The sequence below is a fragment of the Haliotis rufescens genome, unplaced genomic scaffold (assembly GCF_023055435.1).
Source record: "Haliotis rufescens isolate VD_foot unplaced genomic scaffold, xgHalRufe1.0.p SCAF_11, whole genome shotgun sequence".
NCBI lineage: Eukaryota > Metazoa > Mollusca > Gastropoda > Lepetellida > Haliotidae > Haliotis > Haliotis rufescens.
Window position 1 is genome coordinate 15,015,377 of NW_025963791.1, and position 230,845 is coordinate 15,246,221.

The window sequence follows — 230,845 nt, forward strand, 5'->3', positions numbered from 1 at the left end:
TGATATATAGAATAAAACAAAATGTGATAATAGTAATTGTAGATCTACATATGCACACAACTGAACACTAAATGATATGAAAACATCAGTGGTGACAATGGCAGGTCATTGTAAAATATCACAGTAGTTTCAGATCCTTGGACTCTCAGGAAATCCTGACATGACATGACATGACATACTTTGAGTCATTCACCACACAGTAGTCATGCAATGATGCAGCATGACAATACAATGCAGACTGATGACAACACTAGACTGATGTAGCATGACACAATACTAGACTGATGCAGCATGACAACACTAAACTTATGTGGCATGACACAATACTAGACTTATACAGCATGGCACAACAGTAGACTGATGTCGCAACACGGGTCATGACACAACTCCAGAGTTTAATATGACATTACCAGCGTCAGGACACAACATTAGTGTCATGACAACACATGATTTGTTTGTTTGTTGTTTAATACTGCACTCAGCAATATTCCAGCTATATGATGGTGGTCTGTAAATAATCAAGTCTGGACCAGACAATCAATCCAGGGATTGACATCATGAGCATAGATCCACGCAATTGGGATACGATGACATGCATCAACCAAGTCAGCGAGTCTGACCACCTGATCCCGTGATCTCTTACGACAAGCATAGTCGTCTTTACGGCAAGCATGGGTTGCTGAAGATCTCTTCTACCCCATATCTTAACGGCATTACAAGAGTCACGACAAAAGCATAATGATTACAGTATTGGACTCAAGACATACCACAAGGGTTGTGACAGTTTGTACACTGACCACCTTATCTCATTCAACAGCAGCACTAACAAAAAATCACAAATAATTGATATGTAACTCAAAACTTTCACAAGTACCATAACATTAACAAGATGTATCTCACATAAATCAATCAATATGAATGGTAACTTTGTTACACTGAAACAGTACAAAACAATGGATTCTTAGGCAATGAAAATATTGGTGGACGGCTTATTTTTCTTTAGTGTTATAAAGTGTGTTACTGCTGATATAATATTTCAAATATATTTTTTTGCTATGACTTTAATGTGGGGGTGTACTACTGAAACAGTCTGTGACAAATGATCAAAGATATATTTCTTGTTTTGTATTAAATAAATACTTTTGTAATAGTAAAAAACATTCAAACATAAAATACTATTTACATACAAGCTCTGAAGCTTGTAATAAGTAATAACAAAAACATACACATCAGGACTTCATGGGCGCTTACTACCAAACATATAAATAGTACAACAATGTAACTGAAGCACTTAGATGTGAGTGATAAATACACAGAGTACCAGAGGTACAGAAGCTCACCTTTATTAAATGACATAAAACCTCCGCAGAGATAATGTGAGTAGCATGATGTCGAGTAATGAGGTTCCAGTTTAGCAATACGATTTTAGCTGTAGGTTTGTTTTTTAAAAATCCTGTAAAAATAGCCATGTAATACTTATCAAGTTTGGCATTGTACTAGGATTATTCAGATGATCTGAAAAGGTTTCCTGGTCTATAGGAACATAAAAAATATCATGACAATTGGTCCAGTTTGAATGACATAATGCTCTTTAAAAAGTTAGACATCCGACCATTCATTGTTTGATAGATTTCTAACTATTTGCCACTGATTATAATTCCGCTTAAAGTTCTTAAAGTTCAGTGAACATGTGGTAGATATAATTTGATGTTCAACTTATTCTACACACCTTATTTTTTACAAATGCTATGACTCGTTTTGAATTAATAAATCTTAAACCTTATTTCATTGTCAGGAAGAATCTAATGAACATCCCCTGAAGACTGGAGTATCTCCAATGGTTACTGAGGAGATAAACATCCCTCATGTAATCTTGAACATTTAGAACATATGATGCAAAAAGCATATTTACATGTTAGCTGATAAGGAGAAGAAACTATTTCAAGTCCAGTGCTAAATACAGAATGGTGGATGGACAACAGACAAAGACCCATAAAAAGTGCCCACTTTGATGGTGTCAAGGTGAGATAAAACTAGCCATACTGTGATGTCTACGCATGAGGACATTGATGCCTTGAGGGTACTATGTAGCTTTCTTCCCCAGGAGCTGTTTCCGCTGTTGGTTGAGGAGCCCCTCGAGGTGGTCTGCACGTTTGGTGGCAGCCTGGTACTGCTGCCGCAGCTGGTTCACCACCTCCTCTTTCTTCACGATGGCCTGCTTCACCCTGACAACACAAACATCATCCATTACAGCACCCTGACACCACAACCATCAACCACTACAGCACCCTGACACCACAACCATCAACCATTACAGCACCCTGACAACACACACATCAACCATTACAGCACCCTGACAACACAACCATCAACCACTACACCACCCTGACAACACAACCATCAACCATAACAGCACCCTGACAACACAACCATAAACCTATACAGCACCCTGACAACACAAACATCAACCACTACAGCACCCTGATAACACAAACATCAACCATTACAGCACCCTGACAACACAACCATCAACCATTACAGCACCATGACAACACAACCATAAACCACTACAGCACCCTGACACCACAACCATCAACAATTACAGCACCCTGACAACACAACCATCAACCACTACAGCACTCTCACAACACAACCATCAACTATTATAACACCTTGACAACAAAACCATCAATCATTACAGAACCCTGACAACACAAACATCAACCATTACAGCACCCTGACAACTCAACCATCAACCATTACAACACCTTGACAACACAACTATCAGCCACTACAGCACCCTGACAACACAACCATCAACCATTACAGCACCCTGACAACACAATATCAACCATTACAGCACTCTGACAACACAAACATCAACCATTACAGCACCCTGACAACACAATATCAACCATTACAGCACTCTGACAACACAAACATCAACCATTACAGCACCCTGACAACACAAACATCAACCATTACAGCACCCTGACAACAAAACCATCAATCATTACAGAACCCTGACAACACAAACATCAACCATTACAGCACCCTGACAACTCAACCATCAACCATTACAACACCTTGACAACACAACCATCAGCCACTACAGCACCCTGACACCACAACCATCAACCACTACAGCACCCTGACAACACAAACATCAACCATTACAGTACCCTGACAACAAAACCATCAATTACAACAGCACCCTGACAACACAATATCAACCATTACAGCACTCTGACAACACAAACATCAACCATTACAGCACCCTGACAACACAATATCAACCATTACAGCACCCTGACAACACAAACATCAACCATTACAGCACCCTGACAACAAAACCATCAATCATAACAGCACTCTGACAACACAATATCAACCATTACAGCACTCTGACAACACAAACATCAACCATTACAGCACTCTGACAACACAATATCAACCATTACAGCACCCTGACAACACAAACATCAACCATTACAGCACCCTGACAACAAAACCATCATTCATAACAGCACTCTGACAACACAATATCAACCATTACAGCACTCTGACAACACAAACATCAACCATTACAGAACCCTGACAACACAAACATCAAACATTACAGCATCATCAATAATGTAAATTTACAACCACACAGATAATGGTTTTTATCAAAGTGGTAACCTCTACAATCTATGTCACTTTTGGCTTTGCTCACAAATATGCTGGCATGCATTGATAATACACATATACATTCTTGCCCCTTAATGACCCGATGAAATACTGAGACCTTGGAACATGGTGTACAACAATTAAGTATTTGAAATTAAAAATCATATCTTCTTCCTCAATGAACTTCAGACTACCGGTAACTACCATTAGTGTATTATACCGTTGTAGGCCTGGGACGGGTAACTTGTGTACTGGGGTCGGGTGGGTCCTAAACAGGACCTGGGTACCCACAGGACTACCCAGACCCATGGTTAGTTATGTAATATGTTGTTTAAATACAATAATAATAAAAGTCACTTATGTTTGCATTTCTTTCTGCCTATGCACACATTCTTTCCGACTTTTACATGTTTGAGTAAAGATATAGCTTCAGTCGACTTCAGTGTATGCATGATCTGATCATTTTATACATGTATCTAAATAGCATTTGCCAGGGCTGTGGTAAAACAATTCCCAATCGGACATTAAGTACCCAACTCTTGAGACCTACAGTAGGGACCCGGGTAGGGTCGGGTAATAGGGGGTCAAGTACCTGGGTCGTAAATTTGGACTCGTCCCTGCTCAATACCATTGTACTGTTGATTACATGAATATGCATAATCAGAGATTCTATACCTCTTGTGTACCTCCTCCATCTCATCATCTTTTTGTCTTTTGATTTCTTCGATGTCAGTCTTGCCCCTCTCGATTTCAATTCGGTGTTTTGCTCTCAATTCTGACATTTCATTTTTCAATCTTTTGTTTTCCTCCTCTGTGGTAACAATGCGGTCAGCAAACTCCTGGCGAATGATATCTGATACATGGCTGCGTTCCTCATGAAGCCGGTCTGTCAGCTGCAACACACAGCATCATAGAATAAAGAATATGTTTGCCAGGCATTGCTTCAAAGTATTTGGAGGGACAGTTCTCATGCAAGATATATTGCAGATAAATGTTAGGTAAAGTAAATAACGTACAAATACGAGACCTGGGTAAACAAATATTATGAGATGGGTAAAGTATGACACAGGTTTCCTTGCTTTACCTTCTTTATATCCAGGACTTCCTGATCCTTCTGTCTAACAATGACCTTCAACCTTTCACATTCACCTTCGATCTCCGTCAGCTGAGCCTACAACACAGAAACACAATCCTCATCTCTGTTAGATGAATCTTCTATTCTTGGCACTAAAATAGACATAAAATAGTGCCTGGGAAGTGTAGCTCACCTGGATATGTAGAAAATAGAGAAAATGTCAACAAAGACAGACACTTAACAAAATTTGTCAGCATTCATATTCAAATAATTACTCAGGACTACAAACTAATTTCAGATAGGAAGTCTATTTGGCCTCATGTTTTAAGAAAATGATAAAAACACAAAGGTCAAGACAAGGTCAAAATATACATTATAGCAAAATGTGGAACAGATATATTAAGTCCCACTACAAGTTAAACACATACATTTTGGACATGGCTGAGTAATAGTCTTATAAGTTCATTAAAATGGCTGTAGTGGCCATGTAGAAAAATCACATTTGAACCTCAGTTCAGGCGTTATCAGTGGTGGAAACAAGCTGTGACGTTTCAGCTTCATTGGTCCAGTGGTTTCTGAGGAGATGTTGGTTACAGTGAAAAGAAATGACCTTGCACAGAATGTGAGTCAAAACAAGGTCCAAAGTTTAAATTTTGAAAAAAGGGAACATGTGTTCAGCCCTATCTATTACTAACTAGACATATATCAAATTTCACTTTAGTTTTACCATAAATAGGATTTTCACTAAGGCTGCTGTGGCAGCCATGTTGTATATCTGATTTGCATCTCTTGAACAAAAGGGTACATATTTAAAATTGGATTCAAATTTCATGAACAAATTAGGGAGGCATCATTAGTTGGAACAAGTATACAAAGTTTCAGCTTCATTGGTACATTGGTATCTGTGGAGATGATGCTAATGCCAGATGCCCACGACACATGAAGGATGCTACACAAACAGGTCAGGACATAAAATGGTAAAATATGGTTTTCAAATGCATGCTTTTACTTAACCTGTGAATAGACATGCTTTGGTAATATACTCTTAGTTGTTTCTATGCACTGCTGTGTTGCCAGTAATTCTTAAATATTTTCTTTTACTTAAACATGAAATGTATGTCTCTTGCATATCCACGTCTCTTGTCCTTTGTCCCTTCATGACAAACTAGCATGTCCTTTGTTGAATGTCAGTGACTGATTCAGTGTTAGTGAGTGAGTGAGTGAGTGAGTGAGTGAGTGAGTGAGTGAGTTGGGTTTAACGCCACTTTTAACATTATTCCAGTTATATCACGGCGTGTCAGCTTAATGAGGGAGGAAAGCCCGAAGTGATGCAGGTTTAAGACGTTTACCACTTCGGTGAAACCCACGAGCACGGGTATGGTGCTGACAAACCTAGAAACATAATTGGGGCGAACCGGGATTCGAACCCACAATCATAGGTTTCTGGTGTGCCCAAGGGACGCAACTCTGCACAGCGAATCGCAGGGCCTTAGACGACTGGGCTACCCGTGCCCCCTGATTCAGTGTTAACATAACGTACTGTTGTGACACCTTGCGGCATCATGCGCATCTTACCTTCATCTCATTGTACTTCTGTACTGCATGCCTCTCGGAACTCTCGAGCTCCTTCATTTCATTATTGAACTTGTCCCGCATTCGTCTACAGGAAACAGAAAGCGATGTAACTGCATCACCAACAAAGTGTACACAAAACTCAGTGACTTCAGGGACGTTTGTAAAGTAGTACATATATATGAAATGTAAAACAAAACACAATACTGAGTACTTTCTATGACATGTTTCATTGGTATCATCAGGGAGAATGAAGTTACACTGATTATGACATCATTACCAGCCATTGTGATGTCATGCAACAGTTATGTTCATCATGAATAGTGGGAGTCGGCACTGGTGTACTGTGCATTTATGTGGCAACAAAACTGTTCTTTTGATGAAATATTTATGTTCTATTTAAAGCAGGATTGAATTTATCATTAAAATATTGTTCTTTTTAGAGTTCTTTTTAGCATAATCAATGTACAGTGAATAAACTATAACATATTTAGTGAAAACTAAATAAACTAGAAACTAGAAAAATTGACAGAAAGAGGAACTAAGATGTTTATTCTTGATGTCTGTAGGTGACAACGTCAATCTTCACCATGATAGAAAGTAGCAATCACTTACTTGATTCTGTTTTCTGCAGCTCGCTCACACTCGTCCCTAGACCGTGTGGCATCCTCTTCCAGCCGCTGTATAACCAGCTCTATCTCCTTGTCCCGGTCTCTCCGCACGTGGGACTTGAGTTCCCGCTCCTTCTGAGTCAGCCACGTCTCCTGTTTCTTCATGTAGTTCTCCTCCCATGCCTCTTTCTCAACACGCAAACGTTCATTCAGCTCACGGACCTCAATCTGCAGAAGGAATAATATTTATCAACACTACTATCTCTTGTACTTGTATGGAGTTCAGTTATATCGTAGCTACAACCACGTGGCCTGGTTCAGGAGAGCCATTCAATGGTGTATGATGCCATTGCGCTGAGATGGTCCTACTTTGTCTTCATTTGGTGAAGTACTATCCATTAATTTGAAGTACTATCCATTAATTTGAGGTATTATCCATTAATTTGAAGTACTATCCATTTATTTGAGGTATTATTCATTAATTTGAAGTACTATCCATTAATTTGAAGTACTATCTATTAATTTGAGGTACTATCCATTAATTTGAAGTACTATCCATTAATTTGAAGAACTATCCATTAATTTGGCCTCATGGTAATGGGGACCCGTGATACAAATGTAATTTGACAAGGAGATAAATTCATGATTGATTGTTATTTAATGAAGCACCATATTCCAGCATATTAGTGATTGCCTCTATCAGCATTGATCCACGCAATTGGGATACGCAGGTGCCAGGGACACTTCCATGGGTTATATATGGTATTTTGTGTGAGACGTTAGGTCAGGTAGTAACCTTATTTCATGTGTATGAGTTATGTTGCAAAAGGATTAAATATGTAAATGAGACAATTCTAAAAGAGCTGTCAGTCATAGATAGATAAATAGATAGTAATCATAAATAATAGAAATCATTTTGCATAGCAATCAATTCTGGCAACAATAGAGAGCAGGGTGCCATTGTACAACACAACCTTAGCACTACGATTGTCGTAAGTCTATGTTAAAGGTATGGGAGTTACGATCACCTAAGCGCTAGGATTGTTTTATACAATCACACCCTGGAGAGCTTAAAACTCCATGAAATTTATGTTGAGAGTCATGACCTATTCTACATGTTCTGAGTAGAATAGACAGGTTATAATGAAAATGTACGTTAGCTACACCATTTTTGAGTAACATTTACAAGTTGGTGTGATGAGAAAAACAACTTCTTTGTGACCTTTGAGGCAATGTTAAGGTGAATAATATTTGAAGGTCTTTATCAAGCAAGTGATGTACATTAAGGTGAAGTATGGTTTTGATGGTTGATCATACTTCACTTTGCTGTATTAATGAACTTGTTTACCCATAGACAGTTGTCCTTGTATTGCTCTAGATAGAATGCCTTGCTAGTAGTGTTACTTACAGCATGTCGCCTGTCCTGTTCTTCTCGAGCCTTTTCAAACTCTGACTTCATGGCATCAAGCGCCATCTTGTGGCTGTCCTCCAGCTGTCTCTGCAGCTTGTCCACTTCAGTGCGTTGCCGGGAGGCATGTTGGGACAGCCTCTCCTTCTCCTCCTGTACCTCGGCATGGAGCCGTCGCCGTTGCTGCTGGTACGACTCCTCCTCCTGCTGCAACTGCTTCTCATACCTACACACATAAATGTCTACACATGACATAGATGCCTACACGTGGATGCCTACACATGATATAGATACCTACACGACATGGATGCCTACATGTGGATGCCTACACATGACATAGATACCTACACGACACAGATGCCTACATGTGGATACCTACACATGACATAGATACCTACACGACATGGATGCCTACATGTGGATGCCTACACATGACAGATACCTACACGAGATGGATGCCTACACATGACATAGAAGCCTACAAATGACATTGATGCCTACACATGACATTGATTCCTACACATGACATAGATGCATACACATGACATAGATGCCTACACATGACATAGATGCATACACAGATGCCTATGCATACACATAGATGCCTACACATGACATAGATGCATACACGTAGGTGCCTACACATGACAGAGATGCCTACACATAGATGCCTACACATGCCATAGATGCATACACATAGATGCCTACACATGACATAGATACATACACGTAGATGCCTACACATGACAGAGATGCCTACACATAGATGCCTACACATGCCATAGATGCATACACATAGATGCCTACACATGCCATAGATGCATACACATAGATGCCTACACATGTCATAGATGCATACACGTAGATGCCTACACATGACATAGATGCCTACACAGATGCCTACACATGCCATAGATGCATACACATAGATGCCTACACATCCCATAGATGCATACACGTAGATGCCTACACATGACAGAGATGCCTACACAGAGATGCCTACACATGCCATAGATGCATACACGTAGATGCCTACACATGACATAGATGCATACACATAGATGCCTACACATGACAGAGATGCCTACACATGACATAGATGCATACACATAGATGCCTACACATGACAGAGATGCCTACACATAGATGCCTACACATGCCATAGATGCATACACATAGATGCCTACACATGCCATAGATGCATACACGTAGATGCCTACACATGACAGAGATGCCTACACATAGATGCCTATACATGACATAGATGCATACACATAGATGCCTACACATGACAGAGATGCCTACACATAGATGCCTACACATGACATAGATGCCTACACATGACATAGATGCCTACACATGACATTGATGCAGACACGTAGATGCCTACACATGACATAGATGCATACACATAGATGCCTACACATGACAGAGATGCCTACACATAGATGCCTACACATGACATAGATGCATACACATAGATGCCTACACATGACAGAGATGCCTACACATAGATGCCTACACATGACATAGATGCCTACACATGACATAGATGCCTACACATGACATTGATGCAGACACGTAGATGCCTACACATGACATAGATGCATACACGTAAATGCCTACACATGACATAGATGCATACACATAGATGCCTACACATGACAAAGATGCATACACATAGATACCTACACATGACATAGATGCATACACGTAGCAGAGATGCATACACATAGATGCCTACACATGACAGAGATGCCTACACATGCCATATATACCTACACATGCCATATATGTCTACACATATGCCTAAGGTGCCTACACATGACACAGATGCCTACACATGACATAGAAGCCTCCACATGCCATAGGTACCTACACATGACATAGATACCTACACAACATAGATTCCTACACAGGATATGGATGCCTACACATGACATAGATGCTTACACATGGCAGATGCCTACACATGATATAAATGCCTACACATGACATATATACCTACACATGACTCAGATGCCTACACAGGACATACAGATGCCTACACATGACATTATCCCTTTTCAAAGCATTTTCAAGACAGAATCTAGTTTCATGGAGTCTTCATGTCTTTATGAACAAATAAAAGGATAACAAAAGTGAAGCTGAGTGAAAAAATACTACCACTTCTATACATGGCTATGTTTGACTCCAGGTTTGATGTGTTGATGTAACTAAGTGTACCTCTCCTTGGCCATCTGCCTCTCCCTGTTGCATGCTGCTTCCTTCTCCTGCTCCAGCTGTTCACGCAGTTCCTCCATCATCTTCACATAGCGATGTGAAGCCCGCTCGTCAGATTCAAGGATGTCACCCTCCTGGAGCTGTTTTATCTTCTTTATTTCTGCTTTGTGTTTGGCGATGAGACGTTGGATCTCTGGCTCCAAACCCTTCACTGTCATCTCCTAGAGTACACATGACTTCCTGGTTAGTCTACATCACTCTCAAAACATTAATAAACTCTTACACGTGTAGTCATTTACTCAAGTGTTCAATCTGTGCAAAAAGTCAACACAGAAAAAAGATTTACCTTTAAAAGAACAAAATGTCTAAGGATTCACCAAAACTTTCTGTGAAAATACCTTTTTCTGGTCAATTGAATACCATCTTCCCAAGGCAAGTGAGTTAACTGACTTTATAAACCTATTCATTGGGATCTCTATTAAGTAAGAGAGTTCTTTCTATAGGTATTAAAACCTATTGTGAGGTTTTACTTTCAAAGTAAAACCTATTATGAGGTGTTTTTTTTGTTCTGGAGGTTTTACTTTGAATGTAAAACCTCAAATCCCAGGTTTAACCAAGTAACTGAAAAAATGACTACAAGTAGCAATTCAAAATTTTAATTCAATTAAAATTTAATGTCATGTGTACAGTGAATGAAGACTGGGTAACAAAATGAAAGTCGTCGTCACTCATCTTTCCACTTCAGAGTCTCTGGTGAAAGGACAGCGAGGTTTCAAAACACATGCTTTTAAACAAGTGCTTATCAATGCTGCACAACCTGCACGTTAAGTAACTGCTAGCCGTTACGTCACAACTACCTCTGTGTAACAGTTGGATTATTTAAAGTCGTAAATCTTGTAAAGCAAAAGACACCTTTTAAATTTGCGAATTTTCGTTTTGAAAAGTTTAAAAGAAGTGGAATATTGCAACACAAACATTTAGAGACCGAAGATTTCACTTTCATTTAAAAGTAAGTATTTTAGTTGTGTTTTGTTGTTGACACATCCAAGTGCTCTTGACGCCTGGCAAGTCAGCGAATTTCATGTGCAAGTTATGATATCACGTCTTCAAGGAAGCCCTATAATGAAGCGCCTCATTTATAGATGCTCGTTATAACATTTAATCAATTTAGACGGTTTATAAGTATGGAAAAACACTTTCCCTCGGTTTTGGTAGACAGAGCATGCCCTGGGGGTCAGGAAAAACCGCCCCCTTGGTTTTTCCCACTCCCCAGGGCATGCTCTGTCTACCAAAACATCGTGAGCCTGTTTTCTCCAATCCTTAAAAGTCCAGTTTCAACCCTTGCCGAACAAGGCTCGAATTCCTGTGCTCGATCATAGCGCTACCAGTGGTTATTACGAGTTATGTCCCTTCTAAGCTTCTCCTATGGACCAATCAGATTCCACCTCTCGTTTCACTTGCATTTGTTTCAAACAAAATGGTGGCGCGCAGTCAAGACGATCTGATCAATAATCAAGATCCATATTGTGATAAAACGGGTCTTACATTGCAAAGTGGTTCAAATCACGTGAGCACCTTAATCAAAAACATGAAAAGACTTGGAAAATATCTGTTGACAACAAACTGACGGTACACATGCTTTGCAAATCATGCAATCGACCGAAATCTGCATGACAGTTTATTAACTGGATTTCGATTTTGGTGCGCGACTTTGATTGGACTTTGCATAGACTCATTAGTCCAGCCAAAATGTAACTCCATAATACCAGCCTAGTTCAGAAAGGGTGGAAAGTGGACTTTTATAGTCAGTTTTCTCTCTTGCCTCGGGAAGATGATTGAATACAAGCATTTGAAAGGTTAATATTTTGAATGGAAACTTCACAGGGTATATTCACATTGGTACAATGTGTGAACCCATTGCTGGTGTCCTCCGCTGTGTCATTGCTGGAATATTGCCAAAAAGCGGTGTAAATTCCAACTCACTCACAGGGTTGATTGCCTAGTAGCTACCACAACACTTAACAGAGTTGTATATCTATCTGTACCTTGATCTTCTTGGTCTTCTCCTCAATCCACTTCTCTCTCCTCAACTTCTCAGCAGCAGCATGGATGTCCTTCAGCTTCTGCATCTCACGGCCATGGCTGCACATACAACATACCAGATTTATAGAGGATGTGCAACATCTCATGGCCATGGCTGCACATACAACATACCAGATTTAAGAGGATGTGCAACATCTCATGGCCATGGCTGCACATACAACATATAGATTTATAGAGGATGTGCAACATCTCATGGCCATGGCTGCACATACAACATACCAGATTTAAGAGGATGTGCAACATCTCATGGCCATGGCTGCAAATACAACATACCAGATTTATAGAGGATGTGCAACATCTCATGGCCATGGCTGCACATACAACATACCAGATTTAAGAGGATGTGCAACATCTCATGGCCATGGCTACAAATACAACATACCAGATTTATAGAGAATGTGCAACATCTCATGGCCATGGCTGCACATACAACATACCAGATTTAAGAGGATGTGCAACATCTCATGGCCATGGCTGCACATACAACATACCAGATTTATAGAGGATGTGCAACATCTCATGGCCATGGCTGCACATACAACATACCAGATTTATAGAGGATGTGCAACATCTCATGGCCATGGCTGCAAATACAACATACCAGATTTATAGAGGATGTGCAACATCTCATGGCCATGGCTGCACATACAACATACCAGATTTAAGAGGATGTGCAACATCTCATGGCCATGGCTACAAATACAACATACCAGATTTATAGAGAATGTGCAACATCTCATGGCCATGGCTGCACATACAACATACCAGATTTAAGAGGATGTGCAACATCTCATGGCCATGGCTGCACATACAACATACCAGATTTAAGAGGATGTGCAACATGTCATGGCCATGGCTGCAAATACAACATACCAGATTTATAGAGGATTTGCAACATCTCATGGCCATGGCTGCACATACAACATACCAGATAAAAGAGGATGTTGCTTACTTGCGGCTGTGGCTACACAGAGAACATGACAGACTAGAGAGGATGTGCAACTCCTTGTGGCTGCGCAAAGAACTTAACAGACTAGAGGATGTGCAACACCCCACCACCTTCTTCTATACTATCAGCAAAATCAAAAACACTTCAAATCAAAATCTTCAGGGCACTGGAACAATCGGTCAATTTCCTGAAAAACCCTGCATGATGAAAGACTCCATGCAAAAAACATGACCAACCTGTCATCCATGGACTTTATCTTATCCTGGTATTTCTTGTCAATGACTTTCAGTTCCTTCACCACTTGTTCACATCTCTCACTGAGTGTCTTCTTGTCATCAATCAGCTGCAACACAAGGTAACACTACCAGAACACATACAGACACAGAAACCCCAACCAAGGTGTCCAAACAAATACAGACACATAAACCCCCTGCCATGACCCAACCAAGGTGTCAGAACACATACAGACACAGAACCCCGACATGACCCAACCAAGGTGTCAGAACACATACAGACACAGAAACCCCAAATTGGCCAACCAAGGTGTCCGAACACATACAGACAATGAAAAAACCCAGACATGACCCAACACAGGTGTACTAACACCTACAGACACAGAAACCCCGACATGACCCAACCAAGCTGTCCGAACACATACAGACACAGAAACCCCTGACATGACCCAACACAGGTGTACTAACACATACAGACACAACACAGAAACCCCGACATGACCCAAACAAGGTGTCAGAACACATAGACACAACACAGAAACCCTGACATGACCCAACCAAGGTGTCAGAACACATAGAGACACAGAAACCCCTGACATGACCCACCCAAGGTGTCAGAACACATAGAGACACAGAAACCCCCCTTACATGACCCAACACAGGTGTACTAACACATACAGAAACCACAGAAACCCCGACATGACCCAAACAAGGTGTCAGAACACATAGACACAACACAGAAACCCTGACATGACCCAACCAAGGTGTCAGAACACATACAGACACAGAAACCCCGACATGACCCAACCAAGGTGTCAGAACGCATACAGACACAGAAATCCTGCCATGACCAAACCAAGGTGTCCGAGCACATACAGACGCAGAAACCCCCTGACATGACCCAACCAGTGTCAGAACACATACAGACACAGAACCCCCTGACATGACCCAACACAGGTGTACGAACACATACAAACACAGAAACCTTGCCATGACCCAACCAAGGTGTCAGAACACATACAGACACAGAAACACCAACATGACCCAACCAAGGTGTCAGAACACATAGAGACACAGAAACCCTGACATGACCCAACACAGGTGCCAGAACACATACAAACACAGAAACCCTGACATGACCCAACCAAGGTGTCAGAACACATACAGGCACAGAACCCCCTGACATGACCCAACACAGGTGTACGAACACATACAAACACAGAAACCTTGCCATGACCCAACCAAGGTGTCAGAACACATACAGACACAGAAACACCAACATGGCCCAACCAAGGTGTCCGAACACATACAGACACAACACAGAAACCCTGAGACATGACCCAACACAGGTGTACTAACACATACAAACACAGAAACCCCTGACATGACCCAACCAAGGTGTCAGAACACATGCAGACACAGAACCCCCTGACATGACCCAACACAGGTGTACGAACACTTACAAACACAGAAACACCAACATGGCCCAACCAAGGTGTCAGAACACATAGAGACACAGAAACCCTGACATGACCCAACACAGGTGTCAGAACACATACAGACACAGAAACCCCCAGACATGAGCCAACCAAGGTGTCCGAACACATACAGACACAGAAACCCCGACATGACCAAACCAAGGTGTAAAGAACACATACAGACACAGAAACTCCGAGACATGACCCAACCAAGGTGTCAGAACACATACAGACACAGAAACCCCGACATGACCCAACCAAGGTGTCAGAACACATACAGACACAGAAACCCCCTGACATGACCCAACCAAGGTGTCAGAACACATACAGACACGGACCACCTGACATAACCAAACACAGGTGTACGAACACCTACAAACACAGAATCACCCTGACATGACCCAACCAAGGTGTCAGAACACATACAGACACAACACAGAAACCCTTACCCTAGCCTTCTCTGCAGAATGCACACTGTTCAAAGATGGTGAACATACATTAGTAAACAAAGGGCAGTATGTCAGTAGAAAAGTACCTGATCAATGAAGCCAAGGTGTCTCTTGACGGTTTCCTCGTACTCTTCCTTCTGGTGGTCCAGCCTCTTCTTCATCTCCTTCTCAGTCTCCCTGGCATGCCGCACTGTCAGCTCCCTCTGCTGGTTCTGTCAACATAGGTGGTATCTAACACTGCTGTCTACACCAGGCAGTCAGTGGTATCTAACACTGCTGTCAACACAGGTCAGTCAGTGGTATCTAACACGCTGTCTACACCAGTCAGTCAGTGGTATCTAACACTGCTGTCTACACCAGGCAGTCAGTGGTATCTAACACTGCTGTCAACACAGGTCAGTCAGTGGTATCTAACACGCTGTCTACACCAGTCAGTCAGTGGTATCTAACACTGCTGTCAACACAGGTCAGTCAGTGGTATCTAACACGCTGTCTACACCAGTCAGTCAGTGGTATCTAACACGCTGTCTACACCAGTCAGTCAGTGGTATCTAACACTGCTGTCTACACCAGTCAGTCAGTGGTATCTAACACGCTGTCTACACCAGTCAGTCAGTGGTATCTAACACGCTGTCTACACCAGTCAGTCAGTGATATCTAACACGCTGTCTACACCAGTCAGTCAGTGGTATCTAACACTGCTGTCTACACCAGGCAGTCAGTGGTATCTAACACTGCTGTCAACACAGGTCAGTCAGTGGAATCTAACACGCTGTCTACACCAGGCAGTCAGTGGTATCTAACACTGCTGTCAACACAGGTCAGTCAGTGGTATCTAACACTGATGTCTACACCAGGCAGTCAGTGGTATCTAACACTGCTGTTAACACAGGTCAGTCAGTGGTATCTAACACTGATGTCTACACCAGTCAGTCAGTGGTATCTAACACTGCTGTCTACACCAGGCAGTCAGTGGTATCTAACACTGCTGTCAACACAGGTCAGTCAGTGGAATCTAACACACTGTCTACACCAGGCAGTCAGTGGTATCTAACACTGCTGTCAACACAGGTCAGTCAGTGGTATCTAACACTGCTGTCAACACAGGTCAGTCAGTGGTATCTAACACTGCTGTCTACACCAGGCAGTCAGTGGTATCTAACACTGCTGTCTACACCAGGCAGTCAGTGGTATCTAACACTGCTGTCAACACAGGTCAGTCAGTGGAATCTAACACGCTGTCTACACCAGGCAGTCAGTGGTATACAACACTGCTGTCAACACAGGTCAGTCAGTGGAATCTAACACTGATGTCAACACAGGTCAGTCAGTGGTATCTAACACTGCTGTCAACACAGGTCAGTCAGTCAGTGGTATCTAACACTGATGTCTACACCAGTCAGTCAGTGGTATCTAACACTGCTGTTAACACAGGTCAGTCAGTGGTATCTAACACTGCTGTTAACACAGGTCAGTCAGTGGTATCTTGTACTGCTGTCTACAGCAGGCAGTCAGTGGTGTCAGTCAGTGGTATCTATGTAACTTGTAACCAGGAAAGTTAATGTTAATGAACATTTGGACAAACTTATATTAAAAAGCTAAACTGAAATTATAGGAATTATTAAATCCTTTAGAATAAACAAGCATGAAATACCCACATCCCCCGCCAATATGACATGTCGGGTGTGTGCAATGCATTAGCTCCTGTGAACTATGTTCACTGGGCCTTTTTGTAAATGGCCTAATTGCAGCACTTAAAAAAGTTATTACTGGTGTTGTTTTTCCATCTGCAGTTTATGATAGAATATGTTACTGAATTTGTAATGAGTAAGGATGAGACATATGGACAAACAACTTCTTTATTACAATTAGGAGCGATGGTTTCGGTGTAGGTTCTAACACCATTATCAAGCAAGTGAAGTACAGAGTATGGTTGACAAGAATATATATTGTTTATACAGTTGAGTAGGTTTAAGATCAGTTACACTGTTGTATTTGTAATGAGTTGTGTTTCTGTATAAAGTTAGTCAGTGAATGCAACAACTGTGTCCATGACACTTTTGGAGGAGTGAGTGAGTGAGTATGGTTTTACGCCGCTTTTAGCAATATTTCAGCAATATCACGGCGGTGTACACCAGAAATGGGCTTCACACATTGTACCCATGTCGGGAATCGAACCCGGGTCTTCGGCGTGACGAGCCAACGCTTTAACCACTAGGCTACCAGACCGCCCCCACTTTTGGAGGAACATACACTCAAGCAACGCAGAACTTACCAACAAGAAAGGAAATGTATTCAATACTGTGAGATGACATTATGTGCCAAGTTTGGTGAAGAAATATAGTACCGTTTTCAAGATCTGCTCCGGAAACGAGGACAACCGCCATTTTCAGTCTAAATCAAAGTCGTTGCCATGGAAACTCGAATTTTTTTATTATTAAAAATCCCAAACTATCAAAAGGCACCAGTTCACCACAGTCACAGTCCAAATCAAAGTCGTTGCCATGGAAACTCGAATATTTTTTTATTAAAAATCCCAAACTATCAAAAGGCACCAGTTCACCACTAGACCTATCTATGTGCCAAGTCTGGTGAAGAAATATGGTATGGTTTTCAAGATCTGCTCCAGAAACGAGGACTACCGCCATTTTCAGTCTAAGTCAAAAGTCGTTACCATGGAAACTCGAAAAATAACTTTTTTTAAAATCCCAAACTATCAAAAGGCACCAGTTCACCACTAGACCTATCTATGTGCCAAGTTTGGGGAAGAAATATGGTACGGTTTTCAAGATCTGCTCTGGAAACGAAATGTGACGGACGGACGGACGGAAGGACGGCACCCATTCCTATATCCCCCTTCCACTTCGTGGCGGGGGATAATAACAAGGTCTATTGAAATGTCCACCACATGGCGTACCAGGGCTTTCTGTAGCATAGTAACAGTCCTGCGTTTCTCATCCAGCTCGAGGCGCTGTGACAGGACTGTGCTAGTCACCTCACTGGCCACAGCCTGGGCCTGCTCCAGCTGGGCCAACTCCTCCCCCGACGGCACCAACAGCGCTGGCTTCTCCAGCTCCTCATTCATCTTGTTGATCTCCTGCCACACAACAATGCTGTACAGTCCCAACATCCCTCACCCTCACTCAACACTGACCAGACTTCACATACTGTAAATCACTGTGTCAACAAATTAATTCAAGTGTCGAACCCCTAGCTTAAATAAATCACTCAATTAATTCAAGATGCTCTTGATGCTCAAGATAACACAAACATTTTGTCATTAATTAACAAATGACAAGAGCATGAATTTAGATTAGAATACCATTATATAGAATGATTTAATAGTGTATTCTTTGTTAGCGAGTTAACTTCTTCGGCTTGACATGTGATCTAATGTGAAATCAGTTAAAAGTGATGATGTTGGAGACTTAACCAACTTTTGAAATAAGTAGCAGGAATTGCCAAATATGGCATATTAAAATGAGATGGATCTGAGAGACTTACGGTGTCAATCTCACTAAGACGATCACTGACTTGCACCTCATCCAAAAACGTCATAATACTCTTCAGCTTTCCATCAGTCAGGAAACCACTTTGTTTCAGGCCATGTTTTGAATTGAGTTTCTCCAAGTTCTCTGCGGTCAGATTAGATTCAATGCAGTCTTCCTTTTCTTTCCTCTTTTCCAATTCTGTCACTGTTCAAAACACAACACACACTTAATCCAATAAGAACAAATACTGGACATATTCAGACAATACATGATCTCAAAACAATGTCAAATATTCAAACAATCACTTCAGGGAGTTCTTGTTCTTATTCCATACTGTTTTTAGCAAAATTTTAAACCAGAAAACAACCTGTATCATCCAATATACAAGTGTATAACTTCAAACATTAAAAAAACAAACCAGTTTCTGCATATTGCCAGATTTTCATACTTGACTTCCTTATCCACATAACAATATATCATGGTCAGAGATTCATCAAAGTTCAATGAGAAAAAACTAATCTGAACCCTGCCACGTAAATTACATTTAGTTTTAGCCAGTGAATATGTGGATGACCGAAGACAAGCTCATTACAAGTAATCATGCTTGTCAACTTACACCATGATGTTCTTTTCTCTGCTCGAGGAGTGACAAAGTTCTCCTCTTCCTCAAGTTTCTTGAGTGTGTCAAACAGGTCATTGAGCGTTGACCTGGTGGCAGCCTGACTGGGACTGGGCAGACGAGGAGAGGGGTCGGCACCTGCACCCTCCGCCTCCTCGCGATGTGATGACGGCATCTGAGGACATGATTATATAGTACTTATATTTACTGACTGAAGGAAACAATATTTCAGCCACATTATGACTAGAAAAAGTGTAATTGTTCTTGCATGCCTCACCAAATAGTGGCACAGACATAATTCTTACTGAGCATCATAATTTTAGCTCCAAGCTGATTGGTTAATTGTTCAATTGTCTGCAAAGAGTTCCATAGCAATATGATGTCATATGAACACACTGTCACAAATAAATGACAACGATGTCATCCATTGTTTATGACACCACTATTGATTTTATGTGAGGTCATTCCAACAAAAGATTCATAGAGCAGATATTTTTCAACTGCAGATCAGTGGACCCCTATTTTTTCTCTTTTTCTAAGAAAAAGACTCTGGGTAATGTAAAGAATAACCTACTCACACCTTGAGGCTCCAAACTTCTCTATTTGGGTATGTAGTCAGTTACTATGCATTTATTCCAAAGGCCTACTTGCATAAAGCTGTCCTAGCACTACAACTATTGTGAATCTATGCGAGTGTGTGAGTTAGTTGGGTTTAACAGCGCTTTCAATAGTTTTCCAGTGATATCACGGCATGTAAGACTGATGGAAAGCCTCAGGAAAGCTTGATATGATGCAGGGCTTGGACGTTTACCATTTTGTTGAATCCCATGAGCATGGGCATGGTGCTGATGACACAATATAATCGTGGCGATCTGGGATTCGAACCCATGTGTGAATCTATAGATTAAGGTAATGTGAAAACCATCCAAATATGATCTGTGCATACTGTTTGTTACAGGTTGGCTAAAGGTGAAGTTAAGGTTATGTTGAAAACAATTCCACTCTGAGCTCTCACAGGATCACAACCACATTGCATCTAATTATCTTTTTTACTCGTTTCAAAAAGTACTTGGCACATGAAGTCAGCTGTCACATAAAGCACTTAAGAAACTTTAACTCCCGATTGCCGCGTTCTTACCTGGAACATGTCCTCCACGTTGCCAGGTGCAGCGCTGCCATTCTGCCCCCCATCTCTGGGTGTGGATTGTGAAGCATTGTCCTGACCCTCTCTGGGACTAGAAGCCCCCCTCTTGGACCCATTTCTGGAACCCCCCTTTTTCTTGGCTAAAGATGACCTGGAGGGACTCTTTGTGATCTTACCACTTGCCTGGAGGTAGGCCACCTCTTCCTCTGCCTTCTTTTTCACTTCCTCTCTCTTCTCAGATCTCTTCTTCTGCAGCTCCTATGTCAGAAACAGAAAGTGTGAGATGGCTTAATGCTGCTTTGAAAAGTATCTCAGCTATATTGCAGTGCGTCAGAATGATGTGGGAGTAAAGCCTGAAGTGATGCAACCACAATCTTGGGTATGGTGCTGACAAACCTAGAAACATAATCAGGGCAGATCCAAACTCAAACTCACAATCAAGGTTCATAATTTGACACAGCAAACTGCAGCACCTTAGACGAATGGGTCACCTGTGCCACCAGGTGTGTAATGACAGTCAGTGACAATCGAACATATGAAACTGACATGGACATGACAGTTGGAAATGAATGTAGAGTGATATGCCAGGCCTATAAGCTGTTACATTATTTGAATTTTAGTAAACAGTACATTGCAAGAATAGACTTATGTCACAGTGTCAGCTAAAAGTGGAAGAAACGCCTGAAGTCTTGGTGCCCTAGATCACTTAGCAACCTATGCCCTCAACAGAATTAGGAACAATTCAGGATTCCAGGACATCAACTTTCAAAAGAGAAGCAAACAATGCCATAATCAGTGTTGACATGGAACCATAAGATTCAATTCCTTTTCTGGAAAATCTTGTCAAGATTGCTACTCAAGCTTCATATACTTCAACTGAGACTCCCTGAACACACTGTATACAAATTTGGTCAAAAGTACCTGAATGGCCTGTAGCCGGGCTTGCCGGGCCTTTTCCTCTCGCTGCTTCTTTCTCTCATCAGCACGCTGCTCGTCCACTTCTTGTGTAGACATGGCAAGCTCCTGCTGTCTCAGTTCAGCATGCTCCTGTCGTTTCTGGTCAAACAATCGTCTCATCGCAGCCTCGCTCACCATCTTCCGTTTGTGATGGCGACGAAACCACCGCTGTATCTTTAAAGCAGCAGTATTCAATGTTTGAATATAATCTTCAGCTACATTCATACCGACTTGATTAGATGCAGCTTTACGAACTTGATTCACGGGAGCTTTCGGTTTGATATTCTGATAAGAGTTTTCCATTGAAGACAAAGAGGGTCTTGTTTTTGTAGAATGCCCTTGGGCGGTCATATTATTAACAATACTATTCATGTTTTTCCTCGAGGTGGATCTGTTGGAACGTTGACTGTTAAGGACTTCTGGGTCATCCGTAGAGGATGAATTGTTCTTGTTGGCCTCAGACAACTGATTTTGAAGACTCTGCAGTCTATTTAGGGAGCGAGAAAGGGTGTCCTCTATTTGATCCAAGTCATCAGAACTACTGTCTGCTGTGTCAGGCTGGAATATATTGTGTGGCTCAGTCCTGTCTGTGTCCACTGCCTCCGACCGGGCAGAGGCTGTACGACCACTCGGGACAGCAGGCTTACTGGGCTGGAAACATTTACCACATTAAACAGGAAATATATTGGGGCAAAAACACAACCTTGAATCATGATGCACTAATGGTTACTTTTGATTTAGAAACTTACATTTTATGCAATATACTTCCAATCATTTCCACCATGAGGAATCAGCGTTAGAATAGGTACCCAGAAACCCTATGCTTGTCAATGTGAATACCAGGTCTAAGGAAATGTACTAGGACAGCACTATGTGAGTACCCAGTCTAAAGGCATATCCTACAACAAATCAGGTCTAAGGACATACCCCATGACACTGCTATGTGAATACCAGTTCTACAGACATATCCTACAACACTGCTATGTGAATACTAGGTCTAAAGACATATCCTGCAACATTGCTATGTGAATACTAGGTCTAAAGACATATCCTGCAGCACTGCTATGTGATTACTAGGTCTAAAGACATATCTGCAACATTGCTATGTGAACACTAGGTCTAAAGACATATCCTGCAACACTGCTATGTGAATACTAGGTCTAAAGACATATCCTGCAACACTGCTATGTGAATACTAGGTTTAAAGACATATCCTGCAACATTGCTATGTAAATGTCATGAGGACATATTCTCAGTCTTTCTGAAGCCTACAATTATGTCTGTACCAGTTAGCTTAGCTAATAATAGTCCACATATTAACACAAAAAAACTCTGCTGAAAATCATGCCAAGAGGCAAGTTTGTGAAAGTAGACTGAAACATATTTGGCACAGGCCGTATTCTCGTACACAGCTACATTAGAACGAGGGTAAATATACCAGCACCAAAGTGTGACAATAAGCAGCTGTCCGATGATGCAGATGGGTGTGGTATAACCCAGGTATGTATGATGCCAGTACAGGGCACAGACATAGATGTCATGACAGCCCGGTATTCTCACCTGCTGTTCCCATGCTGTCTTGACTGAGCTGGCCCCAGGCTTCTTGACCTTGGATGGTGTGCTGCCGGGCCTCTTGATCTTCGGCTGATGGGAGGACTCAAACAGGGCAAGGAAATCATCCTTCCTAAAATATACAATTAAACCAACAATCAGATTACATTTTAGAAAGAAATATGCTTGGTTCTGTAACCCTTCCTCATCAGAAAAATACCTTCACATTATTACTGCGTTCAGGCATAAACTGACAAATCAAGCCCACACCAATTATTTAAAAGTCACCCATGTTATTTCAATAGCTGACACAAATAATCGATAGACTACTTGTGACGGTATACTTACCTGACAAACCAAGTTCAATCATGTATAGTTAAACCTACATGAGTAATTTGTCTACAAGACAACTAACATGCTATACCATATGCACAAAGTTTGTCATATATCAAAGAATTTCTTTTCTCTGTTCTGCTGATGCAATGTAAGGGTGGGAAGGGTCTTACAGTGCTTGTAGCAAAATAAGCACAAAATATGACAAAGGTAGACAACAAGGTGGGTTTCACACACTGGGCCCTATATGGAATAAGCCTCAAGTTTCCTGTGCCGTGAAACACCACATCATCACTATGTTACTTATGAACATGTGAAAGAATGGAGACTCACACATTGGGCTCTTTAGCAGACGAATCCTTCTTGCGACCGGAGATCCTGCTTGAGGCCACTCCACTGACATCACTGCCCCGCCCACTGACAGGTGCTGGTGGTCCTGAAAGTACATACCAATGACAGCTACCCAAGTCCGCCACATCCACAACATACCAATGACAGCTACCCGAGTCTGCCACATCCACAACTTACCAATTACAGCTACCCAAGTCTGCCACATCCACAACATACCAATGACAGCTACCCAAGTCTGCCACATCCACAACATACCAATGACAGCTACCCAAGTCTGCCACATCCACAACATACCAATGACAGCTACCTAAGTTTGCCACATCCACAACATACCAATGAGAGCTACCCAAGTCTGCCACATCCACAACATACCAATGACAGCTACCCAAGTCTGCCACATCCACAACATACCAATGACAGCTACCCAAGTCTGCCACATCCACAACATACCAATGACAGCTACCTAAGTTTGCCACATCCACAACATACCAATGACAGCTACCCAAGTCTGTCATATACACAACATACAATGACAGCTTCCTACCTCTGCCACATCCACAACATAACAATGACAGCTACCCAAGTCTGCCACATCCACAACATACCAATGTCAGCTACCTTCGTCTGCCACATCCACAACATACCAGTCACAGCTACCTACGTCTGCCACATCCACAACATACCAATGACAGCTACCCAAGTCTGCCACATCCACAACATACCAATGGCAGCTACCCAAGTCTGTCATATACACAACATACCAATGACAGCTGCCCAAGTCTGCCACATCCACAACATACAATGTCAGCTACCTACGTCTGCCACATACACAACATACAATGACAGCTACCCAAGTCTGCCACATACACAACATACCAATGACAGCTACCCAAGTCTGCCACATACTCAACATACAATGAGAGCTACCCAAGTCTGTCATATACACAACATACAATGACAGCTACGCAAGTCTGTCATATACACAACATACCAATGACAGCTACCCAAGTCTGTCATATACACAACATACCAATGACAGCTACCCAAGTCTGACACACACAACATACAATGAAACAGCATGTAGAAATTGGCACTCATCCTGTAGTCCTTGCCAATCTGCCCAATTGTTAAGATATCAGAAGGACCAGTAGAAAGCTGCCATTTTTTAGGGTTTTACTATATCTTATCATTATTAGGACTAGTGGGGTTAGTTTCTACCACTGTGACAGCTACCTAAGTCTGTCATACACAAATTAGTAAAATCTAAATATTTTTTACATTTGTATACTTATCCTGCATTACTCCGTATTGCATTTACTGCTGTCTTTGACAGAGAGACGAACTGTGTGAGATCCAGCTGCTGAAGAAAGTTGTCCCAACCAGCTCAGGAGGCAGCGCCCTCTCACAGTCGGCACGTGACCCGGAAGTCATGACGTCACACCAAAACACATAACTGCTTTAAACATAACATCTGAAACTTCGTGGGGAGGTAGCATAGCGAAAGGGAGGGCACTTAGACTTCGTAATGCAGGATAAGTATACAAATGTAAAAAATATTTAGATTTTACTAAATTTTTTAACTTATCCTGCATTACTCCGTATTGCATCTTTATCAGACGGCATGGCCGGTGGGCATACCTGCAGATGTGAACCATAATAAACCCTCGTCAAGGTCTGATGAATCCGCACCGCATACAAGTGATGACCGGAACATCTACGACCATTCCTGTCTTCAGGAAACAAGAGTCGATGCAAAAACGAAACGCCCGAGTAGGTAACCGAAATACAATGAGGCGTGTAGCCAAAATATAGAACTTACCGAAGAGTGAAAGCGAAACGCAGTAGAGCCCTCTAATCTGAGGTGATAAACACCAGAGAGTTCGACGGGCACCGCTCGGGGGATCGAAGAATCAGCGGCGTCGGCGGCAAAATCTACGACCAATCCCAAGAGCGAATGCGAAACGCAGGAGAGCCCTCTAGGCTGGAGGCAAGGAACGCCGGTGAGGTCGACGGGCACCGCTCAGGTATCAGAGAAGCAGCGGCGTTGGCGTTGGCGCCGCTGTCCACATCTACTACCATTCCTGTCGTCAGGAAACGAGAGTTGATGCAAAAAGTAAAACCCGGGTAGGCGACAGAAATAGAATGAGTCGGGTAACCCAAAACTAAAACTGACCTAAGAGCGAATGCGGAACGCAAGAGAGCCGTCTCGTCTGGTGTGATAAACACCAGAGAGGTCGACAGGCCCCGCTCAGGGTATCGGAGAATCAGTGGCGTCGGTGATAGATGACCTGTTGGGTTACAACTAGGGACCAAAACTGTGAACGCCGGCGACAACTTTCAAGGCTACATCACGGAAGTAGTGGTTGGTGAAGGCGGTGTCCGATCGCCAAGAACAGGCTTCCCTGAACGACTGGATGGAACAGTATACGGTGAAGAACCAGTGTAAATACGATCGCCCTGATCTCGTGTCAGGTGATAGCCTTTGGGGGGAGGGTCCAATCCGGCGGCTCCATAAGCTTTAAGGATGACCGCCCGGAGCCACAGGGAAAAGTATTCCGGCTGACCAACGACTGCGACGAAGGGGAGACCGGCAGAAAAAGGTGTTTCCTAGACTTGCGGCAGGCTTTAGATCGTCGTAGAATAACCTTCAGTGCCCTTACTGGGCATAATGACGCTCTTCCTCATCCTCGGCACCCACAATGGACGAGGGGGGAGGGGACAAAGAATGATCTATCAGGCTGTCCTGGGAGTTGAGTCTTTACGCTGAAGTCCCAGTACGGTCCATGATGAACGGCGCCCTGGGTACCGCATTCGAACCGGGCACGGGAGACGTCGAGGGCGTGCTGTACATGGACTCGAGCGGCAGTAACCAAAACCAGTAGAAACACCCGTCTTCTTCTTTAGGTCGTAGAAGGAAGACGAGGGGAGTGGTTCGAAGGGCGTTGAAGACCACATTCAGATCCAACGCAGGCGGTCTGAACTTGGCCTTCAGGTCTTCAAGACTGAACGAGCGCAGCCAGGCCCGTAGATCGGGAATTTTCGTCGTTCTCCGATTGTCCGGGATGGCCAGAACGGAGTAGATGGCGACCAGGTATGTGGGGGTGGTAAAGCCCTTCAACCGACGGGTGCTGCGCAAGTACAGAAGGAACTGATCCAGGATCTGCGGTGACGCTGTCATCGGATCCTGGTGTTTGTCAGAACAAAATGCCTGGAACGAGCATCATTTATCAGCATACAGTCCCCCTGTAGATGGACGGTGGTCTGAAGCAATAGCCTTGGTCGCTCTAGCCAAAAAACCCTTAGCTTTCTGCAGTTGTGTCAGGCGTGCAGACGATAACATGCGAGTATTAGGGTGTGGCAACAGACCGTGTGGATGGAGCAGAAGGTTGGACCACACCGGAAGTTCCAGGGGTTGTCTCTGGCTATGTTTCGGAGGTCGATAACCCAACTTCTGGCTGGCCAATAAGGCAAGACCAAAGTCAATGGCAGGGGTCGAGTGGCCTGGATCTCTGAAGAACTGTGGGAGGGAGAACCGGAGTCGGAAAAGCGTACGCGCGTAATCCTTCTCAGGAACGACGGAAGGCTTCGACTGCCACAGCGGTCGTATCCGGCACTGGTGGAATGGAAGACGACAGCTGGCAACATTCAGATATGAGGCAAACAGATCTAGGGTTGGGGTGTCGACCGTTTGACATAGTCTGGCCAGAGGCGCCGGAGAGCGTGAGGCGTCGAAAGAGCTTGAGGCGCCTGGAACGCCGGAGATCGTGATTCTCGGGGGCGCCGGTCGAGTTTGTAGCGCCGGGAGAGGGGCGAGTACCCTGGGTCCTCAAACACCACACTACGGTGACGTCGTCATAAGGATAAGGATAAGCCTTTATCTCGAGGCTGTTGCTGTGGCAATGGTGTTGATCTCCGGATCACAGGTGGTCACAATGTGGGCTGGTGTGGGCCACTAGCCACTGACAAGGTGGCAGTGGAAGAGCGGGAAGTCAAGGTAAATGAGGTCGTCTATAAGATTGCAAAATGGAGAAATCAGCAACAGGGGTCTGCGATTGCGTACCGTCGGTACGATTCGGAAAAAGGTGTGATCGCCTGCGGACCAACCTCATGTAGACGAAGTAAACCAGCTTCACAATCGACCGCCGGGGCATCGACGTAACCGGGTAGTATGAAGTCGAGGCAATATGTCCATTGCACAAAGTAATGAGATCGTTATCATCCCTGAAGCGGCGTATAAGTACTCCTGTTCTTATATCGAGGTGACGATGGAGGACTACAACACGATACGAGGCAGGTATGCAACAGGGGTCAGTGGGACGGCCAATCGACACTGTGTCCGGTAGTCAAGGCGGAAGATAGGAAGGTGTCGTAGTCTAAAAGATCAAACCGGACGAAGGAAGGCGATCTTTTCCATCCCTTGAACGCCTATAGGCGCTATCGTTCTTATAGCGAAGGGTTGATGAAACAAGGTTCCTCGTGACAGCTGTGTTGGTAGAGGAGGTCTATTGTTTCCAACATCTGTGCATGGATGGACTGCGACAGGCGCCTGGTTGAGTGGTTGCACCAAGCGTACAGGTAAACATGGAAACCAATCTGTAGAAATACATGGCAGACCTTGCCATGGTAAGTTGACCTAATTCCGGTCGGAGTTGTTGACAGTTCGAGTACTTGACACGTGACATGTAAATCACTCTGCGCAGTAGCCGAGAAAGCCGCATTGGAGTCGGAACTGAGGTGCAAACTCCACAAACAGACAATCCTCAATGAACTGTGTGAGAGACGAACAAGTGGTGTACCCGAGTTTTGCGATAAAACGCGGAACCCCCATGGGCGTGGTGGAAAACCCGGGGAGCGCCGAGGAAGAGTCTCTTTCAGGAACGCTGGTGCTAGGGTAGGGTATCACAGTGGGGTGATGTCGACGAAGTAGACTCTTTATAAGTGGATGTCATCGTCGAATCTGATACAGACGCTGTTCACATGACGCTCTATTTCGATGGAAACCCGCAGGTCATCTCTCTGGAACCATAGCTCTTTAAACGACGGGATTAAGGATAACATCTCAGTGGGCAAGTTTAATCAGACCAACTGTCTATTGGTTGAAAAGATTCCACCCAGGAAGTAGAACGATAGTCACGGTCACGAAGACCGACGGGAGAGTATCGACAGGAGCGGCGACAGTTGTGCCACCATGCTTCTCCGTGTGACCAGCTATGAGACGTCAGCAAGAGAAGAAGAGGGCAGTGGCACCGGGGAGGCGATTGCCGATGGTGCCCCTTAAGCCGAAGCAGAAGATCGGATGAGATACTCGGCTCGTTGATCTGAGCTTGATAAAGCTTGTTGATCTCGGCGCCGGAGGTCATCTTAGGCGCCGGATACATCATAGGCGCCAGAACTCTGGAGGCGCCGGGAGCGCCGTAACTCTTGAGGTGCCGGAGTAGTCAGAGGCACCAGAGACATTAGAGGCGTCGAAGATCTTGAGATCAGAGATCTCAGAGGCGCCGGAGACATCAGAGGCGCTGTGAGCGCCGGGAGCGCTGGAGACATCAGCGTTGTCGACGAAGATGGTGTAGGAGACCATGAACGGTCGTATGTCGTGCCATGGGAGGCAGACTCTGGGAGGCGGGAGCGCCGGGAGCGCCAAAGACATCAGAGGCGCCGGGAGCGCCGGAGACATCAGAGGCGCCAGAGGCCCCGGAGACATCAGAGGCGCGGGGAGCGCCAGAGACATCAGAGGCGCCGGAGACCTCAGAGGATGCGGGCGCCGGTATCGCCAAAGGCGCCGGGAGCGCCGGGGACATCAGAGGCGCTGGGAGCGCTGGAGACATCAGCGTTGTCAACGAAGATGGTGTAGGAGACCGTGAACGGTCGTATGTCGTGCCATGGGAGGCAGACTCTACGTTGGGAGCGCCGGAGCCGCCGGTGGTGTTTGGAGCACTGCGCAGCTCCGCTGAGCGCTGCTGCCGTCAACGTAGATGGGGGTCGACGAGCACGTTGAGCGAGGTGTGTCCTGGATACTCGCATGAGCTGAAGGATCACAGCGACGAATGACTGCAACCTCGGCACTGCCTTGTGAAAGTACAGGGCGTCGTACAATCACGGCAGAAAGGGGCGGCCCCGACCAGATTTGTTCCCGCGGCAACAAGTGCAGCGAGGCAGAAAATCTGGAATTTAAGCAAAACATAACTATGTGGCAAAACCACAAAGTGCGGGAAGCATAATGTGACTCAGAAACTTTGTATTTCAATGAAGTTTATGAGATCAAACAATGACGCCAAAAGGTAGCGGAAAAGCATAGCTTTAAGCAAACACATAACCATGTGGCCGAATCACAAAGTATGGGAAGCATAAAGTAATTTAAAAACATTATATTTTATTGAAGTTTATGAGATCAAACAATTACGCTAAAAGGTAGCGAAAAGGCATAGCCTTAAGCAAACACGTAACCATGTGGCAAAACCACAGAGTACGGGAAGCATAAAGTAATTTAAAAACATTATATTTTATTGAAGTTTATGAGATCAGGAAACAATTACGCTGAAAGGTAGCGAAAAGGCAAGGCTTTAAGCACACCAAAACAACATACATAGATGCAATGTATTACCCAAGCCAAAGAGAGAATTCAAAACGCAGAACACGAAATTACGTGGCCACGTGGTGAATGGCCAAAATGGCGGGAAAGAAAACAAAATGGCGGTAACAACATTGCGCCTGTAAATTACTGTGACGTGAGCAACAAACGAGCGATAAACGTTACAATTTATGAATGGGAAGACCCTAAGGTCACGGCCCATAACAGGTAACAATGTAGCAGCATATAATGAATGTAGAAACACGCAAAATATAAAAAACAAACAATAAGCTTTAATTTCCACAAGGGATACAAGGGATGTATTTTGGTGTGACGTCATGACTTCCGGGTCACGTGCCGACTGTGAGAGGGCGCTGCCTCCTGAGCTGGTTGGGACAACTTTCTTCAGCAGCTGGATCTCACACAGTTCGTCTCTCTGTCAAAGACAGCAGTAAATGCAATACTGAGTAATGCAGGATAAGTTAAAAAATATATCAATACAATATAACACATAATTAATTGAGAGTGGACACTGAGTCTCCTGTTTTTTTACCTCTTGGTGATTTCCTCTTGTCCCTATCGGAGAGGAACACATCATTGCTGCTGGATGTCTGTAACAGAGAACACAAATCAGAGCTGTAACAACTCCCTGGAGTATACGTGCATTATGTCGCGATATAAGTATAAATTGTATGGTGAGCTCATGTATCCACACAAAATGATACCAGTATATATATGAGGTATGTGATGGTTATAAAAAGATGGCAAAAGTAATACTTAAGATGGTACAAGAGGACTCTAACTATTGCTCGTTTACTTAAAGATTTCATCAAATATGTTGTTTTTTTGTTCTGATGTCATTCCCTTTGATGTTTTGGAAACAGTTCTTAGCATAACAAGATTTGATGAGGTTTTGCACATTGTATCATATACTACCAAAAAAAGGGAACTGATGAAATAATCATGAGGACAGTGAAGGTAAGATAAACTACAGGCATGTAGAGCAATATCTGGTGTATCAATCATGTTGGCTGATACACCAGCCACACAATAATTCCTAAACCACTATGACAATACACAACACAATCAAACTAACATTCTATACTTTCAACTGTAAACTTCACCGATACGATTCATGCACTTTCATAACACACATACACTTCCTTAATGAGAGTTATCTCCCTTGCATCATTCCTCCTCCTCAGACCACACCCTTTCATAAAAGACATTCATATAACCACATGTTAAATAAGATAATAAATACATCCAATAGTATTTCTATAAATGTCATCAACAGATGCACCCCTTTACAATTTACTTATACATTAAATATATTTACAAAATTTATACGATATTTACATGTATAACATTGTCTCTCTTATAAAATTTGAATCAATATCCATACACCAAATAGTCAATTTGCCACTTAGCTCTCCTTGTTCATACAGAGTGTATAACACTTGTATGATTAGTGATGATACCATGATAATTTAGAGCCCACGATAGCATAGAGTCATACTATATATATAGTCAAACACTGTTGTGTCAAAGCTGATGGGAAAGAGAAAATATTTTCAGTTATTTAGTTTGACACAACCAAAAATGATGAAGAAAAACGCAGGGACCAAGCATATACTTCGAGACAACCATAAGTTTGACTGTATATTGTCATGCGATCTTACTATCAATATCATCATATTATCCATCATCAGTTGGAAATGTTGGAAATTAAGCAGGGTCCTTGGTTCCTTGAAGTTTGCCCATTGGTATTTGAATTGAGGAAACTGTTAAATTTTCAAACGTTTAACATTATGGTTATGACAAGTAGCCCATAATTTTTAGAATGTGATCATGAAAAGTGTCACAATAGCCCTATACAAATACTCCTAAATTTATCACACCACTAAATTATTGTGAATGTCGACCCCATACGTAAAATGAAAGTAGACATCCCATTGAAACAATATCTCATCAATCAAAAAGCAAAAGACAACACTAAGACAGGTAATTCTCACTGCATGGATGAGAAGTGTCTGAGGAGAAAGATATGGGTTTGCCGATTTTTATAACCAATTAAACAAGTGTAACAAAAAAACATGACCAGACAGGAAACACTTAAGTCTAGCACTAAGGTACAACATTCACTGAGTGCTTGCTATGCATTTATGTTTTATGGTAGGTATGTGCAGGAACACGATTTGAAATAAACTGAAGCATGTTCAGATAATAAAGGCCCATACTCAATTTGTTGTGATATGGTGTAACATGAATGACCATGGCATAAATCAAGTCAGCCATTTTCTTTCACATATATTGTACATACCTTTGCAGTCCTGATATCCACCAAGGAATTGGGTCTCTTTAACTGTCTCCCAGATCCAGGTCTTCGCCCTGAACTTGATATCTGAGACCCTGTCAGACTCAGGTCAAGGTCATCCCCGTTAACACTTCTTCTGGACATCGCACTTCATCTGGAGAAATTATATTAACATAAACACTGAAAGACAGCACAGTTTAAATACAGTTGTTTTTCCAAGATGGTTGTGTATCAAGTAATCATTACTTGAAACAAATGTACTCAAAATATTTCTTCAAAAGTATCCAAATAATGAACATGAAGGACTGAGATCCATTGTGCATTAAAACAATTTTTGCAGGTCTTACTCAGTGTTCAAAATTATGGTGGGTCCTTCAGGTTTGATGCTATCATGGATACAGTCTTTGAATCAAGGGATCTCCTTACTTTTTAACTTTAAACATGAGGGCTATGACAAGGAACACATTATTTTAAGGTGTAATTTGTTGTCTGCCAACGAACGCAACTTAAGATAAAAAACCAAACCTACACATGCTTATCCATAACACAATTTACAACAGATTTGACTTTATATTAAGGACATGAATATTTGAAAAAAAGTGCTCACTTCAGTTGTTAAATTCTATTTTGGGGAAGAAATAATGGACAGAATGTAGGCAGTGACTCTACCAAATGAGCATCGCCTTATTGTTGCATTTTTCTTAGTCACATGACATCCCCGCTCGTCTTCTCTAATTATTTATTTGAGCAAGGTGCTTTTCTGATGTATTCTTAATAACAAAAGTCAATTAGGCATATGACTGGTCCTTTGCAATAACAGGTCACCAGCTAGTACAGTTTACCAGGCATGGCAGTTATAGCTCTAATTTTTACAAACCTGTAGAGGTTATGAATTCTCTGATGAAATCCTCCTTGGAGCACTTATTGCATTTTCCTTGCTCAAGAAAATCTACATGACATAGTTGTAACCATTTTCCTTAATAAAAATGTTACCACACAAAAAACTTCATTTTTGTATGATATACGACCACCCTTACGGGGCCTCACCCTCCACGGCGCGTTACGCCAGGGGGAGCAACTCTCACCCAAATCACTTTCCATATGTCTAATGCTGACGGAATGTGGAGAGGTAGGTGGCCGTGCCCCAAGGAGGATTTCATCAGAGAATTCATAACCTCTACAGGTTTGTAAAATTCTCTTTCAGATTAAATCCTCCTTGGGGCCCTTATTGCATCAAGATAGACTCCTAAAGATAATCTAGGAAGTGGCATCCGTCAGCAACAAGCCTAAATAAATACACCATATTTTGATTATTTCAATGAAGAAAAAGAGTTCAATAAATGGAACCAACCTTATCGTGAGGCACCACCCTCGAAAGGCGGGGGCTAGAGACAGGGCGTGGTCGACCATATACAATTAAAGAGCCATTATTTGTGGCTTATCATATTCGAGAACTCGAAACCCCTCCCCCCCCCACACACACACTTTTTGGAACAAGTGATATAGGGGCGTAGATCACGAGGGACTATAACCCGCGCTGAGCTAGGCCAGAGGATCCCCGTGGATCGAAGGAGTGCGTGTGCAAATACGAGTATTATCGAGTAGTAAGGACTGGTATTTATCGACTGCAGAAGATAGAATCCGTACCGTTACTGAGCAGTATAAACGAAGGGCGGTCTAAAATCTCGAAGGCTCAATCGGCTAGAGATGTAGAACTTTGCCCAGTTCGGAGAACTGACTGACCAAACGGAGCACGCTTGCTTACGTGCTTGTCGAGTTGGTAATGTTTGATGAACGTGCTCGGCTGGCTCCAAATAGCCGTGGAGCAGATCTCCTCAATGGGCAGAGCTGCGGCGTATGCTTGTGACGTAGCCACTGCTCTAACCGAATAAGCCTTCAACCTGGTAGGGGGGTCCCTGCCTTGAAGCGTGTACGCAGTACAAATAGTTGACACTATCCACCTCGAGATTGTTTGTTTGCTCGCAGGTGAGCCAGCGTTCCTACCGCCATAACAGCAAAATAGTTGGTTATCCTTACGGATACCCTTAGTTCTGCAGATAAAGGCCTTGAGGGTCCTGCGGACATCCAAGACATGAGCATGTCTTGCAGTGGTCCCCGACGAGGAAGGCTGTGAAAGAGCAGGTAGCTCAATAGGAGCCGTCACGTGGAAGGCGTGTGAGACCTTAGGACGGTAAGAGTCTGGCAGCCGAATACTGACCCTGTCCAGGTGGAAGACAGTTAGTTCGGGATCGGCTGACATTGCATGAATGATTCACCCCAGACGCAAACAGATCCACCTGGAACGACCCGTATAACTGGGAGATAATCCTGAATATCCCCGGGTCGAGCCTCCACTTGTGAGGAGTGAGAAGCGAGGATCCGGCACGACAGAGCGTCCGCACGGACATTGTCCACCCCCGGGAGATACCATAGGCCATAGGCCATAGGCAGTGTGATCGTTCAGAACGCCTCCCCAGCCAGAGAGTGACGCGTCTGTTTGAACTGTGAGAGACGGAACAGGAGTGTCGAGGGGGAGCCCCCGGGACAGATTCCCGACTTCTGTCCACCACTGAAGGTGTGTAATGAGCCACTGCGGAATCTCGAGCACAGTCTCGAGATCTTCCGAGTTCGCCCAAAGTCGACAGAGTGCTTGTTGAATGGGTCTCATTCTCAAGCACGCCCGCCAGACCACATCCACTGTCCAGTAACTGGAGCCATGTACGAGCAGTGTGACTTGTGGACAGAAGGAACTGGGAAGTAACACTTCTGACCTTGGCAATGCGATCTTGTGACAGAGATACAAGTCTGCTCACCGTGTTGAAATTCACCCTTAAGAAGACTAGATTCTGAGTAGGGCTCTGATCTGGGCTTGAGATTGACTATCCACCCTAGAGTGATCAGAATGTCTTTCACTTCTTGTGTGGCTATCTGATTCAGGGATTGCGATAGAGCTCTTAGTAACCATTCGTCGAGGTACGGATGGCAGAACCGACCTTTCGACCTGGCCACTTGGGCTGGAATTAACATCAGCTCGATGAACACCCTCGGGGCCGTGGAGATCCCGAATGGTAGAACCCTGAACTGATAACACCTCCCGTCGAAAGAAAACCTCAAGTATTTCTTGAACTCTGGGTGTATGGGTATGTGGAGATAGGCGTATTTTAGGTCTATTGACGTTAGCCATTCTCCTGTCTCGACAGCTGAGATCACTGAGCTCAGTGTCTCCATCCTGAAGGATGGTACCTCTATAAGTTTGTTCAGCCTTCTCAGATTGAGTATAGGCCTGAACCCTCCGTCTTTTTTGGTGACTAGGAAATATGTCGAGTAGAAGCCCTCGCTTTCCTGTCCCACGGGAACCGGTTCGATAGCAGCTTTCATAAGAAGTGCGTCGACCTCGGCATGGAGGAATTCCGCCTTCTCTCGGGAAGCGGGCACCAGAGTGTGCTTTATCCCGGAGAAGGGGGGCGGATGATGTTTCCACCGAGGCAAATGGCCATCCCTTAGAGTGGACAGGGTCCAGGGATTGGATGTAAATGTCTCCCATTCCTTCAGGAATAGAGCCACTCGGCCGCCTACGGGGACATCCGGCTTGAGGCAGTGGACCCCGACTGTCGGCAGTTCGTGAACTTGCGACTGTGGGTCCACCCGGGGCTCTTCGGGCGCTAATGGGAACCCATCGGGTTCCCCGGCCCCGCGAAAAACTGCTGGCCTCAACCAGCTGCCTTGCCCCGGCCCCTGCCTCTCTTGCCCCTCCTGGCGCCCTTACCTGAAGGAAGCGGCGGCTTCAAAGCAGGTGTGGACTTCTGACACGGCGCGTCAGCATAGGAGGAGTCAAGCGGAAAGGTCCGCTTACGCGGTTTAACGCTTGGTACCTCCAACAAGGCCTTAGAGTCCTTGATGGAAGCATACAATCGCGCAGCCTCTCGGACCAACTGCTGAGCCCCAGGGAAGAGGGTGGCACCCATCTTATATGGCAAAGCAAGGAGGTCTTGGAGTGTGGAAGTCGAGTACTTAGATACCGACATCCACAGCCTGCACATGCCCATAACTGTGCACATCATCTGCAAAGCGTCCCGCGCAAGATGACTGTGAACTTCCGTAAGTTGCGCGGCCAACTTCGAAGAGTCGGCCGGCCCCTCCCCCGCTAACTCCCTCTGTACAGCCGACAGATATACGGAGTGTACGGACACACGGAGCTGTTGGCATGCATTGCGATATTGCTCTTCGAAGCATATGTAAGCAGACTTCAACTCCGCACCGCACGCAGGAAAGGGGGGGCAATCTCGAGCCCTGCTTGACCTTAGTCAAGTTGGGGGTCGAAGACCACCCCCCCCAGGGTAACGGAAGTCCAAACGCATTCATCCACCACAGGTACCTCAAAGTCACCATTCTCTGCAAGCGGCTACCGCTTAATAAGTTCAGGCAGGTCGAAATTCCTGCGGGCACCCGACAACAGAGGGTTGATGACTTCATGCACCAGGGAGGATAGAACACGGAGCCGCACCTGGGGCGCCTTGCTAGGAGCAAAAGTGTTCCCTGGAAGGCGGAACTCAGGCTGATCCGACTCTGGCATAGGCGCAGCCACCTGAGGCAGTACTTGGCAATCTTGTCCCGCACTTGCCTCAACGAGGAAGCGAAGGAAAACGTTCCTGAGGTCTCCGAGTCGTCACCCCCTCCTCCATCCACTCCTCCTCTCTCAATTCCGAGCCAAAGTTAATCGACTCTTCCCCGAGAGATGAAGCAGACAAGTCTGAAGGGGACGCCCGAAGGCCTGGGCCCTCGCATTCCCGGGCTGCACCCGAAGCCGAGTCCCGGTCCCGAAATGCCGGGGGTTCAAGGGACCCACCTGGCTCTGGGCTAGGTATCCACTAGAGGAAGCCTCGGCCTCAGAAGAGGTGTCTGGCTCCGCTAGGGAAAACTGTGCATTGGTAGTGCACGGGCCAGCACCCGCCACCCCTCCGCTGGGGAGCAACCTCGAGCCATAGCCGAGACCAAGTGGCCTGCCCCGGCCGACGCCGGGCATATCACGAGGTCTCGAAGCCGCGTCCGGCGCTGAAAACGGGGAAGGCTTCACCTCCTCCATCATCGACGCCATGTGCGACTGCAGTAAGGCAGAGATGTCTGCCAAAGATGGTGCAGGAGAGTGTGCAGTGTTTACTACGGGGACCCTCGAGCCTTCTCCCCCGGCCCCCCGGGAGGGAGCGGAGGAGACAGTCTCGGCAGCTTTTTTACCCTTTTTAGATGGGGGGGGATGGTCTTAGCCGATCCTTTAAGAGACCTTTAGAGTGCATTAAATCTACTTGTCTCTTCTTTTAGGCCCGGGGGGTGAAGGCAATGCAGATCGGGCATGACCCATCGTCATGCCTGTCCTCAGCCAGACATTTCAGGCAGCATTCATGCCGGTCTTGGGGGGGGGGGGAATGGATGCAGAACACCCCGTACACAGTTTGAAGGTCTGTAAAAAAGACCGTAATTTCTGAGGTGGGCGGAAGGGTATTAAAGTGTATCAGTGTGATATAAAGATCGGAAAGATACGTGCATAAATTGTGAAACTAGAAGCAAAGGCGTAATGTAGAATGTGATTTGTAACGCGATACTAATAGCCAATGTCGTAGTATAATTATAACACCAAAGGGGGCGTGTTACGCGCGAAGGTGTAAAAACCTGTAAAAAAGGTAAGTGTAGTTTATAAATTAACACACCACCTCGGGTTTATGAAAAGGAAAAAATTGTAGACCAATGGTGTATGATATAACAAAACCCCAAGCCGTTTCTAATGGCCTTGGTGTTACATGTATCAGACCGTGGAACTACAATATGGATGCCATTACGGCCATTTGAATTCAAAGTTAAGGTACTGTACACGTGGCGTATAATTACAACTCTATAACTTTACAATGCGAAGTATTACGCCTTTGCAATGAAAGAAATGTACCTTACATACAGTTTGGTCAGCCATGGTTCTAGTCGAACGATAATCTGATACTCTTTTTGTCTCTTGAAAAAAACCCAGCCACGCCTTTGGGTGAGAGTTGCTCCCCCTGACGTGACGCGCCGTGGAGGGTGAGGCCCCGTAAGGGTGGTCGTATATCATACAAAAATGAAGTTTTTTGTGTGGTAACATTTTTATTAAGGAAAATGGTTACAACTATGTCATGTAGATTTTCTTGAGCAAGGAAAATGCAATAAGTGCCCCAAGGAGGATTTAATCTGAAAGAGAATGATACCTGCTGTGGCCCTCGCTTCAATGACCTCATAGCAGTGTTTCCAAATTAAGTGGGGTCCTGAGGGTTTCCTCCTACAGCATTTGAATATATAGGGACCTCGAAATCTTGAACTTTTAGCATTAGGGTCATAACAAGGACCCCACGATGTACATGCTTAGTTTCAAACACTGATCACATTAGCTGTGTTGGGTAGATATACCCCAACTCTATCCTTCAACCGTAGTTCCCTTTCTGATTAAGCTCATGTTTACTATCATTAAGCTTAGGCACCCCTTTCCGATCAAACATCCCTTCACAATTCTTAGGGATATCTATCCCTTTCCGATCCTTAGTTGTTAGTTAGGGTTAAGATCAAACATCTCACCTCTTCTAAGGAATTATTCCCATGTATTTTAAGAAATAATACTAACATGACTAAGTACCATTCTCACCATATTGTGTAGACATCGCTACTGAGATTATACACAAATGTAAACATCATGGTCCTACCTTTAGAGTTCAGTACCACACTCATTACAAACATGTCACAATACCCTATGATATTATTTATTGAATTTTGTTGCCATGCAACATACACATGTGAAACAACAGGTTTGTTGGGGTCATCAGGTGTGTATAAATTCCTCTCAGTCATGAATCATCCCTACATGCAATGTCACTGAATAAGCCTAACGATGGGGAGAGTTTTCAGTATTATTTATAGATAAATATAGCATGCAACAGTGCATTTTATAGCAAGCCTAAGTTTATGAAAGCATTTATAATTTCAAATTTTTTTACGCATTTGTTTTCATTATTATACACAGGAATGCAGTTTGTTAGGAATAAATATATTGCCTGCACACATCCACAAGCAACTAGCAAGAACATGATCAAACTACCGTGGTACATCTTTTGCAATGAATCAATGATGATGCTACAATAGGGTAAGGATTTGTACCCCCTTCAAGCATGGGAGTTGAAGCATGCAAACATAGCCACTTGTCATCCTTGTTCACCTTGTTGTTTTCTGATACATTCATAAAAAACATGAAAAGGTTGGTGTCATGGAAGTATTGGAACTTCTAAGTCTCTTTCACCTGTTACATTTGCTCAGATAAGAAGATGAAGCTGACTCACCATCATGGCATCAGAAGCAATGCCAAAGCCTTCCTAGGTCCTTAATATGATCAATGCTAACCTTACACTGTTCCCCCTCCACTTTTCTGCACAAAAGCACCCAATAAATTAATAAATACCGGTCATTCATGCATACTCATGAATTTCAACGTCTGACACCTGGGGCTGTTAGAGACTGCATAATATCGGCACATTCCTTACCACCTAGAATCTTGTAGAATACGGAACTGTGAAAGTGAGCCAAAAGGCATTGTGACCACTTGTAAGTTTCAATAGACTGCAACACTATGGCCAACCTTCATAAATGTCAGTCCCCATTTCATTTAGGCAAGACTAGGTAAAAAATCGGTGAGCTTTGGGGCTAACAATCCACAGGTTGCTTGTTGCAGTTCTACAGATTCTCACAAAAAATGGTGACATCTGACCTACAGTAGAGATTGTCCTCACGAGACGTTGTGGTGCTGAATTCTAAAGGTGCTCGATAAGATGCTGTTTTCGCCTCGAAATGGTAGCCGTTTTCGCATGACCGAGGTTGCATTTTCACAAATTTGTGCTGTTTTCTCTCTGTGACATTTTGCTGAGATGGTCGTTTTAGCCATAACCCATATAGGCCCTACTCTGAAGACCCAATTGAGTCCACAGAAATTAGTCTCCCCTCATATATCTTGGAACAAATTACCAACAGTTCTACTTATTGCCATCATTGATCATTTATGCATATATTTATCTTTTCTTTTTTTTTATGTGTAGGTGCCATAAGGCAAAAACTTAACAAAATTGGGTACTGTCCAGCGTTAGAAATTAGCACCAGTCCTGTAGTCCTTGTCAAACTGCCCAATAGTAAAGGCATCGTAAGGAATAGTAGAATTTTGCCATTTAATGGTGGTTTTGCTGTATGTTATCATTATAAGGACTAGTGGACTAAACATGTTAGTTTCTACCACTGCTGTCTGTCTCTAAAGGCTTGTCAGGCAAAGCTGTTGTTGAAATCATCATGGTGTTTCCATAATCAAAATGCACCCAAAATCGGAGCAGATAAGTATTTGTCAGTTACAGAAAATTATCATTGGTGTGGTTAATAACGAAAAAACACGTGTTTTAATAACACGACACGAACGATTCCATTTCGATTGAAGCATTTCTGTTTTTCATGAAGACATAAGAATCTGTCACTGACAGTGCACTCACTTGGAACTTGGCCTCCTGTGTTTACATTGCTTCACCTCTTAACGATTAAGAATGACAAGCATTCAGACTTTCCATTCCAGTCACTTTCGTTCTCTTAGAAAAAATGTCTGATAAAGTTACCGATAACACGGCATAACTTGAGTGAAATTAGTTTGTAACTTGTCCTCTCACATGTAAACACTAAAGCCGAATGTCTGGTAACGCATGCGCATAAACTTAGCTTCGGCCATTCCGGTGCAAGAAAATATCGTGGACCATATTCGTTATTTTCACCTAAAAATTGGCCTTGTGTGATTTCAATTTTGACTACAATTAAAATGACTATATAAATGACTAAAAAATAAGTCAATTTGAAGCATTTCATTTTTCATACCCAGGAATGAAAATATCACTCGGACCTACTTCTCATCCGAAGTCGCGCAAGCACTTTTCTATATGTGATTTGCCTGCGAGTGAATAGCAGCCATATTGGTTTATCTTAGGAGTCTTTTGACAGAGGATTTCCCACTTTTTGTCTGTCTTTCATGTCAATTTGGGATATTTTGCAGCAGTCGTAGCATGCCCACATTACTGTTCTATTGGTATTCGTAGCTATGGCTGACAGGCGAAAGCTTCAAGGTGAGGAGAGATCTTATAACAGCAAACACTTTCCACACTCTGGTTTCGTTATAATGAAAGAAGATTTTGTGTTGCAGAAATCTAATCAGCTGCAGAAATAACATTGCTGTAATTTATCTGCATACTCGATTGAGATGAAATTAGAGAGTTAATACACATGTTTCAGCGAGATCCTGACTAAGTGATGCACATATGGAAACGTGTTGAATGTTCTGTAGATGCACCAGGGAAAACAAAACATTTCCTGTCTGAAACCTTCAAATATTGTTGTGTGCATCTGCCATATACAGCGTACTCAGGATAGAATAAATCTGGTCAGGATTTCACTATTTGAATTTCACCTCAATTTTGATATCAAAAGTATTGGATATAATTAAGTAACTGAATTGTCACCCTCTAAATCTGATGCTCAGATTTGTAAATGTGGTCTCTTTCTCCCACATTGTCAATGCAGAAAGGCTTATGATTTAATATGTCTTTCGATTGCAATAGGCTACTATACATCATCATTTGACAAATTATATTTTTCATTATTGCAACTAGATCAGCTACATGTCATTTTGACAGTCCTGTTGATTCGACCAAGTTATGATTAACAGGGCACAACTTAATATGCTGAGCACAAAAGAAGAGTTTTAATTTGGTACAAGTTAATGAAATCAGTAGTTTTGAAATCTATCTTAAATTTGTTAGCGTTAAGTAGATGCATTAATGAACATTGTCATAATTCTATCCTCAGCACTTGCGTGGCCTCAAACTCAGCAGTCCACTCTGTATATTCACAGAAATTTGAGGAAGATAAACAGTGATTATTTTTCCATCATTAAATGTACTGTTATTGCAATAGAAACATACATCATTGGGATCATGTACATAGAATGAAGATTTCACTAATGATCATGAAGATATTTAAAACCGTAGACCAATTTATTGTCGACCATGTATGGGTTAACCATGGAAAGCAGTTAATGGGACAAAATCACCTGTTTCAGAATTAATTTGATCTTTGAATTAAATCAGGGTTATTTCCAAGTTTTGTATATTTGTTTACTACTTTTTGACAAGTTTGAGGACAAGCCATTCTGGATGCATTGCTTTACATAGTACATGGATATACATGAAAATAATAACCAATCATGCATATTCACACTTATAAATTATAGGATTATGATCGCAACATTCTTAAAATCAAAAGCAGACTTACACAAAAAATTTACATTATTTAAAAATATATATTTGAATTTAAAGACCATCCTTTTTTTATCATGTTTGTCAAATAAGTATGGCATGCATTGGAAAACTGCCTACCGGTAACTACCCTTATTCATATCTTGTATGAAACATACACAGCCGATGGATGATCTATGGTATTCCCTCAAGCTATGCTAGATAGGTCCATATGTACAAATGTTGTTCATGGGCTAATAGAAGCTTTCATGGCAGTTTTTTCTCTTTATTAGTCTAACTGCTAACTACACAGACTACATTCCTGAAAAAGTTTCAAAAGATCCCACACATCTGAACTTCTTATGTATGTCAATATGGTATACTTAGTTACAAAAAAGTTGTGAATTTGTGAAATACATAATTCATTCAGTATTGATGTGTTATTAAGATTTAGAATCGATGGCTCATAAACACCAAGTTAGTGGCATTTACTGATGTCAGTTATGATTTATGTGCACTAGAGCATAATATCGGGGAATTCAATCCACAAGTGATCCCTGAGGTGTTGGTGATAAGGACGTAGAAGGGGATGTTCATATGACAGGGATGCAAAATTAATTTTAATTTAATGCAAACTGCATTAATATTGTGGAACAGCATCGGAATGTGATCCCTGATCTTCGTTCAGGTGACAGTTATGCAACATTATTTTGTGTGTATGATCCAGATTGGCTCCTTAGAGTTGCCTCCAACCATTAGATTTGAATACTAAAAGGGGTGTCATGGGTGTCAATCAACAGATTTGTGGTCTGTCAGGAATTGAAAAGTTTGCATTTTTGTTACTTGTTACTAGACAACACAAAATATTTTTTCTTCTTTTCAGGTGAAATTGACAGATGCCTTAAGAAAGTTAGTGAAGGTGTTGAAGTATTTGAAGACATATGGAAAAAGGTATACACTCACATCATGTCCTGGACATTGTTTGCATATTTTCTTTGTGAATCCTTTCACTCAACATGTACTAAATATGATAGAACCAGTCCCTACAGTATATGTATTAAACATAGGATTGTAGTGTACAGCAATTTGTCAGATTATCAATTTACAAACTGTTTAGTATGTTTAGAGATCCAAAGCATAATTATTTCATATGTCCTACTTAATATTTTGTGGTAAACTGTCTTATTTCATTTGTCTCTGTTGTATGTTTTATTGATTGTACATGTTAGCATGGATGGAATGATATATTGCAATGTACAAAACAAAACCAAAGAAACTAGATCTATAAACATGATAAATATGATCCATACTACACCCAAACATTTGTGTTTATGTTTGAACCACAAACCTTCACTTATGTGTTCAATACATTCAGCAATCATGGCAATGACATGGCCTGGTTCATCAGGTCTATAGATTTGTTTTATATCTGTTAAGTCTTCTAATGTAATGTATTACAGTGTAGGCAGAGCATTGAAAAGTTTTGTTTCTGTATTCACTGTACTCATTTATCATTATGATCGGACATGTTGGATAAACTTCTGTGCTCATCAATTCATCTAACATTATGTATTAGGTTGCATTTTTCCATGATCTTTGATTGCACTTGGTGCCTGTTTTATAGAGCTAAGTCATTGACAGTTCCCTGAGAATGATATTCTCAGAATACCCTGGATTGACAATCCTTGAATTTCACTGTCACATATATGGTCATCCTTGATGATCCAGTGTCAGTGAATGAATATTGATTATAATCCAAAGGAATAATTAATGTAATGCAGATATGCTAGGTACTGAGGCAGCAGTTAGTTGGATTGTGTGATAAATTTCCAGGAAGTTCTCGCAGCTGTGTACTATATAGCATTCCACTGTATTTTGTTTAGGCACATATTATCTGGATTATTGGTTGTCTTCTTGTTTGCTTTTTACACCTTCTATTTGTTTGTGCGTTGTGTTGGTAAACAGGCATAGATTTTTATATGTGAACTTGATGAAGTGTATTAAATACATGTTTATTGACCATCAGTCAAAGACCCTGATACATTTGATGGGAAGCAGAAATATATTTGAACGATGACCAGCATCAGTCTGAATCACTTTTCTGTTATGTTTGTTGAACACTTCACTCAGCAATATTCAAGCTATATGACTTAAAAAAATAATTGAGTCCCGGCGTGGCAATCCTGTGATTGACATCATGTGCGTCAAACAACATAATGGGATACACTGATATGCATCAACCAAGTCAGTGATCCTGATCCCATTAGTCACCTCTTACAGCAAGCATAGGATACTGAAGACCAATCCTATCCCAGTTCTTCACAGAGACTTGTCTCGGTAGTTAGTAGGATTGATCAATGACTGGAAACACTGAAACAGGGTTAGAGTAAACTTTTATTTTCACTTGTCTGCGAAATTGATCTACCTTATGGTAAAGGTGGTAGTCCACACTGAAGTGTCACTGGTTGTTCCTGAATTGTACAAGTCAGCAGTAGAAATTGGCACTAGTCCCTGTTAAGGTATCATGAGGACTAGAAGAATTTTTGCCGTTTATTACAGTTTTGCTGTATGATATTATGAGTACTAGTGAACTACAAATGTTAGTTTCTATTGGTGCAAGTCATGCCTAATGGATTTATGTTAAATTCCAACCGTGTGGAAGGGCTACTAGTCGTATGCTGTTGTAGCTATAGTGACTGCATAGTATGAATGGATTGACACTTAACTTTTCTGATTTTCAGGTTGGAAATTACTAGTGCTGCCATGCCCATGGCATACATAACACAGGAAATGTCATGCTTGAATTTTATGTACAGTGCCTCGTAGGGCTGGCCATCGATAATAGCTGAGTAAATATCGATGAATTATAGAATAATATTGGAGACGTAACTATTAAGCAAATATGCAAGAAAGTCTGGAATGGGACTATGCTTGTATAGCATATAGACTGTTGTTGATTTTGAGGTTTGTAAAGTTGTTTTTCTCTTTAAAAGGTACAACAAGCAACTAATAGCAACCAGAAGGAGAAATATGAAACTGATCTGAAAAGAGAAATCAAGAAGTTACAGGTATTTTCATCTCTTTTCATGTGTTGACGTTATGTGCACTACACTACATATGCAGAAACTGTGAAATTTGCAGTCTATACAAAACACTGTTTATCAGCTAAGCCTCCTTGAAGAGAATTCTTTTTGTGGGTTTTATCGTCGGAATCATAGCTAAGCATGTTTAAGTTTGATGCCATTCAGAAATTTCTGGTACTTAGTTTTGTAATGTTATGTTTCTCAGGTAGGCTCTACTTTATGCTACACATTTTCAGTCAGAATAAAGATAAAACATTTCTCATTTTACAGCGATTGCGTGATCAGATCAAATCATGGGTTGCCAACAGCGACATCAAAGACAAGTCCACTCTGTTGGACCACAGAAAACTCATAGAGACGGTGAGTAACTGACATTATACTTCCTCTTGAACTTGTGTACCAGTACAATGATATTGACAGTAAGTAACTGACATACTTCCTCTTGGACCATTTGTATCCAATACAGCAAATGTTTCCATGAATTTATTGTCAGAATGTCAAGATATCTTGTCAAGGAATATTGCCTTAATAGTTCATATCAAGTTCAGTCAAATATAATTATTTCTTGCAATGTAGTATAAATAAGTCTGTTGTCTTAGCAATGGTGATATTAAGCATGATATTCTTGTTTACAGCAAATGGAAAGATTCAAGGTGGTTGAGCGAGAAACAAAGACGAAAGCTTATTCAAAGGAGGGTCTTGGGGCTGCTGCAAAGCTTGACCCACAAACAAAAGAGAAAGGAGAAATCACAAACTGGTTATCGGTTCGTACCTTCACATATCATTTAGTCTGTATCTAGCGATACAAATAGGTCTTTGCAGAGTAATGCAATTACGAATACCACAGTTGCTATATTAAGCACCCCATTCCCAATAAACTCTTCTGACCAAATCTGCTTGTCATCTTTATAAGTGCCCTGTACTAAGCCCAAACTATTACTTTACCAATATTGTGTTATTTTAGATGTTGCTTTTACTGTATATGTTTAAATATATAATAACCAGAAGCGTACCACTAAGCTATATTGCCGAATTTATTTTTATGCGGCATTGCCCAGGGGCACGGGTGGCCCAGTCGTCTAAGGTGCCGCGATTCGCTGTGTAGAGTTGCGTCCTTTGGGCATGCCAGAAACCTATGATTGTTGGTTTGAATCCCGGTTCGCCCGGATTATGTTTCTAGGTTTGTCAGCACCATACCCGTGGTCGTGGGTTTCACAGAAGTGGTAAACGTCTGAGACCTGCATCACTTCGGGCTTTCCTCCCACATTCAGCTGACACGCCGTGATATAACTGAAATACTGTTAAAAGCGGCGTTAAACTCAACTCACTCACTATTTATATGCCCGGGCATATAATGCGGGGAGATTTAGTTGACACCTCATCTGTCTCCATCTGTAATCATTTCGTATCGGGAGCGTAACTTGAAAAACGTTCAATATTTCTCAACAAAAATTGGCAGATATATCTAACAAATCCTGAAGTGTTGCCCTTTCCTATTTACTGATTTTTGGCATTTTTCTTTTTCTAAATTTCCATGGAAACAATTTGGACTTGGGAGTAGGGTAGGTGTCGTTTCCAGAGCACAACACTAAAACTGTGAAAGTCAGTTCATCCAACCCTGGTACATGTATTAACAAGGGCTGAAGTGGTGCCTTTTGCTATTTAGGAAAATTTCAAAATTTGATTTTTCCCTGTTTCCGTGGTAACACGTTAGACTTAGCTGAAACAGAGGTAGGTGAGGTTTCTGGATCCAAACTAAAACACTATTCAACATTTTTCATCCAAACATGGTACATGTATTAACCAAAGGCTAAAGTGATGCCTTTTGCTACTTATGGGTGTTTAGAATTTATTTATTTTCGTTTCCATGGAACAAGTTTGACTTGGACTCTGTTCATAGTAGTGTTTTCGGACCATATCTTTAAAACTAATAATTATTCTCTTGAAACTGTGCACACACAAGGACCAGCAGAGGTCCAGATAAGCTTTTGGTGTTGTGGGTATTTTACCCATGCATTTTAAAATCATTGGGTATCAGTAATTCTATCTGCGTATTCAAATTTCTGTTACCCACTAGTTTTTACACATGTGGGTAACAGAAATTAAATATTTAAAAACACTCTTCATCAAGTCCCTGCAAACTGGTGTCGTGTGGGTTCGAGAGCTTTATAGGACTCAAAAATACCACGATACTTCCACAAGAAAGTGTGATGGCAAATGATCATGATGTTACTGTCATCGTGGAATTTGGCAAGGTTGACGGAATGCCCGTTTATAATTTCAAAATAAGTTGCTGATTTGCTAATCGAATACGCAGGGTTACTTCACAATATTTTGATGATACGCACACGTTTTATTTTTGTACCGTATCTGTAATGTTCATTGCGTATTTGATACGCTTTGATTATATTTTACTGTGTATTTCTGCATTTCTGATGCGTATTTCACGCAGATACGCAGCTTACCTGGAGCTCTAGGACCAGATTGTCAACTTGCATCTTTTGCTATTTAGGGATTTAAAAAAAAATTCTTTTTCCATGGTAACAAGTTTGACTTTGATTCTGTTCATAGTGGTATGTACCATACCTGACAGAAATATGAAGTCCCGAATCCCAATTCCATGGTATCGTTTTGATAGCTCAATAACTACTCTTGTACACGGACACACACATTGGATAGAAATTCTCCCATCAAGATCAAGGACTTAAAGTGACAGTCAGAAGATTTGTTCTTTCGAATTTGTGGGGGACGGGGGGATTTGTCATCTTCTGATGACTTGTTATGTCTCTCATTCCAGATTGTGTCTGGGCATCTAACTAAATATTTTCAAGGATTGGTACAAGGTTGTTTTAGAGCTGACAGTTTTGAAAAATGTCTTGGTTACCTTATTTAATGATTGTAGTGACTGAATATATGTATTATACTTAAGGTCATGAACTTAAAGATAGTCAATAGTATATGTAGGTACCGTATTTTCTTGAGTATAGTGCACACTTTTTCCCCAAAAAACACAGCTGTGTAGAAGATGGTGCGCATTATACACGAATTATGAGCTTGGATGTTTTTTTCCCCCATGGACAGACATTACCGTAAGCATGAAACAATGGAAATACCATGTCAACAAATCCATACTGAAGTACGCAAATTAATCATGTAATTACACAGTCTGGCTATAAAAAGTGTTCTTTGTATATCTGGACTTATGTTTGTAACTTATTTCATCAATTTTATTCAAAATTCCTTTTAATATTGTTTTTATTAATTTCGGCGAAATCGTGTGTGAAGCGATCGGAAGATCGCACAACTCACCGTTATTAACAGCAACCACGGTCAGAAAACCGCTATTGACGCCTTGAAACAAACTTTAGTTGACAGAGAATGGATACACATATCATAAATGCCATACTTTGACTCATTAAAAGTCATATTTGTTTTTGTTTGATGATTCTATGTCAACATGAAATTCTCGCGATCACGTGAGCCTTGACAGTGACTGGTCAGACTGGTTCCATGTAAAAAATAATACCCGGGAATAGCGATCAGCTATTTCGCTTAGGGTTATTATTATTTTAAATATGTTTAGTAAATAAACAAGATATTGGAATATATTCTTCCTGATAAAAAAAAAAAGTTTCAGATACAATTTTTGCCGATCCTTGCATTTAAAATCCTGTTAAGTTATATCATAGGATGTGTCTTGACAGAATCACCGGTAGATTCCAAGAAAACGTGTGTACAGCTGATTGCTGTTTCCGGATTAGTTTACGAGAAAATACACAAGGTAATCATAATCCCTGGATATAAAACAATGCCTAGCAGAACAATAAATACTATTTAAACAGGAAATCAACATGTCTGGTGATTTTTTTTATCTCAAATTCACCCTTTCGTTTGCCGGACTTCGCTGAAGGGGTACAGTGTAATTTTTTTCTGCGCTTGGTATTTTGAATTTATTTTTTCCAAAATACTGAACCCGCTAGAGGGGGGTGCGCATTATACATGGGTGCGCATTATACATGGGCGCGCACTATACTCAAGAAAATACGGTATCTAGGTGAGGGTGCCAAATACAGGAATGGAGGTGATATAAATGCTTTTATAGTATAAGAACTGTTTCATGTTTTGCAGCACATGATTGATAATCTCAATGTCCAGCTTGATCAGTTTGAAAGTGAACTGGAGACATTAACGTGCACATCCAAGAGAAAGAAAACTGAGGTATGCAAGTTGCTTATAGTAGTGAAAGTACAATTTGATAGTATGTATGTTGTACCAAATATGATAGTATGTATGTTGTACCAAATATAACATTTACAATGACAATATAAGAGGAAGAAATTTTACCCATGCCTTTTGTGCAATTAGGTTGTTACCATGATGGAAGAATTGAGTAACAGTTAAGTTTTTAGTAGGTGACAGTTCAGTTTCAGTTCGAAATCAGTTGCAACACTACTAGCCACTACATTAATGAATGTTGACTTTTCATGGCTTATCCAAGGTTTACTCTCGTCTCAAACACTCCAATGTCAACTATTAAGTAAAATGTAAATTAATAATTTCTTGATACCTTAATGAATATTGAATTTGTCTGAAGCATGAGAAACTGGATGAGTTGAAGAGCTGGCAAGACAGACACAAAGTCCACATTCAAAAGCTGGAGATGGTCATGAGGATGGTGGATAATGATGCCATAACACCAGACCAGGTTAGAGAACTATAGTGTCTCATCATTGCTAATATCGCATTGTCTCTCAATCAAACATGATGTTTCTAACAAAGGCAGCATTTAATTTACTTTTGTAAGTTGTTAACATGTTTAATGACAGAGAAATGCCTCCATTTTTCAGATAAAGAAGATCAAAGACGATGTTGAGTATTATGTAGAATCCAACCAAGAACCAGACTTTGAAGAAAATATGTTTGTGTATGATGACCTAGATCTGGAGGAGATAGGTGAGAATGGTAAAGTTTTTGTTTGGAGGCCGAAGCTGGAAACCTGCCCACAGCATGCCTATTTGTTTATCAATCTTGAATCAGTGTAAACATAAGGCTAAGACAAATAATAGTCTTGGTTCTCAGGCACTGCCTGCATCATTATAAAGTTTGCTGCACTTTTCGGTTTTTTTTTAAATTGTTAAATATTCCATGTCCAATACTCTATTCCAATATTTTAGTCATTAAGGAATACATTTATGTAAGGAGACCCTTTCCAAGGTTGAGTGTACACAGTTGTTTATTTGGTTACACAGCTGTTATTTGGTTATATTCTAGTTTTAACAACCTAATAAAAACAAAATGACACCGCCCACCCGCACTATATTTTAAAAAAACATTGCCTGAGAACCAATTCTTTTATTTTTTTAAGCCTAAAGCAATGTAACTTGTTCTGTCATTTACCTGAATGTTCCTCATCAACCTCAGGCTCGTCCTGCCAAGACTCAATTTGTTACAGGCTGACTTTGGTCAGTCCCACTCACCCGGCAGACTGAAGGGGATTAGGGATAATGTATCAGTGTTTAGCCGGCTACAGTCTGTCTGACATGTTGTGTTATCAAAGATCAGATATTTTATTTACTATGATACATTTATGGGACCAGGGTGCAACCTAGTTTTTCCTGTTGCAACTAGATTTTCATGTCAATATGCACATGGTGCAAGTTAAATCAAGTTCCTTAAGTCGAGCCCTGCTGTGAGTCTGGTGTATTATCTCACCTTGTGAATTTATTTCACCAAATTTATCCAACTCCTAAATACAATTAAATGTAACAAGTGAAAACATTTAATATATTAATTCATATGTTTTTCAGATTTATGAAAGGTTATTCAGTTTGATTAAATGGCATGTCGGATACCTGCAGCTTTAACTAAACCCTTTCAGCATCTTTACTGACTATGAGCTTGCTGCCCATAATGCCCTTAGAAGAATCGCTCACTAATCCAACCACACAATGGCCTGTCTGTGTGGAAGTATATTCAGAAATACCCTGGCCATATACAAGAGACTATTAGAGAATGAACAGAAATGTGCTGTCGAGTACCTGTGTGCAGCATCACACCTGAAAATTGTGTAAAAAGTTACTGTATCTATGATGTATTTCAAATTGCTTTTGCATTGAAAACTAGTATACAGACTATTGTCAGACACTCTTTAAAGTTGATGGGTGAAACAACATATGAAACGGTGCCGGGCGAGTGGGACAACGCCCATTCCACCAGACATGATAAAGATTGGATATGGATTACTGTGACATGGTGTTCTGCATGTGGAATTTCCATGATTCCTTTGTATTTCAGGTGCACTACAGCCATCATCACCCCCTGAAAACGAGGATGCAGAGAAACTGATGACAATGGCAATGAGCACGCCGACATCAACAAACTCAAGTTCCCCTTCACCTAGTCCAAGTGTCAACCATTCCACAGGGAGTGCGCAATCAGAGGTAAGCATTTATGACAAGCTAAAGTAATGATGAACAAACTCCGATATCTTCTTGTATAATTTTACTTGTAATATAGACCAGTTGTTTACCAAAATGTAGGTGTGTGTTTTTCAGGACAAGTCTGAAGAAGTTGAGAGGAAGAGGCATAAATCACAGCCAGATGAGGTAGGGGTCTGAAGTGTCAACTATTAATTCTTAAAATTCTACCATGAATTTGGAAAATACTCAATTCTGATTGATCGATCAGGTTTCAAATCACAATCATCCCTGACTGAAATAACTGATTTTGATGACTGCGTCACCTCGGAAGCTAACAATATTGACAGAAATGTGCTTGTTTCTTAATCTTGGTCATTAATAGGCATTTTGAAGTGATTACATGTAAAAAACATCCCTACAATATTCAGAATTATATTTTTATCCCCTGCAACATGTTTTGTGGGGGGTATTAAAGCGGACATCGTTTCAGGAGCAGATCTTGAAAACTGTACAATATTTCTTCCCCAAACTTGGTACATAGATTGGTCTAGTGGTGAACTGGTGCCTTTTGATAGTTTGGGATTTCTTTAAAAAAATAATTTGGAGTTTTTCAATGGCAACATCTGTGACTTAAGCTGGAAATGGCGATAGTGCTTTTTGCGGGGCAGATCTGAAAAAAACGTAAATGTTTTTTTATACAAATTTGGTACATTCAATATTTGGCCTAGTTGTGAACTGGTGGTTTGGGATTTTTGAAAACCTTATTTTGTTTTAGTTACCTTGGCAACAACTTTGACCATGTTGACTTAAGCTGAAAATGTTGGTGGTGCTCGTTTCCGAACAGATCTTGTAAACATAAGATTAATATTTCTTCACCAAACTTGGCACATACATGTAGATGGTTCTGGTTGTTATATGGTGCCTTTTGATGGTTTGGTATTTTTTGAATAAGTATGTTTTTGAGTTTCCGTGGCAACAAGTTTCTTCACGTCAAGTATTTACCAATGTGGTGGATATTGATGACTCTGCCTTCCTGTTTCCATGATGCTTTAGGGGCGGTTGGGTAACCTAGTGGTTAAAGCATTCGCACGCCACGCCGAAGACCCGACATGGGTACAATGTGTGAAGCCCATTTCTGGTGTCCCAGAAATATTGCTGGAATATTGCTAAAAGCAGCGTAAAACCATGCTCACTCACTCCATGATGCTTTACCCATTAAGCAGCATCATGTAAGGTTTTGACTGAATTTGACTGCTGCCACTGTTTTTGAAACCATGCGGTGCTTGGACGTCTCAGAGATGTCATACCATGTGCATCCCCTTGATAGCCCTGGAAAATCTATTGGCCACATTGATCAGTCATGTTATAGGTCAAGGTCATCTTCAAAATCATGGCCTAAACATTTGTTACCATCAAACTTAGGGGGATTAACTGTAGGTGAATGAAACCTAGACATGCCATCCTTAGGATGGGGACATAAAGTGAAAAGGTTCTGAGTGACCTATGTTTAAGGTCAAGGTCGCAGTGAAGTAAGTTTCATGTAATTCTTTTCTGTGGTGACTCATTGCATTGGACTTCTTAAATTCTTTCCTTGTGTCAGGCCTGTATTAATAGTGATATTAATAAAAGGATAAAGGAAACAACACAGTGACATCCTCATCTGACCTTCTTCCAGTGTCACAGTGAAGTTAATTTGTAAACTGTGTTTATCAGCTTTGCCTGGAATGCCTCTATCAGCAGATATTTTGTTAGTTTTAGATGTTATTCGCCGATCATGACGACCTTTCGATGAATAGCATATGCCGTGTTTCTGTTGACTTCCACCAACGACATATGTTTGGTTTATATGCTGTATTTACTTTTGGAATGTTACACTCTCAAAGCCATACACTTGAATATGTTTTGTTCATAATAACACAGGAAGTATTTGCTGCACAGCATGTTTCAAATTCAAGTAACATATCTCACAGAAAAAAAACGTATGTTTATCTTTTCAACATTTTATTTGCATGATGCTTAATTGGTAAATGACTGCTCCATGGTCTAGTTGTAGAGCGCCTGCCTGGAGAGTGGAAGGTTAGGGGTTCGATCCCCGCCCATGTCATACCAAAAGACTTTTGGTACTTGTTGTTATCCTGCCTGGTGTTGGCATTAAGAGGCTAAAATAAAGACTGGTCGGCTCGGAGTCAGTTAACTGTTTCTGAGTTGGTCATTCATGTTAAACTACAGCGGTATGTCGGTGGGCTATCACTACAAAATCTGCATTAGTCTGAACTAGTACAAGCAGCCACACATGTGTGCGTCGCAATATAAGTACAATAAGCTTGGATGTCGCGTAAAATGGTATTAGTATGATTATTTCTATTTAATATTTATAGTGTGTGAAACATAAATTTTATGACTTCCAGAAGCTGCGAAGCAATCAGTCATTGACACCAACAATAACAATGAGTAACAAACAGACCACGCCTTCAAAACAGACAACTCAAAGGTGAGTGGTGGAAACTTCAGCCTAAAGGAGTGTTACATCTGCCTTTCACAGAAAAGTTATCTCCCCTGCTTCTAGTTTAGCACAGAGATTGTGATCAAACTATTTTGTCCCAAAGGGTCCAATTTTTGTTTTACTCTGGAAGGCCTGTGTTGCATCCCTTAAGCATGACAGAAACATATGATAGTGTGTTCGATTCCTGGGTTCACCCTGATTATGTTTCTAGTTATTTAAGAACTGCATCACTTCGAGCGATCCTCCCATATGAACTTGATTTGTAATTTGACATCACAAATTTGATGGTTTTTCGTGTGCTGTCAAATAACTGATTGCAAAGAGCGCCATTGGCCATAAATGGCCCAATGGGAGTTTAAATTGATGCCAGTAGCCTATGTTTGTTGTCTTGGCTGATTGTCATTTGAGCTCAGTGGCATGGCTTGTGAACCTATGCTTATGTTCACTGATGTCTGTCTGATGGAAATGGAATGATTACTTACTGTGTCATTAAACTAAATTCACTCATCATATGTAAGGGATGCTTTTATTGTCTTTTCTCTAATAGTATCAAACTTTATTCTATATGATGTATCTTTTTTATCTCCCCTGTCTCTGTCTGTCTGTAATCACTTCGTTTCAAGAGTGTAACTAAAAACCATTCAATATCTTTCAACAAAACTTGGCAGACGTATCAAACAAATCCTGAAGTGTTTTTTTGCTATTACAGATTTTTGGCATTTTTCTTTTTCTTTTTCTTGATTTCCATGGGAACAATTTGAACTTAGTTTCAAAAGGGACCAGGTAGGTGTCATTTCCCGAGCATAACTTAAAAACTGTGAAAGTCTTTTCATCCAAACCTGGTACATGTATGAACCAAGGGCTGAAGTGGTGCCTTTTGCAACTTAGGAATTTTTCCAAAATATATTTTCCCTGTTTCCATGGTAACAAGTTAGATTTGGCTGAAATAGAGGTTGGTGAGGTTTCCGGATCAGAACTTAAAACACTATTCAACATTTTTCATCCAAACTTGGTACATGTATGAACCAAGGGCTGAAATGGTGCCTTTTGCTACTTATCGATGTTTAGAATTTATGTTTTTTCCGTTTCCATGGAACAAGTTTGACTTAGGCTGTTCATAGTGGTGTGTATCTGACATAGAAATACAAAGTTCCAAATCCCAATTCCATGGTATTGTTTTGATAGTTCACTAACTACTCTTTTATTCAGACACAGATTAGATAGAAATCAAGTTGGACTAAACAGTTAGATGATTTTGTTCTTTTGAATTTGTTGGGGCCAGGGGGATTTGTCATCTTCTGATGACTCTTGTTTACATTTATTGTCAGTAAGCATATTATATTTCTATTTCAGCAACCCCCATTCTCAAAATTCTGACAGTAGTTCTAGCAATCACCATCCCACGACTCCAACCCCTCCTCTCACAGCATACGCAGCGGCTGCCAGCAGTCAGAACAGTGCACCGGGTAAGAACTCTCACACAGTTTCAGCACCGTTTTGGTTTTCTCACATAGTTCAGCTTAACGCAGGTTTGATTTTGTGTTCACATTCTTCCTTTGAGAAAAGGTTTTTGAAAACTTTATGAAAGAAATGTTTAACCTCCTGTTCTGAGGTATAAAAGCAATGAAATACTTTTTGTTATATTATAGAAAGAATACATCAGCCACTTTAGGTGATTCAAAAGCAAGGAAGTGCAACACACTTTTCAAATCTGTACTACTCAATCTGCAAATGCTGATTCTTCTTTTGAAAGGAGATTGAAAATGTTCTGTTTATTGTTTCCCATATTTGTGTGAGATGTAACCGATGGTGGCAGCTTAACACTGTTGTCTGAGCAGTCTGTCAGTATGCATGATGAAAACCCTCTTCTACTGCTCCAGGTAACATGGTGATGGGAAATAATTCTTGTGGTTCCAGTTGATTATTCAAAAGGATGAAATCTTCAGTGAAAATTGCTGGTATTTGATTGCATACATTTATGCACTTCATACCTTAGAACTGATTTAGAGGAAAAAAATATTACTTTAGTATATAAACATTGTAATGATTTTGACAAAGGCAGTTTGTGCTATTCTTACTTTATCTAAGATTATTCTTGATTACCAGAGAAAGGTAAATGAATTTCTAAAATTTTAATTGTCGGGGATATTGAAGTGTATTATGAGTGTAGGGGATTCAGTCGGGTTCTTACAGAAAGAATTTTAATTTTCACCCTTTAATAATTGTCTGGAATTACACTGCAGGCAGTAATGTTCTACCTCTGTTTACATACTCCACTAATATAGCTTCAGGACTGGTAGCTAGCTGACTAGGTATGTTATGGCATTGCATGTCACTGACTTTTCTTTCAGCAGTAACAAGCTTGAATCATTAAGACTACAGCAGTTGTGAATCTCCTTGACTCTGCTACTACTACTTGTACCAATACCTGCTAACATTCTGTGTAACCTACGTGCTGACTGCCTGCCTGCCTGTCTGCCTGCCTGCGTGCCTGCCAGCCACCTAGTTGTTTCAGTTGTGTTGACACTGAAGGGCCCACTGGGAGGGAGAGCAGTACAAGTACAACAGCTCCACACTGACTGACTCTATTAACACTAGCACTTGTATCTTGTAGGTACTCCCATTCCACGGCTCTCCCATTCCATCCCTTCTGTGTGGGGGCAGCGAAATGCCTCTGCTCACAGTAGCTTCCTCCAGGGTAAGCCATCTGCCCGTCCATCAGTCTTGTCTGTCCATCTGTCTGTCTGTCTGACCACCCTGCCTGATGGTCGGGACATCCAACATACTGGCAGCTGTCACATGGCCTGTTCTCTCTATTATACTGCTAGCTTATGCCTATGCCCTTTTGCTTAGATCTTGCTGAATTTAAGACATAAAATATCTAGGAATGGCTTTAGGGCTGTGGTTTTCCTCATTGCGTTTGCTGTTTTGGGACATATGCCTGATGGTTGTTGTGGAAGGCCACTTGGTTTATGCAACCCCTTCTGAAGAGATATAGTGTCAGGCCTAGATAGTGTAGAACTTGCCAGAGACGACTTGCATTAATTAATTATTCTTGTGACCAGTTTCTGTACAAAGGTCCACGCTATTTGACAGTTGTCCAGTGAATGTTGTGGTAATTGGCCTGCCTTGGCTTCTGTTCTGTGAAGCACTTTATTGGTGGATGATTCTCACACTGTTCTGTTAATGACAAATGCACCACTTACAAAAAAACAATTTGCAAATTGTTTAAATGTTTGTGTTGTACATCAATCAATTTACAGGTTATAGGTAAGACCGATTTTATTGTACATGTCACTTCCATATTATTTTAATGTTGACAAATTGACTCTGTATATTGATTTGAGGCTATGACATGCTGTTGTATTGTAGATGCTAAGCCCACAGGCAACTCTTTAGACCATGTGGCAGCGGCAAGCAGTGCAACAACAAATGGTACCCCTAACTCTGTATCAACCAGTGTCAACTCTGTCTCTGTGTTAAACTCATCGGGAAATCCGTCTGTACCATCAGCACCGTCACCGTTAATGAGTGGCGCTGCAGCACCTTCACCCATAGGCTCCACCAACTCTACAGCATCATCAACAACATTAATCTTGTCACAGTCACAACTTAAGACTGATGCTCCGTTGGCAATGAATGGTCCCCTTACTGTTGTTCGGCCATCATTACAGGCAAGTTGGAATTCATTTGTTGGCTGGTTCTAATTTTGAGTAATTATGCTTTGAGATGCCAGGGAACAATAGCTATGTAGAACACCATCCTTGCAGGAATTGATCTTTGTGGAACATGGGTCCGTTCCACAAAGCGATATTAGCACTACATCTGTCCTAAGTCTATGTTGAAGTAAGGGAGTTAAGATCGTCTTAGCACAAAGATCGCTTTGGGTGGGACCTCTGCTTTGCCTGGCAGAGACTGGTTTATTTACGTACCTCCAATATGTAGCTGGTAAATTACTGACTGGCCCGCATAACATCAGCTCTGTTTGTAATTATGATCTTTATGGCACTAAGGCTAGTCTGGTACTAGTGGTAGTGAGATGACCAGGAGTGTGGCATCAACAAGTACAAAAACTGTTTTGCTGACAGAAGTCATCTTTTGTGTTTCAGAGTCGTGAATTGATGTCTTCATTAAAATCAATGGCACAGCAAGCAATTGTTGAAGCAGGTTTAGAGAGTCAGATACCAACATCTCATGTCACAACAGATAGCAAAGGTATCTTTCAAGGACAACCATGAGCACATATCACTAAAGAATTTAATTTTAATTATAGCTTACAGTTCAGAGATAGTGTATTTCTATTGTTTGTTACTGAAAGTCAAGTGAGTCTGTCTATCATCCTTCATTAACATCTTCCTCTCAGAAACCGCTGGACCAATGAAACTTAACTTCACATGCTTGTTCCCACCAACGATGACACTCAAATTTGTTCAAGAGGTTCAAATTTATGCAGAATATATTTGAGTAACATTAAGCTTCTTTAAGTGTCTGTCTCTGTTGACTACATATCAAGGTGAGCTACAGTGCCATTGCACTCTTTTTGTGGATTTTATCCCCTAAATAAAGTTTCTTTTCCGGAGATTCTGTGAAATGAAACAGTTATGTCAAATAAAAAACAACGTAGCAAGTGGTAGATTGCAATTAAGGTCATATATGTATATAGGAAAATTTATTTTTCAGGTGTGTTTCTCAGCTCCACAGTACAAGCCCCTCCTTCACAGCCCACCGCTCCATCACCTGAACAGACCATCCCCAGTCAGCAGTCACAGTCGGTGCCGACATCCACAGCACAACAGCCATCGGTCCAACAACAGCAACAGGCACCGCAGACCACTACCATCCACTTAAATCCATTGTTAGGTGTAGCACCTCTTGGACCCATGCCACTCAGCAAAGAACATTATTATCAGCTTTCTATGTTAGAAGCTGCTTTTCATCATTTGCCTCATCCTTCAGACTCTGAAAGATTAAGGTATGTTGGCTGTAAAATATTCAACATGATTTTGGTTCCTTTTCTATCTATTGGGCAATAAGAAAAATAGAGCTTTAAAATAGGAAAGAAGGGGGAGCGTGCTGGAATATTTTTCACCCTGTAGGCAGAAGACTATGCAACAATGCGACATATTTTAAGTCAAGGAAAGATAATTCTTCTGTTAAAATTTTGACTTTTATAGACCTTATATTAAAAAAAGATGTAAAACAAAAACACAAATTATTGATTGCCCTGAAGAAACTGTTCTTTTTAGTGTCATGATAAATGATATTATAAGATTTAGAAACTTTAGTGACTGAACATGTATCTCATTCTGTGTTGATTGTTACAGGCACTACTTGCCAAGGAATCCATGTCCTACACCTTCGTACTATCCCCAAGTCCCCCCTCCCCATGCTGACTCCGTAGAATTCTTCCAAAGATTGTCAACAGAAACACTATTCTTTATCTTTTACTACATGGAGGTGAGTGTATGTTGGTATAGGTGCTTTTCGACACTGTTGATGTTTTGTACCATCTTTAGTTAATTATTCATAGCCAGTGGTACATGATACAGCAGTCAGTTTGCTCACCTGATTAAAGGGTTTATCCAGAACCTAGTATGGATGTCCAGTTAGCAGCCTATCAATCACTGAATTGTCTGGTCCAGACTTGATTATTTACAGACCGCCGTCATATACCTGGAATATTGCTGAGTACGGTGTTAAACATGGAACCAACCTCATCTGAATGGATATTCTTTAAGGTTTTGTCATCAGTTATTTCCTTAACTGTGCAAGGGTTGTTATAAAAAATATTAAGGCTTATATCGTTAAACTTAGTATACACCATCTCCAGGATGGGTCTTGCATTTTTGGTCAAGGCCAGAATTGAGTTTTTTTTGTTAACATGGCTTTATTATTGTCCGTAACCTGAGGCATGGTTACTATCTACAGGCATGAAACGTAATAATTGCATGTATCTTAACAAACCCTACCACATCAAAAGTTAGGGGTATGTGTTATTGTCCAAGATCATCTTGTGAGAGGTGGTAGTATCATTTATGAAATGATGGTAATGGCCATGATTCTGTTTTGAAATGAATATTCATTCTTCCCTTTTGTTCTACTTTGTAATAATCTATGAAACAAGCTGGGTTTTTTCACGTGTAAATATATATTATCATGAATGTGACAATGTCTCAACATTCTGTGAGACAACTAAAATGGGGATTGTGTAGATATGTGCTGTGATTTTGATGATTGTGTGTGACATCTTATGGCATGTATTGTTGTTGATGATTTCAGTCACTGGTTTGCCTGATCCAGACATGATTATTTACAGATCTTCTTTATGTACTGGGTCACAGGAATATTGCTGACCAGCATTAAACATTCACTTTGTGTTGCTTCACTGTTAATATTGAACCTGTAAAGACATTGTGCCGATAGATGACTGATTTTAAGTTGGGCTGTTAATTTTGAAACTTAGCCTTTATGCCATGCTCATGTTGATAGCTAAAGTAAACTTTTCAAATAACCTGTTTGCAGCTTGAGCGTTTCTTATGACACATACCAAAGATACGAGAAGAGAAAGTTGTGACATTTTTTGTCATGTCCAGTTACCTCAGATTTAATCCCCTTAATCCCAAGTAGTTTTTTTCTCTTCATGTAATTGTTTAGCTGTGACTAGGTAGCTGTTCAAAAGGTAAATGAAGAATAAGAAACTTTATTCCTGATGTTTTGAGACAGCCTCCCTCACTTCACACACACAATGTAATTGTGAAGTCCTCATTGCCTAGAAAATCCTGCTTCACAATGATAGGAGGTGCTGCCTGCAGAGCTTTCAAGTATGGCAAGTTAGCTGACTTTTCCACCGAATGAAGATGTCATTAGTTTTCAGAGTAAAAATATGATGAATTGAGCTGTTATTGATTGGATTGTCTGGTCCAGACTTGATTAATTACACATCAATGTCATATAGCTGAAATATTGCTGAGTGCAGCATTAAACAACAATCAAGCAGTCAGTCAATGTTATTTATTGACATGAACTATGCTTGAACCTTTTGATTACGTTTGAACTGCTTACTTACATCTATGTGGTTTAGTTTACTGTTGGTGTACAGTGATTTATAAGGTTATCAAATTTACAGGGTACTAAGGCTCAATACCTGGCAGCAAAAGCATTGAAAAAGCAATCTTGGAGGTTCCATACAAAATACATGATGTGGTTCCAGAGACATGAAGAACCAAAAACTATTACAGAAGACTATGAACAGGCAAGTATTGTAACAAACAGAACCTATTCATCTGACGTCACTGTCTGTCCTGTTTTGGTTCTGTCTGTGCTAATTGTAGTTCAAAACCTTTATCAGACAATACAGGCAATTTTAGTATAAGGTATTACAGGATACACCATGCTTATATTTCTTCAATTATACTGTTATTTGTTGTCAGTCATGATTTGAAAAAGTAACAGAAGTATTGGAACAACAGAACAGCAGAACTATTTTTAAAAGAATGGACATGCAAGGAAAAATCAATATGGCAGCCATTGTTGAGAGATCCATTAATACAGTAAATCAGATAAATGGGTTTATGTGAAGGACAAAGAGAAGGGCAATGTTTAAACAGTGAATCAGATAAATGGGTCTATGTGAAGGACAAAGAGAAGGGCAATGTTTAAACTGTAAATCAGATAAATGGGTCTATGTGAAGGACAAAGAGAAGGGCAATGTTTAAACAGTGAATCTGATAAATGGGTCTATGTGAAGGACAAAGAGAAGGGCAATGTTTAAACAGTGAATGAGATAAATGGGTCTATGTGAAGGACAAAGAGAAGGGCAAGGTTTAAACTGTAAATCAGATAAATGGGTCTATGTGAAGGACAAAGAGAAGGGCAATGTTTAAACAGTAAAACAGATAAATGGGTCTATGTGAAGGACAAAAAAGGGCAAGATTTAAACAGTAGATCAGATAAATGGGTCTATGTGAAGGACAGAGAAGGGCAAGATTTAAACAGTAGATCAGATAAATGGGTCTATGTGAAGGACAAAGAGAAGGGCAAGATTTAAACAGTAGATCAGATAAATAGGCTTCTTTGAAGGACAAAGAGAATGGCAAGGTTTAAACAGGAAATCTATATAAATGGGTCTATTTGAAGGTCCAAGAGAATAGCAAGCTTCAAAAACATCAATATTGAAATATGCCAAAATATGTATTTTATGTTGATCTGCATACCACATGCTTAATACTGCATTTCCAATTTTAAAAAGATACCAGCTTTCCATTTGTAAATATACAGTTTTTTCTCTGTTGCAGGGCACATATATCTACTTTGATTATGAGAAGTGGGGCCAAAGGAAAAAGGAAGGTTTTACTTTCGAATATCGGTATCTTGAAGACCGAGACTTGAACTAATGTTAGTGCCGAGAGAGCAATGTGATGTGGATCTGCCATTTTGTTACCTCTCGCTTGCCAAGCATCGAGAATGGACAGACTAAAAATGCTGGACATTGAATTTACCCTTGAGAGGAATGGAGGACCATGTGCACCACATGACAGTGGCAGTGAACGAGTTGATCTCATACCCTCAACACTGGAACATCCGTTACACTGATCCACTGCCTCATTGGCTGTCTACCTGTCTGTCTGTCTACCTGTCTGTCTACTAGGTTGGTTAGCTTATAGTGCCTGATGTGTTAACAAAACTTGAAAACTTTTGGGAAATACTTTAGACCCACCATTGTCCTTTATCATGTGCTAGGTTCTCTTTCTCTTGTTGTCTGAAATGAAGAGTGCTAATCAAAATAATTATCATTTTCTCATATTCACTTTTAACCCAACAACGCAGTTATTTTTAGAACCTGTTACAGAAGATTGTGTCAAATATATGAAGCTTATGAATCTGTCATAATGCAATGAGTTTTTAGAAAGTGCTATGTTTATTATAAGTGCTGCCAATTATGTCAGATGTAAGTTCATATATTGGCTCAGTTCTGTGTCGAAAACAGTACGGGTGGGTGTGCTATACTGAAATTGGCTCAGACATACTTTTATGTGATTTATTTCATGAAAATTTCAAACATCAAACAAGTTGAGGTTATGGTTTTTATGCTGTACACTGAGTGTATGTTTCTTTTCTTATGTGATTTTTTGTTGTCATGGATGCCAACCTTAGCCACCAAGAACTGCCGTTGAGCCCATTGCAGCTCCTCAACATACTGACGACATGGGTCGACTGTCATTAGATGTTTATCCTATATTTCTTTATGGTAATTGATGTATGATTACATGTGTAGCTGATGCTTTATTTGACTGAAGTAGATAACTTTTGATGGGCAGAATAGGTGGGCAGGCAGACAGTTTGAACCAGTTAGCATAGTCATTTAGATACGTCTAGCACATAACACAATGAACCGAGTGAGAGCGAATGAGAAGTGGTCTTGGATCTGTTATACAGAGTAACACTACTGTGCCCTGTCTTGTGTGAATGAGAGCAGCACCGATGACACAAAGCATTTTCCTGGTCTGATGAGATATGGTGCTATTATTGAGCACATCATTTCTTCACTGTTTTTGTGCAATGTTATTGTGGTTACGCCACTCCATTAGATTCCACTGCTACCATCCCTTTTCTGTGTATGATGGTGACTGAAACAGTTAGCTGATGATGTACACAAGTCATGATATCATTTCACCTGTGTTGTGCATTCATCCAGAGTTTGGCTACTCAATTATGCTCATTTATGATTTTGCAGGGAAGACATACATTGTTAGGTTGTTTAATGAATGTATCAGAAATGTGGAATGAGAGTCTGATAATCAAAGGGCAATCCTTTTACAGATGTTGTATGAAGGACTAAGCAGGTAGCATACTGATCAGTATTTCCTCATATGTAATTAATTAGTGAACAAAACTATGTAGAATATTAAGTTAAGTAAACAAGGAAATTTCTTTTAAGGTGTAAAGGTTATGTTTTGGTCTATTTCTTCCTTTCATCAAATCACAAGGCACGATATGTTGTCCAACAAGATGAGTTAGTACTTTCATTATTACCAGGGTGAGGGAATTGTTAAATCAGTTTAGTGTAGCAGCACTTGATGATGCCTTGTTTGACTATGTACTTGGGTTGCCTCGCCCATATTTCTGGGTATCATTCAATCGATACAGCTTGATACGATTATCATAAAGACAAAATGCTTTAGAATGAGAGGTCATTGGTCTTAGTTGTCATTCGAGGAATGTTATGAGCCCTTTGTAAACTGTGATATGGATGTACATACACTTGTTCAGAGAGGTGTGTTTGTGTGTGCCATTATGCATATCACACCACAGGCATTTGGGTGGCAGGTTTATCATTCACAGGTTGTATTTAGCATTTGCCTCGGGACCAGAGCTAATGTTTTCCGATCTCACAATCTTGCGTGTTAAAGCTTCCTGCCAATTGATTTTTTATGACAGGGTGCAGGTTCTGATTGCTGATAATTTTAAAGAGAACAAGCTAAACTTCATCACGCAACACATAATTTCAAATTTTTCTACTTACCTGCACAGATTCAAATTCCTGCAGCTGTAGTTTCTGTATTTTACATCGACTAAAGGAGACAAAAAGGAAATGATCATTCTTGTGAATGTTTCTACTGTCTGTCACTTGCTATGTAGAGTAAGGAGGTAGTTGTTGCTTTTGTGGAAGTTTATTATGTACCTTGGGATATCAGGCTTGTCAGCTGCACGCAAACTATTATAGAAGCACGCCAAATAATATTTGCTTGAATCCATTCTGTTGTAGGTCAGATAACTTACCAGGTTTAATGCAATTATTACTGTGCCTACTTCTGACAAATCTTGAGATGTTCTGTCACAGTCCTTTACTTGTATTCCCTGTATAATGTCTGTGATAACCAAAACATATCATCAGGATGTGAGAAGCCTTGGTGATGGTGGTGGACAGGTCTAGCTAGACACCAGATTGTATTTCATCACTGCCATGGTGTGATGTATTTGCTCAGGTTCTTTAAGCTTCTCTGTCGGATAGGCTCCATTATCTGTCCTCATTTATAAAAATAGTGTGGTTAGTATTACAGAGTTATGCTCACTAGTTCACAGCGTTTGGCTTTAGCTGTACTGTGGCATATGGTTTTATGGACACTGTTGAAACATTTTGAGATGAAACATCAGTTCCCTCTCATGTATCAGAAATTTGAAGGGAACCCAAAGTCTTAAAGAAGAGGAACTCAGACATTTATAATTTTATAAAGTATTCTGAGCTTAAAAATAGTAATTTATACTTGTCTCTTTCAATGCCAGACCATGAACAGGGTTCAATTAATGTGGAAACGTAAACATGACCCAGATACATTATTTGTGTAATGTAGACAGTTTTTCACGGGAAGCCTACTATCCATACTAGTTGCCTTACTGCATCTCAAGCTATGATGATTTAGTTAATTCTGTTGTATCCATCATGACCCATCTCATTCACAGAGTCCATGTAGGAAGCGTGTGTTGCCAGACTGACTGTGTCATATGTGAGAGCCTGTGAGCGCGAGTGAGTGTGTGACTGTGTGAGTCCTCGTTCAATGCAACAAAGCCAGCTGCCAGCCAGTTGGTTCTCCACTCTCAGCATCAACGATGTGCAAGTCTAGGACAGAACAAGCTGTTGGTTTTTTAGTCTGAGGCTGTGTACACATGTCCTTATTTTTGTACAGCATGTACAGCGACGCCTCGCATGATGGCCCTTGTGCTCCTTGCCCCAGTGTTTCTACACTGGTGAGGGGGTTGTAAATATAAATATAAGGGGGGCAACATGCATACATGGGCGGTCAACACATGCAGAAAATAAAAAAGTGATTTTGTCTGTGCACCACATGTGTTTGACTTTTCTTTTCACATATTTTATGTGCTGAATATGGATGTCTATTTATGGACTGGTGAAGGGAAGCCTTTCCTGTGAAAGCCTGTTTAACCAGGAAACATACATACCTACATTTGTACATCCTTTTGCGTATAGATGTTTCATGTTTTATGTTGCAGTCTACACAAATATGTTTTAAGCCAAGTATGGTATTGTCATGTATATTTGTGTACATGTGTGCACATGCACATATTCACACATTAAGTCCATGGCAACATGAGTTGTTCACACTTTTGTCTCCTAATGATGAACATGTACCTCTGACAGGCACACCACTGTCTCCTAATGATGAACATGTACCTCTGACAGACATGCCATTGTCTCCTAATGAACATGTACCTCTGACAGACATGCCATTGTCTCCTAATGATGAACATGTACCTCTCAGACACACCATTGTCTCCTAATGATAAACATGTGCCTTGGACAGACACCATTGTCTCCTAATGATGAACATGTACCTCTGACGGACATGCCATTGTCTCCTGATGAACATGTAACTCTGACAGACATGCCATTGTCTCCTAATGATGAACATGTACCTCTGACAGACATGCCATTGTCTCCTGATGAACATGTACCTCTGACAGACATGCCATTGTCTCCTAATGATGAACATGTACCTTGGACAGACACCATTGTCTCCTAATGATAAACATGTGCCTTGGACAGACACCATTGTCTCCTAATGATAAACATGTGCCTTGGACAGACACCATTGTCTCCTAATCATGAACATTCACCGCTGTCGGACACACCATTGTCTCCTCATGATGAACATGTACCTTGGACAGACACCATTCTCTTCTAATGATGAACATGTACCTCTGACAGACACACTGCTGTCTCCTATGGATGAACATGTACCTCTGACAGACATGCCATTGTCTCCTAATGATAAACATGTACCTCTGATAGACACACCATTGTCTCCTAATGATGAACATGTATCTGATAGACACACCATTGTCTCCTAATGATGAACATGTACCTCTAACAGTCACTGACACCAGATCAAGAACATGTTCCTGAGAGAGACCATGTACCTAGGCACCATTGACACTTAAGTAAATGCCACCTCAAATGACTTAAACTGTTAAACCCCAATTCATGAAAGTTTGATTTATATAATTGACAAGGGTGATCGTTATATATAAAGGGGGATCGGGGATATCCATCTTTCACCCCTGTTTCCGAATCTGTCCATGTTATGCTGTGATGCATTGGTGTCAGATGTCAGGAATCAAAATTGACAAGGGGAATACTACTCCAGTTTTCCTGTATTCTTATTCAAAATCAATAACTTCAATCTTAATTATCCGACAATCCTAAGACCGAAACATTCCTTGGTTGGCAAGTGGCGTTTTGGTAATAATAAAGTAGTGAATTACTGTTTGAAAGATTTATCCACAAGGGAAATATTTTTCACAACCCACCCCTAAACTGTCAGTCTTTTGTTTCCGAATCTGTCCATGTTAAGCTGTGATGCATTGGTATCAGATGTCAGTAAGCCCTGATCAGTGTGACTACTATATATTCACTACGACATTCCTCGCTGATAAATCTTCCGTTCCGTGTCACAACAAGGAAGTAAACCTCAGTCACGTGACAACGCCATAAAGACCACATACGCCACCCTAGGCAGGAACTGGTTCGTGTTTGACAATTCCCCAGCCACAGTGTTCGTCGGTGTTGTGTACAGGTGAAATGGCGTCCCTGGACACACCTGTAATGGAGGGTTACCTGGAAAAGCAGAGTAGTGGCGTGTCGGTAAGTGTTATCGAGTCGGGAAAAGCTCTGTTGACAGTTAAGGTCATGTAGGAAGTGGAGTCGCGTTGAAGTTAATAGCCAGGACCTGTATGGCTCTTGATTTATTGTTAGGGTCTTTGTGACCGCTGTACTTGTTAGGTCAATGATTAACAACACGGTAGAACGGATCTGTAGTATACAAACGCAGTCGCGTATATATACATAGGGAGGTTGTGTTAAGTGGACCGTGGACACGTGTACTGTCAGCTTGTAGGGATGGCCTCGTTACAAGTATATATAAATACGAACAACGCCAGTGTTAGTGAATAGCATGTGACATACATATTTCTTTAATCATGTCACTCTGTACACTGTACAAAGTAAACGCAGAGACCATATAAGTATAGGATCACTGACGTCAGGTTCTAATGAGTCGTCAGTTTACACGACATCCAATGTAACTGAACGAATAGGTAGCATTATCCGACTAATTACAAGAAACAACACCTTCGACACAAAGGTTGTTACTGTTGGCTTGAGATTGATGTGTATGTACTATTACCTCACGATGCACATGATGTAATTTACAGAGATACTTAATGCTGCATGCACATACTGCAAGGTACCTGGCTAGATGCCCATTGTCACAAATATACATCGCAATATACTCATTGTGACGTAATATCTGGCTAGATGCCTATTGTCACAAATATATATCAAAATATAGTCATTGTGACGTAATAAATGGCTAGATGCCTACTGTCACAAATATACATCGCAAGATACTCATTGTGACGTAATACCTGGCTAGATGTCCATTGTCACAAATATACATTACAATATACTCATTGTGACGTAATACCCAAATATACACTGCAATATTCTCATTGTATTTTGTTTTGTTTGTTGTTTAACGTCGCACTCAGCAGTATATGACGGTGGTCTGTAAATAATCGAGTCTGGACCAGACTATCTAGTGATCAGCATCGATCTACGCAATTGGGATACGATGACGTGCATCAACCAAGTCAGCGAGCCTGAACACTCGGTCCCGGTAGTCGCCTCTTACCACCAGCATAGTCTCTTTTTTACGGCAAGCATGGGTGTCTGAAGACATTCTACCCCGGATCTCCACGGGTCGATACTCATTGTGACGTAATACATTGCTAGATACCCAATTTCACAAACATACTGCACGATGCTCATTGTGACGAAATGCATTGTCAGATACCCAATTTTACAAACATACTGCAAGATGATGTGACGTATCTCCTCCCAGACACACGATAATCGAGGGACTGTTTCAGCGCTTCCTGGGCAAGTCGCGGTTCTGGTGCACACTGCAGGGAGAGTGCCTGCAGTACTGTAAGGAATCCAAGGTGAGAGGACACACTGGGTAGCATTAAAAGTACTGTCGGAAATGCTAGAAAAATGCTTTTTGTCTGTTAAAAAGGGATATAATTTTTCACAGACTGTTGTTATTGAAACATCGAATAACTTCCGATCGCCCTACCTGTGGTTTGAAGTATTTCAGTCACAAGGAGTCCTATCGACAAGTTTACAGGAGACAAATTCGAACGAAAACAGGAAGTTCACATTTATTCCAATGATGGCAGTCTGAAACGAACTATAGAAATATGCGCACGTGACTCCGTTACAATGATAAAACATCTACTCCACACACAAAAATCATTTGGAGAAAATTCTAGATGTGCATCTTCTAAAATGACAAAATGACGCTGCGTTTTTTGTGTTAACATTGCTCCCATGATGCATGTTACATAACATTTGCATAGCTATAACCAAGGTACACGATATGGAATCTGTACTATGAAATGCATACAAGTTCTTTACACTTTAGAGAGATAGAGGGAAACCATGTTTTAATTTAGATAGGGTGAATTATCGAACTGCCCAAGCTATGGTGTTTTCAAGTCATACCATCAAGTCAACGGCATGATTGGAAAACAAAACAGGTATAGGGGTGGTCTCAAAAACAAAACTGGGGCGTAAATGGATATTAGACAGCTTTGATACAGGGTGATTAGGGGTATAGTGTACAAGCTTTATGAGCAGAAGGTAACCCTGATTTGTAGAATTTGGGAGCAATTAAAAATACAATTATTGTTCCCCGGACTGCACTATTGCTCTCCAAGAGATGGGATTTCGATACACTGCGCGTGTCGAGGACCGAGCACTTTTCAGGGGATAATATTCCATCCTGTCTATGAGGTCACATTATCTCCGAACCATTAATAACTATCACAGTCAGGGCGTCCAGATAATTTACCTTGGTGAATCACGTGGCTATTGGCAGATGGACAAAAAGCCCCCATGGTACCATCAGGTACAGGTAATCGTGTCATTGTTTTGCACGCTGCAACCCATGATATGGGGCTTATTGACGGATGTTTTCGAGGCGAAAGAAAACTGGTGATTTTCATAAGGAAATAATAGGAGGTGATGTTTTCATAGACTGGTTGGTACTTTAGCTATTGCCCATTGTAAACAACGCCGGTGTGATTGTCATAGATAACGCCAGTTAATATAACGTCCGGATACTGTCGCTCAAACCATGAGTAGTCTGAAGGCGACCATACAGGGATATATGACATTGGTCGACTTCAGACCATATGAAACAAAAGTTCAACTCATTGAGAAAATTCGGCTGAATAAGAAACCAGTAAAGTACAAGATATATGTGCTGGCGGCACGACACGGTTACGTTGTCTTACGTACGCCAGTCAGACATTGAGAGGTCAACCCTGTTGTGTCTATCTTGGCTAAATGTACAGGGTTCGTGGCAAGACATAACACAACATTCAAAAGTACCGATTCATATACGTCATCAGCGGAGAAAAATGCTACCTCAAGAAACCATCTGTAGAACAACAAATACTTCTGGATTCCAAAACCGCACCCTTCCAATACTCATCCCGTTTCATAGCTCTTAACTTGTCCATCATGTTTCCAAGCAAATATAATGCAGTACATATCCTAAATTGCTACCTCATCAACGCATGACAATTAAGTACAATAACAGCAATATTTTGACACCACCCCCAACTCGGTGACATTTCCACATGTGAGAATGCACGGGACGATGTGAGGTCATCACCTCGAGACAGGTGTTAGGTAATTACCTCAGGCTATAGACTATTACATACATGCATGACAACACCCGAATATTTTCTAAGTTTATCATCATTTACCTGTAAAAGTACATTTTAAGGGTAATCACAGTGTCAGTTAGGACAGGCTAGATTAGGGCAATTCGCGTTATTTTGATAATTATTATATGCTCTTTTTATAGTCCTATGACTCGTATTTATTAAATGAAGCCAGAAAAGCAGTTTTCTAGCATTTCCGACAGTACTTTTTTTTTATGAAGTTGTACAATGGACTTTTCTTGCACATTGTGCTTATCAGTTACACGATCCTCCTATCAAACATAGCGACGTGCATGCAGTGTGTTTGTGTGTTTGTATGTATATACGTCTTTGGTGATATCCTAAATCGGAGGGGGCACGGGTGGCCTAGTCCAAGGCGCCGCGATTCACCGTGCAGAGTTGCGTCCCTATGATTTTGGGTTCGAATCCCGGTTCGCCACGATTATGTGTCTAGGTTTGTCAGCACCATACACGTGCTCGTGGGTTTCACCGAAGTGGTAAACGTCTGAGACCTGCATCACTTGGGGCTTTCCTCCCACATTAAGCTGACACGCCTGATATAACTGGAATACTGTTAAAAGCGGCGTAAAACCCAACTCACTCACTCACCCTAAATCGGAATTGAGATGTCACTAACTGTATGTAACTTAAATATTTCTTAACTTATTTATATATAGAGATCTTAAAATGGCTTCCTGGTAAGTGTCTATCGATTTTAGATACCAATTATTTAACTTTATCTAAATATCTAATTTATGATATAATATAAAATTGTAAGATATCTAAAAATCGATTTTTTATATCAAATATATATATTTATTGATATTTAAAACAAAAAATAACTAAGATCTTAAAATACGGATTAATGTGATAAAATGGCGCCTCGTGGCTTTGTTTAGTCTGTCTTACAGACCCTGATACAAATATATATCAAATATAGCCCATGCAAGTCTATAATGTTTGGCAAGTCTAGATCACTGCAGTAAATGAAGAGAGTCACTGGGCTCCTTTTTATTATATTTTTATTTAGATAACTGAACAACTGTTTTTTTATGTAAGATGTGTTCATTTCAGAGACTAGATGTTAGTCTAGGTTTTGTTGTGCCGTCGTCGTTTTTTCACGTTGTGCTGTCTTGTCCCGTTGTGCCGTACTGCTGTGTGTTTCAGAGGTCGTCAGTGGTGGAGGCGCTGATGTTGAATGAGGCCCAGATGGTGAGAAAGACCAGTGGAGCCAAACAGGGAACACAGTTTGAGATTATCACAAAGAAGCAAAGGACGCTGTTGTTTGTAGGTCATCTGTATTATCACCTCACAGATTACACGATCAAATCACACCTACACCCACTTCAGGCAGAACGTGTTATCAGAGATATCTACCCCCACTTCCTGCATGGTGATAATCTTTCACACCTGTTTCCCTGTTTCCCTATCTCGTTAGGTTAGCCACGACAGGCTGTTCTAAGAGTCAGTGACTGACTACATGACCCCATACGCTACAGTCAGCATCATTAGTGTGTGAGTGAGTTGGGGTAAACGCCGCTTTCAACAGATTTCCAGTTCTATCACGGCGTGTCAGCTTAATGTGGGAGGAAAGCCCGAAGTGAAACTCACTGTCAATAATCGAGTCCGGCTGGACAACTAGTGGTATATTGTGTGAACGGCGGGGGAAGAAGGACTAAGACGGAGACTCTTTAACCATGGCCATTGATATAGTGAATGAGTGATTGAGTTGGGGTTAATTCCGCTTTTAGCAGTATTCCAGATATATCACAGAGTGTCGGCTTAAAGTGGGAGAAAAGTGATGCAAGACTCAGACATTTGCCACGTTGGTGAAACTCACGAGTATGGTATGGTGCTGACAAACCCAGAAACCTTATCGGGGCGAACCGGGCATCGATCCCACGATCAAAGGATTCTGGCGTGCCCAAGGGACGCAACTCTGCCCCCCCTACCCCCCAACCCGACCCCACCAAGATAAAAGATGTAACATTTCATCAGTATAAGTAAAAGGGTCTGTAACGTGAAACTTGAACTCTCCCTCTCCATTTCTCAATTGTTTTGTGGACCCGTGAAGATCCGGGTTAGAATAGGTCTTCAGCAACCCATGCTTGCCGTAAAAGGCGACTATGCTTGTCGTAAGAGGCGACTAATGGGATCGAGTGGTCAGGCTCGCTGACTTGGTTGATGCATGTCATAGTATCCCAGTTGCGTGGATCGATGCTCATGATATCAATCACTGGATTGTCTGGTCCAGATTATTTTACAGACCGCTGTCATACAGCTGGAATATAGCTGAGTGGGGCGTTAAACAACAAACAAACAAACAATTGTGTTGCGTGCACAAACAAAACCATCGTATTTAAAAAAGAAGTAAATTCTTAATTACATTTGGACTTGAATATGTTATGATGAAATCGCATGCCACGTGTTTAGACGGCAGCAACAGCCACCGAGTGCAGCAACTGGGTGCGACATCTCCAACAGGCTATGATTCACAAGGACAGGACGGCCTCCGGCAGAAGGTATAGTCTAATCTTAAAGTGACTGCTGTTACCCTAGCCCCTCATTAGTTCAGGTTATGATCATATGTGCAATATGTCACTAATGGGTACCCGGCAGGACGAGATAGTTATGTGACTGTTAACCTTCTTGTGCCTGGCATGGCAGCTCGGGTTGTATACTCCCTAGGGAGCTCAGAATGAATGTCGAGTTCACACTGAGATTACGGTGTTAGTCGTCATAAAAGTCTACCAATGTGCGCTGTAGACATTTCAGCACACCACTACCTCCGATGGGATCCGAAAGACTACATTTTAAATAGTCATTCATTTTTTTAAAACGTTTATACCTACCACTAGACCGCCTTCGTGGTCTAGTGGTAGAGTGTCCACCCGGAGAGCGGAAAGTCCGGGGTTCTATCCCCGGCCGCACATACCAACAGACGTTAAAAAAGACGTTAAAACTTGGTACTTGTTGTTACTCTGCCTTGCGCTCGGCATTACAAGGGGACTAGAACAAGGACTGGTCGGCGCGGAGTCAGTATGCTGGGTCTGAGTGGGTTATTTGTGTTAAACTGCAGCATGGTATAAAATCGGCATTAGTTCGGACTAGTACAAGCAGCCTCACATACACACACGTGCATGCACGTCGCTATATAAGTGCAGTAATCTTTGACGCGACGATGAACACCTTTTCACCTCATCTCTCCAACCACTACCTTGGTCATCAAATTTCACTGACCTGTCCTATAGTGAACTATGAGGTGTATCAATTTGTACATGATTGGGCTGTTTCTGTTTCAATGTTATTGCAAATCTGTGTTTTAATTAAGTCAGGCCATGGTTACATTGTCGTTAATGTCCGTCAGACGTGCTGCCCCTGATGCCGGCTATGAAGAGATCGTCATCGACGACGCCGCGGCTCCTTCCCTAGCGCCACCTGAACAAAAGACGGGTTACGGCAGCAACACGGCGTCTGCAATGTACGCCGACGTCGCAGACTGCCTCGCACTTGGTGGCCCACCGGAAAGGGTGTTATCTTCCTCGTCAAACATGTATGCTGAAGTCGCCGACTTTCTCCCAAGGACGACAGACGACGGGTCAGGACCTCCCAAAACCAACCCAGATGTGTTTCGGGAGAATTCTCTGTATGTGATCAACAAGGCTAAAGAAGCAATGCAAGAAGAACGTCAGCAGACACCACCCATTGACGCAGACGACACGGCCATTGGTTACTCTACACTGGACAGTTACCAAGATACGACGGTTAAAACACAGGAGACGAAGAACCCGCCCCATGAAACTAAACCAGATGCTTTGCCCGAATATGCGACTGTACAAAAAGTAAAGGGAAGTGGTCAAATGAATATCACAGTGACAAAATCTGTTCCCATGGACGAGGAATGGGCAGAGGGTGCTGCAATTGAGAATCTGGATAATGCACTTAAAAGGATTCCTGTGGCGTCTGATCTTCCCATATGGAACTGCTTGACGGCAGGCGACAGGAAACCTTTGGATGATCTCAAGGAATTTTTGGCTAACAATCGCGAACTTTGTCGCACATCTTATACGAGGCTTGACGACAACATCGATCCTGTGGCGAGACTTAAAGGACTTCTGCAAGAAATTGGTTGACCTACTCTCTGACACATTCCCGTTAGTTCTACACATACATAAATGACAAATGCCATGTTGTACATTTCATTTCAAATAAAATTGAAGTTTAGTCGCAAAAGAAGTGTTCATATCTTACACTATATCACTGTGAAAAGTATACCCTAATTGTTTTATTGTTTTATTGTTAAAACAGTGATTTACTTCAAGAAATATTTCAATATATTGTATAAACGATACCAAAGACACTAATGCTGACTACTATATTACATATATGTAAGAAATAAACGACTTTTGGCAGTGTTCGAAATACCTGCCTGCCCGACCGTCCGAGACGGGTTGATTTCAACTCGGGCTGCCAGATTTTCAAATCCCCCTGCCCGACGGTCGGGTTATATTTCATATGTGAAAATATTCAAAATATTTCCCGATGATAAGCATTAATTCACATTTAAAGATGAATGATAAAATGTAACCAAAAAGAAACCCCGTTAGCTTATCCTGAGAAACATATGATTATAGTGGGCAGGCAGGTTTTGGTCAGAGCTGGCAAGTATTTCAGCTAGCCAGTCCTGTGGTCTGGCTATATGTAAGAAATAAACGACTTTTGGCAGTGTTCGAAATACCTGCCTGCCCGACCGTCCGAGACGGGTTGATTTCAACTCGGGCTGCCAGATTTTCAAATCCCCCTGCCCGACGGTCGGGTTATATTTCATATGTGAAAATATTCAAAATATTTCCCGATGATAAGCATTAATTCACATTTAAAGATGAATGATAAAATGTAACCAAAAAGAAACCCCGTTAGCTTATCCTGAGAAACATATGATTATAGTGGGCAGGCAGGTTTTGGTCAGAGCTGGCAAGTATTTCAGCTAGCCAGTCCTGTGGTCTGGCTATATGTAAGAAATAAACGACTTTTGGCAGTGTTCGAAATACCTGCCTGCCCGACCGTCCGAGACGGGTTGATTTCAACTCGGGCTGCCAGATTTTCAAATCCCGCTGCCCGACGGTCGGGTTATATTTCATATGTGAAAATATTCAAAATATTTCCCGATGATAAGCATTAATTCACATGTAAAGATGAATGATAAAATGTAACCAAAAAGAAACCCCGTTAGCTTATCCTGAGAAACATATGATTATAGTGGGCAGGCAGGTTTTGGTCAGAGCTGGCAAGTATTTCAGCTAGCCAGTCCTGTGGTCTGGCTATATGTAAGAAATAAACGACTTTTGGCAGTGTTCGAAATACCTGCCTGCCCGACCGTCCGAGACGGGTTGATTTCAACTCGGGCTGCCAGATTTTCAAATCCCCCTGCCCGACGGTCGGGTTATATTTCATATGTGAAAATATTCAAAATATTTCCCGATGATAAGCATTAATTCACATGTAAAGATGAATGATAAAATGTAACCAAAAAGAAACCCCGTTAGCTTATCCTGAGAAACATATGATTATAGTGGGCAGGCAGGTTTTGGTCAGAGCTGGCAAGTATTTCAGCTAGCCAGTCCTGTGGTCTGGCTATATGTAAGAAATAAACGACTTTTGGCAGTGTTCGAAATACCTGCCTGCCCGACCGTCCGAGACGGGTTGATTTCAACTCGGGCTGCCAGATTTTCAAATCCCCCTGCCCGACGGTCGGGTTATATTTCATATGTGAAAATATTCAAAATATTTCCCGATGATAAGCATTAATTCACATTTAAAGATGAATGATAAAATGTAACCAAAAAGAAACCCCGTTAGCTTATCCTGAGAAACATATGATTATAGTGGGCAGGCAGGTTTTGGTCAGAGCTGGCAAGTATTTCAGCTAGCCAGTCCTGTGGTCTGGCTGTAATTTTTTGGGAGTTTCATACCCTGCTTTTGGTCGTTGTTTATCGTACAATAATGCACAACAGGGAGAATAAACCATGAGGGGTGCAGCCCCGAGTGGTTTATTCTCCCTGCAGTGTTTTATTGTACGATAAAAAAAAAAACGACCACGAGTCGTTTATTTCTTATATGAGATATGAACATTATGTACAGCCTCTTTAAGGATATTGATAAAATGTACAAGCTTTAAAAATATTTACCCAAATTTTAATAATGATGCCTCCCTGAGTAGAATCCGACCTTGGAAATGTCGGACAAGTCCATTTTACGAAAGGTGGGTTACGTGTAGTATCTCACAATCCTCACGTCGACCACATGTACCTTTGCTCCTAATACCGATTGTCACATCTCTCCCACTTTTGGATGCGATCGTTCGGCCACTGCGTATCCTACCAAGATACGACGACCAAAACCCAGGCCACACAGAAACGAAAGCAGATGCTTTGCCCGAATATACGAGTGTACAAAAAGTAAAAGATCACAGTGACAAATTCTGTTTCCGTGGTATATTACAGTAAACTACGGTTATAACGAACTCAAAGGGACAACTAATTTTAGTTCGTTATAGCCCTAGTTCGTTATAAGCATATATACAGCATAACTACAGCAAATAGTCGGGACCAAAAAAGGAAGTCGTTATATCCGTCAGTTCGTTATAAGCGTGTTCGTTGTAACCGCAGTTTACTGTAATAATATAGATGCCCAGCTACATCTGCGGGGAACAACTTACTTGACACTTCCCTCTCCAAAATAACGTCGTCCAATATATGACAAGTTGCAAGCGCATATTCGAATCTCCAGAAATGACGCCATGACAGAACAATGTTTTATCGTGAAATAAACCGCACTTTGTTCTTTGTTCTTCTTTGCGATTTTCGCGTAGATATGTTATATAAAAAAACGTATAATGCCCCGTGCCTCTCCCACAAAGTGTTCATAGACTTTTTACCCCCCACCTTAACACAGACATACGACAGTTGTAGTACAAACAGGTCCGAACTACGACAGGGAACTGAAGCTTCAACACCCTGAGCAAGTTTAAGGTCTGAAAGCAGTAATGCAGGCGGACTGTCAGAAGCCACTCTTCTGTACTCTATCCAATGGAGAATCACCTCCATACAAATCCAACAACATGCGTGACCAGCATTAGAGAACGTGCTGAAAAACAACTGTAGGCCATGCAATTCCTTTCATCTCCGGGAACAAAGATTATGAAATCAAATAAGGAAATTGTTATTAGATTTCATGAAAACTGTTTCTATATGAAGGCATCCGCAACTATCCAGGAGTGTATCAAATGTCCATACTTTTTCCACACACGATTTTTACGCGCTGACAGACATGCGCTTTTAGAGACGTCTGTAGACGGCGTCAACGACTGGACATATCTATTGTAGTCCTGGGGTTTGGATCCGTGTACATGCAGTTGCAGGCTTATTTTTTAACGCCCAACCAGCAGATGATCGAATTTGGGCCAGACGAACCAGTGATTGATATCATGAGCAACGCCCCACGCCCCTGTCGGGGTACGATGACACAACCAGGTCACGAGTCTGACCACCAGATCCTGTTTGTCACCTTGCACGAACAGATTACCGTGGACCAATCTTAATCGCAACGGGGCCAGTAGCCGCAGGTGCTATTATAGGCGACCTCTAGGTCAGGCATGTATATAGGTGAAATTATGCTACCATGCACAGGGTGTTATGGTAATATTAGGTTTCCAAAATGAATTTTCTTCATGCACCCATCAGCGGCACAATATCTTGATTAAACACATATCTCGCAAAAAACAACAACAATAGTTGATTAAGTAGAGATTGTACAGTGCTCCGAGTATGTGTTACCTCAAGCCTACACGCATGACGTTTGTGAATCCCGTGACGATCCGGTCTTGTGAGAGGCCACCAACGGGATCGGGTGGCCAGGCTCAGTGACATGATTGCTGAACGTCATCGTATCCAAATTTCGTAGATCGATGCTCATGATGTCAATGAATACATCTACTGGTCCAGACTCGATTATTTTCATATCGCCGTCGTATAGCTGTAAAATTGCTGTAAAAGAGCAGCGTTAAACAACAAAGAATCGAACGAACAAACGTTTGTGAAATGACCACTCGAAGGAGTGGATGAATGAGTACAGTTTTACGCCGCTTCTAGCAAAAGTCCAGCAATATCACGGCGGGGGACACCACACATCTTCCCACGTGGATATTCGAACCTGGGTCTTAGGCGTGTCGAGCGAACGCTTCAACCAGACCGCCCCTCCACACGAACGAAGGCTAACTGGCCGTGGTAAATAGTATCCTTGTGTAGTATCTGTATTCCAGACTCCCTTGACTCTTCAACCGAAATATATTATGCATGGGATATGAGTGAGTGAGTGAGTGAGTTGGGTTTAACGCCGCTTTTAACAATATTCCAGTTATATCGCGGCGTGTCAGCTTAATGTGGGAGGAAAGCCCGAAGTGATGCAGGTCTCAGACGTTTACCACTTCGGTGAAACCCACGAGCACGGGTATGGTGCTGACAAACCTAGACACATAATCGGGACGAACCGGGATTCGAACCCACAATCATAGGTTTCTGGCGTGCCCAAGGGACGCATGGGATATGAAGATGTGGGTCTCTGGGATATGTATGGAGCTGCGGTTATCTGCAGACGACCAGACAGCATGGTTTACCCTGTCAGAGGGAGGTGGTGGATTAAAGCCCTAAGTGTGGGTAGAAAAGAAAAACTACAAAATGAACACCTCTTTGTCCTCCCAAATTGAAAGATGTGAGGAAAATATTTTATTACATAATGCGGTAGTTAAAATCAGACATTTTTATTTCCTCTTGGGCTATGAGGAACTACTGATGGATGTGCAGCCAACCGTAGGATCATCATCCTAATCTCATCCGGGTTGATGATGCGGCATGAGGAAAAAATCACGTACTCTTTATATTTATTATTTATTAACTTGTAACTTGTCAACACAGAAACAGTTTTGTCATTCCCAGCACCAGTGCTCTTCTGATATTAAGGTTTCGGAAAATATGCTAGATAATAATTGGACATCATGAGGTATTCAACCTACTTCCTTGTCTTGGTACAGTTGCCGGAGTCAGATAGTTATGTACAAGGTGAAACATCACCTCAAGGCCAATACAACGTGACCACGCACAGGAGATTAAGACACAGATAAGCGGTTGTCCATGGAGTTGGCAAGTCGACCAATTGGTTCTGCTCTGGGTAGGCTAGTCGACCAAGGGTTTCTGCTCTGAATGGGCTAGCCGACCAAGTGATCTTCCTCCGAATGTGCTAATCGGCCAAGGGGTTGTCCTCCAGTTGGGCTAGCCGACCAAGTGTTTGTCCTCAGGATAAACTAGCCTACCAAGCAAATCCGGAGGGGCTAGTCGACACAGTGGTTCTGCTCTGGATGGGCTAGCCATCCAAGTAAATCTCCACTGGATGGGCTAGCCGACCAAGTGGTTCTCCTCCAGGTGGGCTAGCGGATCACGTGTTTGTCCCCAGGATAGACTAGCCGACCAAGTAAATTTCCACTGGATGGGCTAGCCGATCAAGGGGTTCTCCTCCAGGGGGGGCTAGCGGATCACGTGTTTGTCCTCAGGATAGACTAGCCGACCAAGTAAATCTCCACTGGAGGGGCTAGCCGATCAAGGGGTTCTCCTCGAGGTGGGCTAGCCGACCAAGTGTTTGTCCTCAGGATAGACTAGCCTACCAAGTAAATCTCCACTGGATGGGCTAGCCGATCAAGGGGTTCTCCTCCAGGTGGGCTAGCTAGCCGACCAAGTGTTTGTCCTCAGGATAGACTAGCCTACCAAGTAAATCTCCACTGGATGGGCTAGCCGACCAAGTGGTTCTACTCCGCATGGTCTAGCCACTCAAGTGGTTATTCTCCTGTGAGTGGTCCAGAATGGCTGTCCTTGGAGTGAAGCTAGCCGACCAAGTGGCTGCCCTCAGGCTGAGTGAAGTTGAAGTAGTAGATCTGTTTGAAGGAACCGCCATCCCAGTAATTCATGAAGAACTTCTCAATGAGCAAGTGACCGGCTTCTCTGTCACTCGGGAACTGGTGGCAACTTCTTCTAGCTGTAATAGAAAATACATTTCCATCCCATTGTGTAAAAATGTGTATTTATAAAACCGATAATTCCACAACTGTCATTATAATTTAATTATACAGAACAATAGGTTGTACGTACTTTTACCCTTATTTCCAACCCCATTGTGTAAATGTGTATGTTTATAAAACCGATAATTCCATGACTGTCATTATAATTGGATTTTACAAGAATAGGTTGTGAGCACTTTTTCCCTCATTTCCATTATAAAACCGATAATTCCTTGACTGTCATTATAATTGGATTTTACAAAAATAGGTTTTGAGCACTTTTTCCCTCATTTCCATTATAAAACCGATAATTCCTTGACTGTCATTAAAATTGGATTTTACAAAAATAGGTTGTGAGCACTTTTCCCCTCATTTCCATTATAAAACCGATAATTCCTTGACTGTCATTATAATTGGATTTTACAAAAATAGGTTGTGAGCACTTTTTCCCTCATTTCCATTATAAAACCGATAATTCCTTGACTGTCATTATAATTGGATTTTACAAAAATAGGTTGTGAGCACTTTTCCCCTCATTTCCATTATAAAACCGATAATTCCTTGACTGTCATTATAATTGGATTTTACAAAAATAGGTTGTGAGCACTTTTTCCCTCATTTCCATTATAAAACCGATAATTCCTTGACTGTCATTATAATTGGATTTTACAAAAATAGGTTGTGAGCACTTTTTCCCTCATTTCCATTATAAAACCGATAATTCCTTGACTGTCATTATAATTGGATTTTACAAAAATAGGTTGTGAGCACTATTACCCTCATTTCCATTATAAAACCGATAATTCCTTGACTGTCATTATAATTGGATTTTACAAGAATAGGTTGTGAGCACTTTTTCCCTCATTTCCATTATAAAACCGATAATTCCTTGACTGTCATTATAATTGGATTTTACAAAAATAGGTTGTGAGCACTTTTCCCCTCATTTCCATTATAAAACCGATAATTCCTTGACTGTCATTATAATTGGATTTTACAAAAATAGGTTGTGAGCACTATTACCCTCATTTCCATTATAAAACCGATAATTCCTTGACTGTCATTATAATTGGATTTTACAAAAATAGGTTGTGAGCACTATTACCCTCATTTCCATTATAAAACCGATAATTCCTTGACTGTCATTTTAATTGGATTTTACAAAAATAGGTTGTGAGCACTTTTTCCCTCATTTCCATTATAAAACCGATAATTCCTTGACTGTCATTATAATTGGATTGTACAAGAACAATAGGTTGTGAGCACTATTACCCTCATTGACAAAGAAGTTGGCGAAGTACTGTGACACAAGGACTCCATTAGCTCCATGGTTGATAGCAAGACTGGGGTTCCATTCAAAATTGATCTTCTCCGGGTGCCACTGTGTGCCATAGAACGGGTACTTGTAGGCTGGGAGGGGAACATTAGACTGACATGAATAATACGGGTATGATTATAATGGCTGTGGCGCAATCTGCTGAAGCTAAAACAGAGTAGCTAATCGTATAGATACAGGCTTTTGACCTTTTTCACACTTCGCTACTTCCGGTGGTACTTCGACAGATTATCATTCCGACACTTCTAGTTAGGTAATATCACGATAAAGTATGTTGATGGCTGTGTCACAATGGTCCACTGTCAAACGTCCCAAAGAAACTATTAAAGGGGCACTGATCTAAAGCAATTCCCCGGGACTGGTTTTTGCCCTTGTTATAACACCACTGCCACAGGCTAATTTGCATATCACGTGACCGGACATGTTTGTAAATAAACGCGCTTTTTCAGAAATCGGAACAGAACGGACTAATGCAGGTATTTGGGGTCGCTTTGCATATTGTTTTGCATTAATATGTAGATATGCTAATAACATCTGCGACAGTGAGTTGCATGACAATATATATTTATACAAAAGTCAAAGTGACCAAATCGCTAGCTCTCCTTTGGGCTTTGACGGCAGCACGTGGAGCCGTACAACCAATGTAAACATAGGATAACTACGCAAATTGAAATTTTTCACGATTTAGGATATTTTCTCAATGAAAGTTAACTATTCTATGACATATGTTTATCAAGATATGTAGACTTGTAAATATGAAACAGCTGAAAAACATGCAATATCTTGAATGGACTGTGTAAGATGTGACGGATCGTCACATGGCGCTAGCCTGTGGCAGAGGTACTATGCGGGCCGCATAGATAGGAGAGTTGAGCAATACGTCACACACACACACACACACACACACACACACACACACACACACACACACACACACACACACACACACACACACACACACACACACTGCAAGTATCTCGACTATATCCCAATCTCAATGTTCTGCTATAGAAATCCAGCCGTGATGGTCCATGTACCCGGACCTCCCGTATTTATGTCCACACTTAACTACGCTCATGGGCCTAAACAGAGAAATAATTCCGTATTTAGGCCCATTGACTTAAATTCGGATGTTTATTTGGGAGTGATCTTCCTTAAATTCATAACTGAAATCCCAATATTCATTCAACAGTACAGTAAAATACGTTTATAACGAACTGACGAATATTACAAACTTAATTTTTGGCCCCGGCCATTTGCTGTATAGATGTTGTATAAATGCCTATAACGAACTACGGTTATAACGAACTAAAATTAGTGGTCCATTTGAGTTCGTTATAACCGTAGTTTACTGTAAATGCAAGTTCAAGTTTTTCATTTTATGCAGTTATTTCCGGTTCAAAATTCATGTTGTTTTTAAGTTTCTGATTTTTCAGCCAAGGGCGTGCCCTATTTAGGTCAGAAAGCGTTAGCGCTTCCGAAATTGAGCCCTGGGCTTAATTTCGGATAACGTATTTTGGATGAGAAGGCGCCATTTTCCGTAATCTGTCCTGGAGCTTAAATACAAGAAGTCCCGGTAGGCCTGTAACTTCACTGTTTTCATTAGTTTTACCTTCAGCAGTCGAGACAAACAACTTCCCCTTGTTGTCCCTGTTTGTGGATAAAACACGGAAGAAGTGTCTTAGAGACGCCGACTTGTTGTATGTCTGCAAAGATATAGAGAGTGTGTGTATTGAAACAAATGTATCTCGTTAACAATGCAGGTAACGATTTCATAATAAAACATTAGCAAAACTGATAGAAGCGCCTCTAAAATCATACTGTGAGATCACGAATTAACAAGGCAGGGCATCAAAAACTACAACGATACTCTGTGCCGTGACAAAATTCGAAAGTTAGGTCGCTATATACAGTACACGATACATTATGAATATGATACGTTTACACTTCACGCTAGACAGTAGTACTTCGCGAACTAGTGATCCAGTGAAAACACACCAGTCATTGCCAGTAAACCTGATCAGCTGAAGTACTGATAGCTTGAGAAATCTTGTTCCGTCAGAAAATAGTATTATACAATTAATATCCTGATTCCATTGTATATAAAATTGTTTTGTTCCGATATATGAAAACACATTAATATACTGACTACAGCCGTCATATGGTCGAAATATTGCTGAGTGCGGCGTTAAACAACAAATGAACAAATTACTACGCAAACTGGTAACGCGAAAACGTCAAATACATGTGTACTGATAATCAGGGCCTCTAGTCCAAGGGAGACAACTGTGTCACCAGCCGGCTCGTCTCGTCCAATTTTATTAATATCAGATCTTAGTTCTTGCTACCACTAAACAAAGATGTCATTTTAATGAGATTGGTCTCAGTCAAGCATAGGATCTCGGACAGCACTGGCAGATAGTCCATTTTGGAACTTGTTTTATTCGTGGCGGCAGTAGTGAACCTTATACGAATGTTCAAAATGTTTGGTTTTGTCTTCATATCAAAGAGTAGACATATTTAGTTTTAACCTCGGCATAATCTGTCTTCAAAAACGTCCGTCGTGTAATACGAACTACACGCGGCGGGACCGTCGTTTCATCGTTTCCAGTAAATTCATGCAATGTCACAATGACATTGCAACCCGATGCATTCGTAACCACTCGCATGTTTCCGTAACCTACAATAAAGCTTGTCCCGGAATGGGACGAGTTGGTCACGAGTGCAACCCGATGTATTCTGTATGCGGCGGAATAAGCCGAAAGGTCGCGGGTAACTGGATTACCCGACACACTGAACATGATGACTGTTCTCAGTCTCCTAATGTATTAATTCGGCGAATTAACATATAAAATGATGACCGGTGTACCTCAACCGACACGCCGTAGTGATGGAAGTTAGGAGTAACATTCTCGCTGGTCAGAATTGTGGTCAGCTGGGATGTCAGTCCTCCGAGCATTCTGCTTGTTTCGTAACCTGCAAAGAAAGAAATTACACACATCGTTTATCCAAACGTTTGGTTAGTCATCAAGTTCCAAAGTACAAGTGCCTCGAGTGACAGTGTGATTGAACTCTTCCTGAGACAAAAGAGTTAACTGACTATAAAGTCCAGTAAACTTTCGTGCAGAACTCGGTCGATTGCAGGATTTGCAAAGCATGTGCACCGCCAACTTGTTGTCAACAGATATTTTCCAAATCTTTTCGTGTTTTTAATCAAGGTGCTCACGTGATTTGATGCACCTCGCGATGTAAGACCCATTTTCACAATATAGGTCTTGATTATCGATCAGATCGTTTTGACTGGGCGCAGCCATTTTGTTTGAAACAAATGCAAGTGATACGAGAGATGGAATCTGATTGGTCCATAGGAAAGGCTCAGAAGGGACATAACTCGTAATAGCCACTGGTGGCGATACGATCGAGCCCAGGAATTCCAGCCTAGTTCGGCAAGGGTGGAAACTGGACTTTTAAAGTCAGTTAACTCTCTTGCCTCGGGAAGATGAACTGTACGTGATTGTACACAACATCATCGATATGGCACACCGGTCAGATGAAACCATCAAGGAAGTCAAACATAAGTGAGTGAATATTGTTTTACCACTGTCAGAAATATTGCAGTTGTATCACGGCGGTATGTAATTGCTTTCGTTTTTGGATAAATTTGTTGTTTTACTCCGCACTAAGCAATATGCAGCCATATGACGGCGGTCTGCCCTTTGTGTAATTCCTATTCTTTAAATGACATTGTTATACACTTGTTACAACTGCTGCTCAATAAACCGTGTTTGTGTTTATATTCAAGTTGGTATTTCCGCTATCCTAAGTGTGCGGTGAGGCCGTCTTATTGTTGATCATTTGGAGATATAAATGTGAAGTTAGTTAATGCGAGCAAAGACCATGCACTCTCCTTTTCGCATTTAATTCACGCTCGGGTTAATTCCAAGATTTATAGTAATCGAGTCTGGATCAGACAATCCAGTGACTGATATCATGAGCATCAATCCACACAATTGGGATAATATGACATGCATCAACCACGTCAGCGAGCCTGACAACCCGATCCCATTAGTCGCCACTTACGACAAGCATGGGTTCCTGAAGACCCCTATTCTAACCAGGATCTCCACGGATGGGTATGTAATCATCTCGTCCCGTCCAAGTACACCAGTGGTTGATAGCCTGACCAACGATCCATGCCATGAGAACATGGCAGACGGTCTGTTAGATCACACATTTTGACCACCCGATCCTCATCAATCGCCTCTTACGTGCATTGGGTACTGGGGACTTTTTCTGATCCGAAATCCCTACACGGGCCAAATGTATGCCAAGGCCAAGTTTCTCCTCTACTATATTGAGATGCAGTTTTGTATTCCCCCAGTGACAGTGGCTGCCTACCTGTTTGCAGGATGAGAGGCAGACTGACGTTGTAGGCCTCTGATGAGTGCAGCAGTCTGTGTCCTGTACTCAAGTACGTCATCAGCTGGAACCCCTCACACGAACCCCACAGGGGGAACACCTCGCCCTCGGAGTTGGCCTAAACAAGCAGTCATTTGGGGGTTTGTTCGTTTGTTGTTTAACGCCGCACTCAACAATATTCCAGTTATATGACGGCGGTCTGTAACTAATCGAGTCTGGATCAGACAATCCAGTGATTGATATCATTAGCATCGGATCCACGCAACTGGGATAGGATGACATGCATCAACCAAGTCAGCGAGTCTGACCTCCCGATCCCGTTAGTCTCCTCTAACGACAAACATAGTCGCGTCATTTCGGGGAGTGAGATAGTGAGTGTAGTTAAAAGACATCGGAGAGCAATGTTCCAGTTATATCACATCCAATAAAAAAATACAAATCTGGACCAGGGTGCCGTTTCACGAAAGCCTCTTAGCGCTACGACCTTCCGAACCACGTCGTAAACCATGTCATACCTTTTAAGGACGTTACACAAAGCCGTCTCTAACACTAAGTCATAAGATCACCCTAAATCTACGACAGCCCTTAAGCTCTCCTTATGGAAGATCTTAGCCGTTACATGGGCGGCCGGGTAGCCTAATGGTTCAAGCGTTCGCTCGTTACGCCGAAGACCCGGGTTCGATTCCCGACATGGGTACATTGCTGGAATATTGCTAAAAGCGGCGTAAAACCATACTCACTCACTCACTCACTCACTCACTCACTCACTCACTCACTCACCCACTCACTCACTCACTCACCCACCCACCCTTAGCCTTAGCCTTAACTTTCGATCTATGACAATCATAGCACTAAGATCGCTTTGTGGCACGGAGCTCTGGCATGCAAGGCAGTAAATACAAAATGCCAACTCCAGAGAATAACCAGTCTCGATTATCCACCGAAAAAGATGCCATTGGACGTGAGGGGCAAAATAGCGGTGAACATATGAATGGATAACTTAAAATCAGTTCGCGAAAGGGTAACCATGTCCTGCAACGAGCAACTGTGTTAGGATACTATGACACACACGCGAGTCACGGAGTTTGACCTAGAGATCCACAATTCAGTCATCTCATATACGAACAACGGGAAACCTTGAATGACCATGAATCCCTGTAGTGATGGTCTCCTGAGGCCGAACATTGCGTCCTGTACGTGTAACAAATTATAACGGAGGCAAATAATTGTCCTGAAGGATGCCAAAAAAGCATTACAGTTAACAAACTTGTAGACTGTATGAAGGGAGTGAGTGAGTGATTTGAGTTTAAGGCCGGTTTGAACAATATTCCAGTTATATTACGGCGTGTCAGCTTAATGTGGGAGGAAAGCTCGAAGTGATGCAGGTCTCAGACGCTATATATGGCTATGGTGCTGAAAAATCAAGAAGCATGATCGGGGAGCACCGAGATTCGAACCCACAATCATAGTTTCTGGCGTGCCCAAAGAGACGCAACTCTGCACATCGAATTGAGGCGTCTTAACGACGATTTCATATAACTGACACTTCTTTTGTACAATCTTTTGTTTCTTCTTACTCCTGTAATAAAAGCTTGTAATTTTCTTAGTAATTTTGCCCAACACTATTTTGTCAGAAAATGAATAACTTTTGCAGTGTTTTATACTGGCTATGCCCCATTTTAACCAAATCAACATTATTTCATGAATTTGTGGAATAGTTTGGTTACGAATCAAATTAGAAGTTGAAGTTTAACAAAAAAATAAACTTAAATTGCCATTTTGACTGTAAAAAAATATATAAATTAAATACAATTTGTTATTTTTTTTATTTTTCAAATAAAATATCAACTTTCAAGATTTTTTTTCACATAGAATTTGAACACTATAGGTAACACATACATATCCTGATCATCTCTGAAAACATACTGTCACCTTCAGAAAAAGGGCGGCTCAAGCCTTTACCGCCCCCTACTGGCAAAATGGTCAAGACATATTTTGTAAGAAATATGTTTTTGAATAGCCCAGACATAATGCAAATGTTACAAGTATTCAAACCATATGGACCTTTCGGGGTAAATAAACATACCCTATCTCTTGGACTATAAGTAATAGCGACTCGTAAATCGGTTATCTATAGACGGATACACCCATCATCACAACGTCGCCACATCCCCTGCTGCTGATACTAATCACCACCCGTGTGTTAGGAATAGTATGGAAGCGTATTAGTGCCACAGTTTCATTTGTTATCATCTACGTAGATCAACGTGTTAATTCCAACTAATTTAATTAAATGTTTGGGAGCATCTTGGTCGTTTATTTTTATTTGGCCTTTTCCGTATTTTTACAACATATCATTTCAGATGGTCAAACAAAAGCTCTAAAATAAAAAAAAATACAATGACGAGTTTTGGTTTGATAAAGTTTCTATAGTTTGGGTGATTCTCACTCCTTCATATTCACGTTTTACCACTCTAACCTAATTTCCGTGATAGAGAAATCATGAGAATCAACATATTCTCCGACTTACACTTATCCGACTTATGGTTGATATATATTTTCGCTAAAATTTTGAAAAATGACCTATACAATTCGTCCGTATAAACGAATTTCCGTATAACTGAAACCAGCTTTTTACTGGACGCCAGACGCCATATTTATCGAAGGGGATTACATGTACAATAAACAAGCTCGTCTCAACGTAACTCAGTGCCACTTTGTTAATTGACTTCTCACGAATCAAAGGATTACCACCAGCGGAAGTGTATTGTCCGGGTAAGTGAGACAATTTTGTGTGCATTTCAGTGTTTTGTGTATGAAAATGACCGTCCGGTTCCGGAAACTGAATTTCCGTATATACGGGTAAATGTATGTAGTAATTATTACTTTTTTTAATGAAAATCGTACGGGAACCGAGGTTTCCGGATATCTGAAGTCCGTATAAGCGGGGCATGACTGTAGTTGTTTGTTTGTTTGTAGTTTGGGGAACATTTTGTGCTCTCTTCTCTTTTTTTACGGTTGTAAGAGAGTGTGGCGTGTGTCATTCTCCAGTAACTTCGACACTTTGAAATGAAGATTTACTTTATGCAATGTTTAGATCGTACCTCAATAAAGACATGTCAATGCAGTAAGTCAAACATATCGGTCAGTATTAATTAATCCAGAGGTTATATATAACTGACCCGTAACTAGTGTCTATTACTATTAAAATATTCTTACCTAAGTCGATAACACTTTCTCAATAAGGTACAGATTCTCGTACTTTTTTGGGTTAAATCCAATCCATGATTCGAACCCACACTGTCAGAGTCAGGCACCTAAAGTCAGCGATCTAACCCACTCAGCAACCGAGGCTTTCACAAAAAATGAAAGTCCGACAACTGGTACTCTAGATTATGTACTCTGTGTACCCCTCTGACAAGTGTAAATTGGCACGGCTCCCATGGCCGAAACCTTTGTACACAATACCATTTAGAAAGTGGTCAGATGTAACAGATGGTATATTTGGGATTACATTTGAACCACTTTCTAAGTGGCATTGTGTGTTCATAGATAATTCATTAGTAGATAATTCCTTCTTTTACGTAGATTACTATATTATGTACGTTGAAGTAAGCATCCTTTTCCCAAGATGATACATTTTTTGTATTGGCACTAATACGCTTCCATAGAATGGACTAAGGTGAGAGACGAGTGGCTCAATGGTTTAAGGCGCTGCATAAAGTAATGAAGAGTTACGCCCCTTAGTCGTGATATGTTCCGTTGTCGCCGCGTTTTAATCCCGGTTCTTCGGCACCATACGCATGTTGTATTACTATGATATCGCAAATACCTGGGATTTTAAATGTGGAATGGTCCACGTACCTTAACAGCCAAGTCGTAGATGATCCTGGCAGTTTTGGAGTAGTCGCTGGAGACGATGCTAACGTGGCCACCCGGAAACAGGACGCTGGTGCATGAAGTTAATATTAGAACATGCCGTACAAATATCTGATTTCAACATATGCTGTAAAGGTATCTGATTTCAACATGCCGTAAACGCATCTGATTTCACCATGCTGTAAAGGTATCTGATTTCAACATGCCGTAAATGTATTTGATTTCATCACGCCATAAACGCATCTGATTTCTACATGCCGTAAACGTTATCTGATTTCACTATGCCGTAAAGGTATCTGATTTCATCATGCCGTAAACGCATCCAATTTCAACATGATATAAACGTTATCTGATTCCACTATGCTGTAAAGGTATCTGATTTCAACATGCCGTAAAACAACATGCCGATGTACGCATCGACCATCATACATTTGATGCTCTGGTCGCGAGTCGGTTTTGTGCTGCAGGATAATTCGAATGACATAACTTTTCTGTATAGATACAATCAACATTGCCGGCCACACAAGTCCTGTCGTAGTGAACCATCACGCCGCTGCATAAACAACTCTGTTTCTAACAGTGTACACTTGCCTCTTGTATACGGCAAGGAAATACTGGAATAGTGTATGACATAAGTAGTTTACACCTTTCGGGACTTGCATCTTCATTACTTGAGCCAAAGACTAAAGGAGTGAGTGAGTGAGTATGATTATACGCCGCTTTTAGCACAATTCCAGCAACATCACGGCGGGGGACACCAGAAATTGGCTTCACACATTGCACCATGTCGGGAATCGAACCCCAAGACTAAAGGAACTCACGACTAGATACGATATTGCAGTATTTGGTTGACATTCAGTGAAACCTGTTTAAATCCAACTCCATCATCTCCCAACATTCAACTGAATCCTCATCGTCACTCCAAGTCTCGAACTTGTGATAACCCGATGTAGTTTCGATGGTTTTGATGACTGAGTTAACGAGGTTTGACTTGAACGTTTATTCTATAATCTGCAGATACCACACTGCCCACTCAACCGTCTCCGTCAACCACAGAATATTAAACATAAGCGAAAAAAGTCCATAACGCGTGTAACGACCAGACAGGCATAGGGTAATGCTTAAGAACAATAGTTTTTTGTAAATTTTCATATGTTGTGAGTTGCAACCGGCACAATTTAACAAGCAATGACACTTCGAAACAACCGGGGATGACCGTCCACTCAACGAAGACCTACCCATTAATCTTGGAGAAAAGTTGTTCATAGTACTGTTGGGTCTGTCGTACACTGCAAAACAATTTATGTCAGACATTCAGATGGCACTGTAACATAGTAGTGAGTGAGTGAGTGAGTGAGTGAGTTGGGTTTAACGCCGCTTTAACATTATTCCAGTTATATCACGGTGCGTCAGCTTAATGTGGGAGGAAAGCCCGAAGTGATGCAGGTCTCAGACGTTTACTACTTCGGTGAAACCCACGAGCACAGGTATCATGCCGACAAACCGAGAAACATAATCGTGGCGAACCGGGATTCGAACCCACAATCATAGGTTTCTGGCGTGCCCAAGGGACGCAACTCTGCACAGCGAATCGCGGCCACCCGTGCCTCCTGTAACATAGTAGGCCTATATCATGAATGATTTTATACATTTAACAGGTTAACCATTGTGACAGTGAGCGAGTTGGATTTAACGCCGCTTTGAACAGTATTTCAGTTATAACACGGTTTATCAGCGTATAGACGTACATGTGTACCACTTTATCGCGATATGGTGCTGAAAAAACAAGGATTCAGGGGGAATCTGTGATTAGAACCAACGATCAACGGCTCCTTATACGGCCAAGGGAAACTACTCTGTAAAGCGAAATGCCGCACCTTAGACCACTGAGCTATGCGTGTCTCTCTTTGAGTAAGTAAGTAAGTTTATTCAATTGTATGCGATCGAAATTGTCACTTCAACTTTCAGTACCATGTAATAAATGATTGTTATCAAGTTTGCTCACCGAATGGGTACCACCCTCGCCCCGGCCTGTTCTAAGTACTTGATGTAGTTGGCTGGTATGAAGGTGTCTCCATGGCGCTTGCTGCTGGAAGCCTGGGCTATGATCCCTGTCAACAAGTCACACTGTACTTGAGTATATCTATAATCAATGTTTCATAGGACTTTTCTTTTTCTTACCTTTTCTTCGTGTTTGTGTTTACAACCATGTATTGTTTTATGCCGCTTCAGTTATACCACGGCGGGTCACGCACTGTGAGAGAAAGGCCAAGGTGACGTAACGTTAGACAACCACGTTGGTGAAACCCACGAGTTTGGTTATGGTGCTGACAACCGAATGATCATAAACGGGCGGCTCTGGCATCCAACCCTTAGATTTGCGGCGCCTTAACCCACAGGGTTCGCTTGTCACGCCGAGGATCTGGGTTCGATTCCAGACATGGTTACAATGTGTGAAGCCCATTTCTGGTGTCCCCTGCCGTGATCTTGCTGGAATATTGCTAAAAGCGGCATAAAACAACATTCACCCACTCACTTAACCCACAGAGCCACCCATGCCCCAAAAGAGTCTTACAAATGTTGTCTTCATGCATTACTACATTGCAACATTGCAAGACAGGTAAGTATAAATACCCCGTTTACCAGCATTGCGGGACGAGTCGGACACTTACCAATGACCGGTCTGTCTGTACAAACAGTGGCTCCCTCAACGACCAAAGCGGCCCCGCCACACAGCACCACGAACCACCACGCCACGCTCCCATGCATCCTCCCAGTACACTGAAACAGTGGTTCACCAACACAGGCACCACGTGATCACCTCGTATCAGGAGGATGGGGAGTTGGACACCCGTATCCCTTCAACTGTTCTATGCATGTTACAAATGGCAGTCTTGCCTAGAGGCTTGGCAATGTATCACATGACAACGATGTCGGTTGCTATTCCTTGAGGAAACTATATCTTCGTCACGACCTACCCCGTTCTACATAATATCTACCCCGTTCTACATAATACATAGCCACTGCAATATGTACATGGTTATATTTCACTGTGGCCACACAGGAATATGGCGAGATTTTCTTGGGCATATGATGCGGGTGGTTTGGGTATATGGACAGGTATAGGAAAGTGACCCGGGTTGTTTGGGTGTGTTGACAGGAATAGGAATGTGATGCGGTTTTTTTGGGTGTGTTGACAGGTATAGTAAAGTGACATGGGTTGTTTTGGTGTATTGACAGGAATAGGAATGGGACGCAGGTTGTTTGGGTGTATGGACAGGAATAGGAATGTGATGCAGGTTGTTTGGGTGTATTGACAGGAATAGGAATGTCATGCAGGTTGTTTGGGTGTATTGACAGGAATAGGAATGAGATGCAGGTTGTTTGGGTGTATTGACAGGAATAGGAATGTGATTCAGGTTGTTTGGGTGTATTGACAGGAATAGGAATGAGATGCGGGTTGTTTGGGTGTATTGACAGGAATAAGAATGTCATGCAGGTTGTTTTGGTGTATTGACAGGAATAGGAATGTGATGCAGGTTGTTTAGGTGTATGGACATGAATAGGAATGTGACGCAGGTTGTTTGGGTGTATTGACAGGAATAGGAATGAGATGCAGGTTGTTTGGGTGTATTGACAGGAATAGGAATGTGATTCAGGTTGTTTTGGTGTATTGACAGGAATAGGAATGAGATGCGGGTTGTTTGGGTGTATTGACAGGAATAGGAATGTCATGCAGGTTGTTTTGGTGTATTGACAGGAATAGGAATGTGACGCACGTTGTTTGGATGTATGGACAGGAATAGGAATGTGACGCAGGTTGTTTGGGTGTATGGACAGGAATAGGAATGTGACGTGGGTTGTTTGGGTGTGTTGACAGAAATAGGAATATGACGCAGGTTGTTTGGGTGTGTTGTCAGGAATAGGAATGTAACACAGGTTGTTTGGGTGTGTTGTCAGGAATAGGAATGTGACGTGGGTTGTTTTGGTGTGTTGTCAGTAATGGGAATGTAACTCGGGTTGTTTTGGTGTGTTGTCAGGAATAGGAATGTAACACGGGTTGTTTTGGTGTGTTGTCAGGAGTAGGAATGTGACGCAGGTTGTTTGGGCGTGTTGTCAGGAGTAGGAATGTGACGCGGGTTGTTTGGGTGTGTTGTCTGGACTAGGAATGTGACGCGGGTTGTTTGGGTGTGTTGTGAGGAGTAGGAATGTGACGCGGGTTGTTTGGGTGTGTTGTCTGGACTAGGAATGTGACGCGGGTTGTTTGGGTGTGTTGTCAGGAGTAGGAATGTGACGCGGGTTGTTTGGGTGTGTTGTCTGGACTAGGAATGTGACGCGGGTTGTTTGGGTGTGTTGTCAGGAGTAGGAATGTGACGCAGGTTGTTTGGGTGTGTTGTCAGGAATATGGTTATGTTGCTTGTTGTTCGGGTGTATGGACAGGAATAAGATTATTGCGCGGGTTGTTTGGGTGTGTTGTCAGGAATAGGAATTCGACGTGGGTCGTTTGGGTGTATGGACAGGAATAGGATTATGACGTAGGTTATTTGGGTGCATGGACAGGAATAAGATAATGACGCGGGTTATTTGGGTTTGTTGACGGGAATAGGAATGTGACGCGGGCTTTTGGGGTGTATATTGTTAGGAAGAGGGACATGACGCTATGGCTACTGAATATGACAATTTCAATTGTGTAAAATATGTATTGCAAAAATGTAATGTGCGTCAGGACAGGAATATATAATAGAAATTGGAAAGTCGGTCAAGACACGGCTGTAAGAATTGTATATAGGATTCACAATGCTGAGTGCACGCACGTACGCACACACACACACACACACACACACACACGCATACGCTCCTAGGTACCATTTGTCGCTGCCATTGGTGTGTCTTCTGATTGCACAACTCAGTCGCATTTTTCTTTTGTCGATCTCTAGATCCGTATAGCGTAAGGGTAATAACCATCAAAAACGTTATGAAAACACCTTTTACGTTTTATTTCTGAAACATATTACTATTGAACAAATGTGCGTTCATTGTCAAAACGACCCGTGAAGATCCGGGGTAGAATAGGTCTTCGGCAACCCGTAAAAGGCGACTTTGCTTGTCGTGTGGGGCGACTAACAGGATCGGGTGGTCAGGCTGCTGACTTGGTTGATGCATGTCATCGTATCCAAATTGCGTGGTTCATGATGTCAATCACTGGATTGTCTCGTCCAGACTCGATTATTTACGAACCACCGTGAGGCGTTAAAAAACAAACAAACAAACAAACAAATCATTGTCAAAACGCTCATCTGAGGTTCATGAAGTTTTCTCGATATTGAGAATGTGGTACAAAATCTAATTGAACATGTATTACATCAAGAGACAACGTTACTGAGACCTTTCCCCCCCCCCCCTGGTGAATGTCTAATGCTCCTTCTTAATCTTGCTACAGCAGCATGTGAGCACGTCTCCTTGTGCACACGCTACACGCTGAGCAAGCTCAGGATACTTCCTGGACAATGCGGCCACCAGGGCTTCTGTACATTTGGAATCACTTCTGGTCACCCCTTTAAGCAGACGACACCATCCCGCTTGAGAAACGTCTCTTCTCCATATTGTTTCGTATGTACAAGAATCAATGCACTTCTGTTGGTACATGTGATCCACAATGTCATGAACATCGACGATCTTTGTGAGGTTGCAGACGACACACTTTTCTCTAAATTTCTTCTTCTCTTTGTCCTCAGCAGACGAGAGACACTCCAAATGAGGATATTCTGAACTCAAGTGGTTCTTGAACTTCAGGAACTGATCTGAATCACATCGATTAATTCTAGACACAAGTTCTCGGACCTGACACTTTCTTGTGGAGTGGGACCGAATTGTCTCCTCGTCAGACTGAAACAAGACATCGTCTTGGACAAGTTTGTCGATCAATAGTCCATTTTTCAGATCCAAATTGTTGATTAACATCAAATGATTCTGACGAAGCCATGATCTGTTTTTTACTTGGTGAAGCTTGTCTGGTAAACCTGCAAAACAAACAAGTAGTAATAAAATTAGTCTGAATGTTCAATGCCAAAAGATATGTTGGTTCCAAGTAAGTTTAACATTTACAAACTAATCAATTTATTAAATCGAAGCCGTAATTCTACACTGAGCAAAAAGTCAAGTGAATTCTTCCAACTTAATTAGCAACAGTGGTCAGGTTAGTAAACAGCGAATTTTTTACTACCTGCCATGTAGATTGCACGCGGAAGCGGTGGAGAGAAAGGGTATCATATTTCAGTTTCGGCGTCAAGACCACGTGACATTCCCCACATCCGCCATGGTCGGTGTCAGGCTCGCCATTTTGAGGAAATAAGGAGATGGTTATGAGTGTTAGCTACATATTGACTTGACAACGTTGTTAATGTTACTTTAATGACTGACACACTTATGAACTTTATTGCATGTACTCAATGAGAAGGCAGGTTAGTTTGCCAGTGTAAAAAAGGACTTGTATATTTTATTTACCTGTCAATTACTTTTTGTTGTATTGTTTAACTAAATTTAAACCATGGCTTTTTTTTTGTTTTTGGAATTACAGAATTGTCAGTTAAACACCACTTGGCAATTGGGAAAAGAAGTTCCGTGATGTGTGACCGTAAAGTTCCTCGTATCATAGGAGATATTAAGATGCACCATTAAATGTTAGATGTATGTAATGTACTATGGGTCATATTACCTGGAAATCTGAATAAACTGAATCTCTTGCAGTTAGTAAATTATGAGAAGATTCTTTGAAAGATGGATAGTAATCTCTCCTAACTGATTTGTAAATTGTACTAGTCTACGATAGGCCACCTGTACCACTCCAGTTGGCAAATATTTTTGTAACTGGTTAGAAACACCTTCAAACATGATCGTGTCTGAGTGGACAGTGAAATTCACTAAGTAAACTTCATTAACTATTTCTGTCAGTGTACATTTCTTTTCAGAACGGAAGTTCAGAAATGTTCCACTATAGGTCCAATCAATCTTCAAAGCCTTTCATACACCCATAGTGAAGTAGGGCTGATTTCATGAAGGATTGTTTCATAGTAGGTTAAGCGATACTTGTTAATTTTGGAAAGGTTATACTACGATGATATCGATGTACGGAGCTTAAGAAGTGCCTTAATGCCTACCTGCAGAATGTGTGAAAGATGCAACATGTAGTGTAACAAATGTTACATTTGGGATAACTCCCATTTGACCACTTTCCAAGTGGCATTGTGGGTTCACAGCTTTCGGCCACAGCAGCCGTGCCAATTTACATTGGTCAGAGGGGTACACAGAGTACATGATCTAGAGTACCAGTTGTCGGACTTTCATTTTGTGGAAGCCTCGGTGGCTCAGTGGATTAGATCGCTAAGTTTGTGTGTTGGTACCTCACTATGGCAGTGTGGTGGGTTCGAATCCCGGATGAGACTCAACCCTCAAAAGTACTAGAATCTGTTAGTGTTATCCCAGATATAACATTTTGACCACTTTCTAAATGGCATTGTGTGTTCAGAACATCTGGTGTAGGTACGACATCAAGAAAATCATACCTGCTTTTGCCCCGACATTGTCGTCGTCCAGGGCGTCAGATGAAGACAACGTCTCCGACTGCCTGTGTGTTTCCCTTGCTAGCTCGGCCTCCATGCACCGCGTCTGAACGTGGTCCAGCACCGCAGACAGACCGTGGAGACGACAGTCCAGGGATCGCACCTGGTTGTCAGTATACGTCCTACAGTCAGACTTGTGACTCTCTAACGCCTCGTTCATTGTCACAGCATTCTTTCTGTGTGCATCTTTCAACATGCGAGTCTCTTCCAAAAGGACATTTTGCACACTCAGCACGACCGTGAGTAATTCTTTCACTTCCTTCATGTCAGAACAGGAGGCATGGGGGCTGGGTAGCTCCCCAGGTCCACTGTCATCTCCAGTAGCATGACGCAGAAATCCATCTCCATCACGTAGCACTGACTGCTTGACACTTCTCCGATGTACATTGTCAGTCTCCTGTGACAGATCCGCTTCTCCCTCCAACTCATTCTGTTGCTGATCAATCTGTATTTGAGAACACATTTCCCCGCATTCGTCTACCTCTTCCTCCTGTGCTTCATGCGTGTGGTCCTTCCGTCCAGGATCTTCATGTGTTTCACCGTGTTCATCCTTTCTTCCAGCAGTGTGTTTGGCTGCGCAACTGTCCACATCCTCACTTTCTGCACCATCACGCAACCGTTCCGCGTCACAATGACCCACTTCACAGCATGGCGTAACCTGTTCTGTAACATCGATCTGTGGTGGATCAACTCCTGGCTGATGTCGTTTGGACTGTGCCACGCATGGGTCTTGGTCCTTATTGGCTTTTGACGCCATCTGAACTTCAAAAAAGAACCTTTTGTTACAACTTTAACTATCAATGATCAAGGAAGGAAGAAGGATCCTACAGCGAAACGTAACAAACTGTGAAATCTTCTAAACAATACATACTGTGGGTGCTTGATAGTGACATAGACGTACATACATCTGTATACGCCTTTGATAGAGGCATTGAATTGAACCGTATGAATACATGTGTGTGCTCACAACTCCCGATAATTAAGGTTGGACCATTTGATTTTATATTGCGACTAGATATTCAGCTACATCTGTCATACCATAATTTGTTTTAATTGTTTTAGTAGCATTTTCTGGCACAATTAATTTTTTTCGATAAATTCCCACTGATTAACAAAATATGGGCTTAAGTGTCAGAACTGACTACTCACTTCCTCTTTTTTAGCAATGAGCATTCTATCTGCGATACATTTGTGAGTAATAAGTTACTGAAACATCTTCCATGATGTCATAACGTTATATACGACAATCTGGAGCCTGCATCGACACTTATGTGATGAAACCTACTGTATACGTACTAGGCTTACCTTATTTTACAGTGCACGACTTCATTTGGCGTGTTGATGGCGGCTTGATCAGCACCCTTCTGTATAAGCTCATTGTGCAGCGTCACGTGCGTGTACAGGACGATGACTTTGCATTTCCTTGATATTTATAGTTCCGCATCAACTCTGCATTGACTATATGAGTCACAGGCAGCCCACATAAACACAAACACACTCTGCACGCACAAAGCGCGACCGTTATAATATACCAGTAGCGACTTGGTCAGGTTTAATGTATATTTACCGTATTTACTCTGTTAGACGCCCGAGCATCTATTAATTTCGCGCAAGCCCAGCATCTATTAGAGGCCTGGCGTCTATGCTGAACAATGATGGCACAGTGGCAACTCACTAAACAAAATCATAGGAAGGGTAAGTACACTTGCAGGAAGCGATGGGACTCGGCATCTAATAGTTCCGATTTCTATTTGTTGGACAGAGCATAGGACCCAGCGTCAATAAGAGGCTAGCCTGTATTTGGGGTCGCGCGTCGAATAGAGGAACTATGTCATGTCACAGTGTGTCAGCTAAATTTGAGATCTAAGGCTCCTATTAGTTACCCGTGTTGACAGACCTGGGTACAACATTGCCGTCCAAGCATGTCATTGACGGCGATGAAATATAATATGTCTCATCCCTTGAATGACAAAACCACTGGATTGTCTGGTCCAGACTCGATTATTTAAAGACTGCCAGCTATTCATTTAGCTGGAATATTGCTGAGTGCGGCGTTAAACAACAAACAAACAAATAGTACACAAAATAGTGTGTAAAGCAAACCTTGATGGTTATTGTGTTCGTGTGTTCAATGACACTTGGTCACCATCTTGGAATATATATCACGTGTAATATGTCTATACCTGATGTCATAGATGACATGAGTATATATTTGTTTGTTTTTAAAAAAAGATATTGACGCACTCAGTCATATTGCAGCTGTATGACGGCGGCCTGGAAATAATCGTGATTTATTAACGAAGTAATTCCAAAGTCTAGAGGAAAACTAGCAATGATCACGAGGCCATTGAACATACAGTCCAACTTCGATGTGTTGAGCTCATGGACCTGGAATAAAGTTCGAATTATCCGGGGTTCGAGACATCAGGTGATTTTATGCTTAATTTGAATACTTTTGTCTCCCAAATGAGTTCAAGACAATAGGGAATTCGACACATCCAAGATCGACTCAACGAGGTTCGACTGTAATTGTGTTTGTTTGTTTGTTTATTTGTTGTTTAACGCCGTACTCAGCAATATTCCAGCTTTATAACGGCGGTCTGTAAATAATCGAGTCTGGACCAGAACATCCAGTGACTGACATCATGAGCATGTATCCACGCAACTGGGATACGATGATTCGCATCAACCAAGTCAGCGAGCCTGACCACCAAATCCCGTTAGTCGCCTCTCACGACAGGGGCAGTCGTCTTCTACGGCAAGCATGGGTTGCGGAAGACCTATTCAACCCGGATCTTCACGGGTCCACTGTAACTGTGGGCATATCTCCACATCAGCTGATTCCGGTACAAATACAAAGGATATATAAGGATATATTTATTATAAGAATAAAACACTTGAACATGCCTGAGATGACGAGACAATATAGACAGTATAAACAGTACAGACAATATAGACAGACAGTAAAGACAGTATAGACAATATAGACAATATAGACAGGGGAATGTGTAGTGTGTGCACTGTGTGTAGCTTTCCTTGATCAGATTTTTTTATGACTCGAAAACACACCAAAGGTAGTACACATAAATACACATATATATTCAGTAAACAATACAATACAAGCAAGATGAAAGAATTGGACATTTTGTTTCAGCGGCCACGTTTATACAGTACATTAATAGATTTCAAACGATTCTTTAAATGTTTCCTTTTCTGGAATCGGAACATTTTTCTTATTTGTGCTCACTGACCATCCATAGATTTGTTTTGGAATGTAAATACTCACATTTGAACTTCCACGTCCATATAACGTCATAACAAGACTTGCCAATAGACTAAAGAATAAAGATTTACCCTGTCCTAGCGGCAGTATATGAATCTACAATTTGCATTATGATCAATGAAAATTAATGTAAAAAAAACCAGTTATTAATCATATTGTTATGCCCAAATATGTTTGACATATTTGTTTTTATATATAACTTTGTATTCATGACTTAATTGTATATATATCAACTTGTTCACGTTGCTATATGGCTGAAATAATACCGATGCGACGTTAAATATCAACTCAATCTCACCCATTACCACTAAACACAAACACGCATGTCCCAATATTAGCCCCGGACGTATCTGGTTTCATGACGTCATCACCTTTAACCAGATAATTCTGGGTATGTTAGTTTACTGGATATGTGCACGAGGTGATATAGCTAGAATATAGCTGCAATGTTAAAGAGCATTCACTCACCAACTAAGTAAATATATGAGATTGAAAATGATATTTCTATGGGGTTCTGCAAGAACTTGCAGACAGACGAAATAGTAGCTGTACAACATGTCTCCAACTGACGTTAACTGCTGGGCAAAAGAATGTATACATTCGCAAATTGAATTTGACAAAATAAATTACAAACGTTATTAAAACAGTCGCTGAAGATCGAACAGCCATTTCTTCTTTGTTCCAGGTTTAGCCACCATCACACGTGTGTATACTTTCTTTTGTCCGCCAGTTTGCTTTAAGTTACAAACGTGGTAGATTTGTTGGATTATTCCGAAGTAGGTTTGAGGTCGTAGAATTGTGGAAATAGTAGATGTGCCAGGATGTAGATAATTTATGCGGACGTTTTGGTGTAGTTGAAATAGTAGATCTGCTCGAATGTGCCGTCATCTTGGTAGTTCATGTAGAAGTTCTCGATGACGGCGTCTGCAGCGGCTTGAACGTTGGGGAACTTGTGACCACTTAGACGAGCTGAAACATACAGCAACCTCATCCATTTGGGCCGTAGAAATAAAAAAAAAAAACCCGCCCTGTTCAGCTTCTCAACTATTCCATTTCTGCAAATGATATACCTATCCTCAAAGAACACCGACATATTCTCATATACCCCCTGGCGTACACATCTGTCTCTTCGAAATACATGTATGTACTACCATGTCCTCACAAAACATTCACCCGTGAAGATGTTTGTTAGAAAAGGGTCTTCAGCAGCCGATGTATGCTGCAAGAGGTGACTATGCCTGTCGTAAGAGGCGACTAATGGGATCAGGTGGTCAGGCTCGCTGACTTGGTCGATGCATGTCAACCTTTCCCAATTTCGTACATCGATGATCATGATATCCATCACTTGAATGTCTGGTCCAGCCTCGATTATCTACAGACCGTTGTCATAAAAATAGTACAGCCTAACACTCCTCCCCTCTAACGCCCCCGATGTCAAGCCACTATCTCTCGTGCAAACCAGCTCCCATGTCGAACCTAAATAGTAGAGCCTAACACTCCTCCCCACTAGCGCACATGATGCCAACTCCTGAACATGGAGATCTAGCACCTCTTCATGATAACAATGAGTCTCCCGCCATGATAATGCTGGAATACAGCTGTTATTTGTTTGTTTGTTTGTTTGTTTGCTTGTTTGTTGTTTAACGCCGCACTCAGCTATATTCCAGCAATATGACGGCATTCTGCAAATATTCGAGTCTGGACTAGATAATCCAGTGATTGATATCATGAGATTCACGCAATTGGGAAACGATGACATGCATCAACCAAGTCAGCGAGCCTGACCAACCGATCCCGTTAGTCGCCTCTTACAACAAGCATAGTCGCCTTTAACAGCAAGAGTGTTTTGCTGAAGACCTATTCTATCGCGGATTTTCATGGGTCGAATACTGTTATTAAAATATACACCACTCACTAACAATCACCAGGTTAACTATATATGAACACAACGTTTACCTTCGCCGATGAAGAAGGAGGAGAAGAAGTGTGAGATGGCGACGCCATTGCTGGTATGGTCCAGCGCATGCTTGGGGTTCCAGTCGAAGTTGATCTTTTCAGGGTGCCACTGGGTGCCATAGAACGGGTACTTGTAGGCTGAAGCGAAGGCGGTGACACTAGACTGATTTTAATCGTCACTCCTTATCTGATAAAAGTCGTGAAACCTTAACACAGAGAGCTGTGGTATCAGAGTAGAAAGATCGGAACTTAATGGGCTTACGTTACTTTAGATGTACTACAGCAGAGGTCGCAATGACGCATGTATGAGTATTCTGGTGTCTGTCAAAACTACAGGGTGTAACACGAGATGGCTGCAGGAGGTTATAGGGGTATTGTGGTATATGTCAGGCTTACAGGGTGTAACACGAGATGGCTGCAGGAGGTTACAGGGGTATTGTGGTATATGTCAGGCTTACAGGATGCAACACGAGATGGCTGCAGGAGGTTACAGGGGTATTGTGGTATATGTCAGGCTTACAGGATGTAACACGAGATGGCTGCAGGAGGTTACAGGGGTATTGTGGTATATGTCAGGCTTACAGGATGTAACACGAGATGGCTGCAGGAGGTTACAGGGGTATTGTGGTATATGTCAGGCTTACAGGATGTAACACGAGATGGCTGCAGGAGGTTACAGGAGTGTTCTGTACCTTCTATGGTGGACACAAACACCTTCCCCTTCCGGCCTCTGTTTGTGGAGATGAGTCTGTAGAAGGAGGTGAGCGACTTGGTCTGGTTGTACGTCTGGGGACAGAGTATATACAGCATATGAACATGGCATGGCATGGCAAGGGATGTTGATATTTATCAGCCAGAACCACGGTCATAGGTACATATCTAGCGCATTTGAAAATGACATAGCTAAACGTGGATATAATGTTATGCCATGAAGTAGAATGTCGATAATACATACAGTATAGGTGCGCCATCCTCCATAAACGTGCTCCACCCTTTAGTACACTCTTCAGGAAACACGCCCTATCTCTCATTAAATGTGTCCTACCCTTCTTTACACGTGTCCTACCCTTCATAACATGTGTCCTACCCTTCATTGGGTGTCCCTCCGTCATTACACGTGTCCTACCCTTCATTACACGTGTCCTACCCTTAATAACACGTGTCCTACCCTTCATTACACGTGTCCTACCCTTCATTACACGTGTCCTACCCTTCATTACACGTGTCCTACCCTTCATTAGGTTCCTTCAGTCATAATGCGTGCCCTACCCTTCATTACACGTTTCCCACCCTTCATTAGGTGTCCTCCGTCATTTCACGTGTCCTACCCTTCATTTCACGTGTCCTACCCTTCATTACACGTGTCCTACCCTTCATTACTCGTGTCCTACCCTTCATTGAGTTCCTTCAGTCATAGCACGTGTCCTACCCTTCATTACACGTGTCCCACCCTTCATTAGGTGTCCTCCGTCATTACACTTGTCCTACCCTTCATTACACGTGTCCTACCCTTCATTGGGTGTCCTCCGTCATTACACTTGTCCTATCCTTCAATACATGTGTCCTACAATTCATTACACGTATCCTTCCCTTCATTACACGTGTCCTATCCTTCAATACACGTGTCCTACAATTCATTACACGTTTCCCACCCTTCATTAGGTGTCCTTCCCTTTATTACACGTGTCCTATCCTTCAATACACGTGTCCTACAATTCATTACACGTTTCCCACCCTTCATTAGGTGTCCTTCCGTCGTTACACGTGCCCTATCCTTCAATACACGTGTCCTACAATTCATTACACGTTTCCCACCCTTCATTAGGTGTCCTTCCCTTCATTACACGTGTCCTATCCTTCAATACACGTGTCCTACAATTCATTACACGTATCCTTCCCTTCATTACACGTGTCCTACCCTTCATTACACGTGTCCTACCCTTCATTAGGTTCCTTCAGTCATAATGCGTGCCCTACCCTTCATTACACGTTTCCCACCCTTCATTAGGTGTCCTCCGTCATTTCACGTGTCCTACCCTTCATTTCACGTGTCCTACCCTTCATTACACGTGTCCTACCCTTCATTACTCGTGTCCTACCCTTCATTGAGTTCCTTCAGTCATAGCACGTGTCCTACCCTTCATTACACGTGTCCCACCCTTCATTAGGTGTCCTCCGTCATTACACTTGTCCTACCCTTCATTACACGTGTCCTACCCTTCATTGGGTGTCCTCCGTCATTACACTTGTCCTATCCTTCAATACATGTGTCCTACAATTCATTACACGTATCCTTCCCTTCATTACACGTGTCCTATCCTTCAATACACGTGTCCTACAATTCATTACACGTTTCCCACCCTTCATTAGGTGTCCTTCCCTTCATTACACGTGTCCTATCCTTCAATACACGTGTCCTACAATTCATTACACGTTTCCCACCCTTCATTAGGTGTCCTTCCGTCGTTACACGTGCCCTATCCTTCAATACACGTGTCCTACAATTCATTACACGTTTCCCACCCTTCATTAGGTGTCCTTCCCTTCATTACACGTGTCCTATCCTTCAATACACGTGTCCTACAATTCATTACACGTATCCTTCCCTTCATTACACGTGTCCTACCCATTACTACACGTACCCCACCAGCCATGCCTCACCTCCAGCAACAATCCGTAGTGGTGGAAGTTGGGGGTGACGTTCTCAGTGGTCAGTATGTGAAACGTCTTCTGTGACAGTCGACTCAACAGCCTGCTGGACTTGGCATCTGAAGGATAGCATTGACCAGAGCATGATTTATACAGTGCACGTGTTATCCTTAACAACACAACATTGACCAGAACATGATTTACACGTTGCCTTGGCGAAATACAAAACAATGGCGCTGGACCACATAACAATTACTAACAAGAAAGATCAACATACATTTGTCAGCACTAAGATAATAGCCAAACTGTAGCCAAAGATTCTTACAATTCTTACAATTTACACATGTCCGGGGGGGTAAGTCACAGAATTGTATCACTAGGTTGTTCGTGTCAATGGCGAATCGAGACAACGATGGTTCAAGTGCAGCTTATCAATATTTCTGAGACGTCATCTGTGAAACAGTGTAACGTCCTAGCTACCTGGTTGATGGTCACACCGTTGTCTCACCTGGAGCTAGATCAAGAGGCAGGCTGATGTCGGAGGCATCCACGGCTTGAAGGAGGTTGTGCCGGGCCGTCAGGTTGGTGAGAAGTTGGAAGCCCTGACAGGTGCCCCACAGGGGGAAGTGATCCCCGGCGTCGTTAGCCTGGCGGAGACACGGGACAACAGAACACCATGAAACGGACCAGTTGCAGCGTCCTTGGTTTACATGGTACTAAGCACGTGCATTAATCGTGTAATAGCTTTGGATGACTCTAAATAGCTCTCTGTCTGTATCCAGCAGGTAAATAATACGCATGAATCTGAGTCCTATGTTGTACTTCGCGCATATGTGTGTGCGTGCGTGTATGGTGTTTGTGTGTGCTTGTGCGCACAAGGACATATAGTATTGTGCGTGTGTCACTTTGGGGTGTACAGGTACATGTTAACTGTGTATCACCTGCTGCGTACAAGGACAGTGTTTGTGTCTGATCTGAGGCTACACGTGGCTCCTACCTTCACCGCCATGTCGTAGATGATCCTGGCCGCCTTGGCGTAGTCGCTGCTCACAATGCCGACACTACCCCCGGGGAACAACACTCTGTGGGACACAAGTGTTCTCATGTCACGGCAACATAGTAAGCACATATAACTGTTTTAATCATCACACGTCAAAGCTAGCTTATGAAGACCGTGAAACAACAAGAACACAATGGCCTTACCCGTTGATCTGCGAGAAGAGCTTGGCGTAGTAGGAGCCTGGTTCCCTCACTCTGCAATGGAGGATGACAGACATCAGCGTCATGTGTCATACTTCAGTCACCGTTACAACCCGTGTCCACGAACTCGTGTTCTCCTGGTTATCCCAGACTATACAATCCGCGGATAGTCTTCTCAACCTCGTGCCTTGATCAGCCAAGTTCGGAGTTACATTGGAAACCATGAAACTGTCGTGAGGCAGAACGGGTGAACAGGAAGGGGAACTAACTGTACTACAACAAGTACCCAACTATGTTGGAAAGGTGACCACATGGCCACGTCTGTCAGATGAATGACCTCACCTAATCAATCTGACCTATTTGGCACTACCCTGGCCCCGCCGACCTGAAGTAGCAGATGATTGACCTCACCTGACTGGCACTACCCTCGCCCCGGCTACCTGAAGTAATAGATGATTGACCTCACCTGACTGGCACTACCCTGGCCCCGCCTACCTGAAGTATTAGATGATCGACCTCACCTGGCTGGCCCTACCCTGGCCCCGCCTACACCTGAAGTATTAGATGAGCGACCTCACCTGACTGGCACTACCCTCGCCCCGCCTACCTGAAGTATCAGATGAGCGACCTCACCTGACTGGCACTACCCTCGCCCCGGCTACCTGAAGTAATAGATGAGCGACCTCACCTGACTGGCACTACGCTGGCCCCGCCTACCTGAAGTATTAGATGAGCGACCTTACCTGACTGGCACTACCCTCGCCCCGCCTACCTGAAGTAATAGATGAGCGACCTCACCTGACTGGCACTACCCTGGCCCCGCCTACCTGAAGTATTAGATGAGCGACCTCACCTGACTGGCACTACCCTGGTACCGCCTACCTGAGGTATTAGATGAGCGACCTCACCTGACTGGCACTACCCTGGTCCCGCCTATCTGAAGTATGAAATGAGCGACCTCACCTGACTGGCACTACCCTGGCCCCGCCTACCTGAAGTATTAGATGAGCGATCTCACCTGACTGGCACTACCCTCGCCCCGGCTACCTGAAGTAATAGATGATTGACCTCACCTGACTGGCATTACCCTGGCCCCGCCTACACCTGAAGTATTAGATGAGCGACCTCACCTGATTGGAACTACCCTGGCCCCGCCTACCTGAAGTATTAGATGAGCGACCTCACCTGACTGGCACTACCCTGGCCCCGCCTACCTGAAGTATGAGATGAGCGACCTCACCTGACTGGCACTACCCTGGCCCCGCCTACCTGAAGTATTAGATGAGCGACCTCACCTGACTGGCACTACCCTGGTCCCGCCTACCTGAAGTATGAGATGAGCGACCTCACCTGACTGGCACTACCCTGGCCCCGCCTACCTGAAGTATTAGATGAGCGACCTCACCTGACTGGCACTACCCCGGCCTAGCCTACCTGAAGTATTAGATGAGCGACCTCACCTGACTGGCACTACCCCGGCCTAGCCTACCTGAAGTATTAGATGAGCGACCTCACCTGACTGGCACTACCCTGGCCCCGCCTACTTGAAGTATTAGATGAGCGACCTCACCTGACTGGCACAACCCTGGCCCCGCCTACCTGAAGTATTAGATGAGCGACCTCACCTGACTGGCGGTACCCTGGCCCCGACTACCTGAAGTATTAGATGAGCGACCTCACCTGATTGGAACTACCCTGGCCCCGGCCTGCTCCAGGTACTTGACATAGTTGGCCGGGATATAGGTGTCGCCATGTGTCTTGCTGGCTGTGGCCTGGGCGAGGACACCTGCAAGGGGTGATAACTCTTGTGTATTACAATATAGGACGCGTACAATCGAAAAAATACCATTTATGACTACTTCAAAAAATGTATAACATGTTTGATTTGTAAGTACTTTTTTAAAGAAATTTATAAGTAATTCACAATGATGGACGAATGGAAATATGTTATACGTTTTGTGATATGATCACGAAAGCAATGACACTAAACGTAATATTCCTGCTTGCAGATGTAGCCCAAAAAATAGCTGGTCTCCATACAAAATCCCTAATCGAGTCTGGACCAGACAATCCAGTGTCATGTGTTACGCCCATCTGCGTTGTTCTCCGCCAAGATAATGCTGCACTATGCTAAATGCGGCGTAAGACGTCACTCACTTCTCATGGGAACAGAATCAGCAGAGAGTTTGTTAAATATATTCAACAATTAAATGTAGGAAGTTAGCAAACAGACAATGAGCTCTATACACTTCCTGTACAGCCTTCAGGAAGATTGTGTTATATGTAGGACACATGCCTTCAAGCAAGTGTTCAGCTCTATGTCGAGTTGTCCTTTCACTTACCCACGAGCCATTGAATACTTCCGGTGTGACATACATGACTAATGCAGGAATGTGTAAGTGTTCCCTATCGTGCAGAATGTACTCTCTCTCTCTCTCTCTCTCCGATGCTCATGAACGCATCACATGTGACGTCATGACTCGAGATGCACCATTTGTCTCGTGCAGCATTAGCGTGTAAAGTTTGAAGAAGTTTGGAAAATAATGTGCAGCATATCGTGATAAGAATTAAGACACTTTGTGGTATCTCTTTACTGATGGTTAGTTTTGTCATTAATTGGTACACATTGGAAACATCTCATCTTAACGTATATACTTCTCTATATGTTTCTATGTTTCGCGTTTCTCTTGGCGGTGAGTCTAGGTTATGTATGAATAATCCTAACAGCTAGGTAACCCAACACCAGACCGAGATCTACACTGATGATGTATACCTACATATTTTGTATCAGTAAACCTATAACGGTTACCATCTGCATACTAAAAATCAGTGGATTTAACAGCTATGCACATGACATAGTTACTGAAGGTTGTTCAACAATAGGCTGAGAGTTGTAACACAAATACCAAGGACGAATTACTCCCAATACACAGGGACACAGTGAAACAGCATTGAATCAAGAGAGCGTGAAGTGAACCACGGCACACAACGCGAGGCTGGTTCCCTCCGATACACATAGATAGTCCAGTGGATGGTGGGTGGTTCTCTTTCGTATGATTTACTTTTACATGTTAGTGGGTTGGTATTACTATGTTGTCACACAGCGTGGTGGCGCGTGGTGGCGCGTGGTCCCTGCACAGCGCATGGGTCTCAAATCAGGTGACGATAAGCATGCAACGTTGGTCGCGGATGGATGACCGCGTTGACTTCCTAAGTGCTTCTTGGGCTTCGGTCCCGCCCCACACTGAAGCACGTGTAGCTCATGTGATGTCACCTCAGGCAAGTGACTTTATCAATAACATTCCTCTGTTCACCCAGCAGTGAATGGGTACCCGGTAGGACGACTGTTAACCGCCTAGCGCCTCACAGACAGCTTGGGTTGCATACTCTTCGGGGAGCTGAGAACGATTATCGAGCGCACACTGAATTATTGACCGGTAATAATACTAATATTATTATGTAACAGCGCCACTGAGCAGTCCTGGTCGAATATTAGGCGCTTTAAAACTCAATAATGATGGAATTATGATGACATAAGATTACCTCTTGCATGGACCGCCTCCGTGGTCTAGTGGTAGAGCTTCTGCCCGGAGAGAGGAAGGTCCAGGGTTCGATCCCCCTCCGCATCATACCAAAAGACGTTAAAAGATGGTACTTGTTGTTACCCTGTCTGGCGCTCGGCATTAAGGGGGTGAATGGTCGGCTCGGGGTCAGTATACTGTGTCTGAGTAGGGTATTCATGTAAAACTGCGGCATGGTACCTCAGTGGGCTAGCACTATAAATCAGCATCAGTCCGGACTAGTACAAGCAGCCAAACACACACACACACACACACACACACACACGTAGACATACGTGCATGTACGTCGCCATAAAAGTGCAATAATTTTGGACGCGACGTTAAACCCCATTTCACCTCACCTCATGAATGAGATTTCACTCATAACTACATGTTTGTGGTTTTGTTTTGTGAGGCTTCATATTATCCATATCACCTCATGTCACTATACTCTATACTATATGTTTGTTGTTTAACGCCGCACTCAGTAATATTCCAACTTTATGACAGCAGTCTGTAAATTGTCGAGTCTAGACCAGACAATCAAGTGATTGACATCATGATCACCAATCTACGCAATTGGGATGCGATGACATGCATAAACTATGCGACCCTGACCACCCGATCCATTTAGACTCCAAATTTACTACCCGGGTACCCGACACCCTATTATCCGGCCCTACCCGGATACCCGCTATAGGTCTCAAGAATTGGGTACAAAATGTCCGAATGGGAATCGTTTTACCGCAGCCCTGGCAAAAACTATTAGATACATGATCATGTATACACTGCAGTTGATAGACGCTTTATCCTTACTCGAACATATAAAAGTCTGCATTGTGAGAAAGAAATGTGAACATTATAGCTATACTATCTTGTAGTGTAACCATTGAGTTATATTGTTAATGTCATGTTATTGTAAACAGTATGTCACGTGACTAACCACGGGTCCGGGTAGTCATGTGGGTACCCGGGTCCTACTCAGGACCCACCCGACACGACTATCCGAGTTACCCATCCCAGCCCTAAACCTAGCTATGTTCTAACCCCGAATCCCCTGTACTGGGGTCTCCTCTCTAGAATAAGCCTGACAACGATATACGGGCAGATCGTGTATGTAGGACCCCCAGTATTCTATTCACGAAGACCCGGCAGAGGTCGCTGCGCTCTGTGCAGGTCTCCGTTTTGTCCACAGCGAGTACAGAGTTACTCTGACTGAGCTGAGCGTATGCAGGAGGCGTTTCAACAGTTCAGGGAGGGACCTTTTCATAGGTACTGACTTACCTATCACTGGTCTGTTGTTGTATGTGACGTGTCCTGCTGATGTCGCCACCACCAACACGCTGAGCTGCAGCAACACACACATCGCCATACCGTCCACGACAAAGAAGGAAGTATTTTGAAGACGAAGTTAGCGTGTGCTGGTTATATATAGTAACAGGGAATACCGCTCATCACACGATGTGTAACAGGAAGATCGGATCAACAATGCTCTGACGAGGCGGTTTCTGTTTTGTGTGTGTGTGTGTGTGTGTGTGTGTGTGTGTAGGGGGGGGGTCAGAAATCAGTTTTATTTGAATCATGAAAATACAAGTACAAATATTCAGGCTATTCGGGAAGTGTATTGTTTTACGATGCCGTGCACGTGTTCTATATATAAAGAGATGTGCTATTCACATGTGTGAAGATTGTTATAAAGAGTTCACCGTTTATGGCATTGACTGCTATTTCAACAGCTAGTAACAACACGCGCTCCGTGCAACCGCTCTTTCCACTAGAGCCCCGATTTTGTTTCTAGGTTTGTCAGCACCATACCCGTGGGTTTCACCGAAGTGGTAAACGTCTGAGACCTGCATCACTTCGGGCTTTCCTAACACATTAAGCTGACACGCCGTGATATAACTGGAATAATGTTAAAAGCGGCGTTACACCCAACACCCTCACACTCCAGCCACTAGACCACGGAGGCGGCCTGTTTTATACACCTACATAGCCAGCCAGATGAAATCAGCGGGGAGAGGTAGTGAGGTGAACTGAAGGACACAAATAACTTGTTTCAACCAAATTATCAAAGCGAATTTTAAAATTATATATGTGCCACTGAATTATTAGTTAAAAATTCTAACATGCGGTGTGATGTCCTCTGTCATCTAATCTTATAAATAGCTAAAATCTTATGTTACATGTGTTAAGCCTATGTAAGGCATCTGTATAACAAAGTGAGCCAGGGGTGTTGGGGTAGCCAAGTGGTTTAAGAGTTTCCTCGTCACACAGACCCGGGTTCGATTCCCCACACGGGTACAATGTGTGAAGACCATTTCTGGTGTCCCCCGCTATGGACCGCTGGAATACTGCTAAAAGCGGCGTAAAACCGTACTCACTCAACCATAGTGAGACACTATTAACCAGTGCCCCGTTCAACAAAGCGGCCGTAGCGTTACGACTGTGTTTATGTTAAAGTATGCGAGTTACGATCGTCTTAGCACTAAATTCGCTTTGTGGAACGGGGCCCAGAACCTCCCAGAATAGGAGGAATGACCGACTGTTATCAGGTGCATCCATTTTATTATTGATCAGTTTAGACAGAAGTGTGAAAACATAGCTTAATAAAAAGGAATTTGGGTAAAATTAAACATATATGCTTCAGAGAAAGATCCGTCTTTAAGAAACAGAGGCTGGTAGTTCTCAATGACGGCTGCAGACTCTGTGGCGACGTCTGGAAAGCGGTGCTGACTTTTCCGGGCTGTGGAAGAAAGAAGTATGAAATGTTAAGTTGCTAAAATATATCAAGATACGATAGATATTAAGAGGTTCCTAACAAACACACAGTTCGCTTCCGACCCGCGCTGCACAGACTCATCCCAACTCGCTTACCCTCGTCGACGAAGAAGTTGGCGAGGTACTGGGTGACGTGGATGGCCTCCCGTGTGTGGTCGATGTCGTCGTTGGGATTCCAACCGTAGTTTATATCTTCCGGGTGCCACTGGGTGGCATAAAACGGGTATTTGAACGCTGGGGGAGACAGAACAGGATATCGTGAGATAAAACATCGGGAATTCTTTTCGTGTAATAGTTGACAGTTTGTTGGGTCGTATTATAATCGCACCCGTGAAGATCCGGGGTAGAATAGGTCTTCAGCAACCCATGCTTGCCGTAAAAGGCGACTATGCTTGTCGTAAAAGGCCACTAACGGCATCGGATGGTCAGGCTCTCTCTGACTTGGTTGATGCATGTCATCGTATCCCTGTTGCGTAGATCGATTCTCATGATGTCGATCACTGGATTTTCTGGCCCAGACTGGACTGGAATATTGCTGAGTGCGGCGTTAAACAACACACAAACAAACACAACTTAATATATTCGAGTATAATTCGAACCCCCAGCCAACTATAAAGCACCTCACAGCCATAGTAGATAGCCCGTTCGCGGCGCGGAGCTCTCTTTAATACTGTCGCTGCGACCGGTGTGACCGATGCCTACTGTGTAAGGCGCCCTCAACCGTGTATGGAGTTGAACCAGCAACTGCCTGACCGTTATGTTTACCAGCAAGATGTCGTGAAGCCAAATACTCTTCCCCCAGTTAAAGTATTTTGTTTGTTTTTCAGTTGGAATTTCAACTACCATGTAGAAATCTAATTAAGTGTGATGATATTGTAAGGGGTTCTTTTCTGTTAGTCTGCAATATCCAACCAATCTGATTAAACAAACGGGGGGCACGGGGGGCCCAGTCGTCTAAGGCGCCGCGATTCGCTGTGCAGGGTTGCTTCCCTTGGGCACGCCAGAAACCTATGATTGTGGGTTCGAATCCCGGTTCGCCCCGATTATGTTTCTAGGTTTGTCAGCACCATACCCGTGCTCGTGGGTTTCACCGAAGTGGTAAACGTCTGAGACCTGCATCACTTCGGGCTTTCCTCCCACATTCAGCTGACACGCCATGATATAACTGGAATACTGTTAAAGTGGCGTTAAACCCAACTCACTCACTCACTCACTATTAAACAAACATACGTAAATTCATCTGGGAAATAGTATATAAGTCAACCTTTTCTCAATTCACTAGAATGTCATTCCCAAAGATATACACAAAGATATATATACCATTACAGTAGAAGTTGGAGGGAAAAGTTTCAAGATTCTTGTAAGGGCGGCTTGCATACTAGTGACAACGATGATACAACGAGGGTAAAGATGTCACGTGCCGGGACAGACCTTTAATCAGCTACATTCGTCACCACACGTAACTTTCCGTAACCTACAAGAAGGTTTGTCCCGGAATGGCACGAGTAGGAATGGAAACAGCAAGGGATACAGCCCTTCACAGAGAGATGGGTATCTTTGACTACGGTCCTACGCACACATTGGAATCAGCATTGGACGTAATGAGATTATAACAAGACGACAACTACTTGTGTTTCTGCATGTCACTAACTATGACAATAAAAATGTCCGAGTTAAAATGGTTTTATTGAGATACACACCTTCCATGGTGGACACGAACACCTTCCCTCCCCTGTCCTTGTTGGTAGACATGATCCGGTAGAAGTCGCGGAGAGAGGGCGTGGCACTAAATGTCTGACGGTGTGGGTAACAGAGAAAACGTATTTAAATATTTATCATCCAAAAGTGGCCTTCACGGGAGATAAACAAAATCAAGCGATCCCTCCTTTTCAGACCATTGTTCATCGGTTACCATGACGTCACAATCAAATGACATCACTAATCTCTGCTACAAAAGCCAAGATCCTGCTTATTACTGCTTACAAACTGAGGAAAATGTTGGAAAAATGATGTTGGATGATAAATAGTATCTCATCCTCGTGTCTTTTGATATCAAATATCTCAACACTCGTATTTGATATCAAAAGACGCTCAGTTTGGATTCTCTATAATATCATTTTATTATCCTTACATTTCAGCTATGTGAATCAAGGCCATTGTTGACGTTATTCGAACAGCATTGTTGCGTTTTGTTTAATCACGTCGCAATGATTATGACCTCACAATATATCTTTGTTTACGTCCTCCTGTTGACTTTAATCTGGCTCTGGCTCTTCATATTGCATATTGATGCATATAGTAAGCCGGGACGGGATGCTTGTGTGTGTGCATTACACGATATGTGTGTAAAAGGTATGTGTGCGCGTGTGTGTAACATTAATATACCTCCTCCATAACACCGAAATGATGGAAATTTGGCGTGACCTTCTCCCTGGTGAGCGTGTTGATGACCCTAGGACTGGCCATGCCCAGCAAGCGACTTTCCTTGTAGGCTACAAATAAAAAGCACATCTCACTATTCTCAGAAACATGTATTAAAATTATCGCCAGTTTCATCTGTAAGGAAGCGGAATCAACATGCTTCTAGAGGCTGGTGTTTCCAACAAGCCCGTAACTGCAACGATATATATAAGTAGCATCGAGACGTAGGGTCCATTCTTTTGTCTGTGCATACCATACTTGAAACAGTTTTTGAAAAAAAAGTCCCAACAGGTGAACCAAAATACCTTGTCGAATGTACAGGTGAGATAATAGGTCCGTGAATGTGTGAATATGGTGTTTACGCTGCTTCTAGCAATGGTCCAACAATATCGGACAGGTGACACCAGAAATGGGCTTCACACATTGTACTTATTGGGGGGATTCGAACCAGGACCTTTGGCGTGACGAGCGAAAGCTTGGACCACTAGGTTACCTCCACCGCAATAGGTGTGATGTATAGTATAATTAAGTATATGATAATCGTATCGTTAAGTCTGGGACGATTTACGCGTCCCAGTACGTTGTCACAGCTCACCTGGCTTCAAGTCTAGCGCCATACTAATGTTCTCAGCATCAGTTGGCTGCAGGAAGTTGTGCCGGGCCGTCAGGTTGGTGAGGAGTTGGAAGCCCTGACAGGTGCCCCACAGGGGGAAGTGATCCCCGGCGTCGTTAGCCTGCCGGAGACACGGGGCAAAGACAAGTGATGACAAAACCCAGCGGTTTCATTGGTCAATACGCACATGTGACATCATAAAACCATCAGAAACATAGGGTCGTGGAATCGCAGTTCGCCCTGATTAGGTTCAGTAGGTTTGTCAGCACAGCTCCACTCCACTCCACTCCACTCCACTCCACTTCATCAAACAACATTACTTTTTCATTCACATACACATTCTTAACGAAATGGAAGCATCCGATTAAAGGGGAAATTGCACTGCATCTAGTTCAAGAGCTCGTCTGTACCCATTCTTTTTCATTTGCAGTGTTTGCTTGAGTAAATTTACACATGAGCATAAATTAAGCACACCATAGTCAACATTTAATTCCGAGAAACAACGCTAAACCCTGGCCCGCACCCAAATAAACGCCTTTAGAATTACCTTGACTTCCAAGTGAGAGCTAGATACCCTCCAGTTGAAAACCCGAATGAACTCACTCTGACACTGGACCAGGAATAGAAGAGGATCCCAACGTTGAAAATTAGAATTCTGACCAGCAACATTAAGAGATGCCTCGCGAATATCACCCGTGAGAGTGGTGGACACTCCAGATACTGATTGCCGAGTCAGTGGTGATTCCTCGGTTGACAGTATTCACATTTCACTGCATACTTTAACTGTCCGATTCGTGGTGTGGGCAGGGTACTGATACTTTTCAGCATTGGTTATATAGTTCTTCGCATAACGCCAATAAATCGGTAGCGATTGCTGTGTCAGCTTCATTATTTGTGTGATGGTAGTGACGGTCTGTTTGTAAGTGTACTACTCTCTCGGAACAATGGACAACACCAGTCATGTATTTAATGTAACACACATCCGAAACATTGGGTTATGCTTAATTATTGCTCATCAGTATATACACATATTAATCTACATTGACGCGTTTGTGAGAATCCCCACAACTGTCTCAGGATCTGACGGCGTTTTGCCGTTTATATGGTGTTCACCAGCTCTGCACGTATTTGTCTTTCTCAAGTCAAATATTTAAACCGACAGATCATAAACACACTCACACAATGATTTCATTCAACGCAGTTTCTTTATCAGACTACAAAAAAAACACATTATTCATTGATTCTGATAATTCAGAACACATTCATGCAATTGTGTCATTAAAAAGCCTGCTTGACTCAAATGTGGGAGTTTATATATGAATTAGGTTTGTTTGTTTTAATTGCCAGTGGGGTGAGACCTTCCAGCTCTCATGTGCACTATTGCGAGACAATGGCCGCGTCAAGCGTTGCTCAACCCCCACAACGCTATCTACGCCTTATTAAAGACTTCCAACTACAGTTGCCACGTCCGACGTGAGATTACCTGGACGACGATGTCGTATATGATCCTAGCGGCAGTGGCGAGGTAGCTGGAGGTCAGATTGCGGTCACCCCCGGGGAATAGCACTCTGTATACAGAGGACAGTGAGAAATGTCATTCAGTGCTGGTTATGTATATCTTATCTCTCCAATCAGCGCTGGTTTGTTATGTGAGTCAGGTCAATCCTTATGTTTCATCGACATATTATTTAACCAATACGAGATTTTGTTATATAAAAAAACAACAACAATTTGTGCCATTTCTCTGTGAAATAATGTATCGTGATAAGTATAGTATCGTGAACAAAGTACAGTAAACTACGGTTATTCCGAACTCAAAGGAAGCACTAATTTAGTTCGTTATAACCGTTGTTCGTAAGCATATATACAGCAATTACACGGCAAATGCCTGAGACACAAAAACGGTTCCTTATATTCGCTAGTTCGTTATAAGCGTGTTCGTAATAAACGTAGTTTACTTTACTATGGCGTCCTGACATAAGCGTATCCTTCAAGGTCGAGATAAACTCACCCATTGATGCGCGAAAGGAGAGTTTCGTAGTATTCTTTAGGCTGCTTGACTCTGTGGAGGGAACCGGAATGCAGAAGAGCCTCATTATTACTTCCAGTAATCTGAACTGACCATTTCATAACAACAGGAACGAATTAGACTAACCGATTACTATCCACATAAAAATATACAGAAGGTCTAACTTTCTAAGACAAGGTATTGCAATGGCCCTCTCAGAATCCATTACACCAAGGAACATGATATTGTTTGATTAGGATTCAAGTACCGTGACATAAAAATCAAAGGTCTTCATATATATGAGCTGAGATTGAGCTACCGTGACGTACAACTATGGGCCCGTCAGGCTTCAAATACATACTTGAGTCGAACCAAGGATCATCTTCGGGTTAAGTCTTAAATTAGAAATCACAACCAGTTAATCATTGCTTGATAACGGTGTTAGAACCTACACCGAAATGTTGCGCCTAACTGTAATAAAGAAATTGTTTATCCATATACATTGTTTCTTATCCTTACTCAGTTAATCCTCCCACGGCCAAGGGGTGAGGTGAGGTGAGGTGAGGTGAGGTGAGGTGAAATTGGGTTTAACGTCGCGTCCAAGATTATTGCACTTTTATAGCCACGTGTGTGTGTGTGTGTGTGTGTGTGTGTGTGTGTGTGTGTGTGTGTGTGTGTGTGGCTGCTTGTGCTAGTGCGGACTGATGCCGGTTTATAGAGCTAGCTCACTGAGATACCATGCTACAGTTGAACATGAATACACCACTCAGACTAAGTATACTGATTCCGAGCCGATCAGCCCTTGTTTTAGCCCCTTAATGCCGAGCGCCAGACAGGGTAACAACAAGTACCATCTTTTAACGTCTTTTGGTATGCCCCGACCTTCCGCTCTCCTGGCGGACGCTCTACCACTTGACCACAGAAGCGGTGCACGGCCAGGGGACGCAACCAGGATAGACATACATGATTTATACACCCCTACGGTTTCAACGACTGAATGACCCACCTCACTGGAACTACCCTGGCTCCCGCCTGTTCCAGGAACTTGACATAGGTCGCGCTGATGTAAGTGTCGCCATATGGCTGGTCTAAACCCGTGCACTGGTCAACAACACCTGTACAGCATACAGAATCAACATGTATAACAATAACACTAACAATAAAAATACCACCACCACCAACAACAACAACAACAATAATAATATCAACACATGTCATTTCTATGTTTAACCCTTGCGGAATGCTTATTGTTTGATCCCTGAGCTTTGCTTTGTGGTTAACCCTAATTCAACAACATTTTGCCCTTTGAAGCATGACTTCTCATGAATCGTGCATCCGCCGCTGTAATCCTACCCACTTGGATATGCTTTTGTCTGTATATTGTTTAACGCCGAACTCAGCAGTATTTGAGCTACTTAACAGTAAATATTCGAGATCAGACAAACCAGTGGTTGATATTATCAACAACGATCCACCCCGTCGGGGCACGATGACAGCTATCAACCAAGTCACGTGCTTGACAACCCGATCCATTTGGTCGCCTCTTGCGACCAGCATATGTTGCTGGGGACCTATCCTTACCCGTGATCCATACGGGGTCACTGGGTTATAAAGGTCAAGGACATATTGCAGATCTGATTGTGGGTTCTGTTCAATTGAGGCACCGGCCGACACAAATCCATGACGTCAAGTTTAACATTGTCTGAGAAAAGAATATTGGCCATCAACTGAACGTGACTTGGTGTTGTAGTTTCTTACCAATGATCGGTCTGTTGTTGAGGGGCAGGCAGGCGATATGAGACGCCACCAGCAGAAAACAGGCTACCTGAACACCACTCATGTTGACTCAATTGAACAAACACCGTTATCTCGGTCACATGACGTTACAGATAACACCTGCTATAGCAACATAGGGACCAGACACATGTACAGACACACACACACACACACACACACACACACACACACACACACACATGGTAATTATCAAATCCTAGAAGGGACATTGTCGCGTTAAAAATAGCAAAAAGAGTCAAAATTAACCAAAGCGCGACAATGCGACATAACTATATTTTGTCTATGATGGGGCGGGCGTCTATGCTCTAATTAGGGGGAGTCCCTATTCCAATTTTATCTATGAAGGGGCGTCGTTGCTGCAATCGTAGCTATTGTGCAGAGTCGATGTTTCAATATACGAGTTATTCTATTTTGCAATATTACCTAAAGACAGTTACTCACATCTGTTAGCAATATAAATATGACTAAATAATGATTAAGCTCATTTTCGTACAAGCTGCTCTCGTTTTCCTTGCAAGCTGTGTTTGTGGAGCGGTTACTATATATAACCAGTACAAGCTGTATGTTGTGCAAGTGTTAATCAAGATACTTCCTCCTTTGTCGTGGACGGTATGGCGATGTGTGTGTTGCTGCAGCTCAGCGTGTTGGTGGTGGCGACATCAGCAGGACACGTCACATACAACAACAGACCAGTGATAGGTAAGTCAGCACCTACTGAAGCAAGGGTTAATTTCTGTGTCTCTTGTCTCGATTTGCCGAAGAGCCTTCTGCTTCACGGGGTACAACGACTCGGTCAGATCAGCTCTACAGCCTCGAGTTACGTCAGAGTATATCCCTACCAGTATACATGAGTGTTTTAGACCTACAAATTTACAGTGTTTTGTGGCGTCAGTGTGCAGATCTGCCGGGTACATACAACTGGTGCACGGCTATGTGGTTGCACATATATATATATATATATATATCATTTTTGTATAAATATATTCTGGGATAGTCCCACACGTTTGGTACATAACTGTTGGTTTATTCACCGATAATACGAATAAAGTATGGTATAACAAACTTACATGTACACCACGTCGGGCAAGATAACGTTGTTTACTTTTTCTCTACATAGTATAGTATACGTATTCTCCGGACGTTTACAACAAAATAAGTTCGAAATTTTAAGATAGTATTCATGGCAACAAGAGAACGGATTGCAGGAGAATAAGTGAAAAGGTGTAGGGAAACGAAACTGGGACAACGAGACCGAAAGCAGGATGTATTTTATACACTGACAAGTTATGTCCTCGGATGGATTGAAACAAAAGCAGTATCGGCGCTTGATGGATAGATACCAGCTGTCTATCTCGTTTTCACACACCCTGCATCATTGCACACACATAAGAGTTATCCCCCCTTGCAGGTGTCCTCGCCCAGGCCACAGCCAGCAAGACACATGGCGACACCTATATCCCGGCCAACTATGTCAAGTACCTGGAGCAGGCCGGGGCCAGGGTAGTGCCAGTCAGGTGAGGTCGCTCATCTAATACTTCAGGTAGGCGGGCCAGGGTAGTGCCAGTCAGGTGAGGCCAGTCATCTAATACTTCAGGTAGGCGGGGCCAGGGTAGTGCCAGTCAGGTGAGGTCGCTCATCTAATACTTCAGGTAGGCGGGGCCAGGGTAGTGCCAGTCAGGTGAGGTCGCTCATCTAATACTTCAGGTAGGCGGGGCCAGGGTAGTGCCAGTCAGGTGAGGTCGCTCATCTAATACTTCAGGTAGGCGGGGCCAGGTTAGTGCCAGTCAGGTGAGGTCAATCATCTAATACCTCAGGTAGGCGGGGCCAGGGTAGTGCCAGTCAGGTAAGGTCAATCATCTAATACTTCAGGTAGGCGGGGCCAGGGTAGTGCCAGTCAGGTGAGGTCGCTCATCTAATACTTCAGGTAGGCGGGGCCAGGGTAGTGCCAGTCAGGTGAGGTCGCTCATCTAATACCTCAGGTAGGCGGGGCCAGGGTAGTGCCAGTCAGGTGAGGTCGCTCATCTAATAATTTAGGTAGGCGGGGCCAGGGTAGTGCCAATCATGTGAGGTCGCTCATCTAATACTTCAGGTAGGCGGGCCAGGGTAGTGCCAGTCAGGTAATGTCTGTCATCTAATACCTCAGGTAGGCGGGCTGGGGTAGTGCCAGTCAGGTGAGGTCGCTCATCTAATACTTCAGGTAGGCGGGCCAGGGTAGTGCCAGTCAGGTGAGGCCAGTCATCTAATACTTCAGGTAGGCGGGGCCAGGGTAGTGCCAGTCAGGTGAGGTCGCTCATCTAATACTTCAGGTAGGCGGGCCAGGGTAGTGCCAGTCAGGTGAGGTCAATCATCTATGCTTCAGGTAGGTGGGGCCAGGGTAGTGCCAGTCACGTGAGGTCAGTCATCTAATACTTAAGGTAGGCAGGGCCAGGGTAGTGTCAGTCAGGTGAGGTCAATCATCTATTACTTCAGGTAGGCGGGGCCAGGGTAGCTCCAGTTAGGTGAGGTCGCTCATCTAATACTTCAGGTAGGCGAGGCCAGGGTAGTGCCAGTCAGGTGAGGTCAATCATCTCATACTTCAGGTAGGCGGGGCCAGGGTAGTGCCAGTCAGGTGAGGTTAGTCATCTAATACTTCAGGTAGGCGGGGCCAGGGTAGTGCCAGTCAGGTGAGGTCGCTCATCTAATACTTCAGGTAGGCGGGGCCAGGGTAGTGCCAGTCAGGTGAGGTCGCTCATCTAATACTTCAGGTAGGCGGGCCAGGGTAGTGCCAGTCAGGTGAGGTCGCTCATCTAATACTTCAGGTAGGCGAGGCCAGGGTAGTGCCAGTCAGGTGAGGTCAATCATCTCATACTTCAGGTAGGCGGGGCCAGGGTAGTGCCAGTCAGGTGAGGTTAGTCATCTAATACTTCAGGTAGGCGGGGCCAGGGTAGTGCCAGTCAGGTGAGGTCGCTCATCTAATACTTCAGGTAGGCGGGGCCAGGGTAGTGCCAGTCAGGTGAGGTCGCTCATCTAATACTTCAGGTAGGCGGGGCCAGGGTAGTGCCAGTCAGGTGAGGTCAGTCATCTAATACTTCAGGTAGGCGGGGCCAGGGTAGTGCCAGTCAGGTGAGGTGAGTCATCGAATACTTCAGGTAGGCGAGGCCAGGGTAGTGCCTGTCAGGTGAGGTCAGTCATCTCATACTTCAGGTAGGCGGGGCCAGGGTAGTGCCAGTCAGGTGAGGTTAGTCATCTAATACTTCAGGTAGGCGGGCCAGGGTAGTGCCAGTCAGGTGAGGTCACTCATCTAATACTTCAGGTAGGCGGGGCCAGGGTAGTGCCAGTCAGGTGAGGTCGCTCATCTAATACTTCAGGTAGGCGGACCAGGGTAGTGCCAGTCAGGTGAGGTTAGTCATCTAATACTTCAGGTAGGCGGGGCCAGGGTAGTGCCAGTCAGATGAGGTCAGTCATCTAATACTTCAGGTAGGCGGGCCAGGGTAGTGCCAGTCAGGTGAGGTCAGTCATCTCATACTTCAGGTAGGCGGGCCAGGGTAGTGCCAGTCAGGTGAGGTCAGTCATCTGATACTTCAGGTAGGCGGGGCCAGGGTAGTGCCAGTCAGGTAAGGTCGCTCATCTAATACTTCAGGTAGGCGGGGCCAGGGTAGTGCTAGTCAGGTGAGGTCGCTCATCTAATACTTCAGGTAGGCGGGGCCAGGGTAGTGCCAGTCAGGTGAGGTGAGTCATCGAATACTTCAGGTAGGCGGGGTCAGGGTAGTGCCAGTCAGGTGAGGTCAGTCATCTAATACTTCAGGTAGGCGGGACCAGGGTAGAGCCAGTCAGGTGAGGTCAATCATCTGCTACTTCAGGTAGGCGAGTCAGGGTAGTGCCTGTCAGGCGAGATCAATCATCGAATACATCAGGTCGGCGGGGCCAGGGTAGTGCCAAATAGGTCAGATTGATTAGGTGAGGTCATTCATCTGACAGACGTGGCCATGTGGTCACCTTCCCAACGCAGTTGGGTACTTGTTGTAGTAGAGTTAGTTCCCCTTCCTCCTCACCCGTTCTTCCTCACGACAGTTTCATGGTATTCAATGTAACTCCGAACTTGGCTGATCAAGGCACGAGATTGAGGAGACTATCCGGCGATTGTATAGTCTGGGATAACCCGGAGAACACGAGTTAGTGGACACGGGTTGTAACGGTGACTGAAGTATGACACATGACGCTGATGTCTGTCATCCTCCATTGCAGAGTGAGGGAACCAGGCTCCTACTACGCCAAGCTCTTCTCGCAGATCAACGGGTAAGGCCATTGTGTGCTTGTTGTTTCACGTTCTTCATAAGCTAGCTTTGACGTGTGATGATTAACACAGTTATACGTGCTTACTATGTTGCCGTGACATGAGAACACTTGTGTCCCACAGAGTGTTGTTCCCCGGGGGTAGTGTCGGCATTGTGAGCAGCGACTACGCCAAGGCGGCCAGGATCATCTACGACATGGCGGTGAAGGTAGGAGCCTGTGTAGCCTGTGTTGTGTGCTGTCAGATCAGACACAAACACTGTCCTTGTACGCAGCAGGTGACACAGTATACAACATTACCTGGCGATGGGGTAGCCGTGTGGCTAAAGCGTTCGCTCGTCACGCCGAAGACCCGAGTTCGAATCCCAAAATTGGTTCACTGTGTGAAGCCCTTTTCTGGTGCCCCCCGCCGTGATATTGCTGGAATAGTGTTAAAAGCGTAGTAAAACCACGCTCACTCATTCCCTGATACACACACAAACGCACGCAACACACACATATTGCTATGGAAACTCATGTATGCGATTAAGTCGAATCACGACTAATTCACATGCTTCGTACATCCTGTAAACAGAGAACTCAGCAGATGCTTTTTTTCATGGTGTTCTGTTGCCCCGTGTCTCCGCCAGGCTAACGACGCCGGGGATCACTTCCCCCTGTGGGGCACCTGTCAGGGCTTCCAACTCCTCACCAACCTGACGGCCCGGCACAACCTCCTGCAGCCCACTGATGCTGAGAACATAAGCCTACCTCTCGACCTTACCCCGGGTGAGACAATGTACTGGAAGGATGTTCAGGCAATTGCTGTTTGGAAATTACACATCACTATCACTCTGTCAACATCCACGTAAATATCGATTGTACAACCTGATATGGGATGTACATTCTTCTTACGTGTGAGCAATGTAAGGTTCTGTGATAGACAAACAATGAATAATGATTATTTGATTTCAAAGAATTTGACTATATTTATCATCCAAAACTGGCTCCCACAGGAGATATCGCTTGGGTGAGATCAAGCGATATCTACACTGTAGATATCGCTGAAATGAAATTGCATCACAATGCTTTGCAGACCATTGTGACGCCATTGGTTACCATGACGTCACAATCAAATGACATCACTAATGGCTCTGCTACTGAAGTTGTTAGCAGTATTTGTTACACTTAAGACACTGCTTATTACTGTCTACAAACTGAAAAAGTTGGAAGAATGATGTTGGATGATAAATAAAATCCCACCCTCGTGTCTTTTGATATCAAATATATCAACACTTGTTGATAAAAGTGTAAAAAACCCTCGGCAAGCCTCGGAGTTTTCCCACTTTATCAACTCGTGTTGATATATTTGATATCAAAAGACGTTCTTTTCTCTATTTGTAATAGCTGCTAAATCTTTTGTTCATGTGTGTTTTTAATTCGTTGTCCCGTGCTCTGTATAAATTATGCTCTGGTCAATGCTGTGTTGTTAAAGATAACACATGCTCTTTAAAAATCATGCTCTTGACAATGATGTGATGTTAATACCACGTCCTCTGTATAAATCATGCTCTTGTTAGTCCTCTGCTGTTTGGATAACATATGTACTGTAATAATCATGCTCAGGTTAATGGTGTGCTGCTAATGATAACTAGCACATTGTATAAATCATGCTCTGGCCAATATTGTGTTGTAAAGGATAACACGTGCACTGTATAAATCACGCTCAGGCCAATGCTGTGTTGTAAAGGATAACACGTGCACTGTATAAATCACGCTCTGGCCAATGCTGTGTTGTAAAGGATAACACGCACATTGTATAAATCACGCTATGGCCAATGCTGTGTTGTAAATGATAACACGCACATTGTATAAATCACGCTCTGGCCAATGCTGTGTTGTAAAGGATAACACGCACATTGTATAAATCACGCTCTGGCAAATGCTGTGTTGTAAAGGATAACACGTGCACTGTATAAATCACGCTCTGGTCAATGTTGTGTTGTTAAGGATAATACGTGCACTGTATAAATCATGCTCTGGTAAATGTTGTGTTAAGGATAATATGTGCACTGTATAAATCAAGCTCTGGTCAATGCTATCCCCTAGATGCCAAGTCCAGCAGGCTGTTGAGTCGACTGTCACAGAAGACGTTTCACATACTGACCACTGAGAACGTCACCCCCAACTTCCACCACTACGGATTGTTGCTGGAGGTGAGGCATGGAGGTCTATTGACACATGTAATAATTTGATATCACTACGAGTTCAAAGAAATATTTCGGGGGAGTATTTGTTTGTGTTCGTGTGGTCGCCATCGGACGTATGGTAATTCGAAGTGCTAATGTGACATGAGTGAGTTTGGTTTTACGCCGCTTTTATCAAGATTCCAGCAATATCACGGCGGGGGACACCAGAAATGGGCTTCACACATTGTACCCATGTCAGGAATCGAACCCGGGTCTTCGGCGTGACGAGCGAACACTTTAACCACTAGGCTACCCGACCGCCCCTAATGTGACATGAGACATCACGATATCCCCACAGGCCGACCAGCCGACTTGTGTGTCTTTTTTACAAGACGGAGACAGATAAATCAGATTGCTAGCTCCTTTAAGGAGCAATACTGAAGCAATGTGCCCTGGTTTAACAATAACGTGTGCATTCTGTTTCCAGACGTTCCTACTTTTAAAACAACAGCATCCCTGGTTTGGCCTTGCCAAGTTCATATTATGTGTATGTATTAGGGACGGTCTGTCGAATAAATAGCAACATCCTCTGGTTTAACCATGCCATGTTCATATGATGTGTATGTATTAGGGACGTTCTGTCGTATAAATAACAACATTCTCTGGTTTAACCATGCCATGTTCATATGCTGTTACCCGTGGTGACCCCGGTTAGAATTGGTCTTCAGCAACCCATGCTTGTCGTAAGAGGTGACTAACGGGATCGGGTGGTCTGGCTCGCTGACTTGGTTGATGCATGTTATTGTATCCCAATTGTGTGGATCGATGCTCATGATATCAATCACTGGATTGTCTAACTCGATTATTTTACAGACCGTCGTCATATTGCTAGAATATTGCAGAGTGCGGCGTTAAACAACAAACAAACATCATATGCTGTATATACTCTGTCCCCAGACGTACAGCCAGACCAAGTCGCTCACCTCCTTCTACAGACTCATCTCCACAAACAGAGGCCGGAAGGGGAAGGTGTTTGCGTCCACCATAGAAGGTATTGAGTGAGTGAGTGAGTTGGGTTTAACGCCGCTTTTAACAGTATTCCAGTTATATCGCGGCGTGTCAGCTTAATGTGGGAGGAAAGCCCGAAGTGATGCAGGTCTCAGACGTTTACCACTGCGGTGAAACCCACGAGCACGGGTATGGTGCTGACAAACCTAGAAACATAATCGGGGCGAACAGGGATTCGAATCCACAATCATAGGTTTCTGGCGTGCCCAAGGGACGCAACATCTGCACAGCGCATCGCGGCGCCTTAGACGACTTGGCCACCCGTGCCCCCAGAAGATATTGAGAGGACAGACGGGTACTGATGACTGTAGCAGAGAGTAGAGACGATGCGAGATTGGCATACACTACAGGAATCGGTGAGGTTAAGGGATTCAAATACAAGTGACACATTCGAATGAAGAACACAATCCGAGATCTGATACTTAGTATTGGATGAAAAGATACGACGGCTGCATTTCCTGTGTCATTTCTGGCTGCTGATGGACTGGAATCAGCAGATGGTAAAGCAGTGTCATTGATTATAGTATACATGATATTTTGTTTGAGATATAATATATTTTCATTCAGAGCTTAAATATATTACTCAGACCGCCTCCGTGGTCTAGTGGTAGAGCGTCCGCCCGGAGAGCGGAAGGTCCGGGGTTCGATCCCCGGCCGCGTCATACCAAAAGACGTTAAAAGATGGTACTTGTTGTTACCCTGTCTGGCGCTCAGCATTAGGGACTGGTCGGCTCGGAGTCAGTATAACGGTCCGAGTGGGGTATTCATGTTAAACTGAGGCATGGTATCTCAGTGGGCTAGCACTATAAATCGGCATCAATCCGGACTAGTACAAGCAGCCACACACACACACGAACATGCACGTCGCTATAAGTGCAATAATCTTAGAAGCGACGTTAAACCCAATTTCACCTCACCTTAAATATATTACTCAACTATTGATATGGATAACTATATATATCATACTATATTTAGATATGACTGACAGTTTTGTGTAACCTGGAAAGATAAAAAAATATCCCTATCAAAAGTGGAGTAGAATACATACAATGTATTTCTTTGAAAGGAGGAGTCAACCAATGCATGGGACCTAGACATCTAGTCTCTGAAATGAACAAATCTTACAGAAAAAAAATACAGTTGTTAAATTATCGTAATAAAAATATAGTAAATAGGAGCCCAGAGACTCTTCATTTTCAGATACTGCAGTAATCTAGACTTGCCAAACATTATAGACTTGAACGGGCTGTATTGGATATATTTGTATCAGGGTCTGTATGACAGACTACTTGAGACCCACGATACATTATATTCCAGTACATCCAACAGGTCCTTTGAACGATTAACTTTTGTGTATAAAGCCTCGGGACGTCTCGTTATGGCCATCATCTCGATACTGCCTTCGCTTCAGCCTTCAAGTACCCGTTCTATGGCACCCAGTGGCACCCCGAGGTGATCAACTTCGACTGGAACCCCAAGCAAGCGCTGGACCATACCAGCAATGGAGTCCTCATCTCACACTACTTTTCCTCCTTCTTCATCGGCGAAGGTAAACGTTGTTTGCACCCTTCGTTGGCGACTCAGTGAGCGAACGTATTTTAGCAATTTTCCAGCCTATTGGGAATCGAACCGTGATTTTCGGCGGGACGTGACTATGGGATCAGATTTATGTGTACTTTTCTTGTTGTTGTTGTTATTGTTTAACGTCGCATTAAGCAATTTTCCAGCTAAATGACGGCGGTCTGTAAATAATTGAGTCTGGACCAGACAATCCAGTGTGGGGCATCATGAGCATCGATCGACGATCGGTATACGATGACATGCATCGACCAAGTCAGCGAGACTGACCACCCGATCCCGTTAGTCGCCTCTTACAACAAGCATGGTCTCTTTTCTATTCCGGATCTTTACGGGTCAGGTGTATTTGTAAGCCTTTGGGTGTCTTGAATGGCTATGTGTATGCGAGAGTACGTGTATAGGTCGTTCCTCATGTTTTCAGTCATAGTTTTGTCTGGTGCACACCCGCTTATACAAGCCTTGATGTGATATAGTTGGAATATTGCTGACAACAGCGTTGGCTTGTTTGTTGGTTGTTTAACGCCGCACTCAACAATATTCCAGCTATATGACGGCGGTCTGTAAATAATCGAGTCTGGACCAGGCAATCCAGTGATTGACATAATGAACATCGGTCGACGCAATGGGAAACGATAACAGCAGCGTTAGTAACATTCACTAACTGTAACTCAAACTAAAGCCTTGTCAGTATGCTGAAGGATGCTGTGTGTTTCAGCTCGTCTAAGTGGTCACACGTTTCCCAACGTTCAAGACGCTGCAGACGCCGTCATCGAGAACTTCTACATGAACTACCAAGATGACGGCACATTTGACCAGACCTATTATTTCAACTACACCAAAACGTCCACACAATAAGTCTGATGAAGCGTATAATATTGACGACCCATACAACCTCGAACCAACATCTCAAATGTCCTGCCAAAGGGAAGAATACCGAGTAGACCCATAGTACCATGTGCGTGTGTGTCCACGTTCCTCGAAGGATCATCGCCCATGCTGTCAACCACTTGTTGGTCTGTCCAGGCTCACTGGCTACCGTGACAGCTGTAATGCGGCTGTAACGTTACTGGCTGCATTAACAATAATAGAAAAAAATAAAAAAATAATAGATGATTCATCCAGATACAACATATGTTTTAATGATCTGGTTTCAAATTCACTGTGACAGGAGGTTAGTAATGAGATTATTATCATGCATAAGCCATTTTGCATAAGAAGGATAAATGGATGCACGCAAGTAATAGTTTGGCAGTGTTTTAATGTGATATAGTTTAAATGTTGGTGAATAATGAATGATAGTCACTATGCACACATTCCATGAAGCTGTCTGTTTTCTTGTGATCTGGTTTACAAGACAATAAATACATGCTCTTATTTCATTGCATTAACAACATGATATAGTGTAGAAATGGGTTTTAACGAATTCCAGAATATTTCACTTATATAGTGTTGTATGCATGTATGTGTGGCTACTTGGACTAGTCCGACTAATGCTGGTTTTATGGTGCCAGCCTACTGAGATACTATGCTCTGGTTTAACATGAATACCCTATTCAAGACACATTGTGCTGATCAGTCCTTATTTTATCCCCTTCATTCAGAGTGCCAGTCAGGGTAGCCGCTCTATCCACTAGACCATGAAGGCACTCTTGATATTGTGTAGAAGGTGGAACTGGATGTTTCTCCTTTAAAGTATATTCACCTTGCCACCCAGGCAAGATACCACATCCCGTGTGGATTCGAGGTTAGAATGACAGCTGCGACTTAAAACAATGATGATACAACTGGCATGTGCTGTTGTGTCATCAGTACTGAAGACTGTACTCCATATTCCAGTTCAGGGTCCCATTCCATAAAGCAATGATCCCCACGTGGGTACAAAGTATGAAGCCCATTTCTGGTGTCCCCCACAGTGATATTGCTGGAATATTGCTAAAAGCGGTGTAAAACAATACTCACTCACTCTAAGCGATTGTAGTTGAGGTGAAATTGGGTTTAACGTCGCGTCCAAGATTATTGCACTTATATAGCGACGCTAAGCGATTGTAAGTCCCATGCTTAACATAGACTTACAACAATCATAGCCCTATGAACGTGTTGTGGAACGGGACCCATATATTAATTTTTGGTCTTCAGCAACCCATGCTTGTCTTAAGAGGCCACTAACGGGATGGTGTGGTCAGGCTCAATGACTTGGTTGAAGCATGTCATCGTATCCCAAAGGCGTAGATTGATGCTCATGATGTCAATCACTCGATTGTCTGGCCCAGACTTGATTAGTTACAGAACATGGTCACAAGGCTGGAAGATTGCTGAGTGCTGCATTAAACAACAACAACAACAACAAAAAAATCTTTTAAGATTATTTCACCCATCACCAATTGCAATCTGACTTCCACAATAGTAAAAATTGTTATTAATTTGATCATTAGTTAATGTGACGAGATTTCAAATGTGTTTGTAGATATACGTGTACAGTTCTTAAAGTTACAAGCTGACACACATGGTTTGGACAGGTCTGCTATATAGATGTATATATCTTCACTATAACTTTAATAAGGGAATTAGAATTATTCTTCACGGGAAGGCATCTAATATACTACCTACATCCTCTTCCAGGTCTTTACCTTACATCCACACATCACCTGCATAATCATACTCTATTCTCATTTGCATATGTTGTCCTAGAGTAGGTGAGGTGAAATGGGGTTTAACGTTGTGTCCAAGATTATTGCACTTATATAGTGACATGTGTGTGTGCGTGTGGGCGCGCGCTGTATACTGACTCCGAGCCGACCAGTCCTTGATTTAGCCCCTTAATGCCGAGCGCCAGACAGGGTAACCAGAAGTACCATCTTGTAACGTCTTTTGGTATGATGCGGCCGGGGATCGAACACCAGACCTTCTCCTGGCGACCGCCTCCGTGGTCTTGTGGTAGAGCGTCCGCCCGGAGAGCGGAAGGTCCAGGGTTCGATCCCGGGCTGCGTCATACAAAAAGACGTTAAAAGATTGTACTTGTTGTTACCCTGTCTGGCGCTCGGCATTAAGGGGCTAAAACAAGGACTGGTCGGCTCGGAGTCAGTATACTGTGTCTGAGTGGGGTATTCATGTTAAACTGCGGCATGGTATCTCAGTGAGCTAGCACTATAAATCGGCATCAGTCCGGACTAGTACAAGCAGCCACACACACACATACACGTGCATGCACGTCGCTATATAAGTGCAATAATCTTGGACGCGACGTTAAACCCGATTTCACCTCACCTCACCTTCTCCTGGCGGACGCTCTACCACTAGACCACAGAGGCGGTCTTGTCCTAGAGTAGATCACATTGGAGCTTAATATTTAATAATTATAACAACCTCAACCACTGACACTGTAGGCTCTTTAGAGGGATATCCCTATTGTAAACACTAGTTTTACTGTGGGTAAACACAGTTCTATTGGTAGCCTGACACAGTCCCATGTCACAAGCTGGAACAGAGCTGGGAGGTTAATGTACATTATCTACAGAAACATCATTCCAACCGTACCTGTGTAATTTCTTATATGGCTTGGACATTCTTGTATCGTCAATGCTGACACCATATATCTTATTCTTAACTCAGGCATACACCTAGTACACATTTATGTACTTCATAGATTTGTTATGAGAAAAGTGTAGGCAAAACGTATACACCAAATATAAAACTTGGGAGTAAATGAAACGTGAATACCGTATTTGACGTAATAAGCGCCCTGCTCTAATCGCCCACGGCGATATTTGCTAATATAATGGCTAGTGAACAATCCCAATTAGCACCCCTTCCGATTGAACAATATACAACATGTACAAAGACCTATTTATTCGTGTATTATACGCACTCGTGTGTAATATACACCCTCAATTATGGGCAATTAAATTCTGGAAAAATATATCTGTATATAAACATTTCAGGCTGTCAGCATAAACCATGAAACTTATCTTTCAACTCTGTTTTTTCACCAAAATAATATTCTAATAAGAGCCCCCTATTTCTAATTTTGAGAGCCCCCTAGGCGCTTATTACCTCGAATACGGTAATCTTACTCTCTTCAATCTTCCAAAGGTATAGTCAGCCACTGACAACTACATGTAGTACCCAACCCAATACATACTGAAAACCATGTCTAAATGTGGGATTTCAGGGACATCAAATAGTGTCAGATTTTAGAGGAGCTTCATTATTTTCCAGATCTGTTGACTTAAAAACTAAAACAAATAAAAACAAATGTAAACCAAACACAGCAGTTGTCATCTGATTTATCTCCTTCAAGTACCGACAAGATTGACACACACCACATTATCTCCCCTTATGAACAATTGATTCACATGTCGCCACTGAACATCTTCTGGTCTCAGTCCAAGCCAGGCTGCTTCACGGGGCAGAGGTGTTTCACATTGCAAGACCTGACCTGAGGTTTGGTGTGTATGAGTTGTTGAGGTAGAGCGACGAGTTGTCTGTGTGGAGGATAATCGCTCTGATACGAAATGTCTGCGTTGATCTTCACTGCGAGGGGTGGCTCTTGCATCAGCTTCATCCATCTCTACATCTGCAGATCTTTCTTGAGCCAGGCGATCTTGTTTTACATCTCTCATCTGTCAGAAACAAGAAGATATGTAATGTTAGCTACCTAACCATGTCCTACCCAGTTGTTGATCACTTGCTTGATAAGATACTAGCATCCTTATTGAAACATCACATTGAAAGAATGTAGAAGCTCAAATCCATAAGGCAACTGTGTCAGCATTGATACAGCTTCCATATTCCATAAAAAGATGTTAACATATTACATTATCAAAACTCATCCCTAAACATACAAAACAGGACCGATGAATAGTGACATTAACAAAATCGATATTGAGCTCATAAAGATATATATATTAACATAAATAAATGTACTTACAATTCGAGTGTACATTCCAATATATTATAAATTTAAAACAAAACACAACGACAAATACTTCCTCCGACATACTTCATTTGTATCATCAGGGAGAATCTGATGATACAATATGATGATAATTCTCCCTGATGATACGAAAGAAACATGTCGGAGGAAGTATTGTTTTAAATTTTAAATATATATATATTTGTACCTTTTTCATTTTCTTCCTGCAAACACTGGGAATTCTGTAGACTTCATCAACATCAATCATTGCCTGCACACAATAAGAAATAAATGGGTTTGATTGTACCATTGTGTACTTCGTTGATCTCCAACATATGGAGCATGCTGACAAAACAGACCAAGTCGACTGTAGTGACAGTAATTCTAAACTTCCGTAGGAAGGATGAAACAGAGACATATTTAGCACTGTGAACAATTCAAAGACAATCCATTATTAACCTGCTTTGTGGGCATGGTAGGACAAACGATCAAGGGCTTGAGTGAGTGAGTGAGTGAGTATGGTTTAGCGTCGCTTTTAGCAATATTCCAGCAAAATCACTGCGGGGGACACCAGAAAAATGGGCTTCACACATAGTACCCATGTCGGGAATCGAACCCCGGGTCTTCAGCATGACGAGCGAACGCTTTAACCAATAGGCTATCCGACCGCCCCTCGAGGGCTTGAGAATGGTCACCTGACATGACAACTTCCAGACTGTTAACCCTTACCAAATTAAAGTGTTTGTCGAAAGCTACAACATATCCTCTGAGAATCCCCCGAACACTGCATGCACTGCGAGTCCATATGTATGTCTGCAGCTTCTCCTGAACACAGCGCCGCAAGATACTCAGCGGCCCACTGATGAAGCCTGGAACAAGAACACATATCTGGCTGTACCACTCACACCTTACTACAACTCAATGCCAATGCTGAAGAAAGGTCTTGTTTCATTCAGTGACTGTCATGTGTTGAGTAGAGGTAGAATTTGCTGCAAACAACAATGATCACAATCGACTGAATGAGCAAAGATCAAATGTTTTTGTTTGTTTGTTTGTTGTTTAACGCCACACTCAGCTATATTCCAGCTATATGACGGCGGTCTGTAAATAATGAAGTCGGGACCTGACAATCCAGTGATTGACATCATGAGCATCAATCCACTCAACATGCTCAATTGGGATACGATGACATGCAACAACCAAGTCAGTGAGCCTGACCACCCTATTCCGTTAGTCGGCTGTTATGACAAGCATAGTTGGCTTTTATGGCAAGCATGGGCTGCAGAAGACCTATTCTCCCAGGGATTTTCACGGGTCCAAAGATCAAGTGTATGTAACAAAAGTGTTGTTAACCATGTTAACAAAACCTAAAAAAGAAAACATACCAAGGTAGAAAACATGTTTTTAGCATGGTTAGTGACTATGGAAAATTATTTTGCCTGTTTTCTTTCAGATTAATCAATGAACATAACTTTCATATTTCTGGTAACCACATGACCGAGAGATAAAAACACAAATGCCAAGTACCAAACCCCTCAGATCTCCATTTTTGAAATCATGTAATATGCTTGTTCAACGGTTGCTGTGTATATGATTATTCCTTACTAGAGTGCTGATGAGATTATTATTCCTCATATTTCAAGCTTCCATTCAAAGATAAAAAATCATAACTGATATAAATCTGTACATGTATGAAGAGTGACGGAGATGGCCTGTGTTGATTGAGTTGGTTGCTAATCTTTCTTCAACACAGTGTTCAAAATAGACATCAGCCCGTAGGCCAGAGGCAGACAGATTTGTTCTCGGGCTGATAGTCTTTATTTTCAATAGCCCCTTATCATGCTTATGGTATGCAGTTTACTTAAGTAATGATTTATTAAGCATTATTTAAGTAATGGGATAAACATAACTTTCATATTAATAAACAGTAGAATTAGACCTTTCAAATGGTGTATGACATGTACCGGGAGTCGCAAAGATGTTTCACAAGTTGATAATTTCCCGATAAGTGTAGACTTCATTTATCACCACGAAGTCACTGGTTGACTGGTTGTGTTCTGTAATTTATCCTCCAAGAGTATGTCTCCCTGATTCAGCTAAAATGCATGGGCCTACACTTTTTCCACAGGGCCTACAATTATTAACATGATTAAAGGCTCTTTCATTTTACTCTGCTGAGTTTCAGACACTACTTCAACATAATCCCTTTCGAAGTCCACACACTTCTGGCAACAATGCTGGAGTGCCTGGATCCCACTGGTGTAGAAGGCTTCCTCCTGGGAGTGTAAAATTTCCTCCACAGAAGAAATGACATCATCATCATTTGCACAATGCTTGCCAGACATTTATTTCTTCAAGCTTGGGAAGAGGTGAAAATATGATGATGCAAAATCTGGTAAAAACGGAGGATGTTAACTGAATTCAAAGCCAGTCTTGCATTGCCGACATAGCACAATCAAACTTGTGTAGATGCATTGTCCTCATGGACCAACACACCTTTAGAGACTCACCTCCATGATGTTTAGCCTTGATATTCACATGCAGTTGCCTATGCAGCTTAGCATAGTCTTAATCATGTAAGAGATCATAATAGTCTGACTTTCAGGAGGTAGTCCAACAATAGGTGAATCCCAGAAACTGGAAGCCATCACCTTGCCAGCTGATGGAACAGACTTTACCTTTTTTGGAGAAGGAGACGTCAGATGTTGCCACTGCTTTGACTCTTACTTAGTCTCTGGCTGTTATTGGTAAACCCAAGACACAACAAAATCAGCTGGGTCTGCTGAAAATGTTTGGAAGTAACTTTTACATACATGGTACAGAAGAACACTTTCTTTGAACATGTGTCTGGGCATGCTATTGTGCAATAAGCATGATAAGGCCTGCACTTGTGCGGATATAAAAATGAATTGTTATTATTCAACAATATTATCAGCAGTAGAGGATGTAACGTGTAGGTGTGATAGGCCTGTTATGGGTACAAGTGACTCCCTGAGATCATTGTTATGAATGTGAGTGGATTGTTTTCATGTATTTGCTGAGAAGGAGACTTAAAGACATTTAACGAATCAGATAAATATTATCGGGAGTACTGCACTTTACTGGAATGCACTTTTTTGGATTTCGAACTTGCGTTGCCAGTTTGAAGCTAGCTAGTCTAATGAGTTAATCTAATAAACCAACAGTTTACCATGGGACAACGTGTGCTATCACAAATAATTCATTTTTGTTTACTTAGTGATCAGTACCCAATTTTTCAATTTCAATTTCTATTATAATATGCATCCGCGGTAGCCATAATTCATTGCGCAACTCATACTCGTAAAATTGTAAGGATTTACCTGAAATAACACTTGATAAATTTGTTAAAGGAGGTGAAATAGCTAACCCTAGCCATAACCATTTATCCAGGGATAGACATGCCTACTAGTCCGTTGTTCTGAGACTACTAAGAATCTAGACGGACTAGTTGTTTTATTCCCATATCCAAGGGTAAGGGCAGAGTTGTGGTAACCTTCCCCAACCCCAACACAACTAACCCTATTGATCAAAGAGGCAGGCAAGGTCCATGAAGCAAGAGCCACATCTGGTTTCCCGGAGCTAATTAGCGCAACAAGATGCACAAGGTAAACTGCTGTCAAGCCGAATCACATAAAAAGTAAATAAAGGAGCAACCATTTCAGATCAGCATATTTTTTTAATGTTCAGCAGCTCAAATAAACATATAAACATAAGTTTACATAATATACAAGTAGCCTGCAACCTTGGGTTATCACGTTTACTTGTTATGTAGGCAAAAGTGAACAAAATGCCCTCACTGACCTTTATTATGTTTATGATTTATTATTCATGTTCTCTTGATCAGATTCATGTATTTTATCTATCTATGCATATTTTACCGATAAATGTTCATTATTTACATTAGATGCACCGAGTGAAAGCCGGGCATCTCACTCAGTTTAACTAGGGAGAGAACTCCAGTGTACTGCAGTACAGGGAAAAGTTGTGTATGGAGGCCCAAAATTGTCAAAACAGGACATATTTCTACCAACCACAAAGTATGATGATGCCAGACTTATGTGAATTATCCAGACAAGTGCAAAGACAGCACAAGTAATATTCATTATGTGTAATAATTAATAGGTATTCAAAACATATTTACCGAAAACTAAGATTTTTTTTAAAAACCAATAACAAAACATCAGAAAAGATATTTTAAGATTTTTATTAAAAAATAGGATGAAAATAACTTGTCCCAAAAAGTGAAAATGTGTTAAATGTTAACAATAAATATCTAAAAAGCACTCCTTTAGTGACAACAGTATGTATTTATCATTTGGCTACTGGTGAAGAACATATTGATAGGATGGCATTATGGCCCTTATTATCTCCTAAAATATTCTGGCCACTTTATAGAAGGAAAATTATGACGACTACGTCACTTCCGCTACCTTATTTGTCACCATGAACATGCAGACGATCTAGTTCAGGTCGATAGAGAAAGTTTACATGGGAAACTGTGTTATGATATATGTGATAAGGCAATATTAAATAGATGTCAGGACTCAGAAGTAAGTATCAACATGTCAATAAATACTTACTTATAGAACATTCTGCAGAAATTGAAATTATTTATGAAGCGTGGACTTTCTGGTTACTTATTTGATTTAGACAACGGCGACTAGGATGTATGTCCCACATGAACAACTGGAAATCACAAATGCTGCGATACGATGAATGCCGCGGTACCATGGGTTCTGAGTATACTCAACATGCTCAATGAAATTTTTTAAATAAATGTAAAAAATGAACTATATTCTTTTGACGTTTATCTGCAAGAAGAGGGCATATTATATATTTTCCTACAATGCGAGGCATATGTTAAAAAGAAATCAGTAAACCAAGGTCTTGTTTATCTTTTTTTAGAACCACACACACACACTGAAAATTAAATGGTTGCTGCCTTCCACTTTTTGTCAAATATTTTGAGAGCTTACTTTGATCCATTCGTGTCAACACATTCCTTAGCATCCTACGTCTTACACTATGCATACTGGCGTCAGGCATCTGTAGAACCGGTCTGCCCTGAGCAGACGGTTTGTGTGATGGAGCTTTAGGTCTACTCGCTGTCTGGGACGGCGGATTTTGGGACATTGACACATGTGGATCTTGACGAGCTCTCCCTTTTCCTTGCATTTTGCTTTCGTATTCTGCGACATTGTTAAACACTCGAACGTCTGGAAACTGAACAGGGATATTGGTCGAGTACAAAGCTCGCAAAGGATCAAAATTCGATGAGAATAGATTGAGTTCTTCGTCACTGACGTCTGACATGTTATCCGTGGGGGCTGCCATTTTTAATCAGCTCTGCTGTAAAGTTGCGTATTCAACATTCAAAACATTTATCAATTCTCGCTTCCAACTGACATGACATTATAAATGTTGATATACATTTTTCTCTATTAAAAACGGACAAATATGTTTCTGAAGAACAAAAACATTTGTTCCTATCATACGAAACAACTAATTCAAACGAAGCTATTATTCGTTGCCAGGCAACGCCTATACGAGATCGTTCAGCGACTTTACAAAGATGCCACCAAAGAAGAAGGGGAAGGGTAAAAAAGGAAAGAAAGGCGGAAAGGGAAAAGATGATGCATCAAATGAATACGAGAGACCAAAAACACCAGAACCAACCGAGAAAGAGATATTGCTGCAGCAAGAGTAAGTTTTTATATACTGATATATAGGCCCCTACACACTAGATTCTATCCAGATAAACCTAATATGGCCTAGGCTAGCCTAAATTTTTAGGCATGCTGAAGTCATAGGCTTACAGGCCTACGGTTTTTCAGAGACTGATAATTCTTGATAATGATGGCACAAAAATAAAAGATGTAAATGATGGTTTTTTAAATTTTTATATAAACATTGACACTTAGCACTACATAAAGCATCATGATCAAAACTAACATTTCTTTTTATGTTTATTTGTAGGTTGGTTAAGGTCACAGAAGAACTTGAAAATTCAAAGAAAAAGGTTGAAGATTTGTATCCTTAAACAAAGAGGGATTTTTTATTATTATTATTATTATTATTATTATTATTGTGCAGCCTGGCTCTTACCATCCCTATTCCCACACAACTTATCCATGTGTTACCTGTTCTCCAGAGGTATACCTTTTACATGTCATTGTCAGTCTGTCCTTGAGTGAGCTGTGGGACACATGTTTGCCACATATCTTCATACTCATTACAGTGATTTTCATAGAGGAAAATGGCATGAGGACATTTTCATGACATTATAATTTTGCCAGGAGATTCTTGTGTATCAATACCAAATATATACAAAATCTTCCTGATATTTTGGGTGACATTGAGTCACTGTCCTAGAAATGAACCGATCTGAATTAGTCATAAAGCTTTGTTGTTATTTTCATAAATTACTATGTAATGCTAACAAAATAAAGATCTTACAGTATGCTAACATAAATTATCTGATGTTTGCTCAAGTCAAATCATTTATGTCAGCATACTGTAAGATCTTCATTTTGTTAGCATTACATACTTTTATCATATCTCCCCACCCCACCCCCACCCCAAACCCCCACCCCACCCCCATAGATCAGTGCAACGTTATAGTGAGTTGATTCGGTTATATAAGTAACATATGTGTTTTGTAAACTTAACTCCCACTCTCAGACGGGAAGAGAATGACTGGTTGCAGCAGGAGGCTCACAAAGTGCGAGTGGAGAGTGTAAGTACTGAGACACGTTTCCATTTCTTTAGTCTTATAGTTCCTGTAGTACAGAGAAGTCTACCTTTGTGGGTTTGCTGCAGTCAACTCCCAATGGGTGGCTGCAATTGTCATTGCTTCCACTTTTAACTGTAAACATGACAATGACGGAACAGAAGTTCAGGTAGAATTTGGTCAGTAACTAAATGGAGAGAGTCAATCTGTGACACGTTCACAAATTAGCCCATATTCCAGATTGTGCATGTTTTAGCCGTTTTATTGCATTGTTTTCTTGCCGTTCAAGAAAGTTGCTTTAATGGGTATGAAAGGTTAGCAGGAGGGAATTAAAGTCTCAGCTGTGTATGTTTAACCCATCCATTAAAGATTGTGACCGTTTTTCCTTCTTTTGACATTTTTTATTGTATTATGCTGTACACATTTGTTTTACTGTGTATGGATATGTTGTGATGTGGGTGTATCTTCCAGCATGAGTACATGAGTTACATGGAGAAGAAGACCAGCAAGCGTCAGACTGCGATCATCACACTGAGTGACCACAACAAGCAGGAGATACGCAACATTCAGATGCAGAAACAGCTCATGGAGGAGGAGTTCGATGAGAAAAAGAAAGGTTAGCAAGAAGATCTTGAGATGGACAGAGTGACCTTGGTTGCTAAAAGTCCTAAAGTTGCCATCTAGGCTTAGTCATGATATTTTTCAGATTCGGTTTCCTCTTGATGATATCAAACATAGTATTTAGATGAACAAAATCAGACAATGATTACATTGCCATTGAAGTTGAGTCTTGGGACTCATGAACAAGGCTTAAAGGGGATGTCTTCCTAAAGGAATTATAATAAAGATTCATATTTTTTGTTGTCCCTTCATTTAGATGTTATATATTTAATTAGAATATATACTACTACTGGACTGAGTATGTGTCACATGTCATAGGCATGAAGCTCCCTTAGGAAGATCTGTAAGCTCCCATTTATTTCTAGGAGAGCTGTAGGTCAGCAGATTATTTGTTTCTCTAAAGGGAATTACTTTTGTACAAGTATGGCTATTTGGAGATACTTTGTGATGCACCAGTGTCTGAGAATCTAGAGTATATTACTTCCCTCACTTTTATTTTTGATATCCCTTGTGTTTTCTGTCGCTGATATCCACTGTATCATGTTGTTGATATCCCCTGTGTCTTCTGTTGTTGATATCCCCTGTGTTTTCTGTTGTTGATATCCAGTGCTTTCCTTTTGATGAAATCCAGTGTTTGTCCTATTGCTGATTTCCACTGTGTCTTCTGTTGATATCCACTGTGCATCTCCTGTTGTTCATATCCACTGTGTCTTCTGTTGTTGTTATGCCCTGTGTTCTGTTGTTGGTATATCCACTGTGTTCTGTTGCTGATATACCCACTGTGTTCTGTTTCTGATATACGCACTGTGTTCTGTTGCTGATATACCCACTGTCTTCTGTTTCTGATATACGCACTGTGTTCTGTTGCTGATATATCAACTGTGTTCTGTTGTTGGTATATCATCTGTGTTCTGTTGTTGGTATATCAACTGTGTTCTGTTGTTGTTGGTATATCAACTGTGTTCTGTTGTTGGTATATCCACTGTGTTCTGTTGTTGGTATATCCACTGTGTTCTGTTGTTGGTATATCCACTGTGTTCTGTTGCTGATATATCCACTGTGTTCTGTTGCTGATATATCCACTGTGTTCTGTTGTTGGTATATCCACTGTGTTCTGTTGCTGATATATCCACTGTGTTCTGTTGTTGGTATATCCACTGTGTTCTGTTGCTGATATATCAACTGTGTTCTGTTGTTGGTATATCAACTGTGTTCTGTTGTTGGTATATCAACTGTGTTCTGTTGTTGGTATATCAACTGTGTTCTGTTGTTGGTATATCCACTGTGTTCTGTTGTTGGTATATCCACTGTGTTCTGTTGCTGATATATCCACTGTGTTCTGTTGTTGGTATATCCACTGTGTTCTGTTGTTGGTATATCCACTGTGTTCTGTTGCTGATATATCCACTGTGTTCTGTTGTTGGTATATCCACTGTGTTCTGTTGTTGTTATCCACTGTGTTCTGTTGCTGATATATCAACTGTGTTCTGTTGCTGTTATATCCACTGTGTTCTGTTGTTGGTATATCAACTGTGTCTTCTGTTGTTCTTATCCACTGTGTTCTGTTGTTGGTATATCCACTGTGCATCTTCGGTTGATGATATTGTGTCTTCTGTTGTCCAGCCCTGGAGAATGTGCGGCTGGAGAAGCAGCATATGCTAACCAAGACAAAGCAGGAGCTGAGTGACCTTCAGGAATACAAGGTCAGCTTTATGTAAACAAACACTGAGATTAAAATGTCAACAATGAGGTTTGATGACAAACTTCTTGATGTGTCATGTCTGATAGCATGGTCTTAATGTATGACTAGTTACAGATCAAATATGATACCTTGTCACCTGAAAAAGTGTCATGTATCAAGCCAGAACAATTGGTTCGAGACTATCCTGTGCAGACTCAGGGGTTTGAGAGTATAACTGGCTGTGTCACTCACCAGCTATATTCAAAGTGTGTTGAACACTGACTCGTGTGTATTACTGGAGGAATAAACTATACATTTATTCAAGACATGTTGTTAACTATGACATGTATGAAGAGTTGATATACTGTTGTTGAAACTATGGAAATTGCAGTTTGATCTACAGTTAGTTTGTTCCCATCCAAGAGTTCAACTTGTTGCCCACACCTCTGCACATTCAGTGACCATGTCCTCTCTATCGGTGTACACAGGACCTCCAGACAGAGCAGCTCACCAAGATCCGCAACCTGGAGAAGGAAGTGATGAAGATGCGTGCCAAGCATTCCGAGACAATCCAGCAACTCAAGTCAAATTTTCTCACTGAGAAACATGACTTCCAGCAGGACTCCGAAACTCGGATAACAACCCTTGAGAAAAAGGCTAACAAGGTAAGGGTGGGATGTTTGTATGTTTGTGGTTAAACGCCGCTCGAGTCTGGACCAGACAATCAAGTGATTGATATCATGAGCATCTACCCACGCAATTGGGATACGATGACATGCGTCAACCAAGTCAGCGAGCCTGACAAACAGTCGCCTTTTACAGCAAGCTTGGGTAGCTGAAGACCTATTCCACCCCAGATCTTTACGGGGAAGAGTGGGATGTAACCATAGATCAATGCATATTACAATACAGTGGTCTATCTGTGAGTTAGGGAGTCACATGTTGACCACTGTGACCTACTTGAGGTCTAAGTACTGGTTTCCTTGTTCAAAACAAAACTTAGTGATTGAGTGAAGATGATCTTTTGATCTCCTGATAGTAATTCTGTTATCTGAATGGTAATGTCAAATGAGCTTTATTTGCATGCTACAATTAAATAAGTCTAAATGATTCAAACAGACATACTCTTTTGGTCAAAACTTGCTTTGGATATTATTTGTGTCCAGTTTTTCAATTTATATATTTTAATGTAAAACTCTGTGTGTCTGAAGATGCATGCTCTGGTCCAACACCTTGGTCAATGATTTCTCCTTGTTCATTTCTCTAGGAGGCAACTCAATGTCTGACGGAACACACAAACCACATCAAGACGGAGAACCGGCAGTTGAGGCGAAAATTGCTGGGGCTGATACAGACGACCCGGGCACTGCACCAACACAAGGCCGAACTCGAGGAGCAACGCAGACAGCTGGTGCGAGAACAACAGTATGCAGATGATCTGAAAAAGCTCCGGAATTCTCGCCAGCACAAGGTGTACAAATCCTTTGGTCTGTTGGATGAAGAGGGAGCAGATGGTGTTGGGGTGGGGACATGACAGGTTTTTGATCTGTTCATGTGTGCTTTGAGATGGTACAGGAAACAAGACTATGCCAACTTACTTCAGTGCAGTTATGTGAGGTGCCAGTGTTCTGTTCATTGAAACAGCATAACTTGGTTTTGTCTGCATCACACTGCTGATGTCAAATATGCCAAAAATGGGGATATCTGGACAGTTCGGAGGTGATATCCTGGTATATTTAGGTGTACCTAAAATGCCACACGTTGCCAGAAGATACTGTTGTAACTATCCTTTGATCCATGTCATCATGTTTAAGAAAACATAAACTATTTCATTGAATTTTATTGTTGAAGAATTTAAAGTAAGTATACAGTAAAATGGATGATTGGTCTTCCAACAGTTGATGGCATTGTTCTTCACATGATGTTTCACAAAGAATACCGTGTACATACGCCAAAAGATGGACATAATGCAATCTCTGATAATGAATTAAATCATATTTACTGTCAAGACATTGTTGATGATCTTTTCAAAAGACTTGAAAGATATCCTTTTGAAATATTGTCAGTGGGCACTGTTGAGGTGAAGGGATACTCCACAATGAAGAGAAGAACACAAAAGGCTAATTTATGTAACATTTATTAAAGATCACAGAATTTCTCAACAAATTGGGAGTACAGAAATCCAACATAGTAGAGAATAAATACTATTCATCAATTAGAAATAAATTAATACATATGGACGGATTCTTCATCTGACTGGCTTCAGATACTACCAGGTAATACTAATAGGAAGTCCAAGAAACTGACACCAAGGATATTTCATAAATTACAGTTTCAGGTTGAGAATGTCCCAACTTTGTGGATGACATAATTTCCTTTATATTGTCTGCTTCTATTCCACTGTCATGCCCTGAACACCGAGCAGTCAGCCTCAAGCTGGATATGTATAGGTTATTGCCCTCCTCAAGAGTGAGCCAAAAGCACATACACTATGTGGGCCTAGAAGCGAAGTGCTCTACACGACATCATGAACTGAGGCCCAGTCCCCAGTCGCGGCAATTGCATGTGCAGGGTTGTTACAAAAAATAACACCCCACCAATAAACAATGGGCATAACGCACCATAGTGGTGTAAGTACATAAAAAATAGGGAAAATATAAGAAGTTCAGAATCCACCATGTAAAATCAAGACATTGTGTCAGTAAATCAGTTCTAAAAGCTATGCAACTACAGAACTAGAATAGGTCTGAATGACAGACTCGTGGAATGTGAGATGACGTATTTGTTGTACAGCACTGTAACAATACACTGTCACATTATGACATGCATCAACACAGGAAGGTTGTGATATGATCGAAGGTATGCTGCATGAAAAGTGATCACATAATCCAGCTGGATTCAATCATCAACGGGTAAATAGTTTGTCCAGGAAAACATATTGAGTACCAGATACACTTTATCAATTATTTAAACTAACAATGGTTTGAGAACCTTACTGCCAGAAAAGTATATCTCATGCATGATTCATGTCATACAACATGTCGATATGGCTGAAATATTGATAATGCAATGTTAAATTTTAATCTACTCAAAACCCATACATAACCTCATTAAACAATACTTCAACTCATAACGTAGTGATTCCTCAGTGAGTATGGTTTTACACTGCTTCAAGCAGTATTCCAGCAATATTATGGCGGGGGACACCAGAAATGGGCTTCAGACATGGTACTCACATGGAGAATCAAACCTGGGCCTTTGGCATGACAAGCAAACGCATTAACCATTAGGCTACCCCACCGCCCGATTCCTCAGTGCACAGTGGCTTGTTACAGTCCTGTTTACGTGCGTGTATAATCACATTCTAGATTAACCCTACCCAATTAGTTATCATAAAATGCACACCTATTTCACCATCTTGAAAAACAGCCAAGTCAGAGTTGCTCTTGTAAACAATGTAGATTACAAATAAAAATATACAAATTTATAATATCAATACGGTGACAAGCTGGTCACTTGTCCATGGTTCTGCCTCTGATCATGTTTACTGGATAATTACCATGGATGTAAGAACACTACTGCATCTCTTTACATATCAGGGTGCCATTGCACAAAGCGATCTTACCGCTCAGGTGATCATAATGCCCATACCTCAACATAGACTTACGACAGTCGTAGCACGAAGGTTGTTTTGTACAATGGCACTGGTGTACAAATCAAGACAATAATCTGTTTGGTTATCCATCAATTCACATCATGACATGTGGTACACATCATAAAAACTGTAAATAATACATTTGAAAGAAGTGCAAACCTCATTTACATGCTCATATTTGCTTACATGTGCATAATTTACATATATGCAATTTTACATATAAACATAATTGTTAAAATGAGTCGACACTCTGTTTTGGCCTCGTATGTGGACAAACATGGGGGAGGACTATCTGGACAAAAAGAGCAGACATCTGATTTGAGGTAATGATTAGTCGTGGGTACATTCACAAATGCTGAATGGAAAGAGTAATTCTGTATGACCAAGCCTACCTTTCAGTTATAATGTTCAGGGCTAGAAGATAACTTAAAGCCACAGGAGACGAGTCCAAGTTTTTTGTTTTGTTTGTTTGTTGTTGAACGCCAGAACTCAGCAATATTGGAGCTATATGACGGCAGTCTGTAAATAATCAAGTCTGGAACATCATGATTGACATCATGAGCATCGATCCACACAATTGGGATCGATGGCATGCATCAACCAAGTCTGCGTGCCTGACCACCCGATCCCATTAGTCGCCTTTTACGTCAATAATGGGTTGCTGAAGACCTGTTCTACCCCGGATCTTGACTAGTCAAAGAGCCACTCAGGGTCAATAAACAAGTTACCGGTACTCTTGGTGTAAAATTGAATATATGTAAGAATACTTCTGCATCTCGTCCAACTAGGTAAAAATTTGCACCATATGCAAAACAACTCCGGAGTGAATTTGTGTTTACATAATGAACATACTCACGTCTTATTTTGTATATGTGTAAATCCTACACATGTAAGCAAATGCCTATAATACATATGAAAGAACTTACAACATGGTGGAACCAGATGATAGAAGTAAAACATGCAGCACCAACACAGGCATCTCTGGTATACATTGAAATACGAAACAGAGATGCCTCCCTACATCAATCCTACATTCCTACCACATAGGGTAACTCATGTCTGCCAGACAGCTGCCGTGACTGAATGGTGCTGAGTTAATTCAACAATGGCAGGTTACCATGATCCACACTTCATGATTCAGCCTTAAAACAAACTTGTGTTTCAGATAACCCGACCGATCTGCCATTTCACTAGAGATTCGAATTTCTTTTAAACACAGCTTGAAACAGTTGTCAAGAAAACCATATTTAATATCAGGAATTTCTACACTTTATCATTGCTGTAGATATTTTGATGTACAAATTTGAGAAACATTGCAACCAACACAAGTCCTTTACAAGCCATCTGTGTTAACATTGCAAAAAGAAAATCAAATGAAAAGATGAGCCCTACCTAGTGACCCCTATCTTTTGGGAGGGCCAGGTTACCGGAAACACATTGTTCCGTGAGGTTTACAAGCTTAGCACAGAACACAGACCCCACTATAGCTTAATTCTGACATTATTCATATGCAGCAAAATTCAAACAAAAGCATGATGCAGACTCCAGCATCCTCCAAACTGAAGTGTTATTCCTACACACAAATTATCAATACTTCATACACATACGCAGTGTAATTCTACTGTACAGGTATTTACACTAAAGCATGATTTATCGAAGACACTGATTCTGGTCAATGACAGGATCCTACTAAGCAATGTTTATTATAAACTGATTTACAAAAGTAATACATGTCAGACAACAGCTACTGAGCAAAATGTGCAGCCGAAGGTAGGCCGTCCTTAGACAATCTAGAATTGTGAGATATCACAGTGTGGATGTATGAATTGATGAGAGCAACAGGCACTGTGTGATGGGGGAGGGTCACAGCACCGTCCCCCTCCCCCTAGAGACATCGATCCTCCCTCAGGTTATGATGTCATCATCATCGTCCATACTTGCTTGACGTGAGTTGGGGTATGTGGCATACGTTTTCTGTAATAATAAGAAACATTGTTATCCTGTACCTCTGCTTGATTTGTTTGTTAGTTTGTTCTTCTCATCACATTAACTAATGAGCAAATTAATACAATTTTTTTTACTATAGTGGAAGTTAGATTGCAATTGGTGATGGGCGAAATAATTTTGTAAGATATGGTTTTGGTTTTTTGGTTTAACGCAGCACTCAGCAATATTCCAGCAATATGACAGTGGTCTGTAAATAATCGAGTCTGGGCCAGACAATCAAGTGATTAACATCATGAGCATTGATCCACGCAATTGGGATATGATGACATGCTTCAATCAAGTCAACGAGCCTGACCACCCGATCCCATTAGTTGCCTCTTACGACATGCATGGGTTGCTGAAGACCAATTTCCACACAGAAGTTTCTAAAAAGTCTTTGCAGAATAGTTTAGAGAGATGAACTGGTCTTGCTTACCTTTACGGAACTTCCCCGAGAATGAGCTGAAAGACCAAAAGCATATTTATACACAGGATCTTAAAGTCACATTCTGTCCTTACCACGTTCACTACTAATGTATCTCAATATTCAGCTATGTAGCAATTTCACAGATTGTGAATATATATAGTATATTTCATACCACCTGTTGTCATCATAAAAAAGAAGAAAGTTTCATACCCGATGACGGTCGCCGAGAACCTGAGTACCTCTGGCCAGTGTAACCACGGTGACCTTCATCATCATAATCCTCATCCCCTGTTGAATCCAGTCTAAAACAAGGAAATCATGATATGAGGGTTCACACTTGCCTTATACACTTGCCTTATGACAGGATACATATCCCCTAAACAGATACAATGAATGGTCCCTTAGCAAATATGCTGAAAACACTAGGAGCATCACAATACACTTGCCTCTTGACAGGATAAATATTCCCTATAAAGATACAATGAATGGTCCCTTAGCCCATGTCCTGAAAACGCTAGGAGCATCACAATACACTTGTCTCTTGACAGGATAAATATCCCCTAAAAAGATACAATGCATGGTCCCTTAGCCCAAATGCTGGAAACTCGATAAGCATCATAATACACTTGCCTCATGACTGAATACATATCATATTTATCATGATAGAATGGAAATATAACACAAGACAATCGAGGATGCAGTTTTACCTCATTTTCCTCATCCTCTGTCGGCGAGCTGAATGGCCCTTCAAGGAAGACTGTATCAAATAGACAGCATCATCACTTCCTGTGCTGTAGTCTGCCTCCTCCTCATCGTCATAATCATCATCTTGATATCGTTTCAGCTTCTGTCGCCGTTGATGATGTCCTCGGAGGGCAGACTGGATAACGTATGCTGCCTAAAATTTCCAGAAAAAAAACTTTCTGTGAGAACTTCCTAATATCTTTTCCTAATAAGATCATTATGTTTTTTGATACATTTGGTATGTTTGATTTGATATAAAATCCATAACTGTTTGTAACATTGACAGAAATACCAACAAGCAGCACATAAGAAACAAACAGTGCTCTTTGATATTTTTAGTCCGATACTATACACCTCAAGTCTTGATGCTCCCTGAGCCACTAGTCTACCCTCCTTCACATAGATGTACCATCCATCTCTAGACACGTTAAATCAGCACATTAAAAAACAAACAAACATTTAATTTAATTATTTTACCAAAGATATTGCTTCCTCAAACACCTTACCCCTCCTGTAGATACCAAATACCACGACTCCCCTCAACTGGATACAACCTACTTGCATTATGACATAAGTCATAGGATAGGAGAAAAGGGACTTTATGGTTGCCAGGAAACAATTGTGCTGTGACGTCATAAAGAAAGACGTTTAACGTCAACTTACTTCCGCAAAAATCGCCATGTGTGCGGACTGCACAAAAATATCTTAGTTTTCTCCCATTAGTTCGCAATGTAATAAAACATTATTTCAAAACATTTCAGCATATGTCTACTTTCAATTATTCAGACATTATATCTAAAAACTGCAATCTTTACATAAACAGTTTTTTTAGAAAACTAGTCCAAACATTTGATGCCATGTATCTCTGTAACAAATATGAAATGAAGCTATGATTTTTTTATACTTGATTTTTTGATTTTTTAAAAACTGTGGTTTAAAAAAAATATTTAAGTCAAAATGTGATGTTTCACACATAAGGTCCCTTATCTCCTGGTGGGTCACCTATTTCAAATCTCCTTAATAGATCAATACTAACACAGTGACAGTATTGCTCATGCAGTGGTCAGTGATACTGCAGCTGTATCATGGCAGCCTGGAAATTCAACTGGACCAGAAAAATCTGTGCTTGATAACAAGAGCTGTGATCCACCAGGTACTGTTACATGCAATATGAACTTCCAACACTGTTACCATCGATCACCAGTTTTGAAGACTTACATCAAACATGGCGTACTGACGTCCAAATCTACTTTGGAATCAATACTGATGTACATTCCCCAAACTGCTAAGACCTTGGTCTAGGGACAAGACTTTGAAATAAGAGCTGCAAGTCATATAAGGGCTAGGTCAGCTAATGAGTATCCCTCTTACATTTCAATGCAATAAATTATATTGGAACAAAGGTGTCCTTGTACCTTGACGACACAAGAAATAAGATCCAGGGCCCGTTCCACAAAGTGATCTTAGTGCTACGATCCTTGTAAGTCTATGTTAAAGTATGGTAGTTACGATCACCTTAGTGCTAAGATCGCTTTGTGGAACAGGGCCCTGGGCCCACTTGCACAAAGCGATCTTAGCGCTAAGATGATTGTAACTCCCATACTTTAACATAGGCTTGCGATAGTCTTAGCGCTAAGATCGCTTTGTGCAAGTGGCCCCTGGTCTCAAAAAGAGCTATACTCTATTGGCTGGGTTCAATAGTAAACAGGTGATCAAAGGCCGGGTGCCATTGCACAAAACAACCGTAGAGCTACGACTGTCACAAGTCTATGTTGAGGCATGGGAGTTACAATCACCTTAGCACTAACATCACTTTGTGGAACGGCATCCTGGGCTCTTAATGTAGGAATTACAGTACTCAGGTCACCAAGACAACGCACTCCTTGCAATACTACTCTCATTGATATGTCACCTTCACAGTGACGACTGCAACACCCACAACTGTCACCTTCATAGCGATGACACTCATGCTGTTCTGCACGACTGTATACTGGAGGTGGAACATACTGGGTGTATCAGATACAGCGGACAGAGAGACAAGAATGACAGACAGAAGAGACAGAAAAACACAGTTGTCTTACACACAAATGTTGCATAATTCACATTCCGAAGCAAAACATCAGTGCATGCACGACCACAGGTTAGTGAACATGCTTTCGTGATCCGACGCCTTGACTTACTACCCATACACATTAAACATTACCGAAGATGTTAGTACCAGCTACTTGGAAAGGTGGATTTACCATAATCCCAAACTCAGGAACCCAAACAGTTTTGAGCTCAATTTGTCAGCAACCCTTTCAGCAAAATAACTGCTTCCCATGTACAAAGCATAGCGCTTTTCAAGACTTTTATAAACCAACTGCCATTTTTGCCTATTGTTTTATGGGTATCCTGCTATTTCTTAGTAATCTTGTGAGAGGTATTACTTAACAGTGAGACCTGCTCAGAGGTTTTACATTTTAAACCAAAATCTTTTGAGAGTCATGTTTTAACTAGAACAGAAAAGTAACATTGGAATTCTATGGAAATTTTCACCGAAGATGCATACCCTAACAATAGCTAAATAGCTGTGCATTTTGATAGTTTGGATGAAAGCAACATCTAGCCTTGCTAGCATTACACTAGACTCTTATCACATTTATCGATGTTCTATCGACTTCAAGTACAGGAACCTTTGACAACCATAGAAATTCAACCCCAGACTGAGACAACCTCAACCATATCTATGCATCACAGTGCACAGTGTTTCCAACAGTTATCGTTCAGTGAGCCTGCGACCTACTTCCTCATCCTCCTCTTCGTCCTGGCGATGTCGACGCCATCTGGTCTGGATAGCTTTTGCTGCGTGATTCTCACGGAATTTGTTCACATTGTGCATCTGATCACAAAAGGACACCAAAGACAAAAGTAAGACGAGAAAATAAACCATGCATAAATACAGACGTGAACGACACATGGCATCGTAATGGGAATATGTCCACCTGCCAAACAGGAAGCACATGGCCCGTCTGGCAGGTTACTGGATGGAGCATGGACATTTCTCATATTCAAAACTGAATAGACAACAGCTTTTACTGTTGATGCCACGGTGCACTGCTCATATGTTGTTCACTTTACATAGGGTGTCATAACTTACATAGAGTGTGCTAACTTACATAGGGTGTCATAACAGTTCACATGATAAAAACAGTGATGTAGAAACAGTTGTATAGTCAAGGTTAATAGTCATTCGTAGAAACAAAGATCATTAAACTAAATATATAAAGACATGACAACAAATTGAAAAAGTTTATTCCTATTCTTCTTGCAGAATACAGAGCTCCAGATAACATTTTGAGCAATTGAGTTTTTACTCTAGGGTTTCTATCTTAATTGAGTTATTACAATTTTCATTCAGTAACCAGTATTTTTTCACTCATCTATTCATGACTCGATTGGGTTTTCCCCCAAATTAGTGAACATTTTAAGATTTAAAAAAGAAATTAAAGAAATAATGTTCTAGATGTATATATCTGTTCTAAATATATAGGCTTGACTCGGAAAGTAAATTAGCTCGAAATTGTGTTTCGGAAATTAGTTCCATTGTAGGCATGCTGAAAAAGCTTCATTTTCATTTAATGCATGCGTTTATGTACGCAAGTTAATTGAAAGTGATTGGGTTTTGAATACTTTTGGGGGGTATTTTACGCTCATACGCTGCTTATCTGTAGCTCTGAGAATATGTATGCTGACGTGCATATTATCACTAAACGTGATATGTGTTGTACTGAGGAAACAGCCCTATAGCACAGACCAAGCTGAGTACAACTGTAGAAGCTGCTGCCCCTTGCTGATGGCTGTAGTGGGTCTCTCCCTACTGAAGCAACAGACTCCTACTCCTTGTCCTGGTCTACACCCTTGAATCCCTCACGATCTAACACACCACACTATTGACCCCTTGACCCAAAAGTTCATGATCATGCTTACCTTCTAACCCTTTAACCCATCTCCCTTGATGCTCTGACCTCAATCTTGGCCTAACCCATCTCCCTAAATGCTCTGACCTCAATTTTGACCCAACCCATCATCCTGATTTCTCTGGCCTCAATCTTGACCCAACCTATCTCCTTATTGCTCTGACCTCAATCTTGACCCAACCCATCTCCCTTAATGCTCTGACCTCAATCTTGGCCCAACCCATCTACCTTAATGTTCTGACCTCAATCTTGACCCATCCCATCTCCCTAAATGCTCTGACCTCAATTTTGACCCAACCCATCATCCTGATTTCTCTGGCCTCAATCTTGACCCAACCTATCTCCTTATTGCTCTGACCTCAATCTTGACCCAACCCATCTCCCTTAATGCTCTGACCTCAATCTTGGCCCAACCCATCTACCTTAATGTTCTGACCTCAATCTTGACCCATCCCATCTCCCTAAATGCTCTGACCTCAATTTTGACCCAACCCATCATTGTGATTTCTCTGGCCTCAATCTTGACCCAACCTATCTCCTTATTGCTCTGACCTCAATCTTGACCCAACCCATCTCCCTTAATGCTCTGACCTCAATCTTGACCCATCCCATCTCCCTAAATGCTCTGACCTCAATTTTGACCCAACCCATCATTGTGATTTCTCTGGCCTCAATCTTGACCCAACCTATCTCCTTATTGCTCTGACCTCAATCTTGACCCAACCCATCTCCCTTAATGCTCTGACCTCAATCTTGACCCATCCCATCTCCCTAAATGCTCTGACCTCAATTTTGACCCAACCCATCATTGTGATTTCTCTGGCCTCAATCTTGACCCAACCTATCTCCTTATTGCTCTGACCTCAATCTTGACCCAACCCATCTCCCTTAATGCTCTGACCTCAGTCTTGGCCTAACCCATCATCCTTATTGCTCTGACCTCAATCTTGACCCAACCTATCTCCATATTGCTCTGACCTCAATCTTGACCCAACCCATCTGCCTTAATGCTCTGACCTCAGTCTTGGCCTAACCCATCATCCTTATTGCTCTGACCTCAATCTCGGCCCGACCCATCTCCTTAATTCCTGACATCAGCTTTTGTCTATGTCAGCCTCCAACACCAAGCTGTGCGACAAGTCAGGGTAACAAATAGCATGTTCAAGCATCCAAAAGGTCATCAAACAGAACTTGCACACACAAGGTACTTGTACAGTCAGGAGAGTGATTCCATCATGCAACTTTTTCTGTGAGCAAAATCCATGCAGATGGTGTGCGTATTTTCTCAGCAAACTAACTCATGTATTTAAATGAAAATCTCAGTTAATGTGTTCCACTCATGTAGGAAGACAAGGGAGAGAGTATTTCCACCTATAATTAGACCAAAGTCTTATGTACATGAATGAGTTGTTAGGTGAGCAGTATGTCAATTATAGGTGTGTCAGCTTATGAGATGCAGGTCGTAAGACATTTACTCCTTGGTGAAACCAAGGAACATCAATATGGTGCAAGCAAACAAAGGATGATACTCCGGACGAACCTGGGATTTGAACCACAACCAGCTGGCAGCGATAAGAGAGCAACTCTGCCCAGCAAATTGTGACATCTAAGACCAATGTATGTGTTTCATGAGTTTCATGTGTGTGAGAACTGATAACCAGAGTGAAGTTGCATACAAACACTGCAATGATAAGCAATGCAGTTCCAGGACATCGGTGCAAGGTAGACACATTGGTGCAGTAACTCAATGCACAGCAAGCAAGGGAGGTGGTATCACTGATGGTGTGTGTGTGTTTCGGGCAGTGACTACACTGCTCATCAACACTATGCAGGTGCAGTGCGAGGCAAAGGGAAGGCGCGTCAGGAGACCACACTGGTGACTCAAGTAACAGCACGGTGACACAACACGGACACAACACCGGCATAACATGTGACAACAGCTTAAGCATGTTCGGGGAAATGTCCTACTCTCTCGGTCTCTCCTTGATGTTTGGTCCACCTCCGCTGTATTGTCCGAGCCGCATGGGTTCGACGCATCTCCTCGACTCGAATAGCTAATCTCTAGACACATGAGGACAGAACAGAGATAGGTAGAGACAGACGGACTGTGGACATCACTGGCCCTGCTACTCACATGCAGGCCACCACACATCACACAGAGTGCCACATTTGGATGATCACATTACTTTGATATTTCCTATCTGTGAATTCTTATTTTGACAGTTTTGTGCATGCATGCAAGAGATACTGGATATGGGAGAAAAGGATTCAGATGAAAAGTTATATCTTAAACTTAGGTGAAAGGAGAGGTCTTGTGCATTACTGACATAATCTGAATGTTTACAGAACAGGAGACGATGTCATGCATGTGTCCACTACAAGAGCAGAGTTGTCTACCCTACCTCTTCTTCTTCACGTTTCTTCTCCCGATGCTGACGCCATTGCCTCTGAATACTTTTGGCGGCTTTTTTCTGTGAAAAACTCTGGACATTTGTCTCTCTGCCTGAGTCTATTGAGGATGATCTGGAACACAAAGACTGTACACATGAGATTGGGACAGTGCTGAATCTATAGTTCTAGGTCAACCAACACAAGATATCAACCAACATTAACCATCTGACGAGAAAATGACCAGCACACATATAATCTTACCTGCGCCTTCTTGGAGTCACACCAGTGGGGGAGTCCCGCCGTCTTGGTGTACCAGATGAATCTCGGCTGAAATGATACAGTGGAAATAATAATTTGTTGATGAGGAATACCAGCAAAGAATGCTAGTCACAAGCATGGCATAAAACAAGTAATGGTAACACATCAAAATAAATGAAAATGGCTTGTTCGAATGCAGTTAGTTTTAAAACACAACACTTGAGTAGAGCTTCTATGTCATAGTGGGACAGGTGCAGCATGTTACTTTCTTATAAAGCACAATTCTCGGTGAAACCATATTATTAGTCGTGTGAGAAGGGAGCTAACATTGCTTGCCCAATTGTATGTGCAAGGTAGGCCCACATTTAAAACTAAACTCACTTGTGGAAGGGAACATGCACTACCACCAAAAACCTGTACTACAAAATACTATTTTGTAAATATATGTAAGTAAAGTTTGTAGAAAGTACAGCAGAACTCATTTCTACGAACATTGCAAATAAGATGGTGAATTTATATATTGAACTACAAAAACGTTTTGCGAGACTAACACCATTTTCTGCAAAAAAATAAACAATGGAAATAGCTCCACATTGTAATTAGAGTGACCTCCCTTTCCCAATATGAATTACCGATAATGCCCTTTCACCTAAATCGTTCCTGTTGCTGCTAAAACTGCCAGAGATCCAAGACTATACTGTAGCATGCAAAAGTATCAACATCAACAGATGCAACAATAAAGTGCAAGGAGGTTTACAAATACAAGTCAGTATCAAAGAACATACCTTTTCTTGCTCATCTCGTTATTCAGCCTCCTGACCTTCACCTTGAGTTTCTCAATTTCATCCAGTAGCTCGGACTCTCTCTGGTCAAGTTGGTGCAACCGTTCTTCCATGCTGCCATGGAGCACAATCTTGCCTGCAGGAAATCACATTGTTACCCAGTGTGAATAAACATAAACGCTAGAAGGCAATGTGAATGTTATGCTGTTATGCTGTTATGCTGTTTATAACTAACCAGGAAATACTGGACAATCTGTGCAAGCTAGTTGTTGAGCTGTTACTGTTATAATTCACATGTTTTTACAGCAAAATAACTTGCATAGTAATGTATCATATGTATCGCGATACAGGGTTCGTCAATCGATTGTACTATGGGGCTCATATTGCGATACAATACTGTATTGACGTATTGTTACACAACTAATTAATTGGTATCAAAATTGGTATCAATTCCTGTTTTGGAAAAAGAAGAACTAGGTCATATTATTTGTTTTCAATTTGCACATATATTATATGACACAAAGAAATACTGGTTCTAAATACAATCTATGTAGCTTCATGATGGTTTTTTCCTGTTTTGTAGAGCAAACAGAACAGCTGTTGCTGATCACCCTGCAAACACAAGCAGGGCCCCGTTCCACAAAGCGATCGTAGCGCTAAGATGATCGTAACTCCCATTCTTTAGCATAGGCTTATGACAGTCGTAGCGCTACGATCGCTTTGTGGAACGGGGCCCAGGTTCTACAGATAGTGAACGTACCCTGGACTTCACTGCGTCGACTGTCTAGAGACAACATGGAGGTGTTGTCCGCCTCCGCCTTCCTCTCCGCCCGCTCTGCTCTCTGCGCACAAACATTAAGTATTAACACTGTGATCCACATAATCTACTTGTGTCCTGACAAACAAGGATTAACATTTATCATCCAAAACTGGCTCCCACAGGAGATATCGCTTGTGTGTGTTCAAGTTCAGACCTGATTCACTTGGGTTATCGAACCTCTGATTTTCAGTAACCGCAAATCCATAACAACCAGTTTTAATTTGGCAATAATAGCATTAATCTTGTTATAGAGGGCTTCCAAAATTTTTACACTTGTTGGACAACAATTAACACAATGTTTGGTAAGCTGGGAGAATGGCATAATATTTATTTTTTTTTGGACATTTTGTATTCCTTTCGAAGAGTTGTACATCAGGTTCAGAGGTTACACAGTAGGTTTAGTCAATTGTAGTGAAAATACGTTACATAGATGTACATTTCTTGTGATATAAATATAGCATGCATAATTGAAACACACCCACGCACACGCACACGCACACGACCACGCACACACACACACATGATATGCCTCAAGAAGAGCATGAACAGTTGTATCAATAGTCAGATATAACTAAAACAATTATGGTAGTATTGCTATTTGAGGCATAGCTGATCTATAGCCTTATTGTACAGGGCATGATTATTATATTAATTTGTGTAGGATTTTCCCCCATTTTCGTTCAAATTGTAATAGACCATTGTTTTTGGTGGCAATGAATTTTTCAATCATCGCTGTCTCTTTTAGTATTTTCCTAAAATTATCAAAAATTGGTTTCTCACCCTTAATACTTGATATATATATATATATCTTTTACTGGATATTATAATATGATTAAGTAAAAGTTTATTTTTGTCGAATCCAAAAATAACTGAGTATTTGGTAAGTGAGATCCTAGTATTTGTGTCAAGGTTTAAAAAGGTTTCCAGTTTGCTCCAAAAGTGTTTAACATATTCACATTCCCAATATACATGTATAAGGTTTTCGCCATTTAAGTCACAAAAGCAGCAAATATCATTATCAACTAGTTTCATTCTTAATAATTCCTTTTTGGTGTAAATTATTCTGTGGATAAACTTAAACTGAAAGTCAATCAATTTAGTATCTTTAGTACATTTTCTGAAATTTGAATAAACTTCTTTCCATTGAATATCATTATCAAAAAGAGATTGCCATTTTCCATTTACTAAGGGTGGTTTTGTTATTGTAATTAGTCTATCATAAAAGTACCTAGATCCTTGAACAGGTATAAATATATCCCTCAGTTGTGGACTAAGATTTAAGTCATATATTGGTATTTTGATATAATGATTGACAGTGTCTCTCCATTCTTTAGGTATACTAAGTTTAACCTTATTATAATCTAATATTGTACCCTGTATATCATAACGTACTTTTAATATTTCAAATGGCAAAAATCCATTCTCATTACATAAGTCCTTAATTGTCACTATACCCTTTTTAAACCAATTTTTAATTATGTAGTTTTCATGTTTAAATTGGTGATTTAGCCATAGGGGCTGTGATAGAATTTCGGAGATCCTTTCTGAATTTGTTGTAAATTTTCTGCCGTAATTTCCCCAAACATTTAAAACATCTCTCCAAAAAGGGTTTTTCACACATAAATATTTATCAGCATTGACTCCTAAATCTATCATATCAGTGAAAGAAAAAACTGAGGGATTATCACATGTACTCTTTTTTAAATACTTTCTTAAAGTAGATAATTTTAGTGATTCTATAAATATTTTAATGTCCACCATTCTAAGCCCACCATCAGCATAATTTTTTTTCAGATTTTGCCTTATAATTTTATCTGGTTTATTATTCCATTTCTTTAAAATGTCTGGACTTAAAATAAATATTGATAAAACAAAAGCCATATGGATCGGGTCGAAAGCAGGGAGCTCAACAAATATTTGTGAAGACTTAAAGTTAGACTGGCATGTAGGCAATTTTGAAGTGTTGGGAATTATTCCCAACCCCCATTTGCAAGATCTATGGGTTATCAATACCCGAAAAAGACTTGAAACAATAAATAGGTTATTGGCAAACTGGAGAAGAAGAAACTTGACTCTTATAGGTAAAATTACTGTTATCAAGTCATTGGCTCTCTCAACTCTTGTCCATATTTTTATGGCACTGCCAAACCCCCCAGAAGATTTTATTACAAATTTAAATAAAATTTTGTTTAGTTTTTTTTTGAGAATGGCATAATATAGTTCTTTGAGAAATGAACCTTTGGAAAAAACAACGCAATTCATTGGACTAGAGAATTGTGACAGAAGTCTGGGATGACTGTTTTGACGTACCCGCTCTGCTTTAGATATTGCTACTAGCAACTGCCTCTTGTTCATGTCCTCGTACTCTCCTGAAATGATAAACAACCTTGATCGATTATCATTAGTAACAACAGAAAACACCCTGTTTTATCTCCCACTTCACAACTTAACATTATTTTTTAGCATTTGAACCCCTTTCCACCTCCTTCTAAGGTTGATGCTGCTTCTGATGCTGTGACTCACTGTATCATCATGTACTCTCTGCTACTGATGTGCCTCCCCCACTCTTCTACTCACTACTGCTTGACAGTACTTATGTCTGCCCAATGTGCCCCTAATACTTACGACTGCCCAATGTGCCCCAGTACTTATGTCTGCCCAATGTGCCCCCAGTACTTACGTCTGCCCAATGTGCCCCTAGTACTTACGTCTGCCCAATGTGCCCCAGTGCTTACGTCTGTCTTATGTGTCCCCTGTTACGTCTGCCTTATGTGCCCCCAGTACTTACGTCTGCCCCATGTGCCCCCAGTACTTACGTCTGCCCAATGTGCCCCTAGTACTTACGTCTGCCCAATGTGCCCCAGTACTTACGTCTGTCTTATGTGCCCCCTGTTACGTCTGCCTTATGTGCCCCCAGTACTTACGTCTGCCCCATGTGCCCCCAGTACTTACATCTGCCCAATGTGCCCCTAGTACTTACGTCTGCCCCATGTGCCCCCAGTACTTACCTCTGTCTTATGTGCCCCCTGTTACGTCTGCCTTATGTGCCCCCAGTACTTACGTCTACCCAATGTGCCCCCAGTACTTACGTCTGTTTTATGTGCCCCCTGTTACGTCTGCCTTATGTGCCCCCAGTACTTACGTCTGCCTGATGGGGCCTCCTGAGTTTCCTCCAGGGCCTTCTCTAGGTCCTCCTTCAGTCCCTTGTTCTCTGACTGCAGCTGCTCGTTGACTTTACTGAGTCGGAGCACAGTCTGATTCAGCGCCTTCACCTTTGCACCACTTTCCTTTCCTGATCTAAAAGAGCAACAAATGTTAATCCTTGTTTGTTGATTGTTTTGTTAAAGAAAACTCTAGTATTCCATATGTTTGTTTGGCATAATGTTTACACAGATACCAAGGTATGATTTTCCCTATGGTTTACTGAACATGACCTACAACTGTTATCATCAGTTTCACATATTCACTTTTCACGCAAAAGATATGTGTTTACATCAGACAGATTTTAGCTTATCCCTGGTGAAAGATGGAGTACATGACACACTAACATCATGAACAAACTACAGACTGCTCTTGACCTACAATGGAGGTCACAAGGTCACACATTATCAGTTAGTAGTCTTAACCTATGGAGGTCACATACACACATTATCAGTTAGTGGCCTTACACAATAGAGGTCACATACAAACATCAGTAACTGGCCTTAGCCAATGAAGGTCACATACAAACACTATCAGCTAGTGGCCTTGCACTGTGGAGGTCACACATAAACATTAGTCAGTGGCCTTGTCCTATGGAGGTCACATACAAAAATGATCAGTTAGTGGCCTTGTCCTATGGAGGTCACATACAAACATTATCAGTTAGTGGCCTTGTCCTATGGAGGTCACATACAAACATTATCAGTTAGTGGCCTTGTCCTATGGAGGTCACATACAAACATTATCAGTTAGTGGCCTTGTCCTATGGAGGTCACATACAATCATTATCAGTTAGTGGCCTTGTCCTATGGAGGTCACATACAAACATTATCAGCTAGTGGCCATGCTCTGTGGAGGTCACACATAAACATTAGTCAGTGGCCTTGTCCTATGGAGGTCACATACAAACATTATTAGTAAGTGGCCTTATCCTTTGGAGGTCACACTCAAAACATTATCACTTAGTGGCCTTACACTACGGAGGTCACACAAAAACATTATTAGTAAGTGGCCTTGTCCTATGGAGGTCACATACAAACATCAGTCAGTGGCCTTACCCAATGGAGGTCAGATACAAACATCAGTCAGTGGCCTTACCCAATGGAGGTCACATACAAACATCAGCTAGTGGCCTTACCCAATGGAGGTCACATACAAACATCAGCTAGTGGCCTTACCCAATGGAGGTCACATACAAATATTATCAGTAAATCTTGATCTACAATGGAGGTCACAAGGTCACACATTATCAGTTAGTAGTCTTAACCTATGGAGGTCACATACACACATTATCAGTTAGTGGCCTTGTCCTATGGAGGTCACATACAAACATCAGTCAGTGGCCTTACACAATGGAGGTTACATAAAAACATCAGTTAGTGGCCTCACACAATGGAGGTCACATACAAACATCAGTCCTTGGCCTTACACTATTGAGGTCACACACAAACATCAGTCAGTGGCCTTACACAATGGAGGTCACATACAAACATCAGTTAGTGGCCTTACACAATGGAGGTCATACACAAACATCAGTCAGTGGTCTTTCACTATTGAGGTCACATACAAACATCAGTTAGTGGCCTTACACAATTGAGGTCACACACAAACATCGGTCAGTGGCCTTACACAATGGAGGTCACATACAAACATCAGTTAGTGGCCTTACACAATGGAGGTCACACACAAACATCAGTCAGTGGTCTTTCACTATTGAGGTCACATACAAACATCAGTTAGTGGCCTTACACAATGGAGGTCATACACAAACATCAGTCAGTGGCCTTTCACTATTGAGGTCACACACAAACATTAGTTAGTGGCCTTACACTATTGAGGTCACACACAAACATCAGTCAGTGGCCTTTCACTATTGAGGTCACATACAAACATTAGTTAGTGGCCTTTCACTATTGAGGTCACACACAAACATCAGTCAGTGGCCTTACCCGATGGAGGTCACACACAAACATTAGTTAGGGGGCTTACACTATTGAGGTCATACACAAACATCAGTCAGTGGCCTTTCACTATTGAGGTCACATACACACATTAGTTAGTGGCCTTACACAATGGAGGTCACACACAAACATCAGTCAGTGGCCTTTCACTATTGAGGTCACATACAAACATCAGTTAGTGGCCTTACCCAATGGAGGTCACACACAAACATCAGTCAGTGGCCTTACCCAATGGAGGTCACACACAAACATCAGTCAGTGGTCTTTCACTATTGAGGTGATACACAAACATCAGTTAGTGGCCTTACCCAATGGAGGTCACACACAAACATCAGTCAGTGGCCTTACCCAATGGAGGTCACACACAAACATCAGTCAGTGGTCTTTCACTATTGAGGTCACACACAAACATCAGTTAGTGGCCTTACCCAATGGAGGTCACACACAAACATCAGTTAGTGGCCTTACCCAATGGAGGTCACACACAAACATCAGTCAGTGGCCTTTCACTATTGAGGTCACATACAAACATCAGTCAGTGGCCTTACCCGATGGAGGTCACACACAAACATCAGTTAGTGGCCTTTCACTATTGAGGTCACATACAAACATCAGTCAGTGGCCTTACCCGATGGAGGTCACACACAAACATCAGTCAGTGACCTTTCACTATTGAGGTCACACACAAACATCAGTCAGTGGCCTTACCCAATGGAGGTCATACACAAACATCAGTCAGTGGCCTTACCCAATGGAGGTCATACACAAACATCAGTCAGTGGCCTTACCCAATGGAGGTCACACACAAACATCAGTTAGTGGCCTTTCACTATTGAGGTCACATACAAACATCAGTCAGTGGCCTTACCCGATGGAGGTCACACACAAACATCAGTTAGTGGCCTTTCACTATTGAGGTCACATACAAACATCAGTCAGTGGCCTTTCACTATTGAGGTCACACACAAACATCAGTCAGTGGCCTTACCCAATGGAGGTCATACACAAACATCAGTCAGTGGCCTTACCCAATGGAGGTCACACACAAACATCAGTCAGTGGCCTTACCCAATGGAGGTCATACACAAACATCAGTCAGTGGCCTTACCTAATGGAGGTCATACACAAACATCAGTCAGTGGCCTTACCCTCAGGATGACATGTACCTGCTATTAATCTCCTATAATCCTTGAGAATGATCTTTTACATTGGATAAGATAATGTTACAAAGCTATATATTTAACATGACAACCCTACGAAATCTCAATATACAATCGCAGGCACATTCAAGCAATCCTCATAACTTTTATTTACGCGCAAACAATCTTCTAAAGAACTGAAGGGTGAGATGTACCTAGATTTGTCAGCACCAGTGTCGTGGGAGTTCTGCAAGCGGAGCAGTTCCTGGTAGAGAACCTCCATCTGTATCTTCATCTCCTCCACCCTCGTTGTCTTCAGCTCACTCACCAGCTTCCTGCAACATCACCATCATTGCATTTAGTCATAAAACCCATTCCATGATGCTTAATTAATGTCTTCATATGTTATACATAAAACCATATCTGAGACAATGCACTGCAGATGCTTAGTCGCACATGGGAGCCTTCATTGTTGCTAACACACTGCATATCATTACTTACTGTCATAAGCCTTTCTTGTTGCCATGACAACACAAAGTATACCATCCCTTATCCTTATGAGCCTTCATTGTTGCTATGACAACACACTGCATATCATTATGTACCCTCACGAGCCTACCTCCTCAGAATGACAGCACACATATATTATCACTTACACATATAAGGCTTCCTTGTTGCCTTGACAACACAATGTATATCATCACTTTCACAAATGAGGCTTCCTTGTTGCCATGACAATACACTGTATATCATCACTTACACATATGAGGCTTCTTTGTCTCGGAGCTGCATCTCTAGCTTGAGGATCTTCTGCTTAAGGCTGTGTATGACTGCACCAGTGTCGGGTTTTCTATCTCCCATCGTCCGTCGCAGCTCCTCATTCTGTCACACAAACAACCAATCATCAAGAAGACACAGATGATGTCATAATAATAAACCTTTCTTATGTGAATGAGTATCTGCTTTGTTTTTGTGACATGTTCAGCTTGTCCTAGGGACTTATCTTGATGGTAAGCAAAATGTATTTCCTAAATCCAAATAATAGCTTATGAAGTTCAGAAAAGAATTAACGTAATAATTGTATACATATGAAATACAATTCCACTAAATCTCACCTTTTCCGGGTGAAGTAGGCCATCAATCTCCTTCTCCTGGAAGTATACAAACCAACATCACGTGATCAATAGAAAATAGCTGGTTAGCTGTAACAGTAGTTTACAGGTTTGTATTTGACCAGATATGACATTCCTTTAAGAAACATTCAAAACTAACCACCTTCAAAGTTTGATTTTTCATTTCAACAACAAAAACATGTTGTTATCTTGACAAAACATATACCTTTTTAATATTGTCTTCTTCCAGACGTCTCACTTTTGCCTTCATTGTTGAGTTGTCCTGACTGAGGGAGGAGATGTGCTGTCACAATGGAAACAATCATATTCCTCATAAGGTTTACACAAAGTCTTCATACAATAATCAGGGCTTATTAAGTTCAACTCATATTTATCCTTTTCTGCACAGTAATTTTACAATAAAACATCTAAATCTGTTTTGGTGTGTTTGAAAATTGAAAAGCTCCAATAAACCCACTTCTATTACTTGTGTAAACATCATATAGATCTGCACCAAACAGACACCTCCTACCTTTTTTAAGTCCAGGATATCATCATAGTATTCCTCTGGGGACTTATATGCTGGGGTGCCTGCATGAGCCTTGGCTGCAAACAGAGGGTCACTTTGAGTCAACTCCTCAAAACTAGGCCACAATCATAATCATTCTTACATTATTTGAAAGAATGAAAACCATATATTCTGTGCCTGAACTCTTTGGAGCCATGTTGGCAATTACAAACAGCATTGCATGTGTGTCACTTACAATCTTCAATAGCAATGTGTTATCTTCACACAATACCTGTATCCTGTGTATGCATCTTAAGTCTGAACAATGAAGTCTGACTGTCTAATGTTGTAAACAGATCCATCATGTACTTATCAGAGACACAGTTGAAGTGATCACCCACCTGTGGGGTCGTCCATGTTCCTCCGTGGCTTCTCCGTCCCCATCATCTGGCGCATGTAGTGGCTGGTGCTGAGGTAGGCCAGGTTCAAGTCATTGCCTTTCTTCAGACCTGTCATAGCGTTTCCTGAACTCTCTGTGCTCATGCCTGTCACAAACAAGGGCAGGTCAACAGCTGGGTCATCCACACGTGAAACTCTCTCACTTGGATTTGGGTGATCGGGTAGCCTAGTGGTTAAGGCCGATGACCTGGGTACAATGTGTGAAGCTCATTTCTGGTGTCCCCCACCGTGATATTGCTTGAATATTGCTAAAAGCGGCGTAACACCATATTCACTCACTCACTTGGATTTACTGGAAACCACTCCATTTGGTCAAATATATGCAGTCATTGAAAATCACCTGTCCTCAACCAAAATAAACACTTACCTAACCCTAAAATCCAAATCTATAACTATTAACAGTAAGTCACCAAAGCCACAAGAACCTTGCTGAGTTATGGCAGGGTTGCAAACAGGATGGACTTCTTGAAAATCTTACCAGTCCTTCTCAAACGTTGCCAGTCCCAATGTCCTGGTATCAAAAGTATAACAATTATCTCCAGAACTATTATTAGTATTCATGGTAGAAGTCATACTAACTATGAATAACAACAAATATCCTAAATTCCAGCTCAGGGATGTAATGACACTAGTGTCATAAATTAATGCTACTAAAATTACGACCTGGATAATTTTTATAATCTACACATCCCTCATCATACTCATGGAATCAGTCCGTCATGGGTGGCTACTTGCGACTCTGTTTATGAGTGTCATGAGTACTCAGTCAAACCAACGACGAAATATCAAAGAAAAGTAGAATAATATTATTCATTTCAATGCTTCATAAGCATGATAAGGATTTTGGGTAAAACTAAGTATATCGGACCTCATGCTTGTCGTGACCAGTGAAGATCCGGGTACAGAATAGGTCTGCAGCAACCCATGCTTGTCGTAAGAGGTGACTAACAGGATTGGTTAGTTAGGCTCGCTGACTTGGTTGATGCTTATCCCAGTTGCGTAGATCAATGCTCATGATGTCAATCACTGGATTGTCTGGTTCAGACTTGGTTATTTACGGCAGTCTGTAAATAATCGAGTCTGGACCAGGGACCCGTTCCACAAAGCGATCTTAGCGCTACGACTGTCGTTAGTCAGTGTTGAAGAATGGGAGTTACGATCGACTTAGCGCTAAGATCGCTCTGTGGAACGGGGCCCAGACAATCCAGTGATTGACTCATGAGCATTGATCCATCAATTGGTTTACAGTGACATGCATCAACCAAGTCAGCGAGTCTGACCACCTGATCCCGTTAGTCGGCTCTTATGACAAGCATGGTCGCCTTTTACGGCAAGCATGGGTCGGTGAAGACCTATCCTACCCCGGATCTGTAATTATGATGACAGGGTTGTAAAAATGTGTCACTTTAGTGTTGTGAGTTGTTGTGCCCAGAACAGAAGATACAGAACATTGCTGATTTAATCAGTTTGTTTTGTCAAGACTTGATATAGTTGAATGTGGTAGATATTGAATAATACTTACCCACGCCGGTTTTACGAAGAGTGTCAACCCAAAACTCAATTGGAGTCTTGTGATGAGGGGTGTCTGGATGGCGGCCATTTGCAATTCCCACTAGAGATTGAATAATATTTTATGAAATCACCTAAGGAAATCCCTTTATCATGTTTATAATCATCTTATTCACACACATTCACTTTGAATATACATTTACATTGACTTCAAAGTCGGGGTTTTTTCAAACTAGCATTATATATATTTTGAAATTGCTCACCATTAGTCAATGGAGGAGTAGGCTCTTTTTGGAGTGAAAAAATCTCTTAAGATGAAAAACTATTGGATTTCTGTTGCATAAAAACACTTTTATAAGTTGGTTTGATTTCTTCTTAGTATCTGGTATTAACTTTGACATTAAGCATATATTGTATCTGATATTTTACTATGCGATTAATGATTAAGTATGTTTAGTATCTGTCGCTATATGGCTGAAATAATGCTGATGTGACGTTAAATAGCATGTTTATAAGAAGTACCATCATTAAAATAAAATAAAATAAAATAAAATAAAATAAAATAAAATAAAATAAAATAAAATAAAATAAAATAAATGAAATGAAAAAAGTCAACAAATCAATGAAACTTTATATAATTCTATATTAATTTTTGAATCAATTGAAACTCACATGTCTGTCGTTTCTTGATGGCAGTCATCCACAAATCTTTACCAAGCTTAGGCTTTGCTTTGTTTGGAGATCCTGGAAATTAGGATCTCATAATCAGTGAAACTTTAGCGAATTCATTCACAAAATATTTGTGCAGAAGTTTCATCTTGATATTATGACCTATTCAACAGGTTCAAAAAGTCCAAGTTGCCATCAGCAGACTGATCAGTAAGCAAATCATATATTATCGTGAAATCATGATTAATATTATGATCATGATCATGATTTGTATCCAGTTCTGAATTTTGAAATGTTACCGTTTATACTAAATCATAAAAACTAAATATCCCTATTGCCAGGTGGACCAAGACATCCTTCAAATTTATTGTTTTGTAAATTTCACTCCCATTTATGGAAGTGCAAATTTGAAAATACTGAGGGGATGGTAATCACTCTTTTGTTATCACCACCGGCCATGACAGAGAAATCATTAAAGATTTATTAACCTTATTTTGTATATTGACACAAGAGTGGCACGGCAGCCTATACAAACATATTCTTCACACTCACCTGGTCTGCGACCTGTCTTCTTGGTTTTCTTAGCAGGAGCTGTAATTAACCAGGATGTTCAACATCGTCACCGTCACTATACATATTACATGCTGTTTACTTGAACCATGTTAACATAGACCTAGATACTACATCACAAGCTACAATCATCTGTCTCAAAACAACTGATGCTGTACGCCCTGAGACTGTTTTATTATTCAGGACATTACACTGCTGGTGGCCACTTTGAAAACAATCAGTGTGAAGCAATATATTTTACTTTGTATATTTGTAAGCATAGTAAGAGAATATACCAAATGGTTATTTTACACACATACCTGACTTGTATCGTGGAGGCTTGTTTCTAGATATCTGAAACATAATTTATTGAAATTGTCACAAGGAACATGTGAGAAATACAGATTTATCTCCCTTTACATTATCTTTATCTTTACATTATTAAAATGGTGTTTAACATCCCATTCAACATGTTCAAGATAATTTCATTCATATAGCAGTGTGAAGGAACAAGTGTGTAACAGCTTGTTCTGGTCCAGACTTAAGTCAGCCTTAGTATGCTAGCCCACTGAGATACCACTAACTTCCAGCCCGCCAGTCATTGTTTTATCCCCTAAATACAGTGCACCAGGCAGGGTAACAAGTAACATCTGTTAACATGTTTTGGAATAAAACAGTCAGGGGATCGAACAACTGATGAATACCCCACTCAGACACAGTATACTGACTCCGAGCCAACTAGTCCTTGTTTTAGCCCATTAACGCCAAGCGCCAGACAGGGTAACAACAAGCACCAACTTTTAACGTCTTTTGGTTTGATGCCGCCGGGTTTTGATTCCCGGACCTTCCGCTCCACTAGACCACGGAGGTGGTCATAAGAAACATATAGAATTTGGGTAATGACCTGGTAATCATGGTAGTAACATTAACAAGCAGTCCCTTTACCATGTTTACAGTAACCTGTTTCATGTCACAAGGAATACATATTTCACATGCCCAGAGCTCCAGATAACTTTTTGAGCAATTGAGTTTTTACTCTTGGGTTTCTGTTTTCATTGGGTTATTACATTTTTCTTTGGGTAACCAATACTTTTTCACTCATCTATTCTTCACTCTTTTGGGTATTTCCCCAAAAGAGTGAACATTTTAAGATTAAAAAAATGAAATAATGTTTTAGATGTATATAACCATGATAACTATTCTAAATATAAAGGCTGGACTCAGAAAGTAAATTAGCTCGTAATTGTGTTTCGGAAATTAGCTCCCTTGTACCCTTGCTGAAAAAGCTTCATTGGGTATTTACGGGTGCTGTTTTTATACATTTGAGTTTTTCATCATGTTCATTTAATGCATGCGTTTCTGTACGCAAGTTAGTAAAGGTAATTGGGTTTTGAATATTTTGGGGGGTATTTTACGCAAATACGCTGCTTATCTGGAGCTCTGCATGGCATACCATGTATACATACCAGAGTTTCTGTGTCCTCAAGTTCATCATATTCAAAGTCCTCATCATAATGGTTCTGAAAAAATCATTGGATATTTAACAAAAACTTATATATTCTTCTGTAACAAGGGAAAATGTGAAATACCTTTAACCATCATATCAGCGGTGGAACAATACACAGATGCATGGAAGGATCACAGGTTTTTACTTCTCCATACAAGTACCATCATGACCATAGCAGTGGCACACTAAACAAAATATCAATACATACCTTAAAATTTCGTAATAACTGTTACACCAAACACCAATCTCATTAAAATCAGATCTTAGTTCTCGCTACTGCTAAACAAAGATCTAAGGACATCCCATTCAGGGGTTGAAAAATTATTAAAAATGTTACTTGACCAAGGGCAAGTATGACCAACATTCTCACTTGCCCTATTTTAAAATGTACTAGCCTAAAATCAAGCTAATAAATTCAGTAAAATGTTACTGCTGCAGAACTGAGAATAAAATTCTGAAATTTGAACATCCATTAATAAACGTTCTCTTACGATTGCAAGCGTGTATGTTTGGGTACTTGAAACAAATGGTGCACTTCATGACTTTCGCTGTGTCATCATACGCAACCCAAGGAAACTGGTCTTTCCACCCAGCAATGAATGTTCGTTTTCGTTTACATTCGTCATACTTCTTATTCTTTGCCGATATACAACTTTCGGAATTTCCCTCTGCCTTCGTCCCCACCGCCAAAGAAACTTAAAATAGACCGCTGAGACATGATCGGCCATGTGCGGTACTGGCAATATAAATTGTTATTGCAGATACCCCTCTGGGTGCTAATGAGGCAAAGGGAGACTACTCTGTCCTTTACTAGCTTACTTATTTGAAACAACAGATTTACTTACAGTGATCCCTCGCTATTGCACTCTTCAATATAGCGCTAACTCGGTTATTGTGTGCGGTAACACATGGTTCCCAAAACTTATATACACTTTTAGTAAACTCAAGTCACTGACACGATGTCATTTCCCCATCGCAAAAACATTACCACCTGCACGCAACACAGGAAATACCAATCAACAAATTCCGCAATTAAATCCTATTATTACTATCTGGTTATAAAAAAACACGTTTGTACCTTGACATATGTTTGTAGCATATTTTATTAATTTTATTTAAAATTTCATTCAATACAGTTTAGATCAATTTTGCCGAAATCGTGCGTAAAGGGGTCGATAGATCGCACAACTCGCCGTTATTTACAGCAACCACGGTCAGGTTATCGCTATTGACGGCTCGAATGAACTTGAGTTGACAACGAAAAGAAACACCTATTAAATAAATGCCATACTTTCACCCGTTAAAAGTCCCGTTTGTTGTAGTTCGACAAAATTATATTTTATCAAAGCTAGGCCTAACGGAGCATCTAAAGTCGGAAAATGTTTCAACCTCGCGTTACAATTTCCAAGAAACATGTGCCATATATGGAAGTGTTACTACGATTTAACAATGAAACAAGCCTGGTTCTCGTTGTTGACCTGCCTGACATCGAAATGTATTAATCCCATTGGTTGACTGGCGTAGCTGTATGCAAATTACATTGTCAGTCTGGGACACTAACAAAATATTAGCCAATCAAATACCGTAACATGATCACATGATTACATTCGCGTGAAACTTGACCCAGTTCATTTTGTGTGCTCTACTTGTCCACGGGCATGCTAGAAAACGTATATTACACGCCCGACATCTAAACCTTACTTGGCACGGGCGTCGGGCAATGGTATTTTTCAACCCCTGCCATTACGGGTCATGTCAGACTGACCTTGCGCGAACTTTGATCGACCAATGGAATGACTGACGAGAAGTCGACATTAGCCAATCAGAAGGCAGCTTACTCATGCTTTACGGCACTAATTTCAAATTAGCGACTACACTTCGAAACATATTTTGACAAATTCTCGATTAAAAATTTGAAACCTGAACAAAAGAACATTCTGGAATGGCTAATAGATGGTCTAGATTGTATGGATTCAGTCGTTAACCTCGTGACTATCGTTCGGAATACCCTGTGTAAAAAGTTTTCAGGGTTGCATGATAAGAAATCACATTCTGAGCGTCACTTTCATGATCTGGTAGGCGAAGCTCTGATTGGTTCTGATGTGACTACTAATTGGATGTCCTCAGATCTTTGTTTAGCGGTAACGAGAACTAAGATCTGTTTTTAATGAGATTGCACCAAACACTTATCAATAGTGAAATGAGTAGTGAAAACATTCTTCCATTATACTTGACACTGCCAACTGCCAATCGTCAGTGTGCCTCAGTTGGTGTATTGTCCTAACCCTAATCATGCTAATGCTAATTATAGTTCACTGTAACATAATAGGCAAGGTGGTATCAGTTGTCCTTATCCTGTTTATGAGTTTTGTCTCAAAGAAGCATGTTGTTATACTGGTGAACTGCCCATACATTTCTTAGATGTACAGTAAACTACGTTTATAACGAACACACTGATATAACGAACTTATTATTAAGTCCCGACCATTTGTTGTACATATGCTGTATATATGCTTATAACAAACTACGGTTATTACGAACTAAAATTAGTGGTCCCTTCAAGTTTGTTGTAACCATGGTAACCGTTCGTTTACTGTATAGTCATTGTGATAAAATGGTGAATACTGTGGTGGTATGAGGTTGACAGACCCAAGATGGAATAGGATAGGTTTATTACAGGTGCAGAAATTCCGCCCATGTTCGTTGGCCATTACAAACAATCCCAAGATGCCTTGGGGCAGGGAACCCTTACTTACTTTCACTACAGAGAGCATTAATTTACATCGTTTATATGATACTTGACAAATACATGACACTATCAACAAGTAACAGCCATAATATGAGCCTTAGTTGACTGTCCAGATGACTAATTGTTGGTTTGACCCATATGTATTATTTGAGTGAACATAAGTAAGAACACTTAAACAATCAGACAATAAGCACTGATAAGACACAGAAGCTTAACAATAACCATGATACCCAGTGATAACAATTGCCATTCCAAATTTCAGTTGATGTAATGGTCACTAGTTTGATGCAAGATGTTTGTCAAATTCACACAAACTAATCATGCTAACAGTTTCAGAGTTGTGGAAATTCTTTGTTTTGCCATACCATCCATGCCTAATACAAAGACAAAATACAAAATGCTTCTGAATATCATAAACATAACCGGGGCGCACCGGGATTCGAACCCACTATTATAGATTTCTGGCCTGCATAAGAGACACAACTCTGCACAGTGAATTGCGGCGCCTTAGACAACTACACCCCCTGCCCCCCAATTTAGGATGCAGAATTAACCAAAATTGACCACAGAATTTGTTTTGGTCGGGGACTGATAATTACAAAACAACAAGACAATACAGCATGTACAATAAGCTGTATCTGTGTACCATCTGCGGCTACCAGTACAAGTTATTATTCGTCATAGAAAATTCTATTATTATTGCTTTACAAGATCTGTCTTCATGGTCTTGTTCCTTTGATCTTTATGCAGATGACCACAATTTAAAATACTTCAGCTTTGATCACATTTATTAAATTATTTATTTCCTGTTTGGAAGACTGATCCAAACAATATCTTCTGCCAAATATGCCAAATAATATATAATATTAACCAGTTTAGTTTGATCTACCCAAGAAACTCTGTTAACCCATACATAACAAAGGTCTTACATTACGAAAAAAAAAAAATGTCACTGTTAAACATGTTAAATACACCTTACAATAGGAGATTAAAGGGAAATCACTCACTGTGTCACACCATTAATCATAGTGCGACCAAGGGTGCCGGCTAACACTTAAGGGGAATCTCCATGCTGTGACTAGTTCCAAACTAGGTTGCTCATATCCAACTGTGATAACATCAAACCTGGAGTTACCCCCCACCCCACTTGGTTCAATATAAAAAATCATGTTGATCATAATCATGATAGTAGCTTTCATTTATTTTAGAGTACTATTATGCTTAACATATTATTAATAGATACCACATGGAAAACATCAAAATATCCAAATATCAAATGATTAATGTGCTAATAAAATTTATATAATACGTGTTTGAAGAAAAAAAAAGTCAGGTCATAACCTTGACTTACAAATGTGTGGGGCCAGGGGACCCCCAATGATGAATTTTAAGAGTCCTTGCAGGCAATATGAGTAATGAAATGATGTAGTGTACTGTACATTACATAATTACTTTAGAACCTTGAATGAATCAATGATCATGTGGACAGTGGTCATGATTGATGGATGATATGACAGATGCTAATAACAGCTCTTGAATACTATGTATTATTGTGCATCCCGAGGGATGCACCATCTTTTCTTTCTGCCTCCATTCTCTACATTTGTGCGTACTGCTAATCGCGTAAAACCCTGTATGCCATACAAATATTACATGATTTTGGTACAGTGAACATTATAAAACTTTTTTTATCTTATTTTTATCTCCACAATTTCTATTTGCAACATCTATGTGTCATTATAGATATTGACCCATTGAGATCCGGGTCAGAATAGGTCTTCATCAACCCATGCTTGTCGTAAGAGGCAACTAACCATGCTAACGGGATCGGGTGGTCACTGAACTTGGTTGATACCCCGGTACATGTTATTGTATCCCAATTGTGTGGATTGATGCTCATGATGTCAATAACTGGATTGTCTGGTCCAGACTTGATTATTTACAGGCCGCTGTCATATAGCTGGAATATTGCTGAGTGCGGCATATATATACATATATATATGATTGATATGTTTATACAACACAAGGTGGGATGAATGTACATGGATAATAATATAATGACAAAGCCAATGAGATAGGATTAATGTACAAAGATAACACAAAGCCAATAAGATAGGATAATATAAGCAATTAGCAATCACTAATTACCTTTTCAAATCAATTGCACTGGTATTGTCCTTTCAAAGGGAATGCTCCAATACCCAATTAGCCAGCTCACCATAAACAGAAGTGATGTGATCCACGCCCTAATTATTGGTTTACTGCCATCATAAACGTGACAGATGGTACTAGGACTATTTCAGTTGTCAAGACTTATCATAGCAATAAGTGTGATTTTCGATAGCAATACAACCATATACAATGATCAGTTATGCTCATATAAAAAAAAACTCATTTACTATCCTAATACATGCGTTCTGAACCGGAATCTAAACAAGGGTCTGGATCAGTGTTCAAAATAAACGCCTGTCCGTAGCCCCGTGTCAGGTAGAACGCGTGTCGGGCCTGTAGTTTCAAATTTGTATGGGTCCTTAGAGTCAATTCATTTATTACAGTAAGCTGCAGTTTTTCAATGAGGGCCCAAAAAGTTTAGTCAGGGCCTGCAGCTTCAGAAGTCTGTGGGTCCTGATAATTCTTTTTTTATTTCAAACACTGGTCTGGATTAGAAAATTTCCTGTCAACAAATCTCGGGAGTCGTGTAACTTTGATCATATATATAGTTTCCCAGCAGTAATCTTACAGAAGATAAGATTTCTGGACCAACACATTTTCACTTTTAAAGGGCTAATAAAGTGAAAATTTTGTTGCGAATATAATTTTTCCAAGATAGTTTTTCAAATTTAATTTGGTCAAGCATTTGTTATTATGACGCAAAGTATATAAATCTGAAAAAACATACATGTAGCTCTACAAGTAGAAATCCTTGTTAAATTGTCAAATAGAGTATAATGCTATCACAATTGAAGGTTGTACTTTCTTGGAAGTGTACATGGTGTAATCATGGTACCATATTCAACGTAATAAGCGCCCAGGGCGGTCTCAAAATTAGAAATAGGGGGCTCTTATTAGAATATAAATTTGGTGAAAAAAAACAGAGTTGAAAGATTGTAAATTTTGTGGTTTATGCTGACAGCCTGAAATGATACACAGAAGAATAACTAAGGGTGCATGTAACACATGTGTGCATATTATACACGAATAAATAAGTCTTGATCAATAGGAAGGGGTGCTAATTTCGATTGTTCACTGGCCAATATATTAGCAAATATTGCTGTGCACCCTTATTATGTCAAATACGGTAATTAGGTCAAGTAATGTATTCTGAGCTAATCTGGCTCAAACAAACCAGTGGCTTATATTGTGACCATGCACCAGGGTATGATAGATTTTTGTTTTGACAGTCCATCAGAAATGTCACAAGATGGTTGTCATCTATATACCACTGGGTCTTGTATGACGAAGGCATAAACTTAACGTGTAACCTACTCAGTGCTATTCTGCCTAAACAAAATCCTGACCCTGGTGAATATGATTTGAAGCTGAACATATCAAAAGGACACATTCTTTCCTTGTAAAAGGCAAAATAAAACTCGCTGAAAAGTTGTTCTAATAAGAATGACTAGTAATAACACAAATTGACAGACATGTCTCTTTACTATATTTACTGTCATAGTACTCAAACCAATAAAATTACGCTTGTACCACAACAAAATACCCAACTGCATTGCAACCTTATGTAAACGTTGAAATATAGGCATTCATAACAACATGGTCAGCGCATGTAAGAGAATGTCAGAGCAATGCTAACCTGTGTTTTACGTGACATGATGTTTTTGGCCGGTGATTTCCACGCTTACATCCTCATGTCTGGACTGGTTTCTAAGACTAGACTACAGATGACTTGTTCTCGATCTGAAACTGGCAGGTGCCCGTTCCGCCAACAACATATACGTCGACTTGTCTATTTTTCAGACCACCTTTTTAAACGATAGTCGTTATGATAACCAAAGCAGCTTTAACGGGGCCGCTTTAATAAAGATGACCCGGCATGTCAACTGTTCGATAATTTCATTCAATGTTACTTGGATATAAACATAACAACCATGAAAATAACCTCTAACCTCGTACCAAAGTGATTTGCCCCACATAGACATATCAGTATAAAATATATTCAATACATTCTTGGTCATTGTATGCAGGCCATTGTCACTCATGAATGTCACGAGCTTTGATTTATACCTAATAGGGAATGTTTTCAAATTAATAAGTATGGTTTGAGACTATGTTTTACCGATCACATGACCCATTCAAGATGTCGGCCGACCTTGTATCTGGTAAGCGGGAGGCGTGTTACAACAGCCACACCTGATGCGCTAATCAGCTGTCAGGATTTTCAATAGCTTGAATTACGCACTGTGTTGGTAGAATCATCCATTTTAATGTTATCTTTATTTTCAGGGTCGGTCCCTCCTCTGTATCGCGAGGTTTATGAGATCGTCTGTCCAAATCAAGAACATGTCGACCGCGAACTATTCGTGCAAATGATGGTGAAATCCAGTTTGCCCAAACAAACAATTATGCAGGTGTGTATTTTGTTGTGCAATTGATACATACTTATGTGACGAAACAGATTTCGATTGTATTTATTGCATTATGCAGCTGTCAAAAGTAATGGCGGCCTGTCAACTGGGTTGTCGTTTATAAGATCCCCTTTCACTTAAAAGTGGGCGTTTCCACAGAGAACTCTGGTCTTGCATCAAGATTTAAATGACAATTTTCCTGTTTGTGATTTTAATGTCAAATGCGCATTTCATATGTTGCAATGAGGTGACAGTTATGGTATTTATGTTATCACTGTGGTGTTGTGTCATAACAGGGAATCTATTTCAGTGTTTCAGTTGTTTTTTTATTTTGCATAATGCAGTTATATCATAGTGCAGAGGCAGGTATTACTGATACGGTAAAGGGGAAACCCTATGCAAATAAGAAGATGTGTTTCCAAATGTGATTTCAGGATATTACCTCAATATATAATATGGCCGTAATACGGCACTCAAACACAAACCCGTAAGTTGGTCATTTACTGATGAAGGGTGAATCTGCCGATGACTTTGGTCGGCAATTACCGATAATATGAATTGAACTCAAACTTTATAAGTAAAAAGTACCTATGGGTAGTGCTAAATATACTTATGAAATCACAACCGTGTAAGACCAATAATAATATCAATGTGGTCATGCGACTGGAATACGTCGACGGATTATAGCTTGTTTAAAAATTCCTTAAGATTACAACAGAAATGTTTAGATACGCACACAGGCATATTTGTATTTTCCCAGTGATGAACAATTAAGTATACTGCGATTATTCCCACATCATTTGTACTTTAGCTACCTGAAAACTCTCCATTCCTGATATCAAAGAAATACTGTTCATAACAGCGTTAAATCTCACACAATATATATTGCACAAGAGACAGTGCAGATGCAGGAACCTGAATACCACAGGTACTGTTCAGCAGAAATATATATTTTAATATACTCATTTATGAAAGAAAACAGATCAAGTCCAGTAAAAAGATTTAATTCATTTACATGAAATCAACAACATGTAACTCTTTGTAAAATGGCACCAAGAATAAATGTCAAAATACTTTACATGTTACAATATATATTGTTTTTTTTACATATATAGGTATACTAGATCCAGTAATATTTCATTTTGTTATTTCAATTTATTCATACTAGCACTTTACTTTATGTATGTGAATAATTTCATCCAATTGTAAATCGAGTGGACTCATCTTTCTTGTGTATTTTGCATTCTATATTATTTAGTGCTAATTTTGTATATATTGCAGATGTATATTACGTGTATATACATCTCAGATAAGTTAATTTTAAGTAAGAGAAACATAAATCTCAGTTGTTTCAAGTCACTGAATATTTGCATATACAACTAGGACTGTCAGTGGTTGTGTTATCAGTAAATGCCACACTCACCTTGCAAGTGGAGGCCGGTACTGATACTGACTGACTATAATGACCACCAATGTGGCGGGAAGACTGCATTGTGGAACAGAAATATGTCATCGAGTCCACGGGTGGCTAGTCTATAAATATCTGGTGGAAACCTAACTTCAGCAAGATATGATTGGCTTAGAGGCCATGTAGGTCATTAATATAGATATCGCTTAGTTGTTTAGAGTTCAAAGAGGCCGTATCGCACATTGATTGTTAAGGATTGATAGTACATAATTTTTGACAATCAATTGTTCATTCCGGAAGAGGACTCACACAAACTATTGACATGCTTATTTATGTTGGTAAATGTGTATGTTTAGACGTGATTTAGATGAGATTTATAAATCCATTGGTTAATGCAACACCATCTGTAATACCCGTCTCTGCTCTAAGTCTTTGATTGGGGTAGCCTGCATAGAAATAAAAGTGCAAGATCATTTCATGATATTGCCAAATTAAACAGATATATGTGTGCCTTACATGCAAATTTCCTTCTTGGAAAAAGATGGAATGAAAGTTGTATTTTCGACTTTTGGTTAAACAGCTTCTAAAACTATTTTGCCCGATAACCCCTCACATCACCATAGCCATCACCCAAACAATTGGGTCACACATTTACAAACCCTGTGCACCGTGACCTTAGCGGTTTGGTCACCCAATGCCACATCATTCTCTTTCTTGTCGCCACTGTGTGTAATGAAGTAGAGAGTATAATTTTTAATTTTTTTTAATTGTTACTGATAGTGAGTTCACGTATTACTACTCCCTAACATCATGGGGAAATACCAGATTAAATACCCGGCCCGCGAGAAGTGTCGTCTCATATTTTCACCCTGAGATCCACATGAGTTATGCTTATTGACATACAAGTAACATCCACATGAGTTAAGCTGATTGACATACAAGTAACATCCACATGAGTTAAGCTGATTGACATACAAGTAACATCCACATGAGTTAAGCTGATTGACATACAAGTAACATCCACATGAGTTAAGCTGATTGACATACAAGTAACATCCACATGAGTTAAGCTGATTGACATACAAGTAACATCCACATGAGTTAAGCTGATTGACATACAAGTAACATCCACATGAGTTAAGCTGATTGACATACAAGTAACATCCACATGAGTTAAGCTGATTGACATACAAGTAACATCCACATGAGTTATGCTGATTGACATACAAGTAACATCCACATGAGTTAAGCTGATTGACATACAAATAACATCCACATGAGTTAAGCTGATTGACATACAAGTAACATCCACATGAGTTAAGCTGATTGACATACAAGTAACATCCACATGAGTTAAGCTGATTGACATACAAGTAACATCCACATGAGTTAAGCTGATTGACATACAAGTAACATCCACATGAGTTATGCTAATTGACATACAAGTAACATCCACATGAGTTAAGCTGATTGACATACAAGTAACATCCACATGAGTTAAGCTGATTGACATACAAGTAACATCCACATGAGTTAAGCTGATTGACATACAAGTAACATCCACATGAGTTAAGCTGATTGACATACAAGTAACATCCACATGAGTTAAGCTGATTGACATACAAGTAACATGAGGGAAATGTCGAGGTAGTGATACAAAAAAAAAGATTTGCTAAAAGCAGCGTAAAACCATACTCACTCACTCACTCAGTAAGCATCTTGTAAACCAGCACCACGGGAGCATGGTTGAGCTGAGAAGACAGGGATAGTCATGGAGAGTAGTGTATTTCCTCTTCCCTGCTGACTTTCTCAAGTGACCATGTAGTTGTTGCAGTTTTATCTCTGCAATGGACCGGTCACAAATCAAGTTTAGGTTTATGGAAGTACTGATCACTTGTTTACAACAAAAGCACCACTCCAGCGGCAGAAATTGGCACTGGTCCTATAGTCCTTGCCAATTTGCCCAATAGGTAAGGTGTCAGAAGGTCCAGTAGTAATTTGCCATTTTAGGGTAACCATCCCCTCGGTATTATTTCTCAGGACCAATTACACCAATATAGGATACTGTTACCATGGTAACATAGCTGAAGGATTGCCAATTTTTTCAAAACCTGTCACTCTCACATTCAAGTTTGCATTGCAGTGGTTGTGTTTTATTTCAGATATGGGATGTTGTAGACAGCAACCAAGGTTCACTCACTCGGAATGGCCTGTACAAAGCTCTGGCGCTCACAGCTCTGGCACAGCAGGGAAAGGCAATTAATGAGAAGTTTCTTGACACCTTCTCAGGACAAGGTATTAGATTTTGATATAATGGAATGTGTACAAATTCCTACCATATTTGTTTGTCCTGTTGTTCCCTTTGATCTATTTCATACCATAGTTAATTACACCTTTATACATCTTTTCCCCATCACCTGTCTTTGGTGTTGCATTAATATGCAATCAAATACGAAAATTGTCACATGATAAAGATAGAACAAGCCAGATTCAGAAGTTATCACCATGTCCTCTATGACAGTTTATACCAATTGTATGACAGAAAATATATATTGACACAAAAACTAACATTAATTAAAAGACTATTATGCTAGACAAGGGGCTTGAAGTTGCAGATTGCATTTTAGACATACCTAAAAGCTACATGCTTGTATTTTCACATTTTTCTGAACTAGGTGCTAAGAGCTATAAGGATAATGTTCATAGTCAGCTTACTTCCTCATACACACTGTTATAAGACATTTAATAAAAATAGATCAGTGCTTTTACACACAGCTTGAGGAAATGCCGATTCGACGGGTTTTTTTATTGGATCTTGAAAACCTTCAGCACTTACTTACATATTGTGACTTCAGGGTATTGTCCTTAGTTACCTTGTCATAGCAGTATTATTTGTTCCTGCAGAGTTACCTAAGCCGACCCTTGGTGACCTGTCTGACCTGAAAGCTATGAGTGTAAAGATGCGACGAGAAAGGAATCCAAATGTGCTTGGCTTCAACTACAATGAATTGTGTAACCTTGACATCGTGAAGGTGGAGCTAGTTCCAGAGAAGAAAGGCCTCATCCTCAAGCACGTGGAGTATGAGGTGACGAGTCAGGTAAGCACTGTCCGTTTCTTGTATCAAGCTTATTCGTCTGTGATTATTCACAGGTGGTCTAGACCGCCTCCGTGGTCTAGTGGTAGAGCGTCCGCCCGGAGAGCGGAAAGTCCGGGGTTCGATCCCCGACCGTGTCATACCAAAAGACGTTAAAAGATGGTACTTGTTGTTTCCCTGTCTGGTGTTTTGGCATTAAGGGGCTAAAACAAGGACCGGTCGGCTGGAGTCAGTATACTGTGTCTGAGTGGGGTATTCATGTTAAACTGCGGCATGGTATCTCAGTGAGCTAGCACTATAAATTGGCATCAGTCTGGACTAGTACAAGCAGCCACACAAACACACACATGTACATGCACGTCGTGACGTTAAACCCCATTTCACCTCACCTCACAGGTGGTGTATTATCAGCTGTGCAGATTTGTGTCCTTAGATGTTCCAGGAGATGCTGATAATGGGTGCAAGTTTCGGCCACACTTATACCCTTGCCCTTCAGGATCACACTCATGAGTTCCACCAAAGTAACTGTGTACACCTGCATAGGTGACCAGTAACTTATGTTAGTTGTAATTGGTGACTAGGTCGAACGTTTGGTCAGGCTCAGTGAACTAATTGATTGCATGTCTTTGTGCGTGGGTCATTGCTCATTGTCATAACTTTAAACTTGGGTTTGTTTGGTCCAGATTTAATTATTTATTACTGGCACTTTACTGACTGCAGAAAGAAAATAACACATTGGGCTTTCCTGCCACAGTAAGCTCATGTGAGGTGATAAGACTGAAACACTATGATAATACTCAAACTATGTTAAACCAACCTCTCTCTCTCACTCACTCACTCACTTAGTCACTCACTAATTTAGTCACTCACGTAGTTACTCACTCACTAACTCACTCACTCACTCAGTCACTCAATCACTAACTCAGTTACTCACTTAGTTACTCACTCACTCAATCACTCACTTAGTTACTCACTTGGTCACTCACTCAGTCACTGACTTAATTACTCACTCACTCACTTAGTCACTCACTCACTCACTCACTTAGTCACTCACTCACTCACTCAGTTACACACTCACTCAATCACTCAGTCACTTAGTTACTCACTTGGTCACTCACTCCGTCACTCACTCACTAACTCACTAACTTAGTCAGTCACTCACTCAGTCACTCAATCACTAACTCACTCACTCAGTTACTCACTTGGTCACTCACTCAGTCACTCAATTACTAACTTAGTCACTCACTCACTAACTTAGTCACTCACTTAGTTACTCACTTGGTCACTCACTCACTCACTAACTTAGTCACTCACTCACACACTAAGTCACTCACTCAGTTACACACTCACTCAATCACTTTGTCACTCACTCACTCACCACTCACTAACTTAGTCACTCACTCACTCACTCAATCACTAACTCACTCACTCAGTCACTCACTTAGTTACTCACTCACTCACTCACTCAATCACTAACTTAGTCACTCACTCACTCACTCAATCACTAACTCACTAACTTAGTCACTCACTTAGTTACTCACTTGGTCACTCACTCACTCACTAACTTAGTCACTCACTCACACACTAAGTCACTCACTCAGTTACTCACTTTGTCACTCACTCAGTCACTTACTAACTTAGTCACTCACTCAGTCACTCAATCACTAACTTACTCAATCACTAACTCTGTCAGTCACTCACTCAGACACTCACTTTGTTACTCACTTGGTCACTCAGTCACTCAGTCACTCAATCACTAACTCACTAAAGTAGTCACTCAATCACTCTGTCAGTCACTCACTTACTCACTCAGCTCTCAGTCACTTAAGGTCACTCACTCACTCATACACACTCACTCACTGTTTCTGTGCCTTTGAGAGCAACATGACTTACTCAGTCAATCACACACTCATTCACTGTTTCTGTGCCTTTCAGGGCAACATGACTTACTCAGTCAATCACTCACTCACTCACTCACTCACTGTTTCTGTGCTATGCAGGACCTTTGAGAGCGACATGAGAGGGTGTGTTCTCAATGACCAGCAGAGAGTCACTCACTCACTCAAGCAGGATTTATGTTGTCCTTGACTTTCCCACCACAGTTATGGTGTTGGGACTTGTAACACCAATATTAGAAAGAGATAGACTACAAAAGAGGTCCAGTGAAACACAGTACAGATATATAGGAGTCAAAATATGATGCTCTAAACCACAGGAATCTGAAACTTTACATTTGTGACTATCAAACACTGTATAAAAAAACAACAGGGATTAAATGCAATCACAAAAAGTAAAAAACAATTATGGACCCTACTCCTGTCGATCATGTAAAGTTACAATAAGGATCAATGTATCTGGGGGATTATGCTATGTACAGCATCAGTGTGTCCTCATGCAGTCCTAGTAAGCAGCTTATGTATTGTCATGTTGACAACTTCCGGTACTATCAGATTACAACAGATTATACTGTTACATGTTTACTTTACAGCTTCATTGTACACACACCGGTATATTTGTTCTCAGCTGTAAGAAGGCTTAAGGAAAATACTTTTGTGTGGGTCCAATGAACATAGTTTTCAAAATAACTGATATTTGTGGTCCACCAAAATTTCGGTGAAACTGTAAAATTATATTTGAAGAAGAAAAATTATTTGCCAAGTATTCATGTTATTTTTTGTATGGCATGTTTCCAATTCAATGGTTTATGATGTACAGTCAGAGATCAGGGTTTTAGTCTGTGTATCTATCTTTTCATCTGTCAGCAATAGTTAGCACACTGAACTAAAGACATGACCTTGACTTTGAAAGGGACAGAATGTCCCATGTCAGTGTATTCAATATAAGCATGATAAGAGGAGAGTATTATTTTGTTGTAGCCGATTACAATCCATCCCATGTCTATACTTGACTTTTATACATGAACAACATTAGCTTTAGAAAATAAAAGAACTGGTTCTCAGGCAATGACTTTTGAAAATATAGTGTTTTTTTGTTTTTTTTTGGCTTGTACTTTTTTTGGGCTTGTTCAAACAAATATGTAACCAAATAAACAGTTGTGTACCATCAACCTGGGAAAGGGCCACCCTACTAAACAAGCATACAAACACTTTGCTGCCATGACAATTACACAGCGAAGCAGTACGCATTGAAAGGAAAGTAACTGCATGCTATATTGGATCACATGTTTTTTAAGTATTAGGATTTTAAATTTTGGGGAGAAAATGGAAATAAAAACAAAACGTGTGACAGACTTTATGATGAAGCGAGAACCAAGACTATTATTTGTTTTAGCAGTAGCATTGTATTTTTCTTTGAGGTAATGTAGGTGATGACCATGCATCATGTCCACTGAGGTTGGTTGGTTGGTTGGTTTAACGCCGCACTCAGCAATATTCCAGCTATATGATGGAGGTCTGTAAATAATCGAGTCTGGACCAGACAATCCAGTGATTAATATCATGAGCATCGATCCACGCAATTGGAATCGATGACATGCATCAACCAAGTCAGTGAGCCTGACCACCCGATCCCGTTGGTCGCCTTTTACCACAAGCATAGTCACCTTTTACGGCAAGCATGGGTTGCTGAAGACCAATTCTACCCCGGAATCTTCACGGGTCGGTCCAGTGAGGCGTTGGTGGACATGGCAATAGAGAACATAATGTAGTCCACATGAGCTTAATCCATTTAGTCAACGAAGTACCATTTGTGTATCCAGGACTTGTAGTCACCATGTCAAACCCTGTATAATTTAGGTCATGTTTGTACAACATATTCAGGGGTAGCCACTTTTGGTCACATCCAACTCATCCATTTCGTATGTATGTTTACATTGTTGTAGTCCCATTATGGCTGAAATACTGCCGATGTGACTATAAATCTTAACTAACTCATCCACAGCTCAATTCGGATTAGTCAGAAATAGTCAAGGACCACCCGATTCTTTCATATTACTACAGTTAATCTGTAATGACATGACATGAAAAAGTATATTAGGAGTGGTCATTGTTAAAGTAGTGTTGCTGCTTTATGTACTGAACCAACTGAACCCTATGTTTATATGACATGTCTTTGAGAGCTTATACCCATGTTTTCAACTTGAAATGATCAAGCATGTGATTAAACTGGTGTATATAACTTTCTTATTGCGGATGCTTATTGAGGGACTTTCTGTTGTAAAGTTGCCTTTCGTTAGACATGTGAATTTTCTAAATCAGAAGTGATATGATTAAACCAGAAATGCATATGACTTTTTTTTAATTAATGTAGCTACAGATATGGGATTTTCTGTTTAAAATTGTCCTGCACTTGACATGTTTTTCCAAGCCAAAGATGAGATATCTGTGGTAGAAACTAACCCTTTCAGTCCATTAGTCCTTATAATGATAACATAAAACAAAACCCTTAAAAAATGCCACATTTCTACTTGTCCTCATGATACCCATGTACGTAAACTATTGCTAAGTTTGGCAAGGACTACAGGACTAGTACCAATTTCTAGAACTAAATATTTAAACCTGAAGTGCTTGATGTAGGGTAAGTAGACACACAGGACTAAGTTGTACAGCATTTCACAACATTAGGGATCAAAGGTTAACGCAGATAGATGCTGGTAAGATGAGCTGTCACCTGAGTTGGTGAAGTCAGAATGGCTTATGATACTGTACATGTTTCAGGTGGGAAGGCTTCAGGAAATGGTGGGGATAGGGCTATTTCTGTTACTTGTTTCTAGTTGTATTCAATGCTTGCCATATTGGTTGCAAAAGTGAAGAATGCAATGTAGAACCTTCATGTTATGTTTGTTATTGTTGCAGCGCTACAAGACAACAGTGCTACGTCGCTATAATGACTTTCTGGCATACCATGAGCTTCTCATGCTACGGTTTCCATATCGCCTTGTACCACGCCTGCCACCAAAGAAGATGATGGGAGGTACATTAATCCAGATTTCTTGTTTTATCATAAATTGTTACAGCAAACTCAAATAAAACCATTTTTCACACAAGAAAATATCAACCTTCAAGCTTGGAACAATGTTGGGCATTTTTGTTTTAGGGGCGGTCAGTTAGCCTAGTGACGTTCACTCGTCACGCCGAAGACCCGGGTTCGATTCCAGACATGGGTACAATGTGTGAAGCCCATTTCTGGTGTCCCCTGTCGTGATAAACCATACTCACTCAATCACTCATTTTGGTTTTGATTTTTAGCAAATAGAGAGTTTATTGAACACCGAAGAAAGTGCCTGCGGAGATTCCTGAACATCGTGTCTCGACATCCCCACATGCATGATGACAAACTTACCAAGTTCTTCCTTACATTCAATGGAACAGTGAGTGAAATTATATTTTTCTGAATTTAATGTTCAGATGGCTGCTAGTTTAATAAAGCAGCTATATTGTGCAACTAGATTGTGTTGTTCAAGGTTTGTTGTGCCATCAAACATAAGATCAATAGAACAGTTTGTGTTTTATTCCTGACATAGTTCAACCATGAAATCCAATAACAACTATGATGAAGAAGTATTGTAGTACATATTGCTTATGATAAAGGGATCATTATACTCTGAATGTTGGATTACGATGATAGCATCAGAATCTCTGTAAGAGAACATGTGGAATTATTACTTATACTGACACCACATGTTGCAATTTACTTCTTTACTTCAATCATATATATCACAGACCCCCAAACATGCCTCTTCTATATCCAGGGCATCCGTTCCAATTTATCAAATATCCAAATTCACATGTAAGACTTGAATTGAAATTAATATTAACTTTCATTTTTTATAGGACACACAACATAAAATCAAGGAACATTTTCGTGGAATTCCGGATGAGTTTATGACGAGTAACCTTGCAAGTAAAGCAAAGGTAACTAGGATAGAGCCTGAGTTGGCATTAGTGTTCGCTGCTGTGATTAACGAACTCGGACACTGAGAACGTGATTTTTGTGATGGTTATATTGTGGTGGTTTTAGACAATAATGGGAATTAAACATGCCCTTCAGAGTTATTTTAGCAATGAAATTATATGACCCAGTCATGTAAAGACGCCCCAATTCACGGTGCAGAGCTGCTTCCCTTGAGCGTGCAGAAACCTATGATTGTGGGTGTGAATCTTAGTCGTCCTGATTATGTTTTTGGTTTGTCAGAACAAATTCCTGTGCTCATGGGTTGCACCAAAGTGGTAAATTTTTTAGACCTGCACTATTTTAGGCTTTCCTCCCACATTAAGCTGACATGCAGTGATATAACTGGAATATAGTTATACTGTTCAAAGCGGGGTTAAACCCAACTTACTCACTCACAGGAATGTGACGACCTTTAGTGTGTGGCTATAGATGTGAGTTAATCAGGCACATGTGTGTAGGACATGGTTCCAATGGACACACAAGTTCAACTGTCCAACAGCAAGGAGCACATCCGCCTGCTGTTCAGCAGTGTGGCCAAGATGAAGGACATTGGAGAGAGGATGGTTCAGCGGTCGGCAGAGTTTGCTTCAGACATGCTGCAGTTTGGCAGGGAATTGAGGTAACACCTAGTTTCATTTCATGTATGTTTGGTTGGTAACAACTTGCTTTGTAAACAGTTTACATCCTCTTGGCAGTGTTCGAAATACCTGCCTGCCCGACCGTCCGAGACGGGTTGATTTCAACTCGGGCTGGCAGATTTTCAAAAACCCCTGCCGGACGGTCGGGTTATATTTCATATGTGACAATATTCTAAATATTTCCCGATGATAATCATTAATTCACATGTAAAGTTGAATGATAAAATGTGACCAAAAAGAAATCCCGTTAGCTTATCCTGAGAAACATATGATTATAGTGGGCAGGCAGGTTTTGGTCAGGGCTGGCAAGTATTTCAGCTAGCCAGTCCTGTGGTCTGGCTGAAATTTTTGGGAGTTTCATACCCTGCTCTTGGCATCATTTTCATGTCTGCAACTGTAGCCACTGGTCAGAAGCACGAGTCTAGTAAAATGTTCTTCTGTCTAGTAAGATCAGCTAATGAAATTTCATCTGGTAACACTAAAATGTACTAAGAATTATGCACTAGTATCAAACTGGCAACTTTCATTCCAGACAACGCTTTGAAAAATATTTTGACAAAGTTCTCGATTCAAAATTTGAAAACTGAAAAGAAAACATTCTGGAATGTTTAATAGATAGCCAGGATTGTATGGCAGTACTTCCCACAGGCCGTTCAGAAGTTTATCCCATTGAAGTCAGAGATAGACGATGATTTTGAGGGATTCAGTCGAACAGCCCCTCACTGTTGTTCAGAATACCCCATGTTAACCTTATCAAGATTCCATGATTGGAAAACACATTCCGATTGTCACTTTCCTGATCTGGTAAGCAATGCTCTGATTGGTCACATGAAATATCATTCTGACGTGACCAGTTATGGGATGTCCTCGGATCTGTGTTTAGCAGTAGCGGTAGACTGACATTAACTCCCTCATCGAGTCAGTGCTATGCTAATTGTGTCGTGTTGTTCAGCATGTTCAGTAGCAGTTGACTGACATTAACTCCCTCATCGAGTCAGTGCTATGCTAATTGTGTCATGTTGTTCCTCAGCTCGCTCAGCAATGATGCTACACCTGTGACTGCATGGGCTACGGGCAACAATGATACCTGGCACCATCTCAAGAAGGGATTTAAACACCTGTCTGTAGAATATGCGTCACTGTCTGACAAGGCAACAGTAAAGGTAAGCTCCCATTATCCATGTAGAAGGCTGCCATACTAATGGCAGTCTACTGTTAGAATGCTGAAGGTGCTCAGTATGTCATTGGTGCTGAAATGTGAAAGAATCTATTTAATAATATGATGGATAAGATGTAAAGATTCATTGTGTATCCTTGATACAGGATAGTATTTGCAATGCAGTAAACTATGGTTATAACATACTCAAAGGGACCACTAAATTTAGTTTGTTTACTGTATTACAGGAGAAAAACAAATGTCGTATTTTTATGAAACCACTCATGAATTATTAATATAAACTCATTATTCATTTTTGATGATTAATCACAACATAACAGAACATGACAGGCTATTTTATTACTCACCCGTGAAGAGATCACCTGTTTAATAAATATACAGCTGTCTTACACATTGTGTAATACAAAAGCGTGTGCTTATGTACTGCGGAAACAAGTTTCACTAACAAATATTGAAAACTCAACATCCCTGGTCTTTTCAATGACATTGCCTGCAGAGATGATAGATCACTGAAAGGAGCTCATGCACACTCAGTGCTTGCCGTAAAAGGCGACTATGCTTGTCGTAAGAGGCGAATAAAAGGATCGGGTGATCAGGCTTTTTGACTTGGTTGATGCATGTCATCGATCCCAACTGCGTGGAGCGATGCTCATGATATCAATCACTGGATTGTCTGGTCCAGACTCGATTATTTACAGACCGCCATCATATAGCTGGAATATTGCTGAGTGCGGCATTAATCAACAAACCAACCAATCATGCACACTGGATGACCCCAGCAACCCTGTTACTAGGCTGGCATCACATGTCATTGTTTTGCTGGTGGATCTTGCAACAAAATTCCACAAATCATGTCATAGGGCATTGTGACGTTATTGTAAACTGTTTTCCCTACAGTCTAGGCAATAATAGCCTACTGAGGCTGTACCATGCATTGTACACTCTGCCCTGAGGAAAAGCACATCAATCACAATCAACATACTGTAGTACCATTGTACTTTAACCATTGTTTCCAGGCTGTTGATGAGGAAGAAGGCGTGGTAGAAAAACTTTCTCTCTTCATGGACCTATTGACAGCATATCGGGTATGTTGACTCATATTTAACACTAGATAATGACGAAACACTGTTGACCAAGTCAGATGGATTATTTGTTTCACACATTGTTGTTATTATTGTTATCTAAAGTGGTCACTAGACCTTTTGCCCCTGTGGGGATGCCAGGTTAGAATAAGTCCCCAGCAACCAATGCTGGTCATTATAGGCAACCAAATGAACTGGGTGGTTAGGCTCTTTATCTTGGTTGATTGTCATCATACCCTGAAAGTGTGGATCGCTTCTCACAATATTGATCGCTGGATTGTCTGCCATGGAAAAGCTGGAATGTTGCTGTGTGTGGCATTAATGAACCAAAAAACTATCAAATCTAGACCTAAGGGCTTGTGCACTAAGTACCCAGCTCTCTAACCATGAGATGACAGTGGATACAGGTGGTGCAATCCCCTGAGGTGGGTGCTGCAATTCTCTTAGCATTGCTGCACCCCTTGATTGAAATTCCAGATTATCCTCCTTATGATTTTTAAGCACCATACCCTGCTCATGGATTTCAGGAAAATGGTAAGAATCCTGCATCACATTGAGTTTTTCCCCTGAGTAAGCTAAGAGATCTGACTAAGATACAGAATATGAAGATGATAACTCTCTCACTAAAGTTGAGGTAGTGGAGTAACATATTGGACACAGCATTTGTTTCCCGCTCACTCACTCACTCACTCACTCACTCACTCACTCACACTCACTCACTCACTCACTCACTCACTGTTTCTGTGCTATGCAGGACCTATGTGAGCGACATGAGAAGGGTGTACTCAATGACCACCAGAGAGCCATCCAGAAGATGGGGCAGTACAAAAAGAAGAAGATGTCTGCTACCGTTCAGGGACCAGAGGTGGGTTGGTAAGATGGATACCCCATGGGGATTCTGGGGCAGAGTAGGTCCCAATACTGCATGCCTTTTATGAAAGTCAACTAATGAGAATCAGATAATTACAATGTGTGAGTACAGTGTGTCATTTTGCCCCATATATGTGGATTGTCAATTATTCTTTCAACCACTGGTTATGCTGGTCGTTATTTACATGCAGAAACTGGGGCATTGCTGACTGTGGTGTAAAACAACATTCACTCACTCAATGGAAACCTGGAAATCTATTCTCTGTACAGATCCCATCATAACATCACAACTTCTTGTTTTGGTTTTCATTAAAATACCTCATTAACTGTTTTGAATATGTTTCAGACAGGAGCTGTAGAACAGTTAGAGCAGAAGATCTTAGAGGTTTGTATGAAGTACTGCTTACTCAAAGGTCTTCAATCAATATGGGATTACTTTGACACTAGAAGGACTCTCATTTCTATTGAACAACATTTCTTTCAACATGTTCAATAGTATTTTCAACAATTTGTGTGATTTACAATTTCTCTTACAGCCGACCCATCAAGATCCGGGGTAGAATAGGTCTTCAGCAACCAATGCTTGACGTATGTCATCGTATCCCAATTGTGTAGATCGATGCTCATGATGTCAATCACTGGATTGTCTGGTCCAGACTCGATTATTTACAGACGGCCATTCTATAGCTGGAATAAAGCTGAGTGAGGCATTAAACAACAAATAAACAAACTCTTACAGCCTTGACACTGTTACGTCATGATGTGAGAATGAAGTGTTATTCAAACCAAATTTTGGGAGTACAGGCTAGGTCAGTAGTTATTGTGTATGGTCACAGGTCCACGTTGATTTACAATTCATGAAGCCCATTCCTGGTGTCACTGTAATGACTGTATTACTCCTATATACAGTGCATGTGCACTACCTTCATACGATTTATAGTTACTGTATCCATGGTCTTGTGGACAGAGCATCTGCTTGGAGAGCAGAAGGTTTGTGATTTGATCCCCTGGCCATACCATACAAGACATAAAAGATGGTACTTGTTCTTACCCTGCCTGGTTGTTGGCATTAAGGGGCTAAAAGATGGACTGGTGGGCTCGGAGAATACTGTGAGTGGGGTGTCCAAGTTAAACTGCAGCATGGTATCTCAGGGCTTGCACTATAAAACCAGCTTTTATTCCCAGACTAGTACAGACAAACACACACACACCACACATGGCTGTATAATTGAAATAATTTTGAACGTGATGTTAAAATCCAATTCATCTCATCTTTTCTCAAAAGAATTTTGCTCTATAGACAAAGTGTTTTTTTCTGCATTGACAGCAAGAAGGTCAGATTGCCAACATGGAGAACCGGAACTATTACTCGCTCCACTGTCTGCAGATGGAGACGCAACTCATACATGCAAACCTCGACATCTTCTATGAGACCTTGCAGTCCATGACAGATGTTGAGGCTAAAGCACATGCTGAGGTAGGGATTGTGTATTGGATGAATGAAGTTTTTGTCACACATTGCTTTCTATTAGGCAGTGCAGAGACTCAACACCAGGAGCATCTTGGGGCAAGGAATCATTAGAGGCAGTGGGGTAGCCTAGTGGTCAAAGCATCACTCACTAACTCATACTCTCACTCACTCACCCACTTAGAGATATAAATAAGAGACAGAATATAATCCAACTTTCTCATTAAAGTGGAGGTGGTGGAATAAACTCACTCACTCACTCACTCACTCACTCACTCACTCACTCACTCACTCACTCACTCACTCACTCACTCACTCACTCACTCACTCAGATTTTTAAAGTTATAACCATGAGAGTAACTGGAGTGGAGTGTCAGAGAAGTTGATATTCTTTATTTCTTAACCGGAAGTTGATATTGGTTATTTATTACCCGGAGAAAGGTTCTATCATAATTTCTTTCTTTCTTTTCATTGACTTTGTGATACACATGAAATTGATTTAATGCTTTTTCCTGTTGGTTCCCCTTCATGTACAATGCAGTTTTCACTGTTTATCAATGATGTGTTAACTCATTGTTGGAAACAAATCCTTACATTTATCATTTATCTCCAGCTTGCAGCAGTATGGTCAGAAGTGCGGCCGATCATCGAAGGTCTCTATGCAAATCTGAAAGACAGTTCGCGTCCGTCCTCCCCTACGCGGACGTCTCCAATCGGCTCCCCTATGAACAATCACCCCGGGATCAGTGCGTGATATGTGCCTGTGATGTGTACCTTGTGATTGTGTCCATGTCTCACTGCAATTTGTTACACAACTCAACACAAAACACCTTCAGATGAATTGGATCTGTTCTGGGGGGGGGGGGGGGGGGCAGTTTCACGACAGATCCAAGACGTGGGGAAATAGACCACTGTGATACAGGAGAGATAACCTGTACCTGGCAATCTCAAACAAACTTGCCATGTTAAAATACGGTGATAAAAAGTCAAATATTTTTAGACATAACATGTTATTTGTTTATGTGAAAAATCTTGATATATAAGTGCTATCTGAATGGAACTATTAGTAAATAATTAGCTCGAAAATCAAAACTTTGAATGGCGCTGATGCAGTTGAAAGAAAAAACTATCAAGGATGTAAACATTTGTAAAATTACTATGTTCACAACATGGGATGTGTTATATCTGATCAGGACTGGATGGGAGTGAAAGCAACATGTGTCTTGTGGCATTGCAGTGCCCAAACCCTGGGAGCAACAGTGAGTGCAATATGTCATATCGCCAGTAGTATGAATTGGTATAGACTGATACATGTATAGGAACTATGACTTACACAATTCAACTGATCACCTCACTTATGTAGCAATATTTATACGTATATATGAGGACAATGGATGTGACAAATGGCAAAGTTATGTAACTGTAAATGAGAATAATTGATGTGCTTATTCAACTTGTTCACAATGTCAGTGATCATAAGTCATGATCTTCATATAATGGCCTTTACCCATCTAATACAATTACTGATACAACACAGATAATATTCAGATACATTGTTTGGAAACAATTTAAATACTTGAAACAGATGATCATGTCATTAACTCAGGAACGATCATGTACAGTAAATCCTTGAATTAACGCCCAGTGTTTATTTGTTTCGGAAGGTCCTGAGACCCAGCGTTTATTTAAGGCAGGCGTTTATTTTTTCTGAAAGGTATTTTTTACATCAAAGTCTTGTGTTTTTTTCTCATGTTCTGTACCTCAAACTCATACAGTATATGATATAGATCCTTGCAGACATTATTTGCTGGAAAAAGGGAGCATTATGTTACTAAATTTTGTAGATTATTATATGACCGGATGTTTATTCAAGGCAGAGGGTTGTTTATTCAATTCCAGCGTTTATTCAAGGATTTACGGTAATGCCTGTTAAGTTTAAGTACAGTCACAGGAAACATGATATGACCTTTTGTATGGCTGCAGACTAATGACATATCATGATTATTGATAAAAATATTACTGTTTTAGTTCCTATCAAAATATATCATCTGGATTTCTACCTGTATATGCAGCCAATCTCAAGAAAATCAGATCTTAGTTCTCGCTACCGCTAAACAAAGATCTGAGGAAATCCCATTACAGGTCATGTCAGAACGACCTTTCATCCGACCAAACTGAAAGTCACTTACCCAATCGGGAAAGTGACAGTCGGAATGTGTTTTCTAATCATGCAACCTCGGAAAGGTTAATATGGGTTATTCTGAACGACGGGCTGTATAACTGAATCCGTAAAAATCATTGTTTATTTGGCTCTACAATGGGATAAGCACTGGAACGGAAGACTCTTTACATAGCCCAATGGGAAGTACTGCCATGCAGTAAAGGCCGTCTATTTGACATTCCACAGAATGTTCTTTTATTCTTTTTTTCAAATTTTGATTCGACATTTTCAAAGTTTAGTCTGGAAAGGAAAGTACCCAGGTCGAAACTGGGTACCTGAGAAACCTGTTTTCTGATTGACTAATACCGACTTCCTGTTAGTCATTTCATTGGTAGGTCAAAGTTTGTGAAAGGTCTTTCTGGCGTGACCCATAATGGGGTGCCCTCAGATCTTTGTTTAGCAGTTGCAAAAACAAAGATGTGATTTTAATGAGGTATATATGCCAGTAATGATTTTCTATGTGAGCTACAGTCTGTCACAAGTTTATGTTGTGATATACATGTAGTATGTATTAGAAGCGTCTACCATGTGTGTATCAGATGTTTATCTTTCTTTTTTTAACAACTGTAAGACATTTGGATTTTAATGTTCATGTTCTGTTAATGTTGACTATAAAATACTGTTGTCACAGTTTTGTTTAGATCGAAAACTTACGAGACCTCTTCACTCAATATGGGAATCAGTGTGAGAGATACTTTCAAAATGTCACGAGCCACAGTGATTAGTGTGTCTGTTTAAGAACTTTGAAACAAAATACCATGATACCTAAATGTAAAACAAAAATATTTCTGATTTATAGGTTTTTCTCAGTGATCCAAGCTGTATCAGAAGTAGCGATGCCATGATTCACCGATTCACGAAATTACATCTTATGATACAAAACACGATATGCCTACCAGTGTACCAATTCATGTTATAATTCTGTGTCGATTTTCAAAAAGAAATATTTATGAAGTTTTTCAGAAACCCGGCATGATGTCCACTTGGGCTAGCATTACTTTACTTTCTCATCACTGAACAAAATGTTTAATCCAATTGCGTAATTGTGTTAGGACGAGCCTAGATTATCCAACCAAAGGAGTATGACACAAACTGGTTGACAGCATCACTTTCTGGGCCCCATTTTACTTGGGCAATTTCACACAAGAACAGCACAATTTTAGTATCAAGACTGGTGTCACAGCATGGTACATGAGGTAGGTGTATCATGACACCCTCATTAGTGTGCATTTGACATAACACAACTACCGTATTCAACGTAATAAGCGCCCATGGCAATATTTGCTAATATATTGTCAAGCGAACAATCCCAATAAGCGCCCCTTACGATCTTTCAATTCTGTTTTTTTTTCTTTTCAAAATTATATTCCAATAAACACCCTCTATTTCTAATTTTGAGAGTGCCCTGGGCACTTATTACGTTGAATACAGTATGCTATTTTAGAAGGTAAAGCTAAGGCATAAAGATTTTAACTTCCAGGTCCAACAACTGACACACAATTATTGTTTGACATTTTGTATAGCAGGTATCGGGCAAGCAACTATTCTGTACACCAATATGACTATTATTCCATGTACAACATCCGGAGAACCTCAGTAAGTAGTTCCTCAGTAAATATTTACCTCACAGCACCCAACATTCCTGTTTGCTTCACTTGTTTGATACATTATCAGGATTATGCTTATTCCAATATTCACAGCACCATGTGAAACATGGATGTGTACTGTAATAGCAGCAAGTTGAGACATTCAGTAACAGTATATACAGGCTTTGTCTTGCCCACTTTGTCATATCCAATATAAAAAGGGCATAATGTTTCCATTATTCTGTAAGGGTACAATGTCATTGTTTTTTTCATTTCTCAGCATGCTCAGTGGGTTGTCCTTCACGTTTGGGTTGAAGGTTCTTTTCGAAAGGGATAATTCAGTCAAGGATTATTTGACAATTGATTTAGGAAGCTACTTGTGATGACATTATCATATGCTCTTCCCATTTGATCATGTTCCAGTTTGGCATGAAGTTTTTATCAACATTTTCACTTCAATCTATCTGGAGCAGTTAAATATACTTCGAGATATTTGGACCTTTCCATGTCCTGTTTGTTAAATGTGAGACTGGGCCCCTCCTGAGCTGCCACAAAAAAACATATCTACTTCAGAAAATGTTAGGTATTTCATTGTTCACAATGACAGTCAAGAGGTTCCTGTGATAACCCTTAATCAGGTCTTGTCATCAGTATTGCCATTTGTTTGACGTATCATGATCAAGATAGGAATGTGTGCAACATCGACATAATCTCTTCTTACTTATTCAGCCTTTGAGTACAATTCACAAATGGTTACCTCAAAATGACAAGATCTTTAATATTTACCTGTCTCAGGTAGTAAAAGATAGTTTCTTTAGTCCGTAGTGTTATGATGTTATGATGTGCTGTCATGGCCATGTAGATTTCATTGTACAGACATTTGTATGCAAGTAATAGTTATCTGTGACTTTAGCCATTTGTCCAAAGTATAGGGCAGACTAGATGGCTTTGCTTGAAGTCCATTACTGTACATACAAAAGTTCAGAGTAGAATCTTCTGAATTAATGCCGAATCAGAATAGGAGCTAGTAGACTCAGTTCACTTGTGGCACTGTGAAAGGCCATCTAAGTCAAAATATGTCAAAAAGATAACAATTTTGTGACATCCATTATTCAAGTATTTCTGAAATGAATGAGAAAATACTCCAGAAGAAATTCATGGCATTTTTTTCACCTATCCTTGAATTAATGAAATACTTCTTTGAATAGCCTGTGTACAACTGCTAGCATCAAGTCATCTGTGAGCTTTTGTACCCTTTCTCATTAATGTCAATGTCTTGGTGTGCCAATAAGGAGATGATTGGTTTGTTTGTTTGTTGTTTAACGCCGCACTCAGCAATATTCCAGCTATATGATGGCTGTCTGTAAATAATCGAGTCTGAACCAGACAATCCAGTGATTGATATCATGAGCATCGATCCAAGCAATTGGGATCGATGACATGCATCAACCAAGTCAGTGAGCCTGACCGACCGATCCTGTTATTCACTTTTTACGGCAAGCATGGGTTGCTGAAGACCTATTCTACCCTGGATCTTCACGGGTCCAATAAGGAGGTGATCTTGTAAGTAGGTCACTTTTGTCTCATGCTATTGTGCTTGTCATTATGAATTGTAGAAGCATCACAAGGGATATGTGGTTTTATACTTTATGCCACGAGCCAGAGGCTAAGGGGATGCATAAAACCCTGTACACCCTGTGTGATACTGCTACAACGAATGTATCTTGCCTGTTTCAATCTGCCATTGTAAAAGTATTTTACAGAAATTGAAAATTTGTAGAAAACACCTGTTTCATTGACCTGAGGTTAACTTATGGTGTGTCATATGATTTTCTTTAACTCATAAACATGCAGCTTTTTGCTTTGTAGCAGGGTGCAAGAGATCTACTGTCCCACTCAGAAATCCATGTGCAGCCTATTTTCTCTGTGGCGAGGTATAAGGGATTTATTCTCCTGCTCTAAAATATATTTCCCTCCCATGGATACATAGTATTTTATCAAGATCATGTGACACATTCAGATTTCAACATTCTGACATGGAGGAAGATAATAAAATGTTTAAGTTAAACTATCTTTTGTCAAGGCACGAGTCAGATGAATGAGTACAGCCATTATTTCTTTCCTGTTGTGTAAATATCTGATCATGCTATTTTTTACTTTTAGATTACTTTTGAGCTTATGCTGAAATGAATGGTTCAAGTGAGTTTAAGTAATGGCAATATCTTGAAGTGGCATTTTAAAAGCTGTAGTATCGATGAAGCCAGTTTACTTATGGATGTCAACTTTTTTTATTCTTAAAATGAAATGTTTCAGTTCAGATACCTGTCACTTGCTTGATAAAGGTTTGTTAACGCCTCAGCTCTATAAATAATCACGTCTGGATCACACAATCTAGTGCTTGCTAGCATGAGCTTCTATCCAAGCAAATGGGATATGATGACATGCATCAGCCAAGTCAGCGAGCCTGATCACTCCATCCTGTTTGTCGCCTCTTACGACAAGCATATAGTTGCCTCTTACGCTTGATAAAGGTAGTAGCAAAAAGAAGTTTCAATTCATAAGTGGACCCTCCCTCTTTCTTATATTATAGCATCCTCTCTTGCTGTGATATTAACACTGATGAGGCCTATGAAGCTGGAACCTCATGTGGATAGTATCTTTCAACATTGCTCACAGAAGTCCTATCCAATTGTAAGCCATGCTGAAAATGTCATTTGGCTGACAACTCCGACATTTCTTCAAGTGTAATTATTGCAAAGTAGTGTATGCAGTGATATTGCATGTTATAACAGTATACAAAACATTTGGACAACCTTGTGACTTGTTGGAACATTGTTCATCAGAGCATATCTTTATAAAATATGCACACAAATAATTTTGAAATGAAATGAAATAAATATGGTAATACTGTTGCAATATCTTGCTGGCAAAAAATCAAAACTCGAAAAGATAATTCATACTTAACTCTCAGAATGGAACTCATGTCACAAATGGTGAAAATGCTCTAGAGGTTATGCATAGGGTAGTTTAAACTATTTTCAAACTCCCCTCAGGCAAGCAAATCTGTTTAGCACATTAATTATGAGCTATTTTGAAACTCTTAAATGAAGTTTTAATCCCAACAAAGCTAACAAGGTGATATTTATTTGGACATAAATTGCTCTCACTGCTTGTCTATTCTAGGCATTCTTCACGTTGATGTAAAGAATGAACTGTCAAAGTCTTCCTCCAAAGCCCTAAAAAACATGTCATGCCAAAGATAAAGTTTTCATGATTTCTGTCATTTATTCAATACTGAGAGTCGTATCTCTGAATCAGATGAATGTTGGAATGCCAGGACTAAGTTATATGGCAAACTTTTAGGTGGAAAACTATTAATAGCTTTTGTCACTGTCCATCTTCCTTATCAGTTTTATCTGTGCAATGGGTTTCAAGTCATGACATGAATATGTTTCACATCATGCGAAATATAATTGTCCACATCTCATTTCATTGATGCAGGTGGTGTATGACCATTTACAGAATTTTTAATCAAATGTTCAAGACACAAAAGGCATCCGGGAGGTTAAGTTTCAAATGTTTTTGTAGTTTTATTATTCTGACTGATAACAATATGTTTATAGTCTCTGCATCAGCATAAAAATGCAAGAAAAATGTATGGAAGTATCTTCTCTGTGTTGTAGAGGTTTTAACACTTTGGCCTGTCCCCATCTATGTTTCATGTCATTACTTGAGAAAGATGTTTGTATTTTCTAGCCTTAGAGCTGCTGCAAAATATATTTTGGTAGCTTGAAAGTGCACATGTTAATCTGTGCAGGCTAGCTGAATATTATGCAAAAATGGATGTCACAATGAATATCTCAACCTTTTGGGCATTTTATTCATGGCATCTAACATCTGTTACGCATGTTCTTAAAAGCAATATTCTTGTTATTTCAGTGTCTCTTGGTGAAGGTTTTGTCATGATAATTACATCTTAAGATAGAAGATGCATATATGCTACACAAAATAAGTTCAGGACTACCCGATTCTTTCCTATTACTATATGGCATGACAGATTAACTGTAATATGAAAGAATTGAGCGGTCCTCAACTTCTTTTAAGTAGTATATTTGTTGCCAATCAAGCAGGTTGTATGTGCTACTACTGTAGCATACTGTCTTTATATAGAACAGTGGAAATTGACCTGAAACAAGGAACTGTCCCTGAATGCCTGCAACTCTACTTGACATAGGGATACTTCTATCATTAGACAAAGTGACCAGGGTTAGTGCAAATTATTATCCCCTGATGTGTGCAGTACTTAAGTCTTTCACATGGTTCAGTCAAAAGTTTAGTCTTCTCTTAACAAGGTTAAATCAGATTGCATGAGTAAATATGGTAATATTGTTGCAATATCTTGCTGGCAAAAAATCAAAACTAGAAAAGATAATTCATACTTAACTCTCAGAATGGAACTCATGTCACAAATGGTGGAAATGCTCTAGAGGTTGTGCATAGGGTAGTTTTAACTATTTTCAAACTCCCCTCAGGCAAGCCAATCTGTTTAGCACATTAATTATGAGCCATTGTGTCCTTACAGTGGATGCTTGACAATGTTTTCGCTATCCACTCTGTTCAGTAATAATTGGGCATTTAACAAATGATGCGGTTTATGTTGCACAAGTGATTATGTTTACGTGTATTATTTGAACTGGCATCTTGCCAGTTTGTCTTTATTTTCATTAGCAAACAATTTCTACTTGTTGTTATAGTTGTTGCATCATATAAATATTGTAAATATGAATGATTGTCACGTTATTATTGTACATATGTATATTGGTAAAATACATATTTTCAGAATTATTTAAGACCTTGTTATTTCTTAAATTTCATACTGTTCTAGTCAGTGTATCTGATGCTTGTATATCAATGACTATCGAAACAATGTGAAATAAAACTCTAATGAATGAACATTTTGTGCTAAATTTGTTGAAGAAAAATCATTATTTGGTGGTGAACATAAATCAGTTGCATAATACTGATTGATCTATGTAAGAACTACACATGGCTCTCTTTCACAACATTAGGGGATAAAACAAGAAATGGTCAGGTCGGAGTCTCCATACTATGTGTCAGTGGGGAGTTCATGTTCAATCTGCTGCATGGTATCTCAGTGTGCGAGCACTATAAAACCTGCATTAGTCTGGAGTAGTACAAGCAGCCATGCAAACACATGCATGCACATTGCTATATACCGTAAGTGCAATAATATGGAAAGCAACATTCAACCTCATTTCATCCCACCTCACCTCTTTCGTATCATTCATTTTAATGATCAATGAATTTGCTCAAATTGTGAAAATGGAAATGTGTTCACAATGGCTGCATGACTGCATTTTTTTTCCAAGATGACCTAACATGAAAGGGATTATGAAAGGTATCAGCCGTAAAGTTATTAGATCGATCAAAAACCAATAAATGGCTGTGTGCTTGAAGTCATTCAGAGACATTTCATGACAATGATCAAGGCAACACAAGTAAATCATTACTGGAAAAGTCACAATGTAAATACATTATTGAAACTTCTTTCTTCTCGTACAATATGTTTCATTGTTCCTAGTTGGTTGCACTTGGATAGGAAAACAAACCATGCCACTGTGAAATACCTCTAGTACTGTTGACAATGACTTAAAACACTCGCTGGATAATGTAGGCTTTGGGTGTTTTTAAACTTACAAACTTTTAAACATGTTTTGGGTGCTGAATGTCTGCTGTTCAATTAATGGTATCAGAATTGGCATTTAGAATAACGTTTCTTTGTACTGTTTACACAACAGCATGATGTTTGAAGAGAAATTGTACAATATTTTTGCTCATATTATTTCATTTCTATAAGATGTGTATTTGATCATAACATTTCTTGCATTTAAATTCATTTTTAAAATCACATGTAGACAAGTCTACATAGAAAATTATCAACAACTCAAATCTATAGGAAATTACGATCACCTGAATTGTGACTAGCATGCAAGCCTTCAGAAGGATGCCATTAATGTAGCTAGTGTGCATTAAAGTGCACTGGGTTTTACCTTTGGATGCCAAAGAGACATATTTTTCTTTACTGTGGTTATCATAACTTGATACAGTAGTTGTTATCATTTCTAATTGCAGCAGTACATTCATAGAACATTTCTTATTGGTGGTACATCTTGCTGCACTTAGGTACCTGTGGTTGTTTTACCCATAATTGGCTCTTTTCTATACATGGCTTTGTCACAAAATTTGTACCTCAGGTGATTGCTATTGACAAATGAAGCCAAAATCAGTTGATGTCTTAAAATGACACATTGAATGGTATTTTATTTAGGGAATTAAACATAAACAGGACAAATGTGTGGATTGTATAAGGACAGACCTAACTCTTTTTTCATGTTTCATATATATACACGTATCGTACTAAAACACCAGAAGTTGATAAGTTGATTTGGAGGCAAATCAATTTATTTTGGGCATATGCCGAAAATGTTGCACAGGATGCATCTATTAGCGGAATGAAAATACACTGATATTTACTGTGGGGAAACTAATGTGTTCTTTCATTACTACTTTAAATTGAGATTTCGCCTGAATTAAGTCTATAATTCACTATAGTTCTAAGCAGGATGATTACCAAATAAAGGAATAATAAATAACCTTAATAAGATTTTAATTTGCTTGTCAAATGTATGTGAACAGTCATATAACAATGAAAATCAGCCATGATAATACAAAAATATATTATTCATTTCATTTGTAATTACCATAAAATATTTCATTTTATTTTTAAGCATTTCATGCAATATAGCAGAGAAAAAGAAACACTATTAATAAGGATTTGTAAATATATGCTTGAATTCAACAATAAACAATCCTTTGTAGTCTCCAGAATTTCAATATAACAGTAAAACAAGGATCAGGTAGAGCATAAACAGTCAGGTCTATATAATGATTTCAAATTGTTTCGCAAAATGTACAGTTGATGAGAGATAACACAATAACTAACTAACATTGTTTTGAAATATTTCTAAGATAAAATTATGCTCTTTTAATTTGATTATTTGCAGTTAATAGTTAGGACTGAGTTAGAGATTAAGCCTGCAGCTTGGAGTGTACATTTGCAGCCTGTACTCTTTCTTCATGAAGCATTGTGGTCTCCCCAGTTGCTAGGTCTGTAGCCGTGTGACGGACTTGATGCTCTCCCGGATTAATGAGACTGGATTCCACAGTAACTGTGGTGGTAAAACCTTTAGAAGTTGGTTTACCCTGCAGGAATATGAGAGAACATAATGAACAGCATAATGGTAAATACAGTTTCATAAATAATATATGAATAGTTTCCCCTAATGTAAAGCATACAATACTACACCTGATTTGCTCTCTAAGTGCGTTCCTTGCCAGTGCTTATTCAAACATGCTTTTGCTCAGGTAAATTATTGTTGAAAATGCAAAATGTATATGTGCATCTCCCCACAGCAAACCACAATGATGTGATGCTGACAAGTTTCAGAATCCTTAGAGCATCATGGTGTTATAGAAACTTTAAGGTATGTGGGTATTTGAACATGATAAACGTTTTTAGCTAAGTTAATTATATTTTTCATACATTCCCACTTCAGCAATATTATTAAAATCACTTGCCTTGAGGTGTGTATGTGGGTTTGTTAATTAATGCCACATTTAGCAATATTCTTCCAGCTATATGATGACAGCCTCCATATAAGTCTGGACCAGAGATTCCAGTGATTGATATTATGAGCACCTATCCATGCCATCAGGGCACATTGACACGCCATCAACCAAGTCACCGAGTCTGACCACTCTATCCATTAAGACACCTCTTGCAGTCATCAAAGGCTGCTAGGGACCAATTCTAAACTGGAATCCCGACAGGTTCCCATAATCTAGTTGCTTCTTACGACAGGCACTGGAGTGCTGGGGACAATTTTCACCCCGGGTCCTCACTGGGCCATGACAAACTAGTATTGAATAAGGGAGAAACATATAGCATTACTAACTGTTTGCTTTGTTGACATCAGCCTGGTTCCAACTTTGGGTTTTGGAATGCCACTCTCTCGCGTGTGTTTCCTTTCATTTTTCTTTTTTGCATTTATGGCTGTAATATGAAGATTAACGTAATTAATCAGCATTTCATCTCCTCAAGTTGTCTCTAAAATAGGCATATACAGAAAACAGTGAATAAACTATTCCTCAAGATAAGTAAATTATTGTACTTTGACAATCATTAAACATGATTTTATATTACTTGCTGCTCTGCTGTTACTTGTTACTTTACTATGTTCTACTAAGCAAAGCATTAGAAACAATCACTAGTCCTTTTGTCCCTATGAAAACTTACATCCAAAGGGGTAAGGACTTGTGGAAATTGCTAAAGTTTAGGATTCCCTGTACCACCACCACCACCACCACCACCACCACCAGAATTCTATGATCATGATCCACTCCATGTACTCATGCTTGTTGGTTTCACCAAGGTGGAAAACATTTAAGACCTGTATCCAATGGGTATTCCTCCAAAAGCATGCGGACACACTGATATTACTGAAATACTGTTCAAAGCGATGTTAAACCAAACTAACTCCTCACTTGTCATTATGACTGATGACAAGAGTATTAGTTGCATCAGCTGAAACACTGACCTCTCCCAGAGTTATTGTCAGACTTTGATTTAGCCTGGTATTTCCAGTCCTTGTAGTCTGTGCCTCTTTCCTCGGAACCCCCCTGGAGTCTGATGTGACTTCTTTCATCAGGGTCATTGTTGATGTCATCATCAATGTAAAACTCCTTTAAGTCAAATTCTTGTTTTTTCTTCTGTTGCTATTGGTTAAGATAGAACATACTGATCAACAGCAGGTTAATAAGATAGTTCTATCACTTCAACTTCTCACTGACATGCAATCTATGGAGACATGGTAATCTTGAACATAACACAACTTTGATGAAAACACATGACAAAGAGAACTAAGACATGAAAATATATGCTGTGGGTATATTTGCTTGTACTCACACTGATAATGTTTTTTCAAGCAGTAGTGATTAAAGTCAATTAACCTCTGCGTTTAGCTCAAAACTTTTGGTGTTTCGATATTGCTCTGTGGTCTAGTGGTAGAGCATCCGCCCCGAGGAGTGGAAGGTCCGGGGTTTGATCCCCGGCCGCGGCATACCAAAAGATGTTTAAAGATGGTACTTGTTGTTACCCTGTCTGGCACTCTGTATTAAGGGGCTAAAACAAGGACTGGTCAGCTCGGAGTCAGTGTACTGTGAGTGGGGTATTCATGTTAAACTGCGGCATGGCATCTCAGTGGGCTAGCACTATAAATCAGCATCAGTCTGGACTAGTACAAGCAGCCACACACACACACGTGCATGCACGTCGCTCTATAAGTGCAATAATCTTGGACGCACAGTTAAACCCAATTTCACCTTACCTCACCTGTTTTGATATTGTAACTAACTCAATTTAGATCTGGTTCAGAGCCAATAATTATTATTTATGCAGGCACACAGGCTTTCCTCCTACATTATAATATAACCGAGTAAGAAAACATATGGATAACAACTTCTGGTTTATTGCATATAGCGATGTTCTGATGTACATTCTTACACTGTTATCAAGCTGGAGTGACAACAACTAAGTGATAAGAGGTATACAAGCAGCAGATTAACATTGACAGCAGGTAATCGATAACAAGTGGCATACAGATGATTGGATGAAGCCAAATGTACAGTTAGAACAACAAATAGCACACAAGTTATGAATCACACGGATGTACAGTAAGGATAAGGATTAAGAGGATGAAACAGATGTTAGGAGCAGGTGGGTCCTAATTAAAACAGTCTGTTACTTGATTAGATCTTCATAGGCAGACGAGATGTAATACCCTTGATCTCTGTTGATCAAAGGGTTGTGATGGCAGATTTCTCTAGCTTCTGAAAGTTTTCTCTTGGTGAAGTCCTGATGTTTGGTTGAGAGATTTGAACTTTGTCAAACTGAATTTGATGGCTAGGGAATATTTGCTGGTGGTTTGAGAGGGCTGATTTGCTCTCTGCTTTGGCTGTTGAAGTCTTATGTTCTTTGATGCGGGTATCTACTGGGCGAGAGGTTTCAACAAAGTATGAGTCACCACAGTCACAATTAATCTTATAGATTACTCCGTTGGAGGGTTGCTTGTTGGAGGGGTGTGTGGTGTGGCCATCAGCTTAGAGTATGGTTCTAAGGGATGGGGAGCCAGCGAAGATGGTATCGATGCCTGCGAGTAATCTGCTGATTTGATGAGAGGTTTTGCAATGAGGGCGGATTCTGGTCTGGTTGGTTTGGGTTTGGGCTGGGGTGTGGTGGAGATGGCTCTCTTGGTAGGGTACAGGTTTAGATTGGTGAAGACATGCTGCAGATGTTTAAGTTCATGGTCAAGGTCAAGTTTGCTGGAGTAGATGTTGATCTTGGTCAGTATGGAGATGATGCCAGATTTAGTTTTTGGAGGAGTGGTTAGAGTTGAAGTGAATGTACTGGTCAGAATGGGTAGGTTTCCTGTAGTGGGTGCTTTGGATCTTGTTGTTGGCCCTCTGGATACAAGGACATCTAGGAAGGGGGTTGTTCTCTGTGTCCATGGTGAACTTAACTCTGGGGTGTTGGGTGTTGAGGTGCTGAAGTAGTGAGGTGGGGTCCTGTTTTTTTCTGAGGATGACAAACTTGTCAACCTTCCTGAACCGTCATTACCTGTGTGCTATTCGTTATTCTTACTGTACATTTGGCTTCATCCAATTATCTGTATGCTACTTGTTATCTACTACCTGTTGTCAATGTTAATCTGCTGCTTATCATGATTTGTCACACATATATACCTCTAATCACTTGGTTGTTGTCACTGCATCAAGGCTTATTAGAACTCATTAACAATAGTAGCACAAGAATGAATGCTTTTGTGGTGTAGATAGCAATATTACAAGAGATGCCTGCAACATACAACTGAGTTTGAATAGACAAGTCTTTGGTCACTACAGTCTTGATAATATGCTAAATCACTCTGAGAATATTGATACACATTCAGCAGTATTTGAAATCACACCATCCCAATTTTAGTTGCTGCTTACAACAAGCATGGGTTAACTGTTATAGAATAATACTGAATAGTGCCTCAATATTTCTGTTGCAACAAAGAATTCCTCCAGTACTGGGATAAATATGATGGTTTTGAACTTACCAAAGTATAAACCAAAATACTCACCTCATATAAATCTCTGTAACCATACACTTGTTTCTTGTCTGGTCTGGTGGGCTGAGATTTGGACATTTCCTCCATAATCTCATCAAGCAATCCTACTTCACGTTGTCTTTCATATTCTTAAGCAATTAGAAAAGTGATTAAGCTGTAATTAAGCTGACCCCGCACTGGACATGATATGTTCTTGTGTGTGATATGAGCACTCCATTTTGGTGTTCAGATGTTTGTGTTTACTGATATTTTTGCTTTTGAAAACAAATATAAAAACTTTAATATTGTCTGAGTTTCTGTGTATATTATGCATCCCTTCTACGTAACCTATGTATGATACACATATAGAATACTAAACAAGCTCCCGCGTAATACCAATTTTTATGAAACGAGTGAATAGTTCTGGTATCTGACGAGCGAAAGCGAGTCAGATACTACAACCATTCACAAATTTCATAAAATTGGTTTTACACAGGAGCCAGTTTAGTATTTTATTTATTACTTGCCACTTACAACGTTTTTAAACGTATGCTGTCATGTGTGAATAGGCTGACACCTACACGATCCACGGCATAATCCAATTGAGTTTAACAGAATAATACTTCAAACACGTCAAAAGTTGAAACTTATTAACTTAATACTATATTATGGTCACCTTTAGAATTCAGACGTCTGTTCCACAAAGTTATCGTAGCGCATAGTCTTACGATTGCCTTGTGGAACGGGGCTCTGCACCAAGTTTACATGTAATTTGTGGAATTTTGTTGCAAGATCCATCATCGAAACAATGCCATGTGATGTCAGCCTAGCAACAGGGTTGCTGGGGTCTTTGAGAGTGCATAAGCTCCTCTCAGTGATCTATGATCTCCACACGCAATATTGTTGAATAAGCCAAGGGATGTTGAGAGCTTTCAATATTTGTTGGGGAAACTTGTTCCGACAGTACATAAGCATGCATTTTGGTATTACATAATGTGTAATACAGCTGTATGTTTATTAAAGGGTTATCTCTTCACGAGCAAGTAATAAAAGACAATAAGATACACCAGGTGAACTGTAATTCATGTGTACTCTACAGTACAGTGGTCACAACAATGAAGATGTTGATTACTGAAATATTCTAAAACTCTGATTCTACTTAACTGTATGCTCTTTGTTGAAAATCTTCTAAAAAGATCTTTGAAGTTTTTCCATTCAATAGGAAATTAGTTTCAGATATTTCAAAACAGTAGTAATTCCATTCTCAATTTTCAGACAATTTTGTCTCAGTTTTAACTACCTGAGGCTATTTCTCTTGCCACGTCAGCTTTTGCCTTCTGAAGCTGGTCTGCGATCCATGAAGAAACGAGATCAGAATCAACACTGCTACATTGATCTGGGTTACAACCTGCAACTTTTATATTTCTAACCCAGTCAGCAGTAACATTTGAAATTAAATGGTGAGAGGCAAAATAGTAAAAAGGATACGTAATATATTAGTTGACACTGAACCAAGTTATGTAGTAAAACCATTAAAGTAATTATGTTTGCTCTAGTGGAAATAATAAATGCAAAGCACTTTTATCTAAGTTGTATGATATTCATAAAAAATAGATATACATAGAATACAGTTTAATATTTAATATAAAACCATCACCACCCACCCTCCACCATTCATCGAATTATTTAATGGGTCATCGGAAAGCAGCTGATGACACACGCTACCACAGTCATCAAAAGTCAAGGTCAAGGCCATCTGCAGTCAGTATCGCGTGTGCTCTCCCAGGGAATCAAGAACTGCATGACATCTGCCCATGGCAGCAATATTGGTATGAATCAGACCTTGGGGATGGTTGGCCCACTTGGCCTGTAGTGCCAGTACCCAGCTATGGCAGAGTCTGCGGCTGTGGTTGCTGCTGTCATACCCGTCTATCCAACTCATGTCATAATGTTCAAATCTGGTGATCAAGAGGCCATGTCAGGCCTGAATATTGTTCTTGTGTTGGTATGCTATTGTGACTTGTGCTGTGTATGGTCTGTGGTTATCGTGCTGGAATACCACCTTGGCATTCTGCATAATAGGAATAAAGTGTGACTGCAGATCGTCATCTCCGTACTGTTGTGCATTTAAGACGCCCTGAACATGAACCTGGTTGGTCCTGCCATTGTGCAAGAAATACTTCCAGCAAATCTGTCGACTTCATGAATGCAGTTTGACACAAAACATTCATGTCAATGTCTATACACCCGACATCTTCCATCTACATGACGAAGCAAAAAATGTGACTTGTCGCTGAAACCCAATTCTCCATGAGGCCATACACCAGTGACATCATAGTCTATGATGTTGGTTGTGTCAAAATGACAACTCAAACAGGCCATCAGACTCGAGCACGTGCCTTAAGAAGGAAGTTAATCACCATCTGGGCTGATATTCAAAGCAAGCCTTGAGTGACAGATACTGTAGAGGTTGCCATGGGGGTTCAAAGTACTGTGATAGTGCTTGGCACGTTTCCAAGTAACCGATGGTGTTGTGTTCTTTCTGATTCACTCAGTCACGGCATGTTTTTGCTGTTGTGCAATCCCTCTGATAAATGAGACAGGTAAAAGAGCATGCGCATCTCACATGGGCAATGGTCATGCAGTTTACATTGATGCATTTTGGTGAATGTGCACATTTGTGATCTGCTTTGCCTTGGGTGCCTTTAGGCAAAATATTTGGACCAACAAATTACATTATATTCATGATTCCTGAATTGCCATGTGTACAGTTCTATAAAACTGCAAGAAACAAAGAATCTTCTTAGCACATTTGAGCTATCAGATTAATTGAATCCCAAACTATTGCATATGACAATTACAATTCTTAATATATAAATAATTAGATATTATTTTGAAACAATGGAGAAAAAAAAGCTGATTGTACATGGATATTAGTTCTATATACATGTACATATCAAAACTGTTGAGAATGAACCTAAGAATGGTAAAAAGAAACAAAATCTTTACTGACCAACACTGGAAGTGGACTCAGAAGAGTAACTGCACTGACTGTCTGCATCTAGGTGTCCAGTGTGTTTTTCACCAGTTGTCCTGTTTGTGTAGCTATCAATGTAATCTGTATAGTCTTTATACTCTGGCCGTGTGCTGTACGCAGCTGCAGGGTGGGACATCTCCACAAACTGCTGGTACTCCAAACCTTTAACCAGAAACACAATCAGAACATTCCTCCCACTGAGAAAGGGTGGTTCTTCATGCTCAAAATATAATCAATGTCATAAAAACCTACAAAATTCCTTTCTGTTATCCTGATATAGTTTTTTATGAAGACTTGTGTCACTAGCAATTATTCTTCTATCCCATCTGTCTTTAAAGGGGCACTGATCTAACGCAATTCCCTGGACTGGTTGTTGCCTTTGTTATTGTTTTTTTCCCCGTGAGTACCCGGATGATAACGCAACGCAACTGAGCGTGACCAGAGACTGGACTACCGTCTGCAAGGACAGCTAAATAAACTTGGAGGCTGGTGGCAATATTTGTTTTACGCATTTTTGCATGAACACTGATTGGTTAACTGTGATCTATAAAGATTTCGACAAAGGGCGCATGTTAATTAATTTCTTCAGGCTAAACAAACAGACAAAAAGATCGGTGGAGCTCATCTGATGTCATCATTTGGAAATACCCCAGGTGGTTATAGTTTAATACTAAAACAAGCATGAAATACTCACATCCCCCGCCAATATGACATGTCCAGTTGTGTGCAATGCATTAGCTCCTGTGAATTATGTTCACTGGACCTTTTAGTAATGGCCTTATTGCAGCACTAAAAAAGTTATTACTGGTGTTGTTTTGCCATCTGCAGATTATGATAGAATATGTAACTGTATTTGTAATGAGTAAGGATGAGACATATGGACAAACAACTTCTTTATTACAATTAGGAGCGATGGTTTCAGTGTAGGTTCTAACACCGTTATCAAGCAAGTGAAGTACAGAGTATGGTTGACAAGAATATATAGTGTTTATCCCGCGATATGCCAAGGAGAGGCACGGGCCACCGAGCCGTGGATGCCCGTGCCTATAATAAAAACAGAAGATGAGATTGGGTTAAATGGCCGAGGGTGTGCAGGTACTAGTGGGCTACTAAGCTGCTAATTGTGTATACCAAAATGCTACCGTTGCCATGGCCACTAGCGTGGCCAACGGCGATTTGCAGCTAGCGCTGCTGGCCTGAGACTGCTACCGCTATCCGGCCCCCACTGTAGCATATTTAAACACTACCATTGCTTGGCAACTCCCACGCTGCCAAAAGCAGCTCCCCGTTGCTGGCCTAAGTCAGACTACCGCTGCCCAGCCCCAGGTAGCCGGCCAAAGCAGATCCCACTACCTGGCCCCATTAGTAAAACCATTGTGCGACTACCGCCGCGGACCCAACTGTCAGCTACTGCTTGACAAGACGACTTCCGCCGCCGGGCCCATATACGTGGCAATTGTTTGCCCCAACGTATGTTATTTTACGATTCCCTGGCTGAAAAGTCGGGAAAGACAAGGTTCCCACTGAGAAGCAGGTAACCCCGGAAAGGTTCCCGCTGAAAAGCAGGTAGCCTTATGCACGAGTATTAATTTGGAAGCAAGTTAATTGTTTCTAGCAGTGTAGCCCACAAGAACCCCGCCAAAAAGTATACAGTTGAGTAGGTTTAAGATCAGTTACACTGTTGTATTTGTAATGAGTGGTGTTTCTGCATGAAGTTAGTCAGTGAATATAACAACTGTGTCCATGACACTTTTGGAGGAACATACACTCAAGCAATCCAGAACTTACCAACAAGAAAAGGAAATGTATTCAATACTGTGAGATGACATTATGTGCCAAGTTTGGTTGCCATTGAAACTCAAAAAAAAAAAAAATTTAAATCCCAAACTATCAAAAGACACCAGTTCACCACTAGACCTATCTATGTGCCAAGTTTGGTGAAGAAATATGGTAGGGTTTTCAAGATCAGCCCCGGAAACGAGGACTACCGCCATTTTCAGTCTAATTCAAAGTCGTTGCCATGGAAACTCGAAAAATAACTTTTTTTTAAAAATCCCAAACTATCAAAAGGCACCAGTTCACCACTAGACCTATCTTTGTGCCAAGTATGGTGAAGAAATATGATACGGTTTTCAAGATCTGCTCCGGAATCGAGGACTACCACCATTTTCAGTCTAAATCAAAGTCGTTGCCATGAAAAATTAAAAAAAATTTATTTTTTTTAAAATCCCAAACTATCAAAAGGCACCAGTTCACCAATAGATCTATCTATGTGCCAAGTTTGGTGAAGAAATATGGTACGGTTTTCAAGATCTTCTCCGGAAACGAATGGTGACGGACGTACGGACGGCCAGACAGCACCCATTCCTATATCCAATATGCCATGGAAACTCAAAAAATAATTTTTTTTTAAATCCCAAAATATCAAAAGGCACCAGTTCACCACTAGATCTATCTATGTGCCAAGTTTGGTGAAGAAATATGGTACGGTTTTCAAGATCTGCTCCGGAAACGAAATGTGACGGCCGGCCGGCCAGAAGGACGGAGAGCACCCATTCCTATATCCCTATAAAAAGTATCCATGCAGTGAAATCATTTTCGGATTTCGGATTGCGTCGATAATACGATTACTACTCCCTAGTTCTCATCCATGTTTTCTGGTATAACCCTACACTTGTGTATTTGTCGTTATTCACTTGATGCTCAGTTAATGAATTTATTACAGGTACAATTAGTGGTTGCACCACGTAGATTACCTGACAAAGGTTTCCATTTGGCATTTATTGTGTCTGGGGAAATTTTTCAATCTAAATCCGGGTTTGAAGTGAGGTGAAATGTGTGTTATGTAATATGCACATGGCAGACCAGCAAGAGGTGAATGATCAGTTGATTTACTTTTTTTGTAAATCAACGGATCGTTCCTAGTCATCAAAGGATTAACAGAAAATACGTTGATTGATTAATCACTGTTATCTTGCACAGTGGATATGTCAAAAGTGAGTGTTTACATGTCTAGGTTTACTAAAACAAATGGAATACACTCATATCATGGCGTGAAGTGCCGATGTAAAAACAACATACTTTGTTCAAAGGGTTAACTGATAATACGTTGATTGATTGATCATTGTTATCTACCACTCAATGGATTTTTTAGGAACCGTGGATGTTATGAAAATAGTTGTCACATGGGCTTTCTCAGCCGACCTTTGAAACTTGACACCTATGTGAAACACCTGAAACAATCTAAGTGATCAGTTGAGAAAGAAACACGGGTTATAATATCCCGAAACGATAATAATCTTTTAAAATATTTGATTGTTACAGAGACACGTGACATCGAATAAGTTTCTTTGTACAGCTGCAGACGAATGGGATATTGTTCCTTTGATTGGATATTCACGGATACATTCCTCGAACAAGGAAGGTGCCTAAAATTTGAACACATAAATTTGGTAGGTTGTAATTATGGTATTTGCATTTTGTTTTCCTTCATTTGCTGTAGCATTGAACCGATTCGTTCTTGTTTCTCTACGTCTTGGTTGGGAAATTCTTCAATGCACGATAGACGTTGTTTTCACAGGTCTTTTCCTTTGTAAGCATGTATATATTACCGTCAATTTGTAAAATGTGATTCTCTTAGGCAATTTATAAAATGTGTAAATATTTCAGTCATTTTGACTAAAAAATCTGTCCAGATTGACTAAAATTGATTAAGACGATCAAAAGGGCCTACAAACATCACAACAGATTATTATGTAGGATTAGAAGCCAAACAACATAGAAATGTACTTTTCAACGTAACATTTTCAATCTTTTGGTGATGACATTAAACATCAAAATGTTTGGAATTTGTTATAATAATACAGATGGAAATGTTTTTCAGTCACTTTGTAAAATAACTGAATATTTAGGCGTTTAATAAATTTGAAAATGTTACACATTTTGACAGTAAAAAAAATACACATTATAAAAAAAGGAATGCTCAGGTGAAACTTTGTGTTGCAAGTCAAAATAGTGTAAACGAAAATCGCTAAATTACCAAGCAAATGACTTATCAAAACTTCGTCACCATTACCGATGCTACCCACAAAGATACCTACATTTCCTTATTATCTCGAAAACAGTATTTCATTTTGTTGATCAATGTGACCATACGCCCTTAATACTACCCATAACAATGACTAATGCGCTTACGAATGGCGCAGCAGAGGTCGCCAACTAGTCTAGATTTCTGCTATACATCCGTTTACTCAGTGGGAAAAAACAATAACAAAGGCAACAACCAGTCCCGGGGAATTGCTTTAGATCAGTGCCCCTTTAACACATGTCATAGATACCTATAAAATTCCTTTCTGTTATCCTGATATAGTTTTTATGAAGACTAGTGTCACAAGCAATTATTCGTCTATCCCATCTGCCTTTAACACTTGTGTGAATGTTGCTGCATTTATATCTGAACTTCAACATTTGACTTACAACTAGAATTATTGACTATGACCTGTTTTGACTTATATTCATTTCATGATTTATAAAGTTACTGTTCATACATACCTTTGACAACAGGTGATTTTCTAGAATGAACTCTTGAGTAGAGCCTGTCAGGTGTTTTTGCCTACAAATGGTGAAACAAACATTAATAGTCACCCAGTCATTTTCTCAAATCTTATTCTGTTCTCAGAAATTAAATGTCTAAATTATGACAATAAGACAAGTTAAATTAATAACAACAACAATAATAATTTATTTATATAGCCCTAATATCCACCTATTCAGCTGTTTTAGTGGAACTTGGTTTAACCTTTGACAGTTCAAATACCCCCAAACTGTAAATAATAGAATTTTTTAAAAGGATTGTATGTACCTTTCTCATACTGTCCCTGACAGTGCTACCATAGTCTACTTTACCCTCAAGGACCTTTTGCTGAAATTCATGCTGAAATGCACAGAAAGTATGTCATATATATTGTAATAGTATTCTAACTTCTGATAAAAATATTGAGTTATTTCTGACCAAATATGATAACACGGTACACTTAACATTACATTACAAATATGAACTGATAAAGTGACAAGAGAGAGAATTTCATGTGTTTCATTTTTTTTAGTTTACATCATCATTCTGTTCCTGAAACAGGTGAACCAGGTTTTTGACACTGCCCTTTCCTCCAAACCAATTGGGATCAGCCTCTTGTCTGTGAAAAAAATGCTTGAGATTAGAGACAGGTTAAAGATTTAAAAAAAATAGTCTGGAGTGAGTTGGGTTGAATGCCACTTTGAACAGTTTTTCAGTATATAATGGAGTGTGAGCTTAATGTTGGAGCTTAAGATGCAGGGCTTAGATGTTTTCCACTTTGGTGAAACCCAGGAGCTCAAGTATGATGCTGACAGACCAAGTATCATAATTAGGATGACCCTGCATTCAAAGTTTAACCCATGATTAATAGATCTTGGAACGTTTAAGGGATGCAACTCTGCAATGGCAAATTGCAGAGCCTTCCTTTGAAATAAAGACTAAAGTTGTCAGCATAATGCATTTTCTGTTTTTGGATACAATTACAAACATTTCTTTCCTCGTGAAAACTGACATCTCAAATGGTCTGTATCCTAAATACATTCAAGTTTAAATATATTTGGCATCTTTTTTAGAAATAGCTTTTTGTTACACTCAATATTGTTAAGGATTCAAGTTTAAATATATTTGGCATCTTTATTAGAATTAGCTTTTTGTTACACTCAATATTGGTCACATTTTCTAAAAATTTGTTGATCAAATTAAGTTTTGCCATGTTATAATTATCATGTATTTGTTCAAACACTTTTACCAATTCTGCCATTAATACTTACTCTGATAACACATGTATTTCTCTTGGTTCATCATCTTCAAAGTACTGTGTTGACTTCCTCTTCCTAGGGAAAGTGCCATATGGATTTGCAGGAGCACCAATGGCTAATTTGGCGAACTCATGATGGTCTGTTCCAGAGTTGTACAGTGCAAACAGACTTCCAGCTGTTGTGAGTTGGCCAGATGATTTTGGACATCCAGCTTCTGTACAGTGGCTGGCAGGTTTCACCACTGATTGGCCACCAGTTGATTCCTCGCTCAGTCTCAGATAGCTGAATTGAGATGGTGACAGTGGAGGAGACAGGATTGGGCTGCCCTCATTATCCCTGAAACTGCAGTCATTATAATATATGAAATTAAAACTTCAATATGGAAGCCATTGTCAACATTAGATACAACAAAGTAAACAGAATCCTTAAACCCCCAACCTATGCCTTCAACCATTCTCAAAACATTCAAGCTATGTAAAATGTCTATCATGTCAATATATATAGCTGATAATAGCCCAAATGGTAAAGAATAAAATCTGTTAAAAATCATCCAGTCTTGTAGGTGGAAAAAATTCTTAAAGTCATTAAGGTGGGTACATGGTTCTCTGGGGTTTACATTTATACTACATGTATTTGAATCTAAGGACCCCTTCAATTTTTTTACTTCATGTTATAGGGTTAACTAACTTTCATGCTTTTTTCAAACAGTGTATACACAATATTCATCGTTAAAATGAATAATTACATTACTCGTTATCATTTATGAATAATGAAGGATTACATTGACTTTGTTAACATCATAGCTTGTTATATTCAATGAAATTGTATACATTGTTGATTTTACCAACACAATTGTCTGTACAGTACTATAAAAGGAAGATTATTAATCCCCGTGGAAACAATGACTCAAGGTGGTTCAATTAAAATAATGAGTAACACCCACCTTAAACATTTTAAGAGGTATAACATTAAAGTAAAATGATACAACCTCGAGTCATTTTGTTCCTTCAAGGCCTCTTTCTCATCTCTATCTGCATAGTACTTTGCAGCTGCTTTCTTTCGCAGATACTGTTTCAGTGTAGTTGTGTTGTCATCATCCCCGCTGCAAGTTTCTGAAGACCTGCCCAAAACATATTCTTTGGGAGAAGTAGTTTCCTCATCATACTTTGCGGACTGCCGTGTGTCTTTTTGCAACTTGGCCTTGTAACTATAGAAATCTGCATCTTGGTTGCGCTCATAGTTACACATCCAGTCACTACAAAGAACAAGCGTATAGTGGACGAAGTCATCTATATCCCCCGCCATTTTAACACGTTATGGTCCCAAACCAGGTAACTGACCCAACATTTCTCTTAGGCCATGTCAAAATAGCTGCAATGGAAATTCTAAAATAAACATTTATAAAACTCCTTAATATCAAATGGCACCAGTTCAGTATGTGCTTTATATAATAGACATGCAATGTTTGACAAGGAAGTATTTAACAGTTTTTGAGTTATGCTCCGGAAACGAACACCACCCTTATAGAACCTAAGTCCAACTTGTTGCCATGGAAACGTAAAACATAAAAATTTATAAAACTCCTAAATAGCAAAAGGCACCAGTTCAGTATGTGTCTGGTAAACATGCAAAGTTTTGTAAGAAATTATTTAACAGTTTTTGAGTTACGCTCCAGAAACAAACAGCACCCTTATAGAACCTAAGTCCAACTTGTTGCCATGGAAACGTAAAAAAATTTTTTAATAAAATTCCTAAATAGCAATGTCTATAAGAGTCTGATAGACATGCAAAGTTTCGTAGAGAAATATTTAACAGTTTCTGAGTTATGCTCCGGAAACGATTTCGGGACGTACACGCACGTACACACCCACACGCACGCACGCACACACGGACGGAACCCATTTCTATATCCCCCGCCAACTTCATTGGGGCGGGGGATAATTAAGCAATAGAGTGGAGGATGATTTCTTAGTTATATAATTATATAGTTAAACCCTGTTATCTCAAGCCTAACATGGCCATGTTGTAACTTGGAGATATCTGGACATTCAAGATAACGAGAAAATGATAGAGATATAGTGAGGCAGTTGGGACCGGAGAATAGGTTCGATATATTGGTACATTCAAGATAATGTTGTTCGAGATAACAAGTTTTGACTGTGTTGCCTATAATATGGTTTGTGATTATCTTCATCAACTTTTAGAATGCCTAATCATTGTGATCATATTTTGAATGAATGATATCATACAATGGAACATAAAGACCCCTGCAATCTTTGTAATATTGAATGGTCTCAATAGCGAAAATGCAAAGTCTCTTTCAAGCACTCTTATTGTAGGTTAACATGGTTATATCTCAGCCTGAGATTGTGATCACTTGTTGACAACACAGATCAACTGAAACTTCAATAAACACTTCGTATCACTCTTTACTACAACATGGCCATGTGCAACTGCCCTCTCACTGGCTATCTTCCCTTAAGTCATCAACTACCTCACCATTGTTACTAGTACCAAGAACTTACAAAGTTTAGAAGACTTGCACTACAATGAATGACAGCTCGGAAATCCATGGATGTTGCCATGTTACACCATGTAACTAGCTATACTACTCTAGCTCCTTACACACAATACAAACTACATGCATTGTAGGCAACTTTCCACATATAACAATGTATACCAGAAACAGCGTTATCCCTTTTCCCCACCATGGGGCTCATTAGAATTTTGTTTGTTCGTATTGAAGTGAATATTCATGGAGAAAGGGAGGGTTACTCCAGAAAAAAGTTTACCGCATCAAATTTTTAACTCAGTCTTGACAAGTATTTCTTTAAAAAAACAAGCAAGTTTCATTCATGTAACATCAGTAGTGTCTGAGAAACAACTGTCCCAATTGCAGCCACTATGATCTCAGCATACATATGCAAAGTTTCATAATAAAATATTAAACGGTTTCTGAGTTTCCGGAAACAAAACATGACGAAAGGACAGATCCAATTCCTAGATCCCCCTCCCACTTTATAGCAGGGGACATTTAGAAGTTTCTCAATAAAGCTACATCAGTAACAATCTAATTCCACTATTCATTCTTTAGATTTGTATCTCAGTCCATTACCTTTGTCCAGCAGAAAATGGTATCTTTCCATGGCTTGTCTTGTCATATTTTCTGCTATCACATTGTGAAATATCATTTTCAACAATCTTCACTCTATTATGAGACAAAAGAATTGATAACAATATTCATACATGTATTTCCATAAACAATGAATCTCTGTAATTATGAGAAAATAATCGCAAATACTGAGATGAATTCATTAAAAACAGTTTTATACACACTTAAGTCCTACTTACTTTGGATCCCCTTTCATAACAAGGCACTGTACTTTCATGTACTGAGTCAGTATCATACCAACTTCTTGGATTACATGTGTGTGAGAACATTTAACTGCATCGATTTGTGCAATAAAATTTAAATAACTATAGCTTCTGATAATGGAGAACTGACCGGGTTCCTTTCCCAGCTTTGCCTCTTGGAGAATGAAGATTATGGTAGTTTTCATTGTGGTAGTCTTGTCTGCTAGTGTGAGGTTTTTTCCTCTTTCCATTTGGACTGTACTCTTCCATGTACACATGATCATCAGACGGTGAATGGTTTCTGGTTGAGTCCTTTCCATGTCTAGAAGGTGAGGATGTGGCAGAGGTTGGCTTTGATCTTCTTCCTGTCGAGTATTTACTTGGAGATGCCTTGCTTGTAGTTACCTATGGACATGGTGGTGGCATGTTGATCACTGGTCAAGATACTCTTTGAGGATGTATTGTAAAAAGTGGTGGTATCATTAAATTAAAAAAGAATTGGCATCTAAGAAGTCAAGGTCTGGAAGTAATGTTTTCGGACTGGAAGTGCATGTTTTGACTTTGGGGGACTGTGAAGAAATCAGTGAATGGGTTGCTTCTTATTTTGCAAGTACTTGCAACACATCCAGTTATCTAAAAGGCAATCTTTCAACATCTTTGTTATATTTACTTATTTTAACATTCATATCTATAGTTTAGATAATGTATATTGTCTTATGATCAGGAATTTGTAGTGATAGTTGATTATAAAATAATTTTGCAAGTAAAACCATATCAAATGAGTTGGAAGCAACATATGATTCTTTGGTCATTATCTCACAATTTCAATACATTTCAAATTTACAGTAAAGGCAATAAATATTTCTGAAATCATTGGATCAGACATTTTCTAAATAATCATCTGGCAAATGGTAACCAAAGCTAGACTTAATAACTCATGTTATTTAGATAAAAACATCTTACTGTGTTTGCAATAGGCTCATCAGGAGGTAAAAGAAGCCACTGGTGCATCTTGTCGAAGTCTGCATTTCTGTTATAGGGCTCTAACTCTAATCCTACAGATACGATGCTTTTGAAGAGTTTAGGTATCTTCGCTGATTCAATACGGAGTTGCTGTTTCTCCACCAATAGCTTGTGTTTGATCAACTCTGCATCACTCATATCCCATGGAATCTCACCTGAACCAGATATTAAGAGTGATATTAATTCAATTGACGTAAAACACACCAGAGCACACTTTCAGGCACTCGTGGTTTCTGAAACAATTCTAAAACTGTTATTACACTTTAATTTCTTATTAAAATTTAAGATAAACTATTTTTCTTTATTTTACTTGCACATTTCGTGTTATGCTAGATATCCTCTTAATGTTATCAATTCATCGCTTAAGCCATTTCAGAGAAAGAAGTCAAAAGTTAAAGACAATGCTCCATGCCATAAGTACACTTGGACAGTTGGTCTTGGTGAGATAAATGCAGCGTTAGAAATTGGCACTAGTTCTGTGGTCCTTGCCACACTGCACAATAGTTAAGGTATCATAAGGACTAGTAGAAATTTGCCCTTTTAAGAGTTGCTATATGTTATTATAAGGACTAGTGGATCAAACCTGTTAGTTTCTAACGCTGAAATGAAATATGATTTACATTCAAACATCTCCCAGATAATAGAACAGTAGCTGTAGACATCACAGAGGAATGTGGCTGGGTGATCTTGCATCAGCTCAGGGGCCATCCAGTTGTACAAGGCATTCTGGTACCTGATCTGGGACACTGCACTCTGTTTTCCCATGTCAGCTTTACCACTGCCAGACACAAAATATTCAATATCCAATGAATCATAAAACTGAAAGTAATTGTTTTCTGTTTTTTTATATATTTATGTTCAATTGTTAAAACATGGCTATGTCAGTGATTGATAAGTACAATTTATAAAGACCTCCAAGAATAAGCACAAACTGACAATTATATTCAATTCATCAAGATAGCATAAGTTATGATATTAGTTTAACACTGGGCCATAAATCACAAACGTGTTTGTTTACTTCACAGAAGTTGTAAGTTCAAAGAGTAAATACTGGCTAGCATATACTGGCCAGAATGAAAAGCTACTGGTCCATATAAAGATATTGTTTGATAACATTGATTGATAGGTATGACCAGTTTTGTTGCAGAGAAGCAGTTCACCTGTCGATCATGTGCTCAAAGTTTCCAAGCTTTGCATTGAATGGTGTGACAAGGTTGATGGCATGTGAAGACAGATTACAATGAATGTAATTCTGGTTGTGGAGAAACATCAGTGCACTACAGATCTGTAGCAGGATATCTCGGATGTTTTGAGTGGGCAATCTCTCAAACTGAAAGAAAGGAACACTCCAACAGAAAAAGTATGAAGGGTGGAAGCGTTGCATCATCATAGTGACTAGTTTCGTACAGGGTTATTGAGCACCTTGATATTCCTCTGGCCTTTAATGCCAGTGCTAATTTTCATATTTTAGGTGTACTGGTTTTGGTGACATATTACTGGTGGTTTCCCACAAATCACCTGTGCTGATTTGGTATGGATAATGGGTTGGGATGTACCTGTTTTGGTGATATGTAACTGGCAATCTGCCCAGTTGATCAAGTGCCATATTAGGCTCCACTAAGGGTTGACATGAATTTTGCATACTACCCGTCTGCTGGTCCGTATGAAATGACTAATTTGCATCACTTTGTTAGTAAGGTAAATAGGTTGAAATGGGTTATTCAAAACAAAAGAGATCTACAGGGTCCAAGCTTGGAGAAGCTGGCTACTGTGGTGGAGGATGATTTGCAGCACACTAGAACAGTCTGTGATGTTACCAGTAGTCACTACAGTCTGAAGCTGGAGTCTAACCAGCTGAGTTAATAAGTATCTGTGCTAGTAGACTCAACAGTTTTTTAAAGAGAATGCTAGAATTACATGTTGTCCAGTTGAAAAGACAACTTGCTTCTTTACAGATAATACAAATTATATACATGATCTCTATAAAATCTGCTCACTAAATATGACGTGTGTCTCAGTGTTCTTCTAAGTGTTCATTGTTAACAATGTAATCTACTTGATGGCATCAGTATATGGACAAAATTCTCATATTCCACTTACCCTTTGATGCATATAATAGAAGAGAGATCCAAGATATATCCTCTCGAAAACAAGGACAATTGAATCGAGGCTTGTTGTCTGACATATTCCCATTAACAGCAAAACATTAGGGTGTCGAATTTTCCTGGAAGAATAATTAATGCATACATGACAAAACGGAAAACAATATATGTAACAACATAGATAACAAATTCTGATTGCTTATGTCGGATAATATGGAATAACCCAGATATCTGTGATGTTACCCTTGATGTTCTTAAAGCACTTTATCAAAGGATTGAAACTTGGCTGTTCTTCCAGTAAAAAAACGATTTTTTTTATTCATTTCAGATTTGTCAATTAGGCTAAAACAAACAATCTAATTGTTTCCAGTTAGCCAACTCATTTTTGCTCACAACCTGTAACTGTTCCAACAGAATCTAAAACAATATTCCTATGAATGGGCTTAAGTATTTTAATCCTTTTATTAGTATTTTAGCATTATGAAAAAAAAAAGGTTGTTATGAAAGAATAACCTAGAAATCTTGTTCCATGAATTAAATCAATTTTCCTTACACTCCACCTACCCTAATTGTTCCATTTCATTGATGAGAACATCAACATAACCACCAGGGTGAGCTTGTTTATGGAGCCGTTTCACAGTCACTGGTGTATGGTTCCATGTCATACTATCAGTAGAAGTTAGAAATATTTATAAAGCTGTCCTCTTGCCATTTGACTCTAGCAAAATCGAAGCAACATTTAGTACTGTCAGGACAAAACACAATAATATAAAACTTGTTAAACACTCTTTTTTATATACTTGCAATATATAGATATATATAGATATATAAATTACACAAATTACCTTTCCATGACAAGAAAGGATCCATTTTCGTACGTAACCCCATGTGTGTCATGATAAAGGGCATTCTCACTGACAACTGGTATTGCAGAGACAACAGCTCCTTGTGCTTCCCCTCCAAAATACACCTGATGAAGAAAGCAAGGTCATACCTTCAAGTACTTCAAGTATTATGCACAGTAGTCTTTGGAATTGGTTGAGATCCTTTGTCATCAATCATTGTTCAGAATCATTTTTTTCCAACATATCAATCATCAATCATAATCAATCGCTGCAATATTACTACTGCCTAATAATACTTGGTGATAAATCATGGCCTCTGAATGAGTCATATCAATGTCAATTCATTAAAGGAGTGATCAGATGAACCCATATATGAAAAACATCTGCTCTCAAGTAATAAGATCACTTATATAATCAAACTTGTTATGTATAGATGACGACATTTTCAAAACAATATTATTTCTTACACTTCCAAACCCCATACTTTGCACCCTCTTCAATGGGTCAATGTGAACACTTGGATCAATTCCTATTCTCTTCTTCAAGATCTGAATGACAGATGGTATCCCGTGAGAGCTGTTAATTAACAAATCATCAAATAAGTGAAATACAGCATGTTTAATGTCTAAGCAGTGAATAAATGAAAGGTATCTATAACATGTATACTTACAAATGAATCTTTAGTTTCAGTATTAATATGATTATCATGACTGAAACATATACTAGTGATTGAGTGTTGTACCTTTCATTTGACATTCATCAAAATATCAACTTTAAATTTTAGATTATTCCAGTATCCAGACAAACAAATGCATTAAACTTTGCATTTCAAACCTGCTCTCAATGTTTCTGGTAGATGTAGCATCTCTTCCTGAATGGGTCATCGCATACATGTGTGCCTTTTCCAGAAACTCTACCATTTTCCCACGCTTTTTGGGGTCCCTATTAGCCACAGCCCAGTCTTTGGCAGATCTGCCATCATAGTCATGCAGTCTGAGATCCCCTCCAGCCTCAATCAGTTTCACTAAGAGACCTGTGTTGCCACTGTAGCAGGCCATGTGTAAAGGGGTCATCCCACAGTTGCTTCTCCTGCAACAAAACACCTTTATGTGAATAGAAATGACATTAGATTATTTGTGTCAGTGAATGAATTTTATACCATGAAGATGTTTGAACAATATCTGGTTGAATTAATCAAGGTCATGGACATGGATGCCAAAGTTATTTTTCAAACGCTCAATATTCTAGTCAGTGGACCCCTCAAAGCTAGGCTTAAATGTATGTGAAGTTATGGCTGCTTTGATATATATTCATTTATCTAATGGCATGTCAGGATTTGTGGGCGGAAAGCCCCGACTGACAAAAGATGATTTTAGAGAAACCCATAAGCACCAAGGTGGTGCCGACAGACCAAGGATCATAATCAGAGCAAATCTGGAATCCAAACACATGACCAGCAAATCCTTGCAGAGCTAAGGGATGAAACTCTGCACTATTTTCCAAACTGGTTCAACATGTCATGATTGACATGTCTCCCTTCAACCAACTGGATTTATTTATAGTCCATGAACTGAACATTTAATAATTTTGTTTAGTTTATTCAGTATAAGTTATGACTTACTCATTCGGATTTGCGCCAAATTTAAGCAGCAGTTGTGCTGAAGCATACTTGTCCTCACAACAGGCACAAAACAGAGCTGACTGTCCCTCATCATTTGGATAGTCAACATATATACCTAAAACACAAATATATTAATGAAAACAAACATTGGACCACCAGAATCATATCTATTTTTATTAACATTTATGAGGATTAAACTGGTAATTATTCAACGGAAAGAGATATTTTGAAAAAAAATGTACAAGGAGAAAATATTAATTAGGCCTAGATTCCAAACAACAAAAGTCATGTGTTCTCCAAGAATGGCAATACAATCATATTTAAACAATGATCTTGAATCTTGAATGCATTGTCTGCTTAACCATTAGGGAAGGTCATGAATAAGACAATATTTTCTTAGTTTGCTTTACATAAATTAAAATGCCTGTTACATAAGACAGTGAATAATTAGTATAATCAGTTTACCTTTCTTCAAAATGTTTTTCAGCCGTTTTTTCTTGCCCGACTTTGCTGTGTCATGCAGTGACAATCCAAGAGTATCACTACTCACAATGTGACCAATATGTACTTGTTTGTCCATGGTCACCTGCCAGTTATCAATATATATAAAACAAATTTATTCATAACTATAATAAACTTAACTTCAGTCAAATCTATAAAGATTGAAGACTTTAGGTATAAATCATGATGATAAAACTGAGAATTTACATTCATATTGACAATATCGATCAGGGTTAAAAATTAAAGCTAGACAGTTTTGAAGTAGCGAATAATGCCGACTCAAAGTCTTTTCTTGGTGGATATGGTATATAGTAGCAAGTTTACCAAATTGATTTTACTGAGTGTTCATATTAAAATTAACATGTATGTTCATTGACGCCCCTATCGAAGCAGTATAATTTGGGGCAGGTCTCTTATTGACCTTGTGTTGGCATGGTTGAAATTTGAGACCAGTGAAATAGAAATGCACTATCAAAATGTTATGATTCTAAGTGGTTTTTATCACCACTCCTAGGGAGTTAAAACCTACGTGCATACATAAATCTCAATTGAAATAGATATTTGAAATTCCCTCCTACATAACTTCGTCATACAGCATAGTTCAAATTAGGTATCACGAGTTCAGGCCTATTTAAAGGCATATTAATGCTACCAAAATGAGTCTTGTTAACCAGAATATGATGTGTAGGAGTACTACAGATCACTCATTACCTAACATAAGTGTTTCAGCGTTATCTATTATACGTCCTAAACTTCATTTTCGTGGAATTTTGCAGACGACGCTTCCACGCGACCCCAACAGCGCCACCTGGAAGTGGTGCATAACTCTTCGTGGTCTAAACAGCACACCGCTAAAAATAATTCCTGATTTCCACAGTTCATTATGTTTTTAGAAATGTCAACAACATTTTTCAAATAAGACCTGGCATAACGCATCGTTTCCAAAATATTTTCACATCACATCATGAACTAGTTAAAACCATGAACCATTTTCTATGACATACAAATGCGAGAACCGTTTTATTCTTATTATTTTTCAATTTTCTTGATTTATACACATTCTAAATAGCCTCTTTGTTGATAGGTCTTTGTTAGAAGCAATTACGTCTTATTTGTACAGATTGGTATCTCTACGTTTATAATGTTTTAAAACATGTCAATATCATTTCATAATACTCTGCCATAACATGTCAGCATTGCTTGTAAAACAATTCAATAACGTATTCTGACATATTTCTAAAGTGTGGCGACTCCCTGTTGTGACTGTGCCAAGCTCTTCTACCTCCCTGGAAATCCGAGTTAGAACTGGTCTTCAGCAACCCGTGCTTTTTGTAAGAGGCGACTAACGGGATCCATCTTCGCGAGGCAAGTGAGTTAACTGACTACAGAGACCATATTATACGGTCTCTGCTGACTATAAAAGTCCAGTGGGAACTGGACTTTTAAAGTCAGTTAACTCTCTTGCCTCGGGAAGATGAACGGGATCGGGTAGTCAGACTCGCTGACTCGTTGACGCATGTCACTGTATCCCAAATCGTTGATCGATGCTCATGATGCAATACACTGGATTGTCTGGTCCAGACTGGATTATTTACAGACCGCCGTCATCATAGGTGGAATATAAGAGGCGACATTGACAAACAGTAAGACAAAGAAACAAACCAATGACCACTGATATGTGTACAAGTATCACTATCCCCAACTTGTATTTTCATGATTCAAATAAAACTGTAGTGAACTGAAGTGCAATTTACTTTTTCAAAAAAACAACGCAAATGACTTAAAAAGGTAATTTTTATTTGAAACATATGTGGCAAATTTCAGCAAAACATTGAACACAATTAAATGAAACAACTTAATAATATCATATTCTTCTAAAGGAGTGATCTTGTGTAATTACAATCTAACATTGTTTCAGTTTGCGCCAGTCCTTTTTTCTGTCATAAACTGCTTTTTGGCTTGGAATGT

General features: G+C 40.8%; 13 protein-coding genes across 24 annotated transcripts; 5 read left to right on the forward strand and 8 right to left on the reverse strand.

Moving 5' to 3' along the window:
• Positions 1-562: 562 nt before the first annotated feature.
• LOC124150889 (centrosomal protein of 131 kDa-like) lies at positions 563-41,828 on the reverse strand. The gene is made up of 20 exons (XM_046523076.2): positions 41,636-41,828; positions 33,108-33,255; positions 31,338-31,395; positions 24,199-24,301; positions 23,542-23,665; positions 21,946-22,632; positions 21,019-21,282; positions 19,878-20,055; positions 19,275-19,465; positions 18,688-18,867; positions 15,857-15,982; positions 13,847-13,953; positions 12,604-12,700; positions 10,562-10,779; positions 8,336-8,561; positions 6,932-7,155; positions 6,320-6,404; positions 4,754-4,840; positions 4,345-4,562; positions 563-2,225 (listed from the first exon to the last, which is right to left on the reverse strand). Exons 2-20 carry the CDS (start codon positions 33,243-33,245, stop codon positions 2,084-2,086), a joined length of 3,453 nt encoding a protein of 1,150 aa, XP_046379032.2. The 5' UTR covers positions 33,246-33,255; positions 41,636-41,828; the 3' UTR covers positions 563-2,083.
• A 59-nt stretch (positions 41,829-41,887) lies between these two features.
• LOC124150890 (CCR4-NOT transcription complex subunit 3-like) lies at positions 41,888-67,264 on the forward strand. 3 transcript variants are annotated; one of them, XM_046523077.2, is made up of 19 exons: positions 41,888-42,253; positions 44,304-44,371; positions 46,414-46,488; positions 46,774-46,863; positions 47,139-47,267; positions 50,632-50,721; positions 51,098-51,208; positions 51,351-51,465; positions 52,798-52,943; positions 53,043-53,108; positions 55,331-55,413; positions 56,779-56,891; positions 58,040-58,123; positions 58,798-59,099; positions 59,535-59,640; positions 60,106-60,397; positions 60,750-60,882; positions 62,552-62,677; positions 63,720-67,264. In XM_046523077.2, the coding sequence occupies exons 1-19, from the start codon at positions 42,229-42,231 to the stop codon at positions 63,816-63,818; spliced, it is 2,253 nt and encodes a 750-aa protein (XP_046379033.1). In that variant the 5' UTR covers positions 41,888-42,228; the 3' UTR covers positions 63,819-67,264. The 3 variants fall into 3 exon arrangements, with proteins under 3 accessions (XP_046379033.1, XP_046379034.1, XP_046379035.1); XM_046523078.2 differs by having other exon boundaries at positions 53,058-53,108; XM_046523079.2 differs by lacking the exon at positions 58,040-58,123 and having other exon boundaries at positions 41,889-42,253.
• A 1,606-nt stretch (positions 67,265-68,870) lies between these two features.
• LOC124150888 lies at positions 68,871-76,467 on the forward strand. The gene is made up of 5 exons (XM_046523075.2): positions 68,871-69,085; positions 70,372-70,443; positions 73,402-73,521; positions 74,668-74,756; positions 75,602-76,467. Exons 1-5 carry the CDS (start codon positions 69,023-69,025, stop codon positions 76,365-76,367), a joined length of 1,110 nt encoding a protein of 369 aa, XP_046379031.2. The 5' UTR covers positions 68,871-69,022; the 3' UTR covers positions 76,368-76,467.
• A 4,503-nt stretch (positions 76,468-80,970) lies between these two features.
• On the reverse strand, positions 80,971-94,780 carry LOC124150887 (gamma-glutamyl hydrolase-like). Of its 3 annotated transcripts, none has more exons than XR_007219934.1 (10): positions 94,646-94,780; positions 93,979-94,084; positions 93,212-93,262; positions 91,959-92,043; positions 88,074-88,212; positions 86,545-86,651; positions 85,288-85,381; positions 83,612-83,749; positions 82,082-82,317; positions 80,971-82,017 (listed from the first exon to the last, which is right to left on the reverse strand). XR_007219934.1 is itself a non-coding variant. In XM_046523074.2 (9 exons), the coding sequence occupies exons 1-9, from the start codon at positions 94,740-94,742 to the stop codon at positions 82,166-82,168; spliced, it is 969 nt and encodes a 322-aa protein (XP_046379030.2). In that variant the 5' UTR covers positions 94,743-94,780; the 3' UTR covers positions 80,971-82,165. The 3 variants fall into 3 exon arrangements, 1 of the variants encoding a protein (XP_046379030.2); XR_007219933.1 differs by having other exon boundaries at positions 80,971-81,720; positions 82,074-82,317; XM_046523074.2 differs by having other exon boundaries at positions 80,971-82,317.
• Positions 94,781-97,271: 2,491 nt separating this feature from the next.
• Positions 97,272-102,201, reverse strand: LOC124150886. Of its 2 annotated transcripts, none has more exons than XM_046523073.2 (3): positions 100,898-102,201; positions 99,536-100,349; positions 97,272-97,993 (listed from the first exon to the last, which is right to left on the reverse strand). In XM_046523073.2, the coding sequence occupies exons 2-3, from the start codon at positions 100,347-100,349 to the stop codon at positions 97,386-97,388; spliced, it is 1,422 nt and encodes a 473-aa protein (XP_046379029.2). In that variant the 5' UTR covers positions 100,898-102,201; the 3' UTR covers positions 97,272-97,385. The 2 variants fall into 2 exon arrangements, with proteins under 2 accessions (XP_046379029.2, XP_046379027.2); XM_046523071.2 differs by having other exon boundaries at positions 99,536-100,354.
• A 255-nt stretch (positions 102,202-102,456) lies between these two features.
• Positions 102,457-113,676, reverse strand: LOC124150885 (gamma-glutamyl hydrolase A-like). The gene is made up of 9 exons (XM_046523069.2): positions 113,525-113,676; positions 110,361-110,466; positions 108,684-108,734; positions 108,478-108,562; positions 107,989-108,127; positions 107,493-107,599; positions 105,524-105,617; positions 104,832-104,969; positions 102,457-103,844 (listed from the first exon to the last, which is right to left on the reverse strand). The coding sequence occupies exons 1-9, from the start codon at positions 113,610-113,612 to the stop codon at positions 103,708-103,710; spliced, it is 945 nt and encodes a 314-aa protein (XP_046379025.2). The 5' UTR covers positions 113,613-113,676; the 3' UTR covers positions 102,457-103,707.
• A 1,109-nt stretch (positions 113,677-114,785) lies between these two features.
• On the reverse strand, positions 114,786-121,931 carry LOC124150840 (gamma-glutamyl hydrolase-like). The gene is made up of 9 exons (XM_046522945.2): positions 121,819-121,931; positions 121,067-121,175; positions 120,064-120,114; positions 119,536-119,620; positions 118,035-118,173; positions 117,404-117,510; positions 116,719-116,812; positions 115,115-115,252; positions 114,786-114,983 (listed from the first exon to the last, which is right to left on the reverse strand). The coding sequence occupies exons 1-9, from the start codon at positions 121,898-121,900 to the stop codon at positions 114,844-114,846; spliced, it is 945 nt and encodes a 314-aa protein (XP_046378901.2). The 5' UTR covers positions 121,901-121,931; the 3' UTR covers positions 114,786-114,843.
• Positions 121,932-122,401: 470 nt separating this feature from the next.
• LOC124150884 (gamma-glutamyl hydrolase A-like) lies at positions 122,402-132,317 on the forward strand. Its single transcript, XM_048392287.1, has 9 exons — positions 122,402-122,556; positions 123,266-123,371; positions 126,082-126,132; positions 126,254-126,338; positions 126,759-126,897; positions 128,218-128,324; positions 129,255-129,348; positions 130,777-130,914; positions 131,659-132,317. Exons 1-9 carry the CDS (start codon positions 122,469-122,471, stop codon positions 131,796-131,798), a joined length of 948 nt encoding a protein of 315 aa, XP_048248244.1. The 5' UTR covers positions 122,402-122,468; the 3' UTR covers positions 131,799-132,317.
• A 2,893-nt stretch (positions 132,318-135,210) lies between these two features.
• Positions 135,211-141,210, reverse strand: LOC124150883 (U7 snRNA-associated Sm-like protein LSm11). Its single transcript, XM_046523067.2, has 4 exons — positions 140,853-141,210; positions 136,585-136,724; positions 136,064-136,126; positions 135,211-135,562 (listed from the first exon to the last, which is right to left on the reverse strand). The coding sequence occupies exons 1-4, from the start codon at positions 141,208-141,210 to the stop codon at positions 135,236-135,238; spliced, it is 888 nt and encodes a 295-aa protein (XP_046379023.2). The 3' UTR covers positions 135,211-135,235.
• A 176-nt stretch (positions 141,211-141,386) lies between these two features.
• Positions 141,387-146,916, forward strand: LOC124150882 (coiled-coil domain-containing protein 153-like). The gene is made up of 7 exons (XM_046523066.2): positions 141,387-141,579; positions 141,853-141,906; positions 142,558-142,612; positions 143,078-143,222; positions 144,851-144,930; positions 145,397-145,573; positions 146,176-146,916. The coding sequence occupies exons 1-7, from the start codon at positions 141,449-141,451 to the stop codon at positions 146,440-146,442; spliced, it is 909 nt and encodes a 302-aa protein (XP_046379022.2). The 5' UTR covers positions 141,387-141,448; the 3' UTR covers positions 146,443-146,916.
• LOC124150881 (IQ domain-containing protein E-like) lies at positions 146,462-179,412 on the reverse strand. 3 transcript variants are annotated; one of them, XM_046523062.2, is made up of 24 exons: positions 179,102-179,412; positions 172,504-172,557; positions 171,358-171,391; positions 171,041-171,079; positions 170,492-170,563; positions 169,833-169,922; positions 168,253-168,396; positions 167,876-167,949; positions 167,570-167,647; positions 167,347-167,382; positions 166,992-167,113; positions 166,447-166,566; positions 163,073-163,227; positions 162,241-162,299; positions 159,871-159,952; positions 159,114-159,246; positions 158,332-158,397; positions 158,082-158,202; positions 157,648-157,740; positions 154,506-154,601; positions 151,684-151,874; positions 151,187-151,278; positions 150,986-151,011; positions 146,462-150,537 (listed from the first exon to the last, which is right to left on the reverse strand). In XM_046523062.2, exons 1-24 carry the CDS (start codon positions 179,117-179,119, stop codon positions 150,469-150,471), a joined length of 2,064 nt encoding a protein of 687 aa, XP_046379018.1. In that variant the 5' UTR covers positions 179,120-179,412; the 3' UTR covers positions 146,462-150,468. The 3 variants fall into 3 exon arrangements, with proteins under 3 accessions (XP_046379018.1, XP_046379019.1, XP_046379021.1); XM_046523063.2 differs by lacking the exon at positions 157,648-157,740; XM_046523065.2 differs by lacking the exons at positions 154,506-154,601; positions 157,648-157,740.
• Positions 179,413-179,598: 186 nt separating this feature from the next.
• Positions 179,599-196,379, forward strand: LOC124150880 (sorting nexin-8-like). Its single transcript, XM_046523061.2, has 14 exons — positions 179,599-179,627; positions 179,752-179,876; positions 183,444-183,576; positions 184,186-184,379; positions 189,191-189,308; positions 189,584-189,705; positions 190,169-190,249; positions 190,748-190,908; positions 191,958-192,090; positions 193,121-193,189; positions 193,941-194,051; positions 194,403-194,441; positions 195,384-195,533; positions 196,138-196,379. Exons 1-14 carry the CDS (start codon positions 179,606-179,608, stop codon positions 196,276-196,278), a joined length of 1,599 nt encoding a protein of 532 aa, XP_046379017.2. The 5' UTR covers positions 179,599-179,605; the 3' UTR covers positions 196,279-196,379.
• A 9,623-nt stretch (positions 196,380-206,002) lies between these two features.
• On the reverse strand, positions 206,003-229,696 carry LOC124150879. Of its 5 annotated transcripts, none has more exons than XM_046523058.2 (24): positions 229,589-229,696; positions 228,842-228,962; positions 228,377-228,491; positions 227,590-227,844; positions 227,223-227,331; positions 226,756-226,880; positions 226,475-226,576; positions 225,909-226,032; positions 224,969-225,138; positions 224,429-224,586; positions 223,749-223,963; positions 222,937-223,190; positions 222,547-222,639; positions 220,474-220,686; positions 219,444-219,773; positions 218,710-218,791; positions 218,461-218,532; positions 218,151-218,211; positions 213,576-213,761; positions 211,863-211,976; positions 210,596-210,711; positions 208,010-208,187; positions 207,368-207,465; positions 206,003-206,615 (listed from the first exon to the last, which is right to left on the reverse strand). In XM_046523058.2, the coding sequence occupies exons 2-24, from the start codon at positions 228,954-228,956 to the stop codon at positions 206,442-206,444; spliced, it is 3,459 nt and encodes a 1,152-aa protein (XP_046379014.2). In that variant the 5' UTR covers positions 228,957-228,962; positions 229,589-229,696; the 3' UTR covers positions 206,003-206,441. The 5 variants fall into 5 exon arrangements, with proteins under 5 accessions (XP_046379014.2, XP_046379015.2, XP_046379013.2 ...); XM_046523059.2 differs by having other exon boundaries at positions 211,863-211,910; positions 220,420-220,686; XM_046523057.2 differs by having other exon boundaries at positions 211,863-211,970; positions 220,420-220,686.
• Positions 229,697-230,845: the final 1,149 nt, after the last annotated feature.

Coding starts and splice junctions, on each gene's coding strand:
- LOC124150884 (XM_048392287.1), top strand. CDS start 122,469: ATGGCGATGTGTGTGTTGCTGCAGCTCAGCGTGTTGGTGGTGGCGACA. Junction 126,133..126,253: donor CTCTTCTCGCAGATCAACGG/GTAAGGCCATTG, acceptor TGTGTCCCACAG/AGTGTTGTTCCCCGGGGGTA. Junction 126,898..128,217: donor ACCTCTCGACCTTACCCCGG/GTGAGACAATGT, acceptor GCTATCCCCTAG/ATGCCAAGTCCAGCAGGCTG.
- LOC124150889 (XM_046523076.2), bottom strand. CDS start 33,245: ATGTCCAGAAGAAGTGTTAACGGGGATGACCTTGACCTGAGTCTGACA. Junction 24,302..31,337: donor CAAGAGGAAATCACCAAGAG/GTAAAAAAACAG, acceptor ATGTACTTTCAG/GACCACCAGCACCTGTCAGT. Junction 10,780..12,603: donor AGAAGACCAAGAAGATCAAG/GTACAGATAGAT, acceptor TGTGTACTCTAG/GAGATGACAGTGAAGGGTTT.
- LOC124150880 (XM_046523061.2), top strand. CDS start 179,606: ATGTCGGCCGACCTTGTATCTG. Junction 189,706..190,168: donor TCCTTACATTCAATGGAACA/GTGAGTGAAATT, acceptor CATTTTTTATAG/GACACACAACATAAAATCAA. Junction 190,250..190,747: donor ACCTTGCAAGTAAAGCAAAG/GTAACTAGGATA, acceptor ACATGTGTGTAG/GACATGGTTCCAATGGACAC.
- LOC124150881 (XM_046523062.2), bottom strand. Junction 167,114..167,346: donor GCCTACTTCACCCGGAAAAG/GTGAGATTTAGT, acceptor TTTGTGTGACAG/AATGAGGAGCTGCGACGGAC. Junction 151,012..151,186: donor TTCTCGGCGACCGTCATCGG/GTATGAAACTTT, acceptor TTGGTCTTTCAG/CTCATTCTCGGGGAAGTTCC.
- LOC124150885 (XM_046523069.2), bottom strand. CDS start 113,612: ATGGCGATGTGTGTGTTGCTGCAGCTCAGCGTGTTGGTGGTGGCGACA. Junction 108,735..110,360: donor GCCAGGGTAGTTCCAATCAG/GTGAGGTCGCTC, acceptor CCTCCATTGCAG/AGTGAGGGAACCAGGCTCCT. Junction 108,563..108,683: donor CTCTTCTCGCAGATCAACGG/GTAAGGCCATTG, acceptor TGTGTCCCACAG/AGTGTTGTTCCCCGGGGGTA.
- LOC124150890 (XM_046523077.2), top strand. CDS start 42,229: ATGGCTGACAGGCGAAAGCTTCAAG. Junction 60,883..62,551: donor TTATCTTTTACTACATGGAG/GTGAGTGTATGT, acceptor TCAAATTTACAG/GGTACTAAGGCTCAATACCT. Junction 62,678..63,719: donor TTACAGAAGACTATGAACAG/GCAAGTATTGTA, acceptor TCTCTGTTGCAG/GGCACATATATCTACTTTGA.
- LOC124150887 (XM_046523074.2), bottom strand. CDS start 94,742: ATGCATGGGAGCGTGGCGTGGTGGTTCGTGGTGCTGTGTGGCGGGGCC. Junction 94,085..94,645: donor TACAGACAGACCGGTCATTG/GTAAGTGTCCGA, acceptor ACTTGTTGACAG/GGATCATAGCCCAGGCTTCC. Junction 82,318..83,611: donor CAACTTCTTTGTCAATGAGG/GTAATAGTGCTC, acceptor TTTCTATTACAG/CTAGAAGAAGTTGCCACCAG.
- LOC124150882 (XM_046523066.2), top strand. CDS start 141,449: ATGCCACCAAAGAAGAAGGGGAAGGGTAAAAAAGGAAAGAAAGGCGGA. Junction 141,580..141,852: donor GAGATATTGCTGCAGCAAGA/GTAAGTTTTTAT, acceptor GTTTATTTGTAG/GTTGGTTAAGGTCACAGAAG. Junction 145,574..146,175: donor TTGAGAAAAAGGCTAACAAG/GTAAGGGTGGGA, acceptor TCATTTCTCTAG/GAGGCAACTCAATGTCTGAC.
- LOC124150883 (XM_046523067.2), bottom strand. CDS start 141,210: ATGGCAGCCCCCACGGATAACATGTCAGACGTCAGTGACGAAGAACTC. Junction 136,127..136,584: donor TCGACAAACACTTTAATTTG/GTAAGGGTTAAC, acceptor TATTGTGTGCAG/GCAATGATTGATGTTGATGA. Junction 135,563..136,063: donor GCAGGAAGAAAATGAAAAAG/GTACAAATATAT, acceptor TGTTTCTGACAG/ATGAGAGATGTAAAACAAGA.
- LOC124150888 (XM_046523075.2), top strand. CDS start 69,023: ATGGCGTCCCTGGACACACCTGTAATGGAGGGTTACCTGGAAAAGCAG. Junction 70,444..73,401: donor AGTACTGTAAGGAATCCAAG/GTGAGAGGACAC, acceptor TGTGTGTTTCAG/AGGTCGTCAGTGGTGGAGGC. Junction 73,522..74,667: donor AGCAAAGGACGCTGTTGTTT/GTAGGTCATCTG, acceptor CCACGTGTTTAG/ACGGCAGCAACAGCCACCGA.
- LOC124150886 (XM_046523073.2), bottom strand. CDS start 100,349: ATGGCGTCAAAAGCCAATAAGGACCAAGACCCATGCGTGGCACAGTCC. Junction 97,994..99,535: donor CAATGTCGGGGCAAAAGCAG/GTATGATTTTCT, acceptor TTTGTTTTGCAG/GTTTACCAGACAAGCTTCAC.
- LOC124150879 (XM_046523056.2), bottom strand. CDS start 228,956: ATGGACAAACAAGTACATATTGGTCACATTGTGAGTAGTGATACTCTT. Junction 218,792..219,443: donor GAAATACATGTGTTATCAGA/GTAAGTATTAAT, acceptor TTTTTTTCACAG/ACAAGAGGCTGATCCCAATT. Junction 210,712..211,862: donor GGCAAGAGAAATAGCCTCAG/GTAGTTAAAACT, acceptor TAATTGCTTAAG/AATATGAAAGACAACGTGAA.
- LOC124150840 (XM_046522945.2), bottom strand. CDS start 121,900: ATGAGTGGTGTTCAGGTAGCCTGTTTTCTGCTGGTGGCGTCTCATATC. Junction 121,176..121,818: donor CAACAACAGACCGATCATTG/GTAAGAAACTAC, acceptor TATGCTGTACAG/GTGTTGTTGACCAGTGCACG. Junction 115,253..116,718: donor GTTCGTGTCCACCATGGAAG/GTGTGTATCTCA, acceptor TGTCTCCCCCAG/CGTTCAAATACCCGTTTTAT.